The sequence below is a fragment of the Agelaius phoeniceus genome, chromosome 3, assembly GCF_051311805.1.
Source record: "Agelaius phoeniceus isolate bAgePho1 chromosome 3, bAgePho1.hap1, whole genome shotgun sequence".
Lineage (NCBI taxonomy): Eukaryota > Metazoa > Chordata > Aves > Passeriformes > Icteridae > Agelaius > Agelaius phoeniceus.
The window spans coordinates 72,119,854-72,408,211 of NC_135267.1; the positions used below are offsets into that span (position 1 = coordinate 72,119,854).

At 39.8% G+C, this 288,358-nt stretch overlaps 4 protein-coding genes across 7 annotated transcripts; 1 reads left to right on the top strand and 3 right to left on the bottom strand.

Annotated features, from left to right (window-relative positions):
• Positions 1–758: 758 nt before the first annotated feature.
• Positions 759–41,785, bottom strand: MAP3K21 (mitogen-activated protein kinase kinase kinase 21). Its single transcript, XM_077175594.1, has 10 exons — positions 40,884–41,785; positions 23,371–23,551; positions 18,292–18,440; positions 17,323–17,498; positions 13,071–13,311; positions 11,107–11,229; positions 7,824–7,974; positions 6,718–6,812; positions 4,513–5,298; positions 759–3,979 (listed from the first exon to the last, which is right to left on the bottom strand). Exons 1-10 carry the CDS (start codon positions 41,617–41,619, stop codon positions 3,555–3,557), a joined length of 3,063 nt encoding a protein of 1,020 aa, XP_077031709.1. The 5' UTR covers positions 41,620–41,785; the 3' UTR covers positions 759–3,554.
• A 4,558-nt stretch (positions 41,786–46,343) lies between these two features.
• PCNX2 (pecanex 2) lies at positions 46,344–199,480 on the top strand. 2 transcript variants are annotated; one of them, XM_077175595.1, is made up of 34 exons: positions 46,344–46,600; positions 52,634–52,839; positions 55,226–55,340; positions 57,624–57,660; positions 58,513–59,802; positions 68,528–68,675; positions 68,844–68,989; positions 70,170–70,263; positions 81,371–81,506; positions 84,562–84,704; positions 85,853–86,006; positions 86,107–86,139; positions 92,852–93,023; positions 97,985–98,095; positions 98,676–98,767; positions 109,216–109,325; positions 111,494–111,590; positions 117,999–118,091; positions 118,593–118,743; positions 123,079–123,220; positions 126,657–126,834; positions 138,936–139,044; positions 143,555–143,684; positions 156,433–156,491; positions 158,895–159,110; positions 169,977–170,230; positions 174,751–174,984; positions 177,138–177,241; positions 184,581–184,725; positions 185,720–185,950; positions 186,302–186,576; positions 187,563–187,750; positions 193,270–193,718; positions 197,887–199,480. In XM_077175595.1, the coding sequence occupies exons 1-34, from the start codon at positions 46,448–46,450 to the stop codon at positions 198,058–198,060; spliced, it is 6,369 nt and encodes a 2,122-aa protein (XP_077031710.1). In that variant the 5' UTR covers positions 46,344–46,447; the 3' UTR covers positions 198,061–199,480. The 2 variants fall into 2 exon arrangements, with proteins under 2 accessions (XP_077031710.1, XP_077031711.1); XM_077175596.1 differs by lacking the exons at positions 46,344–46,600; positions 52,634–52,839 and adding an exon at positions 56,049–56,077 and having other exon boundaries at positions 55,270–55,340.
• Positions 199,481–202,942: 3,462 nt separating this feature from the next.
• NTPCR (nucleoside-triphosphatase, cancer-related) lies at positions 202,943–216,730 on the bottom strand. Of its 3 annotated transcripts, XM_077175597.1 has the most exons (6): positions 216,577–216,730; positions 213,961–214,123; positions 212,782–212,884; positions 209,883–210,092; positions 206,281–206,389; positions 202,943–205,509 (listed from the first exon to the last, which is right to left on the bottom strand). In XM_077175597.1, exons 1-6 carry the CDS (start codon positions 216,608–216,610, stop codon positions 205,505–205,507), a joined length of 624 nt encoding a protein of 207 aa, XP_077031712.1. In that variant the 5' UTR covers positions 216,611–216,730; the 3' UTR covers positions 202,943–205,504. The 3 variants fall into 3 exon arrangements, with proteins under 3 accessions (XP_077031712.1, XP_054486479.2, XP_054486481.1); XM_054630504.2 differs by lacking the exon at positions 206,281–206,389; XM_054630506.2 differs by lacking the exons at positions 206,281–206,389; positions 209,883–210,092.
• A 54,483-nt stretch (positions 216,731–271,213) lies between these two features.
• On the bottom strand, positions 271,214–274,662 carry MAP10 (microtubule associated protein 10). Its single transcript, XM_054630319.2, has one exon. It carries the CDS (start codon positions 274,507–274,509, stop codon positions 272,098–272,100), a length of 2,412 nt encoding a protein of 803 aa, XP_054486294.2. The 5' UTR covers positions 274,510–274,662; the 3' UTR covers positions 271,214–272,097.
• Positions 274,663–288,358: the final 13,696 nt, after the last annotated feature.

Consider the following 288,358-nt stretch of genomic DNA (forward strand, 5'->3'; position numbering starts at 1 on the left):
GCCTCTGCAGCTTGGCTTACAATCTGAGCTCCATACTGACACTCACAGGCCACATAAATATTTGTTATGCAGCCAGTCTCACTATAAGCTGAGTGCAGGCATGTCTTTGGAAGATTTGGCTTGCAACCTTATAAATTCAATATACAATCCAATATATTTTATTTGAATTTCACTGTATCTTGCCTGTTGTCACTGTGCAAACAGATACTTCCTTTTCCTAACTCAAACATGGCCTAATGCATCCATGACATGATCAAGGAAGAGTGAAGTTCAGAAAAGGTGTTAAAAATATTATAAGGAAAATACTGGCTTTATTTTCCTAAAAAACCTCCACAAACCTAACAAAAAACCTCAAAGTACCAAATCCCCCAAAGAACCAATGGACCCTCCCAACAAAAACCCCACAACAGAAGGATGTTATTACTTACCTGTATTCTTGATGCTGAGTTTATTCATACCCACTACTTTATCTCCTCTAAGACACTCAGCCAACATTGTAAAAAGCATCAAAAGAATATTATGATGACATCAAAGGAAAAAAAGAAGCTTATGTTAAATGTTTCTGCACACATCAAGTGCAAGATATTACAGGAATGCTCATGTTACTGTACTGGATTCTTAAGAGTAACAATTACATTACAATCTTCCAAGAACAGGCTGGCCATGGTCTATAGCTCCTGGTTATTCACTGGAAAAATCTGTACATGTTAATAAAACATTAAAATGTATTTTTCAAGAAAATTCAGGTCACTTTGCAATACAGTAGCTACAAAACATTTATTTTTTTAAATAAAAACATTTAAATCATCAGGTTTTGTAAAACAGTATATCAAGTGTTTATCTCAATCTTTGTAGTGTAAGCACCTTCAGTTTTACGCTAAAACAATCAACATAAATTATTATTTGGTCAGGCTATCAACCTACATTGAAATAAATATCCTTTTAACCAAGACAGGTCACTTAATGCATACCAGATTTCTGTACCTTTACAGAAAATTTCTCTGGTGATATGTGAATTACAGACTGAAACCATGATTGAAAAAATTATTTTTTCTTTTTAATTACAGTGAAAACTGGCCTAGAATTTTAAACTATAAAGACAATTATAAAGCACTACAGACTATAGCTTAAAAAAACTGCATCGCATCAGAGAAATATTTGAGATGGCTTTCCTAAACTGTCTCAGAATAAGAGATGGAATACAAACTCCTAAATTACTTAGAATGCACTGGGCTGGCCATATCATATGTCCCAATCTTATGGGAAATTGTTCATTGAACAGGAATAGAAATCTGTTTAATTACAAGAGAGATAAGTCACTAATAAATGAAAACAATATAGCTCAAAGGGCTCTTTATGCTGATACTATTGATTACAAAACACAGGGTGCAAAATTCAACACTTGAAATTATATAAACCTTAAAAATACAGAACTTAACAGAAGTTTACAAGTCAAAATAGTTCAGCACCTGAGATTTTCCTGCAGAAAGCCAAATAGAGATACTTTCTTCAGAGACATGTAATACAATCAGCTCCTTTTCTCTCAGTATTACACACAGGAATAATTGATCAAGAAAGAGTTGAAATATACATAATGCTCAAAAATTCTAATTAAGCCTTGAAGGTAGATGTGCTGTTAATCTATACTTAATATTTGATAAATGACTATTTTACAAAAACATTTTGTATTAAAACTGGAACAGACAATCTATTAAAATGTTCTGATGAAATTAAAGTTGAAACAGAAGACAAAGAACAGTATGTGACTTGAATCATGTTGACAGAAAACTAGGAATACAGCAACAGAAACAGGTTTGAAGAAAATGCAGTAACAATCTGCTATGCAAACATTTAGATTTACAGACAACTAGTGGTTCTGTCTTTACTTTTGGTAAACTAATACTTTAAGGAAATTATTTTCTGTTTTCATTTCGAGGTGGGAAGTCACATTTTCTGGGTTCTGCTCTGTTTGATAAAGACTTCATGATTTCATTTGTATAATTGTATGTCATCTTCAAGGTGGACACTGCAGTGCATACAGTCTTAGAACGGAAACTTTCTTTTTTAATCCCTTGGATTTGAAACTTTAAGCAACTGTGTCTTCTATCTAAACTCCCAGAACCCAGAGCAAAGAGAAGAAAAGATTTAAACACAATTCTTAACAAAACAGCATTCGGATGGGAACACAGTATTTTTAATCTAACATTATCTAATTTTATTTATGAAAACTATTTAAATGTCAAATGAGCTGCAAAATTAAGACTTCAAATACTGGAAAATGAGGGATGTTCCTTTAATTCTAAAAAATGCTTTCATCAGGGAAAGTATACTGTACATTTCGTTTTATTTAATCATTCACTTAATGATACTGTAAAAAATTAAACTATCAGTGTTATCAAAGCTAAATGTTCCTCCCCCCACAATTAACTATTGGCAATTTTCTGGAAACTTTCTATCACTGAAAACCAGTCAAGCACATCTGTTTCTGTCCTTTGATTCCTAAATTTGAGTAAGCAGGCACTCAGTAGTACCTTAGGAAGAAAAGCTACAGAGATTATACTGAAAAATTTCATATTAAAATATAGCAGTTTTAAAGTTAAGTGCAAAAAAAATGCACCATTGGCTCACTTAAAACCAATTATCCTTAAAACCCACCAACTTCTTCAATACAAGGTGCAGCAGAGTTTAAAAAACAGGAAGGGGGACAAACCCCTTCACCACAAACAAAAAATTCAAACTCAAGAATATTGCTTTCAGTGCAAACACTGTAGTCTTCAAAAGGTTAAGAGTACAAATATTTACGTTCCAGTGTATCCTTACCTACAAGGAATGTTGTTTCACATTACAAAGTATGTCAAATACCTTTACTCCAACAGCAATACTGAAATTTACCCTCTCAAATCGATATGGTGGCTGAAACTGAAATGTTTACACAAGCAGTGTAACTTTCTGAAGAAACTAAGAAAGTTCTCACAATAACCAAGGGCAAAAACTACAAATTCAGCTCCTGGTTCTTAACCAATTTCAGTATCAAATGCCTGCAAGCAACCACTTCCTTTATGAGGAGAGAACAGAGCCTCCCGTACCTGCACCTCAAAGCGCCTGTCCCTCTCCCTGAACCTACAAGCCACAGAGGCAAGCTGCAGACCACCACTTCTTAGGTGAAACTCTTCTTGACAGAACACAACCTTGCTCTATATGGCATTCGTTCTTTTAATGTGCGAAAATTCAATTTCTAGCAAAACCTCTCAAACCTAAAGAAAACTTCTGTGACACGGCAGAGGGAGGTGGGCATTTTATTTTAATCATTCAAAATATACTTACGAAGTTCACTTAGAACATGATTTTGCAGCATTGTGCTTTTAGAGTTACTAGCTGGGATTCCAAGGAACATTTGAAAAAGGCGCCTACTACACTTAATTAGCTGCCCATTTTAATAATTTTGGTACTATTTGTCACAGTACATCAGAAAACAGCAGCACAAAGTGTTAGACAGACAAGAATTTTATATTTGTTCCCCTTTATGAAGCAAACATTTTTAAAATGAAAGGCACTCAGGACAGAAACTCTCTCTCCAGTTCATATATAGATGGCCGACAAGTTTTGCTCTTCATTCTGCATAAAGGCACAGTGCAGTCTCTGTTTTGACCTTCCACATCAATATCAAGTAATGAGGGCATGTGGCAGTTAGTTCTTTGCTCAGTATCTGGCAAGAAGTTAACATCTGGATGTACATTGCCCTCTGAACATTCAGAGTCTTTAGAGTTTGGTTTAATAATACGTGGAATAATCTGCCATGCATCGATTTTACTTCTTAGAGAAGAAGGTCTAGGCCTTGAGATAGTATTGACAGCACTTTGCTTTTCATTTGAAACACCACTGTGATTGCTTCTTTGTTGAAAAGATGGGGAGGGCAGAGTTCCAGGAACTGACGGGACCGGGAGTCTGGAGACATCATTGGTTGAAGCAACTCCATTAGCTAGGGGAAAGAAAGCCCAAACAAAGAAATGCAAATTTAAACGACTTGACTTCTTAAATTCCTTGCCATTTGTAAAACTGGGTTGCCATAAACACTAGTGGCTTTTCTTCCACTAGTGAGGTTTGTACTTTGTAGAGAATCTCCTAAGACAAGACCAGAGGTGCTCTTGTCAAACGTGTTCGCATCTAGACTCACTGCAACTAGCAATCACAATTTATTTTTTCTTGCTACAAAAGAGATGTAGACAAAAAGCACTAACCCCCCCAACAACTGGATGAATATTCATACTGGAATAAAGTCCCATTAACTTCTCCAGTTATTCTGAAAAATCACACATGTACAGAGTATCATGAAGAATATCACATTTAAGCCACCCTAGAATATCAGTATTGAAATTTAGAACTTCTTTTCAAAAACTCATTGATCACGAGCTTTTCCATTTCAATGTAAACCAGATTTAAAGACATTATTTTATGCTTAAATTTTTATCATCAGCTCAACCTAAAGATTCTTGAAAGTTCTTAATTACCTACCTGTGGTCTGAAAATGGCTCCCATCTGATAAGGTTCGTCTGTGACCAAATATACTTAACTTTGTGGAGGAATCTTTTGGCACAATTTGAAGCTCTTGTTTCAGACCAAGACTAAAAGGCTGATTTTTCAATTGTGTCGAAACTGTGTTAGGAGCAAGCTGTATCCTTTGTTCCTTCTTACTTTCAGAAGTTTGGGATGAAAAGTTGTCCATGGAACTACATTGACCACAATCATCAAGCACAGTGCTTACAAAAGCATCTTCACTATCAGGTTGAAGCAGGCATTTAGTAGAAATGGAGGGCATAGAGAGGAGATTCACAGTATCTGAGGCTGGATTTAGGGATGGAACACCTGTTTCCTCTTTCTTGTACTGCAGTCGTGTAGGACTGGCACTCCTGCGGAATTTTGAAGCACGCTGAAATATTCCATCACGCTTCTTCCTCTCATCTTTAGGCAAGAGTTCATCTGGACCCTGTGATTTGTTCAGCTCTCTGATATCTAAGCCCAGAGCAACGGATGCAAGGAGGACAGCACACCCATACAACACTGAATCAGTCTTCTTTTTGTGCAGTGTCCTGCTCAGACTGTTGGTAGGTGTCATTTGAGGAGTACTGTTTGTAGAACTAGCTGAGGTTCCTTCTTCAAAGCTCTCGTGTTCTACTGTGGTCTCTCCCTGATCATCTTTCCAAAGAGGTAGATTAATATAGGCCTGATTGGGCAACTTAATTGGCTTTGGTCTTTTACTGTCCAAACCTTCAGGGATAAGTTTCTTATCAGTACAGGCACCTGTAAAACATCACAGTATTCTTTAAGATTGCAATTCAACTGTTATGCTATTGCATGTCTGCATATGTATATCATTATTTTCTTTAAAATGCACAAGTATTAACCTTGAAGGATACTGTGCAATCCACTTAGATGCTGTCAGAAGCTCAGACTCACATTTTGAGTTTCAGAAACATGCCTAAACCTTTCAGTGTTTGCAGCACTTTGATAATGCTTTTTAAACAACACAAAAAATATTTCGGTGAATGGATTACAGAGAAGTAATTTACTATACACAAACTGGCAGATAAGATCTGGAATATATTCTTTACAATACTTTCAACTCAGCCGAGTTCAAAAATCCAGTCAATTATTAGAAACTTTTCCAATTAATTCATTAGGTCGTGGTGGTCTGGAGTAAAAAGTAAATTTGACATCTTACACCTAATGACAAATAAAAAGGAGGTGTTATTTGACTTGCATGTGTTATTCTACTATCAACAACTGAATACTAGAGAATAAAGCATTTGAAATTCAAGTATGGGAACTTTGTGTGCAGGGTTATAGTAGTAAGCTAATAAATCTATAAAATTACTGTTTGTGAAGCCTTGACTTACACCCCTACCACTATACATGAAGATTAAAGTGCCTTTTCCAGCAGTGTCCAAGCAGCTTACTATTTTCTCTTCCAGATGGCATAAATCTAGCTGCTGGTATGGACACCAAGTTACATCACTGGCTTTTTTCCTGACACTGGTAACTTAATTTTCTCAGATAAGAGAATCCACAGTATAGAAAAAGGGTGTGCAAACTTTAAAATTATTATGAATATTTTGTCATCATGGCCCATTATAGCAATGGTCATAAAAAGCAATATGCAGCTATTATGCTCCTGATCCTAAAGGGATCAAGTATGTTCTTCCTTGTGATTTTACCTGTAAATAGCATCAGGTTGTGTAAAAAACTTTAAGATTTGAAATCTATATTTCTGTATTGAAAATTTAGATAACAGGTCTAATTCAAAAAACCAGGGAACTAATATGTGGGAATATACCAGGGCTTACAGGTTTTTAAAAAACTATGCATTTTTGCAACAACAATGTCACCAATGATTATTTAAATGTCAAGACAATTACTGGTTTAGGTTCTTTTTAAAAGAAACAAAAAGTGGTGACTGCAGACCTCATATACAGAGTAGCCTGCAACTCAAAAACATGGAAAAAATCTCTGTATGGTTCTGTTTACAGACTATGTGTATTTCTTAGTTGCTAATGATGTAAATACAAGACTTTTTTGCAGAGGAAAACGGTTGGCAGCATGATTTTTCCTGTAATATTCTGCATAATCCTTTAAGGAATTCAAGCAATACAATTTATAACATTGAATGTGATCTTAATACTATTACATGGCTACTTTCACTTTTTCAAAAACAGCTCTTACCTTGGTCCACAAATAGTGAAGCTAAGGGCACACCCTTCTGATTTTTCATTAAAACAGTTGACCAAGGGTTGCTGCCATCTGAAAGGGGTCTTACTCTGCAATAACAATAGTGACTTTGAGATTACAGATACCATGCTCACATAAACTTTGTGAGAAAATTACTTTCTTTTCAAACTATAAACCTGCAGTACATAAATGGAAAACCTTTCCAAAGGTAAAAAGAAGATGGAGTAGCATTGAATCATATGCTTATAAATGTAAACATGCCTTAATGTCAGGTATTCTTTTTATGATAAAAATTTCATGTCTAAAAAGAAAGCAAATGAAAAATGGGCCTTTGTTACCTATTGAACAACACAGCTTTGTGAAAACCCGTGTGAAACAATAGTTTCATTGTCTCAAAGAAATGATGTGAATATTGGAAGTTTATTAAACTACAGTAACTTTTAAACAAACAAAAATAATATAAAACCAGTTTCAACTGATCATCTGGAACCAACTCCTGACACAGGTAACTGAGGGGATATCCCTACCAAGAAAACTAAAGAAAGGCACTATAAATAATAGTACATACTAGAGAAATAAAGTATTCTCACTATCTCTGGTTTTGAGCCATTGTAAAACATAATCTGTAAGTAAAGCTGTCCAGCTGATTTTCATAACCTTTTCACCCTCTGTTTGTCAGCACAAAGGATGTTGCTGGTGTGAACTGTGCCTGACATATGCCAAATCAGTTAGTCTTACTTAATCATGCTGAAAGTACCCAGTGGGGGCCATGCTTGCAATTCCTCAAAATAATGTGAGGAAGGGCAAAAAAGACAGGCCATGAATGTCTGGTATGCACTGGTAGCTCAGCATCCCAATATGTTACAAATCTCAAAAAAAAACAGCGATGAAGGGTAATAGATAAGAATCAGTAAAACTTAAATAGGTGCTTTATCCTCAAGATCATATGGGGGAGCTACTCATCAGTAATGTAATTTCTGAATTAATTAAAAGACAAGAATTCTTGCTGTAACTAGACACAGCAGAACTTTTTTCACTCACTACCTATGCTACCAAGAAGACTTTAGTATTATCAAAATACCAAAATGTAGTAGACATACTTGTCCTTACAATCTGCACGATCCTTTGTTTGAACTGAACTTGGTCCCCATGTACAACCTTTCTTTTTAAAATTTCTCTTCACATCTTCAAACTCTTCTTGGTGATATGTTGTGCTCCTTCCCCAGGTTCTGTTGCTTTCATCTGAAGTTACTGGAGATTGGATTTAAAAACACAAAACCCACACACATAAATACTATCTCTAAACCCAAAATATTTTGACAGAACAGAGTATCTTCTGCACTGCAAAACCCTTTTGACACAGTAACACAGAAGTAGAAGAAAAAATTGTGATTGTTTTTTTCTTTTACTAAAAGCACCACGCAAACTTCACTGATCCAAAAAGAGGAGCAAGAAAGAAAAGTAATTTATGAGCTTACAAGAGACCCAGATCAAAGATAAAGCAGCAAAGCAATCACATTTTCCATGCTTCCCTTAACTGAGAACCTTATATTTTGGTAATTCAGACGAGTGAATTAGACTGAGCACTTAAGTTCAATGAATAAAATACATTCTGTGGACAACTGGTATCAAAAGAAATAAATATTCCAGTTGTGACTATGATTAACATTTTCTTTCTCACTACACCATAACAAATTATATTTTGAGTGTCTAGCCTCCATTAAATGCTTAGTCTGTCACTGTCTCAGCTGATAAATTAAACAGAACCAGCACCTTGGAAACATAACAAAATCTTGCCTTTTTTCATAACCCCACAGGGAAGTTCATATTCACTTGTGATATCTACATCTTGATGGTACACATACATACTATTTCTTCGGCCATTAGCTGTGTGTGTATCTGTTTTTGGAATCACTGAGGAAAAATTAAGAGAACGTAGTAGAGATCTTAGTCAAATTGATTTCAGCAACAGATCTGTTTCCCTCCTATTTTCATCTTTGGGTCATAAAGCCTGGATCTATAAAGGCGTTAAGCATCTTCTAAAGATGGGTTTTGATGGTAGGGTTTAAAGGATCCTCTTTCTAGGACCTGACCTGGGAAGGCAGATTTTCACATGCCACTGACTAACTGAAGCATTAGCTTGGAATCATGATGGCATGCTAACAGATATGATGGAGAGACCTAGGAGAAAAAAACCATGGCCAGTTACAACAGCATGATAAATGAGGGGGCATTTACATGCCCATGGTTCTGCTGTTCCTTCACTGTACAGATTCTGCTCCTTCTTCACCATGCACCTTGCCAGCAAAGCTCATGCTGTAAAATGGCACTACACTTGCCTACCTTACACTCTCATTTTCAATCGCATTCCTATGGAATATGTACCTTAGTGGCTTTCCTTCTCCCTCCAAAACTCCTTTCAAATTCAGCAGAATTTGTTTTAATAAGAAATTAACTAGATTTTTCTTTTAACCTAATGTTTAGATTTGAAAGCTAGACTTGCTCAAGACAAAGTGAAGCAGTCAAGTAACCAGTTGTTACATATGCCTGTTCAAATCACCTGTATTTGAGCAAGTTGTCTTGAAACAAAGACACTTTGAAGTTAAATCAAGATAAAACATGATTGTGGGAAAGGGAATTTATTTTGCACAGGTGCAGATGGGTGTGGAAGCTGAATTGTTTCAGCTACATACTCCTGAGATATCTGATAAGCTTTTAGGTAAAAACCTAAGGATCCAAACCCAGAAGCAGACATGTACTTCTTTTAAATGAGAGCCTTTATGTTGTCCTGCATGTTCAAGCCCTATGAATACAAATGTCTGCTCAAATAAAGAAGAAAAAAAATCCTCGGTGGTACTTAGCACACGTGCAAGGAGTGGCACTGCAATAGCTTACACAAGGCTATGCAATTAAAGAAACAAACACAGAAAATTCAAGTTTTCAGAACCATGCCAATACTTGACATTTGCTTCATTTCCAAGCATGTCCTCACAGAGCAAGAAGAATCAAAGATAAAATGAGATAGTAAAATGTTGTAATTACATATAAACTAAGAAAAGTCTTTCTTTACCTTTCTGCAAAAACCAAAGACAACCAACTAGCAACCAGAAAAACCCGCTACATTTTGAGGACAGGAAACAATTGACAACACAAATAGTCTGTCAGCTAACATCTGAAAAAGACTCAAGTTGATTTTCCCTCCATTTTCCATTTCCCTTTCATTATAAAAGCAAGACAGGGTTTGTCCACCTCTCCGTTATCCACAATGTTGCAACTGTATCCACTACAGCTCAAACAAATACTGAAGTGCCAGAGAAGACATCACTGCTCACCTTTAGACATTAACAATGAAAAGGATTTCATAAGGCAGAGGTGTTACAAAGGACATGACCAATCTGATTTCTATCCAAACTTAAAACGAAGTGTCAGGCTGGTCTAAAATTCAATCAATCTTTACAGAGTAGCTACAGAATGTATGGAAAAAATCCTCATGTATTCTGATTTCCCCTTCTCCTCAATGCCAGATTCTGAAGTAATCCCCCTCACAGGTGCTTGCAAAAGAAGATAGCCAACATCCATAAGCAATTAGCTGGAACAGGTTCCACTGATTTCATAGAGAGAGAAGCTTAAGGCATTCCTCTCTGAATATGGATAATTAGACAATCTACTTTGCACAATAGATCAGACAGTACAAATCCAAGCAGTGAATCCTGTAGGAACTGTTTTATCTGTCTATATGTCATTCCCAAATATGCTTCTCTGTAATAACATGATCACATTCCTGGTACCTCCACTATGTGAGCATGAACATACCTTTCTGTTATCAGTATACATAATAATGTAAACCTACAAATGTACCCACAATTTTTTTTGTCTCTTTTTCCTATCTTCAGAAAACTTAAAGCAAGATTTCTTCTGGATTTATACCTGTTTAAAGCCTGATTCTCTTTTGACATAAGAAAGTTGGGTTATTGGCTCATTCTTTGATCCTTCCATCGTACAATACTCCCTCACTCTGAATCTTTCTTTTCCTTTATCAACTCCAATACCTAATAAAAACTTGGTTTCCATCTTACTTGGGTTCTAAATGTGATGCTTTGCCTTTTGTAATAATTTTTGATTTGTCATTGTTTTATCCCAGTTTACAAATTGGTTCCCAAAGAAATTAGGTAAAGATACAATTTAAAGCATTCACAATCATTTTGAATTACTGAAAATTATTTAGCGTTTTAGCAAGATTATCCCTCCTTTCAAAGAAGTTACAACTGTTAGAACCAATCAAGGGATGTGGAAATCAGACACAAATCTGTCAGGAGTCTGATACTACTATCAACATTTCAGTATGTATATGGAACACTATTGATCAAATGAGTGGAGACTTACATTGTATAGCTCGAAGACGAGGAATTATTGTGGGGCTACTTGATGGACTAGAGCTGTTACTGTTTAAACTCCTCCTCTTATCCAGATTGGGGGATGCCTGCACTGTTATTTTGTGCTGAAAATCTGTAAGAGAGCGAAACAAATCAGTTTTAATGTTCTGAATAAAACACTTCTCAGAAGAACATGCTGCTATACTTCTTAAAACAAAGTTATACAATGAATTAGACTTCATTATATGTGATTTATTTATAGAGGTAAGAGATATACATATTAAAAACATTGAAAAACTCTAAATGTAACAATTTAGATTTTGAGTCAAACAAGCAGGACTTCACACTTTCATGTGATAGTCTTGCAAGAACATGAACATCACCAAGCAGGTCCAGGTGGACCTGATCTGAGACAAATCCACACCATTAGCTGCTATTCAATCTTTTTGATTGTCACAGGAGGGGCAAAAAATACCCCTCAGTATTTAATCACAAATTAATCAATACTCATTCCAATGAGATTTGCCTTATTTTTTTTTAGCATGTAATTACTATACACCATTAAAAAGCAGTAACAAAAAGTCACATTTATTCATGTCAGAAAATCGTGACAGTAAACTACACAATTACAAATATTTATAGCAAAGTAGTAAAAAAAGAACAACAAATATTGAGGAGGAAAAAATTTATGAAATTAACCTTAATATACCACTCTAATACCCATCATCAATGCAATTATATTGTACACTATTCTTAGAATACAATTGTCTCAAGGACAAGTTCATCTGGATGTTCTTGGCAACATGGAGCTAATTGCTATTCTGAATGAAAATATTTATTTTATCACTGCTTCAATTTAAATACAAGCAGAACTGGAAACAAAGGACCAAATATTCAACTGAAGCTTGCAATCCAGCTAAAACCCATAAATGTACTATTTTTGTCAGGGAGGCTGTAGGGTGGCTTTTATCTTATTTGCTCTTATTTTTAAACTAAGGAAAAATATTTCACTAGTGCTGAAATAGTACTCTAAATATTACTGCCCTCTTGGTGTCTTTCCAGCTGCCAGATAGCTACATTTTGGTCAGACTTGTGTTAACACAGCATCGAGTTCTTAATGCATTTGTAATAAACTGTCAGACTTGACCTGGAAGCCACTGAAAGGAAGCCCACCAACCCCAGGATGAAGGATTTCCAACCACTGGTGAAACCATGAGTTTGTGAAGTGCTATCTGGTGGTAACATTAAAAAGGCATCTCTAAACCAGCCCCTCAGAACTGAAAGACCCTCACTGTCTACAAACACGCCTCCTTTGTAAATAAGGCATTTTAATGCATTCATAGGTGGAATGAAATGCTCTAACATTCAAATTATACCATATTTGTATTCTGAAATCATCTGCTGCTGCTGTTAATGTGTTTTCTTGCAAGAAATAAGGCACTGAAGATTGCAGCTGTTGTGTAGTACTTGCAACTGCAGTAAGTGTGCAGTTTGGACCTACTGCACCTGTACATCCTCAGCCCTCTCTCAGCACTGTTTTTCTGCTCGGTATTTGCAATTTTAGGGCAAACAGCACTAATATTTGATCGTGTTAGAAAGTTCTGGCATGTAGTAAAAAAGTACCTTCCTGTCTGTACAGAAACAATGATAACAAAAATCTGAACTTTGAACCAGTATTAAATCATGTGGCTCTCAGGCTAGTGACCTTTCCCTCCAAATGGGATGGACTTCTAGCTGAATCATTCTTCCAGATGAAATGAGGACTACTTCATGAGAATATGGTATGTGAAAGCTTTTCCTTGTGGGAAGGGAGCTATACAATTCTTACCAAACCCTTCGGTGCATTACAGAAGAAGAACCTGTCAATAAAATAAAATAAAATAGTAGCTAACACTGAAAACACAAACCATGCAAGTGAAGAAGCTGGCATATTTAATCATTATATATACAGTGAACCTTAAAAAAATTGCAAACCTGAAGGCAAACTAATTCTGTGTCCATCTTTGAGTTTTAACCGGCTTCTTTTAAACTTGCCCTTCCTCTTCTTGACATTGGGTTTCTCCTGGTTTAACTGGAATATCATGATATTCAGCTCGCGCTCCAGTACATCGATCTCGCGTTCCGCTAACTGCTGCTCACGGCGCTTCAGTAATTCTTCTTGAGATTTTTGCTGAAGAGCTGCTCTTGTCAATTCCTCTTCTCGGGATCGAAGCTCCTGAAGACAAGATTCACAAAAACAAAACTTAGTAATGATGTGAAGGCAGTATTAAAGGACATATGAAGTGTACAATAGGTTGTATTTTCTGATTTATTTTTATGATACACTATATACATGCAACATGCCCAATTTTCTGCAAATCCTCCATTCTGAACAAACCAAGATTCTGTATTCAGAATCAAGCATTACACAGATTTCCTTTAAACCAATTAACTTGAGTCACTCCACTTAAAGCAGGTAAGCAGTAGCAATGGGGACAACACATGCAATTAAATATTATCAGCTAACAGCCCAGCAAAAAATGTACTTCAGGTATTTCACATGATGAGAAGCTCTTGCACAGCATGAGGGCTGCTCTTGGACAGCTCCTACACTTTAACATAAGGCCAATGACCTGACAAAAAAAAAATTATTGCATTTATCTTAAATTCTCTAACCTTTCCTGTTTTTCAGCCACGTATTAAGTAGCACTTTTCTATCTAGAAAAGCAATCAGTATTACACTGAATGGGGATTAATGCAATAGGAAAAACTAAGTCATAAGACAGCTGTTTCTTAATTAAATCCAGCAGGTATCTGTAACATCAAACAGCTACTAACCACTGAATTACAGCACACAGACTCCCAAGCCACCATTCTAAGAAGAGTAGCTCTTCTTTTATTATTTTTTAATTTTGCAAAAGGAAAAGCTTTAATAAGGAAGCTAGGTAATTTTTCAGGGTAAATGAATACCCAAGGCTAAAAAACTATAAACCTAGCATCTTAAAATTATCTTAATCTTCAGTTTCCAAAATCTGTTAAAATACATCTGAAATTTAAGACCTCCCTAATTTCAGACTTTCCTTCATAGCATGGGGCATATTACACAGGAAACAGACTTAAAACACTTACAAGTCTATATTGCTAATAACACTGTACTGAAAGTATAGGAAAAGGGGAACTGAATGTGACTCATACTCTATATGTTTCTCACGACTTTTTTTTTCACGATTGTGTAAATTCCACTTAATTCAACTTGGAAAACTATCCTTTGAAACAAAGCTATGCTAAAAGTTCAGGATATCTAAGAAATTTATTTCTATTTAAAATTAATTAATTTTTATACTATATGATTTTATAATTGGGGTGTTGCTTAGTTTTGTCTTTGCTTAGTTATTATTTCAGAACTGTCTAATTTTGCTCTTTGGTATCCAGCAATGTTGTATGCCAGAAGAATTCCTTATTTCATATCGTTAAAGCAAAAAATTACCTTGTGAACTGTATTATTTCAGTGTTTTCAAATGAAAATGTTCAAATGTTCTTTCCAAAAAGACTATGGATATCAAAAGACAGGCTGGCACTGAAGCAAGCTGGTTCAATGAGAATTGTCTGTTCTTCACACACTTTCTGGGTTTTTTTACAGCTATAGCACACATACTCTGCTTATCATGGGTTTAAAATTTAAGTGATATGACTGACAAATTTCATATGGTATACTAATTTTGAGTGAGCTTGTTTCAACCCAATACTGGAAACCAAATTTTTTAAAAGATATTAAATAATTTAGTGACTCCTGAAAATCCTCACTTTCCTCCTCCTCTGTCCACTCAAAACAGGGCAACCTAAAACAAGGGTTGAAAGCAGAAACTACATTAATTCAGATTTAGAAAAGAGATACTTAAAAGTTTAAAGAGAGATCTTTATTACTGCATTAGTACAGTAATAAAGGTACATCGGGAGACACTGTTGATTTTCCATTTTTCACAGCCCTCAAATCCACGTTCCATAAAGCTCAGCAACCAGGCAGAAACTGAGGGCCTGTACTGGAATGTACAGAGTACATTTCAGTACACAGTCTAGATGAAGTAAAAGTGCTTCCTCAATAAAAGATTATGTATTTACTCTTTTCCAAATAAACTAATTAAAACCAGACTTACTGCAATTAGTTAGGCAATGTTTCCACATCACTCTACAATTAAAACACTCATTGTAAGGAAGCTTGGAAAGAATTCTGTATTTCAGTTGCTCAAGAACATTTGTCAAAATAAGATTGTGATCTTCTCTTCGAGTAGGCGTCACCATCACTCATTTGCAGTAAGCCCTTGAGGAAATTCCTCTAGCTACAGAAGTTCCTCTTTCACAGGAGGAATAAGACTCCATGCAGAGGATTTTTGTAGTATTATTATTATATAAATACTTTATAGACATGACTTTCACTCTAGTAGCTCATAGCAAAATTGATAATATGACAAATTAAACCCTGCATATATATGAAAATCTTGTCTAAGTCAAAGTTACATGTTTTCAACCTTAGAGAAGTACACCTCATTAGAGTAAATGCCTCTGGAGATGCACTTACCACCTTAGCATGTTAAAAGTAAATTTCATTTTATCATTTCCCCTACCTAACTGAGCTTTACTCACTTTTACACCCAAAATGTGACTCTTCTCGAAAACCTTTTCACCTGCTTATTTAATTCTAGACTTTATTTAGTCAGATTTTTCTTGGATAGGAAATCTCATACTAGAGTAAGGCCTCCAGAAAAACAAAAAACAAACAAAAACCTGAACAGGAAGGCCTGTTACAATTGCTCTCAGAGTAAAAGGAGGAAAATGGTTGGTTAAGCAGTTGCTGGAGGGGCCAAAAACAGAGTTATGTTCTATGGCAGGTTGAGGCAAGCAAACAGAGTAGCTGGTGACCCCATGGCAAGTAAAAAAAGGAAGCCTCTACTCTCTGTAGAGGGACTATAACTCAACTGCAAAGGAAGAGACCTGACAGCTCCTGAGGCACACAACTCAGCTCTAGCACTCTATGTGCCTACTGCAGGCAGAGCAGACCACACCACATACTTACCTACTTCTATGAACCAAAATGAAGAGGGAAATGCAGAGGGTAGAAGAAACAGTAGATAGGAAATAAATATTTATACTGCAATCTTATGGGTGATCAGTAAATCCTAATACCAGTATGCTGATATTACAGAACAAATGTAATGTCACACCCACACTAGCCAGAAGTCCACACACTGCCATTTGTGACATTTGATGAGAACAAGTGAAGGACAAAAGCTACAAACAAAGACTTGAAAGACAAGAGTTTAGTTTTTGCTTTTGTCAAACTTGGCAACTATATCTTCTATAAGGTTTCATCACAAGTCACTGCACCTCAATTTACTGTCTTTCTTGTCTACAATCACTTCATGAAAAATAACAGCAAATATATACTGGGATTATACTGCAAGAAACACCTGCAAAGAAGGGATTTGTTTCTTCCAGAAGCATTTCTAACAGGGGCTTGAGCACAGCTGGCCTATTCCAACCTTTATCAAGTTGTCTAAAGGAAAACATAAAACTCAGGGTGGTTAAAACCAAGTTGAAGTGAGTAGAAGAGAAAACAAAGAGAATTGACAGTGAGTACTCATTTAGATGTGAGAGTATGGAAAGAAGATCAGTAACAGAAATCTGAGTAATAAACAAAAGAAACTAGATTTGCTGATTCATGTGTGTGAGTTTGACCTTCTTAATATCTGGCAAGAATATGTCCCAAACTGCAACACTGAAAGGCATCCATATGATCAGTCTGTTCAGCAAGAAGAGAGATAAAAGCACAATTCCATTATTGGAAAAGAAGCCATGGGGTACAGTCACATGACAAGATGAAAAGCTTTTCATTCTCACAGCTGAGGAGAATGTTCAACAGCAGCCGAACATTTGCAGTCATAAAGATTAGCTTAAGGGATAAATCCAATTTAAGTGATACATGCAAACATACAAGAAAAAAATAACGCATTTTAAAAAAGAGCCTAGAATGTGACATTTACAGATCTACAACCTCTTTTCTTTGGGGAGACAGGTGTGGATATCTTTTTTTTTCAATTGTGCGTTTATTTGCATGAGTACATTGGTAAGCAGCAATTCAAAAGTTCAAAACTGCTGTATCACATAAACATAAATAGAGACATACTCTCCTTTCCTTCCATGCACCCTTCCACCCTTCTTTACTTCCATGCAATTGGAAAAACCAACTTACTTTTTCCTTGGTCCTCAGTTCATTAAATATCTGCTGAATTTCCAATTTCCAGTCATCTTGCATGGAGTGGAAAGACTCTTGAGGCATTTCAGTCATAACTGCCCCTTCAATGGCAGTAAGCTGTTCAAGAATTAAGGCAAACGATGGTCGGATATGAGGGTCCTGCTCCCAGCACTCTAGAATTTATCAAAATCCCGTCAGTTTGTAATAGCACATAGAACTTTCTGAAGAGCTACATGAATTTCAAGTTACTTGCAACTGCATTTCAAATTCTAATGTGTTCTCTTTACCTGCAAGACATCCCCAGTTCTGTCTCAATTTACAGAGGTGACATCTACCTACCTGTATTCAGAGGATTGTTTTTGTATTAATAGTAATTTTTTGGTCTAGTTTTAGCAATTTAGCAATTTGCTAAATTGCTAATGAATGAATAATAATTCAACATCTTAACTGCTAATGAGTGCCAATAATTAAATGAATTAGCAAAACTAGCAATATTGTATAGAAGAAATAAATAAAAAGGTAGCAAAATTCACTAAACACTAGGAAATAGCCATTAGCAAGCAATGTTTATTTCTCTCTAAAATATTTCTAAAACATTTTTGACACTCATGAAGAAACAATGAAAAAAGAAAGGTATTTGCAATTGTTCCCCTTGGGATTTTAATCTATCTTGTATTAATCCACAGTAGTATCCCATAATTTATGAAATTTAATGCAATTTAAGAATAGAAAAAAATCGGTGAAATTAGAGCACAAACTGTTCTGTTGCTACTGAAAAACTTTTATGCAACACCATGACATTGTATGGCTCTCAACTCTCTCTAACACCAGATTGCTGTGTAAAGAAAAACAAAATACCTGGTACACAGCACACTATCAAATGAGGTACTTATTTGGCAACCCATGATCATTTTATACCCCCAAAACATAACTATTTAAAAACATAGGAAGAAACAATATGGATACCTTTCATTAGTTTTGCAAATGGTTCAGGGCAGGTGGATGGAATGGGCAAAGTAAGCTTATTGACAGCTACTCCATAAGCCACAGCGAGGCCATCAATGCCACGGTAAGGAACTTCTCCTGTAAGCAGTTCCCACAGCAACACTCCGTAGCTACAAAAGGTAATTTTTTAAACAGTTATTTTCTGAGAAAGAAACAAGAACACATTAAAACACAAACAAGTATCTGTCCAGCCATGTACTCAAATTCATGAGGATTTCCCAGTCAAACGTGAATGCCTTTAAGTCAGCTCTACTTTTGTCATTGTGCACCTTTCCAGTTATAGTGATTAAGCAAATTGGGTGCAACTTTAAGACTGGCTCACACTCTTATTCAAAATATAAGCCTGAAGCCACTCCTATAGAAATGCTAGTTTCACATAAATCTGACTTACAATAGGAAGTCTGAATGACAGGAAAACAAGCAACCTTCTCCCCACAAAAAAACCAAAAAACAATAAAAAGAAATCCTCGGCAGAGCATTCAGGCCATTCCCCTTTCCAAATATTTAACAGTAATTTACCTAGAGGGACATTTTTTTTTTCTTTTTTAAAAAACGGTAATAAAAATTAAAGAAAACTCCCATCTTTATCTGGATGTTTGAATTTCTAATCCCATTGTGTATATATGAAGGCCAGTGAACTTGTCATGTCCCACTGAAGATACAACCAGACTGAGAAATTATTTCATGCACAGACATGGAATTTCTCCATACTAGAAAAAATCCCACCCACAAAATCCAAGCAAAACAACATTGTTTTCAGCAAAAGGTGGTGGCATGAAGAGATCTTTTCTCAGTGTCAGGTACAGAAATCAAGAATCACGGGAACTCCTATTACAGTGACAATAACCATAAGAACTTCTGCAATGCTCTCCACTCAAAGAAGAGCTGGTTGTTGCTTTTACCTTCTTTGGGTTTCTATGTCCAGTTCTTGGCTTGTTCAAATTATTCAAGCCCCTACAAAGGGCAGGGACAGCACCCTGGCTGCTGTGGCTCTAGAGCTCCTATTCTACCACCACTGAAATGACAGCTTTCACAGTCATTTTTGTGGAAGTGGGAATTACTCCTTTCAGAATGTTAGCCCAAAGTGGACTTTATGACTGGATTTGGTTTTTGTTCCTTTCTTCATCCCCCATGCCCCCTCCACTTCTCTTCCTGCCAGGGAACCACTACCTTTAGAACAAGAATACAAAGGACAACCTATTGCTGCTTTTGAATAGTAAAGTGAGCAGGCAAAGGAAAAAACAGAATACAAACTATCGCTCTTGCCTTTCTCTCCAAGTGTGCAAAGAAACCACCTGCAAGTTTTGCAGGACTGCACTGAACTCTCCAACACGAGAAGAAAAGCATTCTGCACTGAGGCAGTGAGGGCTATGCACTCCTTAGGACTAGAAATGACACCTCAAGGGGAGGTGTCAGATGCAACAGGGAGAAGAACACACACCAGTCAAGGTTTTCTATCACTGTCTGCTTAACGAGAAGAAGTCAGTCAGTATTATACAAAACCTTACAACATCACTTTAATAAATAATAAAACAGCAAACGACACAATATCAGCACAAATATCAGCAGTGCTTTGTTGTCTATGGTCTGTTTGTCTGAGAATTTTTGCATCTCATAAATCTTAAAAACGAACAAATTTACAGTGCTCAAAAGCTGAAGAAAACAGTCTACACCTGCAGCCAGAAGAAAAAGGAATTTAAAAAGTCGTGGGCCTCTTAATTTCTTCCTGATTTTTCTGGTCTAATTTCTGCATTTGCTTGCATACTCAAAGAAGGTTAAAATAATGAATTCCAATTTGCTTTAAAACAGTGGTATTCTGATCATAATGAATACAACATTTCCTGTGGTACATACACATTTTATGCCTGATGGAGTAATTTTCCTGAACTACAGCTCATCTGTGTCTTTGGAGAAAGCATAAAAAAAGTCTCTCAGCAACTACAGAGTGTTCTAAATTAAAATAATTTCCCTGTTCAGACTATTCTATAGATATTTTAGCATGAACTCTGAAGATAAGCAAAACATTAACTAAAAAGAAGGCATCCTTTATAAAAAAGTTTAATCTTAAAGAGCTCTCAACAGTGCCAAGAAGGTGGTTGCAAAGTTTTAAACAGACCAACACATTAACAGCCTTTTAATGAAAGCAGTCTTAACGTCAAGTACCAAGAACCAGCATTGTGGGGGAAAAACTGCAAGGAGGAAGCCTGAAGACGTTATGGTCTTGATACTCTGGAGTTTTTAACTACTTCAGCATAGTAGTTTTTAACTACTACTAGGGAGGTACTAATCTGCCATTATCTAGGAAAACAACTACTTTTCAAGTCTCTCAACTACACAAGTAGCTACTTAGTGTATTAAATTTCACCAGCTTACATACAATTGTCTTACACATACAGCCTGAGCTTCTAAGAAACAGCTTTTTTTTAAAGAACAAAAGCCATGTCCTTTTCCATAATCAGCAAAGGGCAAAGCCACAACCGTGTAATTGAAATACTAATTTTCAAACCACAAAAATGAATACACCTCCAAAACTATGTTGAGTATTTTCATTATTAAAATCATTTTTCCTTCAATCACATGTGATTTAAGCCTTACTACATCTCACTTCAGTGAAAACTTGCTGATTTTACATACTTTAGGAGCTGAAAATCTGAAGGTAAGGTTCTCAAAGTTTATTTTACTCTACAATCCATCTTCTAGAGCAGAGGTTACTAAGCACTGCTACATGAATCACTTCAAATTTATACAGATGTTCCAGGCAAAAGCAACTGCTAATTCTGCTTTACAGTAGATGCTTCCTGGCTTTGCCAAGGGCTTGTACAACCAGGACACACATTACTCTAAAGACCATTGCTAAAGAACACCATCAGCACTTGGAAATCCGTGGGCATATTTGCATTTTCAGGCTCCACACAAAACCAATACTGACACACCACTCAGAAATGTGTGGTGATTCATGGAAGGGTAGGGTTGGAAGAGTAGAATTCTTGTTTGGGAATTTGGAAGCATGCACCAGAGTAAAATAAATAGAGTAGCTGAAGCTCTGGTCTGGAAAGCAAAAGGATACACGTGCAGGGCCTGGAAAGCACTACTTCTGCTATCTAGGATGACACCTGAGAACATACAGCCTGGAAGGCTCTGCATGAAAATACTCCCACAACATTTCCAAGCACTGGCAGATTCTGGAAGACGAACTGGAAGTGTAAGTTGCCTCAACTTGAGCAGCCTTGATTGCTCTCTTATTTCCTAATAGGAGGTCTGCAGATTTCATTCAGAGCCTCAGCACTCAGTATCTGTAACTGAGATTTAGAAATTTGCTGAAACATACTGTGTTCCTGTCTTAAGAGAGACCCATATACTTAAACTGGTAACCTGAAGGCTTTTTAAAACCAAAACCACTCCTGTAAGCATGATATTCCTTATTTGCTTTTCTTTTAAAGAAAGAGTAAAGATAAGCAACAGAATAGATCAAGGTGCAGTGAGCAGAAAATGTTTAGAAGCTAAGAAGGTCTAAACTATACTGCAAAACACAGCCTTTCTACTTAAAAACCTCTCCTGTTAGACTTCCATCATTGAACTAAATACTTACATTTTTACAAGAGAGGCGTGCAGAAGAGAAGGCGAAGAAGAGAAATACTGTAGGTTCCAAAAATGTAAACTAATGTTGCAGCAGAATATAAAATAATTGCACCAAAGCATACCCCCTCAGATACCTAAAATCACAGCAACAAGACTGGACAGGACCTGTAATTAAGCATGGAATACAGCTGATTAGGGAAACGCCTACACCCAACCTCCATCCCGCAAAAGAAAAAAAAAAAAAAGAAAAAAGTAAGAAAGAATGGAAAAAACCAAAAAAAGAATGAGGCTAAAGATGCTTCCCAACTGGGCATCAACTGAGACTAATGCAAACAGAATTGGTTCCAGAGACAAGACAAATGAGTGCCACAAAACAGCAGTGCAGATACAGAATCACCACGAGAATACCAAAAGTATTACTTCATGCTGTAGAATATCATGCATTTAAGCAAAACAGAACCCTATTTAAGAATTATACAATCCAGAACATGCATAAAGCAGCAGGAGAAAACAGATTAAAGTCCTCCTCTCCTTCCCCGAACAGCTATCTTGGACCCTTCAGAGCAAACATAGCAAAAAGAAAGGAAATGCAGACTTTTCAAGGTGGGGCACAGCAGCTTTTAGAGCCTCTTGTGCAATCACTGCTTTTCTGCACTCACAAACCAGAACTAAATTAAAATTAAAGTTTAAATTACCTTTCTACACTACATGTATCCCACACTACACCACTCAAAAATAGAATCAGTAGTGAGAGCCATATTATTTATATTATCCACAATAACATCTTAAATGAGAAATTCACAAATTTAACACAGGACATTTCCCACCTTTAAAATTAGAGAGCAAGTTAAAACAAATTTGTGCTGAATATACTTTCCTTAATCCAGCTACTGGAAGCAAAATCTCTGTAAATGTAGAAGCTTCAACCTAGTATTAACTTTTACACACAACCACATTCCAGATTCCTAAAAACAGCATTAATTCAAATTAACACTTGGCAAAGTTCTGGTTTGAACCTTATTATTTATCAGTCATATAAAGCAATAATTGGTTGGTCACATTTTTAAGCAGATTGAGAGTTTTCAGACATCTAATATAAAATAAACCTACCAAAAAGAGATCAATCATACAATAATGTATCAAGAGCATCCAGTTATTTATATTAAGACTCCAGAGAAATATTTGGGTATATTAACTAACAAATATTTTAACAGCTTCTCTTAATGAGAGCTTGCTTTAAAAAAAAAATTCTTTGTTTTCCCTCTTCTGCCCCCAGTTTGTAAATAATGGATAATAAAAGGTATAACAACTGAAGCAGATACTTTAAAATGTGTTTGTTTCTTAGAAGAGCTAAACTAGCCATATGTTGAGGCAATAACCTAGCAAACCACCAAAAAAAAGTCTGTCAAAACCCTCAACACAGTTCCACTGAACATGGTCTTCAGCAGAAAAACTTCTTACCTCCAAATATCACTGCCTTTAGAAAACATGGAGGACTTGATAACTTCTGGAGCCATCCATGCATAAGTTCCTGCTGCACTCATTTTGGTTGTTCTGTGCCACTCTCTAGCCAGACCAAAGTCTGTAATCTTCAGAGTTTTATTACAAATGTCATCATGCTCCATCTTCTCCAGCAATAAAACTGCAAAAGATAGAGTTTGTAAATTAATGGAATGGCAATAAAAAAATACATTTCTGTTATTAATTTCACATACACCTTGTATTGCACAGATAATTGTCTACTTTTAGTGTTGAGAAAATATTATTGCAACTTTTATCTGCATGAAAATGTTTTTTGATAATTTTAAGCTATTCCAAGCTACAGAAGCAAGAAACATCTACAGTGTCATGAGCTTTTTACGCAGGAGCATATATTATTATGCTAAAAATATATATTAAAATAAATTATTATTTTTATGTAGAAGCATATATTAAATTAGCACAAAAAGTACACTGGAGATGGAAAGTAAATCAGATAATTTAAGTAAACCAAAATCCTAATAATCCCAGATGATGACAGACTGTCAGAAAATTATCCACTTTGCAACAAGATTCTGGAATAATAAAAGCAGAAGCAGTAGTAAACAAAAAACAAATGTTAAGAATTCTTATAAAAGAATAATAAAACAAAGCAGTATTATGTCACAGTATAAAATCCATCCTTAATAGTGCACTCCATCCTGGCCCCTACTCATCTCTGAAAGCCTGTAACAACTGAAAGAGGCAAGAGGATGGACACGAGCAGGGTACTCAGAACAACATAACCACAGCTACAAGGAATGGTTAATAGACAAGAAGCCTTTTCCTAGCATTCCCCTAGGAAAAGAAACATTTACAAACAAAAATCTATATAACAATGCCTTGTTAATGAAGAAAACTAGACATAATAATTGTTTAAAGTTTCTCACTACATGAAATGGACACCACTGGGTAAAACTAGCAGATGAGAATCAAACACGTGTCAGTCGTTCACACAACACACAGGTGAACTTTGCAGCAAGATTCTGAACTTTGGAATTCTTGGCATGGTATGTGAATATTATTATTTATCATAGATTTAAAAAGCATCTCCACAAATTCACACAAGTCAACTTGATATAGGGAATTTATATCAAAAAAAGTTCATTTAGTTTAATGAAATCCCTGGGCCACAAATCAGAACAAAGTTGGGAAACTATATGCCAGGGAAATTAGTTTGCCTTAGGAGTTCCCTGCTGGCAACAGGCCACTGGACTTGGATCCAGTCCCTTTTACATTATACACACTGCACCTTCATGAATGTTAAGGAGTAAGTTATCCTTTTTTTGCTGTTGCATCCTACAGTGCCTGACTTGTTCATGAGACAACATTATTGACAGAGTTGTAGCACCTCTTCAGGAAACAGTGTTACAAGAATAGAACTAGGTAATTGTGTTAGAGCTCACAAGCAGGGAGATAACTGATGGAAAGGAATCAAAATTTTAATGCACCATAATTTAAATTCCATATTCAATTCCTCTGTCACTGTTTGAGAGAGCAACTGTCAGTTTTAACTTTCTGTTAAAATGATCTCCTGGGACAAAGACCAAAAATTAAACTATATGTAAGAAGCATTAATGTGTGGTTTCTACCTGTACGTAGAGCAAAACACAGTACAGGAAACCCATTAACAAAAAAGCAGACAAAGACTTACCCTCCCTTACAGAAGAAAAACTGATGACCTCGCACTTGCAATTGAAAGAAATAATTCTTACTGGCAGAGATTAACTCTTACAAATATTTCAAAAATTACATCAAATCCAGATAAAAGGAAAAGAACCCACATTCCTTTTCCAATAAGCTTCTTAACAGAGCAAGAAAAATGAAGGCCAAAATGGTAGAGACAAACCAAGAGCTCACCAATGAGAACGACCAGAACAGGTTAAATTCATGCAAGTTTTTATACTTTTATACTTGAAACAAAGACCTATTGTTTGCTGTTCTATTTCAAACATGTTCAGCAGAATTCCTGACATTCCTTGTCAGTCAATGTGACCGAAACCAAAAACAGTCAGTCTTGCAAAAGGTAATAACTGGCACGTGACCAAGTTTCATCCTACAAAGGGACAACATTTCTTAGCAGTTCAAACTTCCCTTTCCGGCTGGTAGCCAGGCAAACAATACCACACACACTGCTTAGCAGCTGGGCAGTAAAAATGCTCAGCATAGCTGAGTAGCACTCTGTAAGAGCTTACCTTGGAGTAGCCTAGCAACCTTCACTATAGCATCTTTCTGCCTCTTCTAGAGCTTCCTGGCCCTTGCTGGTTGCTAACTGGGAGAAACTATTTTGTGATCACCAGTTTGCCCTGTTAACTCAGCATCCTCCTTGCTCCCTTTTCCAAACCTTTAAATTGTCTTTTCTTGCTCCAATATATGTGCAATGTTAAGTTGGGCAAGAGCCAGTTTAACACTTTTGGGTTTACTTCAATGTTTTTCAGACTTTTTATTTTCCACGAAGAATGAAGTTCACATTTACATTTTAGCTTTGCTCCTGGCAAGCACAGCCCAAAATACTTAGATGCGCAAAGACTATTTGAAAACAAAACCCACCAACACCCACAGATTAGATTAGGTATGCAGAAATGCAGGAAAATCCTATGTGCTTACTTATTTACATGTAAGTAGGACATAGGATAAGGATGTTTATCTAACACCCTGTTCATTTTTACATAAGCAAAACCAGATACTATGTTTCTGAATGATTCAAAATCAAAGGAGATAAAGTTTGGGCCAAATCCTCTACCCTGGATCCTCACCCAAACATTCCAGCCAGAAATAAAAAAATGACCAAGTAGTCTAAGGTTGCATATGATTACTACCAGCAACACCATTTTCAACTAAATTCTGAATTACTACATCTCTCTTTGTGACTCTTGTGACTCTTTCAGCAATGAGATCAAGGGGAAAGCAAACTTATTAACATCACAGAGCAAAGTCTTGGGTGACATATAACAGGCACTCCTTGAATATATGAGACACCGGATGCCCAGAAATATTTACAGCAGGGCAACAAAGAGATGTTATTTTCATTAATTCCTGAAATATAAATTAATGAGTTAAAGATAAAAGCCAGGTAAGTCAGGGAGAAAAATGAAGTGCTGTGCAGTAAACTGGTATTAAAAGTGGTAGATAAGATACTTAGAATCATAAAGGTTGGAAAAAAACTCCAAGATCATCAAGTCCAACCTTTGACCAAACAGCACCATGTCAACTAAACCACAGCACTAAGTACCGCATCCACTCATTTCTGGAACATTTGCAGAGATGGTGACTCCACCACCTCCCTGGGCAGCACAGTCAGAAGGTAGAGCCCACTCTAAGAAAGAACTGACCATCATACTAAAATATATGCAAGTTTGCATAAGATCAATCATAAAATCTATAGCTGTAAGAAAGAGAAGAAGGAAGAAGAAATGCCTGGCTGTTCTGGCTAATGGAAAACTAGCAAGCTATATGTAGCTGTGCAAGTAGTTCAATTCTAAAAGTCACTAAAGAAGGCTTAGTTCAGTAGAAACAGGGAGAAATCAATAGAATTTTACAAAGCATAACACCTCATATGAAATATTGAATGACTAAACCTGCACTTGCATGTCCAATACCAGGATCTGAAGACATAGAAAATAGAATAGTTAGGATCTAGTAATGTCTTTTACATAGATAAAATCAGAAGAGCTTGTCCTTTTTGCTAGGCTAAACAAAGGTTTAGAGAAGTTATGAAAACAGAAGTTACCCGTACCTAACAACAGAATGCAGACCTACAGCACTGGTGCTCTTAACAAGAAAATATTTTCCTAAGTGCTCTGGCTGGGCCATCTTACAGGTACACTTCTGATTAAACTCAGTTCTAGATCTGGAGTTATCAGGGTAAGGAATTTTATTGCCTCTTTTCTCCTATCCCCATTTCGGACCTCTGCAGTGTAAAGCAGAGTTCACTCCTCAAAAAAGAAGCAAGATCAAACACACATTCCTGTTAAACCTAATGGTCCCTGAAATAGTACTGCCATTAATCTTTCTTGCTTTCTGCACTATCATTGTTATAGCTGGAATATTCTTCTACTGATCTAATGGCACAATGCAAATATTTCATGGTGTAACAGTATGCAGGTAAGATGTTTTGCACACTCTTAGAAACCAAAATCTTTGGTTCAACTTTGCCATGGAGCCAGCCAGTACTTCCCAAGTCTGTGCTCCTCTAATTAAAACAGATCCAGCAGCAATTCTTTGCCACACCACTATTGTTTCCATACAAGGTGATCTTAGTCAAGAAAGGCACAGAATTTAGGCTTGAAAAGGACACACAGGTTCCAGGAAAATTCCCTTCAAATGCTCCCAGTTGCCACTCCTTTTCCTGTGCCATTCCCATTCCATCAGTCCCATCTCCAAACTCTCCACACAGGCAGTAAAGCCCTTTTTGAGGTGAGCAAAAGGTGAGATATACATAAAGTAGCAGACAAAGTCTGGTCAGAGTTGAACAACAACTGAATTCTCTGTTCATTTGAGCATGGGTTGAAATTTTTTGGGGAAAAGTTAAAAATAAGCAAGAGGCTACATATAGACCGATAAGCCAGAAATAATAGAACAGAGCACATTTAGACAAACCAGATTCTTGGGGGTGCACATCTGCCAAACTCAGGTACAGAATGACACCCCCAGTGCTACTTTCAAGACTAAGCTGAAAGCCTAGAGAAGAACCAGAAGTACTAATTTAAATTGCAAGCACTTTGTTTAAAGCATAATTCTAATAAAAGACTCACAATCCTGCCTCAGCTTATCTCCTTTTTATTTGTTAAAATTAATATAATTTAAGAAGCAGTATTTACAGCAAGCCTGAGGGAGGCCTGGACAGACACTTTAGGAAAGACATTTAGAAAACCTGTACCTAGAACTAAGATCTTCAATGCTACTTTTTTAAAGCAGGTTATTTCCTATGGTGTTAGTTTTCTTTTTGTTTCTAAGTACATATAGATTGTATTTCTCCAATCTTATCTAGCCAAAGTTCCCATTTAAGACAACACTTCAGCTGAATTTTTTTTTTTTTAAATCCAAAGACTTTGTACAGTTCAGGTCAGTTTTATTGCATGAACAATGCATTACAGTGTTTTCAGGTGACTTTTTTCAGTTACCATACATATGAAATAGTTAAGCAAAAAAGGTATTCTGAGAGAAGCCAAGGCAAAGGATGGAACACCTTTTCAGTAGTTGAAATGTAATGAATTCAAACTACCTTCTAACACTTAAAAAATAATCATCCTGAAATAGTGAAAACCATTCTACCCCTCCTATCATCTTTGTACTTTCTATTATACCCCCTTTATATTACCTATTTTGTTAGTACTAAAAATAAAACATTAAGCAACCTTATTTTCCCAAGTTAGTCAATTGCTACCAACCATTTCTTGCTACTTTATCTGCAGTTTGCTAAACCAGTGACTATCATGGGTTTTACAAATATAAGCTATTTAATACCACAGCTATTTAAGTTACTATGATTATAGGTGAGAATGCCAGCATATCCAGTACATTTACCACCAGTGATAAAGTCATTCTTAGAGAATACTATAGAGGAAAGAAATTTCTTATGCTGTACAACTCTACTTGCAAATAGAAATTGTCCAGACAATGCTGCTACTGTCTCTGTTCCCCCTGCACCCAGTTTGTTCCCTCTTGAACTGTTTGCAAGCAAATCTAGTTCCTGTTAGTTCACTAAATCAACATGCAAAACCAGCAGGGTGACCCTGCATCTTTATATGGGGACTAACAAGCAGAAAAAAACCTTATTAGATGTTGTATATTCAATTAATGAAACACAATACCTTGTCCATATTAAGAGACCCACCTCCATCATTTGGAATTGTTAGTTGGCTCCGATTGTAATTGGAAATTTAAATGCCAACATTGCCTGTAGAAGCCACATCTAGGTTTTAAACTGCAGATTAATTACCACAGTGAAAAAAATTAGGTGTGCAAATTAAATATGTCAGTGAAAACATTAACTGATTAGAAACTCTTCTGTCCATAAAAAAGCTGATACTTTTGCCCATGCAGCACCACCCCTTAAAAATACCTTCCTTTTCTCCCATGGGCTCTCAGGATGGATTCTGCTATCTCTGTAGCTAGTATCTGTCAGATTGTGATTGTCTCACTGGATTAAGTTCAGAGGTCACCATCAGCAAGGGAATTTTATCCTTTAAACACTGATTACATATGCAGGAGACTTTTTTATTCTATGGATACTGTGCTCCTCTATTATCTATGTCCCTTTACAGCAGGCATATAAAGAGTTCTTAATTTTCACACTTACCTGAAAGGAGCAGTTTGTTCTTAAATGCATTTCTCTTAAAAAAACCCAAAATAACCAACAGCCCAAAAAATGTACCTCAAAGGAGCCAACATATACTAAAAAAAAAAATTAAAAAAAAAATCCTGAACAAAGTGCTCCCCATTGGAAAGCCAAAAGCCAAAACAAGACAAGACTTGACACAAAAAGTCCTTGACATCATGAACCGACAAATACACATCAACCTCATAAGAAAAGCACAGCCCACAGTAGGATATGTGGCAAAAGAAAAGCACCAAAGGATAAGAATGACTAGCAGTCACCTGCCTTCTGAAGAAAATGGAGGGAGAAAGAAAGAGAGGAAAAGGGACAAGAGATTTCAACAGCTCCAACACACCTTGCATCACCATTTTTTGCTTCCCCTTCACATCTTTAATAACTATTATTAAAGCAACTTTGGGCAAATGGAAACTTGAGAGAAAGAAGCAGTTTTAACAAGTTATTGGCACAGACTACAGATGCTGCAAGTTACTTTACTGCATGCCATTTGTGCCTCACTTGCTCTTCAGATAGGTCTGTAATGCAAAACAGAATTTTCTATTGTGCTGTAAGAGGAAGTACTAGAGGTAACAAGCATTTATAATTAGACATTCAAATAATCATAATTTAAACACTAGATCAGCAGTAAATTCTGAAAAATGCAGGATTTGGATACTACATCAGCAAAAAATCAAAAGCAGACTGGACACAACATTCTAAAGTTCTCTTTAATAAAACATTAAACTTAACTCTCCTATTAAAAAACTAAATTTAAGAAAAAACAACCTCATTAAAGCAATTCCTCCGTAATTTCACAATTACATGGAAATCAAGTCAATACTGAAACTTAGCTTTAAAACTCAAAACATTCAGTTCTGTTCTATCTACCAGGAACTCCCTCACTTATTTGAAACAGCAATTACTTTCTTCGCTTGCTATTTTTAAAAGGCAACTCTGAAGGAAAAATGCCCCAAAAATAGAAACAAAAAAAAAGTGACCAAAATGGAGGCAGATGAGAAGGATAACAGTTAGGTTGTGAATTCCTGAGTTAGATCATGTTCTAGTTTCAAACTCAGCAGAATAAAGTGGCTCTGAATCCATTCCTTAAAGTACACCATCTTTTTTATGGAAGTGATTTATTTTTTTAAGGAACCTCATCCTAGTCTTAAAAAAAACCCCAAAATATAAGGCAAACTAAAGCTATTATGTTCAAACTGCATAAAAAGTCTTTGTCAATATATAATACATCAGGTACACTTTCCACCAAGAGAAACTTGGAGAAAACATTAATTTCCTGCCTACCCTGAATTTAAGACCTGGCCATTCCCTAAATCAATATATATCATACAATATACAGAATTCAACAGGCAAGGCAGATGAGGTTTATAATCTCACAAATGGCATCCAGTGGCAAGAGCTGGCAGATGTTACCTTCCTTCAGAACTAACAATTTAAGTTATCTATCATTAGTCAAATCACCTTTTCAATGTTTTGTTTTGAAGCTATGAATATTTCATTCAAATTTGGCTCGGATTTATAGTTATTTTTTTGAAGTCAATAGAGCATGACTTGATGCAGTTTGATATTTCAAGCTAATCAGAAGAATACACAGCTTCTGAGTACACGGAAGTATTTACATAGTTGGCATACTTTTCCTGATCATACCACATTACACTCCACAATTATGAACTTCCTCGTTGCTTTATTTTTTGTGACTTATCTCAAGGTGCATTTGATGTGTTGAAATTAGAATATTTAATACAAAAAAGAGTCACATCAAATTGAAATAAAGTTTAATAGAAATACATAGATACATACCTAAAAAAAGACATTCTACTTTTAAAGGTGCAGTAAAGAGGTGTAGTCTGATGCCAGAACCAAGGCAGTAAGAATCTGCTGCCACTGAAATACTTAGCTTAACCTCCTCTTCACTCTTTACAGCCCCTCACCCTCTACAGCTTTTTCCCCCCAGACTGAGTCTAGCAGCTGGGTAGTCTTGGGAGACTCAACCAGCCAGATAGCTCAGCAAGAAATGAAGCCTGCAAATAAACCAGCCTAGAGTAGTTTCCTGCTGAATCTCTCCAAAGCTTTAACCTGACCTACTGACCACACAGGCAGAGACTGAGATGTGTAGACTTGGCTGACAAGTGGGAGGCGGGTGGGGAAGCCTCCTCATGCAGCTACAGCTGCCCGAGGAAGCCATGTGGCACCTGTTGCAACAAGTGGGAAGGAAGTCAAGCAACAGAAACAGGGCAACCCTTTTACATCCAGTTTGAGTCAGAGATTTAAAGATGGGATCCAGCTTTACTATGTTTTTTCCATTATAAAATCCTCTTTGACAAAATCTACTATTGGAAAGAACCCATTAAATAAACTGAAAAAAACCCTCCTGGGTCCCTTTGAAGATGCCAGCTGCTACGAATCCAAATTCTGGTTGTAGATACTTAGGTTTAGTCATTGAGGTAGAATCTCATCAGTTAACATGAAACATTAAACCAAATTTCTATGAGGAATCTTAATAGGTTACCCTTTATAAAGAATTTTTAGGTTGTTAGCTTATTTTATAAAAAATATTTGAAAGAGTTTTGCTGTTTTAACAAAAAAAAAAATCCAAACAACCTGTTACCTACCAAACAAAGCAGAAAAAAAACCAGACAATTTTTGAGTCCACTTTTTAAAAAAATACATTTAAATGCATTTTCAAGAACAGCAAAGTGAAAACACTTATTTTGAAATGAGAACTCTGCAAACTTGACAGTGCTGTCCTTCTCTTCAGAAAGGGAAAGCTGATTGTTTGTCTCAATAGTGTAACATTAAGCAATGAGTTAAAAAGTACAATATTTTTCCTTTCTACATAATACAGGGAAAAAAGAAAGCAATTAACTTCAGGAAGAACAGTGACATCTAATCCTAATAGAAAAGAAAATCAAAAAACTGTCTGAACATTCAGAACTAAAATATAACCAGTTCCAAGGGTTAACTTGTCCCATAATGAACCACAGCAATGAAGCATTTACTCCTACATTTTTGAGAGGGAGGGCCGTCTTATCAGCTCTGAGTTAATAGTACACCTGCCAAAACACAGATTTTAGTCACTGTGAAGAGAACAAAGAATGATTATGTAGCCAACACTGGCATGTCTAGGACTGATTTAACAGGAGCTATGACCCCCACCCCACACAAAAAAGGTTAAAGCTGGCAGGAAGCTCCAAGAAGGAAGAATACTTCTGTGGTGACATTATACATATATGCAATTTTTCCAGCTTAGCATATTTAATCCATGAATTTAACATACAGTAAGAGGGTTAAAATTTAAACATCCACTTAATTTTCAGTGAGTGGATTAAGTTGGCTCTTATTAATATGGTCAAGGCAAGATAAAAGTGATGAAATGTAGTTTAAAGCTGTCAATCCAGGAATGTAAGTTACACCAGTTGTTATTTTTGTACTGCTCATGAATATAGACAGGCAAGTAATTCGGTATTTATCTGTTTGTATCTATGTATCATCTGTATTTACATTTATTTCAATGTCCTAATTCTGCTTCTAATAAACAAAACAATCCCAAAGTTAAAAAAAAAAAGAAAAACATCTGCATTTTTAGAAGCATTATTACTGAAAGTTATTGAACCAAATTTTAATGCCTTAAATTTTAACAAATCACCAGAAATAAATTTCAAGGTGAGAAATTACCCTACACTGCACCCACTCCTTGCAAATGTTTATCACACAAGGTCAGCCTGTTTCAGAATTTGCAACACTGAAGCAAGTTTAAAAGAAAGCTCATACTCAGTGGTAAGAAAACTTACGGATTGCAAACAAAAAGCCATTCTCTTCTAAGGTCAAAGAAACCACAAAACAGCATTCAACATCCAAATACAGTTCAGTGATGTGTTACTTCTCTATTCTTTTGAGGTTGCAGAACATTTTCGTGGAACTTTTAATATTTGCTTAGAGGGTCCAAAGACATGCCCTGTCCCTGCAGCTCCAATGGGGACGGGGGAATAATCTGTAACTGAAAACTCAGTTATATCTCAATTTCTTCTAATGTTTGGATAACACCAACAATGTCTAAAATAAACAAACTGCAAAGTGTGATTGAGATTAAGTACAATACCTCATCTAAGAAGTGCTATGTTCAGCAGTTAAAATTATTTTTCACTGTTTAGAGGAATGAACAAAATACTTATACAATTTTTTATAACAGCTAATGGGAGGTGTTTAGCTGTCTGTTTTTCTATTGGCCTTTGTGGAACTAGGTTGCTTGCTCAGTACAATTTTCAGAGGCAAAAAGGTATATGAGCCTATCTTTAGAGTACCAGCTTAAGAAAAAATGAGCCAAATAATGCTTGAAGTCTTTAATACACAAATACTCTAATCCAAAGTCCTACACTTCAATTTATAATGCTACCCCAAAACAGAACTCTTTATCATCAAAAACAGTGAGCAAATAGAACATACAGACTAGAATGTGACTCCCACATTCTCCATGAAGAGGTCACCAGAAACCCTGGTGCAAATCAAAGTCCTGAAGAAACCTGCTAGGAATGAGTATAACACAAAGCAGAAAAAAAAAAAAAAAAAAGACAAGACAAAAACCAATCTTCCAAAAGTGGTAAACTAGATCACTTGGTGTTATACAATGACAGAACAAAGAGAGAGAGAAGAAAGACATGAAAAACCAAGTTAGATCCAGAGAAAGATCAAAGCAATATTATTCTGGACTAAATAATCCGACCTGTTACAAATGCGGTCTCAACACCAAATAAGAAACAACTCTCTACAGCTGTCAGATGGACATAGCTGGGAAAACATTAAAATGAAAGTCTGAATTAAAAATGTATTATAAATAGGGGTATTAAAAGTTCATGAGCTTTTAATTAATCAAATTACATATACCTAGTGCTTCAGCCTAGAGTCTTGTTTTCAGCATTAAGCACTACATGTAAATATACTTCAGCCTTGTTAAGTTTGAGGGACTTTGTTCTAAATTAACGAGCAATTTTTTCCACCTGTTAGTGTCCAGACTTGAGACATAGAAAAACATCAAACAGAAGCAAATTTAGAAGATGGTAATTGAGGTGAAATAAATGGCTACTGCAGTTAAGTCTTCATCTTTAAACAAAATAACTGCTGGATATTATTCCTCCTCTGAAAGCTTAGACAGGACAATTATTGTGTTACAGAGCAGCAGTTCACAAAATTTCATTTGACGGATATTGCATTAAAATCATAATGTTTCTGAATATTATTTTTAAATGCTGAAACACATCCTTCAACTGGAAATTAGGCCTCGACAACATTTTAACACTGCAGTTATTTCTATGGTGGATTGAGACAATTGCAGCAACCAGTTACTCAAAATTGTTCTCTCTTGAATTGCAGTATCTTTCTGGACACAAACCACACAATATATCTATATACAACAAGCATATATATCAAGTGAATATTAAAACAGGTGCAACACATAGCATTGCCTTTGATGAACTAGAAAAAGATAATACTCTAGCTCAAGGTTGCTAAGCATTTGATGTTCCCACAGAATTCAGCTAACCTTCAGGGCTTCTCAAAAAATAGAATCCCTATTTACATAGTTTGAGCACACATTAAATAATTTTAAAAAAATTACTGGGAGCAATTTTTCATGAAACACAGAACTCTTTCATGTGACATAAGGACATTCAAAAGAAAAACTTACTGGAATTCAATGGCATGCTAACTGGAAGTAGATCACAACTTTCAAAACAGGTACTGTTTCCCAAATTAATGAAATTTTGCAATCCTACTGATATTTGCATGAAGGTGCTTTTATTTTGGTTTTCTGTGGTTTTTTTTTAAGAATACTTAACCAACAAGGTTATAAAAATCAGTGCTCCTTCCTGCATATCCACTTCCAGATGCTTCAGGATGTATGTTCTTAATGTTGCAATGCAGCAGCATTACTTTTACAGCAAAGCACAAGGCAGGGCTACTGCCTCTCAGAGATGGGATAGGAACCTGGTACACCTGGCATAATTTCTAACTTTATGTGATTTTTAAGTAATTAAGAACAATGTAAAGCATTTAAGTACCATAACTTCCTATATGAATTCAGCATGGAAAACTACAGCATACAGATTTTAAAATGCTAAATAACTTCTGGCCCACTATTCTACCTGACTGATATTTATCTAAGTGATACCACATTCTCAGAGACCTGATTCCTATGGGTTTTATAAAAATCAGTTGCCTTCTGGCAGAGGAACTTCAGTTAGTTCTGCCAGGAAGAACATCCACTCCCCTCCAGACCTCAGAGACAGCAGCCACCAGCAGCTTAGCAGCGAGCCAGGCACTACAAGCAGTGTCAAACCAATTACAGCATTTGCAGCATGCTACAGGAGGTGCCCAAGTCACTCAGCACTGGAGATGGGCACCTTGGGACAGCCAGGCTTAGCCCAGCAGGGACACTGGAGATGTGGAAGCCAGTATGAGACTGTAAGTTCCACAAATGGGAGTGCCATGAGGAGGAGATTGAGATGCAGAATACATCAGGTTCTTTAGTTTTGTTACACCACAATAGGTGAGCAGTAATTGGCACAGTGCTGCTGACAGAAAAAAACTCCAATTTTCACTACCATGAGCGAGCATCTTGGAACTTTATTTTCAAAGAAAGTTACACTGAAGCTCAAATCTACTGAAAAACCATTTCTCATCTCTCTCAAAACTACCAAAGACAATTGTAATAGAATGTAATTTTGAATTCTCTTGGTAACTGTACAAGATTCTGCATTTCAAACATTTAATAACAGATGTACTTGTGATGTGAACAAGTCTTAACCTCTTCAAAACAGTTAAAAGACAAATTATGCACCCTAGTGATTTCAGAATATATAATATCAGTTCAGAAAATGGCAGATAGGCTTAACTCTAGTTTCTTACTCTTCCTCTCCCTGAACAGCTAGCCTAAAGCTGCTGTACAGACACGTTTGACAGAAAGCAGTTTTTATGAATTCTGGAAAACATCTCCACCTTATTTTAAAAGGTGTTTAATAAAAAATAGTAAAAGGTGCATAACTTGAGCAATTCTGCTGCAAATTATGAGAATTTGTTCTTGCTTTTCACAAACTCCAGGACACCTTGCCTCATCAAAAGCAACTGATTCAACAAAACATATCACGCTTCCTTTTAAGGTTTTAAAATCAAATGGTTTCTATTCTCTAACTGCTACTCATTATACTAGTTTGAAGAACATGACATTACAGTGGGTTGCCCTCTCCTATGTTTGATTCCTTCAGATTCCAAGTAGTTCTCATTAGCACTGTCACTTCCATGGCCTTATTCAACAATCCTTGAAACTCAAGCTGACCTCGACAATTTCAAAAAGCAATATAAACTCAGTGCCCTTCACAGAGCTGAGGACTGCAAAGGACCCTGGATTGCTGGAGGAGCTGGTGAAAGCCACAGCAAACCAAACCCTTCTGGTCATATCCATCTATGATGAGTACAGAGCACTTTATCAGTACTGTGTTAGTACACTTAATCTACACATAACCAACTGTGTAATCATGGATAGGTCTACGCCATAAGCAAGATATTCTGAACTTATTCCAATGCTTCCTACAAGCACACAAGGCTGCTGTACTAGAGATAAAGTGCATTTTTTAATGGCAGAAGCAGTGCACAGTCTGAAATCAACCCCAGAATCACAAACTTCTGTTTTCTCTAGCCTTGACTTCAGAAAGTGAAAATGTGGCATACTCTAGCTGAACATATTACTAGCTTTCTTCAGGACAGAATAATCTGGGAAGGCTGTGCTGAGCCCTTACACAACCACAGGTCTTATAACTAATGAAATGTCCTTGCTCAGAAGCAAGAAATTTCATCCCCTCAGAGAAAAAAAAGCTGCCCTTCCAAAGAGTCAGAAAAAAAGCTGAGATGTGGTAAAAAGACACACATAACTTATAATGTCTAGTCTTGTAGATGAATTCCTGTCATCTATTTCGAGTAAAACCTAATGTTTTTTCATAATCAGCAGGCATGCTAAATCAAGAACAACTTCCTACCCAGAAGACAGAGTTAGAAATATTCAAGTATTTTCACAGTTTTTAAGATATCTCCTTTTCGGTTAAAGCATCAATTAATTCAGAATTCCTTTATTAACAATGATGGCTTGAACGAAATAGAATTTTCTTCCATGATTTTTATTCATATTTTAGATTAGGTAAAGTTCACCTCTTAATCTTTTCTTTTAGATTATTTCTTTAATCTATAAAGTATATTGAGGAATGTAAGAACTGTTTATGAGAAGTTTTCCTCAGAACAGGCCATGGTATTTGTCAGTGAAACTTCTCACCACTTCAGTCATACAAAGTTTTATAAAGCACCCACAACTGGTAAGGCAACATTAGACATCATAGTTACAATGTTTCATTTAATCACATATATCTAAAGCTAAGCGTTCTTAACACTTTTGTTTTGTCGGCTTTTGAAATTTTATTTTACATGGACTCCAGAACTGAAGAAACTCTCTCTGCTGTTAATAAAACTCATGAGTTACACTTCACTTCCCTGTTCAGCCCTCAAAACCAAGTTTGTTAGTTTTCCTTTCTGATATGGAAAACCTTTGTTTACCTATTAATTTCCCTTACTCTGGCAGAAACACAAACCTTTTCCCCATCTCCCAAAAAGAGCCCATGAAACAAGAACATTCAAACCTAGATAGTCACTGCTATTAATAAAAGCTGGCTGCTCTCACGGCTCTTCCATTTGTGGCACTTCTTCTCCAGTCCTGTCAATCTGGCATCAGTGAAGCCACAACAGATATGCTACAGAGATCCCAGCTCCATAAAACTGCACAGAGAGAAGTAACATGCTTGCCTTTGAGATGCTTGCTATTGCCTGCCAACCACAAGCCCAGACACATACCTTTTCTGGATCAAATACACTGGTAGAAGGGGCTCCCTTTCCCAGCTGGAAAAATTAGTTCCCACCTACTTGCTGGGGAAATAGTTTGAGAAGCATTCCTTACCACATCATAATAAGGACAGTAATTTTTCCAATTTATTGTCTGAGGAAGAAAAAATATCCTTCTTAACAAAAATAACTAAGTTAGCACAAGACTGATACACTCATGTACTACCTAGAGCTGCTTAAGGGTGAGCACTGAAGCATCACCAGCAGCAGTGCCTGGAAAGCAGCGAGGAGCAGGTGAGGAATGGATGCTGCCAGACCCGTCTGGAGCTGCAGCCACTGCAGAACTGTTACTGTCCATGTCAGGCAAGTCGCTCACTCAACCCTGGCAGCCTTCCACTCCCACTGTGCAAGACTGCAAAAGACTACAGAAATAGAATGAAGGGAAATCTTCGATGAATGGATGAGTTACCAGAGCAGGGGATACTGCCATGACTTGCAGTCATTTTAAATTCATGTTGTTGAGCAGTATATGGTACCAGCAGTGCACCACTGTCTTCCAACACTATCATTTAGGTGGATGATCAAGAGACATAATTCTATTTAGCATATTCAATACTTGTTCAAACTAAGAAATTTGTTTGAAGTGTCTTGCTAAGATTAAGAAATACAGGTGAGAGATCAAACTAGCTCAAGTTAAGTGCATCTGCAACAGGAGTTAGTAATGGAAGCAGTGAATAGGCACCTAAGCTGAGGTTATAATCAGAATGATATTTTGTAAATGCTCTGCCATTACCCCTATAAGATGACAATGGTAATCAGTTCTCAGCAGTACTCAACTCAGCTCACAGTGTTATGCTAAACCACAGGGTTATGAATTTATTTCAGACACAAACCTTGTCACTGTCATTTAACATGCTGCTAGCATGCAGCAGCCCACTCTAAGGAGAGCCACTAAGCACTCCAGGTGAAGCAGCTCATTCCTTACACAGCAGCAATCTAAAAGGGCACAAGCTGGCTACAGACTACTTGCTAGAAATAAAGGTGTTGGCCATGACGCTAAATGTCCAAGAGTTCACCACCCGTGCTACAAACAGAACCACAAACACAGCTGAGCTAGGTTGTTTCTTTATCAAGCAAATAGTGAAAGTATTCTCAGAACAGTCAGTCCCATGACTGAGCCTTGTCTTAACAGGCCATGCATGGTGACCTTCAAGACACACAGCCTCTTAAACAAAGTGCTTCAAACTTGAATGAAGCTTTTTTGTTTCTGCTGGACTACTTAAGGTCTCCTAACTGGAAAAAAAAAGACTAACACATTGCTGCACTTTTGGAACATTCAGAACAAAAAATAAAGAGTTGAGACAGTTTCAGATATTTGTGGAAATGCACAGATTTCCACTTTCAGGTCATCATTTCTAAACACAACTATAACGGCAAGCCATAAACACTCTATTCTAGTAATCCAGCTTTCCAAATGCACAGTGGTCAAAATCTTAGATGCTTCTGTATTGTCAGATGGACCAAGGAGCCATAAAGCACGAATTGAGCAACTCCCTCATTCCTGCAGGTGCATTTGCCCATGCCAAGGGATGAAAGCAAATCTGACATCTGAACAACAATGCTTCTACTGGTTTTAAGATACTTGTCTTTTCCACCTCAATGTTGGCTAAGTGGATAAATTTTATCAATATTAAATGCATGCAGTGAAAGCCAGAAACACATACGATTGTACAGCAGTGAAACAGAAGTGATACCCTTATTAAATCTATTCTTTACAAGGCGCTTGGTTCCTTGGGTTAGTTTTAAAAGCCAGGACCACACAACGCATCAGAGTAAATACAGCCTTGTAGATTTGCAATTGTGGTGGCTGCGCACAGAATTTTATCCCGCTCTCAGTGAGCTTCCCTCCGAGGGGGCAGGACTTTGCGTGCGCTGAAGGTACCCCCGGTTCCTCCCGACCTTTCCACGAGTTCAGAGCCAGCTCACAGCCCGGCAAACCAACCTGCCGCTTGCCCAAGCTTCTGGCACCGGGTGCCCGAGTTGCGACATCCATTCCCCGGTGGAACAGGGCTCTCGGACGGAGCCCGTCCAGGCCCGGCCACCCGCCCCCGCACCGCGGCCAGCGCCGCCACGCCGGGGCCACGCCGGGACCCCCCGGGCCCCGCGGCCTATGGCGGGGACATCCCCCCGCCGTCGCCGTCCGAAGGTCCCTCGTCACCTCCCCCCCCCCGGCCCGCCCGGGACTCACTGTTGCTCGACTTGAGGTCCCGGTGCAGGATGGGGACGATGGCCTCGTCGTGCAGGTAGAGCATGCCGCGGGCGATCTGCACCGCCCAGTTCACTAAGATGTGCGGGGGGATGCGGCGGCCCCCGCGGGCGGCCGCGGCCCCGGGGGCGGCGGCCAGGGCCCTGTTGAGGGATCCGCCGCGGGCGAACTCCATGACGAGGCAGAGGTTGGGCTCCCGCAGGCAGACCCCGTGCAGGGCGATGATGTTGGGGTGCCGCAGCATGGAGAAGAGCTTGGCCTCCTGCCGCACGCTCTCCGCCGTGGCCGTGATGTCCTCGTCGGGGTCCTGCCGTGCCGCCTTCACGGCCACCTCGCGGCCCCGCCAGGTGGCCCGGTACACCTTTCCGAAGCCCCCCACGCCGATGATCTCCTGCAGCTCCAGGTGCTGGAAGTCGATCTCCGTTAGGCTCCCCGCGGGGTCCCCCAGCCCGCCGCCCCCCGCCGCCGCTCCACCGCGGGGCTGGCGGGTCACGTAGTTGGCCGGGAAGATGCCGAGGCGGTGGCGGATCTTCCCCGCCCACCAGCCGTCGTCGCCGGACACCGCCGCGTCCTGCGACAGGACCTCCACCACGTCCCCTCGCCGCAGGCTCAGCTCGTCCTCGCCGCTCGCCTCGTAGTCGTACAGCGCCGTCCACAGCGGGCACGGAGCCCCGCTGCCACCGGCGGACGCCGCCGCCCCGGCGCCCGGCAGAGCCATGGCAGCGACCTCAGCCCCGGCGGCCACCAGCAGCAGGGCCGCCGACGCGGGAGCGCCCGCCCGGCCGCATCCTCACCTGCCGCCGCCGCCGAGCGGGAGCCGCGGGAGGGGAGGGCGGGGCGCGGGCAGGGGCGGGGCCGCCCGGCCCGGTCGTCGCCGCCGCCGCCGCGGGGCTCCAGTGGGGAGAGCGCAGGCGCGCGCGGGAAAGGCGGGGAGGGCAGCGCCGGTGCCCCGCGCCCGCCCGCCCGTGCCCGCCCATTGGCCGCCCGCAGTCACGTGGCGCGGGGCGCGGCGGGCGGAGGGGCCGGTGTGGTCCGGGGGACGGGGCTGAGGGAGTCGTGCCCCCGCTTCTGTCCCTCGGGGGCTGCAGACCGGGCTGGGGGCTTGTGCCTCCACCGCAGCTTGCTCTCTCCTTCCTTGTTCCTTTGGAGCGAACCCCAAGCGGGTTCTGAAGTAACCGAGCTTCCTCGGTTCGTGCTTGCTCCGCCACCTGCTTCCGCCGCTCGTGGGCTCTCACAGAACGGGTCAGGTTGAACCCACAGTGGGGTCACCTGTTCCAAACTCCTTTGCTCAAGCAGTTTCGTCCTAGAGCACATGGCACAGGATTGAGGCCAAGTGGTTCTTGAACATGTCCAATAAGGGTGATTCCACGACCTCTCTGGACAATCTGTTCCAATATCCAGTCAGCCTCCCGGTAAAGCATTTCTTCCTCATATCCAGGTGGAACTTCCTGTGCATCAGTTTCTGCCTGTTGCCTCTTGTCCTATTGCTCAGCCCCACTGAGAAGAGCCTGGCTCTTGGCACCCTCCCTTTAGATACTGATAGACATGGATGAGATCCATGTCTATCTCAGTCATCTCTGCTCGAGGTCCAGCTCCCACAGCCTGTCCTTGTGAGAGATGCTCCAGGCCCGTAATTACCTTTGCTGTCCTCCTCTGGACCCACTCCAACTCTCCCCTGCTCACTACTCCCCTGTCCACGCAGGGGCTGAGAGTCCCAGCCCTGTGTGGTGTGATCACACAATCCTTTCAATTAAGAGGTTGCCTGAAAACAGCAAAATGCAGTGTATGTGCTATTTCTGAGTAAAGATTCTCCTGGTTTTAAGTGGAAAAATCGTATCACTTTCTAAACTAGAGTTGTCGTTTCCTTGGAAGTTGGAGGGAAGTGTGTGGGCTGGGGACGCCCTCCCGTCTCACCAGCGTGGTGGGAAACAGTGGTTCAAAGTGGAAGGAAATGAGTTTTCATGCCAGGAGCCAATCACTGTGCTGTGGGACCTGTGGTTATGGATGTGGCTGCTGCCAGCAGAGGCCCTGAGGAGGACAGTAAAGGCTCGGGAAAGGTGCAAAAACTGCAGTGCTGGTTTGAATAACCTGGTGTGATGAACACTCAATGTTTTGCACAAAACCTTACATTCAGAGCACTGTACATCTCTACATAAATGCAAAATTTGCAGCTGGATACCACAGAACTAAGGTTTGTACACAAAGACAGTAATTTTAAAAAATTAAAATTACAGTATTCAAAAATCATAAATTCTTGTTTACCTCACTGTATTTATAGTTATACACAATGCAAAAATACAATTATGCTAAAGTGACTTACTGAACCACATTAACCAAAAAGAAAGAATGCAGAACCAGCATGTCTATCAAGTCTTCTCCCATTTCCTTTAATATAACATTGCCTTGCAGCTATTCAGAGAGGTAATTACAAGCCTTTCCCTTATCTGCATATTTGCCTTATTATAGAAGCCATAAAGTATGTTGTAATACAAGCGTTCTGCCACACAAATTCCACCTTGTACTTTGTTATCTAAAAGAATCTGCAGGAACTAATTAAGTGTGGAATGTTTTGGGTCAGACAAGGTATTGGTTGCAGTACAGTGAAATGTTTAAATATTTATCTAGAGCTATTATTCCAAAATTTGCTTTCTGGAGTGCCACTATCCACTAGCAATCACTGCACTCAGGTTAGACTTTGTTCAGTGTTTCTTCCGCACCCAGTGCTCCAGGATCTTGCTGTATAGTTGCTGTTCCTAGGAGTTCAAATAATGGAAATGTTGTGACCCAAAACAGTGTGAAGTGCCCTTAACTTTCCTGACGGCACCACCTAGTGGAGTTAGCGGTTCAAAGAGCGGCGTACAGATGGCTCAGACCCTCTCTGGCATGTCTGTTGAGAAAAGAGGTCCCTTTTTTCATCTCTGGCACTCCTGCAACTGTGTAGCTGCAATACTGTGCATCTACGTTGTGTCCAGAACACATATCCTGAAACCTGGAAATTACAGGAACCCTTCATAACTGCAAGTATCCTTACACCAAAAAAAAACCCCAAAACTTGGTGTCAGCATTATCCAAAGATGAGGCAGAGTTGAAAGATTTGAGTGATATGTGGACAAGGTCATGGTTTAATGCCAGTGAGCAGCCAAGCCCGACGCAGGCACTCACTCACTCCCCCACCAGCGAGATCGAGGAGAGAATTAGAAGAGTAAAAATGAGAAAACTTGTGGGTTGAGATAAGACAGTTTTATAGTGAAAAGAAAGCCACACTCACAAGCAAAACAAAACAAGGAATTAATTCACCACTTTCTATGGGCAGGCAGGTGTTCAGCCACCTCCAGGAGATCAGGGCCCCATCACATGTAATAGTTACTTGGGAAGACAAGTAACAAAGACACTATCACTCCAAATGTCCCCCTCTTCCCCCTTCTTCCCCCCACTTTATATACTGAGCCCAATGGTCTAGAATATCCCTTTGGGCAGTTTCAGTCACCTGTCCTGTCCTGTTTATGCTCCCTCCCAGTTTTTCTTTTTTGTGCCACCTCACTGGCAGGACACGAGACACAAAAAGATTTAAGACAAACATAGCAACAACCAAAATATCACCCTGTTACTAACAGTATTCTCAGATGGAATGCAAAACACGGCACTGTACCAGCTACCGAGAAGAAAACTGACTCTATCCCAGCCAAAACCAGGACAAGTCAACCTAATATCAATTGCAGTCTGCATTATCTAGGCCTTCCACATCTTTACCTACAAGAGTTAGAGGTCTCAAAAAACAGAAGAGAGGAGGTTTTGAAGAAGCTTTCTATTTGCACCCTACTTTACCCACCTTTCTATTATGGAGCTGTGCATGTAAACAAAATTATTTGCTAGTCTACCTGTGGGAAAATGATTTCAGTAGTTTCTGAAACTTAACATTTTTAGTTATCATACATCAAAAACATTATTCATAGCTGCATATTGCACTTGATTCAATCATTACAAATGGTTTAATAAACTTTGTCATCTTTGAAAAGAACCTGCAAAGGATAAAGAAAAGTTCACTCAACAAGGCAGAAGTTTGGGCAAGATATGTTTACAGGAGTAGCACATGAGGCATGGTCAGGACTGTGCCTCCTTCATACAGCTCAGGAAACATCCCAAGGTCACACTGAAGAAGTACTCAAACCCCAAGGCTGTAGATCCTTAGGCATTTAATGGTGGCAGTGCTGCTGAGGGAGACGATTCCATTTGTCCCCTGCTCCCAACCACGTGTTCACAGTGCTGTATCATCCCTCCCATCAGGCCAAAACTAGCATGGCCACATCACCTGAGACATCAGGAAGAAAGCTGAGGTATGTGGTTCATGAGCTCACAATTACTATAATAGCACCTGTGGTTTCTTACCTTTGTCAAAAAAAAATCCACACAAAGCACAGCAGAATGGCATGTTTGGTCTGTGAAACTGTAGCCACAGTCAGGAACAATTGAAATAGGGTAGATTTGGTGATGTGCAAGATGATAGATGTATCCATTACATATATGCATCCTTCACAAAATTGACTGTAATAAAGGTCCTTACATATGGAACAGTCCCTAGAAGGGGTCGGCGAGACACTTAAAATTGAATTTCACCGCTGTTTCCTGATGGTCGGGGATGGGAGGTGGCAAACATCGTGTGTGGTCAGTCCTGGTGTTCACAACCCACCTTTCACCCCTTCCTTTGGGGGCGTCCCATAAGAATATACCTGATATCTTTATGCCTCGTTCTTCACCGACTTTAGTCTCCCCTGCCCAAGGCTTCCACTCAGCTCCATCGCCTCTTCAGCCCCCTTCTCCCCCACTTCGCCTGAGCTTCCTCCAACCCGCCCCTACCTCCTCACTCCCCTAGTATGAGGTCAACTGCATTAAACGCTTCAACGAAGGCAGATGGAGTTTTTCCCTAAATCCATTCTTGAAAGAATCCGAATGTTTCTTTTTGAGGAATTTCCCCCCATCCCACCCAAAACACATATCAAGTCTACGCAGAACGGGTGACACCGAAGTTGGGCAGAGCTCGCAGATCGGAAACTCGTGATGTATCGGGCAGGATCACTGAGAACCCGGCGCTGGGGGAGTGGCCGGCGAGGCGCGCAGCCCAGCTGGCGGCCGCCGGAGCAGCCCCCGTGCCGCGCTTTTTCTGCACCTGCGAGCGCACCTCGCGGTGCCCGGGGCGGGACGCGGCCGTGACGGACACCCCCGCGCCAGAACCGCCCCCCCTCCGCCGCCGCTCGGCCCGGCCCCGCTCCGCCCCGCGGCCTCCGAGCGCTGCCGCCGCTCCCGGCAGCCGGGCGCGGACCCCGGTGTGGCGGCGGCCCCGGCCCCGCGGCGGGGCAGAGCGGGCGCGGTGCCCGGCGGGGGGCGGCCCGTGACGGCGCCCTCCCGGCGGCGGCGGCGGCGGCGGCCGGGGTGGGGCGGGCGGGATGCTCGGCGTCGCGGGGCACCATGGGAGAATCCGCGGGCGCCCGGCATGGCGGCGGCGGCGGCGGGCGGCTGAGGGGCGGCGGTGGCGGCGGCGGGGGGCGGCCATGGTGTCGCCGGCGGCGCGGCTGGTGGGGCAGGGCGTGTGGGCGGCGCTGACCGGGGGCTGGTACCACGACCCGGAGCAGGGCGCCTTCACCAACAGCTGCCACCTCTATCTGTGGCTGTTCCTGCTGACGCTGCCCATGGCCCTGCACCTGGTGAGAGGGGCTGGCTCGGGGCGGCGGGCGGGCGGCACCGGGCCGGGGCGGGAGCCGCGGGCCCCGGCCCACAGGCGGCAGCGGCGGCGAGGGCGTGTGCGCTCAGCCGGCTGTAAACTGCCCTCGGGGGGCTTAAATGTTGGGCATTCTGGGCTTTACCTGGGGGTTTTGTGTCTAAAGGTTAACGGGGTGAGTCCGCCGGCTGCGCTAGGCAGGGGCCGGATCCTTAGCCCTGCCGAAGGAGTTGGGTAGGGGTGCAGCGCTGGCCTCTGCAAATACTGAATGACCGTGAGGACGTTTGTTCAAAAATCTCTTGGGGAGACAGGTGTTTTGGTTTTGTTTTTTTAAAGTTTGATCCAGTCTTACCCGCTGAGAAGGGTAAATAAATGGAAAAATCCAGATACCATGTAATTAATACGCCTTGCTGAATGTCACTGGTGAATCACATGGCTTTTTGTGACATGCAGCTCCCTTTGTGCTGAAATTTAAACTTTGCAAGTGAATAATGACTAGAGTTTGTTTGCTGGACTTTAAGATTTATTTTCCTGAAAAGCTTGAAACTTTTGCTCTTGTTTTTGTGTGCTTTCCTACTGTGTGAGAAAAGCTTAAAGTTTGCTGGATCATCGAATCTATTTTGGTGTGTCCTTCAGTGATTATAGGGTAATATTGCTTCCGTTAGAAGCAGTTTCCATCCATTTGGTTCCTGGAGTGACTCAACTAAATTCTCAACTTCTAAATAGGTTTCTTCACCCTACGTGGTCAGATATGGGCCTGATTATCAAAAGCAAAGAGCATTTATGACTCCCCCTGCAATCCCAGAGGAAAGCAAATCTTGTATTTTTAAGCGTGAATTGGTGTTGGATTTTGTGGCATGGATTGCAGTGAATTCCTGTAAGAATGGCTCATGGAGTTAATGAACCAGAATAACAATGTGCTTTCTTCTGATTGATTGCATATTTTCTATGCAAACTAGCAAGTTGTAGGATTGTCTTGCATTGTAGGATTTGCTGTCAAAGTCATAAATATGATTTCAAAGGAAAAAGAATTGAAGGCTAACTTTTTTTAGTTGAAAGAAGTATGTATCTGGAAAGATTCCTTGTGGGAAAGTTCTGAAGTGAAGAAGGTGTGGGGGTTGCACAAAAGAACACTGGACTCTAGGTCAGAGCTAAGCTAGAAGTCATCTTTTAAAGGGGAGAAATGTAACTTATCTAGTGAAATCTCTTGGGCATCATCTTTGCTTACCTAGATGGACTTGCTTTTTCTGCAGACTGACTGACTTTCTGATGAATCATCTGGTTAAATGCAGGAATTGTGTTCTTGAGCTAATATATTGCTATGGGAATTCTTTGTCCTTGATAAGAGTAAAGTGTTTATTATGATGGCTGCCTGACAGTAATTATGTTCTTACACATTTTCTTGTTTTCAAGTGGATTGTTTCTAAGGCTTTGTAAACTTTATGCAAGACATCTATTCTTGCCACTTAGAAACTTGAACCTGCTTTTTAGAGAAAGGTTTTTTCTGGTTTATAAGAAATTTTGTTTACAAGATTCAGTAATGTTTGGGGTGATATTTATGTTACATACTTGACACCAATATTTTGGATTCAGCTAAAGCAGTCAGTGATGTTTCTTGGAATGGCAAAATGAAAACAGATCAGAGTACTACTTTTGAAATTTTTCCTTTGCTTGGGATAGTCTTTTGTTGAAGTCAGGAAGTCTCTCTGAAACAGTGTGATTTGAATCAAATGGCAAAACTCATCCATCTGTTTTTAGTTTTTTCACAGTGGCTCGGCAGAGGCATGCTGATGGTAGCATTGAGAAGCTTAAAGTATCAAGTTGTTTCTGTTGTGTGGATTGAGAATTTCTTTCTCTAGCTTATTCAGCATAGCTTACTTCAGTACTAAGGATTCCTTTATTAGCTTTTCCTGCCCCTGAAAATGCAGCTCTGTGTTTCCATGTTACTTTATTTTTTTTATAATTTAAACATTAAACATGTACATTGGATATTTCAAGCATCATTGCTGTTCAAATCAACTTTCAAAATTATAATGAGATCTCTTCTGTGCCATATCAACTTTCATAATATATTAAGAATTAAAGTTCTCTTATTTCACCAAACAGTTGAGGATCCCTAGGTGTTTTGCACATGAAAATAGTGATAACTCTTTAGTATTCAGCCCCTGGGCTGAATTCAGCCCCAGTGAAACACCAGTGACCCAGAGATGCAACTTTGGGAAATACTGTGCTATAGCTTATTTTACAAGCTACAAGAGAACGTGTGTTGTGTTTGGGTGACTCCCCAGAACAACCTACTCAATGTTTCTCCTGCCTTTTGTTGGACAGGCAACCCTTGAACTTACAGGGTTGTTGCTTCTCATGCACTAGATCTTCAAATCATGCTGTGGTAGGAGAAGTACAACATGGCAGTATAAGGGTGTGGGCACATAAATTACTCAGAGGTAAACTGTGATAAAACTAGCAGTGTGTCAGCTGCTTCCAGTCCCACTTGGCTGCCTTTTACCCCACTCTATCTCTCTAAAAGTTAAGGATACAAATATCTCCACAGCAGAGAGATAGGCTACCCTGTTACGTACTGTATTTATTGTGTGGGAGGACACACTTAGAACTCAATGTACACCCCTGGAATTTTATTTGCTACCTGCTTTCCCATATTTTATTTTATGTGATGGACATCTCTTAGTATTGATTCACTTTAATTAACAGATAAACATGGATCTTTGGGCCCAGTGTCATATCTCCCATGCATGTCTCTGATGGTAGTGGCTGACTGAACATTTGTTTGGTAGTGGTCCCTCATTTGTGTTCTGTAGCACACAGAGACAGTGAGGCCCAGGTGCAGCACTGCCTTGCTCTAGATGCCTCAGGAGCTCAAGCAGTGGCTGGGTCTAAGCACCCTTTATCATTCAATTGACAAGGTGTGGTATTTTGTTCAAAGGTTACACACCTTCATGTGCATATCTCAGTCACCTCCACCTTTGTGCTAGTCAAATAATGCCAGTAGACACACGAAGGAGAATGTGGCTGTTCTTCTGAGAGCAATCTCTGGGCAGGCAGAAGCCCCAAGCAAAGGTGCTCCTTAGGTGGTGATGTCAACCCTGTTGCATTTGCAGCAGTAAGTTGGGCCACATTTGGGGCACACCAGCCCACATTTCTGGCTGTGACCCCACGCTATGCTGGTGCAGGGTACAACAACAGAAGCTACTGGAGAACAAAAAGTACATTATGGTAGAGTTTTTAATGAGATGAAAGAATGAAGAAAACTAGGGCTACAGCTTCCATAGAAACCTGTGGGAAGTCATGAAGCCCGCTTTCTAATGAATTTGTATTTGTGGATTTTTTTCATAGCTTCTAATAAGATGTCAACTCAATTGAAGCTTTCCCTGTCACTAGGGTGGCATCAAAAGGTCAGAGAACTGTGTGGGCTCCTCTCATTAATGGAGGAGGTGTGCTGCTGTGACCTTGCCCAGTGGGGTGTATTCTCTTAAAGTTTGCTGAATAACTTTTTAATTCTTTGGCTACCTTTCAACTGAGGGGATGGAGGGAGATGATGAATACAGAGACACACAGTGTGATTATAAAACCTCATTTTCATAGAAAACCAGGCTAATTATAACTATAGTGCATCAAAAGTGACTCTATCATCTAATTCCTCAGTGGTCTGTAACTTAGTTCCTCCTTAGCATGGATTTGATAGTTTTCACCTGTCTGTCCCTGGGAACACCAACTGCAGTCATATGACACTGGTTCCTTATGCAAGAGGCCTGATTCAGAGAATGGAGGGCTTTCCATTATCATCTTTCTCCTAAATCCTCATGTGGACAGAGAGCAACCTGCTGGCTTGTATATGCAGCCTGCCCCAAGATTCAGAGTATTAAAGATGCACAAGATGCCTTTGGTGTCTTGGTGTGGTGAGCACACTAAAACACAGCGTGTCTCGGACAGATGGGCACAGGGGCCACGGGCTGGCTCAGGGCACAGCTCTGGTAGGTCTGGTCACAAGGCAGAGATGAGCACATGCTGCACTCAGCATTTGCTAAAACTGGCCCTGTTTTCCACTCAAAAATCTAGGAGCTTCCTTTGAGTCTCTCTTGTGGCGTGCTCTCTGCACGCACAGGCTGTGCTACTGGAAATCTATTTTTGTTGTGTCCTCTTGGCATTATTCATATTATATTTATTAAGCTTTATGAATGTCACCTATAAAGCACTTCTTTTCTTAGTGGGCCATTCTGAGTTGTTATTTAATAATGAGTGGTTGATCTGTGCCTTTTAGTGTATAGTTGAAGAGATTCCTTGGAAGGTGAACAAATCTCTCCTAAACAGTCATTACAGATAATTGGCTGCTGCTCTTTGTGAAACCAAACAATTTCGTACTCGTTTTGTAAAAACATTAGTCATAAACCACAAATTCTTTAACCTCAAGTTCTTCAATCTCATCTCCTAAGCCTTATACCCTGAGAACATGACCTTGCAAATGGATCCTCTCCTGGCCTGAGTTTTAAATAACTGAAGGGTGTGCTGGGAGTTGGTATTTACACAGTACCATGAAGTACTCTTACCAGACTTAAGCCTCAACTTGTAGAAAGTCATGTCTGTCTATTAGGGATCATTGGTAGTACGTATGTCCTAAATAGCTCCTCCACTATTGTGCAACAGATTCTTTGTATCTGAATCAGAATAGTCATTAAAAAGGATTCGCCTGAAAATTTTCATGTGTGCATCTTGATGGTATGAAGTCCCAGCGAGCCAAAAGCAGCATCAGAATTGCATCCCACTTGCTTGTCACAACACAGAAATGATTCAACATATTAATTTCAACATCAAGATAAATGTGGTGACTTGTTCTAAAGATGAAATAAGCGTGCCTTCCCTTCCCTTTATCTGTGTGGTCGGTGTGATTTATTTATGAATTTGAAAAAATGATTGATTTAGTATCAAAGTAAAGACTATTCTTAAAAATTACCTTCAGCAGGCTTTTAGCAAGTCCTGAGTATTGAAAACCTGTTTTGTTTTTGTGTGTTGCTTGGGGTTTTTTGTTGTTGTTCTTGTGTGAGAATGTAGTAAATCTCTGTTTAAATAAAACCCCTGAAACTTTAAGAGAGATTAAATTCACTGTGAGACTGCAACTGTGTAATAACAATACATAAACATGTTCCATGACTATAATGGTAAAGGCTTTGGTACTTCAATTATAACTGCAACTGTCCATTGCTATGATTTGCCCTTTACTGTAAGGAAGTATTTGTGTATAAATAAATTGTTAGTCTGTCATGTCTGTGAAAGAACTTTGCAGACTTTATAGTTGAACTGTAATTAATTTTAATGACGAAGAGCTGCGGTGCTCATCACAGATCATCAAACAGATCACAGACAGCTGCAAATTAACTATTATGTACTTTAGAAAAAGAATTCAAAGAAGTTGTGTCATAGTTTAACCCTAGCTGGCAACTAAGCACCACATAGCCAATCCCTCACTCCTTGAACATCAGCCGGGACAGGATGCCTCTCTAACTGTGTTTTTATTCATTTGTTTTGACTAGTCCTGACTAATTATTTAAAATTCCTCAGTGGTTAAGGTATTTGGGAACATGTTGTGAGGCATTAGAAAACGGACATCAAACGACAGTGTTCTGCTATTGAGTCATAACTGACATATAGAGTAAGATGACAGAATTTTTCTAAAGGTTTTGTGTTTGTACATAACTAATGTTTCATTTTGTGTCTGTATTTTTATGAATTCATAGTTTAGGAAAGGCTGCAGCTGCATTAACATGGGATTGCAGTATTTTTAAAAGCTTTATAGTGTTTGTCAATTGTGAGATTTTGCCGATTTTGATAACAAATATTATCCACAGCTAATAAAAAGAATAGATCTTGTGAAATGGTTTGAAACTTGAAGAAACCCTTAAACCTTTTCTGGGAGCAGAACTCAATACATATATTGTATTTAAAAGTTTTAACAGTATTTTCTCAAAGGAAACTGTTATCATTGTGTCCTCATTATTTCTTTCTGTAGGCTTTTCCAGCAAATGCAGTGACAGTTTTTGTGTACTGCAGCTCGGTGACAGTTTTCTTCACGGTAATAAAGGTGATCAGCTACCGTTTACACCTTATGTTTGATAAAGGCGAAGTTATTCAACAAAAGCTCTCAAGAAAAAATGGAAGGCAATGTAAAGATACAGAGGTTCAAAAAGGAGAAGCAGTTGAGTCCTCAAATTGTAGGTAAGGTTTTCCTTGCATCGTTGGCACATTATGTAAAATGGGTGAGTTTGCACCATGGTCCTGCACAGCAGAAATGTCTGTTGAAAGCAAGAATACTCCTTACAGGTGTATAAAGAATGACACTTTCAAAAACTTGCTTAGTGCTTTTCAGCTAGGTAGCTGAAATGTTCTTGTGGTGCAGCAGGCAGAGCTGCACCTGATTCAGAGGTTGGGCAGCAGCTGGGCACGTGAAGGTGGTAGAGGAGATATGTACTGGATGTGCTAACAGATCCTGAAGAAAACCTGGCAGAAGTTTTCTGGGGAAGCCTTAAAATGCTTGCTCCTACCTGCTGGGAAGTGGCAGGCACCTGTTGGTAAAGAAAATGCTTTAATATCATGGCTTTGGAAGACAAGACGACCTCATGTTGCCTTTGTGTGCTTTTAGTAAGTTCCCTCTCAGATCACACCTAGATGCATAAGTTGCTTTTCTCCCTTCTGTTTTATTGTGATAATTATGATGCTTCTGTGGTCATGAGGAAAGTTAATACTGCTTTTATTTCTCAGGGGCATTTGGTAGGCAGTTCAGTTGTAGCTTCTCTACTGAGAAGCCAGGTACTATTAGTCTTTGCATAGAATTAATAGGGCTGCTTCTAGGCTGTGCTGGTATTGAAAGTAAAAACAGTAGTGAGATGAAGACTAGTACTGACATTTTCCAGATTTGTGTATTGGTAGAATGTTCTGCTATGCACTCTTTGGAATAAATAAATAAACCCTTCCTGATGGTTTTTCAAGCTTGAGTCATACAAACAAATGAAGCTGGCAAGTGGCTTTCAGTGATAGCAAGTGTTATGACAGATGTGAAAAATGCTAAAATAAAGTACATTTAAAAGAGACAGAAGCATAGAAATGTCCAAAGCAAGCTTAAATTGAGTAGCTTTGTTAAAACTACCAGTCAGGCTTCAACAGAGAGCAGTGTATAAAAGAGCTTAGGGTAGTTTTTGGATGCATTTGCAGTTGCTACTGCTAGCTCTGCGCCAGCTAAGTAGTATCAAGATAGTTTGTGTTCCTCTGTGCTTCTGCTCTTCTGTGTCTTTAGACATGCATGTCTGTGCTACACTCCTGGCAGTGATGTTTCTGGGACAGTCAAGGTCTGCCTGCATTGAGACTCTTCTAAGAAATGCCTCTGTGTGTCACTACCCATACAACATTTTTATTTTAGATGGGGTTATGCCTTTCAGGCTGTTTTGGCTGAGAAGTAAAGGTAGAATAACTTAAAAGTTGCATGCTAAATCATGTGACTGTTTCTGCCAGGTTGATTTGTGTATGCACAACAATCCATTAATTAGTACTTGCTCAGAAAATAAAGATCTTAATATTATTTTGACTGGATGGATGACAGAATTTTTTAAACAGACCTTCATAGTTGGCAGGTTGGCTGAGCAGTTTTTGAAGCCAGTTAACTAAAAAAAAATATTGCGGAAAGAGACCACCCAGATAAATAATGTTATTGCTTATATACAACTTTGGAATTTTAAAAATAAATGATAGAAAAGTCCAACCTCATGCTTTTCAACATTTCACTGTGGTGTTTTTCTGCCTTTTTTTTTTTTTGGTGTTTTTTTGTTAAACTGAATTTCTGTTTGTTATACCTGAGAAAGAGAATATTTTTAGGTTATTGATAGTAAACTTTGTCTGAAAATACCTGCTTTTATCCATGGAAAAGCTAGTAGAACATATGTGTAAAAGGAGTTAGTGGATAGTTTAGTGTATCCACAAAGGAACTGATCTATAAATTGCCTTAGAATATGTGAAATTAGTAATGGCTGTATATTTACTTTGCCTAGACCAGAGCAAAAATTTATATTTTGGTCTAATGATTCTATTAGTGCTCTCTGTGTTGCATTTCAAGTAGGCTATGGGAGGTTTCCAGATAAACAGGCAGTTAGATAAGGCTTACATACTCCAGTACTTAAAAAGCAAAAATTGTGAAAGGAGTAGCTTTTGATTGTCATATGTCTAAGGAAAAGCCCTAGATTGCTTTTTGTGCCAATAAATCTGTTTGTGTGTCAGGCTGAATGGCATTATTTATGCATAGGGAGGTTGAAGAGATGTCATTTTATTTCTCATAGCTCCACTTCTGAAGACGCCATAATCATTTTACATTGAGGGGTTTTTATTCTTTAAGTTTTATCAAGTTGTCTTGGTGAGGAAGGAAGTGCAGAAAGGTGTTACAGTATTTTTTTACAGCCCTGTGCTTTTATCATTGGAGGGGAGAGAAGTGCTCTTACTTCATTGTGCTGTGCTACTTCTTCCCATTGTGTTCTTATTCGTGAGCTACTTCCCAGAGCTCTCTGTGATGCCCTGTGGTGATAAGTATTGCTTTATCTTTTGTGTGCTTCCCCTTCAGCAATAACTCGGGGGATCCCGCCGCCGCTGAGAGCAGCCCAAACGGCTCTACCCAGACAATTCCTGACAGTTCCAGAGTGCAGGCCCCGCACTCGCAGGACTCCCCTGGAGCCACGGTCAGTATGTGCACTCCTCCAGCAGTCCACAGCTCACCACACTTGGTTTTGTGTTGCCAGGTGCTCATTGCTTGTAACACAGGCCTGCTCCAAGCAGGAAGGGTCATTCCCTTGGAATGGATCTACTGGGTATGCCACTGCTGTCTGTCAGCCTTGTCCTAAAGGTTTGGCTTTGCAGAGCTGAAACTGTCATACATAATGCCGCACTTCTTAGGAGGGCTCTCTCTGCTCTACAGATAGCAAGTGGCCTTTGTAAATCTTGCCAAGAGCAACTAGCTTTTTGGGGCTGCTTTGAGAGGAGGGAGAGGCTAATGCAGTCAGCATTATTGTGTTGCCTCTGAAGAGATCTGCTCCTGGACCATTAATAATTTGGTTTTGTATAACTAGACTTATGCTTATAAAATGAACCAAAAACATCTCTTCAGCTTTTAAATTCCTTTAAATCTAGGGGATATCTAGAGGAGGTTAAAAGTACCTATATGTGCACTCAACACTAATGGCTGTGCTTAATAAATCAAACGTATGTGAAGTGATGAAAGTAATGTGTGTAAATGTTATTAAAGAAAAAAATAGGAAACACTCATGATAAGTTGAAGAAATTTTCAAAAAATTAAGAAACAGAATAACACTGTGTAATCTTAAGCTACTCCCCTTGCATATTGTGATAATATCTTTAATTATGTGATACCATGCTATTTTTTTCTACAGGACTCCTGCCTCAGTCAGTGCAGAGGATGGTTAGTGATTTCTGAATAAGTGGCTATTTGATACTTCATTCTGTCTTCATATTCCTCCACACCCACCCTTTATCCCTATTTACTACAAATTATTTAAATCCTGATCTGAATCAGAACTATTTCTTCATTTCCTGGAGTGTTTTTACCTTTTTGTAGCATCTGTGTGATTCAGAGACATTAATAGTTCTTTTTGCTGGGCTTTTTTTTTATGAGGTAAAATATTTTTCACCTTGTTTCTGTCCTACTCTCCAGTATTCTGGTATTTGTCCATTCTGCAAACCTATGCCTTCCTGGGATCTCATCCTAGTCTCCCACTTCCAAACATGTAGGTTGGGTCTTGTCAAACCAAGTCTCCTGTTCTTGCTGCCAGGCTACCACCATGAAATTTTAGAAAATAATAATAATTTCCTCTTAGTTTTGGTACCTGTCAGTCAGAAGAGAGCCACAGTCATTTTTTTCAATGTCTTGTTTCTAATTATGCACTTAGGCTGTTGAATTTAAACTCCTGAAGTATTCCTTATGGAGTGTTGTGTTTAGTTTTGAGCTCCCCAATTAGTTCCCATGCACACTGACCTACTGATGAGAATCCAGCAGAGACAAACAAGGTGATTGAGAAACATTATGTCTAAGGACAGGCAGATGGGCTGTTTCAGCCTTTGTAAGGCTAAACTCTTTTGTAACCATACAAGTAGAGCTTACTGCTGTCTTCAGTTTTCTAATAGTAAGTTACACAACAGGTTGAGCACGCTCTTCTCAGAGGTGCCCAGTGGCAGGATAAGAAACAGTTGCAGCCATGGAAAGCTACAGTTAGATCAAATAATTACATTTAATGTCTTTTTTTGTGGAGTTGTTTTGGTTTTTGGTAATTTGTGTGTTGTTTTTTTTTTCCTCTACCAAGTGAGTGGTCAAATACTGGAAGAGGTTTTCCAGAGAAGTTGTGAAATCTCCTTCTTTGGAGATTTTCAAAGCTCTGTTGGAGATGACCCTGAGCAACCTGCTCAAACTGTATCTCCTTCAAGTGTGTGTGTATGGCAGAGGGGATTTGGGCTAAATGACCTTCAAAGCTTTCTTGGAATCTAAATGATTCTATATTAATTTAATGTCTCTGTCCTCTAGTTTTCCATTGAGAAATACTTACCAATGCTGAGGCCAAACTTTTCATTCTAGTTCTTTGGAAACACACAGCTGGATAAATGGAACAGACGAATGCATTCTATTCCTTAATGATTAAAAAAAGTGTATCTGGATTAGGCACTGCAAAAATTTTTTTAAAGAACATTTTGCTTTTCTTTCCCCTCCCCAAACATCACACACAATTTCAGTGATGCAATTTGGAGCATGACTGTTCTATAACCATCTCCCTCACCCACCCCTTGCATTTTGTGCAAGGTACGTGTTCAAATTTCAGTGATTTTAAGCACCTTACCAATGCTGTAATTAACCTTTGATTAGATAGCTATTGATAGCTACATTGATAGATTTTTTTTCCCCAACAGAATTTAATAAATGACCATGTTAATCTTGTGTGTTTCTTTTCATTTTTTAGGACCTGCCAACACGGGAAACGATTGAAGATCTTAGAGGTATTTTAAAGGCTTTATAAGTCCCCTAGGCTGTTGATTAATCATTGCTTGGCACAAAAAATAATGGCACAGAGGACTCCATGGCAGGTTCTGTTGTGCCTCCTGTTAGGATCTGAGTTGAAGAGCTAGAACTAAATTTCAAGGGTATTTTAACAGACTAAGCTTTCTCAACCATCAGCCAAGCTGTTTGGGATGCAACCCTTTGAGGGCTGTGCAAATATCTCTCCCCATTTTGATACAGGGAGATGAAAGAGCCTTGCCCCTCATTCTTAGGAAGCTCTGAGCTCTGTAAAGCATTAAACTAGGAAGTTAACACTTGTATTGCATCCTTGAACATGTGGCTGTAAACTTCTGTTGTGATTGTCAACTTTTAGCTGTGTTGTATATTCCAGCACACCTTACTTTGCCTACACTTCCATCTCACTTGAGATGTCTTAATATTTTAAATCTTGTTTTGTTTTTGTTAAGGCTTATCCTGTGTGACCATTTAGGAATTGCAGAAAGTGATGTAGCAAACCTGCAGCATTGGCTTACTCTTTCCTTCACCTCTCCCTAAGTGGGGATAGTTCTGTAAAACATTTTGATTTTGAAACTAGCTGTTTCTTCAGCTATTTTGACTATTTGGACATGCTGCTATGCTTGTCCTGACTTGGACGGAGTCTATCTTGCTTTTGTAGTATTTCATATGTAGCTACCAAAAAAAACCCCCTTGTTGCTTTAGAACTGTTTTAATCAGCTGCATCATCTGTGCTTCCTTTGCTCTGCTCTGGATCAGGTTTTATTGGTTAAAGATCATACTTTATTAATGCTTAGTGTTCATGTGAGACCTAATGCCCAAATGTTTTTTCTTAGGTGTTATGGTACTAGAAGATCAGGCTACACCACCAGTTTCATCTACCTCACCCTGTATCAAAGCAGATATATTACCTGTTTCTACAACCTCCGGTTCAGGTGCCACCACATCAGCAATAGCAACAAAACCAGCTGCTATGGAAACATTTCCTGGTGATGGAATAAATGAAAAAGGATTGAATGGACAGCCTTGTGGCCACCATGGATCCCAAGATATTCTTGTGGACAGAGACGTAGCTAAAAACTTCTCCAATATTTCTTCATCACAAGGTGATATTTTAAGGACTGGAGTTTCTTCAGAGCCATGGGACAGTGAAAATTCAGTTATTTCAGACCATTTAAGTAATCCTAAAAGCTACAAAAGAGAGAAATTGCCAGATGGATCACCACAGACAGGTTTTACCAATAACTGCCCACAGTGCAATGCTATTGCAACCAAAGAGCACGAGCAGATGGAAAGCTCTTGCAATGCTGGTAATAGCCATGAGGACCTTGATTGCTCAGACAGTGAGACTGCTCTTGCAGTTGTGGACAATTCTCTTCCTGGAGACCAGCTGTGTGAGCCCATTAAAATTGTCATCACAATGAGTACTACACCAAACACTACCCTTAGTGACCTACCAGGCTCTGTCCACTTACAGGCCCTGGAAAGTGAGAGAACAAGCTCAGCCCTTGACTCTGGAGTAGTTAGAGCAGGCTGGTCAAGTCAGCAAACTAATGAACAGCTCAGAATCCCTGTTATCACGTTTGACCTGTCTGATGACAGTAAAGCTAAGCCTTGCTCAGAAGTTAGTGAAAGTGACAGAACTCCAGAAATGTTGAGGGCAGAGCTGTCGTCCAACCAATGCTCTGGCTATGAATCAGGTGATGCAGTAAAGGAGCTCAGCAACCCAGCAAATACACCTCTAGAAACTAACACTTGTTCAGATCCAAATCAGGAGAATGCTTTGGAAAATGTCCAGGCTGTGGATTTAAGTTCTAAGGAAGACTTGCATAACCTAGACCCGCAGTCCTGCAGAACTGCTCATGAAAAGAGGCACATGCGGGTGTTGAGTGTAGACAGTGGGACAGATGTGCTTTTAAGTAAGAATTTTGCGGAGGTATCTGACAAAGAAAAGACCTTACCAACCTCTAAATCAGATCTAGAAGCTAAAGAAGGTCAGATGCCCAACGAATCTAACTTTCTAGAATTTGTCTCCCTCTTGGAATCCATTAATACCTCAAAGATGAAGACATCTAATCAATCCACTGTCAAAATGGAGACAACAAAGGAAAATGGGCTTGTTGGAGGTATTATGCGCGGATTACAATTCTTTTGGAATAAAGATATTGTGAAGAGTTTGATTACTTAGAGCAGCTTAGCTGGATATCTGCAATAAGGCAAATTCCCAGAGGGAGACTGGTTTTGCTAATAGGGCCAGGGTAGGGCTGGACTTGGTGGGACAAAGTGATTTAGTGAAAGTGTGTGATAGTGTCAGCTGCGGTTTTGAAATATTTTTATCTTCTTGTAGAAAACTGTTTTTCTTCCTCTAGGAAACTAGTGATAAGCTTAGTAGGTATCTATTATTTATTTAGTATTCTGTACTAAAATAGTGTGCCTGGATTGTTGGAATACCAGAAGTATGCAAAAATGTGTATAGCTATAGCATTACACCCGCCCTTGCACATCTTACCAGGTGCGTGTTGAGGAGTTGTCTGTGTGCCTCTAAGTATGAAAGCTGGAATTGTCACTGGAGATGGTTCAACTTTTAGCTAACACATGTGTGCACACATACATATATTTCTAAATTTCCTGAATGGTTGTGGGTTGGGTTAAAATTTAAAAAAAAAAGGTAAGAGTTCTCAATGGGGAAGAGTTTTGATTTTCAGTTGCTTAAAGTTAAAATATTTGCATTTTAAAGATGAAAGTTTGGTGGCTGTTTTCAGTGAAAGCCCTCAGTGTTTTAATTAAAAATAGTATATTGCCATGCAAGTTTCCATTTAATCAAGAGCACATTTGTTTAAAACAAAATCAATCAGCTAATTAAAAAACCTATATGCAGTACAATTTATAGCTCTTGTATAGAAATTTCTGGTTTTAATCAGCATTGTCATTGCTGTCACTGGACTCTGTGACCCTTTTCCATTGGGAAGGACTGTTTGTAGTGCCTCTAGCAGCCCTCCAGCAAAATTAGTAGGGCCATGTAATGAGGATGTGAGATAGATACAGTGCAGTGCAGGCAGATGCAATCTCGGGGTACTTCCCCAAGTGATCAGCACAATCAGTTTAGAAGATCTGAGTCAAAATGAAATAAGGCAGCTTGTATCTTTCCTTTCTCCAAAATGTTTGGTTTACCTTAGATCCTATAACAAACTGTTTTAGGAAAGCCTAAGAGGATGCAGTCTCAATACTTAGTTTGCATGGAAGGTAGGAAACTTCATGGTACCCTAGAAGAAGAGCTTGGCCCTGCTATGTGTCTGCTCCTTCCTATTCTACCAGCTTGCTCCTGGAAGAACCTTCCATTACATGAAAAATGCCCAACTGACTTAAAAGGTCTTTAAAACTATTGTGAAATGCATGCTTCTATCTTGTTAAAAAAAATAAGTAGATTTATCTTCTCAATGTGTCATTTTCTTTTAGATTCCATTTACCTTTCACTCTTTCTCTATATCTGCCCTATCCAATGTATTACACCCCCATCTCATTCCATCTTTCACCTGCGTCCATTTTTTCTTCCACCTTTTCTAGTTCTGTCCCTTTCCTCCCTCAATCATCCCTTCTCAGTTTTGGCACTCCCCTCCTGTGCCACCTCCTTATTTCTCTTCCTCTTCTTTCCTTCTATTCTTCCTGGCAATCACACTGTTGCTGGTTTAGGCTTTTCCACTCTGTTGAGCCCACCTAAAGCTGTTGCCTCCCCACAGCTTGCATTCACTTCTGCACTTACCCTCCTCTCAATTCCTTCTGATGAATTCTGAGGAATTGAGAGAAGGGTAAATGCAGAAGAAGTGAATTTTGTTTTCCTAGACTTGCCGCCTCTCTTCTGGTGTATCTTACCCATCTCTCCCGCCTTCTCAGGCTGTTTATTCTTCACTGCAGTTTCTGTCCTTCTCTATCAAGTTTATCAGCCTGCCCTGCTGGCTCCAGTCTGTGCTCTGGTTGCCCAAGACAAGTGCTGAGCAAGCCCTGCTTGTCACCTGAGCCTGCTGAGCCCTGCTGGATTCCTGGGGTGCAGTCACCTACCTGCACAACAGCACACAGCAACGTGAGGGTTGCAGCAAGCAGATTGGGATTTTTTTTTCCTCTGATCCTCAGCCATAACAAGGAGTGTTTACCCAGTAATTGTACTTCTGAGTGATGTGACTTAGCTTGGAAAGAGAATTTTAGAGGTAAATTTAGCTGAAAATTAAAAAAGAAAATGCAGCTAATCTAGAAAGGCCTTTCAGACAAGTACCCTCAGATAATATGAACAGGCAAGGTTGCTGCATGAAAGAAAGCAATAAATGATCTGAATAAGTCAGACTCAGATTCCACAGTGAAAACAAAACCCAAACCCCAACCCCAAAACTTATTAATGTGTGTGTAGTTATTATGCTTTAGATCTGGTGAACAAGATTCTTATACAAGATAACGAGGGAACAGAAGAATTCTGCTCTTCCCTCATACCAAGCTCTCATTTAGCAACTTGAACTGAATTTCAAAGAATCACAGAATGTTTTTGTTTGGAAGAAACCTTAAACATCATCTAGTTCCAAACCCTTGCCATGGACAGCGATACCTTCCACTAGGCCTGGATGCTCAAAGCCCCATCCAACCTGGCCTTGAACATTTCTAGGAATGGGACATCCACAGCTAGTCTGGGCAACCTGTTTTGGTGCCTCACCACCCTCACAGTAAAAAAAATTCTTCCTAATATCTATTCTAAGTCTTCCTATTTCTATTTTCTGAAGTCTGTACTTCTGTGAGATAGTGAAGTTGAGCTGCATACCTGTGTAATTAAGTGTCTCTGTTTGCAGTGTGGGCTCAGCAAGTGTCATCCAGAAACAGAAGAGGGACTGGAAAGGAGGTGTCCTGCATAAGCAGGGATGGCAGCTGTGGATTCTGCATCTTGAACTGGTGCTGTGGGAAAAAGGAGATTCAATCTGAACTCCATGAGCTTGGGAGAGGTAGTTCAAAGGCAGTTATTTTTAAGAGCAAGTAGGCTTTGTTTTCCAGCCTAGTCAGAACGTGCTGTTTGTTAAAATAAATTACTGTCATTACTGGGAGCTTCCCCTTTGCAAGACTGAATTTTAGGAATGAGAAAGCCTTTAATTTGTTTACAGCCTTGCCATTGCAAATATGCTTTAATAATATAGTATCTTGGAACAGATCTGAATAAACATTATTCCCACATTAGCGGGGTTATTAAGAAAAGTGTGTGTGTGTAGGAATACAGAGTCAAGCTATGCACCAGTTGTTTTGAGGGAGGAGGTTGGTTCTGTTTTTGTTCTTTTAACTTGCACACTGTCTAATTGGCAAAAGTTAGCAATAGATGTCTGGTCCAAATGAGCATGAAATGCACCCCAGAAAGATTTTTATTAGGCAATGTGAAAAACTTGGCAAATTCCTGGAAAGCTGGATGTTCAGAGCTGTGTGAAAGAAAGCTGATATTTTGCGTAATTTGTGGAAAGTGGGGAAATGTGCTCATCAGAACTGTCTGGCAAGTGAGTGAATGTCATGGATGGGTCTTTGTTATGGATGGTCCCTCACAGAACTTGGGTGTTCTGTGGAAATAGAAGAGTTACCATCCTGACCACATAAGCCTTTGCCAGTAGACAGCTTGGTAAAATGCAGTATGAGAAAATGAAAGCCTTTCTTTACACTTCTAAGGGTGCCAGATTTAACCTGTTAAAATACAGGATATAAAAGCTCTAAGAGCTGTTCTATAGCCACTCCACCTCTTCTAGATTGTGAGAAAATACCACTGACACTGTTGCTAAAACTGACTTTCAGACCAGAGTCCTTTCAGTTTTGAATCACACTTATACCACCCACATGATGAAAGTGTGTTGTAGGGCAACTGCAAAATTTTTTCAGTCTTTGAGAGGTGTAAGAAAACCTGTGTTTATTGGCTGCTTTGGGTCCCTCTGATGTGTCCTGAACCAAGTAAGAGCAGTTGTGCATCAGACTTAGGGCAAAATCTCCTGTAGGTCCCCTTTGGCACAGCTGGCTTGTAATCTAGGACAGGCAGTATTATCACCCAGGGAGCAAAGCCTGCTGTGGGAGTGGTGGGGACTGGTGCAGGAGAAACTAAACCAGGGCTGCATGGCCCGAATTTAGATGTTTTGCAGGCTCTTTTTAGAAAAGGTACTCATCGTTCTGGGCAGTGCACAAACCACAACCTCGAGTGAGTTGTTCTGGATCCCAAGCAATTACCCTTCTCCTATAAAAAACTAAACCATACTCCTGGGTATTTTTAGACTTTTTTTTTTTCCTCTTTGCATGTGGGAATGAGGACTGTCACATGCCATGTAGTTAGGAGGAAGAGAGATCTTGTGCATTGAGTCACTGGTGCAGTTGACAGTCGAGGTGGGAAGTGACAGCAGGTGATTTTGCTGGCAGGTGGGTGGCACCTAGGAAATAAAGCCCTGCCTGGTGCTAGCTCATCTGTTGGAGCAGTTGTGTATCACCCCTGACTCTTGTTCCAGAGAGGGGCCACATGGCTTCTGATGCACATCTTTGGATGTGGAGGAACTGGTATGCAGAGCTCTGAATCTGATGCTCAATATGTAAGGCTTGACAGGTTAAAATTTTAAAATTTCAGTCTTTAAGTTGAAGAAGTAGTAGTATGTATGATGCCAGTCTGACATCTGAAAAAAAAAAAAAGGTTATTTCAGAGGTCTGTGTTCTGATGTAATTGGTGGGTGTTGTGATTAGGCCACTAATTCCTAGCTCTGCTGCTGACACAGGAGATTGTTTCAAGCAAGTCACTTCCTTTAGCAGGTACAATGCCTATTGCTAGTTTTTCCTGTTGCTTCAGGATTAATGTGGCAATCCTCATTAATGGATAATACCACGTGCTGCTTCAGTGTCCATGCTGGACTCTTGTAGCAATTATTGGACGGTGTGGTATTCCCTGGGCACTCCTGTTGTTTGGTGGATGACCAGCTTAAATGGCAGTTTTTTCTTTTAATGTACTTATGGCATAATAGGCAAATTTGGGTTGACAAGAAAGTGCATAAGCTAGATGTGTCTGCTAAAGTAGTTGGTGAAGAAAGGATTAGGGATGTTCTTAGGATTTATAATCCACATATATGAATGGCACAGTTCACAGCTTGTAGAACTTTGGTTTCATGCTGGTACTAACAAAAGCATAGAGCGATTTGAAATCATTTATTTGTGGCTGAACAGGCAGCAAATGTATTTGAAAGTGAAAATTTCTCTTTCAGAGCATAATGTTGTTGAAGGAAGTGGATTCTGTAGCAAAGCAATTAATGAGCAGAAGAGAGACAGGCTTAATTAGCTTAATTCTGCTTGCCCAGGTTTCAAACCAGATGGTGTTTGAAATTATGACAGCAGTGGCATTTTGTTTTACAGGAGTGAGCTAGGAAGGTTGGAATAGGGATATGTAAGTAAAAGATGAGGAAGAAGGTTTGGAAGACTCCAGTAAGGGGCCACAAGTAGTAAAAATGTTTTGGAGAAAAGTTACAGAGTAATAAAATTTAATTCTAATTACCTAATACTAAGGCAACTTTAAGGCTGAGATACACTGATAGTTGGTTGTTGTGATTACTGTATCACAGAATTAAAGAATGGTTTAGGTTGGAAGGGACCTTAATAAATATCATCTGGTTCCAACACCTCCCACCCCTCTCCTTGGGCAGGGATGCCTTTCACTAGACCAGGTTGCTCAGAGCCCCATCCAACCTGGCCTTGAACATTTCCAGGAATGAGGCATCTGTAACTTCTCAGGGCAAGCTGTACCAGTTCCTCACCACCCTCACAGTGAAGAATTCCTTTCAAATATCCAATCTAAACCAGCCCTCTTCCAGGTGAAAGACATTCCTCCTTGTTCTATCATTGCCCACTCTTGTAAAAAGTCCCTCTTCAGATTTTTTTGTGGTCTCTCTTCAGGTACTGAAAGACTGCAATAAGGTCTGCCTGGAGCTTTCTCTAGGCTGAAATCTCAGCCAACTCTCCCACCCTTTCCTTGCAGGAGAGAGGTTCCATCACTCTGATCATCTCAATGGCCCTCCTCTGGACTCACTGTATTAACATATGTACAAAGGCTGTTTCATTTCAGCTGTAAAATTGTTTACAGCCTCCTCCTAGAGTAGGACAAGGGTTTGTCTGGGATGATCTAGGATACTTAAAATCTGTTCTACAGGTGAAGAACTTACATGGCAAAAGAAAGTATGGTACTGTAACTGCTTTTAAATTAGGAGTTCATTTGTCAGCACTGGGATGGCATACTTGTAAGTAATGTTGATAGGCTGATAAAAGTTGTTAGTGCAGAAAAAATGTTTACTGAAAATATCTTATGTATGGGACCTGTAAGAATTGTTCCTTTTCATAAGTATTTTACCACAGTAACTTAAGCTTGTGTGTTGTGTTCTGTCAAAATATGAAAATGGTGTACAGACCAAAACTTGGCTGTTTAAGCAGGACTCTTCTGAGTCACCCTGCCACAAGACTGATTTGGCCATGAGTCCTGATAACTACACCTCACATGTCTGAGTCATGTGGCATATAATTTCCAGATAAATTATGTGGTTATTGCAGAGCCTAGGTCTGATCTTGATACTACTGTGAGCCCACCTGGGCATGAGCTGGAGACGTGTGGAGCTGTGGATAAGGGTAAATGGCACAGGGAAAAGTGCAAGTACTCTGCCATGTTGTCCTCTTTAGTCTGCTCTTGCACTTGGAAAAGGTTTTTCCTGGTGTTTGAGCTTTGCCAGCACAATTTCTGTGCAGGGAGCATTTGGTGACGTAGAGCCAATTGTGTACTCTGGCAGGGCACTCCTAGTCTAGACATCTCTGTCTTCGTTTAAATACTGAAGGTGTAAGTCACCTGGAAGAAGGGGAGTAATAATCTTGAAAACCAGTCACAAAGCCATCATGGCCCACTTTTCCAGTGCTGGAAGTCCTCATCACCATGGTATTGTCTGATTGACATATAAAGCTTGTAGGAAGCAGTATGTTTAGGTTTTTGCTATTAAGACTCTTTACCACAGCAGGAAAAAGAAGTCTGCAAGGCTTGTGGTTTGGAATGGAAAAGAGAGAAGCATATTCTGAAACCACTAGATAATCAGATTTTAAAAAATCTTTTTAATTGTTCCAGCCCTAAAGCTGGTTTTGGGCACTATGGGACCAATTAGGTTATTTAAACCACAGTTTCTGATCTCTATCAATTATTCTTACAGCTTGAACAGCCCAAGCCTTTAGGAAGGTCATTTTGATTAGGTATCTGTGGCTCCATCACCGCCCACAGGTATGGTTACATCATTAAGGGGGTGCTTCAGTAATGACAGTTTCTGCTTGAACTGGAATTTAAATTTTTAACTAGGAGAGGAAAAAATTGTTATCTCTTCCCCTAACTGCTTTTTTTTTTTTTTTCCCAAGATAGAATAAAAGAGACCTGGAAGATTTATTGAATTTTGCCTCCATGCACAACAAAGTATTTTCTATATCAAACTTGTGCTTGTTTCATTGTATTTATAGCATAGCCTTTAGGGTGTGAGGGGGCTTTGTCCTCTGCATTGAAACTGCTGTAGAGATGCTTTAGCTCATGAAGGTAGGTTTGTTTATAGAAATAATGTATTGGTAGATCAGCTGATGCAGTGTGAGGAAAACAAGACAGATGATCTGAAATGATATGCAAAAGCTTGTTTACTTTTTTCAGTTTTATCAGCTGACCTTATAAAAAGTAAAACATCCTTTATAAGCCTTCTTTCTCTTTAATCCTTAGACCAACATAAATATGACACCACTGTTTCTTGACTGGTGATTGTTACAGGTTAGAATGGTAATTATATTGGTGAGAAATACGTCTTAAGATATGGAATTTTCAGTGGGGCGAAATTTCTGGGTTTTTTTCTTGATCTGAGGTGTTTAAACAGCAGGTATTGCAAGAAGTCTGAGTAAGTAAGTAAATTTCAGTACACTTTCCTTGGTGCAGAAAGCTACAGGATTTACTGAGGCATCTCCAACAAGCACCCTTTTTTACCATTTAAAGCATTTAATTGCACAACTGCACAAAGTGCTGATGAAATCACTGTCTTAGTTGCACTTCAGAACCCTAACAGGTTATTGTTTTGGTTTATAAACAGTTGAAAAATGTTTCACTATTGACCATGAATATGTTGTACACATATACATATATGAAAAAAATGACATGCATGTGTAGAGAGGCAATATAAATATAATTGGTACTTAAAGTAGTAGAAATTGGACAAATACTTCATGTGTGTTTTTAAACCTATAGTCCTGTATTTTTCAAGCATAGGATAATCAATCTGCTGTGAAATTGTTTTGCCAGTTTGCCCTTTGTCCTGTAAACTGGTAGTTTCAGGTGTGTGGCCAGTGGGGAAGAGAGATTAGGCAGCTATCTGCTTTCCTGTCCAAGAGCTCTATTTCCTTTGAAGGTGCTGCTTTCCCTTCTTTAAAAGGGGAATGGGCCAGTGCTTCTGCTTTTCCACTGCCAGCATACACAGTTTGGGAAACAATTACAGCCCCCAGGGAAGCAGCCTCTTACCATTCTAGATTAGGAACAGATTGTTTCCCTCTGAAACAATAGGAAGCAAAGCAGAAATTCTCTCTTGTTTGTCCTGTACTTCACACAGTGTGTTCTTGAAAAAGCCCATTCATAGAGGTCAGAGTACCTCCTCATCCAGATTTGTGGTTGTATTGTTTTAAGTAATGGTAGTGCTTTCCATAAAACTAGCAAATACTGCAGTGTTTTAGATTTTCATTTTTAGATGCTCTTGTTCAGTAGTTAACAACAAAACTCTTGAAAGTCATCTGTGGAGAGTGGCTCCACTTCACTGCCCTGTTTTCCAGATAGCCAGATGACGGAGAGAAAAGAAGAAATGGTGGGAACAGAAAAGCACTGTGAGCAACTTCCTAAACAGGAAAGATCAGATGTACAAAGCCAAGATCGTGCTAGTACTAGTCCGGTGCTACCAGAGTCTGCCAAATTTGCAGCACTGTAAGGCCAGTTTACTTTACAATTTTGTACTTCAAAGATATGATGTAAGCTGTTTTGTTTCACTGAGTAGAAATGACATAAACTTTTAATTAACCTCTCTTTCTTTTTGTTTTATTGAGAACAAGAAAAAAGTTCCTCATAGTAGTTTTGAAACATTTTTGTGTCAAGTTACCAGGGCAGCAGGCAAAGGCAGATAATCTACCGGGTAACTTCTCAGCAAGACAGTTCTGTCTTGCAAGTAATAAGTGGACCTGAGGCGTCTGTGCAAGATGAGCTCTCCGTGGATGCCATGCATGTGTTCATAGATGAAAATGGTGAGTTTATCTAGTTGGGATAATTGCAATGCATGAGGAAATTTCTGAACGCTTCAGATGTTCTGGAAGGATATTTCTCTTGTCTGTTACCGGTTGCATGTTTTTCTGTGTGTGTGGAAAAAAAAGGGCTTGATAATTTAAAGTCAGATGAGCAATAACTAGAGTTTTCCAAATCCACCAGTGACCATCACAGACCTGAGCCTTACACAATGCCTGAAGTTTATCTTCCAAACATCATCCTCAAAAGATGCTGGCTAGGCCAGAAGACAACTTCTGTCCTGTCAGAAGAACCCCTGGTGTTTTCTGCCTGACTAGAAGTTTTGCACTGACCTGGCCTGGCAAAATATGTCTCCTTTCTACAGTTTTGTTCTTCAGCTGGCTCAGACTGACCTCTTGGTGTGGTGGTGCTTGTTGTATTTGGAGTTGTGATCTGCTAGTCCTTTAAAGAAAATTAATGAGTGACCTAGTCTTGCCCCATGCATATAGTGGGGATGCCACTGCTCTGAAGCTGTTCTTGGAGTCTAAAGCTGTAGGATGGGTGTGAGCCCTGTTTGGTGCCCTGTGAGGTACTGGCTCATACCTCTGAAAGACAGCTGTCCCAAAAGCCCTATTTCCTTTAAAATTACCTTCAAAACCAGCATGGAGTGAGTGCTTATGGTACTGGGTCGGTGACCCTGGAGATACTTTGGTTTTCTGCCTGTTCCTCCTGGCTCTGCTGTGGCCAGAAGGGCAGCAGCTGCCAGTGGGGCAGGTGACGCAGCCTCTGGGTCAGCCAGCACCCACCCTTGGCTCTGTGCTCCTCTGCAAACAGGGAGGAGCTGTGGCTGCACTTCTAGCAGAACTTTTTGCTGCTTTGTACCTTCTGACCTCACCTTTGTGAATGGAAAGAGGGAAATCTGATTTCACTTTTTATGGTGAACTTACCTTAATTGATGTGCTTTGTGTTTAATTTGCATGCCTTTTAAATTCTTGCTGTGACTTCTGTGGTTTGATTTTTCACAGGTTTTCAGTTGTTCAAGTGTTAATTTGCTTTCTGAAATCTAAAATGAGCCTAATGCACAGACTGAAAAATATATATTTATAAATGTCCCTGACACAGAATGTGTATTTTGTAAATTTTTTGTGTACACAAATAATGGCATCACTGAACTGACATTTTTTCCCTCTTTATTTTCTAAAGGGGAAATCAGATCCTGCTATTTAAAAGCTGGCTGTCAGAAGGAAGGAAATTTTAGACATCAGCTATCAAATTGTGATTGTATGTCAAATGCTCAGTAAGTAAGCCCTTATTTTTAGAAACTTTGAAAGTTTTCATTGCTGGAAACTATGAAACTGTAGCTGTGAAAGATGCATATGAAGGGGAGTAGTGGTAAATAAATGTACTAACCTTTTCTAGAGAAGTCAAAGCAGAAATTTTTTTTTGTTTCTGCTAAAACACAGCTTTATAAGAATATAGCAAAGAAACAGTTTCAAGTGAAAATTGGAACTATGCACTTAGCTTTATTTATTTTCTGGGAATAGCTGAAGTCAAGTGTAGCTATTATAAATGAAATTGTAAACAAAGTAAGTGGGACTGTTCTATCAACATTGTCTTGTTTGCTTCACATACCTGTTGCATTCTTTACAGATTTTTAGTGCTGTGTCTGTATCAGTCATTGACCTGAGGATTCTAGCTGCAGAGCCTTTCTCCTTGCATTAAATCTCTAATGATAAATTGCTCTTCTAAACAATTTTCTTTTTTTTGAAAGTTCTTTTTGGAGTGATTCATGTAATTCCTGTATTTATTACTGTGGTTTCCACACTCTTTGATGTGATTGGTTGTTTGCATATCTGTAAGAAGAATTGTAGCTATTCATAAGTATTTTAATGAAATAATCTTGGGTTTTATACTGTTTTACAGCATTTGGAGAAGTTGAGTGAGGGAGTAAGACTGGTCTTTTTTTAAATAAAAAATATTGTTCTTCAAGTGTTTGGATTTCAGTGGAGGCTTTTGAAAAACTTGGGACCATGTTAAAAACAGCATTTTAGATAGAATGCTATTATGAGAGACATGAGAATAATGCTTTTATTTGTCAGTGGGCAAAGAGTAAAAAATAAGAAAAAATCAAATAGTAGAAATGTTCTGTCTTTAGCAAAATAGCCCCCTGCCCCCATCCTGGTGGAGTTCAGTTTTGACCTAAAAATTCAAACATTTTACTTGGGTTCTATTTATTTCTTGCAACTCTCTTTGTTTCACCTTGCAGAGAACACTCTTCTGCTCCCCCTTCGTCTAACTGTGAATTTGAATCTGTCCCAAATTCAGAAATAGTTTTCTGTCCCCTGACTTTTTTTTAATGAAAGGAAGGACCATTTTCCTTTCCAAGTAAGAAGTCATGCTGAATCTGCCTTTGCTAGATGCTTCTTTGACACCTCTGTCTTGGTTTGCAGACCTTAGGGGATGAGGTTTATTTTTAAGGGATCCACTCAACCATGTTAACAAAAGCAAGTTCAGATATTCTTTACAGGCATTTACATGCATGTAATTTCTTAAGATGAGCACCTTTGCTGGAAGTTTCAGAGTAAAGTGATAGTTCAGGGAATGGACCAGATCAGCAAAGAGGAGTGGCTTCCCAGGACTTTCTTTGTGGGAGTCAATGGGAAGCCAGAACACGAGCTTTTCCAAGAAGAGAGCAGCATGAAGGAAAGTTCAAAGCAGAAGTTAATATGAAAAATGAGGAAAGGGGACAAGGAAGCTTGAAGTATGCTTGAGCTGGTTTTTGCAGGGGCAGTTTGTAATGTCTAGGCCAGAGAGATTAGTGAGAGCTGTTTGTTCAGTGGGCAGTTTCTGCCATCTGTGAGTAGCTTGAAGGGTAGCACAGGAAGGAAGGAGTTTTTGTTTTTTTCTTCAGGTGTTCAGCATCAAGCAGTTTTGTATTTAGACAATATGGAGCACTTACAGCATATAGAAAATGGAAGAGCAAACCTGCTTTGAGGGACAATGCAGGAATGATGCATCTTCCCCTCTTCCCACTTACAGGCTTGCTCATCAGTTGTGTCAGGTTACTTTCTTTTTTGCTAAAGATAAACCAAATGATCAGCGAAGGAAAGGTTATTAGTGAAGAAAAAGGCAAATAGGATAAAATGAAGCATGAGGTGTAATCAATGAGTGCTTTGCTTAATCTCTTCTGTGTGTCTGTCTGGAGACAGGACAAAAACTATTCCCTTGAGGGTGGGCCCTCTCTGGTGGAGATTTCGTCATAAGAGTAATCCATACCAACAGGAGATGCTGCTGTTATGGAAGGATATTAAAAAAGAGACATGGAAAGCACCTCTGAGATGAACATGACTTATCTACCAGCCCATGAAAAAGTTAACTAAGGAGAAGACAACAATATTGACAGTGCAGCTTCATGAGCAATTGAAATGGTGCAGAAACAACCAATAGCTTTAGGCCTGTTGTGTGAATTCAGTAAAAAGACATCCAAATTAGATTTCATGAGTCAAGAGATGTAGGAGAAAATTAATGCCTGGCCAAAAGAGGTGTCATCCTCCTTTCATAGGAGGGGGTGGGTTTTTGGTCTCATGGAGCCCAGATTTCAGAATTTAGAATAAGCACAGAGAGCAATACAAAGGTTTGCAGTAGATGTGTATGAGCTCTTAAAACACTTATCACCAATCATGCTTGCTTTATACTTTTAAGATTAAGCAGCTCCTTAGGGGAAAATGTCAAACTGAGTTGAGCAAATGGAATAACCATGTGGATTTGAATGGACTGTATCCTGATGTGCTTCTTTATGAGGAAAATTGACTCAGGACAGAGGATGACAAGAGGCCTCTTGCCCTGTGGGTGTTGTTGGGAGAGGCAGCAGACCTGTTGCTGGTGTCCAGGAGCTGTGATGCTTCTGGGATGCTGCAGTAGTGGAAGGGGAAGGAATTTTGACTGGAGAGGGTATGAACTGTGGCTGGTTTGCTAAGAGTAAAGTAATTTCCTTATGAATTGGCTATACGTAACTATCTTTTAACAGTGTTATGCAAAACTGAAGGTGATGTTTAAATATTACTCAAAAAAAGTTCTTAGAGAAAGCCTTGAGACAAACTCATTAGCATTTTATGGTCTTCAATTCAAATTCTAACTTTCTGTCTATTGAGTCCTGCTATTGTCTTCTCCATTTGTAGGCTTAAGCATTTCACATCAGATTATTAGGAACTGAAATTAAAGTAATATTCCTATGGCCCATAAACATTTTATCTTCTTGTCATAGCATCTAAAATTAATTTCTCACAAATAATTCAAAATCTTAACAATGTCACTGTCACAGAAGTGAGGACGTGTTACAGTTTTATTTTTCTTCTTTGTTTTTGTGTGCTTCCTGCTTTTCATTTGCTTAGGAAGGGGTGGATGGACAACAATGGATTACAATGTGCCAGAGAAAGCAGATGTCCAAATCCGAAGGAGTCTGTGATTTCTTCCTTCAGACACTCCTTGACATTTCAGGCAATACTGTTAAAGGGAATAGACTTTGTCTTGTCATGTCTTTCTGGTTCTGCAGTGCTGTGAGATGATCTTTGGAGTATTCTCCAGTTTATCATTATTAATATATACTCCATCATTTTCTACTTCTTGTCTTTGTGTGTTTTTGGTTCTTTAGCTTAATTGTTGGCTTTTTCAGCTATAGTAGTTGTTCCTAATATTACCTGTACCTGCAGCCCTTGTTCTAGGAAATCTACAGAGCTTCTTAAATGTTGTTATCTAATTGCAAAGCTCCCCTACCTTCTCAGTGATTTCTCATGTGCAGCTCCTCACAGCTCTGACTCCTTCATTGTATAACCAACAAACTCCAACTCTCCCCTCACCCACCTAACCCACTCTTTTGTAGCACTCCTCTTCTTATTGGACACAGCTGTAGCCTATTAAGGGCAGCCTGTTCCTAATCTTTGGTGATTGGTACAGCTGCAACTCCTCAGGTGTGAGGCTACCTTCTGCACTATCTTTATTTTCTTACATTCTATCCCTCCACACTTAAATGTAGTATAAATACTTTCTTATTAATAATTCCCAAAATTATCCCTTAATTCTGTTAAAGGTTACTGAAAATTAGAATTTTTTTCAGATTGTTTTTGTGCTTGGTTCTTGCCAAATTGTCTCTCACTTGTCTAGCAGTGCAGCTTTTAAAATATTTGAAGATGTAGCCAAGTTAAATCTTTAAATCTTAAATCTTAACTTCTTGAGGAGGTTTTTATGTTGTAATTATCACCAAAAGTAGGTAATTCCTTTTCCATCATAATCCCCACTTTGGTGGGTGATTCTTGTCACTGAGTTTGGTAAATTATTTAAACATTCGCAGGGCTAATCAAGTCCCCAGTTATTGTCAGTGTAATTACCCTGACCCCACTTTGTTTGTTGGCTTGCCAGCAACACCTCTTGCCAGCAGTCCCAGTGGAATGGATTCCCTGCTGAGCTGATTGCATCTAAATTTGATGCTCCCATTACTCTGCCAAATTCACCTCTAACCATAAATTGCTTTGTGGCAGGCTTTGACAGAAGTATAAACTCTATTCCCAGCTCATAGATTACGTTAGAAATTAGTACAAAAAGACCATTTGAATCTATTCTGAAGTGAGTCACCAAGACATGTGGTGGAGCCTGGCTTTCCTGGAGGTGGCTGAACAGGACACCTGCTTGCCCTTAGTCTTGGTGACATGGGGAGACAAAGCCATCACTCCAAACATCCTCCTTTCCTCCTCCTTCACCTAGATTTATATGCTGAGTGCCATATTGTAGGGAATGCCCCTCTGGTCAGTTGGGGTCAGCTGTTCTGGCTTTGTCTCCTCTCAGCTGCTTCTGCACCCCCAGCCTCCCCACTGATGGGGTGCTGTGAGGAGCAGAAAAAGCCTTTGGGGCTCTGTGCAAAGGCTGCTCAGAAATAGCTAAAAGATACCTGTGTTATCAACACCATTTCCAACACAAATCCAAAACACAGCTCCATACCAGCTACCATGGAAAAGTAACTCTACTCCAACCAAAACCAGTACAAACAGAAAGAAGGATTACCCAGCTCTTAGCAAAAAGCACCTTTATCTTAGGTGCAGATTCTCCTTACTGTGTAACACTTGAGCTTTCATTTGGAATAAATTATATATAAAACCCAACTTGCTCTATACCTTCACAAAAAAAAATTATTCAAGTTTGAGCCTTATCCTGATTTCTTGGTCATGTATATTTTAATTTACCTGTAAAATTATTAAAATACCACCTTTTGTAGGATAAAATTATATTCATGTGTGTTTCATTACTACACCATGGCTCAACCATACCAGTACAATCATGCATTCATATTGCACTTTCCAGACATGTTCTGTCTGAGCAGTTGATCCTCTGAACTCCTCACCTTTTTCAGATGAGGCTCTGACACTGAAACCAGGCTTCTAAAAAGCTATATTACAGCTAAAATATTTTGCAATACAGATAGACACCTCCATTTAAAACAATTACTTATATTTTTTTTTGCTTGTTTGGAGAATAGTTTTATTTTTGGTATCATTGGGGCCAAAAGTTTAAAAGTATTTGCAACAAACTAGTGGCTAACAAGTACTAAAAAAATAATTTAAGGTACCTGTCAGTACAGTTGGAGAGTGCTGGTGTTTCTGGCCCTGGGCAAAAGAGAGAATGTCAGATCAGTGAGCTAACTTATTTGATTTACGTTCTCACCCCAGAATAAGCTGTTTGAGTGTGTTATTCTATATGAAAGTCTATCTGAATGCCTTAGTGGTACTACATGTCTCCTTCATAAATCCACTAATATTTAGAATGTTCACTGCTGGAAAATTCCCTGAACCTTTGAGGTTATTTCTCATTGGAGAGAGTAGATTTTTTTTTTTTTTTTTTGGTGTTTCAAAATGTTTTAGAATGTGACCAAAAAGTGTGTCACTAAAGCATCTTTGTATTTCTCAGCAAGGTGACCCAAATAAAACAGTCCCCCACTGCTCTTGTAATAAGCTGCTGAATCTTAAAGATTTCTTAATGCTCCTTGTCAAGTTGTGGAGTTCTGCAGCTGAGAATGTTTTGAAATGGATGTGACAAATATTACAGAGTCCTCTTTGGGATTCAGTGGTTTCAGATGAGCTGGTCCCCTGGGCATAGAGCTGCTTGAACACATAAATGAGCAGGGGGTGTGCACTGAAAATGGTAATGTTTGCGTTCTAAGGAAGCCATGGATTTTTCTGAAAAGTACTCTCTACAAACTTAGTAGCATTTTCCTTATGGCTTGCAAGGGGCAGGAGGAAACCCTTTTGTTAAGCTTGGCCAGTTAAAAATCCTTTCCTTTATTTGTGTAGGGGTTTTTAGCCCTGCTTTCATTGAGCACTGGGCAGGAACACGAGTGTTTTCAACAGAATGAGACTCAGAGGTGAGAGGGGACCATGCTGCCACATGATGGCAGCAAAATCCTGCTCAGTACTAGGAGTTTATGGAGTGCTTTATGTGTTGGGACTGGTTTCTCTCCCATACCCTGCCTTCCCATAAGGACAGCAAAAAAGAATGTTTTAAAATATTTTGGAGATAACACAACTGTGGAAGCTATTAATGCACTAATTCCAATAAGGCTGCATCTTCTCAAAATGCATCCTCTAGTTTATTAACTAACACATACTGTTTGTTTTTAAAGTTTTTGGGATATTTATCTTTGCTTTGAAATGTAATAGGCTTGCAAATTATCATTTTACATGCTTATTAGCAACATAAAAGTATCTGAATACTGGAAAGTAAGAGTGTACTGAATGGACCCCATTCTTACCATTTGAGTAAGAAGGCATTTATCACTTCCTGCCTTCATATTGACCACAGTGCCTTTGGGAACGTGCTTTACAAGGCCTTTCTGTCCATCTGCAGTAGTTGACTTTATATGTACCACTGCTTGTTTTGCAGTCTATTGCAACACTGCAACAGTGATCTGATATCTTTTCTGCCTATTATGCCAGCATATCACTACATCCAGCTTTCACATTCTGTAAACTCAGAGACTCTGCCTTATTGTCATTAAAGGTGTTATTTTTGCTAGTAAAACAAATGCCAAAAATTATCCCCAAATCCTGTAGTAAAATGTGTTTAAATACACATTTGTACAACTAGAAAAATATGAACATTTAAGAGAGATTTTGTCTTTAGCTTGACCTGCCATGAGATATAAGTACTGAAGAAAGTTAAGATGCACATTCTGAATTAATTTTACACTTTATGAAACTGCTAAGTCTTACCAAAAAAAGTGAACAGTGCTTCCTCTTTGAGTTTTTTATTTTCCTGTGATTGGATTTGTCGCATAATTATCCACTGCTAATCCAGCTATTACTGGCGTATTTCAATCTTCTTACATGCTCTGAGATGCTTTTTAGTGTAAGTCTTGTTAGTTTGGAACTGTAAGCCATCGTTTTCTTAAAAGAAGCAACATCCACAACTTTAGTGGCTTTTAGTGTCAGTCTTGAGCTGTGCAGTACTCTGGTCAGATTGGTGCTGGCAGCTCTCTAGTGGAGACCTAATGAGCAGCATCAGTTCAGACAGCTACATTTGAGCCACAAACTGACTGTTTTGGAAGAGCACAAGGGTATGGGTGTGCTGAGTCCCTGCTGTGTTGTCAGCACTGGCTAGGTTTTGTACAACCACGTCACTCAGGTCTCATTTCTGTGCTTTTGGGTGTACCTCAGACCAGTACTCCAGAAGCAGTTGCTTGTTGGATGTGCAGGAGGAGACATTTCTAACTCTGAGCTGCCTTCTGGCTCTTCCTAGCCGTAGCTGCTTACCATCACCTAAGGGCAGTATTTTAGGGAGTATTGCGCACAGCTTTCAGCTGTATTATTTATTATCGCTATGATATTTATTACACACTGTAAACTCTGTAGTGACCCAGACAGCTTTCTTAGGCAGTCCAATGTGATCTTTCTGGTTTTTAGCATGTGCAGACCTGTCTTCTCTCCAATATGCAGGTTAAAATGAAATTTAACCAAGACCTGCAAAACAGCTTTGTTAACAGGGAATTCTTTGTGGTCTGCCTGTATAATGAACTCATGGAGGGGGTCAGACCCAAGGCAAAATAGTCCTAACAAAGGGGATGACTTAGGCTGGATTATGTTTGAATGGCTAAGGCCAAGTTGTTGATGGAAAAGGCAACAGGCTAAACAGAGGGGGAGAAGGAAGATTTTTCCAGCACTGAGTGGTTATACTGAAACATTCTATGTGTTAATATGATTGCTGCACTGTCTTGTGCTTATTGAGTGTTCTTACAAAATGGGATTATGAGCCAGAAAAAAATTCCTGGTTTTATACCCAATTATCAGTAGAGGGTGCTATGTTGCTTTTGAATTTGATCTGCGTAGGTTATATGTTTATCAAAGATATTTTTAGTTAATAATTTATTACTCAAAATTTAGTTCAATTATACCTTTGCTTACATTAGCAGTGCAGTTTACTGTGATAGATCTTGATAATATTAATTTGATTCTGCAAATGAACAGATTTTCTATTTAGCAAGATTCTGTGTTATACTGCGATCAGCTCCGTTTAATGATTTTATGATTAGAGAGTGTTTGCTCCTATTTGTATATGGTAATACATTTATGGAATCTAGTTTATGGGCTTACAAAAACACAAACACCATCATTGCATTTCTTACTGGTGTTTGCTGTCAGTGTGATAGCAATGTCATCAGATGAGATGTACAGTTTCTAAGTAGCTGTGCAAGCAATTCATCTTTGGGGGTAGCAAGTGAATGTCAGAAGGAGGTTGTGTGGAAAATAGGGATAAGGAAGACAAAAGCAGCAGACAGGAGCCGAAGGAAATGGAAGATGAGGAGAGAATAAGAAGGTACAGAGAAATGAAGCTGATGACTGCCAGATGACAGATTCTGATTTTGGAATTGTTGCTTTACTAGCTCTGCCTTCCAAACTTCTCTGCCCTAATTGCTTTTTCAGGCTTATAAAGTTTCTGACTGTTCCCCACAGTCAGTGTCCTGGCTGCTTGTGGTCTCCTCTGCCACTTGCTGAGAGACAGAGCTATGGATTTTTGATGTGAACCCAAAACAGACTATGGGCCCTCTTGGCTTTTTGGTTAACTTCAAGTCTGGTGGTAGGTGATTTGATCTTCTAGGTTTATTCTTGGAAGAAGGCTTATTAATAAAAGATTGTTGATTTCTGAGAGCTGATAGACTCCTCTGGTATTCTGTTCCATCCATCTGTCCTTCTGCCATTTCCATTTTTGGTGAATGTGAGATTAAAGATGTGGTCTGATCTCAACATACTTTTGGCTTTTGTAGAAAGACAGCTAAAGATGCAACAATTTAGTCAAGATTGACTCTTCATTTAGGAAGGAATGAGCAACCACTGTTTTATTCCCCTGCTCTTTTGTTGAGTCACCTTTTGGGCAGGAATTCTCAGGCTAGTGTTCCTGCGTAGCCTGGGCGAAATTTTCCTACTTCTTGCTGTGAGCAGGGAGACTCAGGGTTGCAGCCATAATGATAAGGAATGGGACAGCTCATCCTGAGGAAACAAACAAACAATCCCTTGCCTTCCTTCTGACTGGGCAAGGTTGCTCTGTAGTCCATATCTGTGGGAATCTTACTCCTGGGAGACATTCCTCAAGGCTTCCTCCATTTTCCTCCTGCTTAAATCTTCTGATTGTGATCCAGGATCTTGGATGAGTGCCATCCCTTCTGTACTGTTTTGTTAATAACTGCTGACAAAGGAGATGATTCTTACAGAGGGCTGCCTTGTGGCTGGGACATCAAGTGGGTTGTGGTGGACCGTGTTCTCATTTGCTAGTGCTGTCCAAAGGGAACATGACAGCTTTCCTGACTCTGGGGAGTGGATCATGCTGCTGTCTGCAGCAGGAGGAGTGTGGTGTGCAGAGGAAGCCATGAGGGTCAGAAGTATGGGTGCTCTCATTTCTGCTCAGCTGAGAGTTCTGCTGGAGTGGCAGATGGTGAATATCAGGTCTGGAATTCAAGTCTGATAGCAATCAAGGCTTTGAAAACATAAACTATCTGGCTGAGAAACCAGAGGCAGGATGGCTCCTCTGCTGACATCCCAAGGCTGATTGTGTTCCTGTTGGTCCAGGCAGAGCTATCAAATCTTGGAGGGGAGGAAAGAGTGTATGCATTTCAACCTGTTGGTGTGGCACTTCAGCCCTTCTTTTAAGTAATCCAGACACTGAGCTGTGTTCCAGAACAAGGCAGTCATGTGCAGGACAGCCACAATTTTAATGCTTTAACAAGGGTTACATAGGAGCCTTTGGGAACTGGCAACCAAAGGCAAGGAAAGTTGAGTTAACTAAAATTAATAAGGTGCCTTTGGGGCAAATGTAGGGTATGCAAGAGGAGGGTTTTAATCTTTGCACTGCCATAGGCTTCCTGGCTGACTGTAGGCAGATTGCTCTAGTTTCTTCCTGCTTGTCTTTATGCAAAATAAGAACAACAGATATTGACTACCTTGCATGAGCACTTAGGTGCTTTCACCTCAAGTAGATACAAAAGTAGTAAGAGCCCAAGGCAGGTATCCAGAGGCAGTGGGGCAATGAACTTGGAGCAGAGCACTTGATGTATCAATCCCATTTGGAAGATAATTAGAAAGAAGTATTCAAAATAGATCTCTTCCCCAAGTAACAATTATTTCACTTCAATAAAGTTGTCTCTGTAACCCAGTCAGTCATGTCATGGTAACACGATTTCTGCAACCCAACAGGCACTGCTGCTCTAAGTGCAGATTTTCACAAGTGTTTAGGTGCTGTACTACAACACAAAACAGGAAATGTGAGGAAAAACAATAAATAGTATCTTGCTCAGGGCCCTCCCAGGGTGAATTTGCACTCACTACATGGGGGATATCCTGAATTAGCCTTATGTGAATTAGCTCATGTATTATTATCCTGGTAGGGCAGAAGGAAGTTCTTGTAGCCTGAATTCTCAGCAGGGTAAATCAGTACTCACCGAATTCAGTGCAGGTGAAACTAGACTAGCTTGGTACCTAAATGAGCTTGTTGGAAGCTATTGTGGGATCTCTGCAGTATCTACTTTGCAGTTTTGCTCTGTAGATGTGCATCTCTAAACTTAAATTGTCAATGGACAGAAAAAGGCACTTGTGAAGTGTGATTCCTTGAGGGTGTTCATCTCAAAATGAGAAAAGCTGTGATACAGAAGTATCTGTTTTTCTGTGGTGGATGTAGTAAATCAAGTGTATCTGAATTTGGGTGTTGACTGCTTTGTGGATCTGTACTAGATTTCAGATATGAAGGTGGAAGGTTCCCAAGTCTTGTGAGCCAACCAGTAGTGTAATTACAGGCTTTCTCCTCTAATGTTTCAGAATTGTTAAGAAGATATTGCTGCTTAAAACAATCTCTTTCTTTCTGTCCTCTGTGCACAGTGAAATACAGTTCAGCTCCTCCAGTACTACCACTTCAGAGAGCCAAGAGCCATCTTCTGGGGATCAAGCAGCCAGCGCGCTTCAGCAGCAGCTCCTGCTTATGGTGGCCAGAAGGACCCTTTCAGAAAACCCACGGGTACACTGTTATATCTGAGTTTCTAGCATCTTGATGAACTGCTCAATGAACAAAGGCTGCAGGCTTGTTCCTGAGACAATTTTGTTGTTTTTGCTGTACTGCTTTTCCTGGTTATTGCTCATGTGGGAGAAGATGTGTTTTGTGTTGATGGATGCAACTCAGCTGTTTTCTACTGACACTGAGTAGTGTCCTAGGGGACTATTTAAAGACTCAGTCACCGAAAAAGTTCATCTTCTATCTTCAACCATATTTCATTTGGAAGAGGACACAGCTGTTAGGATTTTAGACACACCACCAGATTTTAATAGTATGAAGTGTTTATTCCAGATTCATTGCTGTCATAAAACTTCATGTCTGGTTTCACTTTTCTGAATTGGGCAACCAGGCCTCTGACTGTTTGCTGTGGAATGTTGAAGCCACCTCCTCAATGCAGCTAGTAAAAGAAAAAGGCCCTCAGACTTCAGTTTGCATGGTCTTAAGTGGACATGAACTTTACAGTGTTTGGGGTCTGTGATTTATATAATCTGTTTTTACAATTCCTTTTATAATACCTTTGACTTTCTCTCTGCCATTTTAGTTTTTTGCCATTTGGCAAATTTTAGTTTGGTATTTATGAATAACAGTAAAATGACAGTTAATTGGCTTTCATCTTAGATTTCACACTGGAACGTTAAGCTAGTAGTAACTTGTATAAAGGAACTATTTTAAACTAAAAATTGTAAATTGTCCTGAATAGTGTCTTTCATATTTGGACAGTGTCTTCCATCTAAAGGCTTTGATGTTTTCCAGATATTTATAGTCCTGTAAACTGCCTGTAAATTAGAGAACAATTGTCATTTCTTCTTTCTCTTTGAGGAAGACAGCTCCTCAAGGTCACATTAGCAAATTTGTAGCCAGGCCAGGCAGTAATTTCAGAATGTCCTGGTTTCTGAAATTTTTTTCCTAAACATGAAATTCTGAGCCTACATAAATCAGGAAAAGCATTGTCATTGATTTCAATGAAGCTAGGGCTTCAGGCTGTCACTGACATATAAATTTATGAAGTGAATTTTTATAAGCCCTTTTTTGATAGGAGAAAACAGTTAGACTTGAGTGGCTTGCTCAGGGCTAGTCAGAGAGTTTCCCAAATCCAGCTCAAAAATCTGACTCCCACCTAAGCAGTGCAAGACTCACACAGAGGATTTCATCCAAAGGTTGCAGTTCCTCAGGAGCCAAAATGTTCACTTATGCACTCAGCTAAGGGCGTGTTAGGCTGTGCTGGGGACTCAATGATCAGATCCTTGGGTGTTTTTAGTGAACTCTCTGCCACCGTTTTGATTTGTTTTATCTAGTTATGGTGAGCAATCTACATTAGATATGTGAAGTTAATGACTGCAGCAGTCTGAATTTTGCTTTACTTTCTGTTGGGTAATAGGACCCAAGAGAAACAAAACTGTGCCAGTATTAGCAAGTGTAATATTTTAAAACATGTTTTTTTTCTTTAAAAATGCCCTGACCCCATGTTTAAGTTACTTTTTAAAGTAGTAATAAAAATATTAAAATTTGGACGACATAAACTACTTTCAGATTTTAAAGTCAGCATAGTGAAAGGATTGCAATTGGTCTCATGGCTTTTTAAGCACTCAGAATTGTTAATAAAGGAAAAAATGCTAAATAGCCCAGCAACCCCTTGCACATCTCAACGCTCAGAAGTATGAGGGATTGTCCTGCACTACTAGCAATTGAGCTCCCTGGCTCTGCATGGCTGTACACTTTTAGTCAGTTGGAGGCATGAGATTAAATGCCTAAACTTGAATTTCTTTCTCCAGAGCTTATGCTAGCCTGTTTCACCTCATGTTTGCCAGCAGACTGAGGATATCTGAGTTGTTTCCCAGCTGATGCACAGAAGTACATTGTCATGTGTAAACTCTGTCTAAAACTCCTTTTCCTGGAAAGGGAAGATTAGAAATAATTCCAATATTCTGAGGAAAAAAATGTAACAATTCCTTTGTGCAGGTGGACACGTTGTTTAAAAAACTGTGCTTTGCTAACAGTTATGATTCTAAAATCAATTGCTTCACACAGAAATCCCCTGCCCTAAGAATGTTAATCTAACATAGATAACTCTAATATAGACATTGCCTAGAATTCTATAGTAAGTATATTTGTTGATTAATTATCTTTAAGGAGGGGCAGGTAAAAGGCTGCCTGGGAGGAGATAGAAAACCACTGGAATTCACAGTAATTTGAAATCTCAAATTCTTCTTCTTGGAAGAAAAATGATTGATTATTCCCCCTCCATAACATCAGTAATAATGTACTTTGTAAAAAAATCACTGCTTTGCAGAGATTTTTTTCATCTGCTGTCTAGCTTTGCAGGCCTGGCTGATGGTCTGCAGATAGTTGGAGGGGAGTTGTAGAGAAGAGTTGGAAAAAGCCTTAGAATCAGGCAAAAGCAATATTCAAAAGGGTGGATTTATGATTATGATGGTATAATTAGAGACACTTAAATTAGTGCTGTTTATGCTCTTTGTGCTTGTTTGCAATTTTTTTTCCTCCTCTTGCTGTTCTTGAGGAGGCATACCTGATGTGGTATTCAAAGCATCTCTGGAAAGATAAACAAAGCTGTGGTCTGGAAAAGTTGATAAGTCATACCTCTAGACTTTAAGGCTAACTTATTTTTTTTTTAATTTAAGAAGAAGGATTTGTCCTGTCATGCTTTTGTGATGTGCTGTAATTAGCCTCATGCATGGGAAAATCTAAAAGAAACTTTAGACATGTACTGGATCTGGACTAAAAAATAATTAATTTTTAAATCAACGTTTAGTATTACTTTTTAAAGCATATTGTCACTATTGAGCTACATAATTAAATAGCTTCTGTTCTTCTGCAACAATTAAGCTAGTGTGATATTTTTATTTTTAATTAAAAATTAAGAAAATAAATATGCTAATATACTCCCACTACCCCTTTTAGTTAAAAAAAAAAAAATCTGATGTAAATTTGGCCTTTTGGACTCCTGTTTTGTTGGCAGCTGTGTGAGAGAGTTTTGTGTATTTCTTGTTTGTTTTTATAGCAGCCCAGCCAGGACCCTGAGGATTCTTCATGTTCTTCAGCACAAAGGAAGCTGAACAGGCAGTTTTACAGATTTGTTATATTCCCTGGCAAGTGGATTAAAGTCTGGTATGATCGTCTCACCTTGTTGGCATTGTTGGACAGGTAAGCTTGTTTTTTTTAGAAAAGCTGCTCTAAGTAGTGTTAAGGTGGGTGGCTCTTCATGTCCAGAAAGCAGTGCTGATCACTAGAGAAGGAGAATTCAGGTTGAGTAGATAGGGGTGTTTTTGCTTTAAGTTGAAGTTCAGGGTTGGTTTCAGTGGTTCTTGCTACTCTTTGTCTTCAGGTAGAGACTTTGATTCATGTGAGTGCCAGGCTTCTAGACTAGTCTGTAATTTGACTCACAGATGTTACAGATCCAATGATTTCTGATGAGAAAATCAGTAGTAGAAGAGTCCCAGGGTATTGTAAACCAAGTACTCCAATGTTTAAAAAAAGAAAATGATTTACAGAATGGTATTCAGGTGAAGGTTTTTTTTTTGAGCTGCTGCATCTGTTCCAGTTCAAGTTTATTTGTCTCTGCTTCTGTTGGTGGTGCTGTGCCATATGGGTTAACATGGACTCCAGAGCAGAAATTTCAGATGGCAGTTTTACCTGATGCAGAAATCAGGCTACATGTCAGGGAGTTTCAAGTCCAGAGCAGATATTTACTTATCTGTAGTGTTTTATCTCTATGTTTCAATTGCATGGAAATCTTTTCTGCTGATAAGCTCTTTTGTTACAGCCTGAATATTGACACTGTTTTTTTATCTCAGTTTCCATGTTCTAACAGAATAGATAAATAACACATCAGATGACAGATTTGGTCTTTCATCCAGTTCTTTGCTGTCAGATGTATATTTTTCATTAATGGAATGCTTTATTTCCTCATTTAAAAGTGTTTGGGTATTTGATTTTATTTGTAGTTGTTAATGTGTTGGGGTTTTTTGTTTTGTTTGTTTTCGCTTTTATAAGCATACACTTTTCTACACTCAAATCATCCTCATTGTGGAATTCTAATTGGAAAGTGAGATGGGAAGGGATGTTGGACTTCATTGCATATGGCTTTTTTTTTCCTGTAACGTTTTAGCTATCATTTTGGGTAAGGTTTTTGGCATGGGGATGAAATACTGTTGAACGTGGAAATGTAGTTATGGGATCCAGTGAACTCTGATGGCTGCAGCACTCACAGCTCATACCAGCTACAAATGCACCTGCCTTGCTCTAATGAATCTACAAATATTTGTACTTCTCCAACACTTTTATTCACATAGGACAGAAGATATAAAGGAAAATGTGTTTGCTGTCCTTCTAGTAGTTCTTGTTTCACTTCTTGGATTCCTGACTCTGAACCAAGGCTTTTGTAAAGACATTTGGGTTCTGTTGTTCTGTCTCGTAATGGCCAGCTGCCAGTATTCTCTCCTCAAGGTAGGACTCAAGTTCATAGCCAATTGCTGAATTCTCTTCTAACTTCTACAAAGAAAAAATCCTGTAAGCAAACATCTTTTTTTTTCTGTTTTGTTTTTAGAGTGTTCAGCCTGATCCTGCTTCGCCCATACATGTAAGTCTCAGTCAGTAAAACAAGTCTTTCTCCTCTATTATCTCTTGTGTACTGTGAAACAGCTGGCTGTTCAGTGAAACACAGGTATTAGCTGTTTGCCTGTTTGCTGTTCTAGCTGATTTATGAAAAAGAAAAATACATCTGTGATTTCAAGACTTTGTACTAAGTTTAATTATTTTTAAGCTATTTGAATTCATCACTGCTATTAGAAAAGTGCTTTTTCTTTAAGTTAATATGTGCAGTGAATATTCATCTGGACTATCTTACTGGTGTTGGATCCTGTGACATCACACAAACCTTTTCTTTGCTTTCCTTTAGAAAGAGGCAGAAAAGAGCAGAAAAGTTCCAGACTAGCAGCTCGGTCGTTGCTCAGTTGGGATTTTTTTTGTATTTTTTTTTCTTTGAGACTGGGGATTGATCTTTTTATTTTTTAAATCTGCTACTGAAAAATTATTTATTAAAAGTATTATTAGATCATTGAATGACACAGGTGTTTTCCCTGTTACAATATGGTCACAGTTTCTGTGCTTGTGTCCTGAAGAATTCGCTGAATCTTTGGGTGAATGCAGGATGTAAGGACCCTTGCTGATTGCTATGGGTTTTTTTTATTGGATATGTCTAAGAAATTGAACTCTGATGGTGCCAACCACCTTGCAGAGAATCAGTTCTTTACACAAGTCTGTCCTTGTTATAGGATTGTTCTAGAGGCATCATCCTACAACTTCAACTTTATCACTCCACCTATCATGGTGTCTTAGCATTTTTGATTTGTGGATCTTGGAAGACGTTTCAGTGGCCATAATGCCTTTTCCTTTCTTTTACACTGGGTGCTAGTTGCTTATGGTTCTTATTTAGCTCTTGGAATATTTTTGAGGATGTCCTCTCTTCCCTCAAGTTTCAAAAATGACATGTTGAAAACTTCAGGTCTGTTGGATCAGTTCCCTTTGGAAGGGTGCAATTATTTTTGTCAGTTTAGAGGCTAGAAGTACAGGCTGAACTTGAAATTGATGTTTTTTCTATATGTATACTGCACACTTCACTAGCTGGATTTCAGAAGATTCTCAGTTTCTCTTTCATGGCAACTATTTAGGGGTGAAGTTATGGTGGTTTTGGGTATAATACATTCATAGGAAACACCTGTCTGCATAAAAAGTAGAGAAAGGTTAAAAACAGCAACTTACCCATTGTAGGGTAATATTTTCAATACATTAGAGAAATAGTCCAATCTCAGTGAAAAGTTGGGGGATGTTGTGAGTAAAATAATATAATTTGTCAGCCCAATTGGCATCTGTCTAGATATAATAATGTGAACTGTAATCAAGTAGTTTGCACTTAATCAGACATTAGTAGTGTGTGCATTTGTTTAAAGTGGGTGGCAAACAGTTTAGTCAAAACTTCATTATGAACCTCTCCAGCCCATATGTTTTTATAGTGTTAAACATAAGGTAGTGTTTAAACAGAACTTTTTGTTGATGCAGAATCCAGGTCTGAATTTCGGGTTCTCACAGTACTATTACAAATGTTATTTGCTGTATTGTATTGTGTAGGTCATGCAGCAATGGAACAAAGTAACAATAGGTGTATTCCCATATTCCTTTTCTTTCCTAAAACCTTATTAGGGATACTCTCTTGCAAACTTTTTGTGCACTATACAAACTACAATAGAAATAAAATTTAGAAAGCTTTTCCACTAAGGGTTTTAAAGGTAGAGGTGTTGTCATGCTAAAATAGAAGATTAGCAATTTCTACATTATAACTTTTTAACACAACAGGTATTTGTAAAGGCTTGCTTGAGCTACTAAGCACCTCAGAAACAGGAGAATGAGTAGGCAAGAAGAAATACCATGTACTGTTTCATAATTCATGTGACTGCATTAAATTTGAAGACAATAATGTCTCTTGATGTTAATGTAAGGATAGAGAACAGCAGAGTGATTGAAGAATGATCAGTATCACACCCATGAATGAAAATGCAGATGAGATTTTTTTGAGTTTGAAACAAACCATTATGAGCCTCAGATCTGCACAGTGAATTAAGTTCTGTTCATGGATCCATGAGTAGCCACTATGCCTTATGTTATCCACAGCTGCCAAGGAAGTTCCAAACTTCTTCCCTATATCATGTGCAGAGTTTGTTTCTGTTTAATGCGACTTTGTCATCTCTAGCCTGTAGCCTTTTGAAAGACTGCTTTAAAATAGTATCCAGTGAGTTCAGAAAACACAGTGCCTAGAGATGCCATAAGCTTTTGTTCCAAACTCCCCCTGAGTGTATTCACTTGCTGCTGTTGAGGAAAGAGCTTTTATTGTTGCTGCAGGTTTAGTACTGGTGGCTGCTACAAGATGGGAGTCCAATTTTCCTGTCAGCTGGAGTTTTAGCCTTTCCAGTTCTGGTCCACTGGGAGCTGGTGGCCTTTAAGTGCTGTTTACACAGGGGTATGTGGTTCTGGGATGGTGAAATTTGGGAGCAGCCTCCTCACTGGAGTGGTGGAAAGAAGAAAATCAAGTCCATTCCAAAGTGTGTTATATTTTGCTGTTAGTCACCTGATACAAGCAACCTGCTGGTGACTGCAGGGTATTAAAATTCAGAGATCCAAGAGATCCTTGTCATGTGCACTGAAAGATTTTAGAAAAACCTTAGGCAAGGTTTTACATTTAGTAAATGGCTCTATAGAAGGATCAGGAGAGCTTGTCTCTAAGCACCTCATAAGACACCTGCAAAGCTCAGCATCAAGCTCGGGCTTACAAAGGTATTTGAGCTTGAAAGATTGCAATCATGCTCTTAAGAGATTCCCTAAATCTTGTTACATATATTCATTGTCTCAGTCCTGTTATGTCCCAAAGCAGATAGCTAACTCAGTTGTGTAGCTACCACAGGCAGTTTCCTAAATCCCATAAGGCACTTATGAAGTATTTGTAATTTGTCCCTGTAAGCTTTTCTGTAGAACTGAGCACATGCACAGTTCTTTATATAAAAAAGCCTTCTGTCTTTCTCCTTTTACATGTGTGCACCCACAAACAAAAAAAATCCATTAGATATTTTGAAAATTTTTCTATCAAAATGCTTTGCAGTCAAAACTACTGTTGTAGTAAATTGAAGTGTTTGTGAAAATACTCCTTGTTGAAAGTCTTCAATATTGTTTTAGAAATATGAGATGCATCACTGCTGTGTTGGTAAGATGTGAATGTGTATCTGAAACACATTAATGAGAAACATGGACATGAAAAAAGTGACTTTTTTTAGCAGATTGTGGGAAGGGAAAAGCTTTCACTGACATTTTCATCAGTGAAGGAAAAAAAAAGAATGTTTAACAAATGAGATGTAAAATATAAAAGGAATTCTGCTTCATTATTTAAATTTTTCTAAACAAGAATGCAGAGTGGAATCATTTCACCAAGATTAAATCAGTTTTGCGTGTCAAAATCTGGTGACCTTTCTTAGTAAAACAAAATGAACCCTTAATATCTAAAAGAGCTTGTTAAACAAGTTGTGCTGCCCATTTTCGTGAAGGGCTGCCTAGCTTTGTCTGTCAGGGGCAGGCACAGGAAGGCTTTGCTCCTATTTTTCTGTTTGTTTCTTTCTAAAACCTTAAAAAATTTTCATGTCTATTCCCTGGCTGTGACTTTCGGGAAGTGATCTTCTCTGTCCCAGAAGGTGTCCACTGTTGCCCTCAAATCAGTCCTGTCCCAAATAGTGCTCCTCACATGAAGCATGTAAATGACAGTGAAATACCACGTTAATACTTGCGGCAGTTCCTCTTTCTTGTGTTGTGTCGCATGTTCCCCAGATGTGGGGACTGGAGTGTTTGCTGTGCTCTAGGAAGCTCATTCAGCTTGAGCACAGCCCAAGTAGTGCAGGAGCTGTGCAGACACTGCCCTTCTGAGTGCATTGCTGCTGCATTGCTTTGCTTCTGTTGATAAGGTTCTAGAAAGATTTCAAGATTCTGTCTCATTACCCACCACCACCACCTGAAAAACAGGGAAGGTAGTATTTGTTCACATTTTGCAGCTTTCAGAAAGCCTCTGGAATCTGCTTCCTTAATCATAAGTGGCATTACTGTAGTTAGCATGGTAAGAGTGATTGTATTAGTCTGTTCTATTCTAACTAAGATAGAAGTGACCTACAATAATCATCCAGTAGCACTGCCTGACCACTTCAGGGCTGACCAAAAGTCAGAACAAGTTGTTAAGAGCATTGTCCAAATGCTTCCTCTAAACACTGACAGGCTTGGGTCATCAACCACCTCTCTAGGAAGCCTGTTTCTGTGTTTGACACCTTTTCACAAGGAATACTCCTGCCTGATGCAGCTTTCCCATGCCATTCCCACATACCCTGTCACTGGATGGGACAAGAGCCAGCACCACCTTCTTCACTTCCCCTCCTCAGGAACCTGTAGGGAGCAATGAAGTTGCCCCTCAGCCCTGTCCTCTCCAAACTACACAAGCCCAAAATCCTTAACTGCTCCTTACAGGACATTCCTTCCAACGATTTCACCAGCTTTGTTGCCCTCCTCTGGATGGCTTCAGGGACCTTCACATCCTTTTTAAAGAGTGAGGCCCAAAACACAGAGCACTCAAGGTGGGGCAGTACCAGTGCTGAGTACAGCACGATAATCACCTCTTGACCAGCTCATGTGGCTGTGTTTGATGCACTCCAGATGCACTTTTCCCTCTTGGCTGGTGGCACTCACACTGGACTCACATTGAACCTGCTGGTGAGCAGCACCCCCAGGCCCCTTTCTGCAGGGCTGCTTACCAGCCACTCATCTCACAATTTACACTTGTGCCCAGCATTACTTCATCCTAGGAGCAGGACCTAGCATTGAATCTCATTAATCACTGCCCAGCATTCCAGTCTCTCTAGTTCCCTCTGCAAAGCTGCCTGACCCTCAACAGAGTCAGCAGCACCTCTGGGGTTGGTATCTTTGGCAAACTTGCTAAATAGTGCAAGAACTCAGCCCTGAAGAACTTCACTGCTGATGGGTCCTGCCAGATGTCACCCCTTTCAGTGCAGCTCTTTGAGCTCTGCCACCCTTCGGCCAGCTCTTCACCCAAAGCACCGCAGATTTCTTTAGAAGTAAGAGTTAAATATGCACTGTAATCCTAATTGAGTATGTCAGTGTTCTGCATGTGACTGCAAGGTGTGTGGACTACAAACCTCTGGGCTTGTAGTCATCAACTCTGTCTTGCCCAGCTGCCTTCAAATAATCACTGTGCAAAGATAAAACTGGCTTCCATAGGTCAAGAGGTACGACAAGAATGTAACAGAGTGTAATCACCATAAAACAGCCTAGAGTGAATGTCAGCATATAAAACATAAAGCAATTGTTTAGGTGCATATTTATTGGTCTCTTTTCCTAAGGCACAGCTCATATTTTACATAAATGAACTGAAGTTTAAAAAGGCCAGAAAGTAATAGCTTAAATTATTTTTCATTTTTAAAGTTGTATCATTATCTTTGTAATTCTCCATGGATTGTTTTGTGGACATGTGTCCTATTTAAAAAAAAAAAAAAAAAAAGAAGTAGTAAAATTGAAATTGATTAAAGAGCAAGGATTTATGTCCCTGACTTGATTCATATTCTATGGATGTGAGGCATGATGTAAACCCACCAGTTCCCTGTAATCTGCCACCTTGTTAACTGATTGATCCCAAAAGAGAGTACAGATCAGTTAATAGCAATCTAACATGCAAGCTTGGCTGGCAGCCAAACAAACTCAGCCACAGTTTCAAGTCAGTAAGTAGACTCAAAAAAAGACATGATCTTTTATTATACTCACTTAAATTGCATTTTTCAAATAAGAACAGTTGCACGGCAGCTTTAAGCGAGGCAAACTTGGATTCTTGTCACTTTGATTCTGGCTTTTCACACTCTAGGAAACTTTTGACTCATCATGTTTAAAATGTCTTAGTTACCCTTAAACTTGCTACCAGGAGAGCTATTAAGGTTCTTCTTAAGTGTCTGTTGGGTTCCCTGGCCTGCAGCCCCACAAAAGTGTTTTGTAGGATTAGTGGGAATCAATTGTGTGAGAGATTTGTATGAAAGACATCAGACGAGGTTCCTTCCAGATCCTACTTCCTTTGGATCTTAATTTCAAAGTGCTTCATAAGAAGCAGACCAGAAACTGCTGATGAGTGTCACCCCTTTCAGAAGGCATGCTGATTTACTGTCAAGTGGTTCAAAGAAACAAAAAAATTAAATTCATGAAGAAAAATCCATCCCCATGCCTCACACTGTACCAGGCATATGCTCTATTATAGTTTTTATTCCCAGGAGTCAATTAAAAATTAAATTAATTTTAAATTTCATAAAGTAAAAAAAAAGAAAAGTCAAACCACCTGAAGCAGATGTTCATTGAAATAAAAGAAATACTGAGAAAAATTATTTTTCTACTGAGATGAAAGATGCAGACAGATTGAGGTTTCTTTCTCCACAAAAAATGGCAACTACTGGAATTAGTAAGTTTTGAAAGGTCCGGAAGGGTAAGTTTTTCAAAAGCATAAATGGTTACTGGAGTCAGTCTTAACTGCTCATTGTGTCTTTTGAAAGTCTCCTCTGGAAGAAGATGAAATACTTTGTCACATTTTTATTACTAATTATTATGTATAAGTCATTAAAATATTTTGTCTGACTCCTGGCCCTCTCTCCAAGTTAATGCAGTGCATGCAGTAGAAGAATGAATATAAAAGTCTAACTTTTTGGTTTTTCTTCCAGGGACACAATAAAATCATAATCTACAGCAGACCTGTATATTTTTGTATATTGTGTGGCCTTATTTTGCTGCTAGATGCTGGATCTAAAGACACAAATCCTCCTGTTTATACAATGTATGGCCTGAAGCTCTTCTCACCCAGGTCTCTCCAGTCAGCCAGAGACCATGTAATAGGTGAGTCAATGTTTTTCCTAGGACTGCAAAAAGGAATTAAGTGTGAGTCTTTGTTTTCCCATGCTGACAATCAAATGCAAGTTATGAGGCACAACCTGAAATCAAATTGATAGAAACATTTGGAATGACTTAAGATGAGGCAGGGGCGGCTGGCAACCTTCCCTCATGTAAAAGGAGTTCTTAATGAAATGAGGCTCATAGAAATGTCTCCATAGAAAACTAAAAGTCACTGATGTTATTAGCAAAAATCATTATCTGTGAAATGCTGTTCATCTGTGTAATGGCTTGTCTGTGTGGAGCAGTTACTGCAGGATAACTTGAGTTTTAAATTTAATGCCTGGAAGCTAATCCATGCCAGTTCCTCGGATGGACATCAATCTTCTGATCACCAAGTGCTTTATCTTGGTTTAGTTTAATCATACTGTCCATATGACCAGTTAGTGTGGAGCAGCCACTCTGCAGTAGCTCTTTCAACCTGTTTCCTTCTAGAATCATGTTCTGAGGTTGCTGAGGACATTCAGATATTGCCCCAAGACAGGTGTGGTGATCCCTTGGCACTGATTTGGAGTGGCCACAGCTGACATTCTGTCAGGACACTTGCTCCTGTTGCACACCACACTCACAGTCTATAACTGTGATGTTACACCAGCTGAGCCACAGATACAAGTGCTGGACTGCACTCCCATGAATAATGCAACACTGTTAAGGGACAAAGTAGGGAATGTGAAGTTTACTGTAAAAGTTGTGAAAATTTCCCAGAAAGCTGTGTTGTAGTGTACCAAAGGTGGCCTGGTGGTTTGTGAATTTAGAACCAGGAGACCATACTGTAGCAGAAGAAAACCATTTTTGTGATATAGTGTGTAACCTTTGAGGTCTTAGTTCACCTGTGACTGTTGTACTTGCTTTTTGCCATACTCAGGTCAGACTTACTGCCTGAAAGGCATACTATTTTTAGCAAGGCTTCCTGGTCCTTAACAAGGGTACTATGGCTCCCAGTTCTTCTCACCAGAAACAGGGGAATGTGAAGAGCTGCATGCATCTCACTTATTTTAATTAGCTTCTTTCATTACTTTCCTTTGGTCTCATTTAAGTTTCTCCTTACATCTTATTTTCTGTGTCTGTCAAAGGTGAGCAGTAAAAATGCTGATAAATAATTCAACAAGAATTCTAGATGACACTTGGGATAGAGATAAATGAAAAACTATAGCAACCAGCATAAGAAAACAAAGTGTGGTTATAAATGTGTTAATTTTGGCTGGTCTCAAAAGAGATGGCAGAGCATGTTCTTGAAGCAGGAGGGGGGGGTGGGGGAGAGAGGAAATACAGGCTCATCTCCCCAGCTGGCATGTGTTAAATGAGAAAGAGAGAAGAAACCCTTTCCCTTTGCTTGTCCCTGTTCTTGTTTTGCCATGGTGTCTTGACTCAAGTGATGTTTGGTGCTGTGCTTTGGCTATTCCTTGCTTTGTCTCTATGGGAGCCCTAACTTCTGGCTGCTGTGAATCCTTGCAATTGTTCACAGTGCAGTGACCTCTGTAAGCCATGGCAGTCTGGCATCCTGTGGCGTCTTGCTGCGCTTTTAGTGTAGATTCTCTTAGGTAATGAAGGTATAGAAGTGTTTTGTTTGGGCTATAAAATAATGAGGGAAGTTGGTGACTGCAAATACCAATAAAGTCTTACTGCTGTCTTGTAGTTCTGCCTATTTGCTTGGTATTTTTTATATTTTTTTATTGTTCTGTCATCGTAAGGTGACTATTTAGTTTATATTTTAATCAGAATTTATTGTGGTATTTGGAGTTGTTATGTTTGGAAATCAAAGAACTTTTGACTCTGTGTTTTAAGTACTAAGGAAAGGAAAAGTCTTTTATTTCAGGTGCTTATTATGGTAGAAAGCAAAAGCCATGTAAATCATAGAGCTAGTGTGATGCTGCATATCATACTCTGATAAAAGTCTTGAAGCAAGGTCATAAAAGAAATAATTGCAGATTTGTTAGATGTGTAACCTAATTACTTATGAAACATGGTTTTTAACATGTTCATTTATTTTCAATCTGCTTATGATCTGATTCTGTTTTATTTTAAATTGGTGATGATTCTGCTATTGATTTAAATTTCTATTAGTTGGAGGTTCATTACTTTAATTCTGACTATGGTTTTCATCTTGAATTCCTTATTTCAGTTAACATTTTTGCTAGATTAACATATGAAGTGCAAGGGAAGGGCACAGAAACCAACCTCAGTCACTGGGACCTACAGTTGTGGTTAGTGACAAAAGTAGTTGTGCATTTTATATATGATAGTTCTTGTGATGAAACCATTTAAACATTCAACAGGTAAATGAAACAGTTTCACAGACAGTTTGTGTGAAGACTTAAGAATTAGGAGATGGCAAATTTTTTTGATAGTGAGTCCTCTGCCTGCTCCTTTTAACCGTGGCTGAACTTCTGTCAAGGGAAGAAAGCCTGTGGATGTTGTGCTCTCCCATATTCAAAAATGAGAGAAAAAAAAGACTATTTCTCACTGAAATAATGCCTTTTATTTTCCTTGTGAAAGAAGCATGTTTTACTACTCAGATATATACTTTTTTTAATAATCTTTTTTTCCTAAATGTCTAAAATGTTTGCAATGTGATGTTGCTGTTCTACATTGCTCAAAAGACACATATTTTCCAAAGTCATAATTTGTGTTTCTCTCTCACTCATTATTTCCCTCATTCTCATTATGTGAGATGTACTTGTTTAGAGGAAAACTGCAGTGTTAAATGCAGCAGCTTGCACAATGATCTCTTAGGGTCCAGCTTTTAAAGGGGTTGTGGGTCTCAATGAAAATGTGTGATGTTTAAAGAAATTCTTTCTGGAATTCATAATGCAATTCTGAAGGATTAATCAGTTAGTCTTATTGTCTGCTTCCCAAAAGGGTTCTGCTCCCAAAAGGTGCTGCTTCTAAGTGCAATCTTTTTGTATGTGACAACTGTTTATTTTCCTGTCATGTGTGCTCCTTGGTGCAAGATGAGATAAACTAAGCTGCCTTAGCTAAAGAAGTTGCTAGGGTTGTTTGAGGTATTAATAGAGAGTGGGTGAGGTGAGGACAGTTCTATGGTCAACTAACTTTTCCCTCCTTGTTTACATTTGTCTCTATATATCTTGGTGTACTGTCAACTCTTTAATCTCATCCTTCCTTCCATTGCTCTTATTCCACTTTCTCTGAAGTTGCTACAGCAGAGGCAATCATTTGGCCTGTAAGTCTGTAGTATAAGATGAGTTCTGGCAGTTCTGCAAGTCCTTTGCCCAAGGAACAATATCTCCTGAGAGTTTCAGCAATGTGTTTTGGGGATAGTTAAAACATTTTCAGCAGTGTGTTTTTGGGTCCCCACGGCCTGCTGAGCAGTTTTCTTTTGTGCTATTGCCTGTCTTCAAGAGTGGTCCTTGCTTGGCTTGGCATGACTTGGTAGAATATCTAAAAATGTGCAGAGTAATAGAAGAATTTAATATTGGCATTTTTATGTAAAACACTGAGAAGAGAGCATTTCCTCATTTTCTTACATATGGATGATTTGTGCCAGTAGTGGAAAGTAGTGCTGAAGGTGCATTGTGAATCCAAGTATACTTAAGTGAGTGCTGTCTGTGTTTAGCACTTGAACATGTCTTTTTCTCTCCTGTGTCGGGCTTTCTCAGCAAGATTTACAGTATTAGGTAGCAGCAGTGTATAATATGGTGAAGATAAAAGCTGTCAGATCAGACTTGGTGTGTTGTTTCCTTTTGGTGCAAGATGCCTTAGTAAGATGAGCTGGCAGATGTGAAATTAGCATTCAGCAAAAAACACAAATCCTTTTGTTCTCTTCTCAAAAATCTGACTGGGGGAATGGGGAATAAATCATACTAGTGATTTGTTTAATTTGCTTTTTATGAGAATGCATAGGAGGAAACTGCAGTCTTCCTAGGATCTAAAGTAACAAAGACATGCTTGTTTACAAGGAAGAGTGCTGCCACACTCTCTGCCATGCAGAGCATTGTGGTACTAGTACAATGAAGCAGTAAGAATATGATTAACAATATGAGAAATGTTGATGAATGTGATTATGTGTGTGTCTCCTTAAACGTTTACACTTGGGTCAAGTGTGTGTTTAGATGCTTTGCTAGACAGTCTTGCTTAGCATTTTCTGTGGTGGAGCTGAGAGTGAATTAATGGGGAGGAGGACAGCTGGAAGTAAACAGGATTTAAGACTAACAGCATGATTACCTGAATTATGGCTCCTGCTTTTCCTTGCCATTAAAAGTAGCATTAAAATAAGCATTTCTGTTCAGAAAGAGAGTATGTAAAGCTGTAAGACTGGATCTTAGCCCTGAGTTTCTTTCCTGTTTTTAATGTTCTTTCACTACTGTGAAGTTAAAGTCCATTCTGCTGGAAGCAGGTGGAATACTGGGGGAAGCTTCACTATAGGTTTCTCCCATTTTTAGGGGCTGCTATAAGTGTCTGCTCTTGATTTCTGGGAGAGGAAGGATATTGTGATAGCCAAGATATTTCAGATCTTAGCCATTAATTTTTTTTTGTTTGTTTGTTTATATTGAATTGTTGTAGCTGTTCTTGAACTGTCTCAGATTCAAGGAAGAAGTTCCAAAGTCTGCAAATTAGAATTTCTCTACTTTGAAAGGAACAAATATAAGCTTGAAAGTATTTGAGAAACAGTAAGGAGACTATGCAATGCTATTTTTTCTGCCACTGTTTTTATCCAAAGTCAATCTTAAGGTTAACTCTGAGTTTTAGTTTCTTATGTGTAAAATGGCATTATTTATTTTGAATACATGAGGAGGAAAGTGTAATCATTGCTGGTAATGTTAAGGTCTGCTCCCTTAAATAATCTTCAGAATTTATTGCAACAATTTCTTATTCTGCTATCATTCTTTATTTTCCATACATTGGATGTGTGGCTGTGTTCTAAAATACTTATTTTTTTTTTTCCTTAGTGTTTTTATATTGCTTTCCTGCAATTTCTCTTCTTGGACTTTTCCCTCAGATCAATACCTTCTGCATATATCTTTTGGAACAAATAGATATGTTGCTTTTTGGTGGTTCTGGTAAGTAGCCATCTGCCATCTTTCTGGGCTTATAACCTAAAACTAGAATATATTATTGCATGTTACATAGCACAGTGCATTTTAAAGTTCAAACAGCTAATACTATTCATCTAACAGTGAGGTGAATACTTATAAGGCCCACTTGATTGGATTTCTTTTTGCTTTTGAAAAATTGCATGCAAGTTTTTAAAACTATAGGTTGCAAATTATGGTTGATATCAAAGAGCTCTTTCCTGCCATATGTGATGTGAATCTTTACTATATTTATTAAAAAAGAAAACCTTTTACTTTCTTTTTCTGTTAACATCTAGAAAAAAAGTTTGCATTTTCCACAGAAAGGCATATTGATGAGAAACTTGATGTGTGATAAATTTTTTGTGTTATTTCAGTCAGAGATTCGAGAAGGCCCTTGAGAGATGAAGCATCGAGATTTTTTGTTGGTGTGGGGTTTTTTTTTTTGTTGTTTTTCATTATAGCTTAAGTAGCTGGGAAGACTGAGATGCATCTACACTGTCGTCTTACTTTGGGTCAGAAATAAAAATTCCTCTTTCTTCCCACTTACCACATGTCTCTGTTTCAGCTGCTGCTGGGTTCGTGTCTGCATTGTACAGCATTTCCCGAAGCTTTGTTGTTCTGATTGTCCTCTATGCCTTCTGCTTCAGTGCAGTGAAGGTAAGCCAGAAAAACAGCACTGGAACAATTCAAAATTTCAAGCTGGAAATTGATGTAATCTAGGGAGACTAGCATTGTTTGGTCCTACATTGTTGTTGCTTACCAAAATAAGCTTTGCAAGCCATGCTTCAGTTTCTGCATGTTAGTTACACTGAAATAGGCCAAAACTGTAGCAGAAATTCTTAAGTTAATGTGTCTCTAATACCTGTGATTATTTATCTGCCTCTTATATGTATCAGTGTGAAATGATCCACTGAATTTTCTCTGCAAACATAAACAGCAGCCTTGACTTAAAAAGCTGCAGTCTCTGTTGACCTGCATAGCCAGGCCAAATTTGCTCATAATTCCCAGTAAGGTTTTTGCTGTTGCTTCATAACAATATGCCTAAGAACTTAAATGTTGAGCAACCAGTGGACCATCTAAGTAAGTAATATGTCTGCATTCACAGGGAAATGCAATTTAGGAATTTAATTCTAGCCAGATGACTGGTTTTTGCCACTTTTTTCCCTAATATCCCACAATTGTTACACTAGGGATGCTGGAGAGTGTGCTAATAATTTGGTGTCTGTGAATTTGTTAAGTCCCTTCCTGAATGTGCTGGTCCTCTCTGAGTCCACAGCTTCATGCCAGCAAATTCTAGATGTTCATTGTGCTCTGTGCAAAGCAATGTTGTCCTTCATTGGTTTTAAGCTGATCTGATAATTTCACCAGGTCTTCCTGATGCCTAGTATTGTAGGATTTGTGGAAAACCTGGTCTGCATTCTTTTCATCTGCTGCCTTTACAGATTTGCAGTGCAGGCTTCAGATATATGCCCCTCAGCCATCTCTTTAAATTGAAGAGTCCCAGCCTTTCTCGTGTCTCTCTGTAAAGCAGCTGCTTTCTCAGAGGTAGCTAAGTTACTCACCCTACTCTGTGCCTCCCCTTGCTCTGCTGTTATCTTCAGAAGTGGAGAGTCAGTTGTGTATGGTGCTCAGGATGCAGGTGTGCCACAGCTTTCTATGCTGGCATAGGACTGGTTCCATTGCCAGTGGTGCCCAGTTTTGGGCAATATTCAATCTAAAGCTTTTTACATTTTTTTTTTAGATTTTATTTTAATGTGCCTATGTCCTCTGCATGGGATATTTAAAAATGACAATGAAATTTTGGCTGCCTTCAAGTTAGCTGTAAAATTCCCAGTGAACACAGCAAGACCAGTATTTCATGTTAGACTTGTAAGGAAATTTATCCTATGAGGGGCCAGCCTTTTGGCAGTGTTTCATTGAGAGCTGGATGCTGTCAGTGTCCATGCAGGGGTGCAGCAGGATGTGCTGTGGCTGACAGGCTGCCCTTGACATCTTGTGGGCACATGTCAGAGGAAGCTTTGTGGTGGCACATGCACAGCACACACAGAGAACCCAATATGAGGTTGTGCAGCTGCCAAGCACTCGGGCTGGCAATTTACATAGATGAGAGGGGCAATCAGGTGTTGCTTTAACGAAATTCTTTTAGGAATATCAGCATTTCTGTAGTGGCTTTCAATAATTTTTTACTTGAAATTTTCAATAGAAGCCTTAAATCAAAGAAGGACAGTTATAATGACTTAATGATTACCTGCAGATGATCAGAACTGGCTGTGTGTTCTTGACCACTCCCAACAGTAAGGTAAAATGTGTTAAACACATTTGGCAGCTTGAGTCCTTACAAAATAAATTACAGCAACTCAGCTGCTGTGTTCAGACACTTGAAATTAAATGTCTTTGAACCTGTGGCATTCTCCCAGGGAATTTCCTGTCACCTGGCTCACCCACTTTGTCAGTTGTGTTGGTTAGAGCTGTGTGATTGAAAGTTTAACTGCTGCTTGTGCAGTTTCCTGCAAAAGTAGCCAGTCCCCATACTGCTGTTTTCTGGCTGTATTAACAATTCAGAAACTGGCAGCTGGGATGGAGTAGGAGGCTTTTCTTAAGGATGGACAGAAGGAGAAAATGGATAATGGGAATGAGAAACAATGATAAAAATGAAAAGAGCTACATGGAAGGCAGGAGTTAAATTACTGTTATATAGGCTAATACCTGGGGAATGATATTATTTTTTCTCTTTTTTTCTTTTTTTTCTTTTTTCTTCCTTAGATTAGCAGATGGTGATTCACTAGTTGAGGGTAGGGAAGTTGTGTTATGGATACTTCAAAAATGTTTTTTGTAAACAGTTGGGGGAAAAAGCCACTTAAAATAGTCTACATACTCTTTTCTCAGCATAATACTTTAAATTACAGCATGCAGGTGGCTTTGTAGATAAGCAATCTCCTTGTGGATTAGGCTTCAAACTGCTTAGAAATATGCTTTTAATGCTACCCTCAAGTTGAGTACTGTGAAAGATTTACAAGATATCTGTTGTAAATTACTAATATTAAGTTCAGACTTTCTGTTCACACAAAAGTTAGAGTTAATTTGAATTTTAATGGCACTGTTCCAGTAAAGGCACTTCTGAGAAGGTTAATTTAAAGCATGTAAAGATGATTCCTCTTGCTTCAGCCCATAATCTCAGTCTACTGGAGTACTTGAAATTTCATACATTTTTTCTTCAAGAAGTTTCAAAATAAGCCCTTGTTCTTCAGTCAGGTCCAGAGATTTCTAATTTGAGCTGATTTCTGTAATGTTGCAAGAGAATGATTATTTGGTCGATGGAAGAAGAATAGGAATGAGCTTAATCTGATCCTGAAGAGGGCCCACTGTGAAAGGCGGTCTAGTAACTCAAGTTGTTTTGATAAGTAGTGAGCAGCAATTCATGATCTTAATCAAGTGAAGATTTTAAATTTTGGTTTGCTAGTAGAATTTGTAAAGTTTAACTCAAAACTGAGCAAGTGCTGTAGTATGTTTCACTGAGGTGTTTGCACAACAGTGGTAACATAGTTTTCTTTAAGCTAGAAGGAACATCTTTTCCATACTTGTGCTTCATAGCAGTTTGTTTTTTTTTTCTTATTTTACTCTGTTCATTTTGATTGGTTTGAAAATTTTTAAGGGCAGGGAAATATGATAGATTCTATTTGGCAGAGGACTTCTGGGTTGCAAAGCATGTTGTTCTGGCTGAAATGTAGCATCCTCAAATGTCAACTCTATTTATTGGCAGAACATCTTATAGCTCGGCAGGTGTAACTACCAAGAGTTCTATTTCCTGAAATATATTGCAGAGGAGAATGGATCTCTAAGTGATTTTGTGCTATTTACTGGTGAACAATTGCTCACATCAAATGCCCAGCCTGAAGAATATTCCAGCGGTATCAAGCTTGATTCTCTCCTTCCTTAAGTGGTTCTTGTGTTCCAGTTATATTCTTGCAGGGTGAAATAGTCTAACCCACTTTCTCTCTGTACATTAATTATTCTGAAAGGAAGTATATTACTCCTGAAGAACTTAATTGGGAGAATAATTAATTTACCCTATTAGTTTCCTTTTTTATTAAAATAAAACCAATTTTTATTTTATAATTAACCTGTGCTCTTAAGTGAGTTTTTCTTGTTCTTTTTTTAGAGCATAAGCTGTATATACATACAATAGTTTGATTTAGTTGTGCTCAGATTTTGAAATTCATTTTGAATAGCAAATTCATAGTGATGGTTTGCTCTAGAACTTCAGTTTTAGAAAATTAGGAAGTAGGAATTGTTTCGGGGTATGTCTACAGAACAGTGTAAGTACTCAAGGTACCTTTCAGCATGTGAATATAAACTCTGAAAACTGAGACTAATGGGCCTGTGCTGAAGTCCTGTGCCTTGTCCAGACTGATTTTGCTGTTGAATTATGTTGAACAAGACCAACTGAGACCCTGTATGGAAAAGCAGCTGTGGTATAAAAGCATTATTTAACATAAGTTTAACTTTCCAGTTTAACTTAATAATTCTCATGGATTTTCGTTCAAGTAAGTTGCCTGAGGAAAATTATTATACAGTATTCTCAGTTGAGAATTCATCCTGTGACCTGCAGACAATGTTTGGCATGTCCAACAGGTTCATCTGGTCCTGTCACTCTTTCTGAGTGACCTTGCAGTGCCTTTGCCATCACATGACCAGAAATATTTCTCTCTCCTGGCTAAAATGCACATAGCACCTAAAAGAGGATGGACAGATCTGTAGTCTTGTGTGAATGGTGAGGGTGTGGGTTGGGTCAGGTGTCAGGCTGCTGTCATGTCCCGTCACAGACCTTGATCAGAAGCACATGATGTGTTCTGGGGAGTGGCTGCACACTGCTCACCTGGCAGACCTGGGGGGTTTTTTATGTGGCCAAATGTGCACTTTCACACAACTAAAATAAATGACAGAGTGTCACTAGGGCAGGCACAAACCCTTTGCAAGATGATGATACCTGTGTGTGCTGTGTGACTTGGGCACTTGGAGAAGAAAAAGGAATATGTTCTTCAGAGGTGACTGGGAATCAAACAGGTCCCAACTGCTGTGGCCAGGCAATGGCTCCCTTCCTCATAGTGCTCCTGAGCAGCTTTGCCCTTGCTTGATATTGGTGTGGAGGAGCTGTGGGTCTGCAGCTTGTCAGGACCTCCTCTCATGGTGCTACTGCTGGGATGATCAGTTTTCATTTTCTTTAAAGCTGTCACATAAAAAAGAAACCCAAAATTGTTCACAGTAGGAAGTACAGAGTAATGCATCTGAAATTAGAACAGATAATTTCTTCATAAAAACCATGAGCACAAAATAGCAGGTCTCTGTCTGTGTATTTGAGGCCTTGAGGACTGATGGGCAGGACGCTATTTGTCACTGCTGTCAGTGAAAGCAGCGTGTTGTGAGTGGAGCAGGTTTACAAGTCTGCCTGCCCTGGCTGGTGCAGAAGTTGTTCCCTGTGGTGATGATGATGTGAAGACACATGGATAGATTTCTGTAGTGCTATCCCAGTGATGCAAAGGTGATTTGGTTACAGCTTTGAGGTGCTGTAGAGCATCTCCTCATAAACCTTACCCCGTGACACATTTGTATCATGAGCGATAGGACAGCAGCTGCTTATCCATCCTTGCATATAGCAATACTGTAAACCTGGTTTCAGGCGAGTACGTAGGTAAATGCCTTAGATTCTGACGTGCAAAAACCTGAGTTTCTCCTGCTTGCTTTGAAATTTCTTTATCTCCCAGACCTCTGTTTAATGATGTCATCACTCCTTATCCAGTTCTTTCCAGGTCCTCTATGAACTTTCATTTACTTTTGTGTAATACAAAGCTCTAAATCCTAAGCATGGTTTTATCAGCTCTTTTGTTCATTCCTTGGATTCTTACATCCAATAGCAGCAATTTTTCAGCTCACTATTTTTTTCTCAAGCTCTTGGCTAACTGAGCTTAGTTTAACATTACCTGAGTTCACTTCAGCCAGGCATTATTTTTGATCTCATCTTCAATCCTGTAATCTTGAACAGAAATTGGCAGCTCTAATAGCTATCTTAGCATTGATATACGAAAGGGTTTTCTCTTTTTTTCCAGGAGGAGGTGTTTTTATTTTTCAGATATTCCATCCATCAGATTGGAGACATGGGAATTTCTGTGCCATCTTTTTCACTTGACTAGAATTTCATGATGTACTGATTTTTTGTCTCCTGCTCCATCTGTTTGGTGGTCTGTGCCCAAATATTTAAGAGATGTTTTAAAAAAAAGTCAGGTATGCCCTGTTACTTTTTTTACAAATATTTGGTCTGGAATTTAGCCATCCTGATATCAGTCTTTAGCATTCCAGTGTTCCAGGATTTTGCCATGGGGCAGAAGAGCACATCCCTGAATGTTTCTGGAATCAGTCAGTCCTTGTCTTCTGCCTTCTGTTCATATCAGTTAGTTTGGATTTGAAATGTATCCAGAACCAGTTAAGTACTTGTCATCCAGATAATTTCTTTTTTTTTTTTCCTTTGTATGGAACTTGCAGTTTGTCTTAATCAGTCTGGAAAAAAAAAATCAGATTTTTGGACTTGGGCCAGAAAAATTGAACTTATGTGAATGTATTCATATGTGGCACACCAGCTTTTCCCAGCTCTATGTAAATGTATATTTTTGAAATAAAAGTTAGATAGTTTCCATTACCCATACCTGAAGAATGTACTTTCTGGTGGCTTATTTATTGCTTCAAAGGACAGTTACTAAAAATCCTGTGTGGATTTTAAACTGTTCTCAACTTACATTGATGTAGTTTGGTTTGTTAAATGAGTTTGAAACTAATTAATCAGAATAACAGTGCTCCTTGCTTCCTGTCTTCAGTGATGCAGTCTTCATCTGTGTACTAATAATTTTGAAATATTTGTCTTAGGGGTTTATGGTGGGAAAGAGTTGCAAGAATACATCTCCTTCAATCTGCTAAGATTGCTCAAATAAATTTCTAGATAGCAGTGAATGGGCTCATGTGTATAGACTGGATTCTTGTATATGTAAGTGACCAAAATAGAAGTATAATATTATTGGACAGCTTTATTTCTGCTGCATAGAATACTCTCAGTCCTTTTGGAGGTTTTGGAGGCTTTTTTGTTTTTTTTCTAGTTTAGAAACCCCTTAGGTTCAAGCAAGAGCTATTAGGGGTGTTAATTTTGGAGAGTATTCCTAGATATCATGCCTTTCAGTAAGTGAAGTTTGCTGACATAGTCAAGTCTTGCACTGTAGACATAGCTTCAATAGTTGTGGTCTTAGGTTTCTGTGTATAATAACTTATTTTCCAGATAGAAAAAAGGAATTATGCCTGTAGAATCTAACATGGCCCAGGGTAGCTCTCACTGTCTGTCACTGTACAGGAATGTAGAAATCTGCACTGTTTCTTTAGGATAAACTCACCATTATGTGAAACATGAGTATCCATGCTTCCTGCCTGAAGCTGCTGCTCATCTTGCTTTGTAGCCAAGGCATTCCAGTCACAGACTGGGATCTGTTGTGTCAGGTGCTGTGTGTGGACACACATGGACGCCCCTGCATCAGTCCAGTCTTTATGGATTTTAAATTTCAGCAATGAAAATACAGTCCAAGATAGCAGCAATTGCAGAGAAAGAGGGCCAATGCTACTTTGAGTGGGCAGTGATACCTGTATTTTGGTAACTTATCACATGTCATGTTTTTGGAGATCATCTGGGAAAGTAATGCTTTGTTTTCCATGGATGATGGGAAGATAAGGCTGGTGGGCATCTCTTCCTAGAACTTGTCTTAGTTGTGTATAACATGAGGCTCAGTAATTCACATATTTTGGTTGTTATATTAGTGTTTACTGAAAAGGAGTATCCATGGTAATATGGTGTTAAGCTTATAGTTAGCCTTGTAGAGAACAAGTTCTAACTATTTTCCCATATTTTGGGGGGTGAAGAGGGTTCCCTTTTATGATCTCTTTCAGAAAGTCAGTGTTTTAGGTCTTCAGTAATAGGGTGCTAGTATTTATTTCCATCTTTACCATCACACGTCTGGAATGGTTGGCTGTCAGCCCTTCCTGCTTATTGCTTGATATGTGAGCAATGGCACAGATCCGTGATGAAGCAGCAGTGTGGGGGTAAGGAGAAAGAGCCAAGCAAGTTTGATTGAATTGCACAAGGGGCTATGTGACTTTTAAAGGTCTATTCCAACCCAAGCCATTCACTGACTCTGTAAATAGTGATGAAATCATGAGAGTGGAAAACCAGGTGTGTGAAGACCAACTGGAGTTTGTCTCCATGTTTAAAAACCCAGCCACTATGCCAGTGCCTTCACCTTCAGTGATGCTGTCACTCCAGCAATCTGCAAAGTCACTGCTGAGTTGAGAGGAATACTCTGAAATTTAAAAAAAACAACTGAAAAAGTAACAAGAATTTCTACTTAACATACTTGGTTCTCTGTTCAGAGCACTTTTTGTCTCTAGAGTAGAACATATGATTTATTTGAGCATATCTTTGAAAGATAAGTGTGTTACATGCAGTTTTTTTAGGAGAAGAAAGAAGTAAAAAGGATAAATAATGTAGGACAGAAAACTACTAGAACTACTTTTTAAAAATACATTTGCCTACCCACCTCTAGCAGTGCTAAAAGGCTCATAAGTTCAAAGACAACTTTATCTCCCCTTCTAGTGGATTGTTTTGGGATTAGGCAATTCTCTGGTTGGAATGGAACACCCCACTCCCACCATTGGTCTCTTGTAACTCATGGCTTTCATACTTAACCCTGTAAGTCTGTTTCACTTGTTTTAAAAATGACTGTGTGAGTGTCTGCATCGAAGCCAAAACCATATATGAAAGGACTACGTGTCACCTCAACCCCATGAGGTAACCCAGGAAGTGAAAATCCCTGTCTCATATGACAGATAATACCAGCTTCCAAGAGTAAAACCTGTCAGCCCTGTTTTCCCACTGAGAAGAATGATTGTTCAATTATCAACTATATTATTTGGTTTCCATTTTTTTAAATTTAAAGCTACCAGGCATCATTTGTGGGGGCGGAAAATGACAAAATGGAAGAGGGTACGTCACACTGATACTGAAGAAATGACACCTTTGTTCATTCTCATCTTTTCTACAACATTGTGTAGCATTTTTCTAGAAAATCCTGTTCTCTAGGCACATAGTGAATATTGATGCCTGTCCTACCTGCTTTCCTGGCTCCCTGATGTCTGAGTTTTGAGGGGACAATGACAGTTTGGAAATGGAGCACAGACCAGACAAATGCAGAAGCTATGTGTAATATGCAGAAAATATGGAAATCGAATTCCTGAGACATTAATGTGGGGATTCAGCTGTGTACAGCTTTATGGTAGAAAAAGGGTGGAGTGATTTTTCAAACTGGCTTCTGGTAAATTTCAGTATCAGGAATATTACTCAACTCTTGATAGTATTTTGTTTTCAAAAGGAGTTGCAGAGCAAAGGGGCAGTCATGCCCTAGAAGCTGCTGGGATGATGTGTAGACAGTTGTGTTGCCCTGAAAATGCAGAAGATTTTTGGATAGGCTATGATTCAGCCATTTTCAGAATGTTTTGGCTTCAGTTAATTTTCTTCAGTGTTTTGAAGAATATTAATTGAATGTGACAGGAGACGAAGCATAGGAAAAGCTAACTGAAAATATATTTGGCCCCAAAACTGGAAACAGTGAAATGAAGAGTAGGATTGTATGGTAAAGTTTAAATTGTCAAATAAATGGTGCTGGATTCTTTCAGTAATAGCATGTGAATCTCTCTTTTGTTTGTAATTACTATTTTGGGTAGGACTGTTTGATAGAATCAGGCTCTTCTGTCTTTTATCTTTGTGATTTTCAGTAGGATGATGAGGGGAAGATGATTCTTAGAATTAAAATTTCACTTTTTTTGGTACTACTCTTAGGATAACAAGGAATTTCAGAGTTAAATTGCAGAATTCCATGCTGCAATGGGTTAGGTGTTTGACATTTAAAATTAATTTTTCTTAGGTATTCATTGCACCTGAAAGAAATAGAGTGTTTCCTAACATGCTGAGAAAGCATGCATAAAACTGAGCAAAATAAGACTAATAAACCTACTTCATCTTTTGAAAACATTGGTGCTGTACTAACTTTAAAGTTTTCAAAGCAAGAGATAACCGTGCAGAACTCTTGTTCACACTAGCCTGAAGTTTCCCAGATCTTGCAAGCATTGCTTCTCAAAACCTTTTCAGAGAGTGCTCTGGTGCAGGATGTGGTGAGTTCACATTTGGTTGATCAGGCAGAATTTCTGTGGAGACAAGGAATGGGATTAGTAAGTGAAATGGATTTGTTCCAAGTTTCTTTGTCCTTCACAGACGAAATTTGTTTTCTTCAAAAATAGGACTCACAAGTATGTCTTAGGATCCCTAATTTGTACCTGAGGATGTCACAGATAATTTTTAATAAGTGTTCCTTAAGCTTTATATTCTTTCTCTTACTCATTCTAGCCTGTTTTAGCTGTTAGAGTCACCTGGAGAGAATTTCTCATCTCAGTTATATCCAGAGTGCGCCAATTGTCTCTTGTTTCCCTCCTCGGGGATGTCACACACGGGGGCCAGTGCTCTCCCTCTCTGCTGAGTTAGCATCCAAGCAGGGCCTGGGTGGAATGCACAAGGCAGCAGAAAGATGTCTGAAAGAAACCCCACTGCCTGATCTACATGATATTGTCATTTGTTCAGTGCAGTCTGGCTACAGGTCAAGTATCAGTGTGTCAATTTAGCGTGTAGATAAATGCACTGCAGTTGCTTTCACTCGGATCTCATTTTAATGAGAATTTTCCTCTAACGTTTCATTTAAGAGGAAAGAAAACCTGCCTTTCATGTGGTTTCCTAGCTAATTGCTGATTATAGGAGAGTTGCACAATATGACCACAAAACATGTCTTTAATTGCAAGGTTTTTTCACAGTAATAATCTTTGATATGAAAAAGGATTTTCAGTCTGTGGTAGATGGTGTATAAATGTAGATGTTGTGCATGTAACGTTGCATGTATGATGTATGGCTTAACCTACTTATTTAGGCTTTTTAAATTCTGCATTCCTAACTTTGCTTTCTGTCATCCCCTCAGGAACCCTGGGATGCACAGCACATTCCAGCACTGTTCTCTGCTTTCTGTGGCCTGCTAGTTGCACTTTCTTATCACCTCAGCAGACAAAGCAGTGACCCATCTGTGCTGATGTAAGTTGCCTGTAAATGTTTTTTTGCTGATTGCTCTTTACAGCACACAGCCAGAGTGATGCCTGGGTTTCAGAACCACAGGGGTTGCTTCCTGAAAGTACTGTGGTGAGGCGAAATTCCTCACCATGTCTGCATGGTTGGTATCAGTCCTGTATATGAATGAAGTGCTGCAGTCAGATCACCAGCAGGGCTGGTGTTCTTTAAGCAGCACTCTTCAAAATCTCTGAAGCAGATTTTTCCCCTCTAGGAGGTTGTGTGCTTGCCAGGTTGGAGGACAGTGATTTAGTTGAGGGGAGTTCACGCAACTGGAGTTGCAGAATGTGCATTGGTTAGCACTGGGACCTGAAGAAGGAACATTTAATGTGCTGGGAAGGTGGCTGAATTCCAGCTCTTGCTGAGGATTACTTCAGTAGGCTGTGCCTCTCAGTTGGAGGTTCCATCCTTCCTTTTGTTCTCTGACACAGTCTGCTAGAGGTAACTGAGGAGAGGAAGCATATGCTAAGAGTGACATTGCAAACAAGGGAGATTAAGGGGAAAAGTCCCAACATTGTGATCTGCATGTTGAGGTGATGTGTGAGAGAGAGACCCAATAGATCCTTAGCTCAGGGGCAGCAAATGTGAATTTCCCAGTGCAGAAAGTGTGATGTATGGCTGTTATAGGGGCTGTGGGGGTCAGCAAGCAGCTGGGAAATTACATCTATGGCTGTGGGGCTAAGCAAGCAAGAGGGTTTTGTGCCACCAGTATCATCATGCCATTTGGAATTCTGCTTCACAGACAGCTCAGTTTTGTCCTAGGAGAGTGCAGAGGGCCTGTGGGAAGTTCTGTTACAGAGAGTTCTCTCCTTTGATTCATGAGGTGAGGCTCAAGGCTCATTATGCACAGTTCTGCAGTGCAGAAGAGAGAAGGGGGGAGTGGAGAGCTTTTTAGGCCATTCAGGATTCTGTTTTAGTAGAGAAACTTGGAAAACGCAGAACAACATTGATGAGGAAGGAAAAGATATAGAGCACTAGTAGGAAATTGTCATCCGAGTAAATCTTGCGGAAGAGTCAAGAAATTCTTTACCATCCAAAAAATTCAGGGAATCTGACATTTATACATTGCTAGGTGCTGATGTGGCAAAGCAACAAGAACTGCTTGCATGTCTTACCATGAACTTTACCCACAGCCTACTGAGTGAGACATGGGTGTCAGGCAGACCTGGATCAAGCTTTGTGTGGATGGTGTGTAGTTTTTAGGTCATTACAGTATGGAAATCATGTATGGAAGCAAGTAAAGAATTAGGGAGAGTTCTTAGCCTTGGAGTAAAATATACACAGGTAAATTGCAAATCAGCATGAATATGTGAGTTCTTTCAATTTTGAAGTAATTTAAATGTAGCCATTTCTCCCACTTCCAGAAAGGACACACCAGTTCATGAACCTCTTTAATAAAACAGAAACTTTTCTTCCTTGAAACTTTTGTTTTAAGGAAGTAATCTTAAACTATTAAATGCATTTTAACTTGTAAATCTAGCTAGCAATTTCTTAACATTTGCAATGAAATCTTCAGTGACTGAAATGGTTCCTAAAAATCTAAAAATTAGGAATACATGTACAACATCAAATGTTTATTGTGCAATTGTAAAAATGCATCATCCTTAAAAAAAGAGATTTAAGATTTTTTCTCTGAAAAGCTCTGAACTTCTTTTAAATAAATTAAGGAGATTGGAAAAAGTATTAAGGTATGGTCAATGGCATAAAATTCAAGATGGATGAGGAGGTAGCACATAAATCTAGAAGAGAGAAGTAATATACAATTTGTACAGAATTGGCTTCCTTAGCCATTTTAACATGGGTCTAAAGAGCTCTCATATTGGTTTCAGCTTAGATGAAACAGAACCAAGAGTCATAAATGGAACAGTACCCTCTCTGCTCATTTCTCTAAATGACTGAGTCACATTGATTAGGCTGCTGAGACTCCTCAGGATTCTGATGAGGAATTTCTGCCCTGATCACAGGTAGAGCTGGTTTGTCTGTGGTTTGTCAATCTCCAGCTGAACAGAGACATGAATGCCAATGTATACGTGAAGAAGGAAATCTGAGACTGTTGTTTCTCTTGTGTCCTTCAGGAATATTCATATCTGTTGCACATGTTCCAAGGTATATTAATTAGGAATTTTTTTAAACAGGTCCCTTATTCAGTGTAAATACATCCCTCACTATCTACGCCAACGATTTGAAGATTCATCAGAAGATCCACTCCCAGAAAAAATGAGAGAATCAGTGGTAAGGCTTTTTCTTTCATTAATTTCTGTTTAAAGCTCTCTCATCCATTTTGCCCACTGAGGAACCTTGTAAATATTGTCATTTAGTAATTAAATAACTAAGAGCACAGATAGATGATCTTTACAGTGAGGCCAGCAGTGAGAAAGGGGATACAGTGAGAAGGGCTCCTTTGAAGGGCTCTGCCACATTGATTCTTTAATATAGTCCATGTGCACTCTTAGAGCTTGGGGGAGGGTAGCATCTCTCATCCTAGTACACAGAGAAGTAATGCAGGTTCTGTGCACAGAGTTGCAGCCTGAAAATCTGGTGTGTCGAAGGTAGGCTGGATTGTTCCATAAGCATTCCAAAAGGTGAGCAGTGCTGCCAAACTCTGTGTGCACTGAAGAGGAGCAGGAGTTGGTCCACAGAGTTACATGTGTTTAAAACAGCCCTTATTCTTTATTTTTCTGTGGCTAGGGCTACCTGTTTTTCAGGAATGCCTTTTCTGTGCCAGGATATGCTCTTGACTGTGTGCCGTCCACCCCAGCTGAGCCAAGTGGAACACACTGTCAGACTTGGCACCTAGAGGTGGAAGAAGCATATGAAACTGGGATAGTATGGGAGAGGGAGGTACATGCCTGGTGCCAAGCATTGCCATCTCATCATCTCTTTGCTTGGCAGGCTGTTTATTTACTACTGTCTGGCAGGAAGCTCTAAGTTTGTGTCAGCTTATTTCTCACTTCAGCACAAACATCGTGAAGTGACCCATCTTCCTTTTTGTGTCTTTTTATATTAAAAAAATGTTTGCTGTTACCCAGGGGAGGTTGATCTGCCAAGGCATTCATGTGGGCAGATCATCAGGTTTCCAGAAATGCTAAGGGGTGTTTGGGGGTGTTTGACATTTATTAGTCTTGTGAGCTGTTCTGCTTCCTGGCTGTTGGACAGCTCTTCCTCCTGACCATATCCCCAGTGCCTGCACATCTGAGCATTTGTAACCTAGGCAGCTATTCCTTAGCTTCGGAGTGCTCTTTGAAATCCAGGAGCATCTTCCAGAGAGTCTCTGGAAGATAGACTGCGTTTTTTAACCCTTAGACATGACCTGGGAGTCCGTAGTTCCTACTGGCCTCCAAATGTCCCTTCAATGGGATGCATCTCTCATGTGCATCTTGAATCATTTCTTAGGCATTTGATAAGGTGTTGCACAGCCTGCATTCAGCATATGCATTGATCCCACACTACCAATGTTTTCTACTTTTCTAAGCTGCTGCTTAGATTGTCATTTTTGCCATGTATAATCTTATTTTAAACTGCTTCCTCTAATAGGGCCTACATAAGACTAAGTGATATGGCTGTTTCTTGTTGCTTGTATTGAGCTACAGTTTCTTGCAAACTAAACTGTTTGCAACAGTTGATACTGGAATATGGCTGTGCATCTAGAAACAGAGTAAAAAGCATGAAGTATTTTTGTTAGAATTTTGCTGTATTCTGTGGTATTTGTGGTGTGTAGGTTATTGCTGCGGTTCATTGACATTCTGTTCTTGTACACAGGGACTGTATGGCAGATGTAATGGAAAGCTTCTCATGCTCCTGTATTCTGTCTTTTGCTGATAGTGCCTTTCTTGGAGGAATACAGAGTCTGATGTCATCTGTTCTGCAGATGGAGCCCAGCCCGGGGACTGAAGCAGTTACTGCAGCTGTCCACTTAACTGGTTTTATTTCACAGTGCAGAGGGAAACCTTGAGCAAGGCTTTAAAATATTGAAAATAAACCCCAAAAATAGTGGAAAAAATCTGTATCTAAGATCCTGGCTGTATTTTCAAAATGAAGTAATTCTGCAGACTCTAACAATTTTTATATCAGTGACATGGACAGGGATCTGCTGTCGTACACTAACACTGCACAGCTGCACTTGAGCCCTTGAGCCAGTGGGGTGGAAGGTGCAGAAATATGGGGATAACTGCACTGGGATTCGCCAGACACAGGACTTCAGTTCTTCTCTTCACAATGTTTCATTCCTGTCACACTTTTTCATTTTGTCACACTTTTAGGATTAATTAAGTGGGCTTCCTGGCACCTTTGCTCTCCAGGAAATACCTGGATTTGGGAATTGGCACTTTTCTGTTCTGTACATTTGATACTCCATGCTGCTGCTGCTATGAGGCAGAGGCTGCTTTCCTTCAGTGTTGCTGGAGCTTGCTAGTTGTTCGCTTTCATTTTTTTTCCTCTGTCTTGGCTTCCTTTAATCTGTATAAAAATTGTAAGCCAAAGTGTTTGCTTACGATTAGCAGTGCTAATTTGGAAGAAATTAGCTGGAGAGAGAGAGAGAGAGCAATTTCTGATGAATGTGGGCTCTTTGTCTAACCCGTGGGTTACCTGGTACCTCTGTTTCAGTTAAACACCAAGGAGACTCCCACTGCTATCTCACCAATATAGTGCTAATAGGGCAAGTAGGGAAGAACTGAGGCAGGAGAAAATGCATGTGCATCGAATCCAAGGAGCACAATCAAGCCATAGTCCCTGCTGACTTGCTTCAGCAATAGCAGTCATGTTCAGGATGTAGGACTCGGCTGACTCTTCAAAGCCAATTTAAAATAATTTCCAGAAGTTTTGTAAGGGGATCTTCAAACTGTTCAGCAGCTGGGTGAAACAATATATCAGTATTCAGAAGAGGTTTCATGATGGCAGCTCATTTTTTCTTGAAGTGCTTCCCTGCAAGGAGAGTATTCCTAACCCCTGTCAGTGGCAAGAGATGGCAGGATGCAACACAAGCCAGCCTTGCCTTGGTGACATGTGGTCTACAAAACACCATTTAAATAAGATGATTTTAATCAGAAAGCCAGAGGCATACAGAACCAATCGCCTTCTCAAGTAGCTGAAAGCAAACAAGGTTAATATTGAAAATTATTGTGTTGTTTTCTGGATGGCTTTGCATTGATGTTAGGGGTAATAAATACAGCATCTCTAATGTTTGATTATGTGACTTTTTTACCCTTTTCCTTTCCTTGAATAGCTGTGTAAGAATTGCCAGCTTTGGAAGCCTGAATTATGAAGCAGCTGTGATTCATAATTGACCATTCAACTTTGAGAATGGAGCTTCCTACCATTATAATTAATTTCTGTAGGCATCCACATGGCTGATTACTAGATTAAGCAGTGGCCTGAGGGTGATAATGTGTTACATTCAAACTCAGGGTTCCTTCCTGGTCTTTAGTAAAAACATTTAGATAGCTAATAAAAGGATTTTTACAAAGCTCCAAAAATCTAATTGAAAATAATGGTTGGACTTGATGATTTTAAAGATCTTTTCCACATAAACAATTCTATGATTCTGTGATAATAATTAAAACAAAAAAAAGTGCCACTCTAATATATTCTGCTTGTGAAATCCCCAAGGCATTAATGTTGCTTTGGGGTTACTTTTTTTTTCCCTTGAGTGCAAAATGGAGAATGTAGAATGGCTTTCAGCCCAAACTATTAACAGTGAGTGTCTCTCACTGGAGAGATTTGAACTGTGAATAGAGCTTAGTTTTTACATTTTTGGACCAATTGCAGTGAAGGGCTCAAACATCATGCTATAGAGTTATTCAGTACTCAGCTCATAAGTTCCTGGCCTTGGGAATGATATCCAAAATCCTGCTTTAGTTGGGTCTAAGGTAGGCACATGGTTTTCAGGAGCTACCTGCCATCCACAGGAAGGCCAGGAGCCTCAGATCCACCCCCAGCAGGTAGATGCCCAAGGTTTTCTCCTGGAGAGTAGCTGTGAGTCCCTCTCAGCCAGGGAGATCACTGCCATTTCCTGGGGGACCCTGTCCCCTGTGCAGTGACATGGAACAGAAGCAAGAACTGCTCAGCTTTGTTTTACAGGGAAAAAGGCCTTAATTTAGTGAGAAGCTTGAAGGCGTTGGCCACATCAAGAGGGAGCTGCTGTGTGGACCATTGTGCCACACAGCTGTGCAGTATTTTTACATTTTGAAACAGTTCAGTGCAAGGACAGAAGGACAAGCCTGGGCATATATGATACTTTAAACATGCTCAGTATTGCCAGAAATGGAAAGCAATTGTCAAACTTGGAGTTAAATATCTGAATAATAATAATTTCCTTAAAATATAGGCCTTTTTCTGTATAGGATTGTCAAAAGTGATGAGAGCACTGTTAAAAGGACAATTGCAAAAGGAAAGATGGGAAATGCAAGTCCTGTGCAATATAATTTGTGTAATATGTTCTCTTCTGAATGTAATGTTTGAAAATATTCTCTTTGGTGATCTGGCCCGGAATGGAAAGTTAGGATGCCACCTCTCTCCAGAAATGTGCATTCTTATCACCTCTGCTGATTTTACAGCTAAATTTTTAATATTTTACATGGTTTTTAGAGTGTCAGCTTTTTCAGACATCTGATTGTGAGAGGAACCAGCCATTTTAATAATAAGCCTTTTGGGTTGTAAAGAAGAGCTTGTGAATGTGATTGGAGTGTATTTGTTGTTCTTAGAAGCTTGTTTTAGATTACTGAGTAGTTGAATTCAGCTGTGCAGAAAATGATACTTGATCAAGACTTTTCATGCTGTGTATTCACAAAGGGGCTGAAATAGTGCTATATAAATTTGACACTGCTTAATTTTCTCAGATACTGATGTTTTACATAGATTTTTATGCAACATCTTTAAAAATATCTGGAAAGCTTAAAAAATCATTTCCGTTGCATAGATTGGTAATAATTCAGTTATTCATTTTTATTAGACTGTGTTTTTTCAGTACTGCTACTTGCTAGTGAGAGAACTGAACAGAGAAGATCTGTGGGGACAGGCAGGGAGCCAAAGTTTAGTCGGGGAAGAGAAGTCTTTTCCTGTGAGCTCCCTCGTGTTGTGGTTCTCCTGCTGAATGTGACAGCCAAGGAGCAAGGCCAGCAGGCTGTGCTTTGAAAAGGTGGTCAGGAGGAGTTCCAGAGACCTGACTCTGCTCCCACCTTCACAGCACATGTAGCCCGTGCAGAGTACAGGGCTGTCCTGAGAAGGATGGCTCTCAGAGTGGAGGGAGCACCACTCTTCTGGAGATGTGTACATACTCTTGAGCAGCCCGGGAAAGGCAAAGACCATGGTGGCTGCTTGAGATTTCAGCTAAGCCGTCTTGGAGTTTCCTGGGACAAAGCAAAAGTACTTTCAGAGCCTGAAGGCTTTTTAGTCCTGCTGCATTTCAAAGGGCTGCTGCAGTAAGTGGAAGTGCTGATGCAGGTGACCTTTTACTGAGAAGCATCTTTCATAACAGGGAGTGATAGGCAGCCTAAATATAGAGGTTGCTACCAGCTTCCCTGGTAATTCGCAACCCTTCTGTTCTTCGCTTGTTCTGCTTGCTTTCTTTTTTATCTCCTTTATTCGTAGGTTTGCCCTACCATCATTATTTTAGTTTTCTTTCTCTTTTCTCTGATGAGATTCATTAAGATTACCTAGATAGCACCATCAGAAAGTCAGATGAACCTCTGGTTCTATCAAAAGTGTTGCTTTTCATGTGTTGTTTCTAGGTATCTTTGAATTTAAGCATAAGTCAGCTTCTAAACCAAGAGCTACAAATAGTTTCTCATTTGGTAACTTAGCAGCAGAATTGAGTGCTGAACCTAAATGCCCTTCTCATAAATCTAAGACAAGATTTTCATTTACTCACAAAAGCATTTGGGTGACCTCTGAAGTACAATTCAGAAGAACTTACAGATCACAAGCTATCTTGTTTATTTGTTTACTGAGAATGACATTTTAATCGCTAGAAAAATGTGCTGTAAAGACAGTGATATATCCAATCTTTAGAAACAAAGTTACTCCTAGCATGGTTACAAATTTTTACATAAAGGAAGATGTGTCCTTTCATTATCATTCAATGACACTGGAAAAAAGCCTTGTCTAAAATCCACAATATCTTGCTGCAATTTGACTTCCAATAAAGAAAATCAGGGAATGGGGCATGTCACTTTAGAACATAATAAATGTATTAATGTTGTGTCTTAGAAGACATTATGGAAAAGCATGACTTTTTTCAGGAATGCAAGAGAAAGGGAATAAGGAGTATTAGTTCTTGAAAATAGGAAATAGAACCAGAATTAAGATTCCCAAAAATAAGGAGGTCATAATGGAAAAGAGTTATATTCCTCAAGCAGAATCAGATTCAGTATTAAAATGTATTGCTTTCATTTCTCCAATATTGTAACTTTGTTATTTAAAAATATAATTCTAAATTAGGCATGAAGAATTTAAATGTGATTACTTCAACAGACCTGGAGTGTGGAGAAATAATTTCCCAAAGCAGAGTGGAGAAAATACTTTTGTATTAGGGAATGCTGATTATCCTTATTGCAATGCAGAGTGTAAGTAATTGAGAACAGAGTAATTACTTTGGTTAAAATAGTGCTGCCTTACTAATTGTGTATAAAATAATTATTTTCACAGAAAGAAATCTTGAAATCGGATCTCATTGTCTGCACAGCAGCTGCTGTTCTGTCATTTGCTGTCAGTGCCAGTACTGTGTTTCTGTCACTAAGGGTGTGTATCTATCTTTTTTTCCTCCCCCTAAGGTATTATGTCTCTTATGCAAAACCACAGGGTGCTTTAACTGGAAAGAATAGATGCTGTGGGAAGGGAAGTTAGTGAAAATGCATTTACTGGTTATGATAACACTTCTATCTGCAAAGCAGTTAGTTTCTGGATATTTGTATTAATTTCAGTATTACTTGTTTGATATCTTTTTTCTTAAACAGCTCTTATGATGTGGAACTCAGAGGACAGAATGATAAGCCTGACATTTTGCCTTTTTTCCTCCAATCATAGAGGAAAAAATTGGCTGATTGTGCGTGCAAAACACATATGTCAAAATCCATATTCACCTACCATCAAGAATTTAAACATAGGAATAAAAATCAATTGCAGAAAAATACAATTATGGAAACTGTTAAAAATGTTTAAAATATATAAATATATATATATGTATAAAACAATGTTGTGTGTAAATTATAATTATGTTTCCTTTTTTCTGCTTTGGCCCAGCCATTTCTCAGCATTGTGCTGTTTGCTTTAGCATGGACAGTGGGATTTGTGACACATTACATCCTTCCTCAGCTCCGCAAGCATCACCCCTGGCTGTGGATCTCCCATCCCATACTCAAAAGCAAAGAACACCAGCAGCGGGAAGTGAGAGGTTTGTAAGAGTCTTTTCTAAACAGTGGATGCAATGACTTCCAGCTTGTCTTGCTTTGAAGAACAAACAAATAAAAAATTCCAGAAGTAACAGAGCTGGGAGAATAAATGATCCTTTTACTTTTGAGTATCAGACATATCTGATAATTTTAATTTTATCACTGCGCCACCAGCAGATCTGTGAACCTGTAGGAATTGTCTTCTCAGGCCACTGCCCAGATGGGCTGAGGCCAGGCAGACACATCTGGAGATTGTCTAGTCTGATACCCCTGCTTAGAGCAGGCTGCCCAGAGCTGTGTCCAGTTTTTAATGTTTTCAAGTGTAGAGACTCTAAAAACTTTCTGGACATAGCATTCAGTTATCCTTACAGTAAGAAAGGTTGCTCCAAACGGTGTTATTTGAGTGGATTTTGGTGGGGGTTTTTTTGTTGGTTTTTCCCTGGTTTTTTTTGTTTGTTTGTTTTTGTGGTTTTTGGTGGTTTATTTGTTTTGGTACTACTTTTTTCTGAAAATAGATTTTCAATTTGTGCCCATTTCTTTTGTCCTGTCTCTGGCCACTTCTGAGAACAGAGTGGCTCCATCAACTTTACTCTCCCCTATCAGGTATTTATACCCTAAAAATGCTGCCAATCAAGCATTCATAAGATGCCCCCCAAGGCTTTTTCTTCTCAAAGTTAAGCAATCCCAGCTCTTTGTTTCTCCTCATAGGTTGAATGTTCCTGTCCCTTAATCATTTCATAGCCTCTATGTGATCTTTCATGAGCCACTGTCTGATCTCTCTTTTGTTTTACATTACAGCACTGTTACTTGCTGTGTTGCTTGACATGGTATAGCTCATGCCTAATACATTGGCATTCTACATAATTTAAAAACTTAAAAGATTGATGAAATTGAGGCATATTTTTTCTACTTTCTGACATATCAGCAAATGCAGTGCGATTTAAGTGTTCTAATTTCAATTGTAACACATTTACAGAAACATTGCATTTGAAAAGAAATTTTCTCCAAGATTTGTTCTTGCTGATGTCTGCTGGCTTCAGTGGGTAGTGCCTTGATCCATGTGAATATCAGTCAATATTTTAGTATGTGGAGATCTGATTTCCTGTTCTGATAGAGTTATTTCTGAAGCAGGCAGTGTGCTTTGAGAAGTAAAGCTTCCCCCCTCCACCCCAGCTCTCTTTTTGTCTTTGCTACCAGCCAAAAGCTTGCTTGTCATTTCTTGATGGATCCCACGCCTTAATAATTCTCAGTATATGTTTCTGAAGTGTTTGAAGACAGCATTTGCAGAACAGTCTGTTGAGGGACTTCAGTCTGTCTTCAACTAGACTGCAAAAGAGTTCAGATCACTCTCTGGAAAACCATACATTAAGGATTTGAATCTTTTTTATTTAAAAAAAAAAAAATATGTGTTTCAAAACAATTACTTTCCAAACAAGGGTTGGGTATGAAAAAAGTACCCAAGAGACTTGACTGAAGGTTGCCTTTTAACTTTTACCACAATATGCCAAGGAAGGTATTATAGAAATATAAATATTATTAACCACCATGTCCAGCTGAAAAGAGTGTCCGGGACTTCCTGTCCCTGATAACCAGTAATTCTGATAAATACCTAACTTGCACTGTTTATTTCAGCACTTAATCATAAAAGACCACTGTAGCATTTCTTTGCCTTGTTCTGATTAAGTCTGTCTTCATTTGTCAAAACCATTGTTTTCCTGAATGCAGTGACTCAGCATTTGAAAAGGTTGAAGGTAGAGACCTGCTGCACTGATTTCCACAGATGGATTTCCTTCTGTTTTGAGATCTGGCTGCATTTCTCATGCTGCCTACTGTGGGAAACAGGCTTTTTTTGCTTCTTTTGCAGTCCTCATTTATATATGGCACATTCCTGTACTTTGGGGTTCAAGTATTATTGCAATGTAGCTGGTGTTGTGTGTTAGAAAACAAGAGTAAAAAAAATTATATATATATATGTATATAAAAATTACATACAAATATATATATAATATATATTGTATATATTACATATATATGTATATGTTATATATATATTACATATATATTACATATATATATGTATATGTTATATATATATATATGTATATGTTATATATATATATATATATATATATATATATATATATATATATATATATATATATATTAGTCCCTTAGGCTGCTGCAGAGGTTTTTTATCATGTCTGAGATGAGACAGACTGGAAAAGGTAATCCCTTTGATAGATATGTCTCACGGGCTGTCTTCTTTCTTGTGTCCTGTAAGAAAAATGTAGGAACTAAACTTTAAAATGTTCCCTCTCTGTATAGAAAAAGAAACTTGTAAAAAGGACAGAAGGACAGTAGTACCCCATAGCTGTCAGATGTTGACAATGAAAGGACAGGTACACAAAATAAGATGTCTGTGAGGAGTTTTTACTGCATAGATTTTAATTCTATTATTCTATTATTCTATTATTTAATTCTAAAATTATTCTAATTTTTTTTTTTTTACAAGAGGAGTGCTATTGAAAGACAAATGACTGCTTGCAATTAGAAAAACAACTGGCAGTGACAATTCCACAAGTTTATTCCTGGCTTTGTGGCACAGAGTTTGGATGAGCTCCTCAACCTTTAAGGTGTTCCATAGAATAGCAATTATCTGACCAGTTCTTGTACTGCACCTGTGAGATAACTCAGTTATTAATTGTCATTATCTTGGCTGACTGCAGGATCAAAGGCTTAGGTCAAGATGTATGAGCTTATGGTGTATAGATGTGTAGAAATTAGTGATATGCAGGACTAAATGAGAAAGAAACCCTGATATACTAGGCTATTTTTTCTTCTACTTCCTCCCCACTAATGCTTTTATACCCCACAGGTTTGTGTAAGCCATTTTCAAATCCATGCCTTTCCCTGGGGTCCCTTCTGAATGTGAGCTCTTTTTTCTGTCTGCACTGTCTGAACAGACCTCTCTCTGCTCCTGCACCTACCTTCTGTTTGGTTTGTGGGATATGCTTATCTCTGTAGTGAAGCCGGAGCTCTTACACAGAGCTCAGCTTTGGACATGGCTGAAGTTCCTGAGCTCAGGAGGAGGAGAGGGGAATGGGGAAGAACAACTAGGTTCCAAAATAGACATTTTGCTCTGTGTGTGAACTTTTAGGAGGTGGCCTTTAGTGTAGTGTAAATGTTTTTATGCTCTAGCAAGAAACAGAAGTTTTTTATATTTTCTGAAGGGGGATTTTTGCAAGAGCATTGTCTTAGCTTAAGGTACTGGCAAAGCATGACTTCAACTTAATTTAGAAGGATTGGGTTTAGATCTTTCTCTTAGTTTATGCAATATACAACTGTGCCTGTAGAATGTAGAAATCCATTGATTCAGCATGTCTTCTGTGTCTGTCATTGAAAAGGTGTGTTTAGAAGAGGGGGGTCTCTACATAGAATTGTTTTCATTTTGCAGGGATGATTATTGGAGATTCAGTAGCTGGCATTTCTATTTCTGAGTTAATGCCAAATTCTGCCTTTTTGTGTTCACTGTTTTTCCAATAACTGTCTAGCTGAGCTTTGAGGACAAAGGCATTGTTTTTGTCTGTGCACAAGGGTTTCTGCACTCAGTTCACCTAAGCTTTCGTAGCAGCTGAATTGCATGGAACATTCAGTTCTTGTTTAATACTCATATTAAGCACTGTGGTATTGTTAGAAAAGTCTACTGCAAAAAAAAAAAAAAAAAAAAGCTGTTCCTTAGAGAGGAATGATGTGAGATGTGATCCTGGCAAATACTTCTTACAGTGTCTGTTTAAGTGTTTTGGGAAACATCTATGACAGTTTCTAGTTCTTGATATTTCTTCAGTATTTAGATCTCAAGGGGTGTTTCATTTATCAGTGAGGTCAATGATAATTTACATTCTAAGGAGCAGTGTTTTGCTACTGTAAGATGGGGAAGTAGAGGCACAGAGTTCAAATGAGGTTTCCTGGGTGATTCAGCAGGTCAGTGCCAGAGCTGGAGAGGGCCTCTCTGGGGTCATTACATCCACTGACAGTACTATTTAATATACTGACTAAATAATTGGATGATGTAAAAACTACCATCTAGCATGTACTATCTTTTATTGTTTCTGAATGTGTCTCAGGAGTGCAATTATAAGCAGCAAAACAGATACTTTCTAAACTCAGAGAACAAAATTATTTCTCTATTGCCAAAGAATTATGAATTCTATTGTTTCATAAATTAGTTTATTGACTATATTTATTAATGTGAGCTAATTCGTGTCTTCTATGGTACTCCAGTGCAAAAAATGCTGATTATTTGATGACACGATCTGTTATCTGAATTTCCATTTCAGATGCTGCTCATTTGATGTGGTTTGAAAGGCTTTATGTGTGGCTACAGTGCTTTGAGAAATACATTTTATATCCAGCCATAATATTGAATGCACTCACCATTGATGCTTTCTCAATTAGTAAATACAAGAAGCTTGGTACACAGTAAGTAGATTATAACTCAAGGCATGTGATTAGTAGAGTATTTGGTTTTAGACTGAAGACTGAAAAATGGAATTTGTTTTTTAATAAGCCTGTAATCTTGTCACAGTTTGCTTTCATGCATTTTGGTTCAAAATACAATAATCATTGTCTTTGCTGCAAGAAAAATGCGAAACTACCTTAGCACACTAAAATGTGTCTCCAGTGAGAGAGAGTGAAATTAAAAGATTAAAGAGCTATATATAGATATATATGGAAGGTCTAAATGTCAATTAAAAGCAAGACACACCATATCAGGCTGCAGGTGTTTGATGGGCATAAACTCAGTGGGGTAACTAGAACTAATCAGATGAAAATGAGAAATCTAGGCTGGATATCAGGAAACATTTCCTAACTGAGGATTTTTAACACTATGCTGTAGTCTCCCAAAGGAGTTATCAGAAGCTTCACCACACAAGTCTTTTAAGGCTGAATGAAATATTAAACAGTGTGGAAAGATGGGTAGTCCTGCATTAAGAGTGGTTTGAAAAAGGTGGGGGTACAGGTTTTCACAAAGTCTGATGTCTTAGCTATTAAGCAGAACTGGTGGTGCTGATCCATGGTCTCACAGTATGATCCTTGCAGACAGCCTTTTATGGTAAGTATTTTAGTCAGTGACTTGCCTACTGCAGATATTCAGCAGGCTTGGTGACTGCAGTATCCCCAGTGAGCAGAGTTTCTGCAGTCTTTTTATCAGAGTGACAGTGATGCAGATGATAAAACAAAGACACAGCCTTGGAATGTTCCAGTAGCAAGAAAAACTGCTGGGAGGTGGGGGAGAGTTCCTCAATATCCATAATAAAGCACATTCTTAATTTCAAATATTAGATAAAAGAACTTTGATGCAAAAATTGCATGTTGATTTAATTATTTCTCTCTCTTGAGGAGCAACACAGCATTAGGAACTACACAACTATAAGGAAAAGGCAGCCCCTGCAGTTTGAAATTTGGACTAGGGCATTAGTCAAATTTTCTGCATATTTCTCCCAGACAACTACTTTTGCAGAGAGACTCTCACCAGTAACTCATTGACAGCCCCTGTAGTTCCCCACTGACCTTTTTTCCCCCAGGCACTTGGAAGGTGCTACAGCCAAGGTGCTTCAGGAGTTCAGGTGTATTGTCTAGGGTGACACTGAATCCACACTTATCCCTCTGTTTAGTTCTGCAAGGCTGGGAGAATTAAAAGCAGTCAGAATGCCATTTGTTATTAGCTAGCAGACGTGACTGAATACATGCACGGAGCAAATATGTAGGGTTAGGAAGGTGCTATTTTTACATAGTCATTCCTCCAAGCTAGATTGCACTTTAAAGTATCACCTCCCTCAAGTGTTCAGAAGAAATGAGTCAGACCCCCAGAAGTCTTGAGATTAAAGAAAGTAATTACATTTATCTGCCTCTGATTGTTTGGCCTGTGGGGAAATACCACAGCAGTCCTTTCCTTCCCCATTCCCCTTGTGTCTGTTTGATCACCTGTGTGAAACCTGCTCTCTCCTTTTCCTTGTAACTCTGCTCTATCCATGAAACTCCCAGTATGCTTTTCCTCTGGCTCTCCTCTTTAATACATTCTCCCTACAGCTGCCATCCAAATGCCACACACAAAGCATTCAGCTTCAGATCCCACCTCTTTCTGAACTCTGTAAACCCATGAGGCATCCTGGATTCTCCTTGCTACTTCCAGATACCGTGTTAATGAGCGTTTTAATGCATAAATACCTCTTTTCTGTTGCTGGAACATTCCTTAGTTATTGACCACCCAAGGATCAGACGGCATCATGCTGTAGGGAAGGGAAGACACTCTCCCACTCTGTGTCTGAAAGAGTCTGAGGTTGTACATTTTGTGGGATTGGATGTTGGAGTTTTCCTCAAATTGAATTTGTCTTTTAAAGAAGCTTCACCTTGGTTTGTGATTTAAAGGACTGCAGCAGTTTGCTTCTTGAGGAGGCAGAGCAGCTCCTTTATAGTCAGGAGTTTGCTTGAGCTTTCCAGACCCTGGTGTGCTGGTTATTAATAGGACCCATGCTGACAGTGCCTGCCCCTGTTACCTGCCAAAGAGGCTCTGGAAATCACCCCCCTGCTCACATTCCCTTACATCTTTTCCCAGAAGTTAAGGCCCCAGGAAAAGCACCTGGTGTGGCAGTATTTTTAAAGAAAAAGGAATAATGAGCAAATTATTTTGTTACCTCTGAATGCGTTATTTTGTAAAGTGTCATTTTTTGGTGAAAGTTTCATCATGGTAACAGGCACATTGACTAAAAAGTCTTCCATTTGCTCTATAATCTGTAAGTTTCCATGTGAAAATTTCTCCATGATGCAAGAATTTTCTTCTTTCTGATAAATGAAATACACAACTGGTTCGTATAGGATATGCTGGGACGGCTTCTGTTAGCTTCAGAATCTATTTAGCTTAGTCATTAGGTTTTCCATAATTCAGAAATGTGAGGCAAATTGAAAAGAACAGCCTTGACAAGGTGGAAAATAAGGTCAGCTTAGTGTTTCATTCCAACAGTAATGCCCTGCTGATCCTTTAGAAGGACCAGCACTCAAAATACAGTTGCATCTGCATTACGGGAGATACACAAAAGTGAATAAATGCCACATGAATTAAAATCAACCTGGAAAACAGGAATCTTGCTAGGATGGTGAAAACCTGTTGAGAGCTTTCCAGCCTGCCAAATGTCAGTCATGGCAGCAGGTATTCTCCTGGTTAGCAGCAGGATGAAGGAGAGCCTTCCATGCATTTTGCAAATACCTGGCCAACTTTCTCACTCATTATACATTGAAATCCCCACATTTTGGAAGACATAGGTGCAACACAAGTTCTTTTGATCTGATGAACTACTATGTAGAATAGTCAACTTTCTGATCAAGAGCTGCTGTAAGAATTTCAAACACTTCACATCTATGTGTAATTCTATCTAGAATTTTGGCAGCACATAATGAAATTACAAGTAAAATTATAAATTCTGTCATCACATGAAATTTCTTGTAATTAAAAAAAAAGGAGTTCAAGGTTTTTTCTTTTTTCAAATTACAGTAATGTATTAATGAAAGTGCCAAGGTATTTCCTGGACTGAAATTTTACTTTAAGAGGGATATAAAAATGTCTGGTCTAGATTTTTGGGTTTTAATAGTAATTACTACTCTTTTTATTACAGAGTTTGTTCTTTTTTATAACTTACAAATGTGTCATAATGATAAGGGAAAAATACAAAATTTCACATTAGTAAAATAAATGTGATGATTTCTGATATTACTTCTGTATACTTTTAGTAAAGAAGATTTGTAGATTTAGATATGCACAGCAATCTAAAATACGTCTGGTACAGATATTTGTATTTAAGAGCTTCTTAATTTAATGCCTTATGACTTGATTAGGTTTTTCTCTCTGCTTTTCTTACAGCTGTGACATTATCCTGATAACAGTTGCTGGGATGAAACTCCTCCGCTCCTCATTCTGTAATCCTATTAATCAATTTGTTACTTTGAGCTTTACTGTGATCTTCTTCCGATTTGACTACAGAGACATTTCGGAAAATTTCTTGCTGGATTTCTTCATGATGTCCATCGTATTTCATAAGGCAAGTTTTAGAGCTCCTATAATTTCTTTGGAAAGAAAAAAATTTCAATTTCACCTGGCTGATCAATACATGTTAGGACTTTTTAGAAGTAATGAATGCATATATAGACTCAGATTATTGGTATTATAGAGGAAAGGATCTGTTAAATTGAAAAAACAGCTTTGATTAAGTGTTTTTTCTGGCTTTGTGCAATGGTTTTCATCTACTTTTTGTTCATGTGCTGACATATAAAGTTCAGAATTGTTGTTTTCAAGAGAAGAATCCTCAGTGAATTTGAAAGAGCCTCTTGGGTCATTAGTGCAGGACTGCCCTCCAGATCAATCGCCCGGTGTTTTTATCTCGGTTTCCTTTGAATGCCTCTAGTGGTTGACTCAACAACTTCCTTTGGGAAATTATTCCATTATCTAATCACCCTCATGATAATAAATGTTTTCCTAATGTCAGCCTTAACATTTTTCTTTTCCTATTTTCAGTCTGTTATCCTCGTGATGCTGCCCTTAACCTTAACCTCAGTGCTCCTTCCTCTCTCTATTACATTGTTAACTCTTGAAGTGTGCTCCCGTTGAGTTAATTTAAAAACTACCAAACCCTTTCTGCATCAGTCAGGTCAGACCCTGCCTTTATTTGGAATCCAAGCTGTTTCACTGAAAGAATTAGGCTTAACTGATACCTTGAGAAAACATGACAAAGTAGTGAAGATTTGAAAGTATTCGTCCAGGGGTAATTCTAGTGAGGTGTTTGGTTTTGTTGTTCTTTGTTTTATTTGGGGTTTTTTGCTCAGGCTTCTTTGCTTGGTTTCTTTTTCTAAAATATTCCTACTCTATGTGCAAGTATGACCCAGCTAGCATCCCTTAGTTGGTGAGGGAAGAGAGACATGGTTCCATATTGATTGCTGCATGTGCTGTGGAGATATTTAGCCCTTCTACACAAGTAGCATCAGCTCATACTGCTGTCTATGCCCACCTGGAAGTTTCAGGCTTCTTATGGAAAGGTCCAGTTAATTGGTGTTATGTTGGGAGTTCCCAGTCATTTAGGGAAAGTGTGAAGGAGAAATTAAATGCTTTTCCTGGTTTATTTCTGTGCTGCTGTAAGGGAGGATGAGAAAGAAGGTGTCACAACTTGGTGAGGTAACTTGAGTTCACACTTCTTGCTGAATTCTTGGCTCATACTCCAGCAGAAGCTTCACCTGCTTCGAGCCTTCACCCTCAGAACTGTTGTTCTGCTTTCTCTCTGCTGGGGTGAGAAGGCAAGGGCTGGGAAGGAAGGGCAGAAGAGGAGTAGAAGAGATCAGACAAAACTCTGCTTTAACAAGATCCCCTTCTACCATACTCTGATCCTAAAACAGGACTAGAGTAATTTTTTAAGCTTCTTAGCTTAGAGTGAAAGATAACCAGTGAAGGCAATGCAGAGTTTGCTTGCATTATGCCACTTTTCAGTATTTGTTTCATCACCATGTTCCCTAGAGAAAGGGGTAAATTTTTTTCTCCAGAGAAGTTTATCACTGCTAAGTCCCATGTCTAAATGATGATTTTCTTAGTCCTAAATCTCATTCTCTAAAAACCTCTTTACAGGATCAAAAAATTATCATCCCAGAATTTAAAGTTCCACTATTTGTTAATTCTTTTGAAAATGTTGTCCTCATGAGCATATTGCAAAATACTGCTGTAAATTATGCATGCTTTTGTGAGAAAGATACAAAGTATTTTCAGTAGGATTTTTGCAGTTACTTGGGTAGATTGAAGCTACTGTTTACAGTAGAAAGACTCATATTAGCAATGAGAATGAGATAACGAAGGATGCTTATTAAATTAAGCAGAGATGTTTGCTAGAATAACTACTGCTCTACTAGACTGAAGGCTGTACTGCAGACACATTTTGAAAATGTGGTTTTAGCATTGATCTTCCATCTTCATATCTAACAATATCTGAAATTTTGCAGGTCATTAGTTCAGCAAGTGGAATTGTCCTTGTTCCATTTAGAAGTTCTAAGTCAAATGGCTGAATTATTTATATTACAAAAGCACATGCACAGTTTCACAATGATCATTAGATCCAATATGAAAAATAGCATTGCAGATGATAGCAATTAAATTCCTTTTAATTTCAAGTCATAAAGGGCATAACTTTTCTTTACCCTAATTAAGATTTGAGCTTTAATTAGCTCAGCATTGTGGAACTTCAGTAAAGGATATGATCACTTGAGGATATAGATGATATGTGTTTATTTCATACTATAGCCTCTAAGCAGGCTGCATCCACCTTTGTTCCTAAAAGCTTTATGGGTCTTCACAGATTCTGCCTGTATTTCAGTCATTTTTATCTTTGCACTTATTTTTTAAAATACAAACAAAATCTGAAATACTGTCTATTACTGTCACCTTTAGCTATGCAGCATTTATTACACAGCTATCACTGATTTCTGTTTGCACATTGAAAATGTCAGTTTGCCACTCTCTTAATTAGAGAACACTAGAAGCACTGTCTTAGTCATAGTGATGGCAATTTTTAAGCAAGCTTACCCCACAAAAAGCTTTGCCTGCTTTCAAAACATGGTGATAGTATTTTTTTCTTCTACTAGGCACTGGGGAAGAAAGAATCTAAATTCAACAGACATCACAACTGCACTAGTCACTCTTGATGCAGATTATATGGAATAAAACTTTGCTAATAATGTTTGGTAGAGTATTTCTAAATAGATTGTGCTTCCCTAGTTTTCCCCATTGTACTGTTAATTTAATGTAATTTAGTTAAATCAGAAACTCCAAATGGGCATACTGCTCCCTGAGCAAGCTTGGACATGAAAGTCCGAATTGCTGCTCACAGATTTTCATCTCTCTTAGCCAAAACACCCACACTGAGGTAACAGAGAACAAGAGAGTCTACTCAATTCTATTCCTGAGAAATTTTTTTTATTTTTTTGTCTTTTTAACATTGTAGACTTATTAATGTGACACAGTTAATTCAATTATTTTAAAAAATGATTAGTTGTTTACATTTTGACAATTCACAGAATATGAAAACACTAAATGTTGATTTAGGCATATGCAGAGTATGCTATTTTGTATTTCAAATTGCCTTGGGAAGGCAGCAAGATAAACATTTTGGAGATATTTTCTTACTTGCTTTTGAGAATGATTGCAGCTTTTAATTCAAGTGAAACAGGACTTCTTCGTCTTTCTTAAACTAAGACTTTCCATGTAGTGATATCAGGTTGTGTCCTTGACTACAACCTGGAATCTTCTGTCCAAAACTCCTGTTGTCTATAATCTTTAAATCAGAGCTGAATGGCCTTTTAAAAGTTTGTGGTTGCTCATTCAGCATGTGTGGGTGTAATGCTCTGATGTATATTCTGCAGGAAGTCAAACCAGATAATCAAGACAGTCTTGGTCTATATGACTCCATGTAAACTTTTCAAATGAGCCAGTTGTTCTCCCTGGATGTTTTAGGAGATAATGTCAGTGCAAAGGTTAATAAGAATGTTCACATTAAGTAAAAATGGAAACCCACAAAAAACGGAGAATATATTCTTCCTAGGCATAACAAAGATGGAATATGTAATAGGACTTAGGAGATTTCATCCTAGACTTTTACAACTAGGAAAAATTCTGAGACTCTTTCTTGTAATAGAGTAAAAAAAAAAAAAAGAAAAAAGTGGAAATAATAAATAGTTTGGATAGTTTATTTGGAACTGATGAAAAGATGGACCTTTCTTCCATTCTATTGCTGTCTATTATTCTGATATAATATTTAACTGAGGAAAAGCTCTAACATATGCAAAAGCTATGGAAGATCATGTGGATGGTTAGGTGATATTATGTCTCATCCAGTCCATTTTTCTTCAGTGTGATAAAAACAAGAAAACAAAAAGTAAAGCAGTAATGTACCCAGCCCTGCCTTCCATGGCAGATGTGTGAGATGCTTTTGAAGGGTGTCTGGACTAGCTGCTCAAGAATGAACCAGTATTTAGGTGTGAAGTAGAAGTGAATGCAAATCATTCAAACAGCAGGGATATCAGTTTGAAATTGGCTGAATGCTAACAAGGATGCTCAGGGCAGGACTTGTCCCCAGCTCTTCTGCTGTGCTCTGTTAAAAATGTGTTTTTCCGTTTCATCCAGTGCCACAGGCATCCTCTAAATATTGCTGGTGGAAAGGAGCCATAGTATCTCCCTGAACTGCTTTTGGACCCTGAAGCAGAGCTGATGTTGAGCTGAAGGAGCAGAGACAGCAAAAAGCTCTGTACTGTGCTGTAGTCTGCTCTTGGCTACTACAAAAGCCTAGCGGGAGGTTCTTGCCAGTCCCTTCACTCCTGGGAGCATGCTGCTAAACTGGCTCTTACCAGCAACTTTTTCATCTCTACAGCACAACTGAGAAATTGTACTTTGGAATATGGATTTTTTACAAATCTGTGAAGCTTCCTTTTTAAGCCTTAAAGAGTGAGCCACTCCTGGCTTACACACTCACCTACCACACAGATCTGAATGGGAATAATAAGCCCAAGTGCCATTAAACTTCAAATGTATAGGACTACAACTTCTTAGCTCTTTCACTGTCTTATATGTTACTGTCAGGTAGTTTAATGGCCTCCTAATTTGTGTGTGTATATGAACTAATTAGCAATACAAAAATATGAAATCACCTTATATTTTCTTATTATCAAGTCTTCTGAGGGTTCTGAATTTGTCTTCATGCATAAGGCAAAATAATCAAAGAAGCAGAGCTTGTTAAATTTGCCTTCATTAACACTGAATTTATTTGCCTAAGTACTCTTATTCCTGCTGAGCTCGCTTAAATATACAATTTCCCTGTTTGATATTTTTTCCTCTTTCCCAGAGTACATTTTCCAGCTAAAGAGAAATCCACATTTTTATAAGAATTCTTTCTCTTTCTGTATACTTCTTTCTCATATAGTATCCAAGACCACATGTTTATGAAAGATGGTCTTTGTCAAAGTAGATCCAACAAATGCAGCCAGTTTGTAGCAACCTGGCAGACCTTTGCTGATCAGGTTTAACTTTCATCTGCAGCACAATCCTTTGGACAGGAAAGAAATTGTGTGTCATCTTGTTTTCCTTCATTTTATGAGAAAGTGCTGCCAAGTGCATTGACCTTCTTGGTGCTTTGTTGAAGTCAAGTAATTAACCTATTGGATCTTTTTATTGCCTTTGTGGCAATAAAACTCTTGGTTAGTTGGCATGTCTCATTGATTTAGGTGTGACTTATAATTCAAAAGCCTCACTCTTTTTTCTTTCCTCTTCTGATTTTTCATCCTTTTCTAAATCTGATGTTTCACTTCAAAGCTTCTGGGTCTAAGTCGTTAATTCATATTTTATCCATTCCTTGCCATTTGTGCATATTGAAATCCAATGTCTTAATCATCTGTACCCTCTTGGCTCACAGCTGTTCCCTCAATTTTTGATATCTGGCATATAAACCCTTTTAAGACACTTTCTGCTGAGTAAAATACCAAAGGCTACATCTGATATTTGACACGATAATCCCAGTGGTATTTTCCATAGACTCCTTAACTCTCTTGGGCACTGTACAATTCATGTTTCTTCTTAATATTGGAGGAATGGTTTAATTGATTTTTCATTCAGCCTTCTGTCACTGACCTCTTTGTCAGACTTCATTCATTACACATTACAATTTACATTTTCTCTCTCTTTTTTGTGGTGTTGTTTGTTGGTTTTTTTTTAAATTTTCTCTAGAATGGGGCAAGTGCATTTGGGGCTTCAGGGAGATGTACACCCACTTCCTGGGTCAGTATGGCTCAGTATGCACTGAGGTCTATGTTCATGTGCATTCATGCTGATAGAGGCCTGTTCTGTCTGTGTTGATGCAGGCACTGAAAGAGAAATCTGGAGAACTTCAGTGCAAACTTGGTATTTTTTCTTATGTCCACTTTTACCACAGAATGCTAGAATGGCTTGGGTTGGAAGGGACTTCAAATATCATCGAGTTCCAACTCCTCTGCTATGGGCAGGGACACCTTCTACCGGATCAGGTTGCTTAAAGCCCCATCCAACCTGGCCTTGAACACTTCCATGGATCAGCTTCCATCCACAGCTTCTCTGGGCATTGTTCCAGTGCCTCACCACCCTCCTTGTGAAGAATTTCTTCCTAATACTTCATCTGAATCTCTTTTAGTTAAAAACCATTCCCCCTTCTCCTATCACTCCAGGCCCCTATAAAAAGCCCCTCTTTCCAGCTCTCTTGTAGGTCTCCTTTCGGTACTGGAAGGCTGCTTTCAAGTCTCCCTGGAGCCTTCTCTTCACCAGGCTGAACAGCCCCAACTCTCTCAGCCTTTTCTTCATAGGAGAGGCACTCCATTCCTCTGACCATCCTCTGGACCCATTCTTATGGGTTCATGTCTTCCTTGGGGTGGGCACCCCAGAGCTAGATGCAGGGTTCCAGGTGGGCTCTCACCAGAGCAGAGCAGAGGGGCAGAATCCCCTCCCTGGCCCTGCTGCCCACACTGCTTTGGATGCAGCCCAGGACACGTTTGGTTTCTGGGCTGGGAGTGCCCATGGCTGGGTCATGTCCACCCTCTCACCCACCCCCATCCCCAAGTCCTTCTCACAGGGCTGCTCTCTTATCCATTCTGAACAGCCTGTGTTTGTGCCTGGGATTGCCCCAACCCAGATGCAGGACCTTTTACTCAGCTTTGTTCAACTACATGAGGTTTGCCTGGGCCCAGTCCTTTCAAAAAGGAAATTTCTGGGAAGATACAGTGTTGGCAGAATCCATGCCTGTGAAGGCTTTGCTGAAAATGCCTGAATCAGTGCAGCTGATGAGTGCACTCCCAGTGCACTGATTTATTTTGCTTGTCTGGCCCTCTTCTTATTAAGCTTATCACCTTTTGCCCACCTTGGGCAAATATGTGAGTCTGTTTTTTTACAGTGCCACAGGTTTCTTCCCTGGGCTCTTGCTATCAGCTGACAATGTAGGAAGAAGCAGCATCTGCCATGAGCAGATCTAGGGCTCTGTTAGGCTTTATCATCATCTTATTGTCATAATCCTTACCATAATTACATCTGGCTAACATTTAACATCAATTGTAAGGCTTTCAAGGCTTGCTGCTCAGACTGCTTAAACCATGCCTGTTTTGTACAGTGTCACTCTTAAGTGCTGAATGTTGTGCTTGAGGAATATATTCTTTCCTCCAAGTTATGACATCAGGGACTTGGACTGATTATATTTTGATCCTCTTGTATGTATTGCATTAGACAATGATTTTGAAGCCCGCAATATAAAGGCTTCAAGTGTCTGTAAGCATGTGCAGATAAAGATATCCTGGAAAGTATTTGTTGTGTGTTCAAACACAGCTGTCCAAATACACCATAGAATGTCACCATGACTTAAGACACAAGCATTAAAAACCTTTAGTATTTCCAGTAAATCTTGTTTTGCAGGATTTCATAGGTGAAGTTTGTTTCGAATGGTGTTAAATAAAAACCCAAAAGTCAATGATTTGCAAAGCAAAGTCACGAACAGGAGTAAAATTATTCCACCAAGTTTAATTTCATGTCCTTAAACACATGCATACTTACAGCTTTTCACTCTTCATGTATATTCATTTTTATTGACATACCAAAAAGAAAATAAAAATATATCAGTAGGTATTAGAATTTAATTCTGAAAGCTGGAGTTTCCACTTGATCAGAATTAGCTTAACATGAAGAAGTTAATACTCCTCTCAGAATCTTAATTCAAATCATCTCAAGGTCACAGGATCTAAATAGGAATACAAATAAATACCTGTTCAAACTAAATAATTTCTTTCTGCACTTAACTTTTTTAATCTCAATTTGTGTTGCCTGTAGAGCATGTAGCTATATATATTTATATATATGACCATTATTTTTGTTTAAAACCTATGTGTATATATATACACAGTTTTTTAAAACATAGGAAAATTTAAACTTAGCAGGAAAATGTTAATGTTTATGCATTATTTAGTCCCAGAGTTGCCAAGAAGCCTGCCCACACAAAATCCTAGCAGATGCCAAACACATAGAAGGGCTGCTAAAAGCTGAGAGCATTGCATAGTCTCCATCTCACACTGAGTCATTTAAATTCAGGTGTTAACCTCTGCCTAGTTTATTAAAATCTACCAAACTGAGAAAAGAATACACAATTTTAGTGATGTTTCAGACTCCACAAATCTTTCATTTTTCATGTATGTTAACTAACTTCCATAAAATTTGTTTAAGTAAGAATAACCAGATTTAAAGAAAATCCTGGGAAGATGAGTCTTTGCCTTTGCTTTGTTTATTACTCACTGGTGCACCAGAAATCTGTAGAGGCTTCAGAACTCATAGAAGACTTAAAGATGATTAAGGTAAAATGTGTGTCCACATAAAATAAACATGAAAGATGCGTGTTCTGCGCTTTTACTTGACGGTAGTGCTGGTTTAAATTCACCAAACATGCTGATAATTAATGTCTTTATCAAAGACTTTGAAAAACTGTTTACTGTGTAAAACTGTCACATGCATAAATATATCTAGGAATATTAGAACTTTTATGCCCCCTACATAATATATAATTATATGTTATAAATAATATATAAACATGTAATAGTTTCTGCTTATTGAACTGTAGAAAACACTGAAGATCTAATAAGGCTTAATAAAAATATTCTTTTATAAATCATTCTAAACTGGAATGCAGAAGTCTTAAATAAAAATTAATCTTTTATATATGCTTAAGGAAGTGATTATAAAAAGAGGGTTAAAACTCACCAGAGACTATTTTTTTCACCTTGACTTTAGAAGGTTCCCTCTTTGTATCTAGCACTGTTACACCTCATCCTCATTCAAACAGAACTCTACTGGGGATAATTTGTGTGTTTCACAGAACCACACAAGGGTATTGTTTTCACAGAAGGGCTGAGGTGTCCCATCAGGTCCCATGGAAGTGAGTTTTTTCTAGTTTGGTTTGATGTGCCTTTAACTAATCCTTTGCTATGTAGGGTGTCTCCATTTCTCCATGCTTCCTCACAGCTCTCAGGGGCCTCTGGCTTGAAGGGTCACTAGTAAAGCCAAGCCAAGGAAGGCATTGAGTACTTTGGCCTTCCCCATGCCCTTTGTCACCAAGTCCCCTGCCCCATCCCTCAGCAGGTCCATGTGATTTTTTTCTGGTTTGTGTGTTCCTGTCAATACACCTGTAAAAGTCCTTTCTGTGGCCTTTTACTTTCCTCAACAGATTCAGGCCCAGATGCGCTTTGCCTTTTCTCTCTCTTTCGAATTCCTTCTGTATTGTTTCTGACAATGTAAAAGAGATTAAGGTTTTCCTCTTTAGCTCATGTCTTCAGATTAGTGAAGGTTGAAATGCAGCTAGTTGTAGTTGGAATAAGAGAATAGCTCAGTCTCTCCTATTTATAAAGGCAATTTTTAGCAGCTTCAGTTTCTTTCTGTGAGAAAAGCTCTGTGAGTTCCCCTATCAGATATAGGAGGAAGCATATTGCAAATTGGATGAAACTGATAAGGAGAAACAGTTTCTTAGATCGTTCTAGAAAAATGAAAAAGAGAAAATGTAAAGCCAAGTCCTCCTTTTTAAATCTCAGGGTTGTAGTTGGTAGATGACATCACCTTTAGCAATTATAGTTAGAGATGTAAAATGCTAATGGCATATTACCCTGAAGGCATTTTGCAGAACATGCCCTGAAAGCAGGGATTTAAGAGGTAATAGAGGCACTTGACAACGCTTAATGAAAGCAGTAGCTTGAAAATCACACATTTCCAGGCTTTTAAGTGCAGTGTTGTAAGGCTTTCAAAAACCAAGAGAGGTTCACTAAAGCATTCTTGCTTCATGTTCTCGAATGGAAATGAGCTCCTTTGCCTGTCTTGTGGAAGTGTTAGCTGAGAGGAAAGTGTTGGAAGAAACAACAGCAAGTTCAAGCAGTGGGGAGTGCAGAAGCAGTAGGATTTGTTAGATACAACAGGGAACCTGGGCTCCATGGGCCAACTTTTGCAAGGTGTAAATATTAAAGAACAACTGAAAATTATATATTGGAACAAAGAGCCAGAAGAGTGTCCTCCTGGATTTGGTTTCCTAGTAAATGGAAAACCTGAGTTTTATTTGAGATTTGAAAGCCTTTTGGTGAATTCTGTGCTTTGAGCACAGCTAGAGTGATTTATGACTCTGTGATGTCAATCTGTAACTGGCAGAACTTTGCTGGGTTGTGCTGCAGTTTTAAATTTTTGAAGTTTCAAATGCAAGTCATCAGCTTTTTCTAGCCCTTCACTTAAATCTTTTTGCAGATAAAATTTTTCTTCCAACTGTTCATTGTGGTGTTTCAGATAAATAAAACTGAAGTGAAACAAAGCAACCCCACAACCTGCTAAATAAGATTCAAATACATAAATGGCTATTTGAGTTTCAGTTCAATTTTACTTGCTTACTTTAATGCTGCAGTCTGCAAGTCCCATGTAGTATTTTTGACAGAAAACAAAGTTAGCAAGATATGAGTTTCTCTAAGTAGGGGTAATCAGGCTGTGCACTGAAGGGCTGTAACAGCTTGTTTTTATTAGGGCTTTAGTGGTTTTAAATATTATATCTGTACGTAAGTAAGTGTAATCTATACTTTGTGTATTGCTCCTAATTTGAGTCATGCCAAAACAAAGAAAGTGGGTGAATCACTGCTTACATCTCACCTGGAATGTTTATTAGTTGTAGCTGGAGCTAGGGTGACACTGGTTATACCAAGTCAGCAGCTGCTCTCTGATGGTTTTGTAGCACAAAGACCAAAGCAGGTCAATGCTACAAGTGATTCTTGCTTCCCTCACATTTGATATGCAGTTATTTACTGCAGTCTGTGGGGAAGCTCAGTGAAACATCCTGTAAGGGCATTGCAACTGTGGAATACAGATGGCCAAGTGGGACTTTGGGGCTGGTGACTTAAGGAGCTTGTGTCTGTGCTGATGAACTCTCTCAGTCTGTATGCAAGGTGCAGGTATGGAATTGCCACCTAGAAATGAACCGTGGAGGGTTTTCATTCAAAAGAATTCCTGGAGATTCTTTGGAAGAGTCAGATCAGAACCTTCCCAGATCCCTTTCCAGCAGTTTAAAAATATGCGCAATATCAGTGCTTGAGAACATTCCCTGGAAGCATTTTAATGTACAAGTGTTGATACAGTTCAGTGTCTTTCAGGATGATGGCAAAATCTAGTTTTTTACTAACTCAAAAAAAAAATTACTCCAAGAAATTCAACATATATTTGCTATATGAGCATGAAATATTGTATATACTCCTGTTTCACTGTCAACTTCCCTGTGTGTTGAGCACTAATGTCTATTGATGGCCAAATCTTTCCTGACAGTTTGTCAGGAACCCACTCTGCAATAGATGAGACAAGATCTGCTTTGGCCTGATGCCAAGAGAAATGACAGAGGGGGAGAAATGTATTCCAGGGAAAAAGTACACATCATTCTTGAATCAGAAACTGTTGAAGCACCAAGCATAATTTACAGGAAGCAAAATAAATTCGTTGTGGTTTGCAGTTTGCCCTGCACAACAATAAAAGCTCATGTTTATGCAACTTAATTTTTATGATAGAGTGGTCTTCAAACTGCAGCTACAATTCATGATTAATGCCATGCATATGCTTACATCATGTTAGCTTCTCCATTGAGTCAAAAACTGGGAATGTTGTGTTCTTGAGAAGTGAGTCTGATTTCCATGAGCACAGCCACGTGTCACACATGGAACTTTCTCTGTTCACTGTATCCAGTTTCTCCTGGAGTCTCCTCTCCTGTATCCGTCTGACTTGTGGTCATATATAATCAGTGAATATCAGAACCTGTTCTCCCACTTTCTAATTAGAGCAGACATACTTCTGAAAGGTAATCTGGGAGCTGCCTCAGGATGGTGGTCAAAAATGTACCTCATTGCAAGTTTAAATTTTGAATGAAGAATATACTTTAATGCCTTACTGAAGTAAGACCTTACTACCTAAGAAAGCTAATAATACAATATAACATACCTCATGTTTATTCCAAGGTACAGTTTTTAAGTGTCTCTTTCAGATACTAGTTTTGAAATTATCTCAGTGCATAAAAAAATGACAATGTTTTTCTTTTTTTCCTTTTTTTTTCAGCTGTGGGACCTACTGCAGAAGTTGCAGTTCATCATGACATACATTGCTCCCTGGCAGATTGCCTGGGGGTCATCGTTCCATGTTTTCGCTCAGCTCTTTGCAATACCTCATATCCTTTATAAATTTGTTTTTCTTTATTCTTAAGTTCTTCTTCATATATGCAATTTATTTACAGTGTTTGAATGAGATTTGAAATTCTTAGGTAATTTACTCGAAAATTTGAAAATCTTGGAACATCTGAGAAACACAGTTTTCTCTTTCTTTTTTTCTTTTTTTTTTTTTTTTTTTGGTTGCATAGGATCCAAAACTGGGAAACTGAACTCTGACTCAACCTGGTGTGTTTATTCCCACCCAGCCCCATTCTGCAGATTACTTACTTCCCCAGTCCTCAGCACTGAGTTTTGATGCATCCAGAAAGAAATGTTGTGACAGACATATTGCAGGGCTTATGGCTGACTGAGCTCTCAAATATTAGTTTCTTTCTCACTTGTTTCTAGTTGGTATGTCAGATATAAATTCATTTCAGTGAGCCAATTTCTGCTGCAACTGACCTGATTTTTTTTTTTTTCAATTTCAGAAGCAGCTAGATTTTTACATTTTAATGTAAATATTTTTCATTGAGTGCTGAGGAATATTCTCCTTTTTAACCTTTCAACTCTGTTTTATGAATAACAATATATGTTTGTCAGCACCAAAGCAATCCTTCAGAAAGCAGTCTGTGTTGGTGCCTCCTCCAGGGCTAGCTCCAGGTTCGGATATGGGGAGTAAAACACAGAGTTCAGTGACCTCTAAATGACCTGTCTGTAGGATTAAAAACTGTATATTGAGTTTTTAGAACAAAAATTACTTAATTTATATTCAAATTCAGTTAGAAACTTGATTGAATACGGAAAAAAAAAACCAAAAAACAACCCTGAAAAACATTTTAACTGAACACATGTAACTATGTTGACATCTAAGTCGTTACCAGATACTAACTTTTAATTTCTACCTTCCCTGCTAACCAAAGTTGTGGAAGATGAGTTGACAAAGTGGTTCTAGTTCAGACCTACTGATGAGTTCACTTTGTACTGTTTGTTAGATATATGCATTTAAGTTTTTGTCCCTTTCATCCCACAGGGCTGGGGTTTTTTCCCTTGAGCGATTTCTTCCGTCTGCTCTTTGCTGTGAAGCATAAGCAATGTTGAGTAACAATGCTTATGTTTCTAGATGGGAAGAATAAATGGAAGCCTCAGAGAGAGGGAAGTGCACAGAGAATAACTCCCAGAGGGAAAGTTTTAGATTGCCTTCTTATAGAAGGAAAGAATTATAAAAGATGATCTCTCCTAATAGGTTTAGGTTGTTCATAGCAAATCCTTCCAGAATTTCACAATAAAAAAAATTTTCATTTCTGTTGGGGAAGTGTATATGAATTTATCTAGCAAAACATTTAAGAACTAAGATTTCATTTCAACAGGTTTCCCTTTGGTCACAAATATTTTCTGCAGTGGTAACTTTGCTCTTGATAAAATTACCAATTAAATTTTCAAAGTGGAAAGTAGTTAAACCAGAGTTTTGTTTGTTTACAGAGTTATTGCAAAAGTGATCTAGCCTAGCTTTTTATTATTTATATTTATAGTATGCTTTGTAAATGCAAATCTGTCTTCTAAGGCAGTGCTGCAATTAAGATACTGGTTAAATGCTGAAGTTAATATTCCCACAACAGCAATAACTCTGCCTCTTTGCATGGTAATTTTATTTGTTGTTATCATAACCCTGCAAACAGTAATGATGAATGCATGTTGCAGTTTACAGAGGTACTAAACCTGCCATTTCTTTACAGAGTTAATTATTTGTGGCTCTTAATTGCTTCAATCAGTTCTGCAAACAGGATGTAAATTTTTAAATTTCGAAGTGCCTGGGTGAACTTTTGCTGCAGAGCTCAGGGATATGAGTAGTTCAACATACTTTAATGCCTTGGAGTGCAGCATGAAGGGCAACATGTGTGGAGCTTTGCCTGGTGGAGGTTGTAGAGTCTCCACCATTAGAAATCTTTGGGATTTTAAGTGAATGTCTATCAGGAGTCATATAGGTTTAGCTGATCCTGCTTGTGGCTGCTAGATGGAATAGGTGACCCTTCAAAGTCCCTCTTAATCCTAAAATACCAGGAACAGGAATGGGCTTCAGACTTGAGGATAGATCTGCAACTTCCCTTCCTAGCATTTAAGTGGGTAAGATGAGGTTATGCATCTATAAATATCAGTATGCTGAGAAAGTCAGTGTAGTTTGTGGTTCAAAGGCAGATTTAACCTAAAAAGGGAACAGTGAAATTTGAGGGGAAGAAAAAGAGTTTGTAGTTGAGGTTATCCTGTTTAGGAGAGTTTCTGCTTTGGTTGTTTCAGGGTTACAGCTCTAACATCAGAAAGCAGAGCCCTGTGACAGTCAGTTTTCCCATCCTCTAAGTGGTTGTGTGCCTGGAAGGGACTTGTAGTAATTGCAAGTAAAAATGTGGATTTTGAGAAACAGAGGACTTGAGCTGGCCTTACTACATAGTTTTGTGTTACGAGAAGAGGATGGAAGATTTTCAAGATGTCAGTCTTTCACTTACTTGTTTTGAAGCTGGTTTGAATTTAAACAGATTTTTAAATTGCAAGAATTAATCCTCAAAGGCAATGTTTTATTTAAGGCTGAAGAGTTTTTGGCTTTGGGGTTTTTGATCTCAAAATTTGATTTTGGCCATGTTAGAAAGAAAATCCATTATTCACACAGAAACAAGTTCTGCTTCTAGACAATGTAGCCTGACAAAGAAACCTCGCTTGGGTCAGGTTAAAGGTCAGTGTAAGAAAGTATGCCTGTAAGTTTTTGACACTTCTTTTTTATTTAGACATAATTAAAGCATTGGTATTTAAAGTAAATAAATAATGACATAATACAGACAAATTGGATGTCCTCAAATAAAAATACCCCTGTGACAGATAATTGCCCACTGCACTCGTTACATATGTGTAAGAGTCAGGTGCTGTCGCTTGCTCTCATGACATGCTTAGAGATATGAAACAGTTAAAATCACTTTTCACAAATCAAATGGGTACTGTCTTCTACTGTCCATTTAGTAGAGCATTATGTCTCCTGATAAAAAACCCCCGTTGCTTCTGATTATGTCTAAGACACAAACAGTTCACAGTGGTGTGCGAAATGTCTCAGCTCATGATGGTGGCAATTTTTAAATCAATCATTACATTAGTACAAACTTTAAAAAACTTGGTTTGCTGCCCTTATCTGTTCTCTTTGTTCTCTCTTCCTCTCTTCAGCTCCCATGCCTCCTTCCCTTATCTGACACTTGTAAATACTTGTTCATCTTTCACAGCCAGTGCTTGGTTATGACTGCACTGTAATGTGACAGTTGAACTTTTCTGATGCACTTGCTTTTTGCTCTGTGCTACTTTTTAAAACTTTAGACTCTCAGGGCAGCTCATTTTTCAATCTCTCTAATGCACAAAGACACTGTTCCAGATCACTGTCTTTAATAAGTTTGAGAGATGTGAAATGTATTTTTTGGCAAATATTTGTTTCTAGATTTTGCAAATTGCTTTTAAAGCCTGGCTAACTAGCAGTTTTATGGAAATGCCGTACCAAGAATGATGCTACTTTTGTTTAAGTGGGCTTTTTGTGAAGTCTCAGGGATTGTGGGACACAAGTATTTTGCTATAAGAGGGTAAGCTAAAAAACTCTGGTTATTGGGTGATTTTACCTGAAATTTAGCTTGAGATGTGCTTGATCACTGTCCATTGATAGCGGTTCCTTTAGTTTATGGCTTCTTTACTTTGCACCTCCCTCCCAAGAGAGGTGTAAGGAACAACAGCTGATGTCTTATGCCAGTTTGAAAGTATTTTCCTAAAATTTCATGGATGTGGTATGAATTAATGAAGAATTTAAGCCTAACATTTTATTTGGTTGCATTTATTTATGTTCCTTTAAACTTGCATCTTTTTCAGTATCCTTATCCATCTCCTAACTTGCTTTCCAGCAGCCTGAAATATGACTTTGCATTTGAAGTAAGCTATGGATTCAGGCATTCATTATGATGTTTATATGTGATACTTACTACTCCCCTGTCCTCACCTTCTCATTTCTTATATGTTTCAAAAAGTATGAAATGCTGAACATTTTATAGCTTTTGGCCAGCATGGAATAGTAAATTCTCAGTAAGAATCAATGTGAAAACATGAGTTTGAACCAGCAGTTTGGATCATAGAGGCATAGTTTCTCCACATACAGAGTCATTCCAAAACAAGCAGAAGCCCACAGAATGGAACACTGGACACGGTGAAAGCAAGACTCCAGTGTGGAGAACAAATAATTTCCAAGAGATTGGTTTTCTCCTCATGTGTGTGTGTTTTAAACTCTGTGTCAGACTCTGGAAAGGCACTTTTATGTTACAGAAGGTAGCTTAGGTAGCTGGAAAAGGGTGTTTGCTGCACTGCCTATGCCTAGCATCTGTCCTCAAGCAGGGATTAGGCAGGGTCACCCCAATAATAAAACTGTAGCACTGAAGAGCCACTGACTACGTGCTGGTAATGGCTGATTTGACACTGCCTGCCTTCCTCCCTTTCCATGTTACCTTAACTTGCAGTTTTCAGACTCTGCTATGCTTTTTTTTCAAACTCTGGCTGCTTCAGTCTTTTCTACACCACTCAGTCCATTTCTGGGCAGTGTCATCTTCATCGCATCGTACGCACGACCAGTCAAGTTCTGGGAGAAAAACTACAAGTAAGACTGTTTACAAATCTCTGCCTTTGTTATTTGTAAAGGTTTTGCTCTCATTAGTTTCATTTCTGGTGGTATTTTTTGTTTCCAAAGATAATCCTTAAATTAGGGCATGAGAGGTTAATCTTTGAATCTTGTTTCTGGTGTTTTACTTTTCCATGGTTATTTGGCTAGTTCTGAAAATGTATTTAAGCAATTATCAGTGTGTTACAGATGAGGCGTCATGTTGCATTTGTTGTACAGACACACAGTAATGAAGCTGTGAAAAAGAAAAAAGCAGTAAAACTCCCAGTTGTCAGCCTTTTTTGTCTTGCCTAGCTAGTGCTAGCAAATAAATCTGTGAAGCCTTTGGCACTAGCAGTCAGACTGCATAAATACATTTTATACTAACTAGGCTGATTAAATGCTACCCTCTGGGATGCAGCAGGTAACTCTGCAGCTGCACAACTGTGATAGAAAGGGAAAATTGCATTGGCTGAGTCTGGGCTTGGCCTCACCAGTGAGAAGGGCCACACACTAACCACACCTCTTGTCTTGATGTATCTTAGTTTGAAGAGTTTTCTTTTGTCGCATTTTGACTTGTGTCAGTGCGTGAATATGTACTCATCTATAAAGAAATTAGTCAGACAAAGCCAAGTTATATAAGGAGGCTTTGTATTCATTTCTGAATGTGATGAGATTTGTGGAAACCTTTAGAGGGGAACTGAGTTTTGTACACTGGGACTAGATCTTAACAGAATTCTCTCTCACATCTTTTTTACTGGGTCAGCAGTTTAATTCTTTCAAGGGAGTGAAGTGGAGGGCAGTTATGGAAAGGCAGGAAGCTACCATTAATCCCACAGACAGCTACCCATTTTTGGACAGAAACTTTGAACAATATTAAGTAGGAAGTGAGGATTTTAACATCTTCTGCATTTTACTTCAACCAAAACATTTTGAAGGCATGCAGTTCCCTTTCTAGGCACCAGTTAGAGAACCAACCTCTGTTGAAGGCACATCACTGCCACATAGTTAGCTTAGTGTCAAGTCTTTAGGTTATTGTCAGGGGAAATAGAGGGGATCATTTATATTTGCTTTTGGTTTGTCTAATCCTTTCATACAAAATGAATAGGAGATACTCACAGGAAGTATCTAAAAATGGTTGATACTCAATACTTTAACAAGGGGGTGTGTGTGACTTGTTTTCATGAGTAGTGACCATCTGTGATTGCCACTAAGGGAAGCGAAGAACTTGATGCTAATAGTTTTGCAAAGCAAGGTAATTATTTTATCCATAAACTGTAAAACCTCAAGTGCAGAAAACCAAACCCTTTTAATACTTTAATCTACCACCACTTGTCCTTTCAAAATAAGCAGCAGCTACAACTTTGTCTTCAACCAGAAGGCTTATGTTATTCTCTGTAAAAAATTGTGCTTTGCTGCTGTTAGAAATTCTGCTGTATCTTCTATGATCTCATTTAAAACAAATACCTCAACCTTGCCTCTTGAAAACCTTTCAGAAGTAAACAGCCTTGTAGAAGGTTCAGGTTTGTCATCAAAGGGAAATAAGTCTTTGCCTGAACCTGTGGCATCTCAGAATATGTACATGGGATGACTCCTAAACTTGTATTCATTTTGTCTCTAGTACTTCTGATTCTCCTTTGCCTTACTTCCATTTCACATGAGGAACTAAAGCTGAAACTTTGAACTTTAGCAAGTACAGAGTACCATGTTTATTAATAGAACAGGGCTACTAGGCCAGTAGTGTGAGTGCTGAGCAACTGATCCATCTGTTCCTTAAAATGTTGGTTTGGTTATCCCTACCTGGTGTTTTCTGAGTGCACACACATATATCTTGTGTTTCCAGGTTGCTTTTAGTTCCACTTTTTCTGCTGGCTAAAGAGGAGTTTGAATCCTCAGGTTTCTCTGACTGAGCTTCTTCTATTCTAGATGATTCAAGCTGGAGCTGAAAGTCTTGGAGAATTAAAATGGTGTTGTTTGTTTTTTCAAGGAGCTGAAGGACTCAAGTGGGTAAAAAAAGAAAAAGAGATTCATTTTGATAGTAAGCAAACTGTGAAATTCCTAACAGGCTCTTCAAAATTCAGGGCTCATGCTGTGCCTGTTTGGGCTCTTGTGGTGTGTGCACAGAGCATGGGTGTTCTTCCCTGCAGGCAGCAGATGCTGTTTGTTTTGAGTGTGCCCTTTGGTACTCACTGCAGGCAGAGTCTACTACACCAATACATCACTGAGGTCAGGGATCCTTCAGAGGGGAAGGGAAGGATGACAAAGAAGAAGACAAAATAAGGCAATAAGGAAACATAATGAGAAAGAAGAACTCTTGTAATCACAGTTTTGCAGCTTTTGCTGCCTTTGTTGTTGAAAAGATTGGCATGTAAAATGAGAAGCTGGGCTGCTGCTCATGAGCTGGTTACCTTGTGGGAGTTCAACTATGAGACTTTTTCTCTCTCTCTGTTATTTTTGGGTTTGTGTTTTTACAAAGGAAGGTTTGCTGTGACACTGGTTTTGTCCAGCCATTGGCCTTGGTCCCGTTTCCCAGTTTGACGACTACTCTTTTAGTCCCTATTTTCACAGCTGTTGGAATGATTAGGCTGTAGATGTCAGGGAGGGAAAAGGAAATAGCAGTAAATCTTGTTTAATGTATAGGCATTTTAAAGCATGAAGCATTTGTCCAAACACTATTGTTCAATTCCTCTGCTTTTGCATTTTTTCTCGAATACTTTGTCACGCTGCGGCCTGACTCTGTCCTTCTCCTCCCTTCCTCTTATCTTCCTTTGTATCTTGGATATGACAATGACAGAACAGAGGAGGAAGTTTACTTTTATTCCCCAGTGGGTCTAACAGCTGGATCACACGGAGCAGCCTGTTTGTTCCCTGCTGCAGCTGTGACTTGTCCCCACAAACAGCAAACTGCCACCAGGAATCTGGAGATTTCGCTGTTTACAAGCTGCTTGTCTCTCCTGTACATTCCTGTTTCTATTCTTCTGGTTTAATGCCTATTTTTGGGTAAGGCACAGCTTGCATTTACTTTTAAGCGCCTTGAATGAATTACAGTGCGGTGTAACTGAATTAATTAGGTGTCTCTAAAGAGGCTGTGATTAAATTGCCAGTTATCTCAGACTGGCATTACAGGATGCCTCTCTGTGTTTGGGACTATGTGAGCAAGCCTTTCTTTCCTCCATCTTTTTAAAAAGTGTATCACTGTGTTATTGTTCCAGTCATTGTGGTCTGGAAAATAACCACCTGTAGGGTTAACACAGCTGGGAATGGAGGGCAAGGAAAACCTGCCCTGCTTCAGATGTAGTGCAGATGGCTTTTTCTTCTTTTTTTCCTGCCAGCTCACTTAACCTGCCCATCACAGACAGCCTGCAGGTGGAATGGGAAGAGTTTTCCCAGTGTACACATAATTCTGGTTGACCCCACATTATGCACATGTGTGGGAAAAGGAGCTGTGAAAAGTGCCTGCCTGCTCCCTCCCTTTTCCCCATAAAATAACAGGCCTTCCACTTCCAAATGCTTATTTTTAACACATGCTGGTGCCTCTGGTTTCCCTGTGAGCCTGCTCATCTGTTACAGCTGTTAAAACCCCAGCTCCAAACACAAAACGTCATTCACCCGTAACTGTCCATGGGCCTTGTTTGGGATCTGCATGCTCAGACCTTTCAAGCTGTTCTTTTTAAGACTGGATTTCTTTTTTTCTTAGTCTTTTTCCTCCTGTCTTGTTTGATTTTCACATGTTTTTAGACTTCCATAGTAGTGATGTTTACAGAGGAACAACTGCAACAGATGTTTATAGCTCAGTAATGGTTTGGATTTTGATTTATAGTGAATAGCATAACTTAAGCATTTTTTTCCCCTGATTGACAGGAGGGAGTGTTTGCCTTATTTCATCAAATATCATCTCATATGTTATGTTCTAACTACTGTCACTGCCCTACTTAGGGTTCAAACTTACTTAGGGTTCAAGCTTCCTTGAATATTTCCAGCTACCTGGTCTGAAAGCCACATTGTTGCCTTGAGTTTTACTATTCATTGCAATTATTTTAGTTTCTTCCAAACTGATTTCTCTGCAAATTTTTGTGTTTCTCTCTGACTGCCTCTATTTCTATCCATTTTTTATGAACTGACCAGAAAGAAGCACTGTATTTCTGTTTGGTCTAAAATGAACTGATGTTCCAATGCCTTTGTTCACTCACTGATGAATGCTGGTCCCTTTGGTGACTGTGGTTCTTCTAAGAGAGGTCTTCACTGAGTTGGCCTCAGGGCTCCTCCAGGCTTTTATTGAGAGTTGACCTTATTTAGAGCTCTTCAAAATAGTATAAATAAATATTACCATGCAGATAACCCTGAAATGAGTGCTTATTATTGCATAGGACTTAAAAGTCCAAAAAATAGGACCAATGAATGAGTGGGTTTTGGCCTCAATTTTTGGGGTGTTTTCTCTGAATCAGATGGGCTTACCAATGCTATTTACAAAGCATGTAGAATTTGGTGAATTTGTAGACTTTTCCAGTCTCTCTGGAAATTTCAAAGGTGCTTAGTTCTGTGAGAGCCCAGCCAGTATAGCCTATATACTACAGCCTATACTGAAGTTTGCTTAGGCCTGCCTTGGTATCCTTGAGTATAGCACTGATGTTGTACATGTCAGCCCCTGGCTGGCAGCAGTGCAAAAGCTGAAATATTAGCAAGCTGCTGCCATTTTTCCTTTGTCTCTCTTAAGATTGGCAGATTTCCCAGTAGAGGTGATTTTTTTTTTTTTTTTGGAAAAACATGCTCCTCTCTTTAAAAAATGAGTATAAACTGGTCTTTGGGAAGTTTTGCCCTGTTCTCCAGGGGCATTTGTGGCCATGGTTCTGGCACTGGTGGAGAGAATAGAGAAAACCAAAACGTTTGAAGAACAAAGAACATCTTTGTGTGTACTTCAGCCTTAGTTCTTCATGAGCTCTCTGAAATTACATGTTACTCATTAGGCTTATTCATCTGACTGTCTTCTCAAGACCCTTCCCTGTCTGCTCCCTGCTGTAGTGTGTAACCACTCTCTGTCTTGCACGCCACCAGTACTGCCCACAGACTTGTTCCTGCAGCACTTGGCAGGTCTGGGAGTCTTTAATTCCTTTCAGTGTAGAGCTTTGCAGAGTGACAAAGCCCACAGCATTCAGGTGTGGGGGGTGTTGCTTCAGGTACAGCCCCAAGCTTAAAGAAGCCCTGCTGGAAACTCCCTTCCCTTCAGTGTCTTGAGCTGTGATCTCCCCTAGAGCAAGTGGCCATGAGTGCCCTTTGGCTACCTGCTGTGGCACGGAGCTGTGCACACCTCCTCTCAAACCCAGCCCTCACCTCATCGCTTGACTCCACGGGTGGAGTCACACCGAGCTGGGAAAACGTGAGAAAGGATGGGCAAGGAAAACCAGGCACCTTTAATCAAGTAGGTTTGATATTAAAATAAGTGTTTTCTGAGTTGCCTGGAGTTTCACACTCAAGGGAGGCTATACAAAATTCAAAGATGTAGTTTAACTGTTTGGCAGTCTCTCTTTAACTGGTAACATCTCTTTTTCTCAAATTTTTGCCCCTGGCAGTCAATAAAACAAATTGAGGCTAATTGAATAGGAGCCATATGTGTGATAATTAATTGGGAATGTATTCTGATTCAGTGCTCTGTAGTTCCCTGCCGAGTTAAAGATGCAGTCACAACTCCAGTTCACTGAATCTTTCTAAGAGGACAGAGTAAAGACAGAAGGGAGACATCAGAAAGGGAAACCATGCTGAGATCAGGAGGAACACAAGTAGAGATCAAAACTGTAAGTGGCATAAATGAAAAGGGAAAAAGGTGGGTGGGCAGAAAGGAAAAGGCATGCAGTGAAAAATCTGAGGGGGTAACCCAACAGACGTGGGTAAGCAGGAACTCAGACCTACAAAGGAGAAGAAATCATGAGCATGATAGAGGAGGACTTCTAAATATGTATTTAGAAAGGAATGCAACAACAGGACATAATAGACAATAATGGACCCCCATCAGAAATAGGGCCCATGTAATGTTTTAAGGGCATGTGTGGATGGATATACAATGGCACTAAAGATTTATAATGCTGTTTATCTAATCATTAGCTTCCAAATTATGTAAATCCAATGAGATCAAGTTCACTCATGAAATTTCAAATCATGTCAAATATTGGAAACCCCTTGAAATGGGTTGTCTGAATTTCCATAAGAATAAGTGTTCTCAGCAAGTGTTCACCCATTCACTTGGATAATGTAGATCACGTCCTGTCTTGGATTTAACTGAATCAAACATTTAGGGGCAAGCTGAGGTTCAGAGTAATAACCCTAAGCCTTACATTCAAGGAAATCCTAATTCAAGCAACTTTTGTCAAAATGTGAAAGCTGGTAAAGCTGAGATGCAGGAGGAGATGTTCAGCAGGTGTAACCTTTCTAACTGAGGTGAAACGTTGTGCCCAGGCAGTGGCAGGGAGCAGTTCATGCTGCAGCATGCTTGGGTCTCCTGGTACACAAAGATATGCACTGGACTTTCATTGCCTTGGGGCTTGTAAGAGCAAAATGTAAACCATCTCCTCTTTCTGAGATAGTGCAAAATGCAGAATTGTGTCACCACTGCTACTGAGAATTGCCTCTGAAACGTTGTGCTAGTTGGGAATAGGTAAATACTGGATGAAAGCTAGTGGGATTTTTTTTTTCTTTTAAGTCCTTTGACTAGCAGTGTTTGCTCTCAAAATATCAGAGATGTTTTCAGTCTGAAGAGTACTGTAGAGGATACCAAGATGAATTCTGTAAATTATTAACATTCTCAACAGTTCTTGCAGTAAAAAAACCCCAGAGGTATTGAAAGTTATCCCTCTTTTAGATTGAATTTTACAACTGCACAGTAGCAGTAAGACTTTTGTTGTTCTTCAGCATAGTGTCACTGATGCTGCATTTGCATGTTTGCAGCACTGGAATGACTTGGTTAGCTTCTGTTTTGCCTTCTTGCATCTTTTGGTGAGAAACACGGATATGGAAAACCCTGTAGTGAACTAAACTAGTATTTATGATACAGGCTTTCATTGGAAGACCAGTCTTTGTCTAAGTCTTGTATTTCCTCATACTTTCTTGCCATCTCTTCTTTCTAATTTTATTATTAATCAGTCACATTGAGTCTGAAAGTGAGAAAAATATCTGAAATATATGCCATTTTAATATTGCACACTGAAAGAGCATGAAAACACTGTTATCAGCAATAAAAAATATCAAGAATAAATTCTGATATACCTTGTTATCCTTTCTTCCTTTTATGATGTTTAAACAATGTTTCTCTCTTTGTGTGGAGTAAAGGAGAAAAACATCTTGGCCTCATTTGCTCAAGCAGCTCCCAACATTTGTTTTGGTTTTTTTTTCCCCCTTGTCTGTTCTCACTCTCTCTAGTGAAAACTTCACCAGGATATTTCTCATCACCTCTTTTCTACTCTCCAGCTCCTTGCAGTTTCTCAGGCTTTTGCTGCTTCACTCCTAGGCCCATGAGTGCAGAGCCCAAGTGGATCAGTCCTGTGGAGCTCTTTGCCCAGGGATGGGCTCAGTGTAGTACCTTTCCTATAAAGTTTGTGTTGGCTCATGATGGGAACAACAGATGAATGACACCCATATGTACTATTTCAGATACCTGTGTTTGTGTAATGTCATGAACACATTTGCTTTTAAATTAAAAGCCCTTCTTTCAGCTGCAGACAGCCAGGTCCAGCTATGAAGCAGAGTCCTGGGTTAAACCCCATCCTTAGATGAATGTTAGAATCCTGACCTTTTTTACATCCTCAAGAGTGCACACAAAAAAACTGCACAGTTGCATTATCTTTTCACTTACAAAGCTTATTCTATTGCATAGCAAAAAATAATCCTAAGATAGTAATTGAATGTCTTTTAAAATAAAAAGCACACTTAGGGGGAATGAAATTAAATAAGACAAAAGCAGGAATATTGATGACATTTTAGTAAAGCATTAGTGAGTATTTTAAAGTACACAGATGCTTAAATCACCTGGCTTACAAATAAGAGGTGAATTCCCCAGCTAAGCCTTTGAATGTCAGAGCACTAAGGTGGGCTGTTTAACCTATATTTGGGCACTCAGCTTTTGATCTCGAGTTCACACCTCACATTTTCATCCCCCTTTCTGTAGAAGTACAGAATCTTCCAGACAGGTGTTGGAATATGCCAAATAAACTGAGTGATCTCAGCAGATGACTCTGGTTTTAACACCCACTTAAACAACAAAACCAAACCAAAACATCAGAAAACATTAAAACAAACAAACAAAAAACCCAAACAAACCCAAGAAGCCTCAAAATCAGTTATAAAAACTTTTTTAAGAAAGCAAAGAAACTCTAAGAACAGGAAGACCTTTCTGTGTTTTAAAAGGATGCTTTAACAGAGCTCTCTTTAACAACTGGGACTGTTCATACCTTAGCCCTCCCCTGGTTTCCTAGCGTGCAATCAAAGCCCCTTTTTATTGTTGTTATATTTATTGTTGTTAGATGAAACAATGGCCCAGTCAGGGAAGGAGAGAAGGAAGAAAGCATAAAAATAAAAATCAGAGTGAGTGATCAGGAAGGAAAAATTGTGTTCATTTTTAAGAGATCCCTATTTCTTAATGTGAGTAAAACCCAAGTTTATGTTCCATGCAGCTGCCCAGAAGATTTGGGCAGAGTCATGCATGAAGGGGCTGTCAGCCCTTGCTGTTAAAACCACACTGAAATCATTCTGTCCTTTAGATGAAATTGATTTAAAACTACTTCAGTATCCTTTCCCTTCCAATTAATACCATTGTTTTTACCTCTGGTGTCCTTCAAATACTGATGGGTGCCTGCTTATTCCGCCATGCTGTTCTCCTCCTGCCTCACATTGTAGACAGCTGCTACTGTGTTTTTAATGCTAAGCCTTTCTTTATAGAGCCAGCAGCATTAGGCATGCACATGAAAATACTGAAGTTTTTTTTTCCAGAATCCCATGAATAATCATAGGGTTGCAGCACGTAGTTTCTCTCTTTTAAATTTGCCTGTTAGATGTCGTTGAAGTGTGGATTAAAATTCATTGGACACAAACAAAGAAAAACTTTGGATCAACCCTAGAAAGGCATCTCTGCATCTCCCAGAGGGAAACTGCTTTTCTTTGTTTTGTTCTCTTTCAAAGTAGAGATCTTCTACACAGCAGGAATCCTGGAAATCTTGAATTTGTGTTTTGGGGAAATAATCAGCAGCAGGGCAGATAGAACAGCTGGAATTTCATTTTGATCTTCTAGAAATAATGATTTATTTAGCATCATCAAATCAGCAATGATTTATTTATTTTCCTCAATTTACCTGATTCTCAATATACTCTGTATATTCCCCAGACTTCCTTGATCCCCCTCAGCCTTTTTTCTATCTTTCTAAGGAAATATGGAAACTAAGTGTGAGAAGAAAGTCTTTCCGGGCAATATGTTTGGGAGTATAGGAAGTGACCTAATTTTTTTGCAAAAGGAAGCAATAGTTTTAATGACATGAGCAGTGCTACACAAACCAGTGGGTTATCTCAGTGTCCATGTAAATGGGAAATTAAAAGAGCATGAGATAGATATTTCAGGAACTAAGCAGGATGTTGACTTTGAAATTGCTGAAGACTCAGCTGAAGACAGTCCAACACAATCACTTTTTCTCGAGGGTAATTGCTGGAGGAACTCTGCTTGGTTTGCATAGAATAATGCAATTCGGGAAGAAATTCAATTACTGAGATAATTATCACATTGGATGAGTGGTAACAACCAAATATAAAGTAAGAGGCCACTGGAGGAAAGCCCAAATCAACTACTAATCCCAAAAGTTCACAGTGAGAGGTCCTGGTTGAGAAGTAAAGGTGTTGCTGATTTGATTGTTAGGTGTAGTGGATTATAGTTTAATCCAGTGCAAATTCCCATTGCTTTCAAGAAGATACCAACACAGCTTTGATTCCTAATAATTGTAGAAGACTTTTAAAACCCAGAATTGATTACTGGACAGCATTTATTCAACTAAGCTGAATTTCAGCACTGAAGTTTGCTTTATAAACTGTCTATATTAGTTTTGGTCTTAAAAAAATGAAATAAAATTATGCCTCATAATAGCTGCATAAAGATTTGAGTTCTAGTTGTGTCTGAAAAGGTAAATTCTTGTCTCATGTCCCAGGGCTTGTATTTTAGCTGCTCAAACAAAGCCTTAATGGGGCCTGGTTTTATTTTGTTTTGTTTGGGTTTTTTGCTTGTGAGAGCTGTTCTACTTCCTTCCCTTTTTCCCAGTCAGGCTGCATCATTTGAATTGTGTCCCAAAGCGCTTGTGATTTTCCCTGATTGTTTCATGCATCTTTCTGTCAAAAGAAAAAATAAGAGGGGGAGGGGAAAGAAGTAGACCCAGAGCTGCATGCTGGGCAAAAGGATTCCTGTTTATTGTAGATTAGAAGTTCCTGAAGTATTGGTTGATTTTATGGGTCTCAAAAAGCCTGCACAACAGAAATGGTAAGAAACTGGGGTAAAGAATAGCATAAACTTTTACCTTACATTACCACACTGATTTCAGAGGCACTGAAAGTTAATAAAGCATCTCATAATCTTAAAATATACACGTTTGGAAATCAGCAGTGCTTCTCTGCTGAGTATAGAAAATTGATTGAATTCCACAACCTAATGTTTATGCTTACTCTTGCATATGCAGGTGGATATATATCAGGGTGAAAGAATTCTGACAACCTTTTTAAAGTAAAATGATTCTTTATATTCTGAACTGCTTAGAAGGCACTTCCCCCCAGTGTCATTTTCTGTTGAATAGGAAATGATAATTGCAGTTGCAATGAGCTGGGCCAACCAGAAACAGGAAGATAATACCTCCAATAAAATGTTAATCTATGTAGATAATATACTAATATTAATTAAAAATAATTTTAATTAAGACTCTTATTTTTTCAATCATACTTTTTGCAAGGTAGAGAATGTGTCTTTTTAAGGAAAAAAAATCACTTGCTTTTGGTAGGAAGTAGAAATAAAGCAAATCTGCTCCTCTTCTGTCTCCCACATGGAAACCTGTGTGTAATTTTTCTGTTGGTCAGTTTTCCACAACATTTTTGGGGAGGCTGTGGGGAGTGGATGAAAAGAGTTTGTAACATGTCAGTGGCATCCTTCTCCCAGTTGGATTCAGCATGAACTTAAACACAAAATCCTGGAAATCACTACTGAGTCTGTGCTGTGTTTCAAAGACAACGTTGTCTTTACACCATCCTTTTCCAGTGTTATTTAAGCTGTTTGAAAACCTCCCTTAGAAGTGATCCCTCTTTGGTGCCATCTTCCTTGGGGCACATTTGCAGTTTCCACAGTGAGTAGTTCAATTCAGGCTGTGCAGGTTGACTGGCCAATTCCAGCCTGTTCAAAATCTCCTCTGGGCCCTGTGTTCCCCACACCATGAGCCAGACCCCAGCCAGTGCCACCCAGCCATGCCAATCTCACTGCAGCTCCACCAAGGACACCATGATGGACACCCCTGGGTGTCTCCCTTGGATCCCATCCATTGCCAGAGAAAGTGGTGCTGTGGCTTTTCTCCCCTGTGCTTGCAGGCTTTGGTACACAGGGCCCTTGCCACTGTCACACGTGACCAAATGCTGACTGCTGTTTGGGCCTTTTCCTGGTTTTGCTTTAATCTCATTTTCCAAGGAATCAGAGATCATATTTACATATTTTATCATTTATCATATTTGATAGATAGGTCTTCTGTTAAGGCTAGTGATTGAGGGCAAAACTTTTGAGGCAATATTTTCAATGAAGTGTCCTGAAATCCTTATATACCCATGCCAGAGCAGTATTTCAGGGAAAATGGTGTTTACTATAACATTTTTATTAGCCAGAGTTCCACTTTTATCCCTAAGTACCCCATGGTACTTGGGAGATGCTTTGCACTTGGTGTTGAATATCCCTACTCACCATAACAATCATTCTCTTCTGTTTAACACATGCTGGCCCACATTGATTTACTCATTCCTTATTTTCTGACTTTAATGGTGTCTTTTGTTACAGTTAGTAGTAAAAGCTCAATCCAATCTACCTTTTTAGTTGCTTTCTCTTTTGTAATAATTTTTCCTGTGTTGTTTATATTCCACTGCTGCAGTGAAAATACTGAATAGGGAATGTGCCATTCATAAGGGTGACAGGGTTAGTGCCTGTATGAACTAAGGCCCTCTAATTTACCCTTTTTCAAGCAATAAGAATGACCAGGGACTCTCCTGTTACTGCCTAGCTAAATGTGAAACTAAGTAAAGTATTTTTGTAATGTTTTTTTTTCCATAGATGGTAAACACCCATAGAAACATTTTCACCCAAAGAAAACTCCTTTAGTTCAGCTGTTTTCCTTAAGGTTTAGAAGGAAAGAAAGTCTGATTAAATATTTTTTCTATTCACTGTTTTGGTGGCACCTGGCTGATCAATTTCTATTTCGGAGCCAGTTCAATTATTGAAGTACATAGTGTTGTATCAGATGCCAAATTCTGAATGGACTGTGCCCCACAAGAAGGAAAATTGGCAGAAGGAGTGTGCTGATAAGCTACAATATCAATAGCAGTACTGACCTGAAATAACCATATATGCCTGATGAATGGATTACTGTGAACTGCCTAATTATATCAACACAAAATGAAGAGATGTGTTAAAGGAAAAAAGTGTTTATTGTGAGAATTGTTTATTTAAAAAAAAAAGAACTAGCTGTAAATATGTCTTTATTTCCAGCACCAAAAGATCAGACCATTCCAACACCAGACTGGCAATTCAGATCGAAAAGGATGCAGGTATGGCTTGGGAGTTCGTGTGTCTTGCTTGATTTGCAAAATGTGATGTACTTGCAGTGGTGAGGCTTTGCTGGGAAAGCTGAAGAGATGCAAAGGGTTTGAATGTTGTGTGTACAAACCAGAGCATTTTAAATTTAGCAGAGCACCAGTTTGAGTCGTGTGATGAGTAAATTTACTGCTCAGTTATGTGTAGCTGATCAGACAGAGAACTGCTGGGCTGCCAATTGCTTGGTTAATTATAATATTGGTGTTTGTGTGGAATATGCATCAGGCACCCTAGCTAGACTCAGAGGTCAACTGTGGGCAGGGAAAGGTTTTGGGAAAAAAGCAGCAAGTTAGTGGTGGCCCTACCACTGAGCAGTTTGGGCTGACAGGTATCTCCTCTTGCCTGGAGAGAAACCTTTCTGAGAGGGGGAAGAAGTTGGAAAACTTGCAAGAGGAAGAAGTAGGAAAGATGGTGGTCTGCTCTGCTGGGTATCTGTGCATTAAATGAGCACCAATTCATGGCCATGCAAAGCAACTTCCCAGGCCACACTGAGTGGTTCCTGTGAGAAGGGAAGTGAGAGCAGTTTTTGGCACCTCAGTGGACACAGAGAATGTGTGGTACATCAGCTGGCACTCTTCGGTGCCTGGTGGGACAGAGCCGTTTTTGGGGGGAACTGATCCCAGTGTCTCGTGCTGAAATCCCATCCCAATGAGAGAGACCAAGGTTTCATATATGTGTTCTTCCAAGGTTCCCTATATGTGTTCTGTGGCAAATTTTATCTTGCCTCTGAGATGGCAGGGGTTGTATTGGGAAGTTGGACATTTACATTTTAATTATGGCTGGTTTACCCCCCCTCCCCATCCCTTTTGTCCTTATCCATTACATCAGTAACATGAATAAATACATGTCTTCAAGCAGAAATTTATGTAATCCAGGTTGTCCAAGGAGGCAAGATAGGTATTAATAGTTTGAAGCACGAATGGTGGTTTTTAATTATTTCTCATTTAAGGCAGGGAGCTAAGATTTTTCCTAAGGCCATTTTGTCACCTCATAGCAGTGACCTTTAGCATTATTATGTATGCTAATAAGTGAATTATGTTTTAAACCCTGTAGCACAAGAAAAGCATTCCTTTTGTGTATGCTTAAAAGACTCATTTTTTGGCTTGCTTAAATTTTGACCAAATACAGTCCTGAAGGTGCACAGGTGAGTGTGTCTGCATGGACATGGGCACACACAGACAGACCTACCAGGGCTGGGTGTGTAATGGCCATGGGCACAAAAAGCAGAGTAGTTGCAGGCCCTCCCCTCCTCTGGTGTCAAGGAGCAATTTGTATGGGAAGCCATAGACTCTGCAAGCCTCATCTTATGGGTTTTTTCTCCTCCATGTAAGATCTCCTCCCAAATATGTACAAACAAAAAAATGCATGACTGCCTCTACATCAGTATCCACACACACTCGCATGCATACAAATACACCTACAAAATATTGGTTTGTAAATGTGTTTGTGCACCAGCATTTTAAGAGTATTGAAGGTGGGACACTGATGCACTACAGAAGAGAAAAGCAGTTCTGTTGTCAAGCATATATTGTGTTAAAGAGTAAAAGCACAGGGCAATACCATGTTGGATTGTGTGGCACCATGGTAGCATATGTGAGGGGTTCAGTCCTTTTCACAAATCACCATCATAAAGTGCTCCTTTTCATCCAGTTAAAGGCCATAGATCTTTAGGAGATTACACTTCTAGATTGTGATGGGGTGTTGTTCACCTGGGCATTTGGTCCAAGCCATGTGCAATTGAACAGCTACTATTTTTAAATTGGTAGCAATTCTGGTGATGCATGTTTCATGCTTACTCAGTATACTCAGTAAAATCTTTTAAAATGAGTATCCTTATCTTGAGTGCTAACAGATTCTTCATGGACAAAGCCTTGAAAAATTCCTGGAGGACTAGAAGGAAAAAAATCCCAACAAAATTATTGGTGTCTCTATGACCAAAGTATTTGAAAATCTCTGAAAAAACATTCAAATTTAACTACATGTAAAGTAGTTATAATGATGTGAAGTAGTAATGATTTTTGTTTCTTTACATTAGGAATAGTATATAGGCATTAACTTAGCATTGCAGAGATTTTTAGTGGAGTGAAGAAATTCTTACTGTTGTAAATCATGGAGGTTATTTGATTGAGTCTGAAATACGTGTTATCACTAATGTGATCTTCTATCTACAATATTGCTCATATTAACCTGATTTTTTGAAGGACTACCTAAGAAATGTAGATTGTGTAAAGTATCAGGAAGATATCACCTAGCTAGAGGAAGCAGATTTAAGTAGGAATGAAAAAGAACATAAAATGTAATGCAGAATGGTGTTGTATAATTTTTTTTTTTACAAATGTCTGTTGCTCTGGTTGTAGGAAATGATGACAATAATCTCAACTCCATTTTTTACGAGCATCTGACAAGATCTCTGCAAGAGTCTCTTTGTGGAGATTTGATCCTGGGCCGCTGGGGAAACTACAACACAGGAGACTGTTTTATTCTGGCATCAGATTATTTAAATGCCTTTGTGCACTTGATTGAAATTGGAAATGGCCTTGTCACCTTTCAGCTCAGAGGGCTCGAATTTCGAGGTAAGGATCCGTGATGATTTCAATAGCAACAAAACCAGCAATAAATCCTATCTGTCTTTTTAATCTATCACAATTCTACAGTAGGACCGAGAGTTTGAGGACCTTTCTCTTTCTACAGATGCTTGTCTGTCTGAAAGCTTGATACTTCTTTGTGTCATTATATGAATGTTGTTTTGAAATCTAGATGTTAAGAAATTTGGAGCCATGTTCTGCAGCATCATAAGACTTCCAGAAAGAAGGCTTGTTGAGTGCTTTGCTTGGTTCACAGATCTTTTGAGTAATGCTTAGTTACTTTCTCAGATTATTTATTTTCCTCCATAACTATGAAAATTGGAGTTGTTCTTAAAATTTTTCAACCTGAAACACCTTGTCTTTGAGAAACAAACAAACAAAAGACCCAAAACCAAAATAAGACTCCTTCCATGGAAAATATCCTATGTCAAACTATGCAAGAAACCAGTGCTGGGATGGTCTCTGTCACACTAGAACAGCAGAGTATAATCAAGGTGACTTTTCAACAAGGTTGAGTGTGAGAAAATAAGCAACAGACTGGCTCTTTGAATCCACTTAAATGTGGGAGGATTAGACTAGGAAATAACATGTGTGGGCTCAAGTCTTGACTCTGTGACAGACTCCATGTAGGATGCTGAACAGGTTGTGGTGAATGCTTTACGTTCACTTTCCTTCCTGTGTAGTGGGGATGAAGATAACACTCTTGTGTCCTCAGCAAAGTTATGTGGAAAGAAAACAGTAAATGCCTGAAACAGCTTGGTATTGTAGTACCTCATGAAATGCCTATTCAGAACAGGTGCAAATTGTGAGGAAAAACAACTGGAAAGGAAGAAAGATCATTTGTTTATCAGCCTTATAATTTCTTGTTGTTTATGATGATTGTTGAGGAATACATGGTCATGCACATGTGGTTCTTAGGCTTACTTCAACTTCCAAGAGGTCTGTGCAAGTATTCTTGTATTCATCTTCTCCTTCGGTGTCCCCAAGGTGAGCAGTGGTGCTGCTGTGTCAGGGATAAGTACTTGCAGTCTAACTAATAGAATTTATCTTTGCTGATCATTTTTGTGTTAAAATAGTTCAGTGTGGGACTTGAAACAAACAGAAGAAAGAAATCTCCTTCCCAGTTAAATTACTGGAGTTTTGTGAGGTGCTTTTATTTTTCCTTGTGCAGTTGTCCCTTACTGGGGGTCCCTCTCTATCATCACTGTCACTAGGCAGTAGAAGTAACGTCAATGTTGGAAACAGATGAAAGCATATGAGAGGATGCTCAAGCCTTGTGCTAGCTGGATAAAAAGATCAGGGCCTAGCAGACAGGCATAATGAACTGGAAGTTGAGTGGGGAACAACTGGATAGTTTCAAAGTGGTTTGAGAAGACTTTCTTTGACGTTGAGCCAGGATCATTCACAGCCAGCAAATGACATTTGGCACTTGGATCTGAGAGCAGAACTCAAAAACTGCAGTGTGCCACCTGTCGAGGTATCTCTGTATTCCCTAAAATCACAGTTTAAGTAATTAAATGTGTCTGAAAATTGACCTTTCCATGCAGATTGTCTAATGCTGTTCAGTGTTAATTTACTGTAGTTAATACTGTTTTACTTTGTGAATAGATCCAGTATGTCTGCCAGCTGCAACAGGTCTTTAAATTCAGCTGGGGCTGAGCCCCACAGCCTCTCATGTCTTTCACAGACTGCTGTTGAGAGCCAGCTGAGTTCTCAAGAGGAATATCCTTTTTCCCAGTCTTTCTTGCACTTCTCTTGGGGAGGCTGGCATCCTGCAAAGCAGCGCCTCTTTCTTACCTGAGTCTTGGATGGGTCTGGACCAAGAGAGCAGCAGCAAACTGAACTGGAAAGTAATGCCAGTTACTGGAGATGGAGAGGAATGGGGAAATGGTGGTTTCACCTAGATTATCTCATCCTCAGTACAAATCTAGTCCCCTATGCCTCCTTACCCTCAAAGTATCACTAGGGGAAGAGACTGCTCAATACTAGAAGAGGAAGTAGTAGGAAATAGGAGAAAAATGGACTGTCTCTCTTCTCTGAACCCACTTGATAATCCTGTTTCAAGAATAAGAAAAAATTTGTGGTTATTTTGTGTCCTCACAGACATCGTATGTAAGGAAGTTTTCTCTGGTCTTCAGAGTGTGTGTTAGAGGAGTTGTTATGGGAACAGAAACTAGGAGTGTGTGTTGCTATTCTGTTGTTTGGCCTGGAACAGAGAAGCTGTGTAGGGTTGAATAAAGGAACTTACCTGAGATAAAACCTGCTCAAACATGTAGCATGTGCTGTGGCCTGTGAGAGCTGAATCCCACTGGACTGTGTGGAATGAGTGCCAGAGAAATCACACAAATTACAAGCCTGCCTAAGGATGGAGCGGGAGAAGCCAAGGAGCCCAGAGGGGAACCAAGCACAAGCCAGATAAGTATGCTTGGACCTGATGGAAACGGTAACAAGAGCCTCATGGACACAAAAGTGTGAGCAGGTAACCTGCTGTGTGCCCAGTGGAGACTTCTTGGGGTGATGTGCTGCCACCAGAGGGTTGTTTGTGTCTCCAGGTAACCCATGAGGGCAGGTGTGCTTTTGATAAACTGTGCTGCAGAACTGTGCCCTTCATGTCTGTGGTTTGGTCCTTCTGCCAGCAAGGAGCTGGGCTGCTCTGGTGGGGCTGCAGGCCACAGTGGTGCCTGGACACTCAGCCACTAGTCTGAGTGAAAGGAGCCAGAGGGGCTGGCCTGAATGCAGAATTTCTCAAGGGGATGTACCAAGACTGTTCAAAGGAAGTTGTGTGAAAGCTGAGACTGAAATTCTGCCTTGGAAGGCATTCTTTGCTCCTTCCCTTGAACAGGATTGCTGCCTGCAGGGGCAGGAAGGTAGAGCAGGTTGCCATCAAGCAGCACCAGGAGACATCTCCTGGATGGACTGGGCATGTTCTTCCCCATTTCAAATCTTGCAAAGGGCTGGTGAATACAGCCTGAATACTGAATACAGTAGGATTTTTTTCTGCAGAAGTGTATGGAACTGCCCTGGAAGAATGGATGGGTTACAAAGTCAAATGGCAGCTATTAAGCACCAGACTCTGCTTTGGGCATCCTGCATTCCTATTTTTAGTTGTCTGGTCACACACTGTTTTTTACAGGGGACCCTAATTCTTTTCATTGTACAGAATGGTTTCCCACAAGGGGGAGAAAAGGGCTAGAGGAGGAACTTGTAATCTGTAATTTCTGAGCTTTGGCTGCTTCATTTCAATTTCAAACAAGTAATTTTAATTGAGGGCCCCAAAAATCTGCTGTTACTTAAATAGGAAATCTGTGTTTGCTTTGGAAATGAGTGAATCACAACAGTGTTCTCTGTGACTGTTTTATGTTTATGACTAAACCAAAAGCAATATTTGCATTGTGGAGCTCTGGATTTTCCTATGCCTGTTTCTCGTGGAGGCAGCTGAAAGGCTGTGCTGGCAGTACTGGTAGTGCCCTAAGAAGGGGTCACAGAGCCTTCTGAATTTAAATGTAGGAGGAGGTACTTGCTGCCCCCCCAGTTTGCAGTCTATCCTAATTGAGGCTTGGCATTGTAAGTGACTGATCCAGATGCTTTTCTAACTGTTTGTAATAGGAGCATTTGTCTCAGCTTTTAAATGAGAAAACAAACCCAACCAAATGCCTGCAGGCACCCTAAGAAGGTGCAGACTGAAAGAAGAGAGTCAGCAAATCTGGGATTCCTTTCATCTGTCTTTAGTCCTGTTTGTATTAAACACCTTGGATGAATTAGTTTTTCACTCTCCCATTCTGTGGACAGAGAGGGGGTGTGCCCCCTTTGTGTCATTCATCCTGAGCATGAAGCAGAGGGGAGGCTGGAGACCTCCAGGCATTGACAGGAAATGCCCAGCTCCTCCCTTGTGGACAGCAAGGAGAAGGTAGAAATGAGCTGAAACTAGGGGAACACTTCCAAGGAGCTGCACAGTGGTGTGAGGGAATTCAGCCCTTCAGTAACTTAACTCTGCTGGGTGTGTTAGACCACAGCAGAATGCTAAAAGCAGCCTGCCAGAAGAAATACATAACATATCATTTAATTTGAAAGGAAGAGATGGGAAAACCCACAGTCAGGGAACAAGCAGAAACAATGTCAGAATATCTCCCTCTCATGAGTTCCCTGTAGAACAAGGGAGGTTTAAAATATTTTCCTGTTTAGTCTGTGTGTCTACAGAGTGTCTTTTGGGAAATATTCATTTAGCATTTCATGAGTAGAAATGACTTACTGATGGTGTTGCTGAAGTCTTCAAGAGCTGTTTTCTAACTCCTGCACAGTATTCTTCAGTCATTTAATGAACTTCTAAATCTTTGCTGTGATCTTTTTTTTTTGTTACTGCATGTTGCACGTGCAATATTCATGCTTCACTTGGAGCTTCATTAGATGGATCAAGGCTCGAAGCACAGAGCAGACACAGATGTAGTTGTACACAGTGGCAGGCAGCTGTGGCAGCAGGATGGGACTGCCTGTGGGGCTCTCTGTGCTTATTTCCCACACAAAATGGTGTAGGAGAGCAGCCAGTGCAGGCTGTGTGCTTTAGGCATGGTACTGATGTCTAATAAGGACAATTCCTCATTTCTGCAGCATGTGTGCATAGTTTTATTACAGTAGCAAGTGCATTACCAGTGTAAGGAATATTTATTTCTGTTTGACTTTTGTTTCTGAAGGCTCTGTAGTCCTAGGAAGAATCATTCTTTATTTAAAGAGTGGTTGCAACTTTTATTTTTTTACAAATCACCTCTTGCTGTTGGGAAATAAAAGTGCCCATGTTCATGGTTTTCCTGAGACCACACTTGTTGTATGTTCAATGTATGTACCAGAATATTAAAAGGTATTGATAAATTATAAAGAGTTCAGAGAAAACCAGCATTTTTTGACACATCCCTTGGGAGAAAAGGTTAAAAATCAAAAGTGCAGTGTTAGTGGGAAAGAACAAAAACTGAGAGACACAATTCTTGGAAATACTAGAAATGTGGACAGAAAGGATGCAAAGGGGTTTCTTTAATCTTGGTGATTTAATTGGGAAGAATAGCATGAAACAGGAAGAGGATACTTTATGTTAAATGCATGAAATCTGTGATGTATAAGCCTTTCTAGGTGTACAATGATGCTCCAACAATGGAAGCTGTCTATAAATTTCAAATAGGCTTAGAACAGTTTCTGTAGCATGTACTGGAATAAATATTTGATGTCTTTTTTCCTTTTTCTTCCTTTCATAATTTTATGTGTGTTTATGGGTGCACTGGAGAAGACTTCTGGAAAGAAGGAAAATGCTAAATGCAGTGCAGCCCCTTTTTACTGAGAAAATATCTTTGCCAAAACCAAAATATTGCCTCCTGCATTGCACTGCAGAAGATGTGACACGAGAGGTTTTTGTGGTATTTCATAGCTGCAAGTTTAACAACAAACATCTTTGGAGAATGCTACCTCTATGTGGCCTTCCTTAGTGTGCCTCATGGGCCAAGAAAAGAAAAGGTTTCTGAGGAAAGAGAATGCCTGTTATTGTAGCAACTGACCTGGTTTGAAAACCAGATTGTTCTTCAGACATACAAGCACCTGATGCAGCTGAAAGCCAAACCACACTTTTATACCTAACTGATGTTTGAGGAATTGATACTGTTTTTTAAGTCCTGAATTTTTATTTGAAACAAGCAGAGACTATCAGAACCTATAAATTACTGCTCTTTATCCCAGTTCCACAAGCAAAAGAGCAGGAAGGAGCCAAAAAGTTGCAGGTTTCCAGAATGTGTCTAAATCAGAGGTTCATGATTTTCCATTTGTGAGCTCAGTTCACTCCTCTTTGATGTATTTGGTTTTTTGTGTTTCCAGAGCCATATCTGATGTGTGTTTCAGTAGAGGATGGTCTTCCAATGGCCATAATTATGCTCACTGTGCTTTTTTTTCTCTGATAACTTATTGCTTGTTAAACTGCTATCCTGAACAGAAAAGAAATGCTGGTTGAGAAGAAGCCTTATCCATCAGAATTGGGGAATACTTGGATTTGCAGCATAAGCTTGTTGAAGCAGGGCCAGATAATTCTACTGTAATGCATTTATTGGTAAGACATTCTTGTGTTTGGTTTTGCCAAACCCAAGGATGGGCAACCAGGTGTTTTTCTGGAGTCATCTGTGAGGAGACCTCTGCATGGCTTAGGAAAGGAGTTACCCTGGGCATGAGCCCTTTCTGTGTAGATTTGCACCTTGCTTGCTTATTTGTCAGCAGTCTTCATTGCTCAAGCTCTTGCTACCTTCAGCCACAATAATTAGTCCCTGTTCTCGATATGTTGTAAAACTGAAGTGTTTTATGGAAATTAAAACTGATCCTAGGACACTTCTAATATGTGGCTGTGTAATGGATTTTTCTTTCTGGCCTCTCAGATCCTGGAAAATGCTTTTCACTCCCTGAGTTTTCAAAATTTAATTCAAAAGCACACTGTGGTTTCAGCCTTTAATTCTAGAAGGCTGGGTGATCATTCAGTTAGGTGTATTTTATCCTTTTGAAGCAAGATTAGTCTTCAGTTTCAGTTTTCTCATTTCCATTTAGGTCAAATTGTTCTGGCAGAGCACAAGTCTGTCCTCAAATCCTGATGCGTCAGGAAAATACAAAGAGCTCCAAGTTCTCACCCTGGCTTTCTCCTGAGCTCACACAGGCTGACCTTGCTTTGTTCAGCTGGCACATTTTTTTTACATTGATGGACTTGTGGCACCTCTCCAACGTTAGATATCTTACAAATGAATTGGTCTCATCTATACTAGCAAGGGTCAGAGTGAATGACTAAACTTGAGTGAAGTGCATGAGATTATTTTCCTTCTACTGCAGAAAGAAGTGTAAAAGAATGTTTTCCCTCAGATTTTGAAATTACTAATTACTACTGAAAACATTTTCCTGTATTTTAATATTTAATGGTACTACACTTAATTATATTGCAGAAGTGAAGTGCATGTTCTGTTCCCTGCTCTTTGGTTTTATGAATAATTCTCTCAGAGTTGCTTGAACTTGCTAATTTCTTGAGAAGTAATATAAAAATTGTCATTTAAATCATCAGCTTATAGCACATACAAAAAAAGTCCAGGGCCAGCGTTCTGTAAAAGACACAAATGCTTGACTTCATTTACTGTGTCCTGTCCCTTCTGGCTCAACTGCTGTAAAGCTGAGCACGTGCTCTCAGTCTCTGTGGTACCAGTGTCTGGAGTAATGAACCAAAAAGGATTGATGTATGCACTGGTAAATGAAATTTTACAGTAAAATGCCAATCTGGCATTGAAGTCCAGCCAGTGCATTGAGGACTAAAGCAAGGCTCCATTAAAGATGAGAGGAAATTACTGGCAGCTGTTCCAGAACTGACTGCAGGAATTAGGAGGGAACCAACATGTGTTTAAGCATCAAGCCTGAATGTTGTCTTTGTGGGCTTGAGTTCTTTTACTAGATGTTGTTTGGAAATACTAATCAGCAGGAATGAGGATTTGGTGTTTTGTCAGAGCACTGGCCATGGCTCAGGTTACACCTTTAAAATGAAGAGGCACACCCCAGATGCTCCACAAGCAGTGAGGACACCAAATCCCCAAGGTGGTAGTGCCCAAGTCCATCAAACATCTTTTGTTAATCAAGGGCTTGTTTGCCAGATGTTAAAGAGCACAACCCTTGATTTCATTCTTTGGAATAAATCCATAAAACAACCACATGAGCTCCTTTAGTTGTTTCCCATAGCTTTTGTAATAACACAGTTCTTCTTTGAATGACTCTTGCTCCTCAAGTTCAACATTGATTGCATCCCCTGTAGTATAATTTTAACTCTGGCTGATTAAAATTACCTAGCAAAGACAACTTGGAGGCATTTTAACCTGTAGAATTAGCTAAGAATACAAATAATGTTCTGGCATCATCTTCTATTTGCTATGTATGTAAAGACAGTTTCCTTTAAACATTGAGGGTCTCTTGAATTCACCTTTTCTTTGCCTTGCCAGCCTTCTTGGCCCTGTGTTTTACACAATATGTCTCCTAATAAAACTAGTAATTACAGAAACTGCAGTAATAATATTCAGCATTTGTTGAAAGAGGTAGTAGAGAGAGTAAAGCCTTCCATAGAAATAAAATTTGATATTTCCATACCAAAAGAAAAGAAAATACAAATATTTACATAGACTGGGAAAGGGCATCTTTAAATCCCATTGTTGTAGAGGGATCAGGGACAATTGTTTATTGTGTTTTTCATTCTCCATCACTTGCAAACATTTGGCAATACTTATTTTTGCACCTGGGATGAAGATGGATCTTCTCTTAAAATCAGTGTAATACTGGAAGACCTTTAAACTTTCAAAAATAAACATAACAGCATGGAGCATTTGTTTTACTCTTTTCAAGCAATGTACAAAGGAATGTTTTCCCTACTTCAGTTTGAGTACTACGTCTTCTGACTTGATTTCACAGAAGCATCTGCTGACCCAGAGCAGTTCTTGGTTTTTTGCTGTTGAGCAGTAAGTGTTAATTCATGTAGAAATCTGTGAAATATGAAGCAGAAGTAGTCCAGTTCATGTCCAGTCCAACTGGAAATGTCAGCCTAATAGGTCATGTTTTGTACTTGGCAGTATTGAAAGGCAAGATGTTTATATTTGGATGACCTGAAGACTTTTAAGAATTTTTCATATTTTATATCCCTGAAGTCTAAGGAGGAATGCATATCAGTGTGTGAGCAACACTGGGTTCACAGTGCAAATTTTCATTCATGGCAAACTGAACAGAAAATACTGGAATATCCTGAATCTTTGCCCTCCATCTCTGAGGGCTACGATCCTGTTTTTTTTTCCTTTGGATTTTTCTGTTCTTTTTTACTTGTATGTTTTGCTTGCTGCACACATTTTAGCAGATGCACAGGCAAAAAAAGAAGTGATAACCCATACTTCAGCATATTTTGTTGTGTTTTGAAAGGTTTTTGTTAGTGAGGAGAAAGGAATATTCTAGATGCTACTTCTGTTGATACAAACTGAAGGTTGGTCACAGGTTGTTGACCAGAGCGTTGTGATGGGACTGGAGCAGACAGCTGGGGGCAGTTGTCATCATGCTCCACAGAAAGGCCTTTGGGATGCTGCCCTGCTCCAGGCTCTCTTGGGGTGCTGGCAGACTGCAGGGAATTGAAGCTGGCACTGTGTTCTTTCCTGGCTGAATGTTCAGGTATGAACACAGCCAAATTCTTCTCCCATTTACAGTGACACACCAGGTCTGTTGGTCCTGTGGGGAGGGAGCTGTCTCACATCTTCCTCTCCTGTTGAGTCTGTTTAGCAGTTGCTGGAGTCAGCAGTCTGTGGGGTGATACTGAACCTCTGGCAGAAGGCCTGTGCAAGATGTGTAACTTGCATCACAGGAGATGCCCTTGAAAGATGGTTTATGTACAAACTCAGTGGGGACTAAGTTCTGCAGCAGTAACCCTATGGAGAGTAAATTTTAAAAAGAAGCATAGATCAAGAACATAAAACTTACATATTTTGAGAGTACTGGGGAGAGCACATGGGCATCTGCCTCAGTTTTTATTAGTAGTGCCCTACATAGTATAGAAACTGCATTCATAGATTTCAAATCCACAAGGGCTCAGCTTGACCATCTAGTGAGCACAGCACAGGCTGAAATGCAGAGTCTGCATTATTGCTTCTGCATCTGCCTCATGACTTCTTTTTGAGGTAATATGTCCTTTTTAGAAAAATTTGTTCTTCTTTGATCTAAAGCCTGTGTAATGGACTAATTAGAAAGCTGTTCTGTTCTTGTGATGTACTGCCACTAGTGCTGTTCATTAGAGATGTTTGATCCAGAGTAGCTTTTACTCCAGTGGGAGAGAGAACAACCCAGTAGATGTTATTTTTGGAACCTGCTTTCCAAGATAGTTTGCTAAAACCCAGATTTTACAAGTGCTCTGACACACTAAAATCTTTCTTTGGGTCCAGTATGTTGAATAAGCAGACTGATGTCCTGGCCTCCTGCTGAGAGCAGGTTTGCCCCTGAGCAGGCTGCGTGGTCTGGATAGCTCAGTGCTCTTGCAGGGACAGACTGCCCGAAACCCAAGCAGCTCTCAGCTGCTGGCTACCTTAGCAAGCTTAAGGGATATCAGCTCTTTAGTGATTATCAGCTCTTTGAGTTCAGCTCTTTTGCTTGCTAAGGCACCACAGGCCGGCCAGCAGACACAGAGAGAGGAGAAGGCTGCTCTGGAGTTCAACAGCGATGGCTTTATTGGGGGTCTGTGAAGGGTTCCAGTGACAGCTCTTCCGACCAGAATGGGCTAAAACAGCCCATTATATAGGGTATAGGGGGATCCAAAATTGTCCAATAGCAGGGGTTAAAGGAAAGTGGGGTTACAGAGAGATAAGCTGGGATCCAAAAGGCAGAAGAGAGGGGCTTCTTGCTATTTCACCGTGACATGGCATTTCCTGTCTTTAAGCCTCTTCCCTCCCCGAGGCCCTAGCAGGCCTGGAGCCTGCTATAGACTGAGACTTGGATCAGCTTGCTTAATGTTCCTCATGGAGCAAGACTCTTTAGAATTGCTTCTTGGCAAGTTTTTATGGAGGCAGAAACTGTGGTCTGTAGTTTAGCTCAGTTTAGAACCCATTAGAACTAGAACATTAGATCAGGCCCTTTTGGCCTTATAGGTGATGGTAGTGAATGAGTAATGTACAGCCCTTTATTTGCTGCTGCACGTGGCTCACGTCGGGTTTGTTGCCGTAGCTCATTCTCTCAGATCTTTGTAAGTGCGTATCCTTCAAACATACTTTGGATGTGAGCTTGCAAGGCCTCCTTTGTTTCCTCCTTCCCCAATAACTGGCAGCACACTCTCTTTTTCTCTCTGCCAAGGGACATACTGCCAGCAGAGAGAGGTGGAAGCTATAACAGAAGGAGATGAAGACAACGAGGGCTGCTGCTGTTGCAAGCCCGGGCACTTGCCCCACCTGCTGTCGTGCAATGCAGCCTTCAACCTGCGCTGGCTGACGTGGGAGATCACGCGGAGCCAGTACATCCTGGAGGGATACAGCATCATCGACAACAATGCCGCCACCATGCTGCAGGTGTTCGATCTGCGCAGGATCCTTATCAGATACTACATCAAGGTAAACCCTCTGCTCAAGTGCACTTTGTTTCCTGGGCAGGCTTGTCAAACAGAATGCTGTTTGTCTATGGAAGAAAGAGCATTTGAAGTTTTTTGCTTTATGTTTATCCATCTGCTCTACAGTCTTGATGTTAGATCATAGAACCATAGAATCATTTGGTTTGATCTTAGGATCATCTGGTTCCAGCCCTCCCCCTGTGGCAAGGATACCTTCCACTGGAATAGGGATAATTAATTCATGTCTCCCTTTGCTAAATTTAATTCTGATCACTTACACTTACAGTATAAGTATTATTAGTACAGAAAATGGCAGGGATACTTCAGAGGAGATCAAGAAGGTAAGTTACCATCCTGTAGGGATAAAATCAGACAAAGTGTTCTTACTTATGTTCTTAAGTTTTTACAACACTTCAGTAACAGTTTGTTATTTCTTCTTGCCTTGGCCTTTCCACTGTTTCCTTGTGGAGGGATAGAATGTAAGAAAATAAAGATAGTGCAGAAGGTAGTCTCACACCTGAGGAGTTGCAGCTGTCAATCACCAAAGATTAATCACCAAAGATTAGGAACAGGCCTGCCCTTAATAGGCCACAGCTGTGTCCAATAAGCTGGGTTAGCTGGGTGAGGAGAGAGTTGGAGTGTGTTGGCTGTGCTGTGAAGGAGTCAGTGCTTTGAGGAGCTGCCCATGAGAAATCACCAAGAGGGTATGGACTTCTGAAATAAGATGACAACATTTCCTTTTTTTTTTTTTGGAAAAGAAAAGAAAGGTGTTAACAAGCATAAAGTTCTTGGGGAACTTCTGAAGAGCTGTTTCTCAAATGTACTTTTTTAGTAGTACAAACTCCCTACTTACCTTCTGTTTTACACATATATCACAACACATTTGACATTGGTTCATTACATTGCTTACACACATCAGTTCATTTACACCACTTCTATTATCGCATTGTTATTAAGATCACAATAACCACACAGATACTAATTTGTCAAAATAATTGAACCTTATAGTCTAGCAAGACATCTTCATCCTCTGCCGCAATTCCCAGTCCAGAAAAAAAAAGAATTTGTTGGGCTTTATAATCTTCTACTGAAACAGCAGGAGCCAAGTGCTGCTTGCTATGCCACTGGAACTGCCATGAAGCCAATTGCTAAAGCTCCAAACCACCCTTGACAACTCCTTTTTACTTACATCTCCACAATTGTAAAACTCTGTCAGCTTCAGAGAGAGACCTGTTGTAAATAAGTTAATCACCATTTTTTGCAAATGAACCTATGTAGTAAAAACAAACTCGTTGCTTTACAAAGCTGCTTTGATCATGCAGTTGATTACTTCTGGGATTTCTTAAATAATTTTGTAGGCAGTACAGCCTGGTAACCAACCTGCTTTGTTTAATAAACTAGTTAGAAATAAAACTGCATGTGACCATGATTTTTTTCATTTTAGAAGTGGTGTTTGTGGCTATAAGTTGTTTTAAAGCAATGTAACTAAGCTAAAAAAAACAAAACAAAAACCCAGCTCTTCTTTAATGAGTCTGTTGCTAGAGTTGGTTTGCTTTACTTTAAAAGGTAACCTGAATAACTGGAACATAAACTGGTGCAAGCTGGCAAATGACTCAGCTTTTGATGGGGTATGAGATTGAAAAAATCCTAGTCTAAGCTGCAATCAAATCAGCATCTTATTAGTTCAAAGCATTGAATAATTTTGCTTTTTATACTGGAACTGGTTTTGTGCCTTAAAATCCTCCAATATATGGAGGATTTGTGGGAAGTGTGAAGTTCGCCACATGGGATGTAAAAACTTAACTGAAAGGTGGTTGAGAGCTTCTGGTCCTGGACACACCTGAGCAGCAGCTGACATAGGTAAGATGGCTTAGACAAACTTCCATCCCATGGGATAGAGGTGTGGTTAGTTGATCCTGTTTGGAGTAGAAGGGAGTGGGTTAAATGCTCTCCACATCACTGAGATGTGCTGTGGCTTCATCTCCGCTCTAGGCAGAGTTCATGTGCACTACTGATGGCTGTGAAAGCATGAAAATCAAATCTCTTCTTGGTGGGTTTAGTTGAGCCAGTATTATATTGCACTGACAGAGCTTCATTCTCAGAAAGGTCAGTCTTCGTTCTCAGGCTGTCCATCTTTTTAATCTACTTCTCCTTTTAGGGAAGGACAAAAGAAGATAATAATAACCTGTTGGCTCCTTCAGTATTAGCCTCAGGTGGGGCTCCCTTTAGTGAAGGGAGGGTGCACTCAGGAAATCCCTTCTCTAGAATGTCACTTCCCAAAAGAAAGTTACCTGGATATTTTCTCCTTGTATTTTTAAAGTAATTAGTTTTTTTTCCATAAACAGGGGCTTTAAAAAGGTTTGGTAAAATCTTTAATACAGCCTTGGAAAGTGAGAAGATTATAATATGTATTAGATCAGCTTTTTTACTGTTTATTTAATGCTTACCTCCAAATAAACAGTATCAGACACAGAGGTGAGAATTCATTCCTTCTCCAGCTCTTTCTTTTGGGGAATGCAGATCAAGATCCTGTGCAGTTTCACTGTGAACATTCTAAAAGTCCTTCACACTTTCTTTTTAACAGTGTGAAAGTAATTGTAAGAAGAACTATAGATAAGGCAGTATTCAGGTCACATAAAACACAAACTCAAAAATCACTTAGGCTGGAGTTTCTGCAGGAAATGCACTTCCATTACACTGAGCATTTGGAGTGTTTCTGGTTTATTCTCTGTAGCTTACAATGTTGTAAATATTTACCATATTGTTTCAGAAATGCCATATAGCTGAGGATGTACTTGTGCATAAAACATACCTTGTAAGAGTTACCAAGAGCAGAATTTAATTAGGTGACAGAAGATTTTGTTGTTTCTGTGTCCGATTGCAAGTCTGATTTTTTCCCAGCTGAATCAGCTTTGTAAACACAGATGAGGATAATAAAAAAGCAAACTCTATCTCAAAAATCAACAAAGAGAATGCGTGCTTTGTTTTAGTTCTTCTATCCTTCAAGAATAATTACTGTATTGGTCCTTTAAACAATGAGTTGCACTGAGAATCTTATTCCTAAATCATATTTATTTCATTTGCAGTTTCATCGACAGCCTAGATATGCATACATTTCTTTTTTGGAAGGATTTTTATTCCCCACAAACAAAGTGGGTCAGCTTCTGTAGCCCTTCTGCATATATTTTGAAATAATTTCCTGCCCAACTACTGTGATATTTTTCCCTTGTGTCTCTTCCATCTCTTCTCAATATATTCTTATTTAAGCATCTTTTAGTATTCAAGAAGTCTGTGTATTCGCTGAATGCTGTGTTTTCAGCTCCTATTGTTTCTGCATGAATATTTTTTAAGGAGTCTGTTGTTCTCCACATGCCAAGAAATTAAGGGTCCATCCTGTCCGTATCTGTCTGACTTGTCTCTTTCCTCTGAAGCTTGATTCTCCTCTTACTTTTGTACAATTTGAAAAACAAACTATGGAGAGTATCTGGGGTTTTTCAAAGGGCTGGTAGCACTTCTGTCCTCTGTAATCCATCATATATTAATTTTATACATTTATTTGCTTAGTCCTATTTCCATTGACTGGGTAAAGTAGAACTACATCATCTTCAGCCATGTATACTTGCTCCTCGTTTGCTTTGGTATCCAACTCTAAATTAATATTATAGAACATTATAATGGGACTTTCCTGCTGATAGAACACACTGGAACTTCTTAAGTTTCATATTCTTTTGAAAATATGCTCTAAGTTGTGTTTGTATGGAATTTTTTAATTGCTTTTTTATTTATTATTATTTTAATGTGTCCAGACAGAGTGGTTAGAAAAACTTAGAAACTCGGGCTCAAAAATGAGATATGGGTGTTGCTGCTTTCTAACATTTATGTATTTGGTTAAAGAGCCCCTGCTGAATGCTCCTCTCCCTTCAGTGCTTTAAAAGCAAACTCAGTTATCAGCTTTTTAACTCAACACATAAAAAAAAAACTATTATTCTTTACCTGCTGCATTGACAATTAAAAGACTTGTGTCATACACATTGGTCATGTCTCACCTTGTGGCTAATCAAGAATTAGGAAAGCATCATCCCCAGAAAACAATAAGTCTGCTGAGGGAAAACACATGCCCTACTTTGAGGATGGGACTGTTTACTACTGTTTTTTCAAAACATGCCTAAACTATTATTGATATCACCTTCTCAGTCATAGACTCTAGAATCCCACTAATACTGACATGTTTGACTGCACTGCTGGAACTCTCTATTCCTGTCATTGTATGGATTTTTATGGAAGGCAGAAGGATATTAAAAATACTAATTTTTTTTCTGTTGCCTGCTATCATTATCAATTATTGTCATCTTTTTAACTTGAACACTTTGTGAAGCAATAATGATGCCAAGCAGTAAAATGTAAGAAATAGATATACTATTACAATTCTTAATAGGGTCCTAGTTGGCTTATTCTCTTCTGTATAAAATATGTCTGCTTTAATCAGAGTTCAGAGTGACTAACATTTGCACATTTTGTCAACAGAGTATAATATACTTTACAGCAAGTTCTCCCAAAATCCAGGAGTGGATAAAAGATGAATCCATCCAAAAGATACTGCAGCCTTATGCAAAGTGGCATTATATTGAGCGAGACCTTGCAATGTTTAATGTTAACATAGATGAAGATTATGTTCCGTGTCTCCAGGGAATAACAAGAGCTAGCTTCTGCAGTGTTTATCTGGACTGGATTCAGTTCTGTGCCAGGAAAAGGGTGGAGGTATGTGTCAATTTTATTTTATATATTTTTTTAGTAGTATTAGTTTTAATTCTTGGGATATAAGTGAAATGGTGCGTGACTACTCTTCTACTTGCTCTGGATTAGTAGAATAAAATTTATTTCATATAAGCTTTTAATTTTAATGTAAAAGGAAAACAGGTTTTGTGGAATGGAAAAAACGTATTTTGGAAAATACCTGTGTTCAGAAACTGGAGTCTTAAGGAGCATCAGTCTTTGAATACAGAACCAATTATTTTCTGTGCAAATTTCCAATAATGTTAATTTTGTCAGCTCTAGAAATTACAGATGTATCAAGTGCTCACAGAAGTACTGCTAGAGCAGGCTCCATTCAGACAATGTTATCAGAGCATCACAGTTCCTTCAGTGTTGCCAGTGATTGGTACATTTGCCAAATGTCTGTGATGTCTGTGAATCCCTTTCAGAAGTTTGTTTCTATTTGTGTACAGTTGCAGGATGGCAGGGGAGTGCATGGCACACTCCCTGCTGGCACAGGTCACCTCTGACAGCTCGTGACTCCAACATGAACCACACTACAGAACCGTGTGCCACCACTGCAGCTCTAGAAGGTCAAGGGCAGATGTGCAGCTGTGCATTTGCATGCTCTGAGCCACTGAGATTACTGATGGTCAGCAGTTGTTTGTCAGAAATGCACTACTGTATTTCCATGGAATACTCAGAATAGCCCAGAGGGAGAGTACAGTTTCAAACAAGCATATTGTCTCCATCTAATTTTCTGATTATTGCTGATAGTGGCAGAAGTGGAGAAGTGTCTCTTTCCTGGCCACGATGTGCTGTATTTGTGCATTTTTCCACTCAGGATCACAGAATGCACATCCCATTACTGACCTTAGCTGGTGTGACATCACTGAATCTTTCCTGAAACATCACCAAATATTTCTGCTCCACTTTGGTTCCTTCTCATGTCTCTGATGCTGAGTACCATTCCACCAGTTCCCCTGCATATCATTATATTGATAATGTTTTCATCAAATGTCATATGAGACATTTCCAAAACACCATCTCCTCCTACTAGGAATACTTCACTTCTTTTCTTTCTCATCTCCATGTTTCAGCTCCCAAGTTCTGACACACAAAGAATTGCACAGTGTGGGGGAAAGCCACTGTTAATTGATGCCTTTCCACTTGTGCTCTGCCTTATATTTTCAAATTCAGTTATAGATTTAGGGATGTCAATAGACTTGAAACAAGTAAGTTAGACTTCAAAAGGCAAATTAATGCCTGCACTGATGCCACACACGCGCATTTATCTTTTTGTAACATGCTTTACCTTTGTTTTTTAATTCACTGACTGTAGAGAAGCACAGTTCATGTAGGAAGTGGGATAAAAAACCCAAGTTCACTGTACACATAACCCAGAAAATCAATATATTTTATAGTAGGAGCTACATTCTCCATTATAATTGGCTTCAGTTTTAGAGTCAAAGAAAGCTCTAAGAAATCACTCATTGCATGGACTGAAATAATATGTATCCTCCTGAAGATTAACATGCATGAAGTGTTGTTCCAGTTTTTTCCTCCTGCTTGGTAGCAAATTTTTTTTGTGAAAATTTCATTAGAAGACTTCTCCTGAGCTAGTAAACATAAATGCAATATTCTGAGTGTTTGTTAAAATGGGCAGTCAGTGTCATCAGCCATTTAGATAGATACTGTTATTCACTGAAAGTGTGTGCCTCTGAACTTTTCCAAAGATATTGTACTTCTGAAATTTGTGGTAAGGTTTCATAGGAACTGTGGTCCATGAAAAAGGTTTTGGCTGTCTCCAATTGCAGTGTCTCCCAACTACAAGGAACTTCCTCCAGTTTAGAATGTCAGATCTGGGAGGAGTGGAAACAAACCAAAACCCCACAATAAAACATCACCACCACCAAAGCTCCTTTCCCTTGGGATCTCACTACCTGAGAATGGAATCTTCTGTTTCCAGCCAAAACAAGCTTGCATTTTGCAAAAATCCTCTGATGGTGATGGTCTTCCTTCTTGGTCTGTTTAATTGCAAAGAATGTTTTGATGTGCAGGTCCAGCTACATGCAAATGTAATGAATGTCACTATTTGTGGTGCTTTTAAATGTGATGTTTGCACTTGAGAGTAATGTGCTAATCTCCAAACTTTGTAGCACCTGGACAGTGATGAGGATTCTCCTCTCGTGACACTTTCCTTTGCCTTGTGTATACTGGGTCGGAGAGCTTTGGGAACTGCATCTCACAATATGGCCATCAGGTAATCTTAGGAATCCCTTTTTCCTCATGTTAAAACAAAGACCTGTTTGTCTTTTTTCACATGATGCGGGATCTCAAGAGAAGATTAGATCAAGGAAAAATCTCATTACTCCATAAAATGTTTTCTGTCATTCCTGGTCATCTTTTTCTTTGTGGTTGGCTAAATAACTAGTGCCAGTCTTTATTTTGTAGGGCAGAGCAGAATTTTTGATTGAAAGAATCAGTACCAATGGTTATTGCTTGTGTTCACTCATGCCTGGCTACTGGAATGCTGTCCTTCCTCTGGCATCCCAGTAGAAGGAAGAAATCTACAGAAGAGAAAGAAACTGCTGTCATCTGAGTTGTAGTTAGCTAAATAATAATAAATGTAAAAGGGTTCTCCTTTGTATTCCTCAGGGGTGTATTCCTGTTCATTGTGCCACTTTATTCTGGCAGCTAAGGAAGGAAGAACCTCTCATCTCCTGAGGCTGCAGCTTTGTCTGTTCTCAGTCTACCTAGCTCATTTGTTCATTCATTCTAAACACTTCTTCCTAGGAAGTCTGGTTAATTAAGATATGTTTCAGTTGAGATTGTTTCTAAATATGCTCTTCGTCTTATATTTTCATTAGGGATTCTTCCATTTTCACTAGGAGTTATGAGTTGTTTGGGTTTTATACAGTGTAATTTACACTGTGCTATAGATGAGGCATTTTATCAATGAAATGATGATTATTTTAATGGAGTTTAACTTTCCACATAATTTTAGGGGTTTATTAGGTTTATTTGAACCCTCTCTGTGTACAGGAGTTTAGTAACAATGGAGAAGCTGAATAAATACAGCTTGTAAGTGACCTTGCTATGTTGGCACAGAATGGTGAGCAAAGCTACCTAGACCTCTATCAACATGCTCCTTAGAGAGGATTTTTCTTACTAACAAGCAAACAGAGACAGCATGTGTGATTTTGAATGCATTTTGTTAAAACAGTCTTTTTAAATATTCATTCTAGCTTTGTTATCTGTTGAGACATTTATAACATTTTGCTTTATGTCTTCCATACAAAATATTTGTGGCTCATGTGGCTCATTTCTTATTGTGCTGCTGATTTCTGCTTTCCAAAGTGGCTTTTGTCATCTTTCTACTAGTTTTTGCACATTTCCTTCCTGTAGTAGTTTTCTTCTGGGCTATATTTCTTCTCCCTTCATTTCTATTCACTCAAATTAGTATGATGTTAGGTAAGTCATTGTATTTTTTAAATTGTCCTGGTTTTTTGATGATACAAATTTTAGAGTTTGGGGACATGATGGGAAAGTTTATGGGCATTTATGATATTTGCTTGATAAAAGATTAAAGTGATTTTTGATCTGTGCCTGCAATAGATAGGTCACAGCGATATTAGGAATTCATCTAAAAATAACACAAAAGGTCCCTAAAACTGTCATCACATTGCACATACTTTCCACTGGATCTTAAAATCTTCATTACAATGCTTTGGCTCTAGTACAGATACAATAACAATGTCCCCTGTTTGTACTGGCTTACATGGTTAGTAGCTAATACAGAGGGATAATATTATCAGAGACTTTCCAAAGCTTAACATGGAAAGTGTGAATATTGAGGATAATTATTTGTATAGTGTTCTGTAAAGATTTTAATAATAATTTCAGGAGTCGGCTACACCATGTCTTTTCAAAATCTGACAAATACCAATGAACTGGATTACTTCCTCTCTTTTGATAAGTGGACTCTCCATATTTAAAAATACTTTTCTTAGGAAGGGAAGGTCTGCAGAAAGGCAAAAACTGGGGTAGTCATCTGAGGTGCACAGCTCTGTCCCTTTTTTTTAATCTGTTCTATATAATCTTCAATTAAGCCCTGGTTTTCTTTTTATTAGGCAAGTGCTCCAGGGCAGTATCAAATCATTGTATTTTTAAAATGTATTTTGTGACATGAAAGGGACTAAGTGGAAGCTTCTGTCAGTATCTTTTCCAATGCTACTTCACAAAAGCTTTCCCTGGAAAAGTTTCACTGTGGAAAAACTGTGTCACTTCCCCACCTGGCTAAATTACCTTTATTGCATTTCCACTGTCAGAAGGATCTGGAGAAAAGAAAAGGAATCTGAGTAGCGCACTTGAAGTTATAAATTGTTGCAGCTACAAAACTTAACTTTAGCATGGTAAAATACATTTCTTCTTGTCTTTCAGAATATATATATCTTCACTGACAAAACCAATTTAGTAGAAATTATTAACTGAGTAGGGAGGTGGATACCCTACCCCCCTGACATCAAGACCTTTATCAACAGAAATCCCCCAAAAACATTCACTTGAGCATGAAGGGCACCCTGCTTACGGTGTTCATTGCTTCAGACAGATCTGCACAACTTGTTTAAACACAAATTAGCAGTCAGTCAGTGAGACTCCAATAGGAATACAATTATTCAGCAAGCATGCAAGGGGAAGGAGACTTTGTCCAATGTGTGCAATGCTGCTGAGGCCAGAAGGACATGCTCATGAGAATTGTCTTCAGGCACTCCTCCCTCTGTGTTTGGCAGAGCACAGCAGCTCTCACCACGGAGAGATCTTGAGTGTTCTGCTGGTGCTTGCCCCCAGCTCTCACAGTGCTGCAGGTCTGCATTCAGTCACATGGGGCAGAGGTGCTTCAGGTCCTCAGGAGCCACAGGAACATTTCCTTGAGTGATGCTTCACAATCCTTTTCTTTGAAAAGGTGCCATGATATTTTGGGGGCCTTTTGGAGCCTACTGGTGCTGAAGAGGGTTTTAGTTTTCTCAGGAATGGTCAGAGCAGGCAAAAGTGTGCATGAGAGGGAGATGTACCACATGTATGAGGTTGGAACTAGATGATATTGAAGGCCCCTCCTAACCCAGGCTATTCCATAACTCTGGCTGTTGGGATGTGGCTCATTTTGTCAGAGCTCCTAAGACGTTTAGCCACACTCAAATGCTGGATACAAAAATACAGATTTAGGTTACTCTGGTAAGCCCTGAGAATTTACCTTGAACATCATCTCAGGACTTTCTATTAATTCTCTCTGTGGAGCATCTTGTGTGCAGCATTGCTAGAGCTTTTGGGATGAGTTTGAGGTGTGAGGGCCATGTAGGCATCACACTCATCTCGCTGTATGAAGCATTTCAGATGTTCAGAGGAGGCAAACCAGCCAAGAATATGGGGTGCTCTGCAGTTCATGTTTTGTTCTCAGAGGTGACTATGCAGGTAGTTGGAAACTTTCTCTGGACTAAATCTAGTCCTTGGAGGGGTGACAGTCATCCAACTGCTGTGCAGTGGAGCAAAGGTAATGTTACTGTGGGCTACAGAGTTGAGAGTCAAGTTTACATTGTGTATGCAAACTATCAATTTGCACTCATTTACACATGATTTTGTCTAATCTATTAATCAGCAAATGTCACTGTGTAAACCAAGATTTTAAATGCTCTTATATAATGTATGTAAATAATTATTCACTGTACCTGTTCATGTAAATGTCAGTAGAAACCTAACATTAACACTAGATTACATAATAAGTGCATTATCATTAAGGAGGCAGAACATTGCAATGCAAATCACTTGCTCTTTTAAACTGTCATTAGGAGGCATCCTGCACAAAATGCAATTTGAAGAATGACATGACATTACCATTAATTTATTCAAATGTGGGTGATATGTTTAGTTGTGTATTTATTAAAAAAATACAGAATAATTCTATTCGGCCACTAAAGCTACTAGTAAAGAAATATTTAGTAAAAATTTCAAATTTGGAAAAATACAGAAGTGTCTTGATAAAGCATCTCTTATCAGATACTTCCAACACTACCAAGATTGGCTGCTCAGGTTCCCCAAGCTCAGTTTGGACAAAGGATCATTCCAAGGAATGCCTCTGCCTGGAGGAGCTGCTGCTCGCTTTGAAACCCAGGGAAGAAGCTGGCCCCACTTGCCTCTTCCCACCTGGTCACCCCACTGCACTGCCCAGCATCTGGGGGAAGGGGAAGACACAGAGCCATGGCACCACAGGGCTGCTCTGGTGCTGCACTGCTGTGGGAGTTCAAGCAGACAGTGCAGCTTGATGTCTGCCAGAGCTGAGCAGGGCAGAAAAGTTTGACTCTTAGCTTACAATCACTGTCATCTAAAATATCCAATTAGAAGGACTACCACTGAAAATATTTCAGGTGAACTATGACATTCAGGTCATTACTAGCTCACAGACATGCCTGTCCCTTTATTCCTTAAATAAACCTACAGTTAACACTGGAGAAGGTCTGCAGATGCAAAATACACACAGAGATATTCGCCAGCTCATTAGTCTGCATCCATACTGCTTTCAGGCCAGCACTAAATGCTTTTAGTTTCAGCTGTTGGAGCAGCATGACGAGTGCAGTAGGAGGGAGTATTTGCTTTGGCACTGTTGCCCTCCCTCTGGTATTTGTGGTGCTACTTAATCCCCTCTTTTCTGCACCTTCAAGGAGCTGACAGTTCCCATGCACCTACCAGCCTTGTTCTAAGGCAGCTCGCAGTTGTGACAGCAGCTTTTCAGGTTGTTAGCTCCGAGGGTTGGAAATGTTGCCAGATACTGTAGTTATGTCTCTTACAGATTAACGTTGTTTCTTTGACATGTAATTTTACCTTAACTTGTTTTAAAAATATTTTGAACCAGCCTGTAACTACAGCAGATTACTAATTGAGGTATGTTAAAAGTGGGCCAAGAAAACAGCAACAACCTTGAGTGAGGCCTGAGATCAAAGTGGTTGAGAGTCAGGCCTGAGATCAAAGTGGTTGACTTTTACAGCTTCCTAATAATCTCATTAGTGTCTTCAGGAGAGAGCATAACAATGGGAAGAATAACGAGAACTGTATCTTATATGGATTAAGGAGGCTGCATATTACAGAAGCAATGGCTTGAGATAGTGTCACATTATAGGCAGAATGTACCCAAAAGCCTCATTACAATTGTCAGGAGAATAAAAGATGCCCATGGTTTTGTGAATACAGCAATCTCCTCCAGACCGCTCTGGTGGAAAATACAATTCATAAAATAATTGACTCTCAGCCTCTCACAACTACTGCCACCACTGATTTGCTCCTTGTAGCAGTCATGTTTGTTCTTAAAAATCCCCTGAGTTAGGGAACTTGTTATGTAGAGGGATGACAAATGGATGAGCCTCCCCTCAGCCCAGGGAGAGCTGTACGTGCTTCCCCCCGCTCCCTCTGCTGATGCTGGGCTGCAGTTTGCATGGCTGTCCTAGTCCCAGCCTTCAGCACATCCTGCTCTTAACAGCAGCCTGTTTGCTGATGCCTGTAAGGCACTTTGATGTGGATGCAAGCTCTGTGTCTGCTCTGGTGTTCAGATTTGACTCTGAGAGCCTCCCAAGATGTAAAAACCAGTTCTCTCTCCTGCCTACTCCTCCCTTCATCCCAGCCAACTTTTCAGAGCAAATACAGGGGGTGTTATGTGGGGAGAAACTATACTACAGATCATCATTAGATGCAGAGTTGAAGGTAACTTTTAAAATTTCATCCTGGGAAGAATATTTAGCTACAGAACGTTTTTTTTCCAGGCAAGGATTCAGCTGTGAATGCTGGTGTTTTCTGGTGGGTGGGCAAGTGAAAGGAGCCTTCCTGATGTGTAGCCTTTTCAAAGGGGCCATAGTCACATTTCACCATGCTGGCTGCACTATTCTCCCCTCACCCTCCCAGCTGGCTCATTCTAGTGCTTTCCTAGCTGTTAAGCAGGGTTTGAGTATATTATCATTCTCTGAACTGTGGGGATGATGGATTGAAGGTCAGTGGGGACCAGGACTCAGTCCTTAAGGACACATTATAACTCCCACTGAAATCAATGCTTGAATGTTTTGAAGATCTGAGTGTGTCTGTCTCACACAGGCATGTTTTCATACATAACTTAGTGCCAATAAGTGCAAATCAGTTAAGAATTCATAAAAGTTTCTCTGTACTCCTTATGTTCCCAGCAGTGACAGCAGCCCTGCCTTTCTGGCTAGTTTTGGTCCCATTGCTTCATTTATTTGTATTACATGATGCTTTCATGGAGAAAATCAGTATCCAGTTGTTTCTCTGATAACAACGTATGTATTTCCAATTTAATTTCTAAGACATACTACCTACCAAGAGCAAAATTAGAATGCCTTTCAGCTGAAGCTGGCCAGGCATTCTCCCAATCTCTTCTTCCTCTCTCTGAGAAGAGAAAATATTGAAAAGATTTTTTTTCTTTTTTATGAAATAATTAAGAAAGCTCAATTATGTGGAAAGATTATGTGTCCTCTAGAGAAAGGCTGAGCAGTAATGAAAACTACTAACATCTTAATATGGCTTCTCCCCAGAGTCTTTACAATCTAGAAGATGAACTGTTGTAAGAGTGAGTGAAATCTTAGCAGGTAGATGAAACCATATCCTGTGGGTTTGCAAGATATGCCTGTTTTTAACAGATGGTTCTATTTTCCTCAATTTTGAGATCACTTCTTCAGAGCAACATTGGGACAGCAGTAACCTACACCATTATACAAGTGACAGTGGCATGGCAGTCCTGTAATTCAGGGTGCAGATCAGAGCTGAAGGCTGATGGTTTCCCTTCACAAAGCCCTTGCACAGCCATCTTCTAACAGCTACCTGGTTTTGTAGCTTTTACCTTGTGCTTGTATCTCAGTTCCAGGTAAGCCATCATGCAAGGCCAGGCAGAACTGCCTACATCTGGTCTCCTATGTTACAAAAAAGAAACTCAGTGTGTGTTTACTTTAGGGCTCATTGTTTGAGTAGGAAGCACCTGTTGGTTGATTCCTGCTCTCACCTGGTTTGCTGAACAGTTCTGAAATTTAGTATTCTCAGTACATCTGCTTTAATGTTCACATTTAGGTTTGAATGTAGTGAGAAAGGTCTTAGATTTCCAGAAAGTATTTTTTTCTATTATTATTTTTCATTTACAAGGAGAAGTGTTAACAGGACTGATCGATAAACTTTCAAATAAGGAAGCAGCTTCTGCTGGCTGCACAGGGAGTGCAGCTGGCACTCTGACCTGGTTGGTCCCTTTGGCACAGCTGCAGAGAAGCAGTGCCCTGAGGCACTCTGTGACTCAGTCACCCATCCTGAGGACATCCTTCATTCCATTCATCTCATGGCCAGTCATTTACAGAGCACATAGAGAGAAACTGCCTCTCCCACGGAATGGTTTTGTGTCAGAGAAATGCGATGTGACCCCGGCTTTACACCCACCGCAGGCACTCACCCTGGGCCGGAGGGTCACTGCCCACTGCACAGGTCAGCAGGAGGCTGGTGACTGACAGATCTGCCTTGGAGAGATGGGAATGACTCCTGGGAGTGACTGCTGCTTTCTCTTCCAGCCTGGACTCTTTCCTTTATGGGCTCCATGCTCTGTTTAAAGGAGATTTCCGGATAGCAGCCAAAGATGAGTGGGTCTTTGCTGACATGGATCTGCTGCACAAGGTTGTTGCCCCAGCAATCCGAATGTCTCTGAAGCTGCACCAGGTAGGGCATCTATTTATGTATTTATTTTTATCATTTACTATTGTGTCTGTTTTCTTAGGAAAATGCAGGATACCTTAGCAACTGTCCAAAGGAGAAAAAAAAAAAGGGAAATTGAGTACTTGCCACCTTATTCTAAGAAACATCATTCACTAAGATGGAAGAGTTTGGCAATTATTTATTTTGCATTCACTTAATGTTCTTTTCTGCACCCCCATCTGCCCATTTGAAACCACTTTGCAGAGCTTGACCCTGCATTTTTCATCAAAAGAAAGCAGAAAATCTTGTAATATTTTACTTGTGTGGATACTTTAAAGGTGGTTTCTAGATTGAAGGGAAATCCATTGATTATGCTGATTTCACTGCTAATTTCAGGTCAGGCTCTGTATAGCTTGGAGTTGATTTTGTTCCTGTTCTGGCACATTATGATTTAGTATCATATGCTTTTATTATTAGTGATATTTATAATTGTTCTAGATGTTACTTACTGAACTGCTGTAAATTTGTATCTGCTTCTTTGACACAATAATTTTATGATGTTATCGCTGGCCATGGTGCTGCTGGGTGAAATTTCAGTATTGTGGTATTTGCTGATGGATTCCCAGTCTGTGCTATTGTTGATGGGGTTTTGTGAATTAAAATAAGAATTTCCACAAGAACTGTGGACTGTCCTAGGTGATATCTCTCTCCAGCTTACCCAAAAGCTCTGCCTCCCATAGTTTCACACTCCATTTAAAAAAAAAAGATAGGCTGGTATTCTCCAAATGCCTTTGTCCAGTGTAGTCATGGGATCAGAACAGGTTACAATAAAACTGAAATTGTACCTTTCTATATCACTGTTAAATGAAGCTCCCAAAAGACACTCTTTAGCAAGTGTCAAGTCACTTGGAGAGTGCTAGCTGGCAACTGTTTGGAAGGCAATATTTTGTTTACTGTTTATAGTTTGTGTTTTCACAAATGTACCTGACCGGTTCAATACTTTTTCCTGTACGAGCAGGACCAGTTCACGTGCCCAGATGAGTATGAGGACCCAGCAGTTTTGTATGAAGCCATCCAATCCTTTGAAGAAAAGGTTGTGATTTGTCACGAAGGGGACCCAGCCTGGCGCAGCGCAGTCCTGTCCAACCGGGAGGAGCTGCTGACTCTCAGACACGTGGTAGATGAAGGAGCAGATGAATATAAAGTTATCATGCTCCACAAAAGCTACCTGAGCTTCAAGGTGATCAAGGTACATATGCCATCTTTCTAATACTGCAGTAATTTTGGGCTGTGGTAACTAGTATTAATTCTGAGTAATGTGGTCGAAAGGAGAAGTTAATAGTAGTTTTTAGAGTAGAGACTGGAGGCCAAAAGAGCTCTCTTCAATCTACTTCCATTTTGCCACCCACATTTGTGTCTCTGAAATAACATTCCAGGCTTTACCAGGGAGTCACTGCAAAAGTTCATAAAAAGCTGTGGGTGCAAAGACATCATGATGTGTTTGCACACTCAGCCACTGCTGTTCTACTTAGATCCTGTAGTTCTGCATCTTGAGTAGCAAGTGCTTTTGCATGATCTGCATGTTTTAACCCACCTGCAGGTCAACAAGGAGTGTGTCAGAGGGCTTTGGGCTGGCCAGCAGCAGGAACTGATTTTCTTACGCAATCGTAACCCCGAGAGAGGAAGCATCCAGAACAATAAACAGGTGTTGCGGAACTTAATTAATTCTTCATGTGATCAGCCCCTGGGATATCCAATGTATGTTTCCCCCTTAACCACCTCGTACCTTGGGACACACAGCCAACTGAGGAACATTTGGGGGGGACCTGTCAGTTTGGACAACATTAAAAAGTGGTTCAAATCCAAGTGGTTAAGGTAGGTGTTTAATTTTGGCTATGCTGATAAGAGACCCTGCAGTCTCAGTTTCATTGTATTTTCTGTTAAAAGAGAGTAATTCTGTATTGTTATCTATGAGTAAAAAAATTAATTGCAAGTAACTCAGAATATAACAAAATAGTGCTGCAAATAGAACAGAAAGAAAATCCATTAATTCATTCATGACAAAGCTTTCTACATGTTCAACAAGAGTCATTCAAATCACACTGCACTACAGACACTTCCCTCATTCCACGGAATTTTACTGTTTATGCCATCTAAATAAGGGTATCTTTTCTGTAACTCTGACCATGAGTAAATGTGCTGGTGGATTTTGGTGAGTTATGCTCTGAAGGTTCAGCAGTTAGATATCCACCCCCAAGTTATTGTTCTTGACCAAAGCACACCTAAAAATGTACTTGCTATTCACCAAAACTGCCTGACTTCCTCTAGCTATGCATGATCACTACCTGACACTTCATCTCCCATTCCTACTTGCACTTTTCAGACAACAACAGCTCCCTTGCCTCATTCCCTGTCCTGCTGCTGCTGTAGCTGAGGAAAGGCAGGGCACCATGGAGACATAATGGGAGCCAGCTCGTGTGCCAAGACCTGTGTTAAAATGTCAATATTGTATCTAATGGCTTAACATGCTAGTTTCCCACCATGCAGCCCATCCCTCTGAGCTCTCTCCAGCACATTCCTCTTTGCTACTTGGTTACTTCATGCAGAAATTAATCTTGGGAGATCACTGTAACATTAGATAAAGATCCCTAAGGTATTTCAGGATTCCAAAGCCAATAAACGCAGACAATTGGCTTGTGTCGTATACAATTTTGTTTCAAGAAAGCTTATCCTTGCCATCTCAACATGTCAGAAGACCTGCAGTGGTGTGAGAGAGAGCACTCTTTGAGGGCACCTAACAGTGGTGACACAAATTTTCATGTGTAACAAGAGGCTGACCCTGTGTGTGTTCCTGCAAACAGAATGCGAAAGGACTGCCATGCAGCAGCTCACCATGAGAGAGGCAATGTTGAAGATGTGGATAGTGCAGGGGGGTCTTCATCTAGCAACAATTCCACAGGGAATTCAAGCCAGAGCAGTAGCTCACAGCCCACCAGGGATGGAACCCCTCAGCTGCAAACTTCATCTCAAGAGGTCCATCAGCGGGCAGGTATTTGCACAATTTATTTGCCTTTCTCTGGAGTCTTCTCCTGGGGGGGGTCATGAGGGCAGGTGCCTTTGGGGAGTCCTCAAATCCAGTGGAAAAGTAATTTTAGAGAGTGCAGTTTGTCTCTCCTAAAGACCAAGAATATGTAGGAGATGGCTTCCCAATATTGTTCCAGGTATTTACTGGGAGGGTGTAACACAAATGTGATTCACCAAAGGTTCCACTGTCAAAGTCCATTATGGGTAATTTTTGGCCTAGCAGGTGCCACTAAGAATGCCAGAATGAGAAATGCAGATGGGAGGGAGTGTACACATGCCATGCAGGGAGCCTGTACCACAGTGAACCTCTGCTTATTGTTGGCTGGGAACAGCAGAAAGAAAGCATGCAAAAATCTTAATTATCTTGGAAGGACCATGGCAATTTATTTGAGGAATTGGTTTGGCTGCTCATCAGTGCATGTGGAGAACAAACAAATGGAAAATAGCTTCTTATGCCTATATAGCAGTTACCGAGAGAAAATTAAATGTTGCCAATCATTCTGTCAACTAACAGCTGAGCCCTTCTCATATTATGGATTCAAAAGTGCTTCAGACATATTCACAAGGTGGAACTAGTGGTCTTTACATTGGAAATGTATGTTAAGTAATAAGGATAAGGATAAGCAGTTGTTTGGACAGTCACATCCAGAGGGTGGTGGTCAATGGTCTAGAGTCCTGATGGACATCAGTGATAAGTGGTGTCCCTCAGGAGTCCGTACTGGGACCATTGTTATTTAATATCTTCATTAATGACATAGATAAAGGAATTAAGTGCACCCTCATCAAATATGCAGATGACATTGAGCTGAGTGGTGCAGTTGACACAACTGAAGGATGGGGATGCCATCCAAAGGGACCTGCACAAGCTCAAGAAGTGGGCCCAGGGGAATCTCATGCAGTTTAACAGTGCAAGGTGCTGCACTTGGGTCAGGGGAATCCCCGGTATCACCAGAGGCTGGGGATGAACAGATGGAGAGCAGTGAGAAGGACCTGGGGATGGGGATGGGTGAGAGACTGGACATGACCCAGCCATGGGCACTCCCAGCCCAGAGAGCCAAACATGTCCTGGGCTGCATCCAAAGCAGTGTGGGCAGCAGGGCAGGGAGGGGATTCTGCCCCTCTGCTCTGCTGAGAGCCCACCTGGAACCCTGCATCCAGCTCTGGGGTGCCAGCACAGGAAGAAGATAAACTCGTTGGAGCAGGTCCAAGGAAGGGATACTAAGATGATTATGTATGAGGAAAGGCAAAGAGAATTGGATTTGTACAACCTGGAGAAGAGAGGGCTTTGGGATGACCTAATTGTGACTTTCCAGTACCTGAAGGGAGTTCACAAGATGGAAAGTGACTTATTACAAGAATGTGGAGTGAACAAGGGGGAATGGCTTCAAACTGAAAGAGGTTTAAGGATTTAATTGGATATTAGGAAAAAAATACTGTGAGGGCAGTGAGGCACTGGATCATGTTGCCCCTGAGAAATGTGGATGCCCCATTCCTGCAAATATGCAAGGCTGGGTTAGATGGGGCTTTGAGCAACCTAATCTAGTAATAGGTGTCCTTGTCCACAGCAGGGAGGTTGGAACTAGACAAGCTCTAAGGTCCCTTCCAACCCAAAACATTCTAGGACTCTAAGTTTGCCAGTGGGTGACTGTGAGATCTATCACTGTGGGATCAGGACTTGTAATGTAAACCAAATCAACTCTACATTTCAACAAGTTTGTAGCATTATTGTATAAATTAAAGCAGAGAACTTGAGGGGTTGACACTTGTTTGTTTCCTGTTAGATCATTTTGACGTATCATTAAAGATAATGGGCAGTACTGGAATAAACCTTGCCCTGAATATAAATCACATTGCAAGAATAAAATAACTGCAGCTTTTAATTGTGTCTAGTGTTGGAGGAATCCCCATGTGCATACTCATAACTTGACACCACAGTAATCAGCGTAGCGAGCTTAATTGTGATATAATGATCCTAAGCATACCATACAATAAAGTAAGTTAATTGTGAGTTGTTCAAAAGAACATATTGATTGGATGCCCAGAAAAACATAATCAAGAGACAAAGTCACTCTTAGATAAGAAAAGCAACCTGGCTTTTGTTAAGACGTGCACAGCAAATCCAAGGAAATGGTGCAAATTGAAATCCATATTCACTCCTAATACGCTGTAGAGAATGAAACAAGAATTTTTTGGCTAGGGCCATTAGGGACATAAAGATGAAAGTGAGCTTATGGCTGTTTATTTTTAGAGTATTTAGAAGCCATAGAAATCCTAGCAGTGGTCTTGATCTGTCAATGTATAGAAAGGCAGAGTTGCCAATATGCAGTATGTAGAAACAAGAAAATAAATGTCTGTTTTATTTTGGAGAAAAAACACAGATAATTTATTTCTATGATCTGATCATGAAACAGTTCCTTCCATCCTAACAGCTACAAAGAACATGAAAGAGTGGCTATCAAAGGTATATGCTTAATTGAGCAAAGTCAAATGACTCATTCAAGAAGGGTTTTAAGAGAGCTGGTTAAAAAACAAGCTCTGTTCGATCTTCAATAAGTATCAGGACATCAAGGCAATACCACAGCATTGGAAAAGAACTTATCTATGCTGTTTAAAATAATAATATTGTTGTCCTGCCACACACAGTCCCAGTGCCCTAATTTAAGGACATTTTTAGTTTGGAAGCACTTCAAAGAAGAGACAAAAAATGATCAAAATTCTGGGGAATACGACTTGTATTGAAAAATAAAATGCTTTCCAGCAATTGGTATTGTAAGAGATGCCTTGATCATAGTCTGTAAGTATTTACCTGGGCAACAAAAGCTGACCAGAGACCATTGGTCTCAGCAGACTTGGATGTAACAAAACTAAACAAATTCTGATTTGAAATCAAGAACACATTTTTAATATTAAGAGAGTAAATAAATAGTGAAACAAGAAACTAAGGGTTAATGTGGATTCTCCGTGACTGGAGATGCAGGATGCATTTTTTAAAATTAAAGTAACAATTAATAAAACTACACAGGAATTAATTCTGGGAAATCCTATGGCCCATGCTATATAGGACAGCAGACTAGATAATCATAGCAATGCCTTCTAGATTCATAAACTGTGTATAAAGTGCATTTAACTTTTTCATATTTCATACTGCGTTTTGCAGCCTGGTACCACTGAGTCTGAAAAATTGCAAATTGCAATGAAAGCCCTATATGAAAGTGCAGCCAAAATCAGGAGCACTGGAAACATGTGGGGTTCTCCCCCAAAGTTTCCTTATTTCATGATGCAGTTTATAGAACAGCCTTTGTTTTTCTCAGGAACAGAGTTTTTTAGGTGTGGATGCGGGTGGTCTCCTGCCCAATGCTCCAACCACTGCATTTGGGATGAATATAGAATACTTTTGGATAGGGGTCAGCTTCCCAATTTAAATCACAGATGTTTGGCCATGTTAGCCATGTTAGTAACACACCACAGCCCCTCTGTTCTTAAATCCAGTCCTTTCTTTTTATTTAAGAAAGGCAACCTCTTGAAATACCATCAGATGTAGAAACCCAAGCACTTGAGCAGAACCCCAGGGTTTGAAGAGCCTGAATCCCTGCAGAGGCCAAATGCGTGCACAGCTGCAGACACAGCAGCCGGGCCTGGCGCCCCTCACTGCACATCAAGGACAGAGGCACTGGCAGAGCAGTGCACAGGGGCCATGGAATCACAGAATATCCTGAGGTGGGGGGGACCTACAAGAAACATTGAAGTCCAACTCCTGGCTCTACAAGGACCCCCCCAAGAATCACATCCTGTGCCTGAGAGTGTTGTCCAGGAGCTTCCAAGAGCCATGTGTGTCTGTCCCATCATTCTCCAGCAGAGATATTGGGGCTCTTATTACTTAGGAAATTTTTTTTATATTATTATTTGAAGTATATAAATAGAGCTAAAGATACATTGTAAATGAGGTGTGAAAGTGTCCAACACTTGCCAAACCAACTAGGTTTTAGTGAGCTCCAATTAGGTTGTAGCCCAGCTCTGCTCATCTGACTCTGTGCCAAGTTACCTAAATTCTCTTTGCTTCAGCATTTGAAAAATGGGGATAATGATGCCAGCCTCTGAAAAGCGGGTCTGTGGATGTAAAACATCATGTTTCAGACATATGATGTAAATGGCTTGGATGTGAAATTCTGCATTGCTGGAACCTGCGTGAATTCAGCAGTCATGTTTTTAGAAGATAGCGTGAGATTTATATTCCTTTATGCCAGCAAAATTTCAGTATTTGGAGGAGTTCAGGTATTGGGGAAAACCAAAGCAAAAAGAAAAAAAAATTACCAACAGCCTGGAAATGCCTGCCAGAAAAACTTGTTTCTGTGTTGATGGCTCTCAACAGATTTCCTGGCATCAACTCCCCACCCTACAGCTAGGAAACCAAAATGCCAGCTTGTGTTAATGTTTGGAGTTTCCTGGAGAGCAAAAAAAACCAAGCAGGCACTTTTGTGACTGGGTATTTGCTGTGTGTGCCTGGGTTAGAGCCTGTCTACAGAAACAGTGAGCTCTGCTGAGATCTGTGGCACACACCAACCCATGGCAGAATGCCTGAGGAGTACAAGCTGGCCTCTGGTGGGTTCACTGGCCAGTATTTTATGATTGATTTTTCATTCTATGGCTATTCAAATACACAAGCATAAGAAATACAGAAAATGCTTGCTTGAATGACAGAAGGTGTTGGTGTAAATGTTAAATATGGGGATGTATTTGTATAGAAAGGATTTGTCTAGGCATGTCAGAATCCTGTATCCAGTGGTGGCTGCATAGAGATGCTTCCCAGAAAGGGACAAGAGTCTTATGTGGGTCTCATTCAGACCTCTCATAGTGTATCCTACCTAAAAGCATTCACATCTTTTCACGTCTGTGGCGTATTGTAAACGTCTCTCTTGGAACTCAGAGTTTACTGTTAGTCTTAAAAACTGTCTTGTGGCTTGAATGTTGTATTCTTCCTCCTGGCTGAATTTTCAAATTCTCTCTCCTCATATGCAGGAATAATTCTTTTAAACATGCCATTGTTTTAACATAGAGGTTTTTGGTTTTATTGTTGCATTTAATTATACCAAGCCATTTAAGGTGGATATTCAACATTCCATTAGTGTGGTTGTCAAAGGAGAGCAGAGTTACAGCAACACTATGCTCGATCATTCACTAGGCTGATTAAACTGTACATAGCAGAACACCTGTGAGCCTGTCATTAGAGTGCTCCTCATTTCCCTGTCTTCTGACTCAGTGCACAACCTCTAGAGCTATTTTGACCATAACTTAGAACACCTGTAGTGGAAAACACAGAAAGATTCATAGGTTTAGGCGTTTGTTACTTTTGCTGTTCTTGGAGTTCTTATGCTAATAAAACCTGTGGTAATATGCCAACAATAATATGTACACTTGGGCCACTGTCAATAGCATGGAGTTCATCAGAATGCCACTTACTTAAATATATTAATCTTTCTTTTGAAGGCAGGAGAAAACCCAGGAGTCAGTCTGTCCAGGCACACACTGCTTTAAACCAAAGGCCCCCTGCTTCAAGTCACTCTGGACCAATTGTAGAAAGCCGGCAGCCTTTCATCCAAACATCTACATCTGCCCACGAAATTGCCCAAAGGCTTTCTAGTAGTCAGCTATCATTCCACAACTCTGCAACATCTGTGTTTTCTCAGTCCCCTGCTGTTCCTGTTGCTGGCCAGCTGACTGTGCAGGACCGAGCTGCAGCAATGCTCAGGTCCAGCCTGGCCTCCTCCACCAGCTCAACTCTCAGCCTGCTGTTTGGCAAGAGAAGTTTTTCAAGTGCTTTGGTGATTTCTGGGCTCTCGGCTGCAGACGGAGGCAACACGAGCGACACGCAGTCATCCAGCAGCATGAACATTGCCATGGGGCCCTCTGCCAGAGCAGCAAGCCAGGCAGCTCGGGTAAGGCTGAAGCTGAAACACCACTGCTGAGTGGGAGTCCTGCTCTGCTCACCTGTCTCCTCCTTAACTGTCCTCTTTCTTCCTTCTCAGTGGTCAGAGAACAGTTTTTTCCAAACCAGTGTTGGGATTCTGGTATTTCTGGGGGATTTCGCTGCATCACAATGTGACTGTTTGGTATTAGTGTGTCTGTGAGATCATTTGTGAGAAACGGATGGGGGGGCTGTTGTAACCTGAAATTACAAACTTTCCTTTTTTCTTTTCACTCAAAACAGAGACTTACATCTCCAATTTCTGCAGTCCAGGTGATGAGTAACAGCACAGCAGTCTAAATAGCTCCTTCCTTGCCTGCTTTAATTCTTATACAGTGATGCCTTGAGAGGCTGACCTAGAACAGAGACTGGACAGAGTTAAAAGAATAAAGTATGTATTTATTAAAAGGCCTTAAAGGATACACCTTGGCCAGTACAAGAGCCTGGCCAGGGCTACACTCAAGATGAACCCAAAATGGATTCAAAATGGATGACTAGTTGTCATGGTTTGACACTGGCACAATGCCAGTGCCCCCATGAAAATACCTTCTCCCTGGTTTCTGCTGTGAGATGTGACCAGGAATAAGCAAAGCAGGCTCCTACTTAGGGAAAAAAGAACCAGAACTTTATTAACTACTCTACAACTACAGATAAAATAAAACACACACATAGGGAAAATGAAAACTTCAGAAATGCATTTCCTCCTCCCCCCACCAAATTTCCAACACAATACATTTGTTTCTCAAATCACCAACTCTCGGTCCAGCACCACCCTTCAAACAATCAATCCTCAGTTCATCAAGAGGAGAGGAGTCCTTCTTGTGCCATGGGCTTCCCCTGGAAACACAGTCGAAGCCTCGTGTGTTTCCGTGTCACTCGTGGCACCGCCCGGAGAACATCTGCCGTCGTGACTTCTTCCTTTTCATGTCCAGTGCTCTCACCACTGCACATGGACCAGAGCTGCTTCTAGGGTTGTCTTTTAAGGATGCTCTGTCCCGATCCAAAAAAAGGCACAATCTCTCCTTTGGGACACCTGTCCCCCCCATATTTTTCACCCCCTGGGGCCGAGGGGCATCAACACTGAACCCTCTTGGTTCTGAGGCCATTGCCTCCCCCTAGAATGCAGTCTCTGTGTCACAAGGAACTTGGGTCTGTCCATCTCTCTTCTGGGACACTTGTCCCCACAATCCCTCCTTTGGGACACCTGTCCCCCCCATATTTTCACCCCCTGGGGCCGAGGGGCATCAACACTGAACCCTCTTGGTTCTGAGGCCGGCATCTCTCTTTTGGGACACCTGTCCCCACAATCTCTCCTTTGGGACACCTGTCCCCCCCATATTTTTCACCCCCTGGGGCCGAGGGGCATCAACACTGAACCCTCTTGGTTCTGAGGCCGTCATCTCTCTTTTGGGACACCTGTCCCCACAATCTCTCCTTTGGGACAGCTGTCCCCCCCATATTTTTCCACCCCCTGGGGCCGAGGGGCATCAACCCTGAACCCTCTTGGTTCTGTCCATGGCTATACAAAAAGAGTCCAGCAAAAGCCACTCCATCATCTCTTCCCACTAGGATTCTTCTCTATTCTTCTACTATCTCTCGCTTGCCCAGACCTCTCTCACACTGGCCCATTTCCTTTTTCATCTTCCACTCTATCTTCTAGGAAAGGTCAATGTTCTGTAAAGTTCTCATTTTCCAAAAAGGGGTTAAAAGCTCCTACAAGCGGCCGGCTGAACCCCCCCCTCTTCTCCGTCCCAGCCGTGCTGCCGGCACAGGCCCATGTTTATCAAGCTTCAAGGTCACAGTCTCAGGCAGCGGCTCTCTCTCTCTCTCTCTCTCTGTGTCTCTCAGGGGGGGCACCCGATGGCTCCCGGTGTCTCTCTCTTTCTCTGTTCCACCCTTCCACCCCGGGGCTCAGGCCTACCTCTCCCGGCCACATGGCTTTCCCCTCCCCCTGCCCAGCCAGCAGCTGGGCCGGGGGAGAGACCCGAACTCTTTCCCGCCGGAAACCCAAGAGGACCCTCCCAGGGGAGAGCTCTGCTTTTAACCCCGTGTTCTCAGAGGCGTGTCCATGTCCCAATGGCCAGGTTAAATGCCAATATTAAAGCCTGAATATCCATTGGCCAAAAACACAGCATCCCAAAAAACACATTTCCTGTCAAACCACCACACTAGTCACAAGGTTTCACACTTTTATAAGTTTTTGGTTCATTTGCATATTGGGATAATTGTCCAATTACAGCTTCGGGTTATGAAGCCCCATCCTCCCCGTCTGCTCTTTTCAGTACCCCACTTTTTGGGCCTGAAGCTTGTAACAGTTGTCCTTGGTCCCAAGCTGGAAAAGGATTATTTTGTCTACCTACCCTGCAAAGTAAACTTGCTAGCACTTAATATGAAGCTCAGAGCTACACACCTAGACAGCACAGAATCTCAAAAATATAGAAAAGCTAAAACTTAAGGAATCAGCAGGACTTAGAATTATTTTATCTGCAGGAAAAGGAATGGTTTCCCCTGAATAGTGCACTTGTTCTGTCCCTCTCTCTGACCAGAAATTCAATCTAAGATCTGAAACCTTTTTGCTGAAAGTCAGTCAAAGGAATCCTGTATGAAATATTTACCAAAGGAAACCGGTATGCCCTGTGATTAAGCATTTTCTAAGAGCAAAACACTACACACAAAAAAACTTACAGCCTTCTCCCCCACATGCCCACAGTTTTATTCCTGTCTTCCCTGAAAATTTCAATTCACGTTGTAGAGTTACTCTTTTATTGTTTATTTAAGTGTATTTATTTAACTTTGGTTGCTATCCATTGCTGCCCTGAATTTTGAAAATTGACCTCAGCACCAGAAAGCAGAAATATGAGAAGATGGACTAGAAATAAAGGGTGACTGCAATTAGACAACATAATTAGGCAGACTTCTGCATTTGGCAATCAAAATGGAAACCAAACTGATGACAGGGGAAAACTGCAGATATAAGTCCCAAGCACTTTTCTTTTACTGTGCTCCTGAACTGTATATAACTTCCCTAGTTTCCAAAGAGTTCTCCCAACCTCAAGTGTGAAAAGCTCCTTGGCCTGAGCGTATTTTGCTCTCAACCCAAAAATACCATGTGTGGTATGGTTTTCCCTAGAGTTTCACCATGAACTTCAACGGGAGTCAGCTGAATGTTACTCACCTGGGTCCAATCCTGCATTTTACAGTAACAAGTATTACTATTTCTGCAGCTGAATATATACAATGAGAAGGCACAATTCCAACTCTCAGGAGTTTATGGCCTAATTTGCAAGAACTCAGCCAGTCTGTGATACTGAGTACTAATGGTAGGATTCACCTTGTCAAACTTTAGGCTAAAATTTGGGCAGGATGTCTCAGTAGGTTGCTGTTGAGGCTTCTGTTTTCAGTGAAGAGGCCTCCATCCACTTCATCCTTGGAGCTATTACAAGGAAATTCTCCCCTGGGAGACTTTTATCTCTCTGCCAACCATTGGTAGCCTAAATGACACAGCAAGACCACATGGTGAAATTTAGATGAGGTGAATCCTGGCCAAAGTGCCTGCTCAGAGTCCAGGTGCCTGTTAGATTGAAAGCAGTAAAGAGGAAGCGTTTCATTTCAACGTTCACACAGCAAAGTTCTGTAATGCTTTTATCCTAATGGACTCCTTACAGTGGGGTGGCACTGTGCTTAACGTTTGCAGACTGATAATTGCATTCCAGTTTTGATGAAAAGGTTTCTTTGTAAGTTGGATTTAAAATTTGGTGTATAAAGCAAGCTCCAGAGCAACCTGATTTAACAACTTAGAAGTCAGCCCTGTTTGAAACAGCAGTTTGGACTGGATGACCTCCAGAAGTCCTTTTCAATCCAAATTCTTTTACAGTTCTCTATATATGTACATCTGTGGTACTAAACCTCCAGCTCCTGGTCTGCTTTTCCTTCCAAATTTATGCGTTACACAAAGTGTGACAAGTATACCTCTTCAGAACTCCCTTGTGAATAATGCATGTTAAGAATCCCATGGAGTTTCACAGAATGACATCCCTACGTCAATTTTTTAACTTTTTTCACCCGTCACTTCAAAAAATAGCTGAAGTGTTACTTAGAAATTTCCTAAACTAGTTGACTTTTTCTTTCTTACTTTCCAGCAAGTCACTGAGACCTGTGAAGCAACAGATACTACAGAGCCAAGAGCCCAGCAGGAGGCGGGTCCGGCCCATGCACTGTTCCTGAGTCGGAACGTGGAGTGCAGGAGGGCCAGCCAAGAAGATATGGCCCTGGAAGACACTGCTTCCCAGCAGAGCCTGTCTGAGGAGCAGTGAGGAGCACTCCTGGCACAAGGGCCACACACTTCTTAGCATTAAATACAGTTAGGTCAGGAAGCTGCACATGGGTTTAGGTTCTTTCCAGTGTAATAAGCAATCTTCAAATGTTTATTTTTCTAACTTCCACACAAGAATATTACAGGGCAGATGTTCTTCAGCTAATGGCCTTGGCATGGGTAGGGTTGGAAAATATCCTAAAAAACACACAGTGCCACTTCATCTCAGGTTCTTGTAAATCCTAGAACAATGACTACAACCTGTTTAATGTTCCTTCCCCTGGAATGGTTAGAATCACAAACGAATACAGTAGGAAATAATACAACTCAGTGAAAAGCACACAAAAGACATCTCTTTCCTGCCATAACTAAACAGCTGATTGCATGCAAACTGAAATTTGGTATATAACATATAGTAAGAGGCAACTAAGAACAGAAGCAATGAATACATAAAAGGACAGTACAGTGTCCTGTAACATTAGAGCTAAATCTGATTTCTTTTTTCCAACAGTAAATCTCATTTTTCTTTGACATGTTATGCAGGTGCTACTGCTGAATAGCAACACAGCATCTCAGACTGATATACTGCATGCAGCCATACTGAAATACTGTGTGAACGAGCCACGCTACACCAATTAACAAAAGTGTAAGAAGAGAAAGTATCCAGTGCATGGAAAGTCTTCAGAGCATATGGTGCACCTTATTTGCAAAGCAGCTTTGCATAAATTAGGTATTATCTCGTACTCCTGTTTGGTTTACAGCAGTGTTTCTCAAATTCTAAGCAGCAGTACCCTTAGGAGTCGCAAAAGGGCCATGGGGGATCCTCCTCAAGGACAGCAAAGTGCAAAGCAGGCTGTAATTACTGTCTGGAAGTGTTTGTGTTAGGAAGGGAACAGCTAAATACCTTTAATTGCTGGACACAGCTCACTGTCCATAAGCACTTGTAGCCAGTAATTACAAAGCCTTCTGATTTCCCTCCCCCAGAGAAAACTGAGCTGCTGCCAATAAAGACAGATGATACAAAAAGGGAGGCCATGCCTTCACAAGGTTTGAGAAACAGCAATTTACAGGAATGCATGACTACTTCGAAACCCAAAAGGCTACAACAAATCCTTCCTCTACTACAGAGTCTAAACAAACACGCGTGTGTTTTTTTCAATTAAAAAAAATTGCAGCTATCAGTGTCTTGCTGTTCCTCTTTACTGTAACTACCATAGAGTGTTTCTAAATCTCAACACAATGATGTGCAGCCAGGCTGTCTTGTCCCAATTAACAAGATTTAACAAGAGATGCTGTAGCTAAGTCTCATTACTGTTAGGCAATACTCAGTTGCATTCTGAGCTTCCTACTGTGCCACACTTCAGATCTGAGCAGTAGAACTAAGTAAGACTGAGTGAAAATAAAATGATGCAAGTATGTTTTGTGCGGCAGCTGTTTCTGGGTCTTCTGTTTGCAATTGTTCTCACTTGCTTTCTGCTTACAAAATTAAAAAACCCATTCTTTTTTACTTCACTTCAGATCTTGATGAGTTGATTAATAAAGCTTAGCACAATCTAGGAAAAATCCTGCTCAAGTTCACAAAGACAAAAGCAGAGTATTCATATACAGCCCTCTAGACACATGGTCATCAGTGCAGTTCAGGCCCTACTAATGTCTCCACTAGCATCCAGGTGAGATGTGGAAGAGGAAATTGAATTCAGCTGCTCCCTTCTGACCAATTCTGGCTGATGATGACTCTTGTCCCACCACACTGTTCATGAAGTGCTTTATTATAAATGAAGGATAGAGGTCATAGAGATAGGCTCCTACTAACAGCCACCAGTCCCAGTTCTGCTTTGGGGGCTTTTGCATTGCAGTCCACGGGATAAAACATCACTGCTTTGTCTTCCTGCATGGAAGCAGGGCAAACAGGTGGCTCTGAAAAGCACCAAGAACTTTCCCATATTCACCTAGCATCACTTAAGCCTCCAATTTTCACATCTTTAAGTTTGAATCAATTTCCATCAAAATTAAGTAATTCTAGTAGTCCCAATCAACCTAAATTATTCTGTGTATCCAACTCAAGTGTACTAAACCAGATTGGGGAATGACTGCATAAATTCTTTCACCTGCAACCACTGTATTTGCTTAGCATGGATTGAGGCCCAGTGATAGCACCTTCCCCCAGCACCACATCTTCTGCAAGACTCCACCATCTCCACAGCCTCTGGTACTGCATCCTAAAATAATAACAGTTCCTGACTTCCCACTCCCCTGGAGCATATCTCCTTGGGGACAGCAGTTATGCCATGAATGCAGACTCCTCCTGCACAGGGTGGCTGCCAGAAAGGGTAGGTTCTAACATCTTTATGGAGTCACAGCAAGCAAGCATGACAAAATGTCAAAGTAAGATTCAAAAATCAGTTCCTTTTTTGCAGCCATGTCTTACATAGGTTTTATTTTGCCCTAAAGTTGCTATTGTAGCATAGTGGGTTGAAAAAACCCAAGAGTGACCAATAACAAGCAAGCGTGACATACAAAAAAAGAATCAAAATGAGCACAAACTCTCCCATGTTACTTTTCTCCGTATTTTTGAGATAGTCTGCTGTTATAGTAATAACACTACTGCTATATGCATCAGTTTTAAATATGAGACAGTCCTACAGAATAAACTAACATAATGGCTAGAAATGAAATCTGCAAGTAGGCATGAGGTTGCATTGATTAAACACATCATAGACTCCCCCATTTTTGCATGAGGAAGAGATACACCCAGTGCACTCTGCTTGGGACAGAAGGTGCATTTAAGGGCTCTGATGCACACCAAGCTAATAAATAGGAACCTAACCTTTACACAAAGCCTAATTTGAACAATAAGCTGCTCCAAACAGCTCTGCATAACACCAAAAGGCACCTGAGTGCTCAGCACCTACATACATATGAAGGCTTTGAGTGACACCTTTACTCCTGAAAAACAGCTTGATACTTAACCTCACACATGAAGTGCCTCAGAGTTGCAAGATGTAAATACACCATTTTTGGAGCAGGTTTCAGCCTTTAAATTAAAAGCAAATGCAATTTTCATTGCTTTTATGTCATCTGTGATCCTGCTGATGGGCTTCACAATGCTGAATACTGTTACAACTTGGCCCTAAAGTTGCTAAGGCTTAACAGTTTGTCTACATGTCTGATCTCTTGCTACAGCTGTGATGCAGGAAGGATGCTGCTACCACCATGTAAGGACCATTTACCAAGAGTTCCATCAGGGTTTCTTGCATCAGGTGCTATGCGTGATTTTTCCACAGCTGCAGAGGCCACTTACCTCACTCAGCCAGTCCAGAATGTTTTTGTTGCTACAACATGAAAATAGTGATGTTCCCATCTTGTTAGCAAGCTGAATGCATCCTTCGAGGAAATCTAGTGCTCAATCCACAAGACCATTTGTACATGCAGTTCTTTCACAGACAAGTCAGAAGGGATGAAGAGATGGAGGCTTTTTCTGCCTTCCCCCAGCTTAACCTCAGATAACATCACTGCTGAAAGGAAACACGAAGAGTGATTTTATTCACACTGCCTCAGCAACCAGAGAGGAACAGGAACAATACAACAGGTTACAGGAGGGAGGATAATGAGTATATGGTAAAACAAACATAAGCACAGTACTTCAGCCTTCGTACTAAGCACGGGATACTCACCTTCCTCACATTTTGTTTCCCTAAAATTTCCCAAACAGACTCTTGTTTACATCATATAGCAAGAGCCAGTTGCTACACTTGTAATGGTGAAAGATAGTCTGAAGATCTGGCAAAAAGACTTTCAGTAACTTTTTACTAAAGCCAAGCACAGGGTGCTGAACTGCTCACATCCACCAGGAACACTGGCGAGCCCCAGCCTTGGGCTGGCTGTTCCCTCCATTTTGCAGTGTCATGCAACTTCCCTGTGAGGAACTGAAGTTCTTGCTGCTAAGTCTCACCCCATTCCCAAGTCTTGGTACTCACTTCACTGAAAACAAATCTCAGTGAAAAAGACTTATCAGTGTGAATCTTTTTCCCTTGACATGATGACTAGATAATATCTATGAATGACATTCTGACACTATTAAGTTCTTAGACACTCTGTGATGCCATTCACAGCTTTTTATAAAAACTGCTTATTAGAATAAGGCAAGAAATGTCACCTGCATTTGCCTCCAGCCCACCAAGTGATGGTTCTTCTCTTACTGGAAAATTTAAGTTAAAGATTAGGTGAATTTTGTGCAGCTCATTATAGAAGATTAGAAATACCAGTGAGATTCTCCAGCATGTGATAATCATCTTCTTTTCAATACACTTCTTTAAAATACCCAATTATTGCCATATTTAGATTACTCCCTGGATTAGGAGCTGGTACTTAATTACCATGTTTCACTAGTGCTTGTACATCCTTAAATCTGCAACACAGACATATTACTTATAATTAACTTTGCAGTAGGTCCAGTATCAAAGATTCACCTCTCTCACTCAGTTTTACAAGTCGAAAATTGCCTAATGCATGATAAATAATGCAGACCCTGTTTATTCCATGCTGTGTGCAATTTTATGCTGGAATTACAAGACTTGTGCCAAAAACGTCCTTGATTCTCAGGCGGCTTTGAGACAGTAATTGGTACCTCACATTCACCCCTTTTTTGCACCAATTAAAACCTGAAGGTGCACTAATGTTGTCATCTGGAATCTAGCTGGTACATCAGAGGTGCTTTTCACCAAATGTGTGCTATTAATAAAATCAGCCCATCAGGGGAATTGTGAATGCTCTATTTGCTGTTACAGTGCTATCAAGGCCTTCAAAGTATTTTACTAGTGCCAAGACCAGACAATAAAATTTTACCTTTAAAGTAAACACAGGTTGTCATGAAAACTTACATACAACTTTTTCACTCACTCTATGTTTATTTGAAACAGGCAAATTGTATCTTCAGGACCATCTGAGATTTAAAGGCCAGACATGACTGTTAAGGTCATCTACATTCTCCTGCTGAACACAGATCACAGAATCTCTCTTTATGTCTCTTGAAAAGCACTCTAGCTCAGAGAGAAAACAGGCTTAAAAAAGAACAACAAATTAATGACACCAATCTTGAGATAGGTAGCAGAAAACAAAATACACTGATGTCAGTAGCAAAAATATGCATTAGTTTAAAAGGGCTGATATTTTACTCAGAGTTCCAGAGAAGGAAAAATCCACCTGCATTTTCTAGTGAGTATCTAGCCTCAGTACAAAACCATGAGACAATGGATTAAAAGTACTATAGGCACTGATCAAAAGTTTTCCAAACTTCTTGTTGTAATTGTTTGGGGTTGTTTTTCTTCCCTCTGTACTAAATGATGGGACTACAACAGGCATCATGGCACTACATGCAGGGCAATATATCTACTTTTATGGGGAATAAACACCACTTTAAGTGATCTCTCAGCAATACTGACTGAACCAGAATTCAGAAGACTGACTCCTAATAGAACTCCCCTCTTCGGCCTCTACCAGAGAAATGTTAAATCTCTCAGTTTTTTATTTAGCTTTAAAGGTCACTCCTCATTTAAGACTCAACAGCAGTCCCACTAAAACTGTGCTAGATTTTGGATAACTCTTTAATCATTGAAAGAACTATTCTTTTGCAGCATCTCTTACAGCTTAAGAGACTTAACATTGAAACAGGAGGGCATCCAAGACTTAGCTGCAGAGAGGTTTCTGTTCAAAAACCTATGGCACACAGCCCTGACAAAGTTTACTTTGGCCCCAAGTCCTCGATATCTAAAAAGGTGTTTTGTCTGAGTAGAATGCCTGCAGTAATTACGGGATTAGTGTGCCTTTGGAGCACAACCTTATTTTGCAAACAGCAGCCACGAGCTGTACATTGCCAAGGGGAGACCCTAAGAGGAGTCTTCTTTTTCCCCAAACATGATGAAGACAGTACTACCATCTAAATGGATTTGGGCAGATGGGTAGTCCTAACAAGGCAGTGAGGGAATGAGCCCATGGCATCCTTTAACATGGCATGCACTTCCTACCACCTGTGGAGGTGCAATGCTTGTACCAGACCCTTGTTCTGCATACAGGAAGGATAAAGGACATTCCCTCTATGCTCCTAGGAGGTGTTTGCAGGGTGTGTGTAAAAATACCTGTCCTCATCCAGCCCTATACAACTCTGGGTGTCAGTTTTACAGAAATAAATCAATAAAATCATTCTTGAAGATACCTTTAAATAGTTTGCTCATTTTAACAATCATTGAACTGAACAGAAAAAAAATTAAGAAACAACTGAATTTTTAACAACTTTCTTCAGCCAGAGATGACCATAAATTTTACAATGAACAGTGTGAACCTGGGAGGGAATTCTGTTTTCAAACATGCAAAACTGATTATAACTGGCAGCAGTTTTGCTGAACACATTTGCACTCCTCACAGGGAAACACAATGTCTAATATTCTCAAACACTTCTTATTTCACCACTAACCATGTACAGAATTGAATAAGGCAAAAAAACCCAAACAAACATAAGTATCAATAAACATAACAGATTGTAAAATTAATACAGACAAATGCAATCATGACTTAACAAACCCAGCATGAAAAACACAAGATTTGATTAATTTCATGGACTTGAACATTTTTATATATATTATTTGTAATGGGGTATGGGACAGGACTGCCACCAGAAAATTGAAAATTAATTCAAAATGCAGTCCTCTTATCAATTAGTGTCTGGACCATGTAAGAGAGGGTAGATTTGGCTATTTTTCCTACTGAAATGGAATTCTTTAAATGGCACTCGTTTCCTTGAAACTCTGGAAAACCCTCCTTATACTGCAACTGCAGACAGGGGTGCCTAGGGGTAGGAGGAGAGAGCACATCTGCTTATTCCCTCTACCTGCTGATTTGTCAGCAGCCATGCTAAAACACACCTGAATACACCTAAGCTGGGTCACCAACAGCTACACTCCTACATAGCCAGGCAGGACTCATTTACATTTGGACAGGATTCTGTTCTGTTGCACCAGGGCTATGTTGCAGATATTGAATTGATCTGAACACACTCAGAAAGACTAACATCTCAAACAGATTTTACAGTTAGTTGTTCTCACATGTAACTTGGATCTGAGCTGACCATCTAACTTCCAAACTCCCAGATTAGAACTGGATGTTAGCTACACATCTGTTCATTTTTTTTTTCGTTTCAGTGAACTGAATACATTACAATCCTGACATCCCATTTTAGAGTATTACCAGCTTTACTCTGCTTACCCTGAAGGCTCCAGTAAAGCCTCAAGGGGGCAAAACCAGGAAGGACAGACTCTAAACCATCCACAAAATGTTGTAATGTTTTGTTGAAATGAAAGCTTTAGTGTTTACAGGACAAAAAAGGTCTTCATTTTCTGCAGGATTCCACAGCTGCCAAGATGTCTTGCAAAATGCTGTTTCTGTTTTCCTTACTAACCTAGAGAAAGAGAAATTAAAACTGATGTCATTTCATGAATAGCTTCTATACAAATGTTTACTTCAAAAACAAATCAAAGCAGAAATTCCAATGCATTTCTTTTTCAGTGCAGGAATGTTGAGTGTCAAACACCTGCCTTCTTCTGCTACTGAGAACACAGTATGCTAAACCCACAAAAGCTGCAATTGAATATTTAGTGATCTTTTGATTTAGTTGTCTGTGGTATTTTGCAGTTTTATTCAGGACTTGGGTAACTAACTAGAATCACTCAAAGAACCAGCATGTACTTTTGTCACTACTAGAAATCCTTTTCAGCTACCAAATTTAATTTTCCTAATATAAAGTGGAGTTCTTATGCCTTCATTACTTCAAAGAGTTGTATTTATTAAGATGACAGACCTAGACCTCAAAAACATCTGCAAAGAAAAAAATTAAAACAGTCTTAGCAGTATAAGTCTGCACTCTGAGAAACCTTATTGCTACAGGAAAGAAACACCTGGGAAAAGAAATAAAACTATTTCAGCAAGCTGGGGTGTTCTGTAGCACACTGAGATACGCCTTTGGCTGACCAGTCCATGGGAATGCTGGGCTTTAAATCCAGCATATGTGAATACAGATGAGTGTAAACTGCCAAGCAAGTGCTGGTGCTTGCTAGTCAGCTCAGCTCCCAGGGACACAGAGCTGGGGGCTGTGTGTGTGTAAATTATCCCTTCCTGACAGACTGGGTCCTGATCCAGAGCCCTGTGACCCACAGTGCCATGCATTACTCACTCAAACAAAACCTGGGGAGGTGACTGCAGTTGCAAAGGGGTAACAAGCAACTGTGAAGCATCAGCAAAAGCTTCAGTTTAAAAAGTCTTTTTCCCCATTGTTCAGATCCCTGCAGAGAAGGCAGGAAGAAATCAGACAAAGACACATGAGCAGAAAAAATAAGTAAGGCCACTCATGCAAAGTTGTAGAAAAGCTGTTTGATGAGGAAAGAGACACAACATCATGCACAGCATAAAACTCTCTACCAGCAAGGCTCCACTGCACTCCCTGTATCTGCATTTAGGATGTGAGCACAAGAGTTTGTATCCCTTCCAGTACTACAGTCAATAATGAACAAGACAAGGTATTACTATTATTATTGTTACTGCTGTTGTTAAATAGGTGACAGTTCTATCTGAGGAATTTGGCCTGAGGAGCTACCACACTATTTACAGTCACCCACATCCTAGCCAAGTGCTCTAAACCAACACTGTAAAACCTACAGACAGTGGTCTCACCTACCACTGAATTCAAGATAGCAGATCAACATGGGACTGATGAAAAAGTGACACTGAAAAAAAAAGGGCAGGGGAGAAGAGTAATGAAAAGGAAGATCTGTCTGAAAATGTCACTGTTTTTACTGAGAATCAGCCCAAGCTTTATAAGATAAACAGAAAACCCCACAAAAACAAAGAGAGCAAGACAACAAAGAATGCTCTTCAGTAAGGCTATTGGGACCCCTAGGTAAACAATACACAGCACTGAGGAGCCAAACTAAATCTCACAGCAAATGTACTGATATCCTGACTTTCAAAGGACCTTCTGTACAATTTAATAGCTCTTCCCACTCCCTCACAGCCAACAGAAACAATACTATACTTTATCTATCCTTTTTCCATACCTATATGCCAGAAGTCCAGTGAGAGCAGCAGAGAGAAAGCGCCAAGTGCTAGGAAATTTTCACAACTGTTTTACAAAGGCTGTTTGATAGATATAAGTCTCCTCTTAAGATGTGGAGACATTCTGTGCAGGCAGCTTTCCCAGAGAGAACAAACCTCCCAGTATCTGTACTGAATGTACAAACAGATGGGTATGTTTTTAGAAAGTAGTTGAAAATAACTGTAGATGCTGCTTATATTAAGCATTTATGTAATTTGGAGGAAATTGCCACCTAGACTCCAAGCAGGCAACTATAGAGGACAAAAGCTTTCTTCCTCTAACTGTTAAAAATACCATCAAGGAAACCACTCATGTACAATCTGTTCAAATGGAACCTTTTCTTCTCCCTATCCATTTAACTATTTTCTTTCTTAATAGGCATATGCAACCGTACTTCACTAATGGGTTTCAAGCAAGCAAAATTAATAGATGGGAAAATGGGAGAAAATTAGTATCTGCCAGCTGCTAAGGATAACCTGATCCTATTCATGCCACCATGTCTGCAGAACTACACAGACACAGGCAGTGCAAAAAGAGCCTGTGTAGTTTCACTGGAAAGTTTAATTCTCAGCAAAATGGAACTGGGTAACAATAGAAACAAATGTGTTAAATATCAGAGTTCCTATCGTTAAGTGCCCTAAACATAATAAATTAAACATTTTGGACCAAATGCTGAATTGCTTTTAGGGCATCTGGGCCCACTTACACCAACAAAATATGCTTTCAAGACAGAAGGGACTGCAAAACACTAAACAGCTGTTCCCTCCTCAGAACTGTCCTGGTGACACTAGGAGCAGGATGAAAAAACTGAGATGAGCTATATGAATGCAGCTTAACTCCATATTAAGTGACAAAGCAGGCAGAATGTTTTTGGAAGTTAGCCACCTACTTCTGTACACTTGCAGGCACCACCCAAGTTAGTAAGAAATTACTGACTGTGAGCGATTTGGGCACTCCAGGTTTCCCCATGCCACAGCCCTTGAAGAAAACAGCTGGTGACCCAGTATCCACTTCAGCTACTGACACCTCTGACTCCCCATGGGTGGGTTTTGCTCCTGCTCATGCACACATTGGAACCAGCTGGGAAAAGAGCATGTAGTGTATCACTGGAGCAAGAGAGACAGATGTTCTCCTGCACAAGACTTCAGCTCAGCAGGTCTGTGACACCTGGGAATGACTGCAGTCTGTCACACATTTCACATTCATGCTTTTGGTTAATGGATTCACCAGAGATGTCCATCTCATTAAAGAAACATGCATGTCCTAATCTCAGCAGCATGAACAGGATGGGTCATGGTTTTAGTAAAGATCTTTTAGCTAGAGAAAACACTGCTCCATTGAAATTTACAGCTCCATCTAAATTTGCTGGCCAGAGTACTCTCTCAGTACTTGAGAGAAAGATTTATCAGCAGACTGATACAGCTGAAAACCAAGGGCTGAGTAGCCTCTGCCCTCTGAATATCACCTGATAAAACAAGACAGTAGAAGCCTCAAAAGCTTCCTTGAAAAGCCAAATGCTGTCTTCCAGCCCTGTTTTCTCTCACAAGAGGACCAAATGCATGCACCATATCCTGCCATGACTGCAACCCAACCACTGAATGATTGATCCTTTCAGCAAGGCTTCTCCATCCCCTCTTCCCCAGTCCTACCCCTGTAAAGCCACTCATACAAAATTCACATTTACATGCATTTCTGTTCAACAGCCAGACTACAAACACACATCAGCTCAGTAGTGGAAAAACCTGGGGGTTTATCTCTGAAAGGAATGAAGGGGGTTGAATGCTTATGCAAGGAAAGGAATAATCTCTCATCTTGTCTCCTACTGTTGCTTTAGCATTTAATTAAACCAGCATTTAATATAAAAACAGAAACTGAAGATGATGATGGGACCCTCAATTAAAGTAAAGCCGGGGAACTTTGAGCACTGCAGGTTTTTAAGCCAGCTTTGAATAGGAAGCAACATAAATCAAAGGAGTGAGAGATGCCTTTGTTTTTGTGAAGCATCAAGGACACTTACTGATGTTAAGGAAACCTCACACATGCACTCCTAGGAACAGGCTAAGTTTTGCTGTTGTAAGTTTTTGAGAACTGCCATGTAATTGATCAGAAATGTACTCTGAGGCCCTAATATTCTGAAAATTATGCCTGTAAAAGTAACATAATGAATTCCAAAATTGGTTCACTGACTCCAGAGAAAATACACTCCATTTACAACTCTCTTTCTTCTATAAATCATTCCTGCAAACTCCACTGCTGCTTTTTTCCTTTTATTTTTTCCTTGAATATGACTACTGGTAATATTTCTGCAAGCTAGTCTGGAAAAAAACAAAAAAAGCTTAAAAATCTGACTGTACTTTAGAAGATTTAACTCTTAGGAATAATGAATACCTATACAGTAATAATACTACAGCAAAGAAACCTTTTAAAACAACTATAGCATTACTTCTGCAGCCCCGCACAAGCAAAGCCAGCTGTGTGAGATGGCCACAGTTAGTGCCAAATGGGATTTTTTTTTTTTTAATAAGGTGAACACCTGCCCATTAAGAATAAAATGGAAACTAAAAAACTTATTTCATGCAAGCTACCCACAGCTATCAATTGGCAGTAACAGTTTTTAAACAGAGCCAAATATAAACCAGTAACCTAGAACAGAAGGCTCTTTAAGGATATTAAATATTACTCACATTGAACACTTTCACATCTTTCCTACTTCTTATTTCTTCAACAAGATCCAGTGGCTTTCCCTTAGGTATTGGAATAGTTCCAAGCACCACAGTCCCTGAGCCAGCCAGCGTTTGACGAACAGCTTGAACAAAAGCCTGGCTGAAGAGTTCCATTTTACCAATCTCATCTATGACACAAATTCTTTTCTCTGTGTCACCACCATGGTTTACCTGTGGAAAAGTGCACCAAGAGACTGTAAACAGCAAAACTTAGAACAAGCAACAGACATAATCTCCATGCTGACAAAAGAAATACCTCCAAAAGAAACAAATTCAACTGTAATACAGGGAAAAGTGGGAAGTTAAAGCTACTGCTGGTAAATGACAGACTTATAAATCTGTAATTTCTTTTTTAGGACAGATTTTCGGAAGGATGGAAACAACCACACAGTATAAATATGAACTACAATAGGAAATATCCTTAACATCAGATTTTCTTTAAAGCAGAATCTCACAATGGTCCCATATGAGCTACTTGACAATTAAGAACTGCACTTTGCCTACAGCAGCTCTCAATCATTCTGAGGGTCAGCAATTTTTGAAAACTTTACTCTTCACATTAAATTATGCATGTAGTGATTACATTTAATTATGTGATCAGTAGTCACACAAAACAGGTATCTAAAAAGAAGACTTCCATTAAATCTAGATTTGGAAGTTTCTCCTCTTGTAGTTGGGATGATGGAACATTTCACTCAGAGCTACTGGCTGTCTTCAAAGCTGTCTGGCTAATAAATAAGTCATTTCCAAACCTCTCTCCCATTAGAGCAGACACATATTGAAATACACCTTATTCTGTAGTCCTAGCCACTGGATAGAAAAAGAGACACAGTTAACCACATTTGAGGCTTCTTTGTTTTTCCCATGAAAGAACGCTGTGCCAAGCAGTGCCATGCTGCAGGTGGTTGGATCAACAGTGAAGTCCAGGAGAAAACAAGGGTGATTGCTACTGAGGAAAAGGCAGCTCACAAAGCAGAGGAACTCTTCAACTGCACTGCCTACCCTATTTTGGTAAAAGTGACTGAGAAGTCTACTCCATTATTTGTAGAAGTGAGGAGAAAATCAACTTAATTCAAAACTATTATAGATCCATGAATACGTACCAATACAAGCCATATAGTACAGAAACAAAAAAAAAAAAAAAAAAGAAAAAAGATCGAAACATATCCCCTTGTGAAGGCAAAATATTTGCTTCTGGGAAAGTGAAAGAACTGTATAACATGCATCCTAAAATCCTTTCAAGCTAAGTCCCTACTGAGTAGCTGTTTTATCTAAAAATCCTTTCATAGATCAGTGAGCCAAAAAGCCAATACTAGTCACTAGGTCACATATTGAGGAAGAGAGTATTTTGCTTTGAAAAAAAAAACTGAAAAAACTATCTGTCCTGCCTGATAAAGTTTGCAGAACCAGAGAGATCTTCCACTGCAGGATCTAGCCCCTTCTCACTGGAGTGAAAAAAGCCTTAAGAGTTGAATTTGTCCTCAAACGTAAATGGGCATGCGTCCCTTCTGTGCTACTCCCTCATCAAACCAGAACATACCTATGATGCTGCTACCCTCATTCTTCATTTTTCTCTCCTTGCTTCAGTTCTCTCATCTTCCTCACTCTCCTCTTCCATTTTGGGCCATCTTCATGTGTGACCACATTCCCACAAAAGTGATAAACAGCACTTTCTATGGGCACATGCACTGTGTGACTCTGCTGGCCCCAGTTCTTCACTTTCTTGTACTTGCAGAAAGCTATGTAAGTAATGGAAAAAATTCAACACTGCTGACACCTTTCTAGGAAGATCTCTCCTGGATTTCAGTGGTAAAAGGATTCCAAGTATAGCACTGGCCTAATGAAGTATTTTTAAATAAAATATATTTCTATTTACTAACATCATATGGTTACAGTGAAATTTAACATATAAAAGCTGTCCCATTTTTTTATTACTTCCCTTCTCCCTTACCCCAACATCCTTGCTTTCCTACTTTCAGACTTCAATGTTCTTTGACAAAAACAAGAATCAGATCCTCCATTTCATTTTTGCTCCTTGCACCTCTTTGGGCTTTTTGTTTCAAGTTGACCAAAAAATCCCTTCTTCCTTGTCCCCTTGAGCTTTGGCAGTGGAGAAAAATCACAACAGGATTTTTTTAGTAGTACAGTTCAGCAGCTGCTGCACAGTGTTTGTGGTATGTTATTGCTGAAATCAAATCTGTTCTTGTTTAATTTTGGAGAGGGGAAAGGTTGGAGTGAGAGAGAGGAAGGAGAAGAAAAAAAGCAGTGACACAATATTAGCAAAAGGATAGCAAAAAGATTGTGTGGAAAGTCTTCTCACAGCCAGAGCACTCCTTGTGCAGCAGGCTAAATCCCAAATAATCAGGCTGGTATTGTCAGTCTACAGGTATTTATACAATGGTAATCAAAAATACTCACTGGATTCAAGAAACAAATTCTTCTACTCTGGGAAGACAGGAATCAGGAAGGGGGGGGGAAAAAAGTCTGTAAAGAAGAGCAGCAGCAAAAGCCTTTTTCTTAGACCCACTGATTCAATCCAGTTCTCTGTGGTAAGCCACTTGAGCATTTTGTTTGCTTTCCAGTATGAGACAGTGACATAGGAAGAAATTTCCTCCCTGCTGCCTCTTCAGGTCAAGGAGGTCCTGCTCACAGGACTGCAATCTCTCCAACACCACAACAATGACAAGGGAACAAGCCAGATTTGCCCCTCCAGGTTCCAGACCCTGACTTACATCAGAACTAGCAATACACACAAACAGGCCATTAATTAGTATCAAAAATTAGCTGTGTAAAAGGGCCTTCCAGTAACACTGACTATCATAAAGCATACATTAATCAGCAGCTTGCATAGAATACTTACATTTCTCAGCATAGGCAGAACCAACTGCTCAAATGAAACAAGGTCTACAACATATTGTCCAACCCGGTATTCACGTCTTGAAGCAGAAGAATCAGAACTGGGACTGAAAAAGAGATACACAATTCCTTCAAACTACTGAGTTTAGTGAGAATTCACAAAACTCATTTCAAGTGAATTTATAGGAAGTTATCCAAATAAATCAAATCCCCTAATTCTTCCTAAGAAGGAAAGGAAAGAAATTCTAAGCCATGCAGTAAGTCATATAGCAGATAGCTTGCTGTCAGAAAACAAATATACCATATGCATCCTTCACAACCATGCAAGCTCAAATTTCAACACTGTATAGAAGGACAATGGCATTTAAAAGTCAGCAGGTAGATTTACACTGAAATCAAAACTCATGTCTGCAGTTCAGATCTTTGAATTTTGTTATGTGACACTACAGACAGCATCATAGCAGCATCATCTCAGTATGGGCTGCAAAACCCTTAATCTTGGAAAAATACTCACTTTGCATGTGCTGTACCACACTGTGCTAGGTGCACCTCCGTTATTAGCAGAGTGCAAATTATTTTCACATCAACTCTGTGTGAATGAGATGCTAAGGTCACACTGGACATAGAGCAAGTTTTGCACTAAGAATGAAAATCTAAGTCTAATGAATCAGGAGAGAGTGTGAGGTACTTTGCACTTCAGAGGCCCCTGTCTGGGGCTCTGAAATCCTTTTTTTTTTTTAAATTCAGGCGACTTTTGTGGACCAGTCAAATGTTCTTTTAAACAATGCTCTATGCAATTTCCCTTTTCATTTTCCACTTCTGTCTCCATAAATCATCTAGTGGAAACACAAAAAACTTTTTTCCCTGCCCACAATAAGCTACTTAACTGCATCTCAAAGGGACTTGGCCTCAGCAGTGTTTCCTCTATCTGGTGTAAAATAGCCAGTAAGGGAGAACACACCCCTGCCCAGCACATTTTCAGTATTTCACTGTGCAACAGACACTGCCTATATATACAATATAGGTATCAGCCAGGACACAAAAACCAAGCAAAGAACTTGACCCTGAAAGCCACATGTGCTGGAAATCACCTTCTGGAGGAGCATTTAATGTGCTCCAGTCCAAAGGACTGGAGCAGACACATAAAACAATAAGCAGCTTACAGTTATTAAAACTTCAATACCTGACTCTAGATAAAGGTCCTCGGTTTCCAGACAGAGTGACAACATCAAATCCCGTTCTCCTGCCACCTTCTCTAACTTCCTGTGTGTAAAATCCATCAATGGGAACGCCTGAGGATTTTAGAGCTTGAGTGACTTTCTGGATCAAAGTAGTCTTTCCAACCCCTAAAAATAAAGAACAGAAAAAAGCACACAGCATTAATCTTCTTCTGCACTAAAAGCCCATTTTTTTAAATGCCACAGTAATGATTCAGTTCAGCAGGAACATTGATTACTTTTGAAGGTTGCAAATTACTTTTTCTACATGGTAGGAAAGAACAGAAGTATCTTTTAACATTCACGCTGTACTGACGCTGTAAAGCTTCACAACAGAATGGTACAAATATCCCAGGCTACCAACGAATTTGTTTGCTTAGATGATGCATGAGCAGGCCACAAAACTTACCACAAGGCAGGTGGCACAAAACTGATATCCAAGCTTGCTGGAAGACTGACTGATGAATCCCTCTTTCTACCACTGATATTCACTACTTTTAAGATCAGAGCTAAGTTCATCCCCTTTTAGATCAAAAGGTCAAATCTGACTGCTATTACCAGATTCCTAACCGGCACAAAGGACACACTTCTTCCACTGATGTCCTAGAAATCAGAAGCACTCAATGTCCCTGAGATACCAAGTCCTTTCAAAGTCAAACAGAAAATTTTTCCTTCTGGTAAGTGAATCAAGAGACATTTTGACTGGATAGAGAGAAAAGCTTGTTTATAGTGAGGCCAATGAAGCCATAAATGAGGTTGCCCAGAGAAGCTGTGCAATCTTCACATACTTAAATGTTTTCAAGACATGACCAGATAAAACCTGAGGCAACCTGGTCAGGCCTGATAGCTGATACTCCTTTAAACTTCCTCAAGTCCCTTTTGACATGAATTATCTTCTGATCCTATAATTTCATTTTCTTACCCTAAGACAGGTCCTTAAAACTTTTGCCACCTGATATCTCCTTGCACAGTCTGATGCACCTTTCACAATGTGAACACTGGCCATGTTCCAGACATCCTTTCAGTTTTTCTCCTCCGCCATTATACAAGTACATCCCTCAATGATCTCCTTTTAAACTCATCTTTATTGCCTCTCACAAAATTTAGTGCTATCACTTCATTTTTAACCACTGCTTTAAAAAATTCAGATGATAGAAAATAATCCTGCAGAATAAACCTTCAAAATCCTGGAAATAAGGAACACGGACCAAACATGAGATGCCTAAAGATGACAACAGAAATCATTTCAACATGCACACACCAAATTTCTAATTTAGACTTTAAGCAGATCTAGGAACTGCTTTCCTAACAGTCAACACCAATGACAAAATATTCTGTGGTTTCAAAGGCACGTACTCAAATACCTAAGCAAACTTTTCAAATTTGACGAAGAGGGCTCCCTGGCAGCTGAACAACAAAACAAATTACAAATGTGGCACCCTAACATCTTTTTAAGGCCTTGTCTCTTGTAAGTGAATTTATACTAATTTTGCTAAGTGGATTTGCTATTTCTACTTTTTTTTACATTAATTCAGTAAACTGCCAAACAAGCTAGAGTGATTCAAACTAAATTTAAGGAAGCTTGAATTTAGACATTTAGCTAATCAAAAGAGTACATCCAATTTCAAGTAAATGAAGGGAGAAGACCTAAGCAGCCCTAACCTCTGCATCTCCTGAAAGGCTGCCTTTATTCAAGTGGTTGAAAAGCCAATGTGAAATGGGTGGAATGTATTCCTATCTCAGCCCAACAGCAGCATTTAAAATTAATTCCAGTCAAGACAGGCATCTGCAAGATGTTCACAAAAAGGAGCATTAGGCCTATTGCTTTACTCCCACAGCACAAAGGAAAATTCTGCAATAATAATAACTGGTTCATTTCTTTATCAACCGTAGAGTTTGACCCTCATACAATGTCCCGCTCAGCCTCCACAATAATCTGATTCCCTTATCATGACAAACTACTTCACTGCTTCAATCAAGGCCTGCCCATCCGGGACACTAGTTATTACCTACACCTGCACTTCACTGAGGCTGGAAGTGCTAAATCACTACAATTAAGTTACAGGAAAGATGAGTTCTCCGAAATTATTAATCGCTGCAGTTTATACCGAAGCAGAATTATTTGTCCAGGTGGTGTTTTCTTCCCCAACACTGAACTCCAAGGCAGAAGCCAGGGACAAAGCAGCAGCAGCGCCTGGAAAAGTGCATGCCTTGGAGGACTGTTTGGAGAGGTAAAGTGGCACTTTATTAGGAACAAACTAATTAGTGCAACAGCTCTGACTTCGACACCGGGGAGGGGGCCTCCAGGCCCGCAGCCGCGGAACCTTGGGCGGCGCCGGGCCCAGCTGCAGCTGGAGGCGCTCCCGGGGCATCCTCGGAGCCCGGGGCCCAGCAGCAGCTGCCTTCCCCCGGCTCTAAGCACCTCACAGCCCCGCCGGCGCCGCGGAGGGCCGGGCGGGGCGAGGCGAGGCGGGCCGGGCCAGTCAAAGCCAGGCCAGGCCAGTCCAGGCCGTATCCTAGGCCATCCCCCCGGCCGCACCACCGCCCCTGCCCGGCTCCCCAGGCTCCTCCCACCCCATTACCTGGGGGTCCCGTGAGAAACACGTGCTTGGACATAACTCGGTCCCCACTCCGCCCTCACCCCCGCCCGGCGCTCCGCTCCGCCCCTAGCCCGGCCCGGCCCCGCTCCGCTCCGCTCTGCTCTCCTCGGCCCCGCTCCGCCCCCGGCCCCGCTCGGCCCCGCTCCGCTCCGCCCCGGGCGGGCGGTGCCTCCCGAGGCCTCGAGCACGACGGGCCCTGCCTGGCCTGAGGCCGGCTCGGAGGCGGGGCCAGGCAGGGGCTGCTGCTGTGGTGTTTACCGCACGATGCTCGCAACTTAAGGTTAGGGAAGAGGACGAAAAACGCAATTAGTTTCCTAGTTGAGGGCCAGCGTCTTTTTTATCCAATTAGCTTAACCTGTCATGTATCTGAGTATTTTAGTACAGTAATAGAATGCTAAGGTTTTGGAATAGACTTTAAAGATCAATCCCATTTCTCCCCAGCATGGGCAGGGAGATGTCCCGCTAGACCAGGTTGCTCAAGGCCTCATCCAGCCCAGCCTTCAACAGTGCCAGGGTTGGGGCATCCACAGCCACCCTGGGCAACCTGTTCCAGTGCCTCACCACCAGTGAAAAAATTCTTTTTAATATCTAACCTAAATTTTCCCACTTTCAGTTTTTACCCTTTACTCCTTGTCCTATCACTACGTTCCTGCCAGAGTCCATCTCTGGCATCACTTGTTTGCCCCTTCAGACACTGAAAGGTTGCTGTAGGTCTCCACACAACCTTTTCCAAGCTGAACAGACACAACTTTTTCAGCCTGACTTGGTAGGGAAGGTGCTCCAGTCATTTTACCAACTTTGTGGCCTCTTCTGAACTTGCTCCACTACTTCTATGTTCTTCTTATGGTGGGCACACTAGAACTGTACCAGTGGAGACCCCTCCAGATAGGTCTCCCAAATGCAGAGATATTATAATAATAAACTCTCCCTAGAGCTTTTTACCTGTTTCAAATAAGCAATGTGCTCCAGGGTGTAGCAAACCAGCAAATTAAAAGATGAAGTTTTGACTGATACCTCAATGCAGACAGCAAATGTAACTGGGGGGGTTGGTATACAACCAGGGGATTCTTACAAAGCTAAGCAAATTCAGAAGGTCTGGCAGGTTTCAGCAAAGATGCTGATAGACATCTGCATCCCAAAATGCCATATGTATGTGGCCTCCATATTTATTTTGGCTTTCCTGATGGGAAGCCTAAAGGGAGCAGGGAAAAGGATTTTTGTGTGGAGGACTCTGGTGCACAGGCTTCTGTCTGGGTGAGGTGATGCCTGGACAACCAAGAAATACAGATTCCTGCCTGGCCATAAGCACCAAAGTGGTTACCCAAAAATATTGGGCTATGGAAGGGATACATTCCAATTTCTGTTCACCTCACTAGAATGGATCACTTCAGGTTCAGCCCATCATTGTCAGGCTTTCATTTGCAGTAATTTCTCAAGGAGTTAAAGATTATTCATCATTTTCTCAAAGATAATGAGTATCCTTGTCAGCCAGATGAAATGTGCACATCAGCAGGTAGAGTGCACCTCATAGTAGATGGGTATTTCTATAAATTGCACAAAATATTTTTGGCCACTCTTCCTTGTATTCTTTCATATTCTTAGAAGGAATGACTGTATGTGGAACATGTTTCATGCTTAAATACTTAATTAGAAAAACCTGACAACTCTGGCATGACTCTTGAGAGGTCGGAGGGTCGAAAAGTAACAAAGAGAGCTTCCCTTGTCATCTTCAATGAAAACTGCATTTTCATAGTTTACATTCCAGTACTTTGTTCTGGTGGCTTTTTAGGATCAGTGAAATGATGATAACTTACAGCTTCTTGTTTGTCAGGCATCTTCAATCTAAAGAGAGAACTACCGAGAAGAACTGCATATTTGAATGGACTATTAACACAAGAACAACACTTGACAACTGGCTACTTCACCCTTGACCTGAACTTCTGCACAGAGCTTACCATGATTGATTTTACAGGTCAGTTTTCTGTATAATATTAAACTAAATCAGTCTGTTGGCTGGTCTCCCAGGCAGGCCACATAAAGAGACCCAGACAATGTTGTTTTGTTCGATGTTGAGTTTTACAAGGTTTTACAAATCAACCCTTTCTTTTTCAGAAGTACATGTGGAAAATTTTAAGGCTATCACTACTGTTTGACAGAACCCTTGTTTTCTGGTATTCTAAGAACTCTTTCATCCCATTTTCCAAAACAGGAATCTCAGAGTTATTTCACTGTGTGGTTAAGACCTTTCTCTTGCAAACAGATGTGTAAGCAAAGCAGTTGCAGCACCAGGGCTCAAATTAGTTAGCATTTCAATTTGGTTTCCATCGTAATTTCTACTATAAAATGTTGTCTCTTTCTGTTTCTCAACTTCAACTCTGTCTAGGTTGAAGTAATTTAAAAGCATGAAAGCCAAGAAGTAGTTATGCCAGTTGTGCTTTTGTGGAGTTTTGATGTTAAGAGGACTTTATGTTTGCTATATTAACTGGAATATTTATGCATATTTTGTCAAATATTTACTATTTAAGTTTGTTCCCTTTGATATATTTATTCTATAATCATTGACTGCATAGAAGATGCAGGTTGTTCAAGAAGTACAAGTTGCAAGGCAAAGTTGTCTTCTCTGTAGCTGTATGCTAGAACCAGTAGTGTTTGGAGTCAGCCTGTGTGCTTTCCTGATCCTGGGATATTTGCATTCTTGGATGGAGATGTTTAGCTAAAATAGGTAGAAAGAGCACATACCCTATCAGTGTAAATAACTCTAAAAGAAAATAGGTAAATGGGTTTTATTCCTTCCAGAATGATGAGAGAAGAACACAGTTTTTCCTCTTCCAGTGTGGGTAACTTAATTAGTAGTAATTTATTCCTAAAAAGTTTCCAGTTCAAAATATTTTCCTGACCAAGTACCTATACTCTTTTTTTGCTAGGTGAGGGTGAGTAAAATTCAATTCATGCTGAATTGAATTGTGTGATTGGGCAAGGCCATGAAAGAAGTATTTACAAAAAGACCCCCTCGGCAGTTCCAGGGGCAGGCTGTGATTCTGGGTGATCTGTGGAGACCTTGGAAGGAGCTGTCAATCATTTTTATGAACTGTTAGCTAAGCCTGGGGAAGCTTGCATTTATTGCTGGATGTTGACTAAAAAAAATTGGATAGAGTCCTAGACCTTTATGTTGAATGGAGTAAAATTAATTAACTGCAAATTTCCAGACCAGTGACTAAGAAAAGAGGCCATTTATGATATTTATGGTATTCCCTAGAGTAGAAGCTGGAAGGAATGAGAGTGTAATCTACCATCTCTGACCTGTCTCAATAGGCAGGAGTTTACATTTCAGCACTCTGCCTTGGGGTAGGCACAGTACCTCATTACAGTTTCAGCCCTTGGTTTATCTGGTGTTCGGTTTTGGAGTTTTTCCCCCAATGGAAGACAGAATGGTCAAGTTGGAACTCTTTTCTTTCTCTCCAATAGAACTTGTCTTCTTGATTCACAGTACCTCAAGTTTGTACAGCATTTTGCTTGCATCAGGATAGGGAGGTATGCTTTTTAAAAAAATAACACTTCGTATTAGAGAGTTCCATATTTTGTCCTTGTTCTCCCCTGCAGAGAGTTCTCCTGCTCGCAGATAGTGGGTCTGGCTGTATACCACTGGCCATCTAATCATATTAGTGATTGTATTTCAGAGTTGACTTCCTTTTGGCCTGTGGAGCAATCATGGCATCAGCAGGTGTCTGAGAGAAAGCATCAAGCATCTACAGCCTGACCATCTTTAATGTTAAACTTCCCAGAGAGATAAGCCATTAGCTACATGCAGAGCTTCCTCTAGATGAAAACTATGGTCCTCCTTCTATCAGAGATTTACCTATAGAGCTTTTTTGTGTGGGTCATGCAGTAGAAATCCTTAATGTTCGTTCCATCAGTGGTTGTGTTCCCCAAACAGAAAAAAATAATGAAAGTATTTCCTGAAAATAGAAATAAATAATAGAAATACAGATATCAAATTTTATAAATAAATATATGGTAGTTGGTGAGTATTTGTGAAATTGAATTTACTATTGTAAGTAACAGAGAGCAACCAATATTCAAAGAATGTAGTCCTCTGTCTCTCCCAGTACAGTATGTTGAAACTTCTAGGCAATTGTAGACAGAGGGGAAAAAGTAAAAAAATCCAAGAAGCTGTTGTACATTTTTTTAAATGTACATGTCTGAATGTAAGGGGAAGACCCTTTTAATGAGTTATGCAGCATAAACAGAATCCTTATTTGGCAGGAGAAAAGTCTCATAGAGCTCTGTAGGAGGATAGAATATAAGTAAATAAAGGTAGTATAGAAAGTAATCCTATCCCCTAAAGAGTTGCAGCTGGGTTAATTATTAAAGATTAGGAGCAGGCCTGATTTTAACAGGCCACAGCTGTAGCCAATAGAAGAAGAGCGCTATAAAAGAGTGGATTGGTGGGCTCAGGGGAACTGGAGTCTGTTGGCTACTGCAAGAAGAAGGAAGGGTTAGTGCTTAGAGGAGCTGCCTACAAGAAATGTTAAGGAGGTACGAAACTCTAGTAATATGGAACCCTTGCGATGTAATGATAATAGAGCTTTTGCAATATAATGACAACAGAGCTCCATCCATAGCACAGCTCCATAGGAAGCCAGTTTCGTTGTTTCCGTTCTCAATTAAATACCTTGCTGGTTTGCTGTTCTAGACTGCTACCTCCTTCTTCTTGAAAAAGATAAAGAGCCTCCCTGAAACTGCATGGCTTTTTGTATGGTATTCTTACAGTTTTACTAGAAATAGCAAGATGCATTCACTTGGAAAAAAATGCAGCTTAGTTTGTTATGGGATGATAAAACCAGATTTACTGCGATAATCTGTTATTTTGACAGGGATACGGACCTGAAAATTTTAGGTGAATTCTGTCGGATGTCAATGGACCATTCTGTAGTTGAGTTGAGGAAGAACATTGCAAAAGAGAATAAATTTAATTGTATTGCTAAATTTTTCATTGCTGTTTTTAAGGTGTAACCATTTTGTCAAGTAAATGTCATTCTTGTGGTTGTTGATTTAAATAGGCAGGAACATAAGTGAATTTCTATACTATTTTGGGTGACAGTTGGCAGAGTACAAACTGCTTTACTAAAAAGTGCATTAGGCAGTAGTTCCTTCAGGATAGTTCAGAGAAACCACAGGATGGAGTGAATTCAAATATCACAAGAAAGTGAAGCAAATAATCTCCCGTTGAGGCTGAGAGAATACAAGGGAAAACTAAGCTAGTTTGACAAGATATAAGTGTGTTTAGAAGAATATAATTTTCAGGTTTCCTCTCCTTAGAGATGTTCCTTTTTTGAGTAACAGCTTTTATAACTAAAGGATGCAGTGGTGAGCCATGCAGTACATTGACAGACAAGTGTAAGGATGTTTCAGGAAGGCCTCCATATCTTTGGCACCTACATGGAAGAGGGTAAATATGGAGTGATCACGTAGGCTGTTAGTAGTTGCTGAGTCTGGTAGCTTGTGAGAGGGAAGTCTGCTCTAGCTCCATGCTCCCTCGTTCAGCCAGTAGTGAGACTGAGCACATGTTCCCAGTGTACCTGTTACATGTGCGGGTGATTGGCCGTGCAGATCGGCTCAACAGAAAACACAGCCTAAACAATAGCAATGGATTCACCCTGTTCCCTCCCTGGCTGTGAAAGACCTTTAATAGACCCTGTGCATACCTGGATGTGTATTGTCATGGCTTAGGAACGGTACTCCCCAGTTCAGTGCTCCCACTGAGGCTCTCCAAACCACACTGCTGCTCTCTCTCACTCCCCCATGTCATCCCCCCATCTTCTTGCTGTAGCAGGATGGAGGTGAGAATTGGAGGCACAAAAGGGAAAGGTCATGGCTTGAGATAAGAACACTTTACTGAAAACAGCAGTGAGATAAGAAAACTAACAGTAACAGCAACTGTAACAAAAGTGTATAGAAAGAGAGAATGATTCACATGCAGAAGTGTTCACCACAGATCCCAATGGGACAATGAACAATATGGGAGAGCTTTCCTTCCACAATTTTTCAACAGGAAGCAACCCCCTCTCCCCAGAAGAGCAAGAGAGTTCCTTTCCTGAGGTGAGGTGGTACAGAATAACATTGGGGTCCTGGCCATGCCCCCTCAGCCACATCCCTCCTGACTACTGCAAAAATTAACCAGGATTGCTGTCCTACCCAAACCCAGCAATATATATATATTTATGCACATATATATATACACCCAATATGGATTCATTTAGATCTGTTTCATGTAACATGAACAGGACAGCCAGAGGATCAGGCCCAGCTAGCATGGGTTGTGAAAGGCAGGCCCTACTTCACTAGCCTGATCTACTCATGTGACCAGGTGATCCGCTTATTGGATGAGGGAAAGGCTGTGGATGTTGTCTACCTAGACTTTAGTAAAGCCTTTGATACTGTCTTCCACAGCATTCTCATGGAGAAACTGGCTTCCCACTGTGTGTGTGGATGAGTGTACTCTTTGCTGGGTACAAGATTGGCTGGATGGCCAGGTGGGGGTTGGTCTTTTCTCCCAGGCAACAAGTGATAGAATGGGAGGAAATGGCTTCAAGTTGCACTAAGGGAAGTTTAGATTGTATGTTAGGAAAAATTTCTTCACAGAAAGAGTTGTCAAGCATTGGAACAGACTACCCAGGGAAGTGGTGGAGTCATCACGTTCAAAAACCATGGTTATGGCATTTGAGGATGTATTTTAATGGTGAACATTAAAGTTCTAAGTGCTTGGTTGGTGATTGGACTTGATCTTAAAGGTCTGTTCCAACCTTAACAATTCTATGAATCTGAAATTTGCTATTCAGCTTTTCTTCTATTCTGAATAATTTAGCATCAGTTGCGATCTTTGTCACTTTGCTGTCTACTCTTCTTTATGTAATTTGTGATGAAGTTGAATAAAATAGCCCTTAGTGTGGATGCAGATGGACATCTCCTGATGAAATGAATCATTATGAAAAATGTCCGTTTGCCCCTACAGTTTCTTTCTTGTATTTTATGTAGTTATTTATCCATAGTAAGATTATTCCATGGAAGTTTGGCTCTTAAAAGGCCTTAGATGAGTGGCCTTTCAAAGGCCTGGTGGAAACCCAAATTACCTCTTTCATTCAGATTCTCTATTTCTATATGCTCTAATAAAATCTAGGAGATCTGTGAAACATGACTGGTTTCTTGCCAGGATCAGACACCACATTCTTGCGGTGAGTCTCCAGACATGGATATGTCAATAGATTAATTCTTGCAGACAATGAGGAAAAGTAAGTTGTATGCCTGGTTATATCAGCTTCAAGAATGTAATTTCTTAGACACTTAGTATCCCATTTGTTTTTTAAATTAGTTATTACTTTCAAAAGTTATTAAGTCTGAAGGAATGGAGAGACAGCATAGCTACAAAATCTAATTTCCCTAAAACAGCAAGGTTCTAATTTTTCCAGTCTTATTCACACTAGTGATACCTTGAAATTACTTCAAGTTAGATTTTATTATCCAGTAAAATACTAATCAGCATAAATGAAGCTGTCAGAAAGCTACATTAAAAAGCCTGCCATAAATAGTTCTCTTGTTCTTTTGTATATTCAGTTTGGATTAAAGCTTTTGATCATTCAGGGTCAGCAGAGACCATTATGGAGATGTACTGTGTTATATCAGATGCCAGGAGATAGTACACATTTATTCTGTGTGAAGTCTAATGCATTGTGGTTATTTGAGGGTCCAGGGGGATGCTGAGGAATCTGCCAACACATTGCAATAAAATAGCACAGTAGTTCATTACCTTCATTTAAAATTTGCATTTCTCTTTCTCATCAGATTTTTCTAGCTTTGGATTTCAGCCAGTGAATCTTGTTATGTCTTTGTCTGTTGTAGAAACTGGACACTGTTCTACTAATCTGGTACTATGTGTACTTACATTTGTGTCTCTATCAAAAAAAATGCTTGTACATTTCTTTTGTTGCATCCCCTTCCTCATCTGTGATGTTAAAGGGACTTCCTGTACCTCTGCACTTATTATAACATTTTCCCAAGAAAATTAGGTCTCTGGTAGTTATTTTTCTATTTCTTCTCTTTCTACTAAGAAAAGAACAAGGGAAAGAAATTTGCCTGCTGAATAAATTCCTCCTGGTGTCACCTATGTTTTTGCCCTGCCACAAAGAGGAAAGTCACAGGGAGTAAACAGTCTCTCCTGTGCTAAAATCTATACAATCTCTGGCATGGCTGCCAATCATGTATTGCTTGATATAAAAAACAAAACCCTAATTCAGCATGAGCAGTTAATGGTATTGACATTGCTGAATAGCCAATTTAGCTCAATATTCCTGGAAAAAAATGTCATTTGAGCAATCTGATGGATGAAATTAATTTTTTAAATGATAAAACTATCTTCATGCTTAGCATTTTTTTTAGTTACCATTTTTTTATCATGTGTTTTTTAGTGTAGCTGCATTTGTCATGTTACTGGTAATGAAGTTAAGTTTAATTTCTCCTATAAACCCTTGTAGAGGGCTGTGTATAATTCTGTTTGTGCCATTACAAATTCTGATTCATCAGTTTAGATTGTTGTTCTGAAGTCTTGGTTGCTGGAAACAGTGATTTTTCCTCCTTGCCAGGAACTGATTGTTTTCTTCCCAGAAGAAAAGCTTGTTATTTACTTGTTCATAATATGTACTTTGTCTGCCTGCATGATATTTGGAGTCCATTTGTAGTTTAGGTATTTTTCAAGTAAAAATCTTCCATGAGCGAAGCAAGTGGATCAACACCAAGTGGGTAGATTTAGCAGGGCAATGCATTTAACATTTAAAATGTAATAAAGGGTGGATCTCTGCCTCATGACCTTGTATCAGAGGTTGGCCATCATTCTGCAAGCACTTAGGTTTGTATTCAGCCTTGCCACTGTTACGTGTTCATGAACCAGTGATGTCATGGCTTGTTCCTAGGGGTGGTGGAAACCTCCTTCCTTTTATTTAATTTGAAAATACCTACTTTTGTGCTAGGAAACTTCTCCCCATTTATTATTTTTCCTATTCTATTGTGGGGGAAATCAGTGTTAACCTTGAATTATGTCTAATTGCTGGAAATTAAATTTTGGAGAGTAGCATCTAAAGATTGCCTCAGCATTCTGGTGTTGAAAGGAGAGCTGGCTGCTCTGACTTGAGTTAATGGGAGATTATGTGACAAAGTAGCTTTCTTAATTAGGGAGACCATGAGAGGAAGAAAACATGGAAGTGAGGGAAACAGTTAAGGCTCATTAAGATGCTCTTTTTTTGCCTCAGTCATAAGTCTCTTTACCAACAAATGAAAACATCAGACTAGTGTTGGGCTGAATGAATAGCAAGAACCATTATTTCTGTGCTCTTTTCCTGAGTTTCCAACCTGAACTGAAGGGCATCACCTTTATAGGTTGGTTGGTTGGTGTCGTGGTGCATAGTTTTCATATTACCTTTCTTTTTTTTGTCCTCATTTTCAGGACTCAGCAGAAGTCCTGACTTTGCTCCTTTTATCTCTATAGACAGTCCTGTTCTTTTCCACCTTTATGGGAAAAAACAGCTTATATAAGTAAAGATGATGGGACAAGACACAAACTGAATTAAAGAGGGTAGCTGAACTTAGTGAGAATTATCCAAATGCATTTAAAATACAAATGTTATTCTATAAATGCTTTTTGTTAATCTTATTTGATTTTAAATCCTTCTTGTTTTACATTGAGTGGCATTAAAAATCTAGCAGTTACCAACTTTTTAATGTAACTTACCTGGAAATAGCATTATCAAGTTCAGCTTAATGGTTGCTAATGTTTTAGAGAGCAGCCTGTATGAGTATACATTAAGAGAAACTAAAGGAGAGCCAAAAGGTCAGATGGGGATTTAAAAACAAATTGGATAACTGATACTATGATACATGTTGGAAGATACTCTGTTAGTCTCAGCATCCTGACTAGAACATGGTTTTGATTATTTATGTTCTGTTTCTTCAAGTTCCCCACTATGCTTTATACTTAACTGTGGTAGCACTTGGCATTGCCTGTCCTAATCCATTTTGTTTGGGATGTAGCAATTCTCATAGCACAACATTTTCCTCCAGAAGTGTAAACAGCTTTTCCCAGTGTAAGTTGGCAGAAGAGAGGACACTTATTCCCATGGTAGGCACAAAGCCCATAAATGAATCTTTCTGGATGAAAGATTCTCCGTAAGTGTAAGATCATTATCACGACTGCTATAAAAACCTGAATGCTGCTTGGAGAGTCTTAAATATACTTCTGACACTCTTTCTCTGCTGGTAGTGCTAGTTATTCAGTGCTTTTCCTGCTCTTTAATCCTAATGTTCTGGAGTTTTATTTAAAGTGAATAAACTGAGAATCCTGGCTCCCACAACTAACCATTCTTCAGCACAAACTGGTCCCAGCACCTTTTACAGGAGGTGCTATTAGTTGTTACAATACCTGTATCAATCAAAGCAGCATACAAAGAATATATCACTATTTAAAGTAATTTACATCTTAAATTTGGCATATAATTCCTCAAGGGATGGAACGACATTTAAGCATCATGCCTAGTGAGCAGTGATACTACATGTTCTCTAAGAATACTAGTCACTGATGTCTCAAGTTATCATGATCAATAGTAAGCTTTTTATCCTGTCCAGTCTTCAGTTACAGTAATTTTGGACCTTTCACAAGTAGAAAATTCAAGGGGAAAAAAGAAATATAAGAAAAACAAAATATAAAGTATATATTCTTCTTCTCCCTGCAGTCTATAAGCTGGTGATAGATGAACATTTTGGGATTTAAAATTCAGTCTAAATGAGCATCTAGCACTTCAGATTGTTATCAGATAAACCAGTCAAATCTAGAAAGCTCTTATATCGGTTTACCATTCTGTGCTGTTACAATGAAATAACACAAGTATAAATTTCTTAATTGCATCTCACCATTTGTTGTATCAGAAGAGAAATTGGAAGCTGTCTGAATCTGGACTGCATGTCAGTTTAAAGACACAGAGAAAAGCCAGAGATTTCCTGTTTATTTGAATTATTTTGTTCTTTCCCACTAAATATGTTGGCTTGGATAAAACCCCAAAATTTAAATACCTGACTGTGCTTATATGTGTAGAGATGTGTGTGCTTCTGTCAAATATACATTATTTATCCTCCCATCTATGTTATAAGGGAATGCTCAGAGACACAATAACAAGCGTTTTCAGTATATTCTTATTTCCACTTGTGCATAACCATCAGCCAAAGGTTAACAGTGCAACCATTTTGCAACTATTTGCAGAACATTAATTATTTTTTCTCACTTCATTGTGTCATTGTAATTAATTCACATTGGAGAATAACATTCAAATTTAATTTACCTAGTTCAATTTAATTCTGAGTCCTTGTTAGAATGTAGCTTAAACAATGACCGCATTTTATGAAAATACATAACAAGAAAATAACATCTGCTGCACTATGCTGGCAAACACCAAGGCTAATGAATGGTTGTCAGTATCAGAACAGATGTCTGCTGGCAGTTTAAAAAATATTCTTTACCAGTCTAAATAAATCCCCAAATTAATTTAACTCTTATTTGCAGCATGTGGCTCAAGTTGCTTTTCTGTGGTGAGGCATGATGAAAATAATGGTAGATTGAAATGTTTTTGTTCCCCTTAAGAAGTCTGACTTCAGGGTGACATCAGATTTGGCTTGTGGAATTCATAAAAACAGTTTGATTTGATGAGGATTATCTTGTCAGTAGAAGAAGAGTTTCCTAATATGCTGAATATATTTATCTGCATAGGGGTATTACAGCTCAAAATTCTCGAGGGTATTCCTTGGAGTGGAAAAGGAACAATTAAGGGAAATACAGATAGCTGTATCATATAATCAAGTGAAATAAAATGGAAACAACTTCAGTGCTCTCCACTCCATATGTCATATTCCTAGCAGTTCTCATCATGTATGCCTTGGGTCATCTTGGATCTACCTCGCTTCCTATCATCCCAATGCAAGCCATGTAACACCAACACTCAAAACAATGAACAAACTGCACACAACATCCACAGGCCACTCTTCCATTTGTCTCTCCTCACTCAAGTCATATTAAATTCAGTTCCTTCTTTTCCCTGGGATGACAAGTTATTTTAAACCTTTCTTGGCTAGTCAGATCAGTATTAGGAAAGTCCATCTTCTAATGAGGAGTCTTATTTTTTCAGCTGAGAAATTGTGTATGAAGTCAGAGGTTTGCAGGTCAGGATGGAGCCACGAGTGCAGATTCTATATTATTTCCTTGAATGTATAGAATTTTTTAACCTTGTAACAGTGTCCCTAGCCTGTCAAGTTTCATAGCTCTAAGTACACTTTCATGGAGATGTGAGCATTACGCAATATATTTGGATAATTTTTTTCCATAATGGTGACCTTAATACTTGAATAACTTCATAGTGACGTTATTCTTTTTCCTTGTTACTTTTTCTCCAAAGCAAACAGCATTTAAGAAGATTAATTGATTTTGGAGGATGAGTCAACAAATTACATGTTGTGTTTTATCTTTATCATACACAGAAAAATACTGCTACAGTGTGTCAGTAATTCACAATGGCATATAAATAGGACTGAATCTAGCAGAGATCATAGTGTGGCAAACACTGCTCATTATTCAATTTACTCTTATGGACACCAAGAGGAATTAAAAAGGAGTCTGTAGGTGTTACTGAGGCTTTTTCTGTTTTGCCAGAATAATCCCTAAGTATTGCACATACTTAAACAGCTACAGAGTTTATAAATAGTGTACAAGCGCACTGCCACTTGATGTAAGCAGTCTTTCCCCACTTGCACTGTTAAAACTTGCTGGATTGCTGTATTATTCTTACTGAAAAGTGCAATCTAGTTTTGTACCTGAAGTTTTAGATGTACCTTCCTCTTTGATGTAGGTATTGACTTGCTCGTCATAAAGGCTTCTCAGTAAGATGCAATAAAACCCATGGGAAGAAGTTTTTCCAAGTGATTTTCTGTCTCCACAAAGCAACTTTTTATGAACTACTTACTGCTTCAAAACTATGGATTTGAGGTTTTTTTTAATCCTCTCATCTTAGTTTCTAGCAAGTGTGAGGCACTGATTATCTTGTAGAAACCACTGAACTCTGACTTCTTATTACTTTGATGCTTCTTGTGTTGAATTGCTTCTCCCTGCCAAGAGTAGAAGCAAGGCAAGGAGAGAACAGGGTACAAGGAGAGAGAATTTCCTGTGCTTAGAAATTAAAAAAGCCATGAATTATAGTTTATCTCACAATTACACTTTATGGTGCACTAGATGTATGTGGAATTCTGGAATAATTGTACTGTGGGAAAAGTTGGTTTCTTTGCTTTCTCTTTGTTCTTCTTTTCACACAGAATCAGTTTTAAAATTGCTTCCTTCTCCTTTGCCTGGTTATAGACTATGCATTTTACAGCATCACTAAAACCAAAATAAGAGACACAGAATGTGGCCTCTGAGCAGGAAATTTGGCTGTGTTCTGACAGGATGACAGAAAATCATCTCCTATTCCCTGCCTTTTATTCATGTAGGATTGTAAGAACCTCTCTTCTGTATATTGTGTCCTGTGTGACACAATATACAGAATGGAGGGGCAGATTTAGGCTGACAGAGGACCTCCAAGATTGTATCCCAACTTCTGTCTCTCTTTGCCAGTCTGACACATTGGGCACTTAGGGTCATACAGCAGGGATCATCCCAGCTGTTGTGCTCCCTCTTGCTCTGCACTAAAGCTGCACCAGTGTAGGAGTGTGTTGAACATGAACAAACACTGGAGTGCCCAGGAAAACTGGAAAGCAGTGAGTCACCAGGAACTACCATATTGGTCCAGTTTAGGAGGATCCTAATGGCAGACTGGTTGAGTTGCTAACAAAATGTCTAGAGAAGAGTGTTGTCCTTGAGTATGGAAAAGAATTATTTAAGAGGCATATGAGGAAAATAATTATCTGGAGAAAAGCAGACTTTAGAAAAATAATCTGCTTGAAACATTCAAATTGAGGGGAATGCAAATCAGTGAAACTTTTTGTTCAGGGTAATCAGTTTCTTTCATTCTACTCCTCCAGTATTCTTCATGTGTTGCAGAACATAATTTGAAAGAAAGAACTGGTGGCAAGATACGCTTAAAATAGTGGCACACAGACAATAAATTTTATACATTTCTTTGTATTTTCCTATCATAAAAATACAGATGTGGTAGAAGACCAATTCTGACTTTCCTGAGGAACTTTCTGTCAAAAGAATTTGCTAAATGGCATTAAAGGAAACAAGCAAAACCCAACCACAACAAAAGCTCATCAGAAATAGTAACATTCCTCTTTTTGTAAAAGCTCATGTCATTTTGAAAAGTCTGTATTTATAAAAAAGCTGTTTGGGGGCATAGTTCATAATAAAGGTGATAGTAATTTTTCTCCTCTTACTTCTTTCTTAGATATCCTATGGTCCAAGTAAATACCACAGCATACATAGCTCCAAAATTAAGCTCTTTATAATTAGAATTAGCTATGAATTTTATATGCCTATCGCACATTGTAGCCACCAAATATCACTTTTGGTAGATTTTCAGTTAAAGAAGAACTGTGAGGCTTGAGTTGTTTTTTTTTAAACAAAATAAATCAAAATGAGCTATGGGGAGTGAATGGTGGAATAGCCTTTTGCCTGTGTCTGATATCTTGGTGGAACTGAGGCACGTCCATTAATAGCAGCACTGATGTCCTTTATGCTGCTGGCCATCTTTTGTACAGAAAATCTACCAGTCTTGCTTACAGCTTAAGATTAAGGAAGATTAAGTAATTCTCTCATCTACAGAACTAGTTCCCCTCTGTAGCATGAAGAAAATATAAGGCATTGCATGGAAGTTTGGAGACAATAAAATTGGTAGGATAAAACAAATGAAGAAGGTATTGCATTATAAACTAAGAGCATTTGCACATGAAAATGAAAGCCTGTGTGTTTCAGAAGCACAAAGATGTTGATCCCACTTGCACAGTGGGGGCTGCATCTTGAGAAACAAAGCTACAGAAATAGCAAGCAAGGGCCAGGAGTTGAGGGGTAGTTGGTTGAACATGTACTCCTAGAGACTGAGTAGCTATCACAGTCCTTGTAGGCTGTGTAGCATAAGGAATCCAGAGCAGGGATAGAAAAGCACATTCTGCCATTATACAGCCTGTTACTGGGTTGTCTGTGCTGGTGTTGATACACTTAGGAAGGAAGAGACGAGAGAAAAGTGGTATAGAAAACTCATTAAGTCCCCTGGAATAAAAGGTAAGCTCTCAAATTTACCCATTGAGGTGACTTGAGGTGACATATCAATCTTAATACACACAGAAAGATTTGTAGTATGGCAGTTTTAATGAGCTGTAATAGAGGAATTGGACCAACTCATACTAGAAATAGAGTGCTAGATTTTCTAATGGGATGGTAATTAGCTCCTGGGTCGTACCAGTCATGATGGATTTTCCATCACTTCCAGGACCTTAAATCTGATTGCGCACTTCTCCATACAATTAGTTTTGACTGCAGCTTATAAAGTGACTTGGGAATTGTTGTGTCAGAGTGTCTGCTCTGACTAGAAGAGTGTTTTCTGTTTTAAACTTACTTGTAGTTGATGTGCATTCCTAGTCTACAGAAAATTCCAAGGTTCAATTTTACCGAAAGTAAAAACTACCTTTAAAAGTGCAGATCCCTGGAATACTTCCACTGTGTTGGAAGGAATAGAAACACTCTCCCTCACTGTGGTTCATCTCTCAAAGCAGTATTACTTTTTTTAGATTGGTCTCTGCTCATCCTGATCACCTATGTCTTTACTGGATCTCCAGTGAGACCTGGCAGATCACCAAGTTCTTGCTACTGTTTTTCAGCAACACTTGAGAGTGATTCTCTGGACTGTTTCTTAGCCCTTGTGGAGACTCCTGCAAATTCCAGTGAATACTGACATGTTACTTTTAATGTAACAGATTGGAGATGAAATCCAAACCTCTTAAACTGTGTGTACAAATTCTGTGAAAGAATTTGATGCTGCTAATTTGGGAAAGGTTGTTCAGCATTTCTGGACTACTCAGAGGTTGTTATGATTCTTCTCATTCTTCAGATCTTCTGTAGCTGTAGTTTTCAAGCTGTTTTTGTTCAGTATAAAAGTATATTACTTTCAAATCTGGCAATAACAAACTGAAAGCAAGGGCTGCAGTTGCTTCAGCAACGTAACTTGTGGTGGTAAGGGGAAGTAACCCCTCTCCTCCCCAAAGAGATGGATGTCTGTGGGACACATTCTGCTCTGTGATGACTTTGTTACTTACATGGGATTCTACCGGTGTGAGGGGACAATATATTCTGTGGTGTTCTTCCTACAGATAGGCTTGTATTTGATAAGAGTGACCTGTCTCACAGCCAGTATGGTTTCATAAGAGAGGAAGTCCTGCTTGTCAAACCTGATTTCCTAGTATGACAGGGTAACCCACCAAATTGATCAAGGGAAGCCAATAGATGTAATCTTCTTTGATTTCAGTAAAGATTTTGATTCTCTCACAGGATCCTTCTGGACAAAATGTTCAGCACACAGCTGGAGAAACACATAATGAGATGGGTGAGCAGCTGGTGCAAAGGGTCAGGCACAAAGGGTTACAATGAATGGGGTGACATCAGACTGGTGACCTGTCACTGGTGGGATTCCACAGGGCTCCATCCTCAGCCCTGTGCTTTTCAACATCTTCATAAATGACTTGGATGCAGGACTGGAAGGGATACTGAGCAAGTTCACAAACAATGCGAAGCTGGGAGGAGCTGTTGACTCCCTTGAAGGCTGGGAGGCCCTGCAGAGGGCCAGGCAATCACCAGCCATATGAAGTTCAACCAGGGAAAGTGCTGGACTCTGCACCTGGAATGGAGCAGCCCCGGATGTATGGACAGACTGGGGAATGAGATGCTGGAAAGCAGCACCATGGAAAGGGACCTGGGGGTCCTGGTCAGTGGCAAGTTGAACATGAGCCAGCAGTGCCCTGGCAGCCAGCAGGGCCAACCCTGTCCTGGGGGGCATCAGGCACAGCATCACCAGCCAGGCAAGGGAGGGGTTGTCCCACTCTGCTCCGCACTGGAGCAGACTCACCTCAAGTGCTGGGGGCAGTTCTGGGTGCCACAATATGAGAAAGACATTGAACTGTTAGGGAATGCCCAAAGGAGGGCAATGAAGATGGTGAAGGGCCTTGAGGGGAAGGAATTTGAGAAGCAGCTGAGGTCACTTGGTCTGTTCAGCCTGGAGGGGAGACCTCACTGCAGTCTACAACTTCCCTGTGAGGGGAAGTGGAAAGGCAAGTACTGATCTCTTCTCTGTGGTGACCAGTGACAGGACATGAGGGAATGGCCTGAAGCTGTTTTGGATATTAGAAAAAGGTTCTTTACTGAGAGAGTGGTTGGGCACTGGAACAGGCCCCCCAAGGAAGTGGTCACAGCCCCAAGCCTGACAAAGTTCAGGAAGTGTTTGGACAGTACTCATGGTCACATGGTGTTGCTCTTGGGGCTGTCCTGTACAGGACCAGGTGTTGGACTCAATGATTCTTGTATGTCCCTTCTAACTAAGAATATTCTGTCATACTGAGTTCTCAACAATGCAAGAGGGATCTCCAGGAGAATAAAAATCATGTTTAATTTTGCAAGATGGAATGTGTCTCATAGGGTCTACTGCTTTCTTCCCCAATTCTCCTTTCTTCTCTGCTCTCCCTTCTCTCCCCACTGCTTTGTTCTGACTGGTACTCTCTGCTTTATTTCTGCCTGCTGTGCTGAAGAGATGCCATCCACAAGAAAGCCTCCCATCAATGCACTGGGAACAGAAAAAGTTCTGGTAGGTTCCAGAAGCAGCTTGAACCTGACCTAGCTGAAACAATAATCTAAAGATACCAAATCATCCATTATTGTAGCAGCTTTAGTTGCATCTGTTCCATCTCATAGAAAAAATACCTCTGAAGGGAATTATTTTATTATCTGTAATTTTAGCTAAACACTTTACTCCCTGTCAGAGTAATCTCTCCTACTTTTATGAGTCACTATTGTAGCATAAATCTTTTAATATTTTTTCTGGACTAACTTGCTGGTGGCTCATCACAGCAAGGTTTTTGTTTGTTTGGGTTATAAAACCAGTGTTTTTTCAATCAGTTTGGTTTGGATGAAATGGTTTTTGTAGTAAAGTCCTCAACGTGGGAAAATGTATTAATTCTCAAAGCTGTGTCAGTAGCTTCCCCAGGCTGCCCGGAATCATACAAGAGAGTGGTGCAGTAAAAGTCATTTTCCCTTTGAACATTTTGAATGAGTGGGCTCAGAGAAAGTCTCAAAGAGACTCTTGTCCTTTTTAACACAGTCCTGTTCAGTGTTGTGTTCAGTTCACATGTTAGTCATGTTTCAAGGCTAAGGTGTTCATGCAGACCATGAGATCAGCTCAGATGATTAGAGCATGGTGCTAATAATGCCAGGTTTGCAGGTTCAAACACCCTGGGGGCCATTCACTTAGGAGCTGGGCTTGATGTTCCTTTTGGGTCCCTTCCAACTCAGAATATGCTGTTATGCAGAAGAGGAGAAAATCATCCATTCAGCCTCATGGATGTGGTGACTTATGTTGTAGTTTCTAAGTTACTTGTGTTTCTGGTTTCCTGTGGTCCTAGCTGCAGTCAAAGGATGGTGTCTCCTGTGCTTGATCATCCTGCTCTTCTCTCCCCACTGTTCAGTCCTGGGCTGATCCTGTCTGAGAGCAGAGCAGTTCACAGGGAATGCATCTCTACAGTTGCAATAGAGATGCCAAAGATATAAATGACCTGACTTGGTATTATCTGCTCTAGGTTTGTGTTTAATGTGCAAATTGCAGTTCCAGAAGGCAGAAACAGCACAGTCTTTGTGTTGCAACAAGGCTCCAAGAAAGGTATCTTGCAGTGCTGACCTTACTTGCACTGCAAGTGGATACAGAGCATGTGAGGCCTGTCCTTGCCTCCCAATGTGTGTTGTGGACAAATGGCATGACTACCTTGAGCAGTCTGATTTTGTTATAGAAACCACAAGTTAAAGCAACAGTATTGCTTATGACCTGTCAGGGCTTGTAAACCAAAACATCAGCTCTTCAGAACTCTCCCTCCCCTGTTCTTTTAAGCATCCATAGCTAAATGGTTTGTCCCTAGCCTTTCATCAGTGTTCCTCAAAGGCCAACACTACAGAGCACTACACACAGCCAGCTCTGCTTGACTGTGAGTTCACTCCAATTAACAGAGACTGACTGTCCTCAAACCAGTATGTGTTATCTACAGAGGCCTACAAATCTAGTTAAAATATCTCATGCTTTTTCTTGTGGGGTGAGAATATGAAAAAACCCAACAACTTTTCTTCTCTATTCTGGTACAGAGGATTTACGCTAACTAGTTCTCACTGTCTTAAGTCTGTGAAGGAAGTGGAATTTTATCTTGCTTTTCTGGCTCTGTAGACAAAAAGTCCTTGCACATGCAAGCAGCTGTCAGAAAGTTCCAGCAATACTTTGAGTTTTCCACAATTGGGGGGTCTCTGTCACACAGTACAGACAGATTTACTGTATTGGGCTTTAGAGACCTGTGAATTCATTTAATACTGACCATTTTGGGTCCAGTTTTATTGCCATTTTATTGCAAACTTTGAAGAACAGTGTGATGTAGATTGTTAAGAAATATTTCCTGCCCCTTCATTTAGGGAAGATACTATTTAAGTAAAAGCAAAGATGAATGCCTGTACATAGCAAGGAAAAGGCAGACATTATAGAAATTGCAAGTCCTGTTCCTAATTGACAAATAACAATTCAGTCTTGCTGTAAAGTCTATTTGGTTTAGATTGGGGGTGATTTTGTGAGGGGGCTTGCTGGTTCTGGCTCCTTGCCAGATATCACAGCAGCCACAAATCCTGTGGAGGGTGTGGCTGTAGAAAAATCTACAGGAGGTTCTTTATCTGGGGACACAAGTGCTGTGTCATGCTGTTTTCTCAGACTGGATTTTGAAAGTGTTTCTGGCACTGGATTTTTTTTACATCTCTCTCAGGGCAGTTTGAAGGGGTACTAGAGTATCTTTTACCTCTACACAGCTCTCTTGTCTTCTTACAGCATTTTTTCCTAAGTCAAGCAGGTTTTTGGGATCATGTCTGCTTGCTCCATGAACAACTTTCCAGGTGGACCAATACATTTAGGCAGATTGACAGGAGGGCACTGATCTCAGGGGTGTAATAATCCTACAGCCTGCAGGAAGAAGCCAAGGAGGATGGAGAGAGACCCCTTATTAGTGTCTCCACAAGAAAAATGAAAAGTGTGAGACAGACTTGTGCCATTTTAGACAGCAAGAGTACACTTAGGATAAAAACTGTATAATGCCACATCTTGATGGTCTTCTTCACTTACCCAGTGGCATCTGGCATTATTATTTGTTTAGCATCTGTATCAAATTTTATTTAAATTGTCCAAGGTTCTGAAAAGGTATGTAGAGGACATATGTAGGATCCACATAGCCTGACTCAAATGTAAACTAGATGCCTCTTGAAACTGGCAGTGGATAGTTCAAACTTCCCATATGTCAACAATTAAAGAATAAAGAGTGAAAAGTAGGAAAATAGTCATAAAACATTTCTTCAGAAGAGTGTGGTTTAGAGGGAGGCAGTACTCTCAGCACACAGCAGATGAGACCAGTAAAATTTGGTGCCATGTTTTTCTTCTTGCTGTTTGATGGGTTACCTCTCTGGGACAGCACCATACTACAATTTCCACTTGTAGGTTCAGCATGATAGAGCTCCTCCCAGAGGAGCTGCTCTCTAGAGCAGGTTGTATGGTGCTGTGCAGTGTTTGTCTTCCTTGTTTTTAATCAGCTTCATTGTATCTCTTCTCTGGACTTTGTCCTGCAGCCATTTCAAATTACTACACCGATAATTCATGAATATTTGAATAATGTGTGTTTGGTGTGGCTTCTTGTAGGAAGTGATGTCTGCTTTCAGTATCTGAAGGGGGCTATTATAAAGAGACTACTGAAAGGACAATAGGTGTGGTTTGGATTCCAATTTATTATCCAAATACTGTCTTTCAGTTCTAGATGGGAAGCCATTTGGAAGTGTAAATGTCAGATCTACCAGAAGTTCCTCCACAGCCTGGCACCCTAGTAGGCAATTACTTCATTCAGTCTCTCTTCTTAGGAGTAGAAGTACTTGTTGCCCTTAACCAGAGGTGTGGAGGCTGCTCATATTGCATCTTAGAGTAGTAATGAACTGTCACCTTCCTTAAACTGCCCCAAAAGTAATTCATTTTTTAATGGAAATTAAATAATTCAGTGGACTTTTTAGTTTGATTACACATCAAAACCAACAGTATGTTTGGTATCTATAGAGAATTTTTGGTGACAATGCAGCAAATCAGAATTTTGTAAGAAGAACATTATTATTTATTACCTGATTAACTGAAGAAGAAACTGAGGAAGAAAAATGTGAATACTTCTCTAGGAGTTGGCACAGGAAATAGTATTTTCTGATTCTGCATCTAAGGAAAACAAGCTTAGATATGACCTAAACAATTCTTTTTGCAGGTTATTGTTTTTTGGAAATAAGTTTCCTTTATTATCTGTAGCTCTTGTATGCCAGCCCAACATACTATAAACTGCTGTTCTGGTGACTGTCAGCACTAGTGCAAATATAATACTGGATTTGTGGGAGTTCTTGCGAAAAGTTTATTTGCAGTTTAATACCAAAGGGTCAACTTGAAACACTTTGTTGAAAATCCCATTTGTTTCTTAATGTCAGACCAAAATAAAAGCCAAGTATTTATTTTCTTCCAACTTAGCTTTGATATAGGAATACTGTTTCCAAATGTCTCCCATCCACATACTTTTTTTCTGTTAGTTGTCTTTGGGTTTTCTGGATGTGAGTGCTGTGCTTTGGGCTGGGTATGCTAAAAGGTTCCTTAATGCTAGTGAGTTCCATTACTTCATACACACATTCCTAATCACTTTGAAAAGATAATAAATATCAGTTCATAAATTAGTTATTTGCCCCTGCTCCTAATATTACAGTCAGTATGTAAGAAGCCACCTATGGGATATCTTTATTCTTGTCTTGTATGTCACAAATATGGACAGATAATACAAGGTGCTCCAAATAACTGGTCAGGGAATTGCTTATTTTCCCCATGAAAATGCTTGATTTTTATGGAAAGCAAACAACCATAAAAAGTCACAAGTCCCGAAATTATGTAGGAAAATTTTTTGAGGTGAAAACCAGATCTTTTAGTGAAAATTGCTGTATTTTTACCTTTTACAATGCAGGTTGGTTTTGTGGTTTTTTGGGGGTTTTTTGTTATTGTGTTGGGTGGTTGGTTTTTGTTTGTTTGTTTTGGGGTTGATTTTGTTTTTATGGCAAGTTCCGGCAATTTCAGTTTCTGGTTTCCTTTGTTTGAAAAAAAATGTATCCATATAGATTGAAATTTGTTTATTGAGATATGTTTTAAAAGATTATAGTACTGAAGCCTTTTTAACATTAACTGAAGCATTTTTAAACTTTAAAAAAAAAATCTGAAGGCAATTTGACCAAGTCATGCAACTAAAATACCCTGTCCCTTGATAGAAATGAAATGTAGATGTTTTTAGATCATAATAAAAATACTTTGGGAATGTGTGTTGTACTGTTGTACTTCAGCATTTCTAAGGCAGCTAAAAAAGCTACTGTCCAGTTTGTTGAGTGGAAATTTCACAAACAGCACAATAAATTGGAAGGTTTGGTTATCCTATGTGGTGTTCTGTGAGAGTATTTTATTCGTACATGGAAGGAACCCAAGGTTTAAAAAAAACCCCAAACACAAGAACATGATGTGTTTTATGGGCACTACCCAAAAAAGTTTTATGCCAAAAATATGCAAATATATCTAAAAGGCCTGGGGACAGGTGGTGGAAAATATATGACATCAAGATGTTTCTCTGCTTTTGACTGTAAAAGTTGAATTTGTTGGTCGAAGAGAAGAATTTAAGGGAAAGTTCAACAAACTGCAAAATGGCATTAATAAATCCAGTATGTTAACAAACTATGGAGGCTACTTGGAAGAATGGCTGCCAAGCACACAGGAGTAAGTGGAAACTATTGAAGTGAGTACATAAAAGGCTTCTGCTCTCCTTTTGCCAGAGGGAGAAACCCTTCAAATAAGGTGAAGGAGGTTCAGCAAGGTGGGGAATGCACTCACCCAGGTACACACTAAACTTGTATTTCTCAAACTTGGGGGCTTATAGAAAGGCAGTCTTGAAGAGCTGAATCTATGTTTTAAAAACAATTTTTCACTATTAGGAAATATTTCTGGAAAGCATGCATTTATTTGCTTTTACTGCCAGCAGCTGCTCATGCTCTAGAGCAGGTGAGTCAGGATTTAGACTTGTAGCCAATATTTGCAGATGCTTTTCACTCTCACAGTCTGGTGGAGCTTAATAGCTGCTCCCAGTGGAGAAGTGCTGGTCAATATAGCAGTGGCATCAAAGGGGGTATTAAGTGCTGGTAGCTGTGTAGGCATAGCTTGTGTGGTTTCAGACAAAGTTTATTTGAAAGAAGGGAAGGATAATCACATGTAGATGGTGCACCCAAATAAGGAGGCATCTCTACAAAAAAAATTGAGATATGTAACAAATTCAAGGAATACTTGTTGCTAGAGTACTACCATGAGGCAGGGTTTACTCCATCTTTGTCCTACCCTGCAGGGCTACTCTGAAACTAAACCTTTAAAAATAAACACAGTGTAATACATACACTCATACACTCAAAAAATGTAAACAGTTTGTTTAGCTCTTTCGGAATGGGGCTCAGTAGTGGGTGTGATACACAGGAAAGAATGAAACAGTGTTTTTTGGTGGCTTTTATTCTAGCCTAAGTGAGATGGACACATCAGGACAGCTTGACCTCTGAAATCTTTCATTCTTTCCAGTCTGTTGATACTAATGAGGCTCTCAGGCAGAATGATCTCCCCTCTTCTGTCATATCTTCACTTCATCCATTCCTGACACCCTCTCTCTTTGTTCTCCACATGAAAAGCTCATTTACTTGTTGTCTTGCTGGCTGTAACTGCTGGGGTTCATTTCCTTTCTGTGCATTTTCTTCAAAAGGCTTGAAATGTCACATAGCTACATGTCCTGCTGTGATGCTCTTGTCTTATTAATGTACCAATGGGTGTTTTTTAATGAGAAAACATGAAAGTACCATGAGCCTCCTCTGCACCTCCCCAGACTGATCATGAGAAATTGATGAATTGTGTGAAGTCTGCAAAGACTTGGGAATTCATTTTAAGTCTGTTTGGGTAAATATGCACAAATAAGGGTTTGTTCTTTAGGAAATGGTTTGAAATTGGCTTTTCCAAATAGCATATTTTGATGAGGCCTCAGAGCTCTGAGGCTGAACACAACCTGGCACAGCATCCCCAGAATGATATGGCTAATGAATTCTCTTAATGCAACAAAGGCAACTTAGATCACAGAGGCTTGCATGAACTGTTTCCCCTGATTTCCATCTCTCAAGTTAGTAATTTGGGGCTCATGTATTCTCTTACAAGAGCCATCAGATGCTTGTGGGGTAGGTGCTGCTCTCACTGCTGATCTCCTGAGGAAGTGATGCAGCATAGACCTCCTGACAGGGACCAGGTTCCTAATCTCAAGACTGGGCTTGTAACTGATGGTGTGTGGTTGTTCCTTTGTTGTAGGCTGAGGCAAAAGTCATCATCCCAATAGTGCTCTTGAAGAGAGCTCCAGTAGGTGTTTTCTTCTGAATTTGGGAGCTTCACTTTCAACTCTCTGACATCAATCTCTTGGTCTAAGTGATGTTTGCTTTGGCTGCACTTTTTGTTCCATGGTGTTCATTGTATAAGAGAGAAGAGGAGGCAGGAGAGCCAAAAAAAGGAAAAAAAAGGATAGGCAGTAGGGTAGGCAGCTGTTTAATCTCTGTATTGTGTTTTAAACAGGTCTGGAGAGAGCTGTCTCTCTGTCTACAGTTATGCTGTGTGAGGCAGGCCCATTGCAGCTCATGAAGGAATGGTTTGGTGGTTTCCTTAGTGGAGACCTTCTTCTCTTGGTTCCTTCTACCCACCATGTATGGGCTGTGCATGGTTTGGTGGTTTCCTTAGTGGAGACCTTCTTCTCTTGGTTCCTTCTACCCACCATGTATGGGCTGTGCATGGTTTGGTGGTTTCCTTAGTGGAGACCTTCTTCTCTTGGTTCCTTCTACCCACCATGTATGGGCTGTGCATGACTTTGAATTAAGGGATGTGGCTGGTATCAGTAGGAATGACAGTACATCTAAACACTCAGGACCACAGATTTTAAAAGCCTCAGCTTTGGGTTAACAATAGGGTAGTTGCTATGGCAAGGGGGTTTTTATTTGGTTTTGAATGTTTTTGAAAGTATGTCAAGCTCAAGATGTGATATCATGAATTATTTGTGCCTACATTACTTCCAGGAGAAACTGAGGCACAGGTTCTGGACCTAAGGGGTTTCAGAACAGTCACACTGCTGATCTGAAGAGGTGGGGACACGTGCTGGGCTGCAGCTGGGAGCATGCCTTTGACTGCTGTATGCCTTTCCTGAGCAGCGTCCCGTGCCAAGATACCTCCCACACTGCCATGCTCCAGGGTCTCCCCATGCCCAGTATTGCATAGTTCCAACCCCAAAGTGAGGACAGAGGGTTGGAACCAGCTAAACTTAAGGTCCATTCCAACCCAACCCCAAAGCTAAGGTTCTGTGATTCTATGCCAGATAGAGTCACTCAGCACAGCCATTGCCCTTGAGGCTAGCTGGATGCGCTGTGGGGCACTCTGAGCCAGGTGTGTCTCTGCCATAAGCATGTGAGAGGCTGCACTCTCAGCAAGGAGCAGGTCCTGTGCTCCATACCTGTGATTTGCTGGGGCCTGCATTATATTGTCCACTTTGTAGCTGAGGCTAATCTGCTTGCATGAAACAGGAACAAATGGGGCAGAGTCCACCCACCTCCTGTCGCCTGTAAGGAGTTCTGTGTAAGAAAATGCAAAGAGCCACCCAAAGACAGAAGATTTATCTAATCACTATCCTGTTACTGGTGATAGCCAGCTGGGGAAGCCTGGAGAGGAATATAAGAGCACAGCAAGCCTGTAGTGATCCCTCCACAGAATACTCCCCCAAAATCCAGGGATTTATGGTTCAGGTACTCCCTAAAGACAATGGTGGTAACTTTGTATTCAGGAATCCTTGATAGATTTTCATTGTGAATTTTCCAATTTTGAACATATACACACTCTGACACTTATTTCTGCTGACATGTTTTGCAGCTTAACCATGTATTGTATAAGCAACAGTCTCTCATTTGCTTTGAACTTCTTGCCACCTGGTAATCTCATTTAATGCCCACAGTGGGAATTATACTTTGACACTAGAAGATCCCTTGCTGAGCATGTGATATCTGCTGCATGGGCAAATGGGAGTCATAAAACAGGGATGCTTTTGGTCTGTGCTTTGTGAAGGCATGTCAGACTACCACTAAAACTCCTTTTCCACTGCAAGAAGAGTTTCCAAAGAGTGACTCACTTTGTACTGCCAGGTAAAAAAAAAATTAAATCCTGAAATCTAGTGTGAAGCCTAGGGGAGGAGGTGTGGGAAAGGAATGATGAGGAAGTTTCAGATGAGACCTTGTCTTGATACATGCATTGAATACTATAACTGAAAATCCATTTATAGTGAGGTCAAAAGTTCAGAAGAAAATAAAGCACTACAGGAAAAGTATGGCAGGGATTTTCCTTACAAAAATAAATCTCAAAATGTGAACCTGTCCTTGAAAATAAGAACAGTAAAATGTAACAATAGCCCAAGACTGGATGGATAAGTTATTGATGGCAGCAGATCTTTAAATTACATAGAGCAGTGGGGAACACCCAGTGCTAAAAGATAACACCTGCATATCCACATATTGACACATGTTCTTTTTTTAAAATCTGGCCTCCTGTGTTGCTGATTTCATTGGCAGCAGCAAAATAAATTTTGCCTAATCTCTGATTTTCATTCCAGATAGCATCTTCCTTTTTCCAGCAGCCAGTAGTTACCAGGATGTAATGCAAGAATAGTAGCTTACTGTTATGCACTGGTGCCTTGGCCTTGCAAATCTCATAGTCCTGACTCCTGTGTTGATGATCTGTGCTGTTTCTTCGTGGGTTCTGTACCTTCATGTTTCAGGGGATTACCTGCATGAGTGAGGCTTGTGGAACTGAGATCATTATAAGTGCATCCTGTGTGCTCAAATTAAGTTTTTGTATTTTAAAGGCATATCATTAATTCTTTCTATTTCATATTTGTGTGTGTGTATCTAAACCTTATTGTGATCATAAAATCAAAAGAGAAACCATTCAGAAGCTTCCAGGATTGAGGTTTCACGATGCCTAATATCCATACCTTCTTCCACTTACAGCCTCACACATTTTGAAACAAAAAACCACTGTTTTGGTGGGTTCACACACTGAAGTTTGGGGAGTTTCAGTCATCACAGTAGTATGCAAGCAAATGTGGAAACGTCCATTTTAAGGTGTTTTACCCATCACTTTTCTTGAATGTCATCCCTGCCAGCAGGAGTCTGAACCAGACAGTTGCCACTGAAACAACACGAAAATGTTTTCTAGGACTGTAAATATAGGATCAATAGATACTGTGAGAGCTTCTTGAATCCACTTCCCTTAACTGTTCTGACCAGATAATTGTCTAATCTCGTCTTAAAAACCTGCACTAATGGCGCGTCCACATTTCCCACATACAGTCTTTGAGTGCTAAACTTTCCCACTAGAAAGCTTTCATTATGTTAAATTTGCATCTCCCTTGTGCAATCAAAGCCATTAATTCTGTTCTATTGCAACAGGCATTGGGAAGAGTTCCCTGCTTTACAGTAGCATTTTATGTACATAAAGCTTACAGTTTTCCCTCTGTCTTCTCTTTTCCAGATTAAATCTCCCCCATTCCTTTGATCATAACCTGCTATTCTCTAGATCTCTTCCTTGAAGAGGGCTACCAAAAATGGATGCAGAAATTCAGACCTTGCCTTAATAGCATGTCAGGAAGTAGAAGTTTTAGAAATTTCTTTGAATATATTTCTATAGTTTAGTATGACATTTAGCTTCATCCATCTAAGGGTAACCTTTACCTTCTTTGTGTCAGAGTGGAACTGTAACAGGAATGGCAAACCTGTGTTGCTGAGTCATGTGTGGTCTGCAAGGGGAGCACGTATTGGGCTGTGTGGGGTACTTGGAAGCATTCCCTGTGACTGGAGCCAGAGAAATGGCTCAGACACTAGAATTTGTTTCTCAGACTGAAGTGTGGGAGACTCATTTCCAATTTGGAATGAATCCTACAGTTCTCCTTAAGGAACTGAGCTTGAAGAACTGGGATGAATGCTGCTGCCAATTGAAGACAGCCAAGTAGTCACTCAAGCTACTACTGTAAGACAGGAGAGTGGTTTTCCTGACCATCCCTGCTACAAAGAGTAAAATCTAGCCAAACACTCCTCATTTTTAGTACTTGTATTTAACTACAAAGGTAGCTCTATCCAGCCAGAAATGGTCTAAGCCAAAGATATCCAAAGGGTCAGTTTCTGCTGAGTGAAGTCCATTGGTTATCACTGAGATGGAGAAACAGGACTGCTGAGCAAAGAATCATAGGGATCCACTTCTGTGATGCATAACACTCTAAATATAAAGCACTGTCTAGAGCTAGTCTTAGATACAAAGTACTGAGCTGGTGTGTTAACAATAAGCACCAGTGTTGCACAGCTCCATGAGAAACCTGCAAAGACCACTTGTCTTCCCCAGTACAGACATGCACTTGCAGCTGTACACAAGCTCTTCTCTATTAGTCCAACCTATGAATGAATAAACACTGATAAGAGATGCTTAAATGTTGTGCCTGAGCTATGTTTTGACAGCTGTCGCTTTTACTGTCTCCTGCTAGGTCTATCTTTTAATTACATCAGGTTAACACAATGTTTCATCTGTCACCCTTGGCTGATAGCAGAAAGGGACAAATTTAGTCATGGAATGAACAGGTTTAGCTTTTCTCACTGCCAGGATGCAGTGCTTGCTGCTCCCCTCTTGAGTCACTCACTACCCATAGTCAGTTATCATGGTTAGAAAGAGAAATGGCCTGTCTGAGGGTTAGCAGTGGCTCAGGGAATTGGCATGTACTTAATATGACATTGTGGTCCAGCAGCTAAAACATTTTTAGCTGAATCTGAGGCATGTGGTCGAATTGTAAATCCCATGGGTTAACTGTATTGTCATCACCTAGAGATGTCTGAGAACTGACTGGAGAATGAAAAAAAGTAGTCTTAGCTCTTGATCAATTACTTAAACTGTGTATACATCTTTCTATAGCCACTTTAGTGTTGCTGCAAATAGAAATTGCTCAAATATTCTCAGAGAATAAAATGGAGAGCCTTCAAAGTTAGTGTTCCCTCTACATGCTGACTTCTAGATGGGGGATGTAGGTAATTACCTTTAATGGCAAGTTTCTGGGGGCAGGATCAGTCTGCTGGGGAAGTGATTCCATATCACACATCTTCAGTGAGTTCTGTACTGTTGCTGGGATCTTGCATGTGAATAACAAGCCTTGGAAATATTCTTTGCAAGTGGGTTGGCTGCTGTAGAACAAAGATTGAAACCAGTTCAAAGAAAAGTATCCGCTAACAGCTTGGAATATATTTTTAAAATGACCCTGGAAAATGAATTTCCTTTGGAAAACTTGTAACTGGGAGGAACTCAGAATAGACTCTTTGCTGACTGCTGCAGAACTGTATTAAGATGGAGCAAAATATAGTAAGGTACAATAAATGTTACAACTTGCATATAGAAGTTCAGAGTATTGCAATGTTTTCCAAATATAAGAATTCTAAATTTAAGGAAGACTGGTTAGATTATCCTACCTTCTACCATGCAGTAATGTGCTCTAACAGAAAGTAATGTGCACATTTAGTAGTTTCTTTGAAATGCATCATTAAGTAAAAATAATGACATTCATGATAGTAATAATTCACTAGAGCTGACAATTTGTAATCCTTATGATTCAGACTTTATTTTACCTTTGTCTCTTCCCAGATTCAGAAAAGGGTAAGGGCTATTTTTTTAAATGAAAAAGGAAAAGTAGTTCCACTTTCATGCATTTCAGCTCCAGCCAGTTCTGCAAAGGCCACTACAGTGGAGGTCTTCTGGCTGTGACACCCTTCATAGCCAGCTGGTGACACAGGACAGACCACACTGAGGGGCTGATGCCAAGCAGGGAAATTGCAAAGGACTATCAGTACTTTGCGTTAGCACAAAAGTCCCCCATTTCTGTCACACAAAATTTCACTGTTTTGTTCTCACTTCTTTTCTTGTTTGCATTCTATCACTCCTTCTTTGCTTTTGAGAAAGTTCAGACATCACTGAGCTAGCAGACAGAGCACAGGTAATTTTTCTCATAGAAGTAATGACTTTCGTGTTTGTCTTGTGTTTGTCTGATCTGGAAGATTCTCTCTTTTTTGTTTGAGTTTTTTGGTTTTTTTGTTGGTTTTTTTTTGTTTGTTTGTTTGTTTGTTTCAGTAGCCTGAAATAACTTCCCCTGTTCTCCATCTCTGCCGTGACAGGTCTCCTGTTTCCATTCTGGACTGCAATCTCTCTCACAGTGAGGGAGGAAACTGTAGATGACTGAGCATTCTCTATTCAGAGAAAAATCACAGTAGCACAGGGTATTTGTAGCTGGGAGAGACCCACAAGGATCATTGAGTCCCCCTCTTAAGTGGACAGCCCATCCAGGAATTGAACCCACAATCTTGGCATTATTAGCACCATGCTGACATCCCTAAAGGAGATTTCCCCCCCACACCCCTTGCTGGAAGAAGTTGTCTGCAAGTCAAGTGGGTGAGTTGGAATGAATCACAGAGGAGAGAGTGAACAGTCAGTTTGGGGTCATCTCTATTCTACCTCCCTTGTCTCTTTTCTTCCATATTCTAGTCTTATTGGAGTTAGCTCTTTCAAGATGTTTCCTGAGAGCAAAAGGGGGCAAAGAAAGCACACCTCTCTCATTTTTTCTCTAGCTGTCAGCCAAAAGCTAGTCAGACTTTAGCACCCATGAAACTGTGAGGAGTCATTTCTCTGCTTCTGTGCTAGTTCCTGCTCATCTTGGTGAAATGCCTCCTACCTTTCTACTTTTGTAGAAAGGAGAAGCTTTCTGAAATGCTCTGCATACTGACATAAACCCAAAGCACTTTCCTGGAGTGAGAAGAGGTTTGTGATAGCATGAGTGTTAATGGAGCCTGTGCATGCTGCAAACCTGAGACTTCCCAGGAGCAAAAAAGGAAAGGCCAGGGCATGCAGAGTGTATTGCAGCTGCTCAGCTGACTTAAGCTTCCCCTCCGCACAGCCCTGGAGCCTCACACAAGGGCTCCAGGGCCCTGTTCCAGCCAGCAGGCTGTGGCAGTCCATCATGGCAGTGGCACTGCTTTGCTCTTGCTCACTGTTCCACAGAGTGGTAGCCCAGCTCTTAAAAATCCTGCCTGCCAGAGCTGCTTTGCTACTGCTCTGGGCTGCAGTGGGCAGTTGCAGCTACAATAACGTGCCGCTGACATTGCTGCGAGAAGCTTTAAATTTGACTAAAAAACGTGCTGGTTGTTAAAGGTAATTCTTTTTCCAGGGCTGGCTGGCTTCTCTGAACAGATTTCAAACTGCAGTGTAAATATGGAAGAAATTCTGCAAACTTACCAGGAATATGGGGCAAAGCTCTTTCCTATCTCATCTGTGCTTTTGTCTTGTTCTTTCTTCCAGTTTGCAGAGCCCTCTGCTCCTTTTCTTGCTGTATAGTAGATAGGAACATTTGGCTTTGTGCAATCAAAGCAGCTAGGGGGGTCTCAGTGGGATTATTTTTACATGTAAGCATTGCACAAGTCCAGCTCCAGGAAAAGAGGCCAATATTTTCTTTAACACATGCTGATATAAAATAGGAACAACTCTTCTAAAAACTAAGACACTGAGATGGCCTTGAATTAGATCCAACGGCCTCAGATTAATTACAAAACTAAATCAGAATGAATGTTCTTTTATAGTTCAGCTGCACAATGGTCCCTGGACTTAGTGAACCTGGATGTCAAATATATAGATAAGGATGATCTATATTGAAGCAGAATAAAGGGCACATTTATCTTACTGTGAATTAAGGGCCCATTCTTTGTGAAATTCAGCTGTAACTTTACTGTATTTTAATAAATCTAAGAGCAAAATCAGATCTCTGCTACTGAGGAGAGGATGTTGCAAGGCAGCAGCTTGTTTCACTCAGTTGTGCTCCTTTGCCAGAAATTCGTGTCTTCTCTCCCAAAAATGGTACTGTAATGTTTCTTGTGCTACAGAAACCTAGAGCAGATGCCACAAAGGTCATCTGTCCTCCTTCTCATTTAAAGGCTGTCAGGCTAGAGCCTCTATTAACATTGGAAGTTTTAACTTGCAGAGCGAGGAGCTGAATAAATTGTAAAGAACTCCCATTGCCTTTCACAAAGAGATGAACAGTCCTTTTATGCTTTACGTAACTGCAGCATGCTTTGGAAACAAGGTTACATCTATTTCAGTCCTTGTGACCAAGGCAGCTCAGGCAGCACTAACTACAGGCAGGTTTCCAAGCAGAGAAGAGAGTTGGGGCCTGCAGCATTTTGGGAAAGACAGCATTTGGGAATGAAAGAGCCCCAGGACCTACACTTGCCAGGAGCCACACATTCACACAGATGCCCGGTACTCCTTGTAGGTTGATTGGCACTGTCACCTGCCAAAAAGGAAGCATCTCCTGCTGGCTTCCTACCAGCACGCAGAGTCTCTAATTTAGGAAAGCAGACTACAGTCTTGCATGCCAGTCCTGAAAAGCTACCAACCCTGATGTGGAAACAAGGACAGGCAAATCTGTAAATCTCTAGCCAGGAATAAAAGCACACTCACTTCGAAATGGAAACATTTTCAGTGCATGGTGAGATGAAGGGACTTCATTAAGCCTGGAGGAAACTCAGGGACATCTGCTTGCAGCTAGAAGGGGTGAGGAGATGGAGCCAGGCTCTTCCCAGAGGTGCACAGTGGCAGGCATGCAGTGGCATCAGTCACACACTCCAAAGAGAAACACTGGCTTGATACAGGGACAAAAGTATCACAGCTGGGGGGATGCAGCATGGGGACACATTGTCCAGGGAAGGTGAAGGGTCTCCATCCTTGGAGACCAGTCAACCTTGCTTGGCTGGACAAGCATCTGACCAGCATGCTATCCATTTGAAGGTGCCCCTGCAGGGAGGGGAATGCTGCATGAGACAAGCTCCATACCTCAATTTTTTATTTGATTCCAGGTTCCTACTTATGTTATTTCTAACTGAGGTGACTGTGGAAAGTCACTTCACACTTCCCTCTGCTTCCTTACCTCCGTATTGAAAATAGTATTTTACTTACCTGAAGCTTATGTCTTTCATTTTTATTGACTTTTTTGCTCTAGGCTATGCTTGAAGATAAACAAACCATGAAAAAAATGCCAATCTCTAGGAAAGCAAATACTGAAAAAAATGGCAGGCCAATAGTTCAAATACCCTGCCACTGCTGTAGCACCTTAAAAAAAAGAGGTTCCTTGATGATAAGGATTGAAATTTTAAAGTATATTTGTCAATTTTCCCCCTTTTAGGTCTTCAGAAACAATTCTGTTTACATCTAGATATGCACTATTAAGTGGAGCAAAAATAGTGCATCTGGTTTTTCTCAATCATGTCCACATGTGAATTTGCTTGAAATGATGTAGAATTGGTCCAGTCTCAATTTACACAGAGCTTGTGGGCATTTGCAATGTGAGGCTGAATTTAAACAATTATAATAGTCATAGGTGAAAGGTACCACAGGACAGGATGTTCTGGTTACAGACATTGAGACATAGTTCAACTTCCTAAAATGTCAGTGATGTAAAAAATAAATAAATTCTACTACGTAGCCACAACCTCCTCTTTTCCCCTTAAACATTCTACCTTTAGAAAAATCCAAGCTTTTTCTAGTAGTAATGCTGGAAATACTTCATTACTCTTCCTGCAGGTGAAGTTTTCTCAATGTATGGATGCATGAGAGTGGTCAGATAATGAATGAGCCAATTGCCTGAACATCTGCAGGTACTCTATAATGACAGCAGTTAAGCTATTCTCAAGTCATTACCATATTACATTAACTTACTACAATACTATTAATTAGAATTCATGTTCTAGAAAGGAAACAGAGCAGCAATTACACTGCTATTTAATGACCTGTAAAAATAAAATATGAAAATGGTAAATTTCCTCATGTAATTAATTTAAAGCTGGAAGATGGTGGGTCAGACTGCTCCCCAGTGTAACTCTGGCCCCTTCTGTACTTTAGCAACAGGAATGATTATACTTGCTACCTTTTGTATTGAAAGAATGATTGTTTGCATCTAAATAAAGAGCTCTTCTAAATAGGTCTTAAATAGATGTGCCAAAAACTAAGTATCAGGCAAAATTCACTCATTCTCACTGAGAAGTCTGAAATTTGGTATGATTTTGGGAAAAGACTCAGGTTTGTGACTAAAGCTGTTAGTTGACCTCAGCAATGTATATTTTACAGACAAGATTTAGCAGTGATTACTGTATTGAATAACATTTAAAGTCTCTCTTTACTTATTTTCTATTCCCCCAAACTTTGACAGAAGTAAATATAGGTGGTTTTGAGTTACTTGATACTCAGAAATTCTCAGATCCTGTGATGCAGTGATTTCTTCTGGGTATGTCCTTGAAAAGTGAAACAGATGTGCTCTGCCAGCACTCTGAAGGGTTACAACATCAGGTCCTGTCTGTCCTGGGGTGCAGAAGCCTTTGCAGCTGTGGGAGTTTTGTGAAGCAATTGAGTTATCTTTCCTTGTGTGCTCAGCTCACAGACCTGCTTGGAGCTCTGAAACAGAAGTGTTTGAGTGACCCCAGCCAATTCAGTCAGGAACCCCTGAAACAGCTCTTGCTCATTATTTTGGGCTCCCTTACAAGTGGGAACTCTGGATACCATCCAGTCATGAATCACAGCATGATTTGTGAAACAAACATTTGTGAAACAAAGTAGAGAGAATAAGCTGGAGCAACTGGAACACGTGTGGGTTGCAATCTGTAACGGCAGTAGAAACTGGGTTAGACAGCTCCTGTCCATGAGCTATCATCCAGTATAGGCTAAGTCCAGAGCAACAAATGGGTCTTGCTTTTGGTCTGAGGGAACTCTGAGCCACAGCTTCTTCCAGCCCTCCTTGATGATGACTGATACAAAAAGGATAGTTGTGATGCACATTTTTCTTCTGTAATACATGGCCCTAGATCCTGGCTGCTTGTCCAAACATTTTCTACTGTATGCTTTTTGTGGAAAATGCAGAACCATGGCCCTGGCCATTTACAAAAAATTATCTGGGTGAGAAGCTACTATACTTACCCAGCGATCTTCCAGAACAGTGCCTATTTTCAGACTGATTTTCTTCCCCTGGTGAGAGAGAAGAAACTGTGGGATTTTAATGATTCATTTTATTGAGAGACCTGAATATTTATTGTTGTTTTAACTATAAAAACATACGGCGGCTGGAATCTATCCAGAGAAAAGAAGGCGATTTCTTTTATTTCCTTACACCGCATGGGGCAGTTGCAGGGGAATATTTCCATCCTTATTACAATAAGCATTTTCCTGAGCAACAGTGGGGCACAAAAGTCTGCAAACTTGAAGAAAAACAGGATGACAGTCAAAAGTCAGAGATGAACATTGAGGTGTCTTTTCTTATTTGATATAAGTGCTTGGTTTTCTAATCTTCTCTCTATCTATGCAATAATAGTTGAAGCCATTAAAAATAATTTCTTAGCAACTCAGAACTCCAGGTTGTAGTCTTCTTTACATTGGCTTTTCTAAGGACTGATGCAAGGATTCAGTGTATTTATTTTTAATTGCAGTAAGTTATTGTGTGTGTGTGTGTGTCATGTATTTACATGAAACTACAGATGTAACTAACATAGCCTGTGTGAAATTCCAGAAAGGCAATTTCTGTTTAAATGTTAAACAAAGTTTAACCTCAAGTGTTTTAAATCAGGCTTAATCCCTTTTGCCTCTTAACCAGGCTATAGTACCCCATCATTTAAAAAATAGTTTCATATACCTGAGCAGGGAAACAATCTTGACAAGCTGCTGTGGTTGTCCTCCTAAACTTTTAAGGCAAGCTTTCAAACCTTCAGAGCAGGCAAAATGGAAAGAAGTCAGAAAGCACATGACTCTCTTCTTGAATATATATAAAAAAGGACGATGGAATGTTGCAAAAATGGATTTAAGGTTTGTACCCAAAGCTTTGTGATGCTTCAAACAAAGCCATTATAAATGTTCTGATTTGACCTTTTGCTTAGTCTCTCTTGGAACTTTTCCTGTAGACTGTTGCAGAAGAACTCTGAGACAGAAGTTCCTTGGCGAGGCTCTCATATAGGACTCAATTTCCAAAACAAATTGTGTTCTCTATTAGAATTATTTTAATTGCTATTTCATAAAAATGGCAATGTGCTTGAACAACTTTTCCTTTTTGTATGGATGTTAGAGGTTCAGAAAATAAAGCTGCTTTTCTCACTTTGGAGGCTATTTTTCCAAAGCCCATATATTTTGAAATGTATATTAATAATTGAATCAGAGATTAAGTTGTTCCTTGCAAATTTGGCACTAACTACTGTGTCCCTAATTACAGGAAGTTCCTTGTTTTAGGGTGCTAAAGTTTACTGGGGAAAAGGTGTCCCAGGTTCCACCATTTGTTGTGTGGATTTTCACAGGATGCAGACAAAAATCCCAGAACTCTGCATAACACAGTGGTCTCACTGTAAAATCTGCAGTGGACTTCTCATGAATGCATCTTGCCTTGGCAGAATTTTAAATTCAGAAATATTTGGTGATATATTTCTGAAAGCTTAATGTTATGTCCCAGGTGTCTGTCCACCTCTGGAAAAAGCCATGCTTTTTCATCTTACTTGCTGCTTTTGATGATTAAACAGAACCATCAATCCATGAGACACAAGTATGGGAAACAAAATGATTGAAATAATTTTTCCCTACCACACAAGTGAGAATTTGGTGTAAGAATCTGAGCCCACACAGCATTATGGGTAATAATTTTAGATAGTCATCTTTTTGATGCTTATCCTAACCTAATTAAGTGCCTGTTTTACCCTTAGGGTTGGCACTTTTAGTAGATGAGATAACAGCTGCATCTCTGTGAGAAGCCTCGTGAAGGGCAAAATATTTGTTAGCAGTTGCTATTTTCAGCCTTGCCAGAATAAACAAAGAATGAGGCACCTGCAGTCATTTCTTTTGAAAAGTCAGCAGAATTTGTACATGCTCAGGGGTCAGTAGAGGAAGGCACAGGGAGGATGGGCAGGCTGTGAGACTTTAGGAACATGCTTCTGGAGGGACTGATGGGCTCTTCAGTTTGGACATATGGGACTTGTAGGTGATTAATAATACTCTTGTAGCAAGGGTGAGGAATGCACAGAGGAACAGAGTGCTTTGAAACCATTAATGCATCTCAGGACAGCTCAGTGTGAGATCCACACTGGCTATAAACAAGACAGCTAGCACAAACAAATTGGGGGAGTTCAGTCAGAAGGCAAAGAAGAAAACAAGAGATTTTTTGTTTTCTTACTCCTTTTTATAATTAACCACAACTAGACTTCAGGGCACATCATTTTAGCCCCTGATTGTCTAAACAATATATCTTCAACTTGAAAACAATTAGGCATTGGGCTTAACATGCCTCAGAGGGTTACATAAACTAGATCCAGGACAACTCCTTACCCAAGAAAAACATTCCTGACTGTGTGGGAGAGCAGATGGCATTTAGGTAAACTGTATTTGCAGGAAACCCCCCTGTGCCATGAGATGGCAAATGGCTACTGTCACTAGTGTTCCCTTGCTTGGGTTTGTGAGAAGCTATGGGAATAAAGAAGAGCTGATCAAGTATGCCAAATGCTGTGGGGATGAAGCAGAGTGTTAATCTGCAGAGAGGTTATTCCAAGGGTTAGACCTGTTGTACATTTACAAGTGCCTGTAGCTGATGTGCTACATCACCCTCTATTCTGGGCAGTGGGGGAGGAATTAAGGGGGATTTGTGTCCTGGCAAGGGAAGACCAGGAGTCAATGCAGCCACAGGTAGGTTTGGATGGGGAAGAAGTATCTACAGCTGCTCCCATTGCATGACTGAGGGCATCTCTTACTGGGAAGAGTTGTGTGCATTAGGCTAAACACCTGAGACTCTTAAGCAATCTCATTTTGAAAGGCAGTAGGAAATGTACACCAAAGTGTGGCTCTGAATTTCACACCAACTATTGCTTCAGTGGGAAGATTTATGTTGTACTGGATAAAGGAAGATGGAAGAAGAGTGGCATAGACCTGGAGGCACACACAGGTCTTCATGGCCCTGGTAAGTCTTACCTGGGACCACCCTGCCCATGATCCAGAGCCCCTTTTCAATCCCTGGGGTTGTCAGTCCCTGCTCTAGTCGTGTTGCAGCAGTGCTGGTCTCCATGACCCTGTTGAGGTAGGCCCATGTCCTAGCTTGTCCCTTGGTGACAGTGTCCAGGGAAGGAGTCACTGCTTTGAGTGAACATAGAACAATGGAGCAGAGATTCAGTGGATGTTTCTGTAGGTCTTAGGCTGTTTATTTCTGCCTACTGAGAGAACTACAGGAGAATTAAGGGAATTAGACTGGAGCTGATCTCTCACAGCTACTTGGCTGGTTTGGGTTTGGAAAAAAGTTATTAGTGTCGGGTTTCTGCTGCTCTGTTTACCTGAAGACTAAATTCTCTAGGAAACTTTTTTTCCCCAGATATAAATTAAGAATGAAACTCTTGTGACTCAGTAACCATGTGGGCTGACCAAGAGGTTTATCTCATCACCCTGGTTTTGGTCCCTCGTGGTCTAATGCCTTTCTAACAAAACCCCTTCAGCCTTGATTTGTTGTGGTTACTCAAGGGTTTGAATTATTTTTGAGACTACTTTTGTGTTATTACTATTGTTACCTGTAGTATTTTTAGAGGAGGATGGGTACTTGAGGGTGGAGAATATGCAAATGAAAATGCAGTATTTGATTGTGTTGCCATGAATAAAAAAGCCTGCAAAAAGTCAGATTTTCTAGGTCAATAAATGAATATTTATTATTCAAAAATCTATTGTGAAGAGGAAAAAGTTCAAAACTTGACAATGATGAATAACTTGTATTGTTTCTGAACTCAGAGATATCTAAGAGAAAAATAAATGTCTTTTTATAGAAAGGGGCTCTCAGGGGACTAAAAGAGACTGGCAGAAACTATATATTCTGCCTATTTGTAGAACCAGTGATAAACTACAGAAGATTTTAAAGGGCCAGTGATCTCTTTTCCCCTTCAGGTAGTTTTGCAGTGTTTCATAGCCTTTCACAACTTAATAGTAGGTTAGGGCATTGTGGGAAGGTGTCTGATCACTGAGCCTTCATGTTGCCAGCAGCTATTCCAAAACCAGAGCTCTTCCAGCACTCTGCACTCAGTAACCCCATCTCTTCATTTGCTGGGCTCATCCATATAAATGAGCCCCTCTTCCTTTAAAGAGAGCATTTTCAACTGAGCTTGCGGAGGAGCAACTTTTCCTTTGGCTTATAGATCATTGCCATTGCCAGTGTAGGAACTTAGGAAAAGAATCAGTCATTCATAAGAATAACATTAACTGAGTGCCCAATGCTTTTGGCACCCAAGAGATGGACAGTGCCCTTCTTGATCAGCCCAGAAAGCAGAAAAGGATGCTACTTGCAGGCTCCCAACCTATCTTTGTGTTAATCCAGCATTCATTTCAAGACCCAAAGTTCATCACAGTAGTGCTGGAAATAAAGGCTGACTAATGGTTTGTGTCAATTGCTGGGAACAATTACTATAATTTAGAGGAACCTAATTTAAACTTAATCCTTCATAGTTGATCTGGGATATCGCAACCATCAGGTCAGCCTGAAAATATCTCCAGTGCTTCAAATGTAGTTAGCCTGATCTAATTTATTTTCCAAAAGTAAAACTAAAGTGTGTGTTGTTAATTATCCTTTGCTTTTGCCATCTCTCTTGCAAGAAGGGCTGTGTTTCCACCACAGGCCCTTCAAAAATAAAGTCAGAAGGATCTGAGAGAATCCCATGAGTGCTTTCCCACAGGATAAAAGGATGGAGCAAGGGTGTCTGGGGTGCAGCTGGCTGAAATGATTACTTTAGCACTGCAGGGATCATCAGCGTGTTGTCAAGGTTGCGTCACTGGGCCACTGCATCCAGCAAGGACTGCAAGTACACTGAGGAAAGGCTATTGAACATGTGACCTTTTCTTAGAGTTTTTACTGGACCTTTAGTTATACCTAGTACAGCCTACTTTATAAAGTCCTAGCTAAAACAGCTTCTAAAACTTGGCTTATCATTATTTAACCAAGTTAGTTAGTTCCCAGTGGAAAGGTCTTTTCAGCTTATCTTTGAAAGACAGGCTTAATTGTGCTCTGGCTCTGTGATAACTTCTCCAGTTTGTCCTCTGTTGAAGGGAAATCTGTTCCATAATTTACAGCTTCTTACTCTTGAATTTGTATGCTCTGAGGGCTAACACCTTTAAATGTGGTGCACCCAAAGGAAATTAATCTAAGAATAGCTGACTCAAAAAATATGCCTATTAAATGCATTAGAGAGTTGACAGATTCCCCAAATTTTTGCCAATCTGCATCTCCCCACCTCCTTGCTTGTACTAAATAAGGACTTGCTCCTGGAATTCCAAGTTGCTTCTGTTGTTAAATCTGATAGGTTCCAGCTAAGAGTCGACATTAAATGAATGTATCTTCACTCTGTAAAAGCAGGCAACCCATCTCTTTTTGCCTAAGGGAGAGTAACACAGAAGGCAAAGCTCTTGTTGTTGCCAATAAGCCTCCAGTCCAAGAGCTGGTGAAATCTGACTTAGTAAATAATTTTTTTTCTTTTGTTTACAAGTAAAAAAATTTTTTTTCTGTACTAGATTCAAGCCTGAATAATGTAAAAGGAACTGTATTATAAACTCTATATCCATGCTTAAAGCAATAGTTATTGAAATCCCAAACCATCTGAGCAAGTCTGCTACAGATTTGGCTCATTCTACTTTATTCTTTTGAGAACAGAAACAAAGTTCAGAGTCAAAAGTTAATTTCTTATGATGTGCCATAGAAAAAAGAGCATATCACACAAATGTATTCTATGTTAACCCAGTAACTATGGAATAGCTTTCTGTAGGGAAAGTATTAAGAAAAAACATAGGAAGCTCTTGTATCACACCTAAGGATTATCCATGAACAGTGAACTCAAACTGAATCACAAAATGCAAAGTACATTTACAGGTGGTGCTTTTTCCCTTGTGAAGTAGGAATGGACTAAAATTGTTGTGGGGCAAATTTAAAGTTAAAAATTGCAGTTCCTATTCTAATCATTACATGTTTAAGTGTGTATTTAAATAATATATTTTGGATATTTAAAGCAAAATGAATTCTAAACGCAGAAGTTAAGTATCTATTTGACAGATATTTTTAAAAATTCACTATGAATACAAGGCTCAGAATGATTTATTAAGCCCACTAAAGCTGGAGTCATGCATAAGCAATGAAGGAAGGCATGCTGTAGCTTTGTTTTAGCTTTGCAAATTCTGCTGCTGGTTTTAAAGTTCCTAACTTTTAAAGCTCTCTTTCTTTACTGAAATGCAGATGTCAGTCCATCTGTTGTTTGCCATATGCTTTTCTTAACAATATTATTATTTAAATGTTCATTTATTTAAAAAAAATCTTGAAATACTCTTTTCTTGCCCTCTAAAGGATCTTATTTTGATTTTATAGATTCCACCAGTGTTTACAGAGACGTAAAACCTAACTTTTGACTTTGATCAAGCTGTCATTCAGCTTTATTCACACTGGTGCTTAATACACAGTTGTTTTTCAGATAACAATAAATTGAAAATGTTCTCCTTAAGAATTATTTTCTAGGCATGAAAATACCAACTGAATGGTCAAAATAAATGAATAGAAAACTCAAAAGTTCTGCAAAACTATCTGTCTTTTGTGTGAAGTGTGGGACACAGTGGTGTCTTGAATCAAAACAGTTTTAAAAATTAAAGAAGGATGTTGCAGCATTTTTATTTGGGGAAAATATAATCTGAGTCCAGCTGTGAAAGAGCTGGTACAGTTTTGAAAAGAGAATGCTTAAATGTTGATAAGAAGGCAAAAGGTAATCAAGGAATACACAAATGAAAATAAATAGTTGAGGAAGGTTCAATTCAATGATTAAGTGAATTGGTTCTACTGGATTGAATGAAGAGGAGTTCTGGAGGTCTCAGATCCAAAAAGGTAAAGAGTGGAGACAGTGGGATCTGTAAGCATGAAAATTTCTGCTTTATTTTGAAGTTCATGTGAAGAGCTGCAATGTCTGCCCTTCCAGCTACATTGAAGACTCTCTATCACAAAAGCTGGGATTTGGAGGGGCCCTGTCCTTTGAGGAGGAAAGATAAATTTGAGATTATGCCCTTCCGTAGGGAAAACAGGCTTATACCAATCTCTCCTAGATTGTGGCTTGGAACCTGCCATAACAGGAAAATGCAGTTCTTGAATGGGGAAAAAAAGGGAGGTATACGGCTATACACAGGTGTGCACTTGGATCTGTGGGCAAGGCCTGTAGGGATTTGGGTCCTTTTCCCTGCCCTTTCTAAATGAACCATTGGATGCCTAGCCTGTCCTTTTGGTGTGGTGAGCAGAGAGCAAGCTACTTCCAGCCTAAACCAAAAAACAGCATTGAGATGGCACTGAGGGACTGGGTAGATACATGCTCTGAGCTTGTCCCAAATTCTCAGTAGGGTGCTTTACACCACTTTGGGAAGCCTTTTCTGTTTCCAGTCTGGTTTCCAAGGCTACATATCTAATAGTAAATACAGCAGGCTGTGTTTACCTTCCAGCCCATCGTCAAGTGGAAGAGTTGCAACCATTTCAACATCTTCACATTCTTTTTCTTCTAGACAGGGACACTCTTATGTGGTCTGTTTCCTGGGAGCTGGCCCCTGACCATGCTGTCCCCCAACCCAAGCCTGCACATGTGGGTTAGAGCTGCTGGGTGCAACTAAAAGCCCAGCTGGTGAGCTGCAAGCTGTTAAACGGCACAGCTGCACAGGTCCGTGCCCTGGGCCTGATTAGTTTCTTATTTTTGACATATCTCAGGTACTATGTCACCATAAGCATTTGAATTCCTTTCTGGTTTGAGTTCCTCTGTTGCCAGCATGAGCTGGTGCTTGATGCTCTTCCTGATTACACCTGGAAGGAAATTTCTTTCTAAACATTGATGGTAAGAAATCTGTACTATAAGTCATTTCCAGCCTACATAGAAATGCATTTTCTATTTACTGGAAATGCAACTTTATTTACTTCTCTTTAGAGCCTCTTGAACTGTGTGTGTTGTTAGTGTGTAGTTTGACAGCAGTTAAGTTATCCTGTCAAGGCAAAGTTCAGGGATTTGAAGGGATCTGATCATACTGCTATAGTTTAATGTTATCATTATTAAGTTTTTGTGTGTTCTGGTGGGTCTACCTTAACAATGACTAAAGATGAGTAAGAAACATAAAGGATTTCTTTAGTCTCACTTAAAGGTTTTGGGGTTTTTTTCCATTCAACTGCACTTACTTCTATTAGAGTTTTGGCTGCTTATAGACATAAGCCTCTGAGGTATGTTTTGTTCCCTTACTGATAATTTGTTTTTCTGGACAGTATGTCCTTACTACCAATTACCTGCATGTTGCCTGTTTCCCTTTCGAAATCTACGAGGGAAAATGCCGTAACAAATAATCACATAAACATTGTAGTAGTGCTTGAAAGTTGACAAGGAAAGGAATAATAGTCAGCATGGATTTGTCAAGAAGAAATGATATCAGGTTTTTTTTCTATTTTTTTTATATCTATTTTTTCTATGACCATATTGACAGGCTGTTTTGTTGGGGAGAATCAATAGATGTCACAAGCCCTGACATTAGAATGCTCTCACATTCTTGCAGCTGAGCTGGGGAAACATGCTGTGGATGTGAAATTTCTCATGTGGCTGGTTTTATGTTCTTAGTGCATAGTTCTCCATGGGTCACTGATCAAATGATGGTAAGCAGTAGTGAGGCATTGCAAGGGTCTACTATGACTCTGGGCATACTCGATCTTTTCATTAGAAATTAATTTATAGAAGAGAGAGCATGGGTATTATATTTACAGGTAATACTAAACAGGGAGACTGAAAGGTGTGTGAGGTCCTATGAAGTCCTAGAGAAACTTTCACTGGAGTGTCAGTGTATAGCTCAGGATACTGTATCCCAAGGAATGTGTGTATGGTGCTTATTGGAAAGCAACAAGAACGACCAGTGGCCTGTGAGGGAAGGCTGAAAGAGTTGTGGTTGCTAGGTCCAGAGGAAAAACAAGACGAGAGACAAGTCATAAGTATGCAGAAAGCTCTCTTTAAGAGGAAGGTAAAAATTTGCTCTTTTTGTCTGTGGCATATAAGAGTGAAAATAATTTTATTTGTGGACTTAAATTTTATCAGAGGACACTGATATTTGACCCAGGGAAAACCTTTTAACATTCAAGATAATTAAGCACAGGAACATGCTGCCTGGGGAAGATGCATAATCTCTCTTACTGATTTTTTTTTTTTTTCTAAAAAAGAGCTAGACAAAAATCTGTCAGGACTGATATAGTTACAAGCTGATTCTTGCCTTAGGGCAAGGGGGATGGGTTAGATGAATTCTTGATTTCTTCAAGCACTATTGCCTACAGTTCTATGTCACTGCTGAATTCAGCACTTCCATATTCATGTCTGAAATCTGGCTAAATATATAGGGAAGCCTGAGTTTTCACTCAGACCTCTCCCCTGTGCTTTCCTCTAATCCATAAAATGAAGCCCAGAAGGGGTAGATCTAATTATGTTTTAGTTTAGAGGCACAAGTATTAGGGAGGTAAGAGATAAAGAATCTTGGGTGAGAAATGTCTTGCCTTTCCAGTGATGTCCTGCCAAGTGTACTGAGTTCAGTGTTGTTATGCTCCCAAATGGCCCATCTATGGCTGCATTAGCACAAAGTACCACTGAGAAGAGTTCACATGCAGAATTCATTGAATTAAAATTTAAGGCAATAAATGAGGGCTTATAATGTATTGGCAACATTATCAGTAGCAAGATTGCCAGCATATTAGTGACTATGATGGATTGACTACTGGGGAATTCATTAAATTTACAAGTCTCCTCAAATGAATCCACTGGCTAAAACACTAATTGCTGCCCTTGGGAGCACTTTGGCTATTTAGTTTCCAAGCAGAGCCTGCTCTGAGAAAAGGATTATGCTACTGATGTTTGCCTGAATTTAGGAGCAGAGTCAATTTATGTTAGGGTTTTTCAACATTGACAGTAGTTTCTGTTTGTACAAAGCTTGCTGCCTTACTAAACATAGGGCCTAAAAGAAATAATTTTATGAGTGAAAAATAGATTATTTAACATAAAATTCCCCAAAAGCATAAATATAAACACTAACCAACATTATATTTGTGCAATAGAGCTTAATTTAAAGGCTGTGATTGTTTGGTCGTGCAGAGGATGGCAGTGATTTCTGTCTGTGCAGTCAATTTGCTAAAAGAGAATTGCTGAAGCTTTAAAAATGAATGTAGAGAAATCCTCTACTTCTTGAGGTGATGGACACTTCAAGGTTAATATTGCAAAGTCAAGTGTATCTGCATATTTGTGGAAGTGCACTGGAGAAATTCTCCAAAGATTGAACCTTTAACTCTTCAGCAGTGTGGATCTCTGGATTTTTCTTGGATTAGCCCAAAGTGCAAAGGGTCACAATCTGGATTTAATTTTCTTATTTGCAAATTCTGATTATGGTTTAGACAACTGGAGATGGTAGTAGCAGAACAGACCTTCTCCGGGTGCTTGTGATTGAATCGCAAATTGGTTTATTGACTGCAAAATTGAGATCTTTAATAACTTTCATGGGTCAGTACCTGCAGAGCCAATGCCTTTAGTGGAACTAGAATTATAACTCAACTGTAATATAGAAAAGATGAACCATTTTTGGATGAGGTGGTTTTTTTATAGACCCTTAGTGTTATATACTAAATGTTAAAGATAGCAGTAATACTTACCAATGGCTGAGAGAAGACAGGAAATTTAGGGCTTGTTCATCTGGTGCTGATGGGCTGCTATTTTGGGACCCTGAAGACCAACACCTGAATGAATCACTGTCTGATAGTGAGTGCTGGGGCAGAAGAGAAGTTTTCTTACACTTCTGAGCTTTGTTTCACAGCTCCAGGTAAACCTGAATGCAGCTGCAGTGGTAGCTGGAATAGTCTTATTGTTACAATACAGTCTTTCCTTTGGGCTTTTATCTTGCACAAGATGCAATTCTAGCCAAACCTGGGGAATGAGTGGCTCATCTATTGTATTGCCTTGTTCTCAGTAAATTGCAGTGTGATTCCCAATTTACCTGCCATATGGTCAGTTCCTCTTAAAATTCTGACTGCACAAGCAATTTATGCCCAAGAACATAGGGAAGGAGCACATTACTTACAAAGTATGTCATCAAGCAGTGTGATCCAACCCATTAAATGGGTGACATCCTTCTCTTTATGTGGACAGTTTACTGGCTCTGAGGTTTCAAGTGGGAGCTGTCACTTACACTTTCTGATTATAAAACTTAATTAAAATTTCATTCCTGTACCAGCAAGTGCCAGGTCACCAGATGGTTCCTAATAGTTATGTCCACATATTTTGTGCTGGATTGCAGCAGATGATGTTTGTGCTAATGTTGCTGGGACAATTGCTATACGTACTTTGCAAATGTTTAATACGAATATCTTAGTGTTTAAATAATGTAAAAAGAATCACTTCACTATTAATCCATGTAAAGTAATAGATTTCCATGAGACCCAAACAGCTTTTAAACTTCAATAAACTTATTAACGAATCAGAATTTCAGAGATTGTAAAAGCTATAATCCAATCAGGGTGGTAATTCAAGTCACAGTGACTTGTCATATCAGTATGTGTAACATAAGTAACAATTATCCTGAGGCAAATGCTTTCCACAATAGGGGATAGGATACCCAAACTGGGAAGTTAGAGTAGATGTTAACAGGACAAAAAAATTAAGGAAATTGCTGAGTATAGCAGGTTTATGAAAGGTAAGAAAGGATTCACACTGAGAGGATGTGCATCAATACACTTCATACTTCTGGAACTCATGCTTAGGACCTTTTGGGCCCAGAAATACACTCACTGTGCTGGGCTTAGAAGTGTGTGTCATGAGCTCCAGGCCTATCCTTGGCAGAAATAGAGGACCCTGCTTCTCTGCCTGCCTGTGTCCTTGGTTCCTTTTTGGTTGTGCACATGAAGTGGTAGGTTGGCCTTTTTTCTTGTAGCTGGTTCTGTGACCATATGTGAAATAATGAAAGAGGAGAAGATAAAGTGGTTGCAGAAGTTTCTTGTAAGAGCAGACATCTGGGCTGCTCTGAGTAAATGGGAAGAGGAACCTGTCATGCAGAAATGAACAAAATTATTTTGGTCTCTTCACAATCAACAAGCATGATACTGAAAGACAGAACCACCTGCCCTCTTAGACATATGAACTGAGGACAATCACAAAGACAGCTTTTGAAAAATAGAGTGTAATAATAGATGATGTGGTGATTGATGGATTTCCTTACCACTTCCTTGAATGGGGACAGGAGGTTTCCTAGCTGATACATTTGCTTCAAGAGATATTTTTTGCACTTAACCTCTAAATGTGCCTGAAACTCTTGCTGATATTCCCCAATGCTGTCAGGAAAATGATGAAAAAAGAAAGAACAAGGAATCCCTGTCACCACTGGTGACTTTCTAGCAATTTCTAGACTTTGAGTGGCAGGGATTTCCTTTTTGCTTCTTTGGTTATTTTTGCTTTACTCTGTTATCTTAAATTGGGGTATCAAAGGCTATGTGGTGATATGTGTGTTTCTGTGTGTACTGCTTGTTGTTATGCAGAACAACTTCCAGACTGAAAAGAAAAAAAAAAGATCAGCAAGGTGTGGTGTGTTGTGCAGGAACAGTCAAAATGGCATTTCTGATATATTAGCAATTTTTATTCAGGTTGTCTTAAATGACAAATTCTTCCTTGTACAATCTCAAGCTGATTGAGACACCAGTTGAGATGCTTACATTAGCCAAGGGAGAAGCAAATGGCTCCACCCAAGAGGCACTCATCCCTATAAAACTTATTTCCTCCTTCCTTTTATATTCTGTCTTCATTTTAACGTCCCATGGGTCAAAATGCAGGGCCTGTGGAGCTGTTCCAGAAACACATACTTTCTTTGACCTGGAGTGCAGGGATCAAACTCCTGTTACTATTGCATCAATACAGCTTTAGCCTGCTTTCTGCTGTACATCTGATCCATAACTTTGGTATTTACTCTAGTTGCAGAACTGTTGGCAGACCTGTGTGAAATGGCTCCAGTAAAAGCAGGACTGCTGGGATCTACACTATTGCTAAACTCAAACCAAAACAAAAAGTGTATCTTCACAGTTCTTCCTGTTGAGATCAGAAGTAGAAGTAATAACTACAGTGAAGGACATTGTTCTCAAATTATTTGGGATGTTAAGTAGAATGGGAAAGTGCTTGGAAGTATTTCTTGAATAGTTTCTGTAAACATTCCTTGAATAACTTTCCTGTGTCTAGGGTTGATGAGTGTTTAAGAAGATAGGGACATTTCCTGGAAAAATAGTTTTGTCTTCCCTTTTGTTTGTTAGAAATCCCATAGAGGCTGGGGAAACAAAATTTCAGTTCCATGTTAAGACTTCAAAAGAAGCAAAGAAAAATTCAGAGGAACATCTGGAACTTACCCCCCAACTTGACACACTTTCAGTTTGGCCATGACTCACTGTTCTGGACATATATTCTGGACATGTAAATGCGATCAGCAGCTGGCAAGGGATGCTTCTTTGGCTGACTATTGTGCTGCTGTAAGGTATCAGATAAACAAAAAGCAATTTCAGTTAGGACTCTTGTTGCAATTAGTGCTTTCCTTGATAAAGACCTTGACTGTATCAAGCCTTACTAAATTCACATGGCATGTATGTAATTTAACAGAATTTAATCAACAGCTAAAAATTTGAAAAAAAGGATGCAAATAAGAAGTGGTGTTGTAACAGTGATGAATACCAGGGAAGTATCAGGTTAGCAAATCTGCTGCTCTCACTGAAAATTAACCAAATCCCCTGCTGATAAAAGGTTTTGATAATGGTGAATGTGCTCCAATATTTTGTTATTAAAAATGGGTATGTAGGAAATGTACTGAAGTACCTTGAATTTGTGTTCTTGTCTTTTCATTGAGCCCTGTGAAGGCTGTTTTGAAGGTTGTTTTGAAGAAACCCTATACATGTATTCCACTTTACAAATAAAGCCACACAATGTTTGGAGGGCTGTAGAGTAACACCACAGAGGCAGCAGGAGATGAGAGACCTGCAACAGTCAAAAGACTGTTAACAGATTTTCATACATACAGTAATTCCATTGCTGACTCTTATTAGAGTTATGGATAAGAAAATCAAAACTGCATGCCATGGTACATCAGAGCTTCCCTCATACTGTGTTTGATGTTAGCAAGGTTTGACAATACATCCTGAAGAGTTTCCTTCCCTACATATGCCATTAAATTTTGATCATTACCTTAGTCTTATCCTAATGTTGACACCAGCTGTCAGGAGTAAGCAAACAAAATGTTGAGGACTGCAATGTAGAGAAGATCAAACATGATCTGATGGCTTCTATCTAAACTTTTATGCCTGGCATGTTCCTGTGGACAAGAACTCTAGGCAATAGAGGTACCCATGGAGAGGATGATCAGGGGTGATGAGAAGGAAACACAGATGTACAGCAATTTCCATATTTTTTTTTTTTTATTGAATGAAGGTAGAGTTACATGGAAAAGGATACAGAGAAGGAAACAGGTTCATAGAGGCAGGAAGGGGATAAACCATGCAGAGTCCAGCAGACGATGGTCAGAACTTTAGTGTGATATCAAGGATGAGAACAAATCAGTGAAAGTGTCTGAGAAGTGTTAGGAGTTTTTCTTAATGATAAGTAGGGCAAGATGAATTTTAAAGATGGCATGAAATATGTGATGAGAAACTGGAACAGGCTAGGCATTAAGATGAAAGGCATGATAGGAGAGTAGAAGAAGATATCTCTGAAATAAGGTTCTGGACATCAAGTTGGCATAGAAATTTAGGGATGAGTCAAAGGTTAAGTACTCTCTACATAAGCATAAGGGACAGGAAAAATACTGAATCTGCCAACAGTTAAAGACAAAAGAAAAAGGGCTGGAATATCTTTGATGCCAAGGGAGTTTCTTTCAATCATGATACCACTAAACTTTCCAAATCCCTCTGCAAATATTTGTTGAAGCATGACTTATCTTCTTTCAAAAACATTTTTGCATTCCAAGTGATAATACAGTTAGAGTCCTCTGCATGGGTTTCCATTCCACAACCATTTTTGAGGTGACTAATTCTCATGGAATTTCAGAGGATTTGACAATTTAAATACCTTTACTTCCTTTTAAAAACCTGCTACCTTCTGCTAATAGGTACAGAGAGAACATAAAAGCATGAAATTTTCAGGCTAAAAACCAAAATGTTTGTAAAATGTCTATAATTGGAATAAAAATATATAATAGACATCTGAAATTGTTTTAGTTAACATTTAATTTTATAGGGGTTTTGTGTTGTTTCAGGAGGAAAGGTGGGTTTTTTTGGCTTTGGGGTTTTTTATTCTCTGTACCTGAATCAATCTTTAAATGTTCATTTAGTTAGGAGTAATATGTATCTCAGATGTTATTTAATCACTTCCTCTACCAAGCCATGTTATTTTAAACAATTGGTAAATGAATCACTTGCAGAGGTCTCTGCAGAACTGAAGATTAATACTGCTTTCTCCAGCATGAGACACTCAAATTTATCCTCTAGAAAACAATAGAGAACATAGAATACACTTCTGGGAATATGCAAGCAATTCTGTTAAGTCAGGGGAGGTTTACATTACAATTGCCATATAAAATTCAGACAAGTGAAATCATAAAAGCCAGACGAAAGCAAAGACAGTTTAATGCAGGTGAACGTCAATGCCAAACAAGGAAAAGACAGTGAAGTTGCAGCTTGTCTTGGTGACTTCAACATACCTGCATGCCTACAAGGGATTAAACATGAGGGAAGAACCCCAGTGTGAACAAAAATGAAATTAAAATTCAGCAGTATACTGACTGAAAGAGAGGATGGAAAATGCAAGCAGCTATCTGGTAGCAAACATTAGCTATAGCAGATGTGATTGCCATTAGCTCTAAATGCATGCTAAATTAAAGCCAACATCTGTTCTCACAGAGATGGCCTCAGTCATCTTAAAAGAAATGTTAATTTGGAAATCAAAACTTTAGAAAAGGCTTAAAAGGCAGGGTTTGGTAGAGTTAGAGAAGCTTGCTGTCTGCCATGGCAAAAGATAACTATGGGCAAATGTTCACAGTCCTAAATGGACATTCTACAGCTCTGAATGAGTGGCGTTACACAGCCACTGGTGAAGGTCTTGCATGTAGAAGTCTTTAAATGAAACCTTTTAAAGCTCTAAATACAGGGTTCAATTCTTTGACTTCTTTTTAGACAGTCAAAGACAAGCAAGTAGTAAATGCTGATGACAAATGCTAAGAAAAAGGAAGCAAAGTTATAAAGATTTCTAAACAATGACTAACATCTAAATAATGACTGAGCAGCACTTACACAAAGAGAAACAAAATTACTACAATACCAGGCATCACAAAATACTGGGACCTAGAAGAACGAAATTAGTAAGAGCAAGTCAAAAGTTCAATTGCACTGTTACCAAGGCTGGATGGAATTTCAGAGAACTGAGGAAAAGGATTTCCAAAATGATGAAAGGATTACAAGTAGTAAAATAGGTGGTAGGAAGTGTCATCATAGAAATCACAGAGAAGAATCTGTGTCATCTAATCAGAGTGCTGAGGAATAAAAAAAAATGGAGCGGAGGAAACCTACCTGGCTGGGATTTCTTAGCACTGTTCTTGGCCATCAAGTAATAAGATCTGTAAGAAGTACTGGTAGCAGGAAAATATTACAATAGAAAGGGAAGAGTGCCAGAAGCTATCAGTATTTAGTATTCTGCTTTTCCCATCGCATTATCAGTTACATAGTAGTGGCTATCTAGATTTGATTTAGTAAATAGTATGCTGAAATAACTGTTAAAAAAACAGTTACAGCAACAACCATAAAATCTGAATTAATGTGTAGAACTAAGTGTTTATTTCTTGTTTTGGGTCTTGTTGTAAAACATGAATTCAATTTTATTTGGGCAGATTTAACCACCCTAAACTTAAGCAATGAAACTATGTTTTTAAACACCCATCTAACATATCTCTAAAATATCATACAGATTTCAAGCAATCTTGTTAAAGTAACAAGTCTAAAGTAAGAAGTCAGGTGGCTTTGTTTAGTGAGGATCTATAAGTTTAGATAATTACTTCTCACCTTTTAATTTTGCTGTAGTAAAGTTTAACGTTTACAACAACATAAAACTTAAAGTAACTGTAGTTTACTGTTTAAAAGTGTGGAGCAAGGAAATTTTTAGATGTAATGAGTCAATGAGACCATGTATCCTTAAGTATTTATGTTACTTCTGGGACAGCTGTGCAAGAATTGCAATGTATATGCTATTATTTGCTTCTCCCAGCATATTGTCATATCCCCTGCACAAACATCATCTGTGCAATTCAGCCCTTACAGTTTAGAAACTATGAAAGAATGGTGTAATACCTCCATTAGAGACATCTCTTATTAAAACTCTGATCTTAACTACTTGATAACAGGGGTACAGGCTGCAAGTTATAATAACAAAACTGGCTAGCTAGGAGTAGATTACTATAGGAATTGTACAAAAGGGAGGTGTAGATTACTATAGGAATTGTACAAAAGGGAGTTTGCTGCGGCCATTTAAAAATATTTTATATTGGTAATTAATATCTCTGTTTTGTTCTGTTGTGTTGACATAAAATCCTCTTGTCATTAGCAGCTATTTCTTGCTAAGATAATGGTTTATGAGTTTTCAATAATAAAGTTCTTTCCCATTTTTGTTGACTGAGAGTTGCTGTTTGAATGTTAAGTAAAAATTAATTTACTCTCACAACAAGATAGTAACATCTGAAAAGACTATTATCCCTGGGGGCAGAAACTACCTGCTAATCTCTTCATGCAATAATCACTACCTGGAGTATATATTTGAAAAGAAACAAACAAGCTAAGCCATGCAAGCATGATGGTGCAGTTTTGTTCTAGTGTAATGTCTTCTATTGTCTTCCTAGTATGCATTTTTTGTCATTTTCATTGTTCTCCTGATAAAATTATAAATGCTATTACACAGTAAACATTAGAAATGTTATTCCAAATAAAATCAGCTGAAAAGAGATTAATTTCATTATTTAAACAAAAGAAATATTGTCCTACCATATTTGCTTCTGGAAATTGAAAATTGAAGATGGAATAGGGGATAGAAAAAAGACTGGAAATTTGCCCTTGAGTTTCAACCTGCTTGGAGCTGAAAATAAACTTTTATTTTTGAAATAAAATTTTCTTTAAAAATGTTCTTCAAATTGTGCACTTGTAGCATTAGCACCTCATTTAAATAGCCACACAGTAAAAATGGTTGGTCAGCATTGTATTTTAATGACAGTTTTGCTCATGAGAAGTGCAAGACATTACTGCATCAATAAAATCAGAATAACTGCCATGTATAAATGACAGTCGGAATCCATGTTTATCAAAGAAGTCCATGGCATTGGAAGAAAAAGGAAAAAAAATTGTTCTAAAATTGTAGCTGATGAAAGAAACCCTAAATAAGATTTAGGAATTGCTCTGGCCAGAGATTCCTTTGGTATATAGGTAATTTCAGCTGCTTACCTTTAGATTAAAAATATTACTAGTGGTTTTTAGAAAGTCAACACTAGATACTTCAATAATCCTCACAGATGTTCATGCTTTAAATAGGAGAGGTGCTGTCATTCCTACAAAATAAACACATAGTAGGAGGTAAAGGAAAAAGCTCCTCCAAGATGTTAAAGTGTAAATACTGGCTCTTGTAATAAAGTACATGGAAAATTACAGTGAGAAATGAAAAAGTTGTGTAAAAAAGTCAGATTGTAAATTATAAAGAAAAGGAGAGTGGAAAAGTCTGTCATTTAACCCTGAGGATAACTGTCCTAATTGAGGAGATAGTTAGCAATGTAAAGCTGACATAGGAGATGAACTACTCAAAGAGGGGAAAAGGGGCGGGGGGGGGTACATGAGACTAAAAACTAAGGCAGGAATTCAAGTCAAAAAGCACCTCTAAAATTTAGGATCAGCACACGGACTCTAGAAAAACCTCTGTAGTTAAACAGAAGACATTAAGTTCAATGATCAAACTGGAAGCCATAAAAAGCAAACCTGAAATCAAAAGCAGACATCAGTTCAACTATTTTAATGGCAAAGGAGACATGGCAAATTTCTTATTACCTCACATCTTTACATCATGACATAATATGCTCATTTGTTCCAAGTTTCTGGACTGTGGGTGCTGACCCCACCTCTTTCCCTAGAGTCAGAGAATGCAATCAGGGAGTTGTGAAGCATTGAAGATTTACTATGCTCTTCCCTACTCCTTGCATACCCTTAGTCTTCAAGGTCAAGTGAATTCCATCCACCTCTTAAAGCTTGCCCAGATTATATAGATTCACTATCACCAATAATTCTTACACTATTCAATAATAAATTGTGAAAATCTGGCTTAAATGAAACTTCAACCTAAGAAACTCTAAAAGGACTCATCCAGTTCTGGTTACTGTATTTAGTGATGGAAAAGGGAAACAAACACATCATTATACTGACTAGCTGATAAAATTCTGTGATGCTACTGGCTGTGACTATATGTTCTAAGTAACTAATTCTAATGAAAAGGAAGCTTGGAAATTTTTAGGAGGAATAAAACCTTCTGTTTGGTTAGGAATGAATTTTGTACTTGGCTGTCCTGGTATCATGATATTACATCTACCCTGGACTACTTTTGTTGGTACTGGCTGCTTTTGCTGCTTCTGTCTTAATTTCTCCTTTGACAGAAATTTATGCTTCATGTGCTCTTTGGATTATTTTTGTGTTAAGATACTGACACTCAAGTCAGGCTGTAGACACCATTTGTTAGAGATTCAAATAGTAATTTATTTTAAAAATCTCATAACTAAATTCACTGGTAATAAATGTACATGATAAAATCTTAAATTTAGTGTAACTAAATGTAACAGGATTTATAAAGTTCAAATATTGTATCTTAATCCAGATAGTGAAAACTTATAATTACATTGTATATCCTGGGAGTTTGTTTATTACAAGTTCACTGATGTCTTTGTACTGATTAGGGCCATGTAGTTTTTCCAGAAAATCATCTTCTTCGTCTGACCTACTGTTTTCCAGAACACTAAATTCAAGATCAGACATGTTAGATGGCAAGTAAGAGCTAACTTGAGTTACTGACTGCTTTTTTCCTGCAGAGGTCTGCCCCTTTCCTGTATTCAGATCAGTATCAGATTTAACTTGTTTGCTTCTCGGTGAAGATATTTCTTTAATGTGTCGATCACCCCCGTTCTCTTCCGTACTCATCTGTTGGGCTTTCTGCTCTTCATCTTCTAATAATGATGCCTCCATCTCAGCAAGGTTAAGTGAATCAGCAGATTCAGCACTAGTTCCCATGCTGGTTTTAAAGTCACAGTTTCTCCTGAAAGACTGGACTGGAGATGAAGCTGAAGGAACTGGCACAAGATCTGAAGTACTTTGAGCTCTTTGACTTGTCTTTGAAATTCGGGATCTTCTGGATTCTGACTCTGTATCTGACCTATCTTGCTTTGGTCTTTCAAGCCACAGAGGCTCAGGACTGCTGTCACAAACTTTGGAGTCTCTACCTGTACTCTCAGCATTGGTGAAATCTTCTGAACAAACTGTGTTCTCTGGACTAGCAACAAAGTCATCAGAATATATGAATTCAGAGTTGTTTTCAACACTCCTGCTGGGGCTCAGTTTATGACCACTCACAATAGATACATCATCATGCTCCGTAGTTTTATGATGGATTAAGTTTATTGCATCGTTGTAACTTCCTTTTGCATTAGCATCTGATGGGAATGCTGCTGGGAGTTGAGCTTTTGCAGACTTTTCCTCATGAGCAGATTTTAACAGAGTTTCCTCTGGTAAGGGGGCTGTAATTATTGAATCATTCTTGGATAGACTTGCAATAGACTGTTTCTGCAGGCCAGGGGATTTATCTCCTGTCACAGAAATTGACTCTGAGAGAGCACTGTTTTCTAATGAAGTTTGAACAATTTTATCCAACTGATTATTCCGCTTTGAACTGCCTCCTGTGCTACAATGCCTGCAGGACACCACATGCTGTTCTTCAGTATTTCTGACCAGTTTTCTCTTGGGTAAGGGGCTTCTCCCGTTCAGCATCTCCATTTGCTTTTTTCTGTACTGCTCCCTCCTTTCATGAATTATCAGCTTATCCGGGTTGGTCTTCTGTAGCCGTAGCCTCAGCGTATTTGTCAGCCCATACAACAATTTCTTTCTGGGAGGTCTGTTCTCCTTAGCTTTGCAGCTCCTTTCACAGGCTGCCTGTTCCTCAGGTACAGCTTTCTTGGGTCGTCTCCCAACCCCAGAAGACTCTGGGGAGGTGGCCTTTTGACTGCCTTGTTTGAACGGAGGGCTCGGGACTTCACTGCTCCTGCTAGGCCCCACAGGTGTCTCTGCAGGCCTCAGGGCAGCAGAGTGACTGGGAGGCTGTGAGGCCGTGTCCCCACTCCCTGGGGGCTGGTAGAGCCAGGCAAGATGGGGGTGGACAGCAGGAGCAGGCACAGCGCTGCGGGTGAGCACCGACAGCTCTGCCAGCAAGGCGCTGAGCAGTGGCAGCTGCACCGGGGCGTGCTGGGGCTCTCGAGGGGTGGCGGGGTGCAGCAGCGAGGGCCCAGCACTGGGACGCGGTGGGCTGTGGCCCTTGTCCTTCTCCTGCGGTCTCTGCGGCTCGACATGCTCCCACTGCCTGACTGCTGCTGGCGGCCGCTGATGCTCAGCCGGCTCACGGCTGTAATAGAGCAGCGGAGGGCAAAAGACGTTGCCTTCCAGCTGCTCACCCTCCTCCTCTTCCTTCTCCTCCTCCTCCTTCTCCTCCTCCTCCTCGTCTCGCGGTTCCGGGGTGGTGGCAGGCGGTGTGGCAGTGCGGGGGCTGGCGGGACGCGCCCCACCGGCCTCCAGGCTGCTGAGGCGGTAGCGCAGGACCAGCTCCCCGACGGGCCGGCCCGCGCTGTCCCGCAGCGCGAAGCGGCCGCGGCGGCCGCAGGAGGAGGGCGCCCCGGGCCGCTGCAGCAGCTCGGCGGCGGGGGCCAAGGACACGGTGCAGCTGCCCAGGAGGCGGGGCGGTCCCGGGGCGAGCCCGGCGGGCAGCGCTAGGAGCAGGGCGCGGAGCGGGCGGCGGCGGAGCGCGGCGAAAAGCGCGTCCGGTCGCCAGCGGAACAGGCAGCGCTTGCCGCGGCCGAAGGGGAAGGGCTGCCCCGGCCGCAGGGGCGGCGCGGCGGCGGCGGGGCGCAGCACGAGGGTGGGGAAGTCCAAGAGGCGCAGCGCCACGGCCGGGTGTTCCGCGGGCCCCGGGAGCTCCACGGGCCCCTGGGGCTCCGCCACCCGCAACGCCTCCACCAGCAGTTCCAGCGCGAACAGCCGCTCCATGCCGCCCGCGGGCCCCGCTCTCGCGAGAGGCCCGTGTGTGTGCGAGTTGCAGGCGAGGCCGGCCGCTCTCTCGCGAGAGTCCCGTTCCAGCCTCGCTGCCTGCGCGGCGCATCCCGGGGGGCCGCGGGCTCCCAGCCGGCAGGGAACTCGGCCCCGCGTCCCACCGGCGGGGGGTGTACCTCCAGCGGCTCCAGTGTCACTCCTGTAACCATGTTGGTCGCCTGCCCTGGTGGCTGGCTGGGGGGCAGCGATCGTAGCCCACGGAAATAAGTGCTCCCTTAAGTGCTGAGCAGAAGCGCCTGGTGTGTGGTGGCAGCAGCCGTCGTGCTTCTGCCCTCGGCTCTGAACACCCTGGTCGTGTGTTCCCCACTGTAGTTTCGTGTGATCCCCACTGTACTCAAGAGACAGGAGCGGGGTGGGATGGGCCCTGTGCTCCATCAGGCAGCAGGAGTGGTGTTTGTGGAAGCATTGAGGGACCTTAAACTGTTTTCACATTCACAAACTCACTGAATCAGTTGGGTTGGAAAAGACCTCTGAGATCATTAAGTCTAGTCTTTGACGGAATACCACGATGTCAACCAGACCATGGCTGTCAGTGCCATGTCCACTCGCCTTAAACACCTCCAGGGATGGTGACTCCATCACCTCCCTGGGCAGCCCATCCCAATATCTAATCACACTTTCTGTTAAGGAATTCTTTCTAATGTCCATCTAAACCTCTCTTGGCACAGCTTAAGACTTTGTGCTCTTGTCCTATCCATAGTTGCAGCCTGTTCCCGCTCCAAAGGAACATGGGGGTCTGTGTCAAGGGCTATATACTAAAGAGTCTTTCCACAGTATCTTGGATATGCATTGATAAACTCATATTTTATCTCCTGTCTGCATGTAAAGTGGGAGTTGAAGTGAACACACATGAGAAGAATTTCATTCCTCAGCCTGCTGCCTGGCAAAGAGAGTGCCCTTCCCTCTCTGGCCATCCTTCCCTTACACCACAGTCTCCTTGCCACAGGCACAAGGAATACTTGCTGAGATAGAAAGAAAATTGTGTTGTTTTCTTCAATTAGTAAGTTGACTAAAACAATGTCTCCTTAACTGAGGATGTTGGTTTAAAATTACAGTACACTCTCACCATTTACCAGCAGCAAAGTAACTGAAAGAAAAACCAATCCCCTCTCTGGTTATTTCCTTCTCTTTTAATCACTTTCATTCTGGTGTCAATTCACAATTTTTTAGAAAAGTAGAAACCAACAGGAGATGGTCAAAAAATGGATCAGCATTTTTCCTATTTTATAGATGGATGTTACTGTGACTATGAGATTTAGTCCATTATTTTTATTCTCTTATATTTGAAACTTGACATCTTTGTAGAGGAGGATGCATCTTTCTGCGTGGTAACTGCAACTGGAGTTTGGGGGTGAATTATGGACGAACCATATTCTTTTTTTAAGATGCTGAATCTCTGCACATTGAAGTTTTCAGTTTCATGGCCCTGAAAATCAGACAATTCCTGTATTTTGTTCTGCACAGACAATATAAATAAAAAGTACAGAATACTTTTGAAAACTATAGGTGTTAATAAGCTGTGTAAGATCAGTCAGCAAGCTGGTGACAAAACAATTATTTAAATAGAAAGGAGTAAGGAATTTCATTGCAGTTGGTGTGTTTTATTAAGTCAATCCACTGGTCATGAGAGCATATTTCTATTCAAAATAAACAGAAAACAACATTGTGGTTTTGAATTGCAAGTTAGGAAAAAAAAAGTATTTTTCTTCTAAATAGTCTTAGTTTCTACTAACCACCATTTAAAGGAGATAAGACTTGTGATAAGACTTCTTTAGATTGCGTATCACTGAAGAGTGATTTAGAAAACAGTCATGCTGCAGAAGTAGGGTTATGGAGCCAAGTTCCATTACCTCTACCACTCCAAGGTACATGTTCAAATCTACATTAGTTACATTTAGTCATCTTTATAGAATAGCTCTGCTTCTTCTCCGTTCTCCTTTCTTATAAATAGGCTTCAAATTTTCTGGCTTTTTTCTAAAAGACTGGAAGACTGAGGAATTTTGCTGATTCAGTGAAATCTTTCAGTGACCTTGTTTGGATGTTTGTACCAACTTTCTATCTCAAAAAATTCCAACCCAGACAATTGGTATCATTAACAGCAACTCAGCAACTTTGGTTCAAATCTATGCTTTGAAGGCTTTGAAATATCTTTTTTCACCTTTAATTCCTGTACAATTTCAGTTTATCGATCTCTCTTCACAAAAAGATCTGTCTATAGAATTACATGTCTGTCTGTGGATTGAGACATAGGACATTAAAAAAAGTTTTTGAGAAAGCGTGGATTTTGCTAGATTCACAATTTAATCTGCCTATTCTGGTGTTGTTCTAAAGATTGTATTTTTTTAGGGATCAAATGCTGGCATAAAGAGCCACTGTTTACCTGCATATAAAATTGCTCTTCTCTGTGCAGATTGTACAGGGCAATGCATGGAATTCGTGCAAATATTTGGCCTGGTGGCACTCTGATTCAGAAAGGAGTCAGACAGTCTGCTGGAATATTCAGCTGCAACATAACAGCAGTTCTTAAAATACTCCAGCTTAAAATGCCACCCAGAGAAAACTTATTTAGTCTTTTCTCAGTTGTCTGTTGAGTCAGCCACTTGTGAAAGGGCAATAAACAGGAAGAAATTCAGGAATTAGCATGGCAGTCTTCGATAACTCTCTTCATCAGTTCAGAAAAAATATGAAAATTTATAAAATACATGAGCAAAGCATTTGAGGTTTTTGCAATGTATTTAGGTTTCTCTCTTGAAGAATCTAGAAGAAATTTTGAAAAGAAATAAGGTCAAATAAGAAAGCTGAATCTATTCTGTTGCTATTTGCATATGTTTCAGTATATTGTGCAGAGTCTTGGAGGGAACTTTTCCATGTCCATATTCTACTTCATGATCCTTAATTTTGTGCTGCCCCAGATCTAGTGATGTATGGAGCAGTCTAGGAACAGTTGCAATGGTATTATTGGCATAGACATTTTGTTATCCATCAAAATGAAGGATACTGTGGTTTTGCCCCACTTCTCAGTAGGTACCTGCCTGTCCACAAAGCGCCCCATTGTTTGGGTGGTCAGAGCAGCTGGTACAGAACCTACTCAGACATACAGCTCCAAAATTCCTCCCTTGTGTTGCTACCCTAAAGATGCTTGTGAACTCCTCTTACTTCAGTGTGATAGCTCTCACGTTTATTTTCACTCTCTGCTATCTTTAGCAGACTTTGGGAGTGCTAAAATAAACATTCTTTGCCTAGTCATGTGGCCCTTCTCCATTTGGCAAACACCCGTCTGTTTCCTGTCTTTTTAATGATTTCATCGCTTTCCTTAGTATTTTACTTTTTCAGAGTGGTGAGACTTGGGGCTTATGGCAGAGCTACTTCTTCCAAGTCAGCAGGGGTGGCACACAGGATTGGTGGGGGAAATGGCTGGCCTTTGAAATGCATGTGGTTTTCACAGCCAGCTTAGAAATACAACCCATGCCAGGTTGTCTTCTGATTCCAAATTTCTTCAGGGATTAATGGGACTGCGGCAAAGCACAGCTTCTCCTTCTGTACTGAGCAGTCATCATCATCTTTCTTAGGTGCAGCGAAACTCAGTCCAAGTAGACACCTAAAGGAAACAAGGAAAAATCTGGCAAGTACTGTGAGAGCCAACAGGAAGCAGGTTGTCACAAATACAGGAGTTCAGACAACTATATTGAACGTGACAGTGAGACATATCCACAGGGGTCGCATCTGAGGTGATTTGCTTTATTTGAAAAGAGTTCTTATTAAAGCAAATAGACATTTTTGCTTGAAACAAAATAATAGTGAAGGGTCAACCTCAGGATTCAGTTCATTGAATATTCTTTGTATTATGCCCAGCAACCTTCAAAGCCAATTTCCTTAAATATCTGGGTGTTATTATCACATGGAGGCTTTTCTATCAGTTTCTTATTTTATATAAACCATCACAAACTCATTTGGTATTAGCAGAAAATCCAGGGGTTCACATGCTGTCATTTATAATTAATTAATGTATCATTGTTTAAACTGTGTTACTTCCCATCCAATAGCTGTGAAGCTCTCAAAAGTCCTCAGAAGGATTTGATTTATTTCCTTTGTCTTCATGGTTGCAGCCCATACTTGTCATGCACATATGTAGTGAATGAGGAGTGGATTCCAGGTGCTTAGCCATCCGAAGAGGACAGCTTAATCACAAAACAGAGCAGTTCCTGGATATGTTTGAGAAGCACAGAAAATCTGAAGCAAGAGTTTCTGTCAAGGTGTGGGGATCCTTAAAATTCCTGTTGTAACTGTATGGCCAGAGAGGTCCTCAGCTCCTCTCAGAGATGTGGTCTTTGCAGGCAGTGATTTTTCAGACTCGTCACCTCTTAAAAAGGATATGTTTACAGCATTTCTCCAGCTCAAGCTGGGAACCATTTGAGACAAATTGCAGTTCAAATATCTGACAGGGCTTCTGACAGCGAAAGCTCTTGTGAGCCTCAGGATGGTTCTTAAAACCAATTCAATACTTAGATGAGATTTCATTAAAATAAAAAATCAGAGATGTCTGCAAATATTTGAGTAGGAAACAGTATTGTGTGCTTTGTACCATCACACTGATGACACTCATTGTTTAATCTGTCATAATTACCATTGTAAAGTATGTTTTTTCAGAGGTTTTTTTTACAGTACAGCTGTTTCATTCGCTGTGCATTTTCAACATCTGATGTTTCCCTTTGTCCCTTTAAAAACAACTTAAAACCAATTGGACTGTTTTGAGAACTCTCCTTTAGAGAGACAAAAATAAAAAGAGACAGGCATGTGCAGAGCCAGACCAGATCCTCCTCACTGGATGTGCATGAGGCTGAGTTATATCCAGTTGCCTGTGCCTGGTGGGAGGGGGGTAGAAAAATTCCATCCCACTTATTTGGACTTAAGAAGCTGCTTGTTGAGGTTTCAGAAAGAAGAGCCAATATGCCCTGTATTTTTCATCTCCTTTCTTGTTTTCCAAGGAGACATGATGGAAACCCCATGGTTCAGTAAGGTGGATTGTGAGAGAGATGGCTCTGTCCTGAATGTTTGTCCCTGGCTTGCCTACAGTTGGATTTTCGGTCGAAAGGTTAGGTTCTTTTCTGGGCTAACATGTTCCAGGGGTCTCAACGGTGGTGCCCCTCCCTCATGCTTCATTCTTTCTAGCTTCTGTCCTTGCTCTTGCTCTGCCAGGCAGCAAGTGTGGAGTACTTCCCTCTGGTGTCCTGCTAATGTCTGTAACTTGCTGTTTCTTACCACGGTAGTGGCTGTGATGTGAAACTTAAATGTATGGACAGGGAAAAATCATGGCCCATTACATGGCTTTATTGATCAGAAAGAAAAAAATAAACTGTATTTTAGGATGATAAATGTAGGAATCTGTAAATCTAGCTGCAATTTTCTCTTCTGACATAGATCTTCTGGGGAAGATTTAGTTTCTCTGTGCTTGAATTCCTCTTAGAAAACATGACCAGTGTTTCACAGAGGTGCTGAGTGAATAAGGGAATAAATATCTGATTTGCTGAGAACACAGCATCCCTGCCCACCCCGCAGGCTCCTTTCCCTTGCCAGTGATGGCAAGTGGCTAACATCTGGATTGTTTTGCTTGCCCCTGAAATGCAGTACCACAGCACAGTGGTGAGGCCACCAGCCCTTCACCAGCGGCGAAGAGCAGATGGAAGCGAGCAATTCCTTATTGCAAGACCCGCCCAGATCTGTCCCGCGTTTCAGAAGGGACACTGCAGCACACGGGGAGCCACTGAGAGGCCGGTGCATCAGCGAGGTTCCCCGTGTTGCCATGCAGAGTTCTCAGGCACTGAAAATGTGGCAGCCTGCCTGAGCTGATTATTTCCCCAGCTCCTGGGAGGGCTGGGCCGGGCACGGCGCTGTGCTGACACAGCTGCACCGCTGCCGCTTCCTCCGCTGCCCCGGCTGGGGATCCCAGTGCTGCGCTCCGGTGCAGAGTGTAACTGTGCCTCTGGGGACTTTTTACGGGTTGTCACAGTGCTGGAAAAGTATTTAATTCACTGAAATGCAAATAGCCCTGTCGGCTACAGCTAGGAAGGAAAACAGACTTCTTTCTCTTGCTCTATGCTGTGTAGTCTGTGTGTCAGGATGTCAGAGTGCTGTCTGTTGTAAGCCCCTGACACAAGGTCAGACAAAAGCTGTGCCAGTGCAGAGGCCTGGCTGGCCAAACTCCCTCCTTGCTAGCTCCACTGACCTTTTGTGAACTTATTCAGGGATGTCCTTGGCCCAGTAAGTTCAGCTAAAGCATCTGTATTGCCCTAACACAAAACTTCCTGGTTTTGCTGATATGTATTTTAAGCTTCTTGCTATTTTGGTGCAGTTTCTTGCATTTCCTTTTTCAATAGTTCCTGTCGGAAGCATGTATTGTTTGGGAAGACGTGGCATTAATTACTGTGTGAATTATTTGTTGTGTGGGTACCATGGAAGAAATACATGGGAACTGTTCCAAAGTGTCTTTAATGAGTTCAGTCATCCAAGATTGTGATTTCCATCTCATAAATAATAAACTGTCCTCAATATGCTAATTTAAATTTTCTTTTAAATTGCTTATTTTAATTTTGCAGGGGAAATAATCAAGAAGAAAAAGTTCTGAAAAATGTAGGCCTGCTGTGTTTCTGTACTAGGTCACTCAGAGGTGCAGTAACCTGTCCTCCATGCTAAATCCTGAGATGAACATGTGACTAGGCTGGTAATGGTTTCATGTGAGAGTGAAATTTGAAATGCAGTGAATGAAAATATATATGAAATCTTTGCTCCATAACCTTATGAAGCAAGGTCCTTGCCATCTCCTTTTGATGGGATCTCCAGTCTCGATTTCTGCACTGATCCTTTGCTGTTTGGGCCAGTGGAGGCCAAAAGTGTTGCTCTGACCACAGACCCAGCTGCTGGCAAGGTAATAGTGTGTGCTCAGCCGTGACCCATCTGCTTCCTCAAATGCAACATCAACAGTCTTTTAGATAAGTCTCATCCAGTCTTGCAGTAGTGGGTGAAGGTTTTTCAAAAAGCCTTCTTATATTTGTGGACACTTGTTCAAGGCATGACTGTACTGGTAACTGGACTAATGATTTATCACTGTGCTGACTATAAATAAAAATGTTTCTGCTCCAGGAAGGCAGATCATTACACTCAGAGGGTTTAGTACCAATATAACAGTTACCCGTGAGATTTTTCCGTTCTGAAAACATCCTTTTAATTCTTTTTTTTCTTTTTTTTTTTTTTTTCCCTCAGCCCTTTATCTTCAGTAAACACATATGATTTTACGTGAGCCTGTGTTCTCTGGGCTCTGTAAGTTCAGACTAAACAGTGCATAGCAGCAAAAATACTTCAAGAAAGGAAAACAAGCATATTTTGCACATGTACTAGCTGATCATACATCTTTCAGATTTGTTAAGATTCAATCCCAGATAAATAGACAGGAATAGGTTTGGATGGTTGTGCAGACACATCTTACTAGAAACACAGTCACCAAAATTTCATTTCAAGAGGCAAACTAGTGAAAAATGCAAAGAGGTTATTCACTTTACTGCCTTGGAAGGAATAGCAGCTTTTTAAAACATTAATATCCTCAGTCAGGAATCACAAATATTAGTTCTCAGTTCCTTCAAGGGGTAAGAAGAGATAAAAATAGAAGCCATTCTGAGACCTCCCAGAGGGTGACAAATGTAGTCATTCATTTCCTTATAATGACATCTTTCATGAAGGCCTTAACACTGGAAATTCTCAGAGGAAGATTCCTTCCCCCTAATACCTTCTCACTTCTGTTGAAAGCTGTCTGTATCATTGCAAGCAGGAGTGAATAAAACACTTTCTGAAAACTCAGCTGTGCTTCTGTAGGCTGATCTTAATCAGGAAAAGGCTCATTCTGCTGAGTGCACTGGGCAGGTGGTGCTGTGACCTGTAATGAGTGCCTGGCTGTGGTGGGACAGCAAGAGAGGCGATGGCTGTGTATAATTCTTAGCAAGAGATGAGCAGACCAAAACCCCTGTACCTCTAATCTGTGTGTGGAAAACACTGCACAAAACAGATGTCAACTTTGCAGTAGCTTTCATTTCACTCTCTGCTCCTCTCATTTGCATGCCTACCCCGTTTGTTCATCTCTGCTCTAAGGCCTGCATTCATCCTACTTAGTAGAGGCAACCTGGCCACATTGGCCCTCTGCTGAAAGGGATGAGAGGCTCTTCCAGAAGTGTCAGGGCTTCAGATTAGCAGACTGCCTCTCTGAGTAGTCTCCTGCTGTGTGTTGGTTGTACAGGAACCAAGATGTGCTTAGCTGCCTTGGTTAAATATCTGCAATTGGGCGGGGTCTTTTTGAAGTCTACACTTTGATCTTTGGTGAGGTTGGCAGACAAACAGAGCAGTCAGTTGCTCTATTTTTCTTGCACTAGATTTTAAGAGTATTTTTCACAACCAGAGCGTAAAGCAAAACCAAGCACATTGATGCTGAGAGTTAGAGGTGGAGCCTGAAATGGTACAGTTATTGCAGGTGGAGCTTGCCTGACCAAATGCAGGCTGAACACAGAGATGAATAGAGATGAACCCTGAAAAATTCTGTTTGACTTGTTGCTATTTACTATAAGTGAACCCATAGCTAATAGCTCAGGGGTAGTTATGTGCATCCCTGCAGAGGTCTCTCCATGGCAGTTTTTCCAGAGCAAGGGATGAGCCACAGAGATAAACTGAAGACATAGGACTGAATGGCACCACCCAAGTTGTCCAGTCAGTGCCTCTTCAAATGCAGAAAGGCATGCTGCAGATGTGCAGTCATGTGCTCTGTAGCTCATATCACCCCGGGATGCTGTTCATTTCCAGGCTTCTCGCAACAGACTCCAAGTCTGTGCTAGAAGACAAAATGCCACAATAATTGTGTTGCAGGAGGAGAACAGGAGAGATGAAGGGCACTTCTAAGTCCTCCCGGGTAGCAGGAGATTTGCTGGGTGACATTTGCAGATGCTTCTGGACCCTGCACTGTGCTGCAGAGAAAGATAAACAAAACCCAGCAGTCCCTGTTGAGCTAATCTGAAAGGGGGTTGCTTCCCAGTTCCAAATCTGGTGATTAGCTCAGCCCTGTGCATGCAAACAAGCACAGACAGCTGATGGATGCTGATACCTCAAGGCACAGCGATGAAACTTGCATCTCTCAGTGACCATGTTTATGCCCTTAATTGACCCAACATGAAGTAAAATCTTTTGTCTTAAATTTCTGTGAAAAAAAGATAAAGGGGATCAGGAAAAAGTGTATTGTTCGAGAAAAATGCCAGCCTTAATTATTAAACTGTATTGCTCTAATTTTACTCTTATGATTTCCTGTGTACAAAAAAACTTCAGTAGGAGGTTATTTTTTCTTTAATAAACAAAGGCTTTGCTTTGCAAGGTACTGCTGATTGGCACAGTCACTGTGTAACACACAAAGGCAGATCTGTAAACAATGTGCTGTGATCTTATCTGATCTGCAAGCTGGATAATATATCATCAATATAATTTGTGGCAGGATATTTGTATAGATGCAGTGAGGTGCCAATAGAGGTGTGTTGGAAACTCCTCTGAAATCACACAGGCAAAAAGGAGACAATATTAACTTGAATTAAAGATGCTATCAGCTTAACAGCTCCATGAATATATGATATTACTAGAAAAGGAAATCACAGTTTGCAGGTACTTAGAGCCACCTAATAGAAAACATGTTGGCTATAATTTTCTGTCACTAACATGTTGGATCACACAGGGAACCAGTAATTACCTACAGAGATTTTCAGCTGTTAGTCACAGGTTTGTGTGTGGCTCTGTAGTTCCATCACTTGTATCCAATGTCTTTTTTTGGTACCAAAGAAAGAAGGGCTTGAAGGGCTTGGCCCCAGAGAAAAGGGGCTACTGAAGTCCTTAATAGTTGAGAGGTGCCATTCTGCAAACAGTTACTTCTGCCACAAACAAAATTAATTGGTTCCTCTGCTGGAACTCTTGAAAGGATGAATGGACATTGCCAGCACTGTTCAGGAGACCAATCTAAATTATTATAATAGACTCTTCTGGCCAAAAATTTTGTGTGTCACTGGCAGGTTCTCCTTTTGTGTCAAGGATCAAGATACCTAATGGTATATTTTAGGTACCAAGAGCTGGTTATGGTGTCAGTGGCTCTACTTATACTGTGGATGAAAATATACTTTAGCTTTTACAGCAATAATTTCAGCCACTTACTGTGTGTTTGCTTGAAGAAAATAAGCTGTGCTCTACAGTTAATAATAAAAGGCTTCTCTTTCCTGAACAGTACCTAAAATTGTAACCTAGCAAGAATAGTAAGGAGGCTGGAAATCTCAACCTTGCCCAGTCAACCAATACTTTTATTTTTATTGTGCCAGTGGTTGCACCTTCTAGAGCCCTGATGCTGTAATGGGATGTGTAAAGGCTAGAGGCAGAGTAAAGCTCCAGATCTGGAGCTGAAGCTTCCCCAGTGTCAGAAGTGTTGGTGTTGGTTATGCTTCCTGTCTAGCTGCTTTTTAAGTTGCAAAAAGATTTCCATGTCTAGTATAACACCCTGTAAAACAAGAGCATGCATTGGCTTCTCTTGTTAAAATTCCTTTCGTTTTCTTAGTTCTTTTTCCTCTCTTTATTAGTTAGGAATGGTAGAGGTCAGTGGAGCTTTGTTAAGGACCTTTTCATCAAGGGTGAAACATATTAATCATGCTGCAAATCCTGCCTCCTGGCTGATAGGGTGCTTCTTTGTGCTGGTGTACAGGCCAGTCAGAGCCCCAGGAGAGCTGTATGCACATGTGTGCACCTGATGTATGGGTTGTCTTGCAGGGATGGAGAACAGCTGAGAGTTGAAAGAGTGAAAAGCAATGAATTTCTGCCAGATGCAAAGAGTAAATGAGTAGAAGAAAGTTCAAAACTGCACATTTTGGTCTTTTTTTTTTCTTGTCCTTGATTATATTTGTATCTTTGCATTTATTCTTAGGTTTTGTTGTGTTATCAGCTTCTAAGAGTGGTACCCAAAATCAGACATTTCTGCTCAAAGTAGTAAGTTTCCAAATGAGACAAATTAGTTTGGTTTCTTCCCTAAAAGTTAAAAATGTCCTTGCTTGCTCCTAGGGTCCTCTTTGGACCACTATTCTGGTTAAATTCAAGAGCTTAGTTCCGGAGTCTTTACTCCATGAGGGAGATCAGGCTTCTTCCTTTGAGAGTTTGCTCCTGACCTGAATAACAAAGGAACTGAGACAAGGGCAGGGTGAGGCTAGGGAAGGTTTGCTCACTGGTGTAGCTCATTAGGGGACTTCGCTGCTTTGCCACTAGAGCCCTGATGCTGTAATGGGATGTATAAAGGTTCTGCCAAGTTTCTTGACAAGAGCTGCAGGACTAACAATGGAAAAGTAGGTCAGGAGTAGATCTTGTAAATCTACTCAAAGAGCCAAGAGCACAGTTTGTGTAGGAAAAGAAGAAAAGAGAAAGGAAAAAAAAGAAAGATTTTAGGGTGAAGAGAAGGACAGGAAGGCCAGAGGTTGGTAGGACTTCTTAAGTGAGCCCTGATGTGTAATTATACATCTGATTACAGATTACTTTCTAATAGGGTCTGAAAAGTTCTTTGGTTTCTTCAGCAGGGTTTTCATTAGCACTTTGGAATCTTTTATTCTGCAGTGGCTGTTAGCAGTAAGACCAGCCTGCCTGCCTGCAGGGATTTTGTCTCTACAGTGGATGAGCAATGTGCTGGCCTGCTGTATACACATTCAAGTGTGTAGCTGCACCCCTACTGAGACCCAGGGAAAGCAACAGCACAAAACCAAGAATTTTTGCAGGAGGGACCCTTTCCTTTGAAATGTGGTAGGTAAGTGGTTGCTTTAAATGGAAGAAGAAAATCGATAGAAGGCGTTTCTAGGTTGAAAAAAACACCATCCCCAATGTTGTCTTGGGAGTGAGCTTCAAAACACATCTCAGTTTGGGCAGTGTGCACTGGTTATCCACGACACACAGAGCATACACCTCAACTTTTTATTCAGCTGAACTTCTTGCCACACTGGTGAAATTTCCAATATATATCTGGTGTAATGAGTTTTTTATATTTAGGCCTAAATTCTTAGGACATTTCTGTTACACACAACCCATAACACACTGAACTGTAATCTGATTTTAAGCAAAATCTGACAGTGGGTTTTCCACCACGTCCATTAATTCCAGCTAGTTTCCAGCAAATATTTGATATATTTACATTTTATATGTATTTCTTCTGCTTTATAATATAACTCTTGTTAACTGTTAGAGTTTTTGCTGTTCTTTTTTTATTGTTTTTAACTTTTTACTTGTGTTTTCCTAGCAATTAGAATACAAGCTTTAAAACCATGCTAATGTGATACACCATTTCAGCTGAAGTAAAAGCCCTTTAGCATATACATTTACTCAGAGAAAGTGGGAGTGAGAGAGCAGCAGGATTTATTCTTACAAGTGTAATCCTTTCATGTAGAAATTTCTCCTTAAAAATGATTTTGCCTTTGGAACAGCTTCCTGTGAATCAGGCACTTTCTGCATGTGGTGTTACCAGCCAGGATGTTTGCCCCCCCCAGTCAAACTGAGTGCAGTGCTGCCTGCTGGTTTTCCCCTATCAATAATTAATACATCATTTGATGGGCAATGAACATCTTATAGAGGCCATTTTAATGAAACAGAACAATGCCTTCCTTGCATCTATCTATCAATGAGAGACATTTTCATCTGTCTTCTACAAAGTCTCTTATTTCCCTTCTGAATGTTGGAAGCCTTTGCCAAGAAAGCACAAACAGGAGACACTTCATTATCATCATAACACAGAGTTTTGAAGGAACGTCCCAACTCAAAAATCTACATTTCTGCCTGAAATGTTTTACCTCCAAGTGTTACAAAGACAGCAAGGAACTCACTGAGACTTTAGGGAGATAGATTTCTCTTTGTTTTCCACTTTTACTTCCTCATTCTGACAGCTTTCTCACTGCCTAGACTCAAGGTTCGCCCCCAGCCCATCACCAAGCTCCCTGTCCTTGTACAATAAAGGCACAGGCCAGTTTTAATCATAGAGGTGCAGAACTCCAGTATGTGTGGAGAAATCACAGGTGTACAGCACCAAAGCTGTTTTGAAATTAGGATTGGGATGTTTTTTTTTTCTAGTTTATCTGAAAATCTTGGTGGCTACTCTTTAGACAGCTCTTTATTTATCTTGAAAATGGGTTTGATGTGGGCAGGGGTATGAATTTCATCCATAAATTCCCTCCTCCTGTGACTGCACACTACGTTTGATTTGGAGGCCTCTGTAAAGGCACAGACATACCAGGAGAGGATAGGGAAGTCATACCCTGAGGAGCTAGTGATCTGCAGGAGTGGTAGTGATGGAGAGGAGCTATTTATATTTTGGCCAGTGACCACTGAAATCCACTGTGTAGAGGCCTGAGACCACTGGCTGTACTTGTTTCTGCGCTGGAAGAGTCCCCAGGGAGTAGCATGCTGTGAGTGACCTCACACAGTTGGCAGAATCAGCCAGCCTTGTGAAAATCTTCCTGCACATTCTCACTCTCCCTACTACAAGTGACAAAATGTACATTTAGTCTCCTGACAAAATGTTCTCTGCTGGGGTGAAAATTTGAAGCATTTAATTTTTTTGCTTGGCCATCCTCTGAACTTGGAGCATTGCCTCAAAGGTGATGTGTGCTCTTTTCAGATGTCTGGAGATATCTGTCCCACCCAGCAGGTTGCTTTTGTACCTGCTCCACATGCTCTTGGTGTAGGGCTGTTTATGTGTTGCTTG

Bases quoted from the DNA above. Each gene is read 5' to 3' on its own strand.
- MAP3K21 (XM_077175594.1), bottom strand. From the start codon at position 41,619: ATGGCTCTGCCGGGCGCCGGGGCGGCGGCGTCCGCCGGTGGCAGCGGG. The intron at 13,312-17,322 runs GTAAGTTGGTTT...TCTTGTCTTCAG, and splicing joins AACTGAGGACCAAGGAAAAA to GAGCTTCGATCCCGAGAAGA. The intron at 11,230-13,070 runs GTTTGCAATTTT...GCTCTCTTACAG, and splicing joins CAGAATTAGTTTGCCTTCAG to ATTTTCAGCACAAAATAACA.
- PCNX2 (XM_077175595.1), top strand. From the start codon at position 46,448: ATGGTGTCGCCGGCGGCGCGGCTGGTGGGGCAGGGCGTGTGGGCGGCG. The intron at 126,835-138,935 runs GCAAGTTTTAGA...TTTTTTTTTCAG, and splicing joins TGTCCATCGTATTTCATAAG to CTGTGGGACCTACTGCAGAA. The intron at 143,685-156,432 runs GTAAGACTGTTT...CTTTATTTCCAG, and splicing joins TTCTGGGAGAAAAACTACAA to CACCAAAAGATCAGACCATT.
- NTPCR (XM_077175597.1), bottom strand. From the start codon at position 216,610: ATGTCCAAGCACGTGTTTCTCACGGGACCCCCAG. The intron at 214,124-216,576 runs GTAATGGGGTGG...CTTTATTTTTAG, and splicing joins GTTTCTCACGGGACCCCCAG to GGGTTGGAAAGACTACTTTG. The intron at 210,093-212,781 runs GTAAGTATTCTA...ACTTTTCCACAG, and splicing joins TTCTGCCTATGCTGAGAAAT to GTAAACCATGGTGGTGACAC.
- MAP10 (XM_054630319.2), bottom strand. From the start codon at position 274,509: ATGGAGCGGCTGTTCGCGCTGGAACTGCTGGTGGAGGCGTTGCGGGTG.